This window comes from Mus musculus, chromosome 1, assembly GCF_000001635.26.
Source record: "Mus musculus strain C57BL/6J chromosome 1, GRCm38.p6 C57BL/6J".
In the NCBI taxonomy this organism is placed as follows: domain Eukaryota; kingdom Metazoa; phylum Chordata; class Mammalia; order Rodentia; family Muridae; genus Mus; species Mus musculus.
The window spans coordinates 36,986,260-37,274,617 of record NC_000067.6 but is presented as its reverse complement, the minus strand read 5'-3'; the positions used below and the strand labels follow the sequence as shown (position 1 = coordinate 37,274,617).

Genomic DNA, 288,358 nt, shown 5'->3' with positions numbered 1-288,358 from the left:
CCTTTATAAGTCTTGCCTTGGCCGTGGTGTCTGTTCACAGCAGTAAAACCCTAGCAAGACAACACTAAAAAGGTGATACTTGCCCAGCTGCCTGGGGCAGGCTATCAACATGGTGAGCTGATGGAATGTTCTCTTTGGCTGCAGAAGAGTGGATGGACACTCAGTGCTGTCCAGAGGACAGGAGGCTCTTTACTCCTGGGCTCCTCTTCAATGGATCTGGCCAACCTTAGATAGGACAATACAAGGAGAAAATACTGTCTATTCACACTTAGTTGGATCTGTAGGAGGGACAAGCAAAGATGTTGTTTCCTGTAGTTCCATTCAGCAAAGCATCCTGGACTCAGGCTCTGGAGCTGTTGTGGGTTAGTGGTGTTGCAGCCAACAGCTGACCTCAGGGCCATTGCAACTGTTTGTCCCTGGTACAGGCCAAGGGATCTCAGGTCAGCCAGTTCCCAAGGCTCCTGTAGTTGTGCTGGCTGCCTGGGATCCTACCAGTAGAAAAGAGAGGTGGTTAGAAGGGGGGAGGGGTGCCCATGGTAGATCACACCTGTATTTAGCATTCAGGAGGCTGAGGCAGGAGGTTGGAGGTCAGCCTGGCCTGTACAGATATTATGTCTTACAGTTCTTGGGACTGAGAAGTCCAAGCTCCAGGTCATTGACTCTGGTAGCCAATGGGCCTATGACTAAGGTTGCCCTGACCCAGTGTTCCCCAATATTGAAAACATGATCAGGAGGAAACAGGACCTGAAGTGGCTGTTGCTAGGTGTTCACTGCCAGCACCTTTGAGATTGTCATGTAGTCAGAACATCACACTGAGGACACTGAGCACCTGGGAGCCCCTCCCAGACACTTAAAACAAGCACAAAGCCCATTAGTTAGTACCTGTAGTCACCTTGACAACTGAGCCTACTTCCCCATGCAGCTCCAGAACTCCCTGGGGGCTGGTGAACTGAACTGCACAGAGACAATCTCCTGCTATTTGGCCTCGAACTCACTATGTTGCTGAAATTGATGTCATACTCTTGAAAACACAGATGAAAGCCATCAAGCTTACCCAGGACTTGTTCTGGTTGGCCACTGCATATCATCCAGGATGTCATCGAGAACAGCATAGACAGCGTTCCCTCCAGTAGCGCTGACTGCTCAGTCTCTGGCTCGGAGCCGGAGGAAAAGTTAGCCTCTTTAGTGACCATATTTGTTCAGGGATATCACGCATGGTTGCTCTAGTTTGGCACCTCCACCAAAGCACACCCGTGAAAGGATTGTTCTGTTTTGATTACGCTAATCTCCCAGCAGATGGCAGGAGAAGATCTCGTTCTAATAAGTGATTCTAAGCGATTTGACAATTTTCACCAGGAGCTGAGAGTCTTACCTGGACAGAGTGGTTGTGTATTAGCCCCTTCCCCACAGCAATACAGTCAGGGGTTCTTCTTCAAAATATTAATCTATTTTTATGTTATGTATATTGCTGTTTTGCCTGCGCGAACGTGTGTGTCTGATACCCATAGAGACCAGACCAGGGCGCTAGATCCCCTGCAACTGGAGTTACAGATCACTGGGAACCACCAAGTGGGTGCTAGGAATTGACTCCAGTTCCTCTGACGGTTTTCAGGCACGTGTGTCTTGCCATTCCTTTGTCTATGGACATGATAGCTCATTTTGCTTGTTTATTTGTTTGTTTGCAACATTGAAAATCTTAAGGAATTTTACACTCGTTGAGACATTAAAGTTATTCAGTAGCAACTGGAACAAGAGCTCAGAAATGGAGTATATCATTTTGAGGCATTGCTGCAGCAGTATGGGGGAGCTGAGCCGTGGCATCTAATTCAGAACCGAACCCCCACAACCTCCCACCTCCCACCCCTGTCTTGGGGAGAGAGAGGTGGCTCAGAAGTTAAGAGCATTTGTAACTTAGAATCACTTTGTAGCGCGAGATCCTCTACTGCCATCTGCTGGTAGGTTGGCATAATCAAGGCAACGGAACAATCCTTTCACTCTGAACCAACACGGTCTGCAAAGAAAGGCTAACTTTTCCTGTGGCTCTGAGCTAAAGACTGAACAGTCTGCACCACTGGTGGGGACTCTGTCTATGCTGCTCCTAATGACATCCTGGACTATACGCAGTGACCAATCAGAAGATCTCCTGGGTAAGCTTGATGCATCTACTGTTCCCCTTAGATGGAGCACTTCTGTAGGGGATGAGTCCTTGGTATGGTTAACAGGACTGACTTCATTGTATAAAGCAGAGTCACAAACATCACAATAGTGTGCTGAAGATTCGTCCCGAGGGATCGTATGCTTGATTTTACTCCTCATGGATGACGATTCTGAGTGTACTTGTCACGGGAAGCCACTGCTCAGTTGAAGGCTACAGTTTCCATTTTCCTCTTCCCATCCAACCCCCGTGCCTCCATCCTGAAACTAGATGTTCACTAGCAGGAAGATGGACATCTCTTAGCCGATATGACGAAGCAGCAGTACCTCCCCAGCCCTTGGGCTCTTTTGGCAGCTGCAGAGCTCAGACATCAAGAAGAAGACAAAAAGGAAAACCAACACTCTCAACTAACCCTGACCCCAGATAGCTCCCAGAGACCAAGCCACCAATCAGAAGCATACACAGGCTGGTCCGAGGCCCCTGGCACTTAAATAGCAGAGGTCTGCCTGGTCTGGCCTCAGTGGGAGAAGATGGGCTTAGTCTTCTTGAGGCCTCAGGGAAGGGTGAGGTTTGGTAGTGGGGAGCACCCTCTTGGAGGCAAAGGGGAGGAGGAATGGCACGAGGAACTATGGGAGGAGGGAGGAGGGATTGGGAGGGGGTGATGACGGGAATGTAAATAAATAATTTTAAAAATAAAAGTAAAAGAGGACAAAAAAAAATAGTAGTGCAGGTCATACTGCACCAGGTCTGTGCCAACCAGGAGCATCCTCCCTGCGGGGAGGCAGAGTAAGAAACCTACTGCATCTGCCACCCAGTGTTGGGATCCATTTATCCCAGCAGCCAGCACCTTCTGCATAGATGTAATTTACTCTTCACTAATGCAGTCTGTCTGCTGGCAGCCAGCTAGTGATGCCAAGGACAGAGACTTTAGCAACCTCTGTGAAGGAAAAGTGTTTTAGGCAAGATTGTCTAGAGTAACTGAACTGATAGAATATAACACACACACACACACACACACTGGCTAGTCTAACCGTGGCTATCTGCGTGCTGCAACTGAACTAATAGAATATATAATATACTAATACACACGCACAGGCTGGCTAGTCTAACAGTGGTTGCATGCCACAGAGGCCAAGAGCCTCTCAGAGTTCTCCTAATCTGGGACTAAAGTCCTGGAAGCTCCCTGGAGAGCTGCTGGTACTCAGTCCATATTGGAAAGGTAGAAGCTGGAGTCTGATGCTCAGAGGATGGTGGTGGCAGCAGAGGCAGCACAGTCAACAGGATAGATGCACATACCAGCTAGAATGGAAGGCAGTCAGGCAAACTAGACCCCACTCCTGACTTTCTATAGATGGGCCACCCCTTAGAAAGCACTGTCCTCCCTAGGGAAGAGTCTTCTCAGTTAACTCTTCCTGGAAAAGGCAGACCTTCCCTGAGGTGTGTCTCCTCTTTGTTGATCCCAGATCCCATAAAGCTGACAAGATAAACCATCACAAGTGTAGAATTAGAGATGGTTACTTTTCTCCTGTAAATTGATGCAAGGCTCTTCTTCCTAAAGTTCTGAGCAAAGGGGTATTGTGGCTGCATGGTATTCTGTGGGGATGTGATTTGGAAGGCTATCTTCAGCTCACTGTTTCAAACACGGAGTGAGATCTTTGGTGGGTACAGGAAATGGTAGAAAGCCTTGGGCAGGCACCTGATCAGGTGCAGTTTGGGGGCCTGAACCATCTCCAGTGTCCCTTTGTGCTATAAAAACATCATATATAAGGGGGTGAAGCCATGGGAGGGAGTATCATGGCATATACTGGAATCTAAAGGGGGCTCAACACACCTTCAGGCCAATGTCATTACTTTAAGGGCTGTGTATGAGTTAGTCTTCTGTGATAAAACACTGTGACCAAGGCAACTTATAGAAGGAAGGATTTAGCGGGGGTGAGGCTTCCACTAAGAGTCCACTCTTTCATTAATAGTCCACTGTGGCAGAGAATTGTGGCAGCCAGGAACAGGAAACTGAGAGCTGTCTTGAACCCCAAGCACAGAAAAGAGAGAGCAAACTGGACATGGAATGGGGCTTTTGGTGCCAGTGCTGGCCCTTAGTGACATACTTCCTCCGACAAGGACATAACACCCAAACAGAGCTGTTGGCCGGGGGCAACTGTTCAAATGCCCAAGACTATGAGAACATTTCTCACTCCAACCAACATAGGGTCCAAGTGCCTCATTCCATCTGGTTGCCTGGTTCCTTGGAACTCAGAACATGGGTTCTCCTTGTTTGTTGCTGGGTTAGGAAATTCTCTAGCTTGTCCTTTCTGCTTTAGCATCATTGTGGGTGAGCCAGGGCACAACGCTGAACTCTCTGTTGAGAACCTAATCTAAGAATTCAAAGGTCCCAAGGGAAGTTCCTGTCTAACCTCATCACTACCAGCTCATTGTGAGTGTCACCTCACAAGTGACATTAATGATTCATGCCAGGCCTGGGATTTGGGGGGTACTAACCTATGATACACTAAATTACACACTTAAAAGCATGAACCAAAGAGACAAGAGAAAAATCGAGTGTTACCAATTGAAAATGCTACAAGATATATAATGTTAATATTTATCATTGGTTGATGCTACTGATTTGGGCTATCCTAATGGTTTATTTGTGAGTGAGTGTGTGTGTGTGTGTGTGTGTGTGTGTGTGTGTGTGTGTGTGTGTGTGTGTGTGTGTAGGGATTATAACATGAGTTCTGGTGATGGTGGTATCCATACTATAAAAGGTAAGCCCAGGGGAGTTTCTCGCTCAGAGCCAATGGCTGCCCACTGATCCTGCCTCCTCAGGATCAAACCTTTGAATTCTTAGATTAGGTTCTCAACATTAAAACCTGTACTACCATAGCCCCTGTAATATAGTATCTTCTCATGTTAAGACAGTCTGAACATGGCTGTCTGCTGTCTAGTAAGCTTCAGTTGGAGAGTTCAAATCAGGTTCCTGTCTCAGTTCATGACTTCTGTCCACATCATCTTTTGGCTCCAGTTCCCGCAGCTGAGTATTATGTTACTGCTGGTTTTTGTTCCAAATCTATGACTGTAACCTGATTGGTCTGTCCCATCATTTTACTGAGTGACATCATTCGTTAATATTGCTGGGTAAGTTGACCATTTTGATCCCTGAGCTCTGGCTGAGGATGAGATGTTGTCCAACCACAGCTACCAAATCCACTCATGTCTCTTTCGAAGGGAAGCTTCTATTAGAAGAGGCTAGGGATGGCAAGAAATGCTATGGATTAATATTCATCCTTTTGTTACTGATTTATGAGAACACCTGATGTATTAAATATTAGTCTTCTCTCATATAACAACTAATTTGAGGTCAGAGAAAAATGAGTGCCTGCATGCCTCCTTGGTTGCTTGTGCTTAACTTGATATATTTACTCTTACACAATTTGGGATGCCCTGCCTAGGGAATGGTGCCACCCACAGTGGGCTAGATCTTCCCAAATTTATTAACTCATTCATTCAAACTTGACAATTTCTCCACAGACAATTTCTCACATGTCTACAAGCCAACCAAGTTCAGATAATTCTTCATTGACACTCTCCTCCCAGGTGGTTCCAAGTTGTGTCAGGTTGACCATTAGAACCAAGTCTCATACAGGTTGTTTCCTAAATGTGTTTTGCTAAGTGGAATCTTGGCATTTTGACGCACAGGTGGTGAAGCACAGGATAACTATGGGGAGCTCTGATAAAAGCATTTGTGTGTTTCCTCATCCCAGTGTCCCAGAGTAAAACCCACAGTCCCTACAGTAGAGTAGGGACTCCTCTTCACTGACTCAGAGACACTTCGAAGCAGTGATAAAAAAAATCCTCTGGCGTCATAATGAACCTGATTCTGAAAGGTATTGCTCACAAACACTCTAATGTCTTTGTGAGAAAACATGAGTTAAAATAACCAAGTGTTTGGTCTATAGGTAGACATGCCCAGTAAAATGACCTCCCCCAAAGGCATTTATAAAATGTTTACAGCAACGTGACTGAGAATAACTGAGAATAGAAATTTGCACACATGTCCCTAACCAGAATGAATAATTCCTGCTACGTTCAACACTCAATAATATGCAGCCATGAGACTCTCATAGACTTCTCCTCCACGTTGAACATCACAGATCAATCTAAAAAACAAAATTATGATGACATTTATATGGATTTCAAAAATGGGCGAAACTAAATCTCTAGAGATTGTAATAAAAATATGGTTAACTTTAGAGTGTGCTAGTGTCTGAAAAAGTCCACAGGGAACCATCTGCAGTGCCAGAGTTGTGCCACAATGATCTGGGTAGTGAGGACACGTCTACATGTGAATATCTGTCAAGCTCTGGGTGTAGGAGCCACCTGCGTCACTGTACAGAGGTCACACAGCAACTAAACATTCTCTGAATCCCGTGGTCTCACTCTCTCTCAACCACTTTCACCTCAAAGTTGTAAGTATCTCCAAACAGACCAAGAACAAAAATGTAGGCCAAGTATTTTGTTATGAGATGAAACTGTCAGAAATAACAAAATGTTACTTCTATAAACCATACACCTAGATCAGTCTATGTGTGGGTAAATATATCACAAATAAAAAAGCCCCGACTCGACACAGATACTAACCATGGTGAAAATCAAAGACTGATACATTTAATCTTATAAAAACAGAAACTTGGCTCCAGTTCTGGCTTTAAGATTTGTGAATGTGGCTCTATCTACATCAAATAATTCACAGATGTCTCCTGGAATTCTCTCGTAAACATATCTGTCCTTTCTCTCTCATGAGCTTATTTATCCGGTTGTTTATTTTCCAGATACTTACTCATAGCATGAGTGTGACTCAATGACCTTCACATTGCAGAATCTAATGCTATTTGATTTTTTAAAAAAAAAAATTTCTAGATGGCTTTCATTTTGGCCACTGGCCAAACCATTTTGTGTCCCTTTGACATAGCCATTTGTGGTTTTCCAGCATTTTCTATCTTCACAAGATGGTCTAGGTGTATGGTTTATTTTTCTATGCACCAGCTCCAGAATCATCCTGGTTCTTTTAATTGGAGAAAGATATTTAGATACCAGGATGGGTGTTTATTGTGTCCTTTGCAAAAGATATTAATCAGAGCTAGAAATCTATATTTGTACACACACACACACACACGATCTCTGTATCTGTCTGTCTGTTATGTATATATGTATATAAAGAAACACATTTATATTTTAGGGTTTGTTCTTGATCCCTGTGATGGCGGCTTTAATTCTCAACTTGACCCAACATTGGAGGAGAGGCTCAATGAAGGGCTGTCTACACTGGGTTAGCCTGTGGTCTGTAGGGGAAGGGCTGTCTACACTGGGTTAGCCTGTGGTGTGTAGGGGAAGGGCTGTCTATACTAGGTTAGCCTGTGGTCTGTAGGGGACTGTCTTTGTTGATTGATGTGGGAGAATCCAGCTTACTGTGGGTGGCCCCATTCCCTAGGCAGGGAATCTGAACCATATAAGAATAGTGAGGTCAAACTGAGAACAAGCAAGGAAACAGGCACACATTCATTTCTCTTGGCTCTTGACGGTGGGTGTGATGTTATTTGATGTCTAAAGTCCCTGCCTTGTCTGTAATCTAGAACTGTAAGATGAAATAAAGCCTTTGTTACAGCAACAGAAATGAAACTAGAGCATCCTCTTATTTGAAATTTCTTTCTCTATGGTAAGCTTGTCTTCCATTTTTACCATCCATTCCATTATCTACTGCCCTATACACAGTATACATATAATTTCAGAATTATTCACCAACAGATTCACCATGTTAAAGAATTTACAACTAGAGTGTGTGTTTGTGTTAATTCCTTCTGTCTTTGGATTTAGAGTTTTAAAAGATACTTAGCCATCATTTTGCCCTAAAGTTTCAATAAGATTAGGCCCTGTGTTTGCAATACAGTTAGACTCATTTGTTAGAATCTTCTTTTCTTCCTGGAATGACACTACATCCTTATTTATATTGAAAAATGTTGTTTTCACTAAAGTTTGCTCTTTTTATCTTTGAGTTAGGGTCTCACCTAGCTCAGGCTACTCTCAGATTCTATACGCAGCTGAGGCTGGCCTTGAATATCTGATCTTCCTGCCTCCATCTCCCAAGCGCTGGGATTATAGGTATATGCCATTACACCTGGCTTAAAGTTGACTCTTAATGACGTATAGCTATGGGAGTCCAGGTCACGTATGTACAACACCAGTACTGTAAAAAAAATTGTGTCACAACAAGAATTAGCTCCTTTGTGACCACCCACCAGCCTCTCTCAGCTCCCGAGGACCACTGAGATCCTTTTCATCTTTGTGATGTACTTTCTCTAGATCGCCATGACAACAGAATGGTTTTTACATGGACCAGTTTAACAGTTTGTTCGTTCCTATCTCTGGGCAGCGTTGGATTGTATGGATTTGCTTTCCACCTGTTGAGCAGCAACAGGGTTCCATCAGTGTGTGTGTTTATAAATAAAGCTATTATAAACATTCATGTACACATTATATTTCAATAGTCTCCTCGAATACTGACATTTATTTAGGGCTCTTTCCTGGACATATCCCCAGTGCATGGAAAATGGGACCTAAAGTATGTGGAAGACATTGCTAGTTAAATTCAAGGTTCTTCTTTGTCCTCATTCTTCTAGAACTTTCCCTAAGAGGCAACTGGGGAAGATTGGAAGGCAGGCAGAGGGAGAGTGAGTGGACTTTCTTCTGCTTGTCTACATGATCCTCTGGCTATAGAGCCTAAGTACCACTTAGTAGTGGTTGCGGTGACAGCAGCCACTGCCTGCTCTGGTAAGGCAGTTGCTTCTAGCTTCATGTAAAAACTCTAGAATCTCACCTACAGAGCAATGCTACTCCTCAAATATCGCTCACATCCCTTTGTTTGCAGATGTCTCTAAGTTCCTGGGGTATCAGAGATGGTCAACAGTAACTCACCCTGAGAGGTGTGAGTTCTAGTTGCGGGGCGACTCCTCCGAACACTTTTCTTTGTGTAACTCCAGGGCTGGGGTAGACAGCTCCTTTATGCACTTACCATCCTGAATAATGTCCACGTCTATTTCTGCTGATCTGTCTGTCCATGTAGTCACTCCCTCTGATACATGCTCTCTGGTAGAACATATTGTAGGTCATATATTTGTCCTTTGCCCTTGCATTCTGATAGCTCCTCTTTGTTGCTTTTAGGATCAAGGTCACAGTAAGCATTGGCTCATGTCTCTGTGTACCCAGGACATTGTCTCTTCTGCTTCTGACTGTGTACGTGTCTTCCCAGAAGCATACATCCCCAGTTCATCATTGCCTGATCTTTCTAGGGAAGCCATTGTTTGAGGAATGCACCCTGGGGCTGAATCTTCCCTTAAGACAAGAGCTGAAGCAGGAGACATTAGCACATTTTAATCCAGGTCTTTATCTTTCCCATATAAATATAGGTGCAGGCATAATTGATAGCTAAGGCTATTAAAATGTATTCATTGTCATAAATATTCAATGTTAGAGAATACATAGCACTGCAGATTACATTCTGCTGGTCATATGAAATTGAATCTATGCTCTTTAATAGACCTGGACCTTCTAACCATTTAAAAGCATTAAGCATCAGATGCCCCCACAAGAAATGGTCATGTGACCCACAAGAAGAGACCCAACTGCATAATTGAACATAGAGGTTGTTTTTTTTTTTTGTATGAAGTACATTAGGATTCAATTATAGATTATGGCATCTACCCATTGAGACTTCAATATTGTCCAGGAAAGGGTTGGGAGAAATTTGTTTCGTAGAAAGAAAGGAGGAGACGGAGGAGGAAGAGAGAAGGAAGGAAAGAGAAAAAGGAGCAAAGATGGGAAGGAAGAAGAACTTCCAGCCTGCATTTAAGTGAAGGATGGAACACCTAAGTCCTTGTTCACAGTCTCAGAACCCAAGGGCAAAAATGTGAATGGAGTTCTGGTTGCTAGCTTAAAAAAAAAAAAAAGTTCTTGCAATATGCAAGCTTTCAGCTAGCTAAGAGCCTGAGGATGCAGTTCCATTGGGGGCTTGAAGCTTTTTCAGGGTAAAGGTGCAGGTTACAAGGCCATTAGCCATGAGACTCAGCTTTTAAGTTTCACTTTTCAGCTTTAAAAAATATGTATTTTATGTGCATGGATGTTTTGCCTGCATGGATGTCTGTGTATGATGTGTGTATCTAGGGCCTAAGGAAGCCAGATGAGGGCACTGGATACCCAGGAACTGGAGTTACAGATGGTTGTTAGCCACCATTAGGGTGCTGAGAATCAACCCCAGCCCCTCTGGAAGAGCAGCCAGTGCTCTTAACCACTGAGTCATCTCTCCAGCCTTAGTTGTCTGCTCTTAAAACTTGGACCACTACCCCAGCTTTCCACCTAACAGTCTCTACTTACACATGGTTCTCTACTTAGAGCTAGAATGGGTGGTAACAGGTGACTCCAGCAGAACCAGGCTACTCTTGTAGTGACAGGTGGGGCTGGCATCCACTTTAGATTCCTCGGAGAAATCTCACCATGCGATGCCCTTTTCAGAGACTGCCCAAACCCAGGGCTTGCCGGTTTCTAGGAGTTCCCCGATTTCTGTATCATTGGCAGCCAGAAGTTCTTACTCTAAGGAGGGAGGCTGTCTTTGAATCCACTGAGAAATGAGAAGAGATGAGACATGCTGTCCCATCAAGTGGCCAGATGTCACAGTGGCTGGATAGCAGGGAATCTAGATTAGTTTCCCTGACTTGAAGGGATCTCCATTTTACAATGCTGTGATACTACAAAGTCAACATTTTCAGGGGCCCAGGATGCACCCATATGGGAAAATGCCAGGCTCAGAAACGTGCCCAAACTGTCCTGTATAAAGTTGAACTTAAGTTATAAGTTTGTGTTTATAGCTGCTTCCTGCTGTGTTTTGTGGTTTTGCTGGATGTTTTTGTTGTTGTTGTTGTTGTTTGGATTGAACCCAGAGCCACTGGCACACTGGGGAGCACTGACTTACATCCTCTTTGTGTCTTCACAATCAGATGGTGATGACGTGGGAATAAGGAAGGAGACTAAATATCCATTTATATATATCTTTAATTGTATTTATTATTTAATGTATGAGTGCTCTTTTGCACATATATCCACCTGCCCGAAGAGGGCATCAGATCCCCCTATAGATGGTTGTGAGCCACCTTGTGGTTGCTGGGAATTGAACTCATGACCTCTGGAAGAGCAGCTAGTGCTCTTAACCACTGAGTTATCTCACCAGCCCCGTAAGACATCCATTTATAACATAGCTAGGATAAGGGGCTTAAACATTCCCATGGATTTCATTAAAACAAAACAAAACAAAACAAAACAAAACAAAACAAAACTTATCTGGGTTGGAAACAGTGGAGTGTGCCTGTGGTCCCAGCTACTTGGAAGGCTGGCGAGGGGACAACACTTGGGCATGGGAGTTGAAGGCTGGACTGGGTAACAGAGCAGGACCTTCACCTCAATAAATATGGGAAGGACTACACGTTTGGATTTGTGCTGGTCGGATTTTTATGTCAACTTGACACAAGTTAGAGTCATCTGAGAGGATGACTGAGAAAATGCCTCCCTAAGATCCAGCTGTAGGCAAGTCCGTGGAGCATTTCCTTAACTAATGATAGATGAAGGAGGGCCTAGCCCATTGCAAGTAGGACTACTCCCGGGCTGGTGGTTCTGGGTTCTATAAGAAAGCAGGCTTAGCAAGCTAAGAAGAGCAAACCAGTAAGCAGCTCCCCTTTATGGCCTCTGCATCAGCTCCTGCCTCCAGCTTCCTGCCCAGTTTGAGTTCCTGCCCTGACTTCCTTCAATGATGGACTATGATGTGGAGTGTAAGCCGAAAAAAAAACCTTTTCTTCCTAACTTGCATTGGTTATGATATTTCATCACAGCAATAGTAACCCTAATGAAGACAGGATCCCAGCACCCATGCTGGGTAGCTTACAACAGCAGGTAACTCCAGCCCAGGGGATGCAACGCCCTCTCCTGACCTCCGCCGACAACTGAACATACCCATATGCCAACATAACTAACAACATTAGAATCATGTGCACATATGCTTATACACTGGGTTGGGAACTCTTCACGCTTTCCAAAGCCACAACCTTCGCCACCTCATGATAGTCTGGAACTTCTGGGGCCGACAGCCATGAGTCCCATTTCATAGGAGAGGAAACTAAGGCTCTTCCTTGCTGTCACACCACTCCCAAAGGATGAGTAGCACTGAGGCGAAACCACAGCCAAACCCTTTACCCCGAGGCTATATAGTGTCGCCCAGAGAGCTGGCCCCGGGGGGGGGGGGGGGGAGCAGGAGGCAGAGCCACCTGCATTTTCAGTCAGTCTTTGAAGCATCCTCGGAATTCTCCCTGTCAGGTGAGAAGCCACAACACCTCCTGTTCATCTGGCTCTCCAGCCGAGTGAGCCGCTGTTTCAGCTTCATCTGGGAGGCACTGTACTCAGCCAGGAGTCGGGCAAACCTCGTCTGCAGGATGTCCAGGGACGACTCCAGGTACTCCACCTTCTCCTCAACGTCCCTGGTATCTACCCTGGCCGCGACTAGGTCCTCATCAATTAGGTTGTCCTTCATCAGAATCTGACGGCCCTTTTCCTCCAGAGCCCTCTTAGCGTCTGGGTACTCGGTGAGGGCTTCCATTAGGTCATCCTTGGAGAGGCAGAACAGGTCTGAGTAGCCGATACTCCTGATGTTGGCCGTCCTGCGGTTCCCAGACTTGCTCCCCTTAATGTTTAAGATGCTAATCTCCCCAAAGTAACTGCCGTCACTGAGGACCACAAACTGGGTGACCCCGTCATCAGCCACCACAGCCAGCTTGCCCTCCTTGATGATGTACATCTCTCTTCCAATGTCCCCCTTTTTGCATATGTAGTCCCCGGGGCTGAACACAGTGGGGCGGAGCTTCAGCACCAGCTCCACCAGCAGCCCCGCCTCGCAGTCCTGGAAGATTCGGACCTTCTTCAGCGTGTCCAGGTGCACGTTGATGGCGATCTCAGCCTTCAGCTTGTCCGGGAGGTTTTTGAGCACTTCCTTTTCATCCACCGTCTTCCTGTTGGCCCACAGATAGTCAAACCACCGGATAACCCGAGTCTCCAAGTCCTTGGTTACCTTCCGGAACTGCATGTACTGCTTGACGGAGTCGATCTTAGCCTGGAACTCTACCCGGGGAGCGTTCATGTTGGAAATCATGGAGCCTACGTTGCCCACTATGGTGGCAAAGATCAGGATACCCACCAGGAAGTCGATGACCACAAAGAGATACTCTTCATCTTTCACGGGGGGTGGGGTCTCACCAATGGTGGTCAGGGTCAGGGTGGACCAGTAGAGACTGTAAATGTACTTCCGGGAGAGTCGTGCATACTCCGGCTTGGAGGTGTTTGGATAGACCCAGGAGTCTGTCCCAAAACCAATGAACTTGGAAATGGCAAAGTAGATGCAGGCATTCCAGTGGATGATGATGAGTGTGTAAAGGACCAAGTTCCCTATCCTGAACACGTTGGGGTAGTTGGTCCTTGTCTCTGTGCGGTCAAAGAATTCAAAGAGCCGAGAGAACTTCAGGAGGCGGTTGAACCTCAGTTCTGGGTAGTTCACGCCCAACTTTAAATAAGCCAGGTCTGTGGGGATGAGAGACAGGATGTCCAGCTTGAAGTGCAAGGTCTTTGTGTAATGTTTCCACAGCCTCTTGGTATCTCTGACCATTAGGCCTTGCTCAAGGAAACCTAAGGACGGAGAAGGGGACAGTCACTTGGGCACCAAAGAGGCTTAAACTGCCTACACAACAGACGGTGGTGTGTATCTGAGAGAAACAATATTAGACATAACTAATATTAATGTTGACAGTCACCCTGAATTTTTCTATAATCTCTTCTGTTTAATTTTGTTTTTTCTCTTCTGGGAATGGAACCCAGGGCCTTGTATAAGCTAGGGTTATATAACTGAGCTACTTCCCCAGTTATCTATTCAGGATTAAAAATTATAAATTAATTGGGTAACTTTGAAAATAGACTGGATGTTAGATGAAAGCAAGGAATGAAGATTAAATTTTAACCGACAAACCCATTAGAGATTGTGTCGAGTGAGGGAGCACCAGCTTTCCTAATGTTCTCTCTTTGTGTTTTGTATGTACTTGAAAATATGAATCATCAAACTTCAAAAATTCAGATCAAAGCCTACCAAGCAGGCATCACCAGTAGTAGTGTTCAGGGAAACAGTGCTGGGCTTGACCCCCAGAGCTTACGCCATGAGGCACTTTTACAAGTTCAAGGTGTCTCGGCTGCTAGCACAAGACCTTTGCTGAAAATGAAAATTAAGGCTGTCATCATATATGACCCATACAAGTTCTGATACTCCTAGTCCTCAGGTTATTCTTGTTCAATAATTGCCCTTCAGGATCCATAGAGCAACTGATTCCAGGATTCCTTAATCTCTTTGTTTCCGAGGGAACCAGAATCCTTAGATGCTTAAGTATCTTCCATAGAATGATGTTACATCTGCACATTACCCATACATATCCTCCTCTGATTATGTTAAATCCTCTCTAGGTTTCTTATAGTGCCCAATACATGTAGCATAAATGCTCCGAAGCCGTATTGTGTTGTGTAGGGATAAATGACCAGGAGAAATAAAACCTCTAAATGTTCAGCTCAGAACGTTTTTTCCAAATATCTGGTTGATTGGCTCTCCAGGTGCAAGATCTATGGATGCTATAGTGCTTGTGCGTGTGTCTATGGAGTGCCTTGTGTAGCATCTTGGCTTAGAGACTCCTCATCATTTTATGATTCTTCTGAGTCTGAAGATCTTTTCCTCTTGGACTGCGATCATGGCCTCTATCTCCCTCAGCTTCTTGCTGAAGCTGGCATTGCCAAGGACAGTATCCAAGTACAGGAAGGGATGGAGCTGATGTCTGAGTGAGGGCGAGGTGTTGCCCTGAGGCTCGCCTGAGACAAGCAGCAGGGTTCTAGTGGATGATCACAGAGCACTGTGCCTGTGGATACTAGTGTGACTGCTGCAGAGGCCATTCATACCACCTCCAGCTGTGTGTTGGAGGTTCTCTAAGTTAATGTGCTGGGCACCACTGGGAGGAAGCAGGGCTTGCCACTCTGCCTGACCGGGGTGTGAATATGGACTCGGGGCCTTGGTTTCTGACTCAGTAAGATGGAGACAACCTTGCTTCTTTGTTTGTTTGTTTTGTTTTGTTTTGTTTTGTTTTGTTTTGCGAGACAGGGTTTCTCTGTGTAACTCTGGCTGTCCTGGAACTCAGAAATCCGCCTGCCTCTGCCTCTCAAGTGCTGGGATTAAAGGTGTGTGCCACCACACCCGGCAACAACCTTGCTTCTCGTTTCATGTACTGGGAAAGCAAGATGAGCTGAGAGGATGTGTGAGTTAGAGCTACGTGGTGTGATTCCATGTGTGTGTTCCCATTAAGCATGGCAGTGTGGATGGTCGTTCCAAAATCTTAGCAGCAGTAAGAAGGGCCTCTACAAGGTTAGGTGATGATGTATTTGTTTTCCTTAGAAAAAGATGCCCAAAAGCTGAGCAGCCCCAATTCTCAAGCACAGGTGTGACTGAACCCCAACCAGAGGCTGTTTGAAAGAACGAGTGGTCCTAGGTCCTGTTTTGAATTTCACTTCTTCATGCGTTAAAACTTCCCTGAGGAGCCAGAGAGATGGCTCAGTAAGAGCACTCACTGCCCTGAATTCAGTTCCCTGCACACATGTCTGGTTGCTCACAAATGCCTATAACTCAAGCTCCATCATAGGGGTCTGATGCCCTCTTCTGGACACTCTGGGCACTTACACTCATGGGCACAAACCCATTCACAGACTCACACATTTCACTTTATAAAAAATAAGCTAAAATATCCCAAAATAGTCATAGAAGTAAATTGTAAAACTCCTCTGAGAGGGACAGAGTAGTGCTTCCTGGACCTTCCATATTTCTGAGGAGAAGTACTTGGAGGACTGACTGAGTGTCATCTCACACAGGCAGTCCTGAAGGGCCCTTTGATATGACAGCTTAGCCTTGTGTCAGGTGACAAAAGTGAGGTCCAGACAACCATCTTGACTTGCTTGTATAACACTGGGACAGTAGATTCCAGAGTCCATGTGTCTTAGCCCCTGACCAGGTCTTGTTGAAGGATTCAGTATCAAGATACCAGCACCCACTCTGTGTTTGTGGGTCTCCAGATCTCTCAGGCACCTCTTGGTCAAAGGTAGGTAACATCCAGTCCACTGCCATGGGTCTTGTTGAGTATTCTATGGTTCCCCCTACTGAGGGCCTGTGACCTGGACCAGTCAAGTCCGTGGGGCACACTCACCTGTCCGGGCTCGAACCAGCATGTCTAAAACATAAAGGACATCTGCAGAGTAGTCCAAGACCAGCCACAGCGTCAGGTGCTCTGATTGTAGCTCATCAAAACAGGCCCTGAAGAAGCCAAGTGTGAGATTTGACAGGATGGGATGGCCTAGTGTCAGAGCACAGACCCTTCCCTGCCCTGTGTTGTGAATAAGCTCATTACAACCAGTGGCCATTATTCCTGCAGGGTTACACCTGCCACATAGCACTTTCCTCTGAGATGAAAACCTTCTATTTTGGAAGGAACCCTCTTAAGATAGGATTTCTAGAGAGGTGAAGCAACAGATATTCTAAAGGGAAGTGAAATACTACATGGATGCTCATTAAGACAGGAAGTAAACAATTCAAAGTAGCTTCAGGAAGTCCCTGAAACTGAGCGTATTCACTAAGACCCTCCCTCCCTATAAAATATGTAAACAGTAAAGCCTGCTGAGAGTCACCATCAGGAAAGCCAAGCTGCAAACAAACAAACAAACAAAACCAAAACCAAAACCAAAAAAAAAAAACCCCAAAACCTCAGGCCAGGCAGTGGCAGAGCACACCTTTAATCCCAGCACTTAGGAGGCAGAGGCAGGCGGGTTTCTGAGTTTGAGGCCAGCCTGGTCTACAGAGTGAGTTCCAGGACAGCCAAGGCTATACAGAGAAACTCTGTCTCAAAAACAAAAAACAAAAAAGAAAGAAAGAAAGAAAGAAAGAAAGAAAGAAAGGAAGGAAGGAAGGAAGGAAGGAAGGAAGAAAGAGAAAGAAAGAAAGAAAGAAAGAAAGAAAGAAAGAAAGAAAGAAAGAAAGAAAGAAAGGAAGGAAGGAAGGAAGGAAGGAAGAAAGAGAAAGAAAGAAAGAAAGAAAGAAAGAAAGAAAGAAAGAAAGAAAGAAAGAAAGAAAGAGAAAGAAGGAAGAAAATTTTCAGACAAGTCAGCAGCCTTGAAAAAGCAGAGAGACCAATTGAACTTCTTAGAAGAAACAAGGACTGGATGAGCTGCCAGGAAAAGGCTCTGATCAATTGAGCCACTGAAAAAGGACTCCAACCTGCTGAGCTGCCTTCAGGCTGTGTAATATGCATCAGGTTCCCAGCTTTCACGAGCTGTCACCCACGCAGGGGTAGGCTTTGGTGATACAGCTGTCTTGGAGTCATTTCTGCTATTATAAGTAACCCTAACCCAGATTCCTGTAAATAATTCCAATTAAACTCATTGGCTCACCAAGTTGGAGTCATGGGCTCTGTTTCTGGAGTTAATAGATGTGTGTGTGTGTGTGTGTGTGTGTGTGTGTGTGTGTGTGTGTGTGTGTGTGTGCTGTGTCTCCCAGGAAAAGTTTGTCCCATGACAATGCAATGGAATCACTCCAGACTCAGAGAAGTTACACTGTCCCACAGTCACTGGGCTCATAGGAAGAAGAACTCAGGACTTAAATGTGTACTGTGAATTTTAATGATAGAATGCAAAATAAATATTCTACCCGCCTACCCATTCACCCAACCACCCAAACAAAGAACTATGCAACCAGCCACCCAACTACCCAACCAACAAACTACCCAATCAACCACCCAACCAACAGGTCAAACAACCAAACAACCACCCCAACAAGCACTGAAACAATCAACTACCCAACCAGCTAGCCACACACCTAACCACCCACCCACCTACCCACACAAACAACTACCCTAACAACCACTCAAACAACTACCCAACCAACCAACTACTCAACCAGCCACTCAAACAACCAACTACTCAACCAGCTATCCACCCACTCAACCACTCAACCACTCACCCAACCAACCAATAAACCAACTACCCCACTAGCCACCTACCCAAACAACCACACAACCAGACTACCCCCCAAAGAACCACTGAAACAAGCAACTACCCAACCAGCTTTCCATCCACCTGCCTGCCTACCCACCCAATATCAATCAATCAATCAAACAAACAAACAAACAAACAACTGGGATTGACATTAGGTAAAGGGGTTAACAACCTTTTCTTTCTAGAGTTGTATTCCAAAATATTCTAGAGAATATTTTCCCCACCTTTTGATTCTTCTTGTTTGTTGTTTCTCACACAGACAGCACCCCAAGTTTTCCTCTTTACCCCCAAAGAACAGCAGCCTACTTGCCATTCAAGTCTTCTGCACACTTGGAAATAGAATCTTGACTTACTCCTGTGTTCTCAGAGTCTAGATCACGTGTCAAGAGCTGCACTGCCACCTTGCCCATTTGCTGGGGGGGGGGGGGCTCCCATGCTCTCCCCATTCACCAGTCTCACAGACCCTCAGATAGGCTAAACCCCAGGCTTCCACATCCACCTGTGTGGTGTTATGCTTTGGATGGCAAGTACCCCGCAAAGGCTCATGGGCTAAAGGCTTGGTCACCAGTCTGTAGCATGCCTGGGGGGTGATAGAACCTTTAGTTGGTAAGTCAAGGGGGGTTGCCTTTAAAAGGAAGATTAGGTCCCCGCCTGTTCCCTTCCTCTATACTTCCTTCTTCTCTGCCCTGGTGTCTTGTCTTGTCAGTGTCCCAGTGATCTTTCTGAAACTCTGAGCTAGAATAACTTTTTTCTTTTACATCATTTAGTTTTTGTCATATCAGCAGAAAGCTGACCAACTGCAGGGACACAGGTGTTCTCTGCATCCTGGTTAAGGAATAACATGCTAAAAATCACTGTGTAGCCTCCTAGGCCAGCTGTGTCTGTCCGTCTTACAGACTTTCCCAGGAACACATCAAGGCCCACTGTCTACTCGAAGAGGACGCTCTCCTGCATCATGGTAAACAAGAGGGCACAGTCACTCTCAAAGGGCTGTATCCTGGTTGGCTCAGGAGATCCCCTGACCCCTGTCCAGCTTTCTTTCACAAGTACAGAGACTTGCCTCTGCGTGACTTCCTCATAGGCTTACTTGGGGACATTTCTAACCCTGTGCCTCCTCTTGGAGGGACAATGAACCCTGTATCCCTTTCCTGCTAGAGAGGGCCTTCGGACCCCTTCCTTACCTTCAGACAGGAGTAGTGGGATCTTCTTGTCACCTCAGCAGCCTGCACCCTGTAGATCTGCTCAGGGTAGGGGTCCCCTCACTGCACCCTTACCTAGCAACATGTTTAAGAGTGCTCCAAAGGCCTGCATGGCATCCTCTAGTGGCACACCCTTGCAGGCTTGCTTAGGAAAGCCCCTGCCACTTCCCCAACCACAAGGGGGAGGCATCCTGCCCCAGTACCCACAGCAGCAGTTCTCCCACGGTGGGGAAGGGTGTGCTTACTAGAAAGTTATAGCTCAGCCCTGTGGCTCCAACCTCTGCACCCCAGGAACCCAGCAGAACTTGCTAGCAAAGGTCCCTGCTACACTCTCTTCTTTTTCACTAGCTCTCCCTGTGGAAACTCTAATGCCTTGGATCTTCTGCAGAAAAGCAACAGCTCCTTCTAACACACTTAACTAAGAGCACCCCAAAGTCTGCATCTACCTTCAGAAGAATAGCAGAACGTGCCACACGGTTCCAACACGGCAACCTGCCTTGGAAACCAGAAGCCTAGAATTTACCCACAGCATCTTCACTGAACGTTTACTCAACCACAGGTTCACTCAAAATGGTTCCCTAAGCCTCTCAGAACAGTGGCTAGCCCCTTCCTCATATAACCCTAATGCAGACTTCAGAGTGCTCAGACTGTCTTGGAGCCCTTCTCACCCAAGGTTTAAAAAACTTCAGAGTCCTTTGTGAAATGGCCGGATTTTTTACAGATAGAGGACCGAACACAGTGGTTCTCAACCTGTGGGTCGGCAGGGGTTGCATATCAGATATCCTACATATTAGATATTTACATTATGTTACATTCATAACAACAGCAAAAATACAGTTATGAAGTATCAATGGTCACAGCATTAGGAAGGTTGAGAACCACTGACCCAAAGCAACAGAGCTCTGTGGTGGCTGAGAAGAGAGAAGCTCACTCTGGTGAAACAACATTCTGAGGCTTTTTTGCCCTCTCCCTTCCTGTGCCCGCTTCAGTGCCTACCTGCATACAAGTAGACACCAGTTATAGAAGACTGGGAGCGCGATGGCAGTCAGCCAGCGGTAGTAGATGTTGCTGGAGGGGTCCACCACAATGGGCTCCTCCTTCCTGCTGGAAACAGAGACGGACATTGTTCCATATGAAAGGGATCTAAAGGCCTTCACTAACTTAGTGACCTGAGAGGGATTTTAGGTATGGGGGAAGAAGTAGAGGTCACAACAGGATCTTCTGAGTTCCAAGGGGGTCTTACAGAATGCCTCTGTGGGGAAGACAGGCGGGGAGCTCCCTCCGTCCCAGTCCAACCTCCACAACTGTAAAGTCTTGCTGACTTGTTTCCACATGCCCCAGGGTATCATTCCTGAGCATTAGAATTTGATCTGGGAATGAAGAGGCAGCATGGCTGAGTGCTGGCAAGGGAGCAATTGACTCCTGGGGAGAGCTTTATGGCAATGCCAGTTCCCAGGGACCACCCACGCCTTCCAGGCTGGAAGTGTGCATGTTGACAGCTCTCGGTGTCTCTGAGGCAGTTCGTAAGACTGAACTTGGAAGCCCTGGAGTGTGTCCTCCAGCCCTCTCCACCTCTTGCTACATTTGTGAGAAGAGGGAGTTACTGACTTCATTGTGAATCATTGTGAGTAAGGGTATCACTCCATTGGAGTGTTGAGAAATTGGTGACTCGGGTTAATGTCATACAACTATCACTCACTTTCACTAACCTCTGGGAAGTTACACACAGCCCAAGGCCGGAGACATTTTGAAGCAACTGAAATTCACACCGAGATGGAAACGTGAAGCAGGAGTTTAAAAGTCAACGTCATGCGAATTGGCTGAGTAGGTTTTTGTTTAAAAAAAAAAAAAACTGACTGCAAAGGTCATGTATGGGGTTACATGCCTGTAACCTCAGGACATGGGAAGCTGAGGCAGGAGAATTAAGCTCAAGGCTAGCCTTCACTACATAGAACACACTGCCCATTCTATTTTGCTTTCTGTTGCTGTAATAAATACTGTGATGGTTTATATATGCTTGGCCTAGGGAGTGGCACTATCAGAAGTTGTGGCTCTGTTGGAGTAGGGGTGTCACTGTGGGTGTGGGCTTTAAGACCCTTACCCTAGCTGCCTAGAAGTCAGTATTCTGCTAGCGGCCTTCAGGTGAAGTTGTAGAACTCTCAGCTCTGCCTGCACCATGCCTGCCTGGATGCTACCATGGTCTCACCTTGAAGATAATGAACTGACCCTTTGAACCTGTAAGCCAGCCCCAATTAAATGCTGTCCTTTATAAGAATTGCCTTGGTCATGGTGTCTGTTCACAGCCATGGAAACCCTAAGACAAATACCATGGCCTAAAGCAATTTGGGAGAGGAAAGAGTTTATTTCAGTTTACACTTCCAGGTCAGGGCCACCAGCCTAGGGGATAGTCCTGCCCATAGTGGGCTGGATCAATCATTAGTCAAGACAATCCCTCACAGATGCTGCAATGGAGCTAACTGATCTAGGCAATCCCTCAGTTCAGACTCCCTCACATGACTCTGGGCTGTGTCCAGTCGACAGCTGAAGCTAATTAGGACATTGTCTGACAAACCAGAATAAAACAAACCAAGATAAGAGGACCCTTAAGGAGTTCTAAATAATAGTTAAATTTGTTTGGCGTACATTGCTATCAGAACACGTGATTTAAAAGATGAACCTCTTATCTTGCAGATCTATAAATTGAAAGTCAAGAATGGGTCTCACCATTTCCAACACAGAGTTGTGACCTCTTGGGAGGTTTTAGAGGAGCCATTTTTTCTCCACCCCACACCACTCCCTTGTTTGTAGTGATGGCGAATGTCCCTGTAGCTGCAGGCCTGCAGGTCCCATGGTTTCTTTGCTGGCTGTAATGCATAGTTATATGTAGCTTTACAGTGTTGTGGCAGGGCTGTGGAGCTGGCTGGCAGGGCATAAAGTGCTCACTGTACAAGCACAAGAACTAGAGTATGGATCCCTAGAACCCATGTAATGGCTGGGTAGACATGGCGGCTGTCTGTAATCCCAGCACCCAGGAGGGAGAACATGCGTGGGCAAGCTGGTTTTGAATTGGTGAGCTCTGGGTTCATCGAGAGTCTCTACTTCAAAAACTATAGTGAAGAGTGATGGAGGAAGACACTGGACTCAATTTCAGGTTTCCACATGCACAGATGTGTGCACCTACATGGATACAGACAGACATAGGCACATGCAAGAAAGAGGAGGAGGAAGAAAAAAAACGAAAAAAAAAAACCTGTCTACTCTTCCAATCCTTGGAACTGGTTGTCCTAGCTAGGTTTAACTGAACTGGACACATCCAGATTCATTTGAAGGAGTCTGAATTGGGTTATTCGGACCTGTTGTCACCTCTGTGGGAAACTGTCTTGATTAATGATTGGTGCGAGGGGAGCATCACAGATCACTGTGGGTGGCACCATCCCTATGCAAATGACCTGTGCTTATGAAGAAGAAGAAAAAGAAGAGGAGGAAGAGGGAGAGGAGGAAGAGGGAGAGGAAGAAGAGGAAGGGGAAGAAGAGGAAGGAGAAGGAAGAGGAAGAGGAAGAAGAGGAGGAGGAAGAGAAGGAAGAGGAAGAAGAGGAGGAGGAAGAGAAGGAAGAGGAGGAAGCAACAGCCACTGTAGCAGGAGCAACTGTGTCATTTCTTGGTTTTTGACACCATTTCCATCTACAGTGTGAGCTGTCATCACCAGCCTAACACTTCAAAGTTTTGTCGATAAATATGTTCTTTAAACCGTTTTAATTTTACTTAAGCCCGAGGATGCCTTCCTTCACGAAGGAGATTTTAGGTATGGAACTCTAACCTACTTTTGTAGGAGTCCCAGAAAGCTCCATTTAGCAAAGGACCTTTACCATACAGCCAAGCCTCAGCTGGTCACAGCAGGCAAATGTCGTCCTGTTAGCCATGACCATCTGACTCTCATAGGAGAAAGTGCCAAGCTTCAGCCAAATGAGTTGCTGTTGTATCTAATCCCTAGCCATTAGTGCTGCCCAGGCATTACAGGCTACAGTTCTGAGATCATATTTGGTTTTGGAGACACATGATTCTAGTATTGTGGATAAAATGGACTTAAGAAATATTAAAAATAATTTTATCTTTTGACAGTGGAACAAAGAATTATTCTATTTGCTAATCAAGCACAAAGACAAATCCTCCATCTTAATGAATGTCACCAGCAGAGGGCGCTGCCCACAAGCTTATTGGGCTCACTGGACATGGCAGTCTGGGCTTGCTTTGGTCGGGCTTTTGAGGGTATGTGTTACAGGTTTTGGCTTTTCAAACTCCTGCTACCCAACTTTTGAGGACCCAGCCCAGTGCTATCCAGCTGCACCCCTGAATCTACCCAGCACTGGCCCAAACATTATACAGACTTGCAAAATATGGCTGCTTTAAGCTAAGAGCAATTCGGTCCCAAAGGGAGAAGTTATTCCGTATTTGAGAACTAAATGAGAAATCTGGAAATAGGAAGCTAGCTACAAAGAAACGGCCCAGAGAGAATCGTCACCTATGCCCAAACATCCCCATCTGGTGGCAGTTTTCAGTTTCATCCTTTGGTCTGTGGCTTCCAGTGTGGGTCCATGAAACGGGCCCTGGGGCAGCCGGTACCAGTGCCCTCATCCTTGCCCACATCCTAGCCACAGGACATAGCATGAGGACTTCCACAAGCTGCTCATGGCTTCCAATCCCTAAGAGCCTTTCCCTGCCTGGAAGCCAGGGAGCAAGCACATCTCATGGTATCCACAGCTTTGTGGCCAAGTCATTTTTCTTTTTCTTTTTCTCCCCCTCTCCCCTCTCCCCTCTCCCCTCTCCATTCTCCCCTCTCCATTCTCCCCTCTCCTCTCCTCTCCTCTCCTCTCCTCTCCTCTCCTCTCCTCTCCTTTCCTTTCCTTTTTTCCCCCTTTTCGAGACAGGGTTTCTCTGTATAGCTCTGGCTGTCCTGGAACTCACTTTGTAGACCAGGCTGGCCTCAAACTCAGAAATCCGCCTGCCTCTGTCTCCTGAGTGCTGGGATTAAAGGCGTGCGCCACCACGCCCGGCTCATTTTGTTTTTCTTGATTGGTGGCATCTGAGTGGATGGCTTTGCTGTCATAGTTAACACAAACCGGGCACACCCTTCTTGCAAGGAGGGAATTAAAGTCAACATATGGGGAAGAAAATAAATACCAAGCTCTGGCCCTTTGTCAACTGCAAATCAAGCAGTTGGCCATTTCCTTCTGATGTGGATGGCTTCCCCTGACCTTCAGGAAGGAGCCCTGGCATCCCTAAGAGGCAGAAGCCACAGACCTAGTCACCCATGCATGCCTGTGGTCACTCATGGCCACGTCCACCCTCACTCACACAGTCCAGGACTCTTGTCCTGATACTCACTCGCCAAACTCATCTGCCAGCTCAGTGTCTGTGACAGAACATCGTCACAGCAGATCACCTTTTCGAGAGGCTGGTCACCAGGGGAAGGATATTTCCTCCTCAGGTGGCTCTGGTGGCTCCCTGGAGATTAGCTCAAGCTGGCCTTAAAACAAGGTCCTTTCCCTGGATCTCAGTTCTCAGGACCTTGAGGTTGTAGCATAGAAAATGCATCCTTGGGGCTGGAGAGATGGCTCAGTGGTTAAGGGCACTGACTGCTCTTCCAGAGGTCCTGAGTTCAATTCCCAGCAACCACATGGTGGCTCACATCCATCTGTAATGGGATCCGATGCCCTCTTGTGGTGTGTCTGAAGACAGCTACAGTGTACTCATATAAATGAAATAAATAAATCTTAAGAGAAGGAAGGAAGGAAGGAAGGAAGGAAGGAAGGAAGGAAGGAAGAAAGAAAGAAAGAAAGAAAGAAAGAAAGAAAGAAAGAAAGAAAGAAAGAAAGAAAGAAAGAAAGAAAGAAAATGCATCCTTATAGCGAAGGAAACCACCCCACTGGTCTGCTAGGGAACTCCAAATTTGTTCCCTTGAGTATGTAGTGAAAGAGGGTATTAAACCAGAAAGGATTTATTTCCTGAAACCCCTTGGCTTCCCAGATGATAGAAACAAAGAACAAAAAGTAATATGAGTTCCTCAGAGAAATTATACAGACTTGTGTGTCTCCCCTTGGCGATGGATTTATTAAACAATTCTGGAATGGTTTGCTGGTGTCTGGAGAAGATGGTAAGCAGGAAAAGAGAGAGGCAAAGTGGGGCTTCCATGCAGGGGTAGGGGTATGAGGGGGTGAGGGGGTGGTAATGGGGTGGCAGGGTAGAGAGGTGAGGTGGTAAGGGTTGGGGTGGTGGGATGGTGGTGCCATGGCTTCTGGGGTAGGGAAAGGGAAAGCTAGTGTGCTTGTCTGGAGCTTGGGTACTTATTCCTCCTGCAAGTTGCTCCAAGTGTTCACATCACTTCTGGCCATGGGCCAGGCGCTGCAAGGAGGCAGAGAGACCACAGCACCACAGGAATAAGAATGGTTTCAATGACTCAGGCCTGTCTTGCCTGAGGTGACTGTGCCAGTAGCCCCACCCACTTCTTCCCAGCCTTTCTGTTCACGATGCATTGTTATTATGAGGAACAAATTGTGTGTGTGTGTGTGTGTGTGTGTGTGTGTGTGTGTGTGTGTGTACTTAGGGCTGGCAAAAGCTTGGGGGAAGAGAGGAAAAGCACTTGGCTAAATCCAGGCTTCTGGTTAAATAAGGTTTAATGATTTGAATTCCCCCTAGTTTCTGAGCCTTAGCTTCTACTCAATTTCCTTCTGTTCGCCCCTGAGCAGGGTGGTGAGCCAGGCTCTGTGGTACCTTTGCCTTCTGTACTTCCAACCTTTTCAGGTGAAGGGAGTCTGGAACCTTCTTCATTGGGGATGAGGGGAGGGAGCAGCTACTTGCTATCCTCACCTGCACAGACCAGACATGGCTCTCCAGGGTGCCCTCTCCTGAAGATGTAACTTCTTTCTTCCAATCAGCGGGCCAGAAAATTGACCAATGGCAAACTCATCTCCACATTTGATCTCATGTCTCTTCTGCTCCCAACCCCTTTAGGAATCTCTGCTTCAGGTCTATGGCCCCCATCTGTGATCCACCCAAGGATGTGATAGAGGGTACCAGTCAGCTTCATACAAATTAGATACTATCTATCGTAGCATCCCACGAGTGTTGTCCTCCAGTGGTCGCCACCAGGACAAGTTTGTGACACGGAGGTAAGAAAGCCAGGTGGCCTCACAGAGCTAAACTGTACCTTGCAGCGGTCACTGTTGATAGGAGAGCACTGTGGGAGCCAGTGGCTGGAGGTGCCTCAGCCGGACTTAGTGCTAGTTTTTTTGTTTTTGCTTTTTTAAAGATTTATTTATTTATTTTATATATTTGAGTACACTGTGGCTGTCTTCAGACACACCAAAAGAGGACATTGGATCCTATTACAGATGGTTGTGAGCCATCATGTAGTTGCTGGGAATTGAACTCAGGACCTCTGGAAGAGCAGTTAGTGCTCTTAACCACCAAGTCATCTCTCCAGCCCGGTTTCTGCTATTTTGATTATCTTTTCCTGAGACTTTCTCTCCCCATTTAAGATGAGGCCTCAGCTGCTTGTTTCTGGATTGTTCTACTTATGTGAAAATCCCCCAATGACGAGAAATCGCTGGGAAACAGTGGAGAACACATACTGCTCCTGGGGTCCTGGGGCCCTGATTCCACAAGGCGAGACCCACATGGACAGCTATTTGGCTTTGCAGTTGGGACTTGGCCTCTAATTAAAAACTCCCCTTCTCCATGGCTCCTCCCACCCTGCATCACCACATCCATCAGCCGCCCTCAGCCAGCTCGGGCATGGCCAGGCATCTCTGGTTTAGTCAGACTTTGCTCTATGTGGTTCTAGAACACCTAACCCTCCAATCATTTGATCACAGTGGGAAAAATACTGAATGCAGCAACCGTCTCCATTAGTCTAAGGTTATAGGATGATTGATTTAATTGGCTAAGGAAGTCTTTGTTTTTTCCAAAAGACATAGATACAACCCAGAAAGCTACAGAAAGTTTAAGGCTCCTTTTCCCTGAAAAGTAAGGAACTGCTGGGGGCAAAGGTCCCACTGGGTCCTTTTCTGGGCCTATCACCCTGCTGAGAGGTGAGTAGAAGGCTAGTGTCTTAGTTAGGGTTTCATTGTTGTGAAAGGACAACAGGACCACAGTAACTTATAAAGGCCAACAATTCATTGGGGCTGGCTTACAGTTTTAAGAGGTTCAGTTCATTATCATCATGGCAGGAAGCACGGCAGCATGCAGGCAGACATGGTCCTGGAGAAGGAGCTGAGAGTTCTACATCTTGATCCTTAGGCAACCAGGAACAGACTGTCCTTCCCGGGTAGCCAGGAGGAGGGAGAGTCTTCTTGTTACTGGGTGGTGCTTGAGCATATGACCTCAAAGCCCAACCCCACAGTGATTCACTTCCTCCAACAAGGCCACACCCACTCTAACAAGGCCACACCCACTCCAACAAGGCCACACCTACTTCAACAAGGCCATGCCTACTCCAATAAGGCCTCACTTCTTAATAGTGCCACTTTCCCATGGGCCAAGCATATTTAAACCACCACAGCTAGAAACCTTTTTTGGGTGCTGGTAATCGAGCCCGAGTCCTGTGAAACAGCAGCTGGTGTTTACCACTGAACCGTCTATCCCAACACTTTATGAGATGGGGTCTCTCACCGACCTGGAACTCACTAAATAGGTCAAGATGGTCATCCAGCAAGCTCCAAGGATTTGCTTGTCTTTAAAGCACGTGTTCTTAGGATTGAACACAGGTTTTCATGTTTGCAAAGCAGGCACCTCACTCTCTCCCCCACCCTCTGAACTCTCATTCTAAGAGTGGTTCTGTATTCCACAATCTACTACATGCCCTACAGTACAAAAATGTCTCCCTCATATACATACATGGAAGTACAGTGGCGGTTCCAGAAAGATCCATGAGGTTTCTCCTGAAGTTTCATTGCTGTCTCTCTCCAGGGACCTTGTATGTTCACTTAGAAGCCCCAGACTTGAGCCTTTCTTTTTATCAGCACAAAACCAAGTGGTGTTGTCCCAGCCATACAGGGACCGTTCATTCTCCTACCACGCTCACATCTTACTAATCTTGATGTACCTCAGAGGAGTCTGACAAAGGAGAATATTTAAATCCTTAAATGCTTCCCAGAAAGCAGGTTCTGGGCAAAAATCCACCTGCTGGTGAACCTTGGGAGGTCAGCTTTCTCTCCAGGTCCAGCCTTGCTTCTCTTCCGGGCTGACATGAGCATCCTAAGGAGACCTTTGGATGCCCAGTGATTAGTGAGCTGTGGTGGGCTGTAAAAGACCTTGATGTGGGGTAGCCCCGTGGTCACAGGTACTTCTCACAAATAAGAGAGGCAGAGATTCCCATGTGTGTGTGTCTGGGGGGGGGGGGGAGCAGAGAGAAGCGCACCACCAAAGGGCACAGCTGCAGTTGCTTGGGGGAGGAGGGTTGGGTGATGCAAGAAGGTACACAGGAGTCTTGGTTCTATAGACGCTCTTACCAGAAGCAAGCCATCTCTCCATCCTCCCTCTCCTCCATGCTTACCTCCCTCACGCCCCTCTCCCCACCCAGTGCTTCCTGCTCTGATATGACTGATTCTGCAGGTTGATCATTCTAACCTGTGGCTCTTCTCACTAAGAAATGTTTGCACCTCTATAAAGTACCACTTGTGTGTCTCCTCAACTCTCCTTGCGCAAAACAGGCCCTGCATTTGAGCAAGATGGTTCATAATATAATCTGGGTTGAGGGCTCTCGTAGAGAGAGACAGCTGAGGTCAGAAACTCCTGATTTGGGAAGCTTTGTGCAGGATGGGTCAGGTTTAAATGAAGTTGGAAACTCTGGCTCAAGGGCTCTCTGGACTCGGGATGGAGAATGTTAGAGCATGCAGTAATGTTAGATAGAGCATTCAGTAATCTCCAAAGGACATGTGCTTCCTTTCAGGGATGTCACACAACGGTGTCGCTCTGGGTCTCCTTGGGGCATCTAAGCTGGGTCCCTGTGCTTCTCAGCTGTTTCAGCTGGTGTGGTGCAGGCGACCTTACCCTTCCCCTCCGTCTGGTGGCTTCTGTTCTCCTGGGTTGGGCTGGGCATTGCTTTCCCGGGTGGAGACTTCCTTAAGCTCAGATCCATGAAATCGATCCAAAAAGGAGTCAGGTGTCTGGTCTTCATCGTGTAAGTGCCTGGAGGCCCACGCACGAATCGAGATGATGAGGCGTGACACCCTGGAAGAGGATGGGAGAGACGAGAGAGAATGACAGATAAGAAAAGACCCCGATCTGGCCTCGAGGAGCCAGAAGAAGCAGAAGTGATCGCCAGAGTGAGTCTGGGATGTGTGGCTCAGGCCTCCATTTCTACTGAGTCCCCTTCTCCCTCTTCTTCCTTTGCCCTCCAGGCTGGGGCAGAGCCTCACTGACCAATCACACCGTGTCTTTATTATGGCTTTGTCCTTTCTACTTTCCCGTAGACGTGCTTCTTCTCTTGGGGCATCAGTGAGCATTTCTGCTCATTAATCCTTTTGCCCAGGCAGGTCTCTTGTTTGTTAGGATCGCTAAGTGAGAACCGGAGAGCGCAGCACTGAAGAGTACTTGCTGCTCTCAAAGAGGACCTGGGTTTGGCTCCCTGCAGTTTAGAACCATTTCTAAGTCCTGTTCTAGGGGATCAGACGCCCTCCTCTGAACCCGATGGGCAGGAGACACTTACACATGCTGCAATACCTACCTGCCAGGCAAAACACTCAGGCACAGAATTAAAGAATAAAACCTTTGAAAAAGTATTATTTAGCATAGGAGCAGTAAAAGTATACAATCATTGTGGATTAAATATAAATGTCCCCCATAGGTTCCTATGTTTGAATACTTGGTCTCCAGTTAGCGGCACTTTTTGGGAAAATTATTCTCAGCTCTACCCAGTGTCCCCTCCCATGCTCTGCTAAGGGAATAGAAAAATGTCATCCCCACCCCTTCCCACCCCCAGCTCCAGACAACTGACCCACAATGCACCACTCCTGACTCTGAACAACTGACAGCCTCACTATGCTGGAGTTGGGTATTCCACTCAAGGGTATTTCCAGCCCTGTGTCTGTGATGTGATGTAGCCAGAAATGGGGGAGGCATGCAGGCCTCACAAAGGCCACGAGGATCTACAGCAGCTGCCTCCCCAGCCTCTCCTCTGCCCCCATGGCCCTGTCTCTACAGCAGACTACATGGCTATCCTGACAGTGCCCTGCACAGCCTACCCAAGGCCTTTTCATCTGCACTGACTTGAAGATGTTCTCTTCCCTGCAACCAGAGTCTTGGGAGAGCATGTCTTATTAATATAAAACACTGGAAACAGCCAGATACAAGAAGTTCCTTAAAAACTAAGGCAGAGGGGCTAGGGAGATGGATCAGTAAATGAAACTCTTGTGCAAGCATGAAGACCCTGATTTCAGCTCCCAACACCCATGAAAAAGCCAGCAGGGAGTGTATGTGTCATTTATCATAGCTCTGAGGGACAGACAGGAGGACCTCTGGAGACTAGTGGCTGGCCATGACCTCAGTGAGAGATGTAAGATGAACAGCAACAGAGACACCTAATGTCAACCACACACACATCACACACATTACACACAGTCATACACATATATACACACATACCACATACCATACATACATGCACACAAAATCACACATAGACACCATACACACAGATCACACACAGACATCGCATGCACAGATTACATACAGACATCACACACAGACACACACACACACAAATACATACACCACACACACATCATTCACAGACATACTACATATACAGAAACATCATATACACACACACAGACACACATATTCACACTCATATACCACAGGCTATACATACATACACACACATCACACATAGATACCATCCACACAGATCATACACAGATACCACACAAACAGATCACACACAGATACCATATGCACACACACATACACACACAGACACCACACATACATATCACACACACAGACATACTACACAGACACACATACTCACATACCACACGCCATACACACATGCACACACACACACATCACACACACAGACACCACCCACACAGATCATACTCAGACACTACCCACATAGATCATATACAGACACCACATACACAGATCACACATAGACATCTCTTACACACACATACCACAGACTCCACATACATATATCACACACAGACATACTAAACACACAGACACCACATACACACATCACATATACACAGAGACAACACACACACATCACACATACACAGAGACAATACACACACATCACACAGACATACTACACATACATACAGACCCACACATACAAACACATACTCATATACCACACACACATACACCTCCCAGAAGAAACATTCTCTACAATTAAAAATATAATGAATAAATTATCTATCTATTCATGGCCCGTTTATGAATTTATCTGTTTATTTGACAGTCAGCTTACCAGCAGTACAGACGGCATGACTGTAAAACTGTTGAATTGGTTTAAGAAAATTACTGGAAAGTAATGATCATGGCGTCTGTGAGCACCTGCCGAGACGCCCACACACCAGTATTGCTAGAAGCCGTTTCAGATAAGGCTCAGAAAGGGGAAATGACTTTCTTCACGTTAAAGCCAGGCACAGGTGCCCTCAGAGGGAAGCTCGGACACTTGCTAACCTGCTGGGTGCTTTTGTGAAGATGTGAAGATGTGTGTTACAGAGCCTAGACACACTGAGGAACCCTCCATAGCTATATCATCCTCACTGTATCACTGTGTGTCACTGTGTATCACTGTGTCCATCCAGGGTTGTAGCACGGCTACCCAGTGGTCTCTGTTGCCTTTGCTCTGCGTTTCTCCAGTGCTGAGAAACAATGCTACTTTTTTTTAATTAAAGTATTTTTAAACCAAAGCTGTTCATCTTCAACTTTCCTGAGCTCAGACCATCAGGCTAAAAAGAACAGAACTAGTCACTGTTAGGGGATTCTGTTCCTTGCCCCATTCTTCAAACCTTCAAGCCTATGTGGCATGCAGTCTGAGGTACCTCCACATTCTTTCTGCCTCAGTCTCTCTAGTCTCAATGAAGACTGTGCGAAGTCAGTTACCTGGCTGGTCCCTGGCTTGTGACTACGCTCCGTGCGGATCCAGCCAGTCCTCGGGTCTCCATGGCGATCCCTTGCTGCAGTGTGGAAGATGTCTCCTCACATGGTGAGTGAGACCTGGGAAATCAAATATGCAGCATGCTAATTGATTTCAAGCTCTTTCACCTCAAGGGCGGTCAGAAGTGAGACGGGCAGCAGAGGGTAGACACCATTGCAGGTTCTCAAACCAGGGTCTGCTGCAAATCTTACCCCGGAGATCCAATGACCCTTTCTTTTATATTAACTTATTGTGGAATGTATGGTATATAGGTATACACATGTGCATGTACCTACCGTGCAAGTGTGGACAGACACTTCAGGGGACAGACAACGTGTGGGAGTTGGTTCTGTACTTCCACAGGTGTGTCCCAGAGATTGAACTCAGATTCTCAGGCTTAGCAGCAAGCTCCTTTACCTGCTGAGCCATATTGATGACCCTAAGTGACTCTGACCAGGGAGAGCAGCTTTTGGTAGTTACTGTACATGAGGAAGGTGAAGGCAGTAGAGCCAGCAGAAAGCGCTAGCATGCTCTCCACGGAGGCGGGGCCAGGGGAGGTCCCAGCACCCGCTGTCTTGTCCATGTTCCCATGCAATGCTTCCCAAACAAAGATCTCTTCTTGCCAACGTATTGCTGACTTCTGTAGCAAGTCTATGTCCTTCTGGAAGCCTCCTTTCCTGCCCTGTGCACGGTGCGGGCACTTTCTGGGCAGTTATGCACTTGCCTGGCAGGCTTCCTACCATTCTGGATCATGCCATGGATTTGGCCTACCTCTCCAAGCAACAGTTAAAATCATTTGAACAGTGTTTCCAAGATAAAGTCATTCACCCTTTGCCCAGCCCTGCCTCTGTCCCCAGCAACAGAGCAGTACTCGGCGCCACTCTGTGCATTCAGGGTGAACAGCATGTGCTGAGGGGGCTATGACCTCATTGCTTGCTTTTGCACCTGGGAACAAGGGACTGAGGCTCATAATTTACATACCAAAGCAGACCCAGCCTCCAGGTTCTCCCAGCATCCCTCAGTTTCTATCAGGCATAACCTACTCTGTTGGGAAAAGTGGGGGGGGGGGGGGGGGGGCTGGGGAAGGAGGGGGAGAAATATGCCACATCCGGCCAGAGTTCCTGTGCTCTGGGCAGGCAGACATGGGGAGACTGCCAGTTGCTTTCCACATGGCCCCGGGTGGGCATCTAAGCCTCTGATCCACGCAGAGGGGAGGGTGGGGGTGGAGAAGGGGCAGCCCCCGACCGGGGACCCTGGGCGACACGCCCCAGGGTTATAGGAGAAAGGGATAAGGAAAGAGGTTCCCAACACTTGTGAGAGTGGCACAGCGGATCTAGATGGAGCAGAGACTCTCTATGATTTAAGAGCTTTATTATAGAAATTCAGGGAAAAAGAGAGAAGGTAGAAAAAGAGAGAGAAAGAGAGAGAAAGAGAGTGAGGGGTAAGAAGAGAGACAAGAGAGTGGGAAGTAAGAGAGAGAGGTGGGGACTGAACACCCCTTTTTATGGTCCTCACTGTTGCTAGGTGACTGGGGAGGAGTTTAGCCTGAAGGTCAGAAGCTTGGGCCATTGCCTACATGACTACTGACCATGCTTCTCTTGTGGGGACTGTGGGAGGTGGTACCTTAGGCAGGGGCCAGAGTTCCAGGAACATGAGGGAACGCCTACCGTGTCATGTAGGTGAATTATGACCATCGGGATTCAGACTTCAGCTCGACTGGAGACCAGCCTGCAATTCCCCACACTACTTCCAACCCTGAACGTTCCAGTTCCCAAAGGCTCTTTACTATGTAATCCAGACATTTTGGTCTCCCCACTCTCTCCTCTCTCTCTTCTTTCCCTCTCTCTGTGCATGCTCTCTTTCTCTCTCTTCCCCATCTCCTCTTTCTTTCTTCCCATGGTAACTTCCCTGCTTCTTTTCTTAGGGGCAGTGAACTTGCCTGCCCAAAAGCAGCTTCCCAATAAACATATATATGTGTGTGTGTGTGTGTGTGTGTGTGTGTGTGTGTGTGTGTGTGCGTATGTGTGTGTATATGTATAAATATGTATATAAGTATATAGACACACATATCTGGCTTGAATTGGCTCATTTCATCAGCAGCAGAGAAATAACTTATCACACCTTGGTACAGAGAGAGCTATGCTGGTGTCTGACAAACTGCCTAAAATAAGACCAGGGATTCATTGATTCATATTCTCTCTCTCTCTCTCTCTCTCTCTCTCTCTCTCTCTCTCTCTCTCTCTCCCTCCCTCCTTTTAAACCCACCCTAAAGCTAAATTTGGCCAGTCTGATTAAAAGCCAGCCAGGCAATGTCCCCTAAGGATCTGCACTTCGCTTCCGTGACTCTAGAGGAAACCCAGCAAGGCAAATTAATTCTATCACACGGCCTGTTCCAAACTAATCGGCTTTCTTAACTAGACGGTTGAAGCGGGAGGCAAACATTAGCTTCAGGGGAAAGCTCCACTCCCTGTGGTGTGTGATTAAGTCAGAGTCCTTGGATCCCAGGTGTTGATTCCCTTCCAGCATCATGCGTCCCACAGGGGATGGGGACTCATTTCCTTGAACAGCTTGTCCAGGATGTCTTTGAATAGCCATGCTTGCCAGCAGGCACCCCCTCCTCCCAGCAAGGTCACTTTTCTGCTGGGAGCACATGGACTTGGACAGCTCCATCGACTGTGTGGCCGGCTTCAGTGATAGAGACCTGTACACTGTCTGGCTCTTCAGGGCCAGATCTCACTCCTTATTCCTCAGGTTCGAGTCTCCCCTAAGCACAGTCATCTCACTGTGACTACATTCTGACATTGGCCATGCAGGGAGACTGAGACCACTCTAAGATTACTGGGACCAAGCCAAGGGGTCTGTTTTGGTTTGTGTGATTCCGGTGACTCAGGTTGCTGATGACCCCGATGTCCCTATCTTGCACAAGTGTGACTGATTTTTTTTAATTTTACAGTTGAATATCAGGCCTCCCCATTTATCTGAGTCACATGATGTTTTGGGTTCTTTGGTGTACAGAGGAATCATATTTTTTGTGTGTCATCTCCCAACGTGATCACATTGACTGACATTATTGTGTATCATCAACTGCAACCATTTTGCATTGTGCCCATGCAATACCTCTGAAAGAGACCAAACAGAAGTTTTAAGCTGCTGGGTGCAAATCTCCCCCTGCACCCTTTAGAGACAATTCACATCTTACCAGCGTGCACAGAAAAGGCACTGCTTCATGATGCCTGGAATTCTGCTGTTGATTATGTATGTCTGGTGGGCATTTACATAGCAAACCTTATTATAGCCTGTGCCCTCCAAAGATGCTCAGCTCAACAAGGGAACATAGATACCACAGGGATCCTATCAGATTGCCATGGATTGAAGAGCTCCCACCAGCTAGTAACACACACTCTATGTCGTACCACTGTGTCATTCCCTAACAAGACTTCTGGGAAGGAATCCCCACTGTCAACTACATGGCTACCATTGCTTCTCAGAGACACTCATCTTAGCAAGCACATGGAAGACAGATAGACAGAGCAGAGAAGAATGGAGTATCTGAGGTGACATTTGAGCCCGGTACGAAAGACATGGGTACCAAATTGGAGAAGCTAGGTAGTCAATGTGATCTAGAACCTTCCAAGGAAACTGAGAGGCAGAAGACAAAGAGGGCTGCTAGGATCTGATCCCAATGCTGGTGACAACTTCAGGTGTGATGCTGCCTTCTAAAAACAAACTTTAACAGGGTCAGACTGGACCCTGGCATCCCTGACAAGCCAGCCACTGCCAGACGCCCTAAATAAGCCAATCCAAGAGACAAATTAATAGCGAAAGCAGAAAAAGATTTATTTCATGTGGCCACATTGGGAAGAGGGACCAAGAGGTCCAATTACTCCCCAATTCTATCTTTAGAGTCCTGGCATGAAGTAAGGCCACATGTATACAAAGCTAAGTCACTCTAGTCCAAGTATGGTCCTGTTGGTCGTTAGCCCATCTTTGTCTGGGCTCTAGGATCTCCTGTGGTCTGACAAATAGTCAACCATATGTGAAATTTGTCCTCTGGAAATCAGTTCTCCTCTGGTTGGTGTCAGGTTTCAGACTCTTGGCTCTCTGAAGTCAATGGTTACAATGTTGCCAACACCAACCCGAACAATGCACTGAAATGACTTTTAAGAGAATGTTCAGACTGTGGCATCTGATCTCTAAGTCTGTTTGTACAGGGCAGTGAGATTAGGCAGGTTTCCAGTGTCCCCCATCGCTGAGCGAGGGCAGAGGTGTTATAAACAGCAAAACAGGTGACTTTGCAGTCTGAGTAACATATTACTCAGGTGACATGGGGTCAGGAGAGCAAACACACATGACCTGCCTGCATCTGTCTAGAGAACATGATACTATTCCTTTCTTCTTCGCAAGCCTGGAGGACTCTGAATAGTGAGAATCCAGTGCCCTTGGGCACGTGTGACCAGGGAACGGAAGTCAGTGCATTTTTAAGTCTTTTGGTCCTAAGAAGCAAGGTGAAGATGGTTTCCTTTGGTGATAATTGTTTTGGGCTCTACCCAGTCAGCAGCAAGAATAAAACCTCTTCTCTGTAAGACAGACCCCTGTGCCTCAAAGCTTGCTCAAAATAGCCACACCAGGAAATGAGTAGGGATTTGGGGTGCCCTCAGACCTCATTATAATTCTCTGTAGCACATCTTGAAGTCTCACTACTGCAGTGCCTTAAAAATATGCTGGATGGCTCCCAGGTGATTGGGTCAAACAACTAAGTAGAAAAGAAAGATCCAAGACTTTTGTGAGACACTCTATGTCACTAAGGCTGGCCTTGAAATTATGATTGCACTTCCTCAGGCTTCCAGATATCAAGGTTATAGGTTTGTGCTACCACGCCCAGGTTGAGACATTTTCATTTTTGGTATTTTCAAAGTGTATTTTATTTTCATTCAAAGGGAGCATTTTCATCCTTTCTTCTGACGTTCCCTTAGGAAAATCATCCCGCTAACTTAATAAAGAGAAAGGCAAACGGGGCTTCTGAAGTGCCGAGAGATCTGCTGGCAAGGCTGTCTCAGGGGACAAAGCATTGGTAATTCTTTCTTGCTGTGGCACTTAGGGAGGGGCTAGTGGCATACTGATGCTAAGAGGCCCATTCTATGATTGGGAGCACTGTGCTCTATGTCAGTATACCAACTCTCAATTATTTATTCCAAAAGCTTCCCCAAAGGACTAGAATTTGAAGGCAATAATGTGTTTGTCTAAACACCATTTCTCCCTCTAAAATAGTGATTTAAAAAACAAAACAACAACAAAAACAAAAAAACCCAAAACATTTTGTGTATATGGCAGAGAAATTTTTCAATCTCTTTTTTTTTAAAAGATTTTTAAAAAGATTTATTTATTTACTATATATAAGTACACTGTAGCTGTCCTCAGATACTCCAGAAGAGGGCATCGGATTTCATTACGGATGGTTGTGAGCCACCATGTGGTTGCTGGGATTTGAACTCGGGACCTTCGGGAGAGCAGTCGGTGCTCTTAACCACTGAGCCATCTCGCCAGCCCTTCAATCTCTTTAAAAAAATTTTTTTATATAAACATGTTTTTGCCTGCATGTACATCTGTGCACCACATGTGTACCTGATGCCTGAGCGGCCAGAAGAGGGCAACAGGTTATTTGGGACTGAAGTGTCAGGTTGTTGTGAGCCACCATGTGGGTGTTGGGACTTGAACCCCTAGCCTCTGCAAGAACATCCAGGGCTCTTACTCCTGAGCCCTCTCCCCAGCTCCATCTGCTCAGTCTTATGTGCAGAATAAGTGCTAGATAGTGTTGGGGAGCCCCGGGGGGACCCCGACTCTGCCTCAGTCCCCAAGGCAGCTTTACTTTTATCCTGATCACACGCTGGGTTCTCCTTGCTCATCCCAAGGAACATTCTGGAACTTGTTATTTACATGAAATGTTAGACTCCGATGGCTGCTCAGGCCACCGCATCTTGCAGCATCCTCTCTGACAAGTGCCGACGAAGACACCGTGAGTCTCCAGATAACAGGTGTCCCTGTGCCAGCATCTCGCCTGTCATTCAGACTGGTATTAGTGGACACACATCCTGCTTACCCCTTTCTCTGTCTCCTGCCTGGGGATCCGAGAGCCTGGCCACAAGCTTGAACTGTGAAGCCTCCCCCATTCCCGGTATAAGAGACTTATTCTTCCTCCATGTGGGTTCCTGTCTCCTCTCCTCAGCCCCTGCTGTGCTTCAATCTCTGTCTGTCTGTCTGTCTATGGCGTTAAATAAATCTTGTAGCCTCAAGGAGCAGTCTCTGTCTAATGTTCTCTATGGTGTCCTAGACTTTTCTTTGGGTCAACAACTTTGTTTGAAATAAGAACCAATGACTCAGGGAATAGGAATCAGTTCCCAGGGGTGGGACCCCAACATCTGCTAACACATGTCCTTGAAGGAGCTTCCACGTCAGGTTTGGGCATAATAGAGCCATAGCACAGGGCCCAGCAGTAACCCCAGCAGATTCCTGGGGTTTCAGGTGCTCCTTCCCCTCTCAGCATTTGGAAGGGAGGTGAGGTAGGTTTGCAGTTATAGGGACTAGTGTTTGGAAACTGCTGACCGTCGCTTCTTGTGTTAGTCGCTTCACTGCTGTGTGCCCAAGACAAGCAGCTTAAGGAAGAAGTATTTAATTTGGGATCTCGGTTGGAAGGCACCGCCCATCACAAGGCAGCTGATCACACAGCCAGAAAGCAAAGAGAGGCGACTACTGGTGCTCCTGCTAGCATTTCCCTTATGATTCAGGCTGGGGGCCAGCCCTTGCCAAGGTATTCACAGTAAGGGTAGAGCTCTTCTGCACCCCAGACAACCCAAACCGGAAGCTCTCTCACGGGCATGCTCAGAACTGTGACTCCTGGGGCAGTCTAGAGCCCGTTAAGCCAAGTACCAATATCAACCACCACATTGGTTACGCTACGGGTTTGCTGTGGACTTGCCGGGTACGAATCCAGACAAACGCAAAGCGCAAAGGCTTCTGGGAGAGGAAGGGAGGCTTGCAACCGAGTGAGAAGAAATGGTGGATGATGGATGGGGAGTGAAGGGCTGTCATGGCTGCTTAGAGCCTGGAGTTACCATGCATTTATGTTTGATAAGAAGGAGACATTTCTAGCCTTATATGGACACTTCCACAGCAGTCGGACAAAATGGCGAGCATGAGCAAGTTTCTCGTGGCTCAACATGAACTCCACAGCAAGAACTTAAGACCCACAGACTCCTGAGATGTCTCAGCAGGGAAGGAAGGCATGGTCATGCAAGTCTGAAAAACTGAGTTTGATTCTTAGAACTCCCAGGGTAGGAGAGAGCCAACGTTCCTGACCTCCGCATGCGCACTGTAACACCTCTGCACCCTTAATAAAATAAGAAATTAATACATGTACTAGACACTGAATAGGTTTCCTCCTGTGTTTAACTTGGACCAGGACCTGAAGGGAAATGCTGTCCCATTTCACAAATGAAAGTGTCGAGGCACGAAGGTCTCTCCCAGAATTGCTAGTCAGTCTTCAGTTTTCATATGGCCACCTGTGTCTGGGTGTCACTGATGTACCTGACAGCTTGGCTGGGGAGGGGAAACTCATTCCCCACAAAGGCTCAGGTCACTTTCTGCCTCCTGACCTTGCCTTAGAAATAAAGGGCAGGGCATCTAACTTATGGGGTCTCCCTGTGCTCAGAACAGGGGCTGGTGTAGGACAACCCAGTACAATTTCTGTGTATCCCCAGGGTCCTGTGGTAGCCTGGATACATTTTTTTGTGTGTGTGGTAGAATTATACTTGCTGCCATTTGAATCTTCATTTGCTGACCTTCTTAAAGTAATATAACTGTATTTAATATGTGTGTGCAAATGAGTGTGTGTGGGGCACACATGAATGCATGTTATATGTTTGTATGTGTATATGTGCATGTGCATGGGTATGTTATTCATGCCTGTGTCTATGTGGATGTGAACGTGACCATGGATGTGACTGTGCTGTGCATACTTGTGTGTGCAAGTGTGTGTGTGTGCTCAAGCATGCATATGTTTACATGTAAATGTGTATGCATGTGTTTACATGTAAATGTGTATGCATGTGTGCATGCACATGCCTGTGTCTGTGTGTGCATGTATGTGTATATGTGTGTGCTCTCATGCATGTATGTGTACATGAGAAGGATTCTCACGTGTGCAGAGGCAGAAGACAGCCTAGGGTATCATTCTTAGGAACAACATGTACTTCCTTTGAGACCATGTCTCTCACTGGCTAGATTGAGCCAGTTAACCCAGAGACAGCTCTGTCCTCCACAGAGCTGGGGTTACAAGTACATGCCAGGCTCAGTTTCGGATCTTCATGCTTGTAAGGCAAGTGCTTTACCAGACTGAAAGATCCCCTCCGTTTTGTGATCCCCTCATTTCCCATTTAATTGTAAACTTGGAAATCAAGTATTTAAATAAGGAACTATTATTAAATAAGAATAAATTGGTACTGTGAGGACTAGTGTGATGATACAACCTGACAGGATCTAGAATCCTCTGGGAAATGGGCCTCCCTCTGACCACACAGAAGAGGATAGTTAGAGTTAGCTGAAGAGAAGACATGTCCACTGAGGGTGGCAACCATTCCTTGGCTGGGATGTGGGATGGAGGGTATGCGCGAAGGCAAGCTGAGCAGCATCTTTTATGACTCTACCTTCTGACTGTGGATGTGGATGTGACTGTGGATGTGACTGTGGATGTGACTGTGACTGTGGGTGTGGATGTGACTGTGGATGTGACTGTGGATGTGACTGTGGATGTGTATGTGACTGTGGATGTGACTGTGGATGTGACTGTGGATCTGACTGTGACTGTGGGTGTGGATGTGACTGTGGATGTGACTGTGGATGTGACTGTGACTGTGGATGTGACTGTGGATGTGACTGTGGGTGTGACTGTGACTGTGGGTGTGACTGTGGATGTGACTGTGGATCTGACTGTGACTGTGGATGTGACTGTGGATGTGACTGTGGATCTGACTGTGGATGTGACTGTGGATGTGACTGTGACTGTGGATGTGACTGTGACTGTGGGTATGACTGTGGATGTGACTGTGTATGTGACTGTGACTGTGGATGTGACCGTGACTGTGGGTGTGACTGTGTATGTGACTGTGGATGTGACTGTGGATGTGTATGTGACTGTGGATGTGATTGTGGATGTGACTGTGGATGTGTATGTGACTGTGGATGTGATTGTGACTGTGGATGTGACTGTGGGTGTGACTGTGGATGTGACTGTAACTGTGGATGTGACTACCATTACTAGCTCTTTTAGGCTCCTGCTGCCCTGACTTTCCCACCATGATGTCTGTGCCCTGAACTGTGAGCCACGGCAACCCTTTCCCCCTTAAGATGCTTTGGTCAGGGTATTTGTTCCATGGGACAGGAGAAGAAACGAAGGCAGTACAGTGAACTGCGAATCACCTGGGTGCCATCTCAGGGCTGGCCAACACTAAGACACTCTTCACCATGATCTAAGACGTGGGCACCATGCATGAAACAAGCCCACCTTACCTGCCCAGGCCGTTCTCTACGTGGTCGAGATCTCTGTCCGCATTCTTTATTGAAAGTTGGGTCGGGGAGGGCTGTGAACACTGGGTGTTCACCTTTGCCATCTCTGCACAGGTCACATTCAGCCCCGGGGTGGCCTGCTGTAACGTGAACACAGAGTAGGTATAGCATCAGGGCTCCTGCAAAGCCAACTTACTGTAAACAAAGGTTCTTAAAGCACTGGGTTTTCCTTTTTTAAAAGATTTATTTTTAAATACGGATCTTTTGTCTGCATGTGCCTCGTGTGTATGCCCACTGTCTATGGATGCCAGAAGAATGAATCGGATTCTCAGGAACTGGAATTATAGACAGTTTTTAGCCACCCTATGAATACTGTGAACCAAACATGGTTCTCTTGTAAGAGTAGCAAGTGCTCTTATTAACCATTGAGTCATCTCTCCATCCCCAATATACCTTTTAAAGTTGGTTGTTCAGCTTAGTGGTACATTGCATTTGCTTACTGTAAGTAGTAAATAATAGTAGTATCAGTAGATTGCACTTGCTTAGTGTAATAATAGATAAGATAAATAATACTTTTAAAAATTGGTAGATTGGACTTGCCCAGTGTAAGTTACAAAATAGGAGGGTTTATTTTCGAAATGAAAGTTTCTGAGTCATTGTAGAAGCACAGGTCCAATTACAGCAGAGCGCAGGAGACTGGGAGCTTGCCAATGTAGCCTGCTCTGACTCCCTTAGAAGCCGAGAGTAGAAAATTACCAAGAGTCAAGCTTTGTTGACAACCTGCAGACATAGCAATCATGTACTCTGTAAACTCTAAAGGAAATGGGATATAACACATAGCGATGAAATCACATGTGGTTTCTGTTGAGGAGGGGGGAAAGAGGAATGTAATCAGCAGAGGGAAAGAAAAATTCCAGATGGTGCTCAAGAGTGCTCAGCCAATGAGGAAAGGGAGGGCGTGGCCTGAGTCAGATTTGGAAAAACAGTTCTCTGTCTCGGTGTCACCTGAGTTTGCGAAGTTGCAAAACAAACTGCTGTCACTGCTACTCTGCACCTCCAGTGCTCTTATTATGAAACCAGGGTCCACATTTTCTGACACTTAACATATGTGAGGTTCTGAGTTTAACACTAGCACTGAAAACAAACCAGCATCAATAACAACCGAACAAGTTCTGACCCCAGACTTAGCATGTGAAAGAAAGTAACAATATTCGGTTTTCATAAAACCCTTAAAGGTGAGAGCCCCGGCCAGGTGTGATGTCATCTCAACACTCAGGAGACAGAGGCAGGGGGCTGCAGGGAGTGCAAGGCCTGCCTGGCTTATATGGTAATGTGCAGGCCAGCCAATGCTACTTAGTGAGGTCCTATTTAAAAACAGGTGATGTCAAATGTAAGACACACTCACCTCATTTAATGATTACAATGATCTTTATGTAGCCGTTATCCCTTCCAATAGATGGCCATACCAACCTCAGAGATGTGAAGTAGCATAGCATGTCTAGCCAAAATAAGCTCAAACCTCCATTGCAGCCTATGCCGCAATTGACACAAGGCTGTCCTGCAGCTAACAGGGGAAGGTGTCCCTGTGGCTGAGGAGAAGAGGAAGCGAGTACAGAAGCACAGCTGCTGAGAGTGGCGTGTTTATCCCTCCTGGAGAGGTCTTCCAGCCTCAAGATAATCCTCTGAGGTTAGGGTCACCCAAACAGGCCAGCGCAGGCTCTCTGGAAGGAGCCCCAGAGCCCAAGTGTTTCAAATGTCAGTAGAGGTCACTTCAGGGAGAGACGATAATTTCTAGAAATAGTCCAATGACTCATGGGACTAAATGAATTCTATTTCCAAAGGAGGGTCAATTCAAATTGCCCAGGACACCGTGGGAAGCAGCCAGTGGCCCTGCAACCAAGCTCAGAGCACTAGGCTACCTAGGACGGACCTGGCTCAGTTGGGCCTTGATTTACCTCTGATGTTTGATAGTTTCAACCTGGAATTCTAAATTTTATAATTTCTAAAGAGAAGTAAGATAAAGCCTGTGGTCTTAGCTAGCTTAAAAAAAATTGCTGTGATAAAGAACCATAAGCAAAAGCAAGTTGGGGAGGGTTTATTTGATTTTACAGATTATAGTCAAGGCAGGAACTTGAGGCAGGAACCTGGAGGCAGGAACTGATACAGAAGCCATGGAGAAGCTGTGCTTCCTGGATTGCTCAGGTTGTTTTTTATACACTTCAGAACAATCTACCCAGGGGCAGCGCCACCCACAGTGGGCTGGGTCATGCTACATCAGTCATCAATCAAGGAAATGCCTCACAGGCTTGACCATAGGCCAATCTGATGAAGGCATCTTCTCAATTGAGAGTCTTTTTCCTGGATACCTCTAGCTTGTGTCCAGTTGACAAAAACTAACCAGGATAGCTTTTTCAAGGACCTGCCACCTAGAGAGGCAGCTGGTAGAACAATGGCCCTGCAGGTGGTCCCAAGAAACTTGGACTTTACTCTGACATCCAGTGAGGATGTGTCAGAGATACAAAGGTCCCTCTGGCTGCATCAGGAAGGATATATTCAGGGGGACCTGGGTCTGAGTGAGGAGAGCGGCTAAAATCTGCTTCAGGGTCTCTGGAGGAGAGAATAGTGGCCTGCACCAGCCACCTGGCCTTGATAATGAATTGGATAAACTGAAAACCCAGTGAATGGGTAGACTGTGCCAGGATACTTTATCAGTGTGTGTAAGGGCTAGTAGTGGGGGAGGGTTTGAGGATTATGTCATCATAGCTGGCTTTCAGAGCAGGGCTGCAAACCACCAAAGCAAGAAACTAAGGAAGAGAACAGGTTTAAAAAGAGAGGGATTGCCAGGTGGTGGTGGCGCACACTTTTAATCCCAGCACTTGGGAGGCAGAGGCAGGCGAATTTCTGAGTTTAAGGCCAGCCTGGTCAACAAAGTGAGTTCCAGGACAGCCAGGGCTACACAGAGAAACCCTGTCTCGGAAAAAAACAAAAACAACAACAACCAACCCCCCCCCCCAAAGAAGAAGAAGAAGAGGAAGAAGAAGAAGAAGAAGAAGAAGAAGAAGAAGAAGAAGAAGAAGAAGAAGAAGAAGAAGAAGAAGAAGAAGAAGAAGAAGAAGAAGAAGAAGAAGAAGAAGAGGGATTCCAGTTGGAGATGTCTGGTGGTTTTTCTGTGGAAGTACTAAGACAGCATGACAGGGGCAAGTTGTAGAAGAAGGAGTTTATTTGGGCTTATGGTTTCAGAGGGTGAGAGTCCGCTGTGATGTGGAAGCACGACAGCAAGCAACAGGCAGCCAGAGCCAGAGCTGATGCCAGAGCTCTCATGTCTTTTTTTTTTTTTTGCACAGGGTTTCTCTGTGTAGCCCTGGCTGTCTTAGAACTCACTCTGTAGACCGGCTGGCCTCACACTCAGAAATCCTCTTGCCTCTGCCTCCCAAGTGCTGGGATTAAAGATGAGCGACACCACTGCCTGACTTTCTCACATCTTCAGATGCAAAGCACACAGCAGAGAGCAAGCTGAAGATAGTACAGGCTTCTTCTTCTGAAAGCCTGCTGCCCCCAGTGACTTCTTTCAGCAAGGCTGCACCATCTAACCTTCCGCAAACATCGCCACCAACTGGGGACCAAGTGTTCAAGACTATGGGGGGGCATTCCACATTCAAACTACCACACCTGTCTCCACAGACTTAGAGCTGATGTATGAGATTAACTAAAAGCAATAAACTCAACTTAAAAATGCCCATTCAACATTTAAAAAAAGATTTATTTGTTTTATGTATGTGAGTACACTGTAGCTGTCCTCAGACACACCAGAAGAGGGCATCAGATCCCATTACAGATGGTTGTGAGCCACCATGTGGTTGCTGGGAATTGAACTCAGGACCTCTGGAAGAGGAAGCAGTGCTCTTAGCTGCTGAGCCATCTCTCCAGTCCCCATTCAACATTTTTAACAGAGCAGTTACTATGTGCTAGAGAACACTCTAGAAGCCCAGATTTGTCAGAGAATAATAGATTATAAACCCCAGCTGCTAGAGTGTTCTCTGTCCTCTGTGGAAGGAGCTAACTGCCTAGTGGGGTTCCCTGCAAACTTTAAAGCAGTTTGGGGATTTCTGTAGAAAGACAGTCAAGAGACTCTCCTTTGTAAAGGAGACCTCAGTTGAGAAAAGGCCTCCATTAGAGGCCTGTAGGCAAAGAGTCAGGGGCATTTCCTTGACAATCAGTTGTTGTCTGAGGGTCCAGCCCATAGTGAGTGGTAACCTCCCTGAGCAGGTGGTCCTGGGTTGGATTTAAAGTAATCTGAGTAAGACATGAAGAAGAAGAAAAAGAAGAAGAAGAAGAAGAAGAAGAAGAAGAAGAAGAAGAAGAAGAAGAAGAAGAAGAAGAAGAAGAAGAAGAAGAAGAAGAAGAAGAAGAAGAAGCAGCCAGTAGCCAAGTGTTCTTCCACTGTTTCTGCTTCTGTTCCTGAGTCCATTCTTTGGTCTTGGGTTTCTGCCCTGACTTCTCTCAGTATTTATTAGACTATGATATGGACATGGTGGCCAAGCAAAACCTTTCCTCCTCAAGTTGCTTTTGGTCAGAATGGCTTTATCTCAATAACAGAAAGGACACTAGGACTCTAGGATACTTCCTGGGTGTGGTCCTAATATGACTCCTCTAGGTCCAAGTGAGGCCAGGGGTCAGTGTCTCTGAGGGATGAGGGAAGGGAGAGCGATTGTTTTGGCAGAGTATCCACACGGATGTGCCCAGGGATCCTTGTGACACAAGGTGGACCCAGGGCTGGGAGAGCACAGGGTAGGTCATAGACTAGGAATCAAATGTCACCATGCTGTCACAGTCTGAAGTCAACCTCAAGGGCACAATGAAAGAGTTATCTGTCAAAGTAGGGAGTTGGGGCGTGTGTAACTTCACAGTGTGATTGATAACTGGGCCTGGGTAATAGATATCCATGGTCCTCTACTTCACATCTTTCCTGCTCATCTTTCAATTCAGCTGTTGCTATGCCAACTGGATCAGGCTGAATAGCCTGGCAATACCTCGGCTGTGCTGTGGGCTAGTGGCCTTCCACCTGCTTCCCCTGAGGAACACATTCTTGCAACACTTCAGCTGTTCCGTCACAGGCACAAACCCAGCGGCACTTACCAGACTTAATAACCCCTGGGCAACTCTGCATTAAACTGAATCAGGGCTCAGAACATGCAGTCAGTCTTCTATCCCTCAGGAAGAGGATTTTGAAGAGCACTCTAGAGGCTCCTTGGAGAGGCCCTGCCACCTAGAGACATGGTCTGTTTGTGATGTACGGTGGCTTGGCTGTCCATCCCTCCCTTTTTGTCCAAGGCCCCTGCTGCCCTCCCTTCAAATCTCTCCCCAAACAACCCACCTGCATGCATGTTCTCATCCAAGGTTTTGTGTTGTTTTGGCTTTGGGAGAGGGGGTTATCTCCACTAAGTAGCTAGATATTTAAGCACATATGAGTTATTAAGAGACCCAGGTTCCTCAATGTTTAGGGGTAAGCCTAATTTCTCCTTTAATTTTATCTTTCAGGTTGGACAGGACAAAATGTATATCATTGTGTAAATATAACCCAAAAGATTTTGTTCTAGTTGGGTCATACATGTCATTCATGACCATCTTTATAAAAAGGTAAAAAGGATCAGAACCTGAATAAGGACCGTGTGTTTTGAATGACTACATATTTATTGATAGGTTTTAATTTAAAGTTTCCTCTGTGTGTCCCTTTGTCTTGTACTTTGTTATGCTGGTTCCAACCCTAAGCCATGCCTTGTGTGCTGCTAATCACACTGAGGGGTGTTCAAATAAGGAATCCAGTTTTTTTGGGGGAGTGTATGGCAGGGTAACATTACAAAGGATGGGGCTGCATTCTTTTGTCAGAAGCCACGCTGAACCTCACCATAGTTTCTGGTTGGTGATCGCTAACCAGACTCTTCATCTCATCAGAGATTGCAGGATCCAGAAGCTCAATCACTCCTCCTGAATAAGCTTAAGTATTCTTAAAAGAGACAAAGTCTAACTCTTTTAGTTACTTGTTAAGTGTACAGTTCATAGAAGGATAAACTAAGGGTTCTTTCTTCCCCCCACTCCTCCTCCTCCTTCTCTTCTTCTTCCTCCTCCTCCTCCTCCTCCTTTTCCCTTACCAGTTCTTCAGTCATGGTATCTCAAGAGAGTGATACTGTCACATCTCCTGATAACATTCAAGGAGTTCTAACCAGAGAGGCCAAGGACCCTGAGACTATGCTGAAAAAAATATAAACAAGCAAACAAACAAAAACAAGAAACCCAGAAACTGCTAACACTGGAGAGCTCTCTGTGGGCATGCCTCCCAAGTCCTCAGCTGCTAATCCTCAGGGCCCATGAGGCAGTAGAAATGCTGATGTTGCAATTAAGAGAAGCTGGTCTTGGTTCTCTTTGGCTCTGAAGTCCACAATGGGGCTTCTTTGGTTTACCATCCACACCGTAAGGGCTGGCAATGTGAAACATAACTTTATTTTCCAAAACAGGGAAAAGATACATCCTGCCAACAATGAAGGTGACGGTGACCTCGACGTGGACTCAGAGGTCGGAGCTTTGAAATGGTTTGTGAGCCATCTCCCAAATGCATGTGTGTCGCGTGTTCTAGAACTTGGACAGGGAACCAAGAACACACCATTTCAGATTGCTTGTATTTTCTTTATAATGTGACTAAATATATCTCTTCCCCGGTCCCCAAGACAGTCCTTTCATTAACTCCCTTGGCCCAGTATGTCCCAGGAACTAGGAACTAGGCCTGTCCCTGAGGGTTATGACGCTGGAGAATACAGGTCTATGCCTTGGGGAACCAACCACACAAGTCAGTGACGCGTGCACATGCAGTGCAGGTGGATTAACAAGCACAAAGCCGTGGGGAGGGTTAGTGCTGGAGGGGTTGAAACAGACAGAGGCAGAATGGAGAGCCATGTGGGTAGGGAGAGACCCCAACCACGCCTTAGGGACTCATGTAGAGGTCCCTCCAAACAATCATACTGTTCGCTCAACACCAACCCCGTTCACCATTATGCTGTGCACCTTCAAGGGTTTGACTGAGACTCATACCACAGAATTCAACTTGGCCTTTATTGTTGGCCTGGCTATGTGACTGGGTCAGGCATTGACCTGACTCACATACATGCCCATAATCTTTTACTTCTCTTTTCTTGTACTAAAACCTGAAGCCCTGGAGAAATCCTTCATTTTATTTAAAAACTGCTTCTCTAGATTCCCCACGCATACATAAAGAATGGAATGAAAAGCACACAGGGTCAGGGAAGTGGCAGAGATCTGAAGGATGGCCGTCACCATAGGACACCTCACCTGTCCCGGGCACCTGCTCTCTGTATGCTCTGGTCTCTGTTCTGATGTCTTGAACTGTGTACTAACTTATTGGATCCTCATACAGTGCCATGAGTGATTCACACTGGAAATGTCCATCTCATAAACCAAACTCCAAACAGCCAACAATTCCCACGGTGTTCCATGTCTGGAGCCTTTTCTTGAGCCATTTTTAATGGCCGTAATATTCTTCCTTTCTACCCCCAAACTTCAGGGTAGAAGAAAAATTCACAATACTGAGACCTGTAAGCCAGCCATAGGAACACACATCGCCCCATACCCAGTTCCAAGGGTTAGATACACGCTAGCAATTTTAGGGTGACATAGAGGGAAAGCCCCCAAAGCCTTGCACAACAAGCCGTGTTTGAGAGTTTAAGTGGCTTTATGTAAGAGACAAGTTAAGAGATCTTGAAGGAGATATAGATCAATGGGAAGATGTTCACTGATTGTGTCTAAATGTCAACTGACAAATGGACCAACAATATGTGGTAAATCCACATAATAGATCACTACCTGCCAAGGAAAAAGAATGAAATACTAGTTTGTTTGTTTTTTAATTAAAATCCATATTACATGCTGTAACATGGATTGACATTATGCTTTGTGGAAAAAGCCAGACATGGAAGACTGTGATTTCATGGAAACTCGAAGAATAGATAAATCCATAAAGACAGAAAGTAGATTAATTGCCAAGGTTAGAGTAGGGAATTTAGAAAGAAGAGGGATGTTAATAGGCACAGGATGTCTTTTGGGGGTGTTTACAGTTCTAAAATTATATTGTGATGGTTCCAAACTGTGGATATAATAAAACAAAATCAATACTTTAAGTGAGTGATCTTTGTAGTATGTAAATGATTTCTCTAAAAGAAATAATATTCCATCTATAATTCAAAATACCCTAAAATGAAGAATTAATAATATCTGCCATGAGAAATTGACTAAACACAATACAAACATAATATATAAACCAAAATATAAACACAATTAAAGGGAGAAATGTCAAAACAGCGCGTTCATCATCACCATCACCACAGCCACAAGAACACTGCTACCCCAGTATGGTGGTTTAATGGGAATGTCCTACATAGGATTATATGTTTGGACACTTGGCTTCCAGCAGATGATACTATTTGAGGAGGTCTTTAAGGTCCAGACTTACTGGAAGAAACATGCCACTGGAGTGGACCTTGAGAGTATGCAGCATCACCCCACTTCTAGCCTCTCTCTGCTTGATGCTCTGGCTGCATGCCTGCTCCTGTTGCTGCTATGCCTGTTACTATTGCAGCCATGCCTGTTCTTGCTGCAGCCATGCCTGTTGCTGTTGCTGCTATGCCTGCTTCTGTTGCTGCCTGCCTGTTTCTGTTGCTGCCTGCCTGTTACTGTTGCAGCCATGCCTGTTCTTGTTGCTGCCTGTTTGCTCCTATTGCAGCCATGCCTGTTCCTGTTGCTGCCTGCCTGTTACAGTTGCTGCTATGCCTGCTTCTGTTGCTGCCTGCCTGTTACTGTTGCTGCCTGCCTGTTTCTGTTGCTGCCTGCCTGTTACTGTTGCAGCCATGCCTGTTCTTGTTGCAGCCATGCCTGTTCTTGCTGCAGCCATGCCTGTTGCTGTTGCTGCTATGCCTGCTTCTGTTGCTGCCTGCCTGTTTCTGTTGCTGCCTGCCTGTTACTGTTGCAGCCATGCCTGTTCTTGTTGCTGCCTGTTTGCTCCTGTTGCAGCCATGCCTGTTCCTGTTGCTGCCTGCCTGTTACAGTTGCTGCTATGCCTGCTTCTGTTGCTACCTGCCTGTTACTGTTGCTGCCTGCCTGTTTCTGTTGCTGCCTGCCTGTTACTGTTGCAGCCATGCCTGTTCTTGTTGCTGTTTGCTCCTGTTGCAGCCATGCCTGCTCCTGTTGCTGCCTGCCTGTTACTGTTGTAGCCATGCCTGTTCTTGTTGCTGCCATGCCTGTTACTGCCATGCCTTCTCACCATGATGAACTCTCTTCATTCATATAAGTTAGTTTTGGTTGTGATGTTTTATTGAAGCAACAGAAAAGTAACTGATAAAATCAACACCACCCCTGCAATCACACCCACCACCACCACCACCACCACCACCACCACCACCACCACCACCATGACAATTTGAGAATGGACTATGCTAGACACTGCACTACAAACATTTACTGGTATCGACCGATTTAATCCTACCAATAACTCTATGAGGTAGTATCAGTGCTATTTACTTTCCAGATTAGTGTGCTGGGGTAAAGAATTTACACAGCCAGGACTACCTAGTTAACCAGTATTAATCTAATGATGAGTCTTTGGGTTTAATCCCCAACTCTTGAGATCCAAGGGTAGTTTCTGGGAGCAATAAATGTCATGATACCCTCTACCTGCTCACAGGGTCCCAAAGGACATCTCAGGTCTTAGATAAGGTATATCAGGGTGTCCTGGGACGTGCTCAGGGCTGAGATGGGAAGGGATAAAGTGAGGGTCTTTACAGAGTGTGTGGAATCTGAAGCCCAGGCTTGCCCCAGCAGCAAGATGGAGGGAGTGTGCTTGAATTCGGAGAGTTCAGTTGTTTCCTGTGGAAAGGGTGGTGGTGAGATCCTCCCTCCTCTAAACTCTATGCATTTTCATAACAGAAGCCAGAGGCTTCCAGATGCCGGCTGCAGAGTTTCAATTCCTGCCTGGGAAGAGAAATGAGTTTCCAGGAACAGGAAAGGACTTAGGGGGGTGAGGAGTGTGAAAGAGAATGCTCTGAAACCGGAACGAGATTACCAATTACAGTTGTTAGTTCAAGAGGCAGGGGCCTGTCTTATGCTTAGGACGGGTCTTGAGCTTCTCCAGAGACGACTGGAGCTGCCAGCGTCCTGGGCTTCTCAGGTCCGTGTGCACTCACAAGGCTTTGTAATAAGAGCCAGCTGTTTGAATTGGCATTACAAGAAGAAAAAGTGGTCCCCAGCTTTTACTAGAGTCAGGGAGTCACCCCATTGCAGCTCTCTTGAGAACTACTGTCTTTCTTGCCCAGACCCCGTACTAATAAGACCAGGCCAGGAACCTCTCAGAACCCTCTCCAAGGGTGACTTCTCCATCCAACTACATGAGGCATCTGTCACCAAGTAGCCTTTGGGATATGATTATGAAAGGAATCTTTTGTCATGGTTGGAAATATGAAGCTATATGTGAGTCAGGACAGTGACATGGCTTGGTGGGTAAAGAGGATTGCTGCCAAGTCTGAAGACCCGAGTTCATATGTCAGAGGGAAGGAACAGACTCCCCCAACAACCAGATGGAAGTCTTACTTAAGATTTGCCCAAGCTAAGATTCAGAATGGCTAAATGTCCCGTCTCAAGTCACCCTGTGGCAGAGCTAGGCTGAAGTGGCAAAAGCTTGTCTGACTTTAACTCCTCCACTGTAGCGTGGTAGTTCAAGATGAAGATGTAAGTCCTGCAGATAACAGAGGGGGTTCTGGGAGTTCACTGCCACTTGGGGTGTGGCCTCTGTGAAGGGTGCTGCATGACTAATGGGGAGATTTTCTGGGGGGAGCATTGTCGCAAATGTCAAGGCATCTGAAGCACCTGGAGGCACATGCTCAGGCCTTGTCTAGGTTGATACTTGGAAGATCGTTGGAGCCAGCTGGCCACTCAGCCAAGACTCTGAGCGTTCCCTCCCACAGTTCCTTACTGCCTCAGATGCGGCTTTTCCAAGTCTGCTCAGTTACCACAAATGAACCAGAGGTCCCTTCTACCGTGTCCACCATTCACTGATTCAGAAATGGCTCGAGGACTCGGCAGCTGCTAGGGGCTCACCTAGGCAGTGGAACCAGACAGAGCCTGGCACTTAGGATAGGGAGGATCTCGATGAGTTTGGGATGGATGGATGGATGGATGGATGGATGGATGGATGGATGGACAACCCTCTAAGCATGGCTGCAAGGTCTTTCTGAACGATGGCTCTAATCATATGTCTCTTCTCAGGCACCCATGATGTAGAGTCGCATATATATATATATATATATATATGTATATATCATAGCATCAATGCTGCATGAGCCCCAGGTTAACCTCCCACCTCCTGACCAGCCGCCCACTTCTGCTTTGCAGGTGCCTCCCCCTAAGAGAATCCTTTTGCTTTTCCTCAACTTCAACTTGCAGTTACTCTCAAGGTGACCTTCCCCGAGAGACCCTCTGACAGGAACAATCCTCAACATCTATTTAGCTTCAGGGCTGCTGCTGTGTCTACTTCAGTCTAGAAAGCAGGCCACTCACAGGTGCTATAAGCTTCCTCTCTCCCACCGCTCAGAGAAGTTCCCCAGGGTAGAGACTGTGCCTGCTTAATTAATTTAATTCTGTTTCTCCCACTGAACTTTGTTTCGCACTAAGGAATCATCAGTATGAAATAAGAGAGGCCAGAGTGAAGCCCCAGGGTGTGTAATGGGGGGGGTGGCATAGAGAAAAAGACCCATCTCAATCTTCAGTAGGGGGTGGGGGTGGAGGGGTAGTGAGTGTTCACGTGGCAGTATACTGGGGATGGGAGGGGGTGTCAGAGCAAGGCTCTGGGGCCTGGTTATTGTTATCTTTCAACTCCTGTAGGAAGCTGGCAGCCAGAGAGAGCTTCCAGAACTAGAGAAGAGCCTGCGCAGCTTCCAACTGTTTACCTCTGGGTACCATGGCAACCTGAGGCTGGTCACCATAGCAACCCCATTCTTAACCAGAAGCACATCCTGCAGCTGACAGTGAATGAGAACAGAAAAGGCATAAAATCAGGTGCATCAGAGGCAAGAGGCACACAAAGTCCTGGCCAAAACCCCAAGGAAAGTGACTGAGATCTTGTGCCATACAGACAGCCGTTAGAGAGCAACCATTTCTGGCATCAAGGACCACAGAGGACCCCCTCGGGAGTGAAAAAGAAGTTGAGGAGGAAAAAGAATCAGAACAAATTTCACATTCATCTCCACTGACACCAGAGGATCCCTCAGACCTCAGCTGAAATCTCTACTATGCTCTGCATGATATGACTAAATTTCCTACAGCCAGAATTTTAGCATAGAAGTTTGGTTTGGTCATGACATGCACCTCCCGCTCTGGGTCCAAATTTTGCCAGGCTCCCTTTCCCATGGATTCTCACTTCGGGAGGTGTGGGCACCAAAGCACACTGCACTGGGTGAGTGCCATGGCCGGACAACTACATCGCTGCTTGTTTTAATGAGTGATGCTGTATGGGGTAGAAGATGATGACCCACAGAGAATGTTGGCACAGAGCTGGGCTCCCTGCTATGGGATGGTGTTTGAACCCAGGTGGCAGGCACTTTCTAAAGCTTTGAGGGATTGGGAATGGTGAAGCAGACCCCAGTCTCAGATCAGAATAAGAATTAGTGATGATCGCTCATAAGGAACAGTCCAGCTTCTGGAGAGAGGTTACTCAGGGTAGAGCTACAGGGAGAGCCCTGAGCAAACGGGTCTCACCTGTGAGGCTGTTTCACCAATGCCTGCTTATCGAAGGCTGCAGACTCCACACCGCTCTGCTTAAGTCTCCTTCTTGAAGGAGGCAAGCCGTGCCTAGGAAGACGCTTGCTTCTGAAGATCAAAGTCCCAACAGCATCAGAGAGGGAGATGATGAGAAAAACAAAACAAAACAAAACAAAACAAAACAAAACAAAACAAAACAAAACCTGGATCAGCTTTTCCCACTTCCTAGCTCCACAGTCCCAGCCCAGAGTAGCCAGTAGATTGGCAGCCTGAGGTGGTCAAGGGTGGATTGGGTGTGGAGAAGGGGGTGGAAGACAAGAGGGAGTGCATAGTTATTGAGGAAATTCTGAAGACTGAGCCAGACACTTTATCAGATAAGCGGATTTTAAGGGATCAGGGGCCACCAACCCTAGCCACTAAGCCTTCTGGCCCTGTGGCTAAGTCCGGTATAAATTTTTCATTAAAAAAAAAAAAAAAGATTCTTTCTTCTTAAATAAACTCCTCACTCCTTCCTCAGTCCACCTGACTCTTTGTCTTTCTAGGCTGAGTAGGGTTTGGAAGAGCAGCTCACATCCCCTGCATGCTGCCTCAGGGTGACGCCTTCCAAATCTTTGACCCGAGTGTCCCAGCGCGGTTTTGGCGCTGGGAGACACTAATCCGGTGAGCCAGAGGGACGAGATGGACTTTGAGCTCCTTCCTGATTTAATGGCAGTGAAGATGCTGCCTCTGAGTACAGGATGGCTGGAGAACGTATGGCTGGACCCGGTCCTGTGGCGGTAAAGTCAGCCCAGCTCTTTCTGTTTGGTTACTCGACGGCTTAGCGGGCTTAGCTCAGTGAGTTGCAGAAAGGGGATGCTTATGGGGAGCACCGAGTACGCTTGTTCTTGTTCCAAGCACACTGGAGGGTGTCCCCTATGTCTGCAGAGACAGGCAGGAAGGGACCTGTTTCAGCACCGTGGGCTGCGGACAGCGCCCCGCCACTCACCAGGACCAGCTTGGACCTGGAGCCCGGATCCAGCCCAGAATCTCTGTTTAGTGTAGTGGCCCAGCAACTTCCAGCTCAACCCCCACCCCCACCCCCCTTGAGTCCTTACCCTGTCAAAGTTTGGGCTTCTTGGTGCGCCTGGATCTGGGAGAGCGACTCCTTCCTCTCTCTCTCTCTCTCTCTGTTCTGGGCAACAGCCCGGACTTCTTTCTCCTGCTCTTCAGCTCCCTGTCTCCGGCATGGTCTTCTGGGTCCAGCAGGCGGAGTAACTCTGTTGCTTCCTTTGACTGAGAGAGTCAACTGAGATGCCTGGAATTCAAAGGAAGTCTGGAGAAAGGCAGAAGCCACACTTGCTTGTATTCAGAGGAGGGGAAGGAGGAGGAAGACGGGGAGGAGGAAGAGGAGGCAGGAAGCAGGAAGCAATAAAGTAATAGTCCAGCTGTCAACTTTGGACTTTTCTTCTGATCTCAAGTGGCCACCACAGACAACTTCCAGTAGCCCACACTAAGTGAGGACAGTAAAGATCGGGAGGCTTGAAGTTTAAGGTGTGTGTGTGTGTGCTACAGTCATCTACAATGTACAATTATACAATCTACACTCTTAATGGTGCTTTTAGAAGCAAGTTTCTCTTGGGATGCATATTCTTGCAGTTTTTAGTTTCTTCTACCTCACTATATTCTAGACCAGTGGCTCTCAATGACCCTTTCACAGGGGTTACATCAGATCTCCTTCACATCAGGTATTTACATTACTATTCGTAATGGTAGCAAAGTTATAGTTAGTAGCAATGAAAATGATGTTATAGTTGGTGGTCACCACAACATGAGGAACTGTATTAAAGTGTTGCAGCATTAAGAAGGTAGGGAACCACTGCTCTAGACTCACAGAACCAAAATTTAAAACCCACCAACCAGCTAGCAGTCCCTATTCTGTATTGAATTCAGAGGGACTTAAGCTCTCCTTGGAGATAAGAGTTTTTTGGTTATTTTTTTTCAATAAGGCTGTGCAGTTCCAGAAACTAGATTTATGCACAGAGGTACAGGTGAGCAGGACAATGTTGCTAAGAATGGTGACCTATGGGGCAGAATATTTGCCTAGCATATGTGAGACCTTGCTTCAATCTCCAGCTGGAAAGAGGCAGAGGAAGAGAGAGTGGGAGGAGAAAAAAGGGGAGGAAGGAGAGGAAGGGGAGAAGGAAGAGGAAGAAGAGGAGGAGGAAGAAGGGAGGAGGAGGGAAAGTAGGAAGGAGGAAGAGGAGGAAGATGAAGAGAGGAGGAGGAGGGAAAGGAGGAAGAGGAGGAAGATGAAGGGAGGAGGAGGGAAAGGAGGAAGGAGGAAGAGGAGGAAGATGAAGGGGGAGGAGGAGGGAAAGGAGGAAGGAGAAAGATGAAGGAAGGAGGAGGAGGAGGATAGGTTGACTCCCACCTCTCCATCACTGATAGTTGCCATCTCTGGCTCTGAACCCCTGGAGCAGGTCCCAGGGACACACTGAGCCTTTTCGTCTGACAAGAACAGGGTAGTGTCTTGAGTTCCAGGCTCTCATGACCAATACCACAAAGGAGAAAAAAAAAAAAGCCTAAAAGCAGATTCTACAGCAACCAGCCCACTAGAACTTCTCCAAGGAGCTTCTATGAAATTTCCTAGAAATACCCATCAAAATTGCCTTTCCATGTAGCAGATCATCTTCATTTGCACCATACTCATAGGACAAGTTGAAGCCCATAGCCCTCACTTGAAAAATAAGAATTAGGAAAAATATATAAGTATGCATACATGCGTGTCCCTGGACACTCATCATAAAAATGGGAAACAAAGCCTAGAAAAAAAAATTATCTGAAGAAACCTCAGGCTTGTTTAGATTCAAGAGATTCAGATAAAGAATGAGCAGAAATGTAAAGGAATAAACAGAGCTGGAGCCAGTTGTGGCAGCACACGCCCGTTGACATCAGAGGATGGGCAGCCTGTGCCTTAGTCACAGTGGCTCACAAGTCCAGAAGACAAAATGACAAGGACAAACAAAACAGGCCCAAGGCAAGAAACAAACAAACAAACAAAACCCTAATCAACCAAATGGAAAACATTTCAAGTCTAAGCCATGAACGTGGGTGGGGTAGAGACTGCTTGTTTTACTGTCTATGTTCTAAGAAGGAACTTGAAATTAATCCAATACACGAGAAAACATACATTTGTCAGACTTGACTTCATCAGGAGGCTTAGTGTCCACATACTGGAGAATTTCTCATGCATCTTGTGCAACTGGTTTATCAGGAAATGATTCATTTTTTCCTAATACCGGTGATTTAAGCTACAAATTGAAGCTGTTCTTCACTGGCTCATCCTCGGGGAAGGCAGGAAGCAGATGGGTGTCTTCTGTTGTCTGGAGATGTTTTAGAGCTCTAAACGAATTTTAAAGCCCCAGTTAGGAAAGTGCAGTGGTTACCACGATATGACTATTGGGTATCATCTGCAACATGAAAGTCCCCTTGTCTGCTGGTTTCTGAAGTGCACACCACTTCTAAGCCTCTAGGAGAGGTACAGAAAATAAGACCTTTTGGAAATCTCAAGGAAATGGAGAGGTTAACTGCCTCTAATAGAGGGAGACAGAACAGTTGGTGCAGGTCTGGGCATGTAGTTGGCCCTTAGGTATCAATGTGTGTGGCACTAGTTATTTCTGAAGAACTTACTCTACTGGGGGAAAAAAAAGGAACAGATAACCTGGGGCAGGCAATGATTAGACAAAGACCGAGGGGGTGTTTCTGTGTATTTGACTGCAGCGGCATCTAGTAGCAAAGTCCCAGGACACAAAAGGTCCAGGTTTGGCTCAAGACCTATTCAAGTGTTGTGTCATTTGGGTACCTGTGGCATTGCCTAAGGAATGACAATGTGAGGGAGGAATGATCGTTTAGAAATTGTCTATCTTCTGTGCACATGTAGGATGCAGTTAGTGCCAAGCCATCCCAGGGGAGTTAATGGGATATCCCAACTGCCCTATGGCACCAAGAGACCCAGGAAGGAGATCTTCAGAAACTCCCAAGTTGAGTGTCAAAACAGATCACTGTGAAAAGGGAACAATGGAGAAAGTGTGGCTTTCTTCTTCTGACAGGGCAGTGAGATTGGAAGGGGAACACAGGGACCAGGTGAGCCCTGAGCAGGCTTAAGCCTCAGGCAGGCCATGCCAGGGAGTCAGAGAAGGGTCTGTGAGGGCACAATGTAGCACTGAGCCACCAGGAGCAGAGGGAAGTTAGAAAGAGGATCCCTGGCATGACCGGTTCTATTCAGCTGTGAGTTAGATGTTAGTGACAGGATGGGCCATAGCCATGCCCAGAGGGCTTGGATGGGATCATAAGGAAGCACATGTGTGATTCAGGGGGACATCCTGTTGATTCTTAGTTTTTGAAATTTAGGGTAAGCATAATGGCCTGCATCATCTTCTGAGATTTGTTGTTATCAATAGCAAATATTAGGTTAGTAGGATTCAGAAATACCTTGTGTGGCTTTCATTTTATCCATTATTTCATTTACTTCCTTTAATTTCATTCATATTTATTCGGTTTCATTGTGTAATAAATGCATATTCTGCTCGCATGTATGCATGTGTGTGCACAGGTGCCCATGCCTGTTTGCATGTATGGAGGCCAGGGGTTATTGCCAGGTGTGTTCTCTATCTCTGTCCACTTTATTTTTGAGGCAAAGCGTCTCATTGAATCTGGGGCTCACTTTTTGACCGGATTGGTTGGCTAGCAATTGTATGGGAATCTCTGCCTCAACAAGTGCTGGGGGCGCAAGTGCAAGTTGCTGAGCCTAACTTGCACAGGCGCTAGAGGTGTAAACTCAGCCCTCAAACTCCTGTAGCAAGCACTTTGCTCATCTTCCCAGTGCCTATAATTCATTGCTTACTCTGTGTGCAATATATAGTGCGGAAAGAAAAAAAAAACCAGCAAAAAGAGAATTAATGTTTTTACCATTCTAATTATGTGAAATCTTTCTAGTTCAAACCAATTTAGATGTGCCAAAGACCTGGTACTTACAGGTGAAGGCTGACTCAAAGCACCCAAGTTGTGCCCCTGGGTGGGCCAAAGCACAGGTGTTCCTGCTGGGGCCTCACAGCTCCTCTGGCTGTGTGGAAGAGCACACACTCTGATAGGAGGATAACTAGATTAGCAGGAGATGAGCAACACTCTAAGCAGATGAGCTCAGCTAGCGGCAAGGGGAGGGGCAGTGGGCTAGTCCAGGGAGAGGGTCTGGATCCTTGGTTGGCTGGTGATAAGGCAGCTTGTGAATTCAAGTGTTTTATGAGAAACAGCAGTATGTCAGTTTTTGCTGTGGGGATTCCCAACCAGTGTGTGTGTGTGTGTGTGTGTGTGTGTGTGTGTGTGTGTGTGTGTGTAGCCTATTTTGCCCACTCTTTCTCAGGAAGCAATAACAATAATGTCTATTTCTCATATTTAACTGGCAGTTTGAAAGACAGAATTAAAATACAATTAATGAGATGGGATAGTTAAAATTCCATCAATGTCACAGGGGCCTGAGAAGGGCCTTGGGAACATGGGAGCTAACCTGCCTTGTCTCCAGGGAATGCCCTGTCTGTACTTCCAGGCCTGCCTTGCCCAGTGGCCAGGAAGAGGGTATCATAAAGGCCTCAACATCAGCCCTTCCACCCCACCCAAAATTCTAGTATCTGGCCACCAATGCCCCAAAATCACACCAGCAGAACTTCATATTTTCCAATTTTGATCCACTTAAAATGCAAATAACCCCAGGAGATACAGTCCAGATAAAAGATCTAAGCCTCTCGATTAGAAAGGTTGAGGAATATTGGCCATGATGCTGGGAGGATGGGTGGTGAGCCTGCCATATGGGGAACAAATAGGATCGGAGCATGCAAGCATCCAGATGAAAGACACTGAACAAGTGTCACCCCAACACAACCAAACCCTGGGTGTCTCTGGAGCTTTCCTCTGAGCTCCAAACCTCTATTTTCCTCCTCAACATAGGACAACTACCCTTCCTAAGCATTAAAGCTGGCAAGGTTGTGACGGATGCAAACTGTTTGGGTGACTTGTCTTGTGGGTGTGAGCAGTGTTCTCACTAAATGAGATGTGCTCAGCCAAACTCAGCCCTCCACCATCCGCATGGCCATGGATAAACGTGTGGAGTCTGTTGAGCATCTTGTGTATATACGATGTTTATGATGTATATGTGGGGGCACGGGGTGTGCTTATCATGTACATGTATAGAACTCACAGGGAAATCTTAGTTATCTGTTCTCATTTCCCACCTTGTCTGAGGCAGGGTCTCCTTGTCTCTGCACATGCCAGGTTGGCTGGCCTGTGAGCGGTTAAGGGCTCTGCCTTCTTTGCCTCCCATCTCATCACAGGAGCACTGAGATTGCAGGCTCACACTACCATGCCTGGCTTCTGAGGATCTGAACTTAGATCCTCACTCTTGTAGAGCAAAGCTTTATTCACGGAGCCATTCCTCCAGCTCTTCCTACACCTGAGACGGGGACTCGCTGTGTAGCCCTGGCTGGCCTTGAGCTCAAGTAACGGGATGATAGGTGTGCACCCCATACTTGGCTTATTTTGCACATTTCAACGTGGAGAGGAAGTGCAGTTAGCACTTCCATGAGATACAGTGAAGAAAGGTTATTAATTGACTCCAAATTTGCCGATTACCTTCAATGGTGGGCTGAAGGTATAAACCAAGAAACAAAGTAACAGGAATGAACTGAGATTCTAAACGACAGTCCCTATCGACAGGAATAAGAGACTAGGTTTAGCCGACAGCCTCGCTTGATGTTGTCTCTTTAGAGAGCTGGCAAAGGATAGTGAGGAAGAAGGCTGGTTTAAGACAAGCACTTGGCAGAGGAAGCTACTCCGGGCCCAGCTCCTTTCTTGTTAACATACCCGAATTCTTTTCCTTTCAATTGCTACATTTACAATACAATGTTGCATTGCTGGGTGTGGACTCTTCAGCACTCAGAAGGCAGAGGCAGAAGGATCTCTGCGAGTTCAAGGCCAGACTGGTTTACTTTTTAAGTTCCAGGAGAGCCAGGACTATGGAGAGAGACGCATGCGAGACGCACACACACACACACACACACACCCTTTATGTTAGTAGTCACAATGTTAGTAATCATGGAACATTAAATATCTCCTTCCCGACTGGGTCATCCTAGCACTCCAAAGGTTTTCAGCCATACCCTACTGGACCATGGTTTTGAGTGGGGGTTAAGATGGCTCAAAAAAGAGTCCCAGGCAGGCCTGAGCTACATAATGAAACCCTGTCTCGAAACGGAAACATTGATCTAATAAATCAATTGTATGTGTTCTGTGTTTCTTCATAGGCTCATGCACCACGATAGCAACAATGATATATACATAATTTTGCTGCTCAAATTTGATTAGCTCTTATATCTTGATAAATAGTTCCTCATGAGTGTTGGCTCTGGCCAAATAAATTATCACTGACCATGATTACGTTCAAATGGATTACAAAGAACAAAATAAAAAATGTTGAATTTTTAAAAACAGATTTATTTATTACTATGTATGCAATGTTCTGCCTGTTTGTATGCCTGCACACCAGCAGAGGGCACCAGATTTCATTATACATGGTTACAAATCACCATGTGGTTGCTGGGAATTGAACCTAGAATCTCTGGAAGAGCATCCAGTCAGTGCTCTTAGTTCTGAGCCATCTCTCTAGCCTCCCAATTGTTGATTTTAAAATATATGGTTTAAGTGTGTGTGTGTGTGTGTGTGTGTGTGTATGGGTGCCTGTAGAGACCAAAAGGTGTCAGATTCCCTAGTGCTGGAGTTATAGGTGCCTATGAGTTGCCTGATGTTCGTGCTGGCAACTTGAATTTTGATCCTTGTAAGAGAAAAAGTCCTGGGGCTGGTGAGATGGCTCAGTGGGTAAGAGCACCCGACTGCTCTTCTGAAGGTCCTGAGATCAAATCCCAGCAACCACATGGTGGCTCACAACCATCTGTGAGATCTAACACCCTCTTCTGGAGTGTCTGAAGACAGCTACAGTGTACTTACATATAATAAATAAATAAATATTTTTTAAAAAGAGAGAGAAAAAGTCCTTTAAATGCTGAGCCACTTCTTCAGACCAACTTCTGACCATTTCATTCAGACCTTTGTTTGCATTATTCCCCATTTCTGTTCCTCTCCACAACCATCTTTAACACCTACATTTGACCCTCTCTTTATCTCCCAAGGGCAGAGTCACTCCAAGGACATAAACATGCAAACTTAGATGTTCTGGCAATTCCTATGAACACCAGTCACCTCCCAGTCTCAGAACATATATTAAACTAACATCTACTTTATTTTCAAAGGTAATGCATAAACAGAGCCGATTAAGGCTGTAATTTGCATCTTAATAGGAGGAAGTTGACGGTTCTCTTGTCTGTTTCTTACATTGATGGATATGTTGTGAATCTTCTATTCATGTCCCACTAACATTCAAGTTTTGATAGTTCCCTTCCAGTGCTCATGAGATTTTAATGTAATCCTAACAGACCTTTTATTGTTCTTTTAAGAACCCATCTCCCCACCCCCATCTGCTTGAGTCTCAATAAATATTGTTCTTGTGATTTGAGTACATTTTACATTTCCTCCTTAGTTCACTCATTGAAAACCTAGAAATGTGGACTTCTAACTAGATGATGTCCATTCTTTTTTTGGTGCACTTTTGTGTTTTGTATTGTAGGAATTTGTATTCCTAATACAATTCAATGTTTAATATAATTGGGCTTATTTTGATATAAGGTCTACACAATTTAACTTGAAGTTTCTTTAAATTTAAGCAAAGTTAAATTTAATGCGAGACAAAAAAAAGGTAAAGAAAGGGAAGAAAAAAGAGAGAAAGAAAGAAAATGAATTCTTCTATTCTAGAATCTTCCAAGAGACTTCTGGGAAGGTCAGCTATCTAATGACTTATTCATCCCATTCCTTAACTGCACTGTCAAGGTGAAATTCATTGTTTCCTAGCTCCAGATTCACCCTTCATTATACCCCATAGCAATGGGGAGAATTTCTAGAAGACTTTCTTCCTTTTAGTGTTGAAATTTCTCAGTAGAGGACACTGGTGCAACAGGAAGCAGAAAGGGGCTCCCCTGTTGTCTCTGGGGTGCAAGCATTAGTGAGAAAGCAGAAAGGAGGAGACACAGGCCCTGTTCTGGCCAGCAGCTGGAAAGCACAGTTCCCTGATGGCACTCAGCCTCAGCTTGCTGTGAGTCACCCCCCCCCCCCCTGTGGCCTTTGTATTGAAGTCCTGATGAAGCTGCTGTAGCTCTCACCTGCATCAGTGTCTCAAATCCCTCTGCTTGCATGTGGCCCCTCCCCAGTTTGCCTTCCAATCTTTTGGAGCGGCAACCCTTCCAACATAAAGGCTGCAGCCCCAGGTGAGCTGCTTCCGGCTGGCAACTACTAGTAACTGCAGGTCAGCTCTGGTCTGGGCTAAGCAGCTAACTTCCCCTTGGTCCATTGGGCTGCAAAGATGCCCATTTCACTGATATCTGTGCAAAGCCTTAAGGAAGGTCCTGTTTCAAGTCTGTTTGGCTACTTCTTCCAGCTCTAGGATGCCATGAAGAATTCTTATATCTTATTGTCACTTTAAAAAAACATAGTTTGGGAGAAGGTATCGGGGACTTTCGGGAATGAAGAAAATATGTAATAAGAAATTGAAAAAAAAACATAGTTAATTTTATAATAATCTAAATCATAGTGTAGTTTCTATGGTACACTCCCCACAGCCCAGAATATCTTCTTTTTAATAAAAAGAAGGGTGAGAAACCATTTCTTCTTTTAAAAAAGATTGATATTTTATGTATGTGAGTGTTTTGCCTCCATGTATGTAAGTACACCAATGCATGCAGATGAAAGAGTAGTAAAAACAAAATTCTAGGCCTTTGGGCCCAGGCTTGGGAATGTGATCTTTGTGGCTCAATGCTCCAAGGTATGCTAATCATAAAACAGATAGCTACATCCCTCCACCCACCTCTTACACGCGTTCTCGCGACCGGCCAGGAAAGACGCAGCAAACCAGAATCTTCTGCGGCAAAACTTTATTGCTTACATCTTCAGGAGCAAGAGTGCAAGAGAGCAAGAGCTCTATTGCTTACATCTTTAGGAGCCAGAGCGCAAGAGCGCAAGAGTGCAAGAGCAAAAGCAAGAGAGAGAATGGTGAAACCCCGTCCCTTTTTCAGGAGAATCATCCTCTGCCTAGGACGTGTCACTCCCTGATTGGCTGCAGCCCATAGGCCGAGTTGTCGTCACGGGGAAGGCAGAGCACATGGGGTGGAAAACTACCCTTGGCACATGCGCAGATTATTTGTTTACCACTTAGAACACAGGATGTCAGCGCCATCTTGCAACGGCGAATGTGAGGGCGGCTCCCCACACCCACTCACTTCCTGGGTTCAAGGAGTATTCGTTCAAAGAAAGTCACCCTGACCCACCCTGACCATTGCTGGAACCCGCTATGCAAAGGTGCTATTGTTAGGGGCTCTTAGAAACTGTCTTGAGAAATAACCCTCACAATTACCAGGTATTCCTTGTGACTCTTGTAACTTTGCACTTCCTTGTGACTCTTAACTAGTATTTTTGGTATTTTCCAACAACGCCCTTCCCACCTCCTTGAGTTGTGGTTTCTTCCTTTAAATACCCCCTGACCCAGCTACTCGGGGTGCCACGGTCCTCTACCCCTGCGTATGGTGGTGTATGACCATGGGCCTGAGAGCGCTCTTGAATAAAAATCCTCTTGCAGTTTGCAGCAAGACCGTTTCTTGTGGGTGATTTTGGGGTGTCGCCTCTCCTGAGTCAGAACGTGGGGGAGTCCTCACGTTGTGGGTCTTTCACAGAGCCTTTGGAGGCCCGAGGAGCAGGTTGAATCCCCTGGAACTGGAGTTACAGATGTTTGTGAACTGTCACATGGTGCTCAGAACTGAAATGGAACCTTTGATAAGAGCAGCAAATGCTTTTAACTGATGAGCCATCTCTCCAGCCCAGGAGCCTTTTCTAAAAACAAAAACAAAAACAAAAACAAAAACAAACTCAGTTTGGGCTTTTGGGTTGTATGGTTTATTTCACAAAGTTCAACACCCATTCATGTGTGCCCGTGTGTGGGTGTGCACATGTGTGTGGGGGTGCAAATTCGGAATAGAAGGAAACATCTTTAGCTGGATGAAAGTCTTTCAGGATGTTAATATCATGCTTGATTTGGAAGCAGATCAGGAACAATGCCTCTGCTTAACTCTGCACTGAAATTCCTAGCAAATACAATGTAGAGAAACAGCAAAGGCTTTGAGGTGAGGAGACGATAGCTGGGTATTGGCAGACAGCACTTTCATGCACGTGGAAAACCTGAGCAGTGTATCAAAACTGGAAGCAGTAAGTGAATCTCACAAGTCAGTTAATACATAGATCTCAGTGGTTCTATAGTCTAAGGACACACAATAGAAAGTGAAGCTTAAACAAACCCTTTTCACAGGACCGAGCACATCAGTCCCCTAAGGGTGAACCCAGCCCTCGCTCAGGATAGAGCCACGTTCGCATATTACGGAGGGCGTTGTGAAGTCTCAGAAACTGGCAGATGTCTTTCTTCCACACTGAGCTGCTGAGTCCATGGGATCCCTGCCAATAGCCCGGTGGGCGTTTCTGAAGAAACTGCATTCTGAAACTTTATAGGAGATCAAAGGAGACAGTTACAAAAACCACCTTGAAAGACAGGAGCACAGCTGGAGGATTTAGTGTCAGATTGCAAGATTCTGGATGAAGCTACTATAGTCCAAACTGAGTATTAGTGTCTTAAGAAACAGACTAGTCAAGCAAAACAAAAATCTAGAAAAATATCCATATGTATTCATATAATATATTCATAATCATATATTCATATATATTCAACTGATTTTGATAAAGGTCCTGAGACAGGACCATTTGTCACACAAATGGAGATGTACCTGAGAAGAGAGAATCTCAATTAAGGAGCTGTCTCCATCAGATTGGCCTTGTGGGCAAGCCTGTTGGGGCATCTTCTTGATTGCTGATTGATGTGGGAAGGCCCAACCCACTGAAGGTGGTACCTCTGTGGGTGGTCCTGGGCTGTATAAGAAAGGTAGTTGAGCAGACCAGGGAAGCAGGACAGATTGTTTCGCCAGGATCTCTGCTTCAATCCTGCCCTGGCTTCCCCTGATGAGGGCCTTAACCTGTAAGCCAAATAAACCCATTTCTCCACAAGTTGCTTTTGATAATGGTATTTATCACAGAGTGCCACTCACTCCGGTTGAGTCAGCTTGACAGGCCTGAAGCCTTAAAGCCACTCACAAGGCAGAGAGTTTCACGGAAACTCACCTCCTGGAGTTTTGGCGTTCTCATTAACCCATATACTCATACCCTATTCCCGAGTTAGTCTGGTGTATGGATCCACGTGCTCTCTTTTAGTATTATCTTATTATAAGTGCCTTTTAAGATTGAATTCTGACATAGCTAAGCCTTCGCCAGTGTTCCAATGTCCTAGAAAGTCCTTGAGCTGGCCATGGGCTTGGAATTCAGTAAGAATGTTGCCTATTCAGTGACATTCAGAATTGCCTCTGGTATTATACTATCACTTTGAATAAAAGCTAAGTTACTGCCCTACACAGGAATTTACCATCATCTAGGAAGAAGGAAGTTTGAGACCTAAGGAGGAACCAAAGTAGATACTTAGAACTATAGATAGCTGAGTTACACCCATACACATATATTTACAGTGGCCTAGGGGGAAGGTGGACTATACAATAGACTAAAATAGGAACTATGGCAAGGGCACGAAGCCCTTGACCCTGGCTTCTAAGATTAAGTGGACCTTAGGTGGAGCTCTTTTTAACAATGAATTCTATCCCAGATGGTTCCTGTCAGACCTTCTGTGTTTGTATTCCTCTGTTTTGTGTAAGAATCCAGTAACCTCTTTTTACCTTGTTGGTGTGTCACCCAACTTCCCTATTTTCTTCTGTATAAAAAGTTTGATGCTTGATTTGACAAATGACATTCAGATTCTACACAACCTCTCCTGTGTGCATCTGTTTGTCATTTCATCCAACACTTTGCCCACCTGGGACTAGAGACCCGTTCCACGCAGACAAAGGGGCCCAGAAGGTCTGCGGCAAAAGAGTAAGAAAGTAAACTATGATGTAAGTCATAGAAAAGGTCCTAAATATATTGGATAGGTATAGATAAAAGTCAATGCCAATCCCTGCCTTACTTAGGAAGGGAAATTGATTTCTGATAGATTGTAGATAGACTTAAACATAAGAGCCAGGGGGCTGGAGAGATAGCTTTGTTCTTGAGAGGATCTGGGTTCTGTCCCCAGCATTCACATCATGCTACTAATGACTGCCTATAATTCCATTTCCAAGGGATCCAGTACCCTCTTCTGCCTGTGTTCACATAGAACATATATGTTGCAAACCGGCCAGCGGCTCACATGAGCTGGGTTTCACCTGGGAGGCAAACTGGGGCTGAAAGAGAGGGAAACTAGGCGGACGAGAGAGAAATGGAGCCAAGACAGTGTTCTGATCAAGGCTCAAATGTTTAATGGCGAATGCTCTTATAAAGGAGGGGGGAGGCCCGTTCCTGCCAATTCATTCTTGGAGCCTGGAACCAGCTGCAGGTGATGACATGCAGAAAGGGTGAGGCCTCAGGAATAGCTAGGCGGCCTCCCAGCAGGTAGCAGTATCTTGAAGAGGAACAGTGACAATGGCTGAACTATAGAGTGATCTAGGGAGGAAGGCTCCATCCTAGGTAATCTCCTTAGTGGTAGCAAGGTCAAGGTCTGGCTCAGCCAGCTTCAGGCTGAGGGAAGGTTACACATATACAGACAAGCAGGCACACCACATCACTAAAAATAAACTTTAGAAAGAGTCAATAGTTTTCCATGTATTCAGGCCACTGGAGGAGAAAAATATTCGTCAATCTTACCCCACCTGTGAACCCTACAAACCTCATAAATAACCAGCCTGGCAAGACAAGTCTACCATTGCAATAATGCCCTTCAAGTAACCAACCACTTTGTTATTGGATTTAAGGTCTTCTCCACAACACGAAACCCGTGTGTGACACCATTATTAGGCCAGGAACCTGTGGCTAGACAGGTGGTAGGCCCAGGGGTAGAACCTATCACTATTGCTCTGACAAATGGACATACCATTAAACTGATTCCTAATAGATCAGGGCATCTCTCAACTCCAGTCAGAAAAGTGTCTTTTTCTAGTGAATGATGATCAACATAGAGACTGACAATTGGTCAAGGTACAGATAATGAGACTGTAGAATGCTCAGCCCTAAGTGGGACATCACCGGTGCCACACCCCAAGGTTGAGGGGTCATTGAGGGGGGAGGGGGCAGAAAGACTGTAAGGGTCAGTGACGGTGGGTGACTATGAGCTAATGGTTTTCTGGACACAACAGGGCAGCTGTACAGGAATTGTGCAAGCTCCAGCCAGACAAGATCCCAGTATGAGAGGGCAGGTTAACCAGAAGTCTCCATTCCTAGCTGAGGAGCTATCGTCTACTGGTGGCTACTGGGAACAGGGGAGTCAGTTTTGTTGAAGGGTAGGTCCCTAGGGGGGTTCACCATTCTCTGTTGGATGTCCATGAACTCAGGAGATGGCACAGATTGGACTTTATGGGCTAATAAAGAAGACACCAGTTGGGTCAGTAAGCAAGGGAGAATGTATCTGGAGGGAGTTGGAGGAGGAGTGAACATGGTCAAAATACATTGAAATTCTTTTTTTTGGTTTTTCAAGACAGGGTTTCTCTGTATAGCCACCACTGCCCGGCTATACATTGAAATTCTTTTTTTTTTTTTTTTTTTTTTTTTGAGACAGGGTTTCTCTGTGTAGCCCTGGCTGTCCTGGAACTCACTTTGTAGGCCAGGCTGGCCTCGAACTCAGAAATCCACCTGCCTCTGCCTCCCAAATGCTGGGATTAAAGGCGTGTGCCACCACCGCCCGGCTTACATTGAAATTCTTAAAGAATGAATAACAATAAACTAAAATGAAAAACATTAAGCATTTTTGAAAGACTGGAGAAAGAGCTGAGCACTGAAATATAGGATGAAATTTTAAAGTGGCAGGTTTTTCTAACCCAGCTAGCTCCTTTGGCAACTCCTCCTCATGCCTGACCTCATTGCAATCTCCTTCTTCCTGGACCCTCACCTGCCCCTTGGCCAACTTCTTCTTCCTAGCTCTTCTGCCCAAGACCCCTGGCTGGGATCAAAAGTCCAGCTTTCTATCTCCTCTGCCCAGACATTGGCTGTTCAGCCTTTTATTAACCAATCAGATATATATATGTGTGTGTGTGTGTGTGTGTGTGTGTGTGTGTGTGTGTGTGTATCCCTTCTTTTCATTTAATTTTTTTTTTACATTCCAGATTTTACTCCCCTCCTGGTCCACCCTCCGGACTGTTCCACATCCCATACCTCCTCCCTGCCTCCCTGTCTCCACGAGGATGTCCCCACCCCTCCACCTCCCACCCCACCAGACCTCTAAACTCCCTGGGGCCTCCAGTCTCTTGAGGGTTAGGTGCATCATCTCTGACTGTACCCAGACCTGGCAGTCCTCTGTTGTATATGTGTTGGGGGCCTCATATCAGCTGGTGTGTGCTGCCTGATTGGTGGTCCAGTGTTTGAGAGATCTCGGGGCATCCGGGTTAGCTGAGACTGCTGGTCCTCCTACAGGGTCACCCTCCTCCTCAGCTTCTTCCAGCCTTCCCTTAATTCAACCACAGGGGTCAGCAGCTTCTGTCCATTTGTTTGGGTGCAAATATCTACATCTTACTCTTTCAGCTGCTTGTTGGGACTTTCGAAGGGCAGTCGTGATAGGTCCCTTTTTTGTGAGCACCTCAGCAATAGTGTCAGGCCTTGGGGCCTCCCATTGAGCTGGATCCTACTTTGGGCTTGTCACTGGACCTTCTTTTCCTCAGGCTACTCTCCATTTCCATCCCTGCAGTTCATGCACATCCTTTTGGGTCTGAGTTATCTCACTCAGGATGATATTTTCCAGTTCCATCCATTTGTCTGCAAAACTCAGGATGTCCTCATTCTTAATAGCTCAGTCCTATTCCATTGTGTAAATGAACCATATCTTCTGTATCCATTTTCCTGTCATGGGGAGATTCTTTGATATTCATGCCAAAGCTGGTTCTGGACTGTAGCTAGATCCCAGGGCATGGAAATCGGCATCTGAATACACAGAGCACAAAACAACCCCCAACACTGAAATGCAAGTGTTTGTTGCTTTTTTCTTTTGACTTCAGACATAATTGGACCCACATGACTGGCTGCTCCAAGCTCCAGCTGCAGTGACTTCACCATGAGAGACTACATATACTTTGGACCATGAGCCAAAATAAAACCTTTCCTCATTATGAAAATAAGCTTTTAAATGCATATACAAACAAACAATCCCAGAATCCTTCCATAGGACACAAAAAGTTTAATATACCAAAACAATGAACTGTACTTTCATCAAATTAAAAAAATAATCTCTCCCTGCCAAAGGATACCATGGGGTAAATGAAGAGGATGTCCTATTAAATATATAGCAAGTACTCTATAGAGTTATATCGAATATGGTATGTGAACAAATAAATGAGATACTCCAGATCAGAGGACAATGACCCCCCCTCCCCCCACAAGTGTTGCAACTTTTTTTTCTTGCCATAAAGGATGTTGTCAGACAACTGGTGAGTTTGGAACAAGGTCCACTGATTGTAAAATCCTGGTAATGTTAATGGACTGTTTTTGATCACATACTATGAGATAATACAGATAAAAGAATATAATTGTAACTTTAATTTTTTCAAATCCTATTTTTAATGATGGTTCTTAAACACTTTAACCTTCCTTCTAGCCTGCCACCGCCAGAGGTAGTAGAAAAGAAAGGATACATGGGAAGTGGACCTGTTTAGCAAGGTTCTTTGGATCAACTCCCAGCTGGCTGTGTTGTCTGGAAATCAGCAGTTCAGTTCTCAGGTCAGCAGGCAGTGGCAGCTCGAAACACTCACAAACACTTCACAGATACACCAGCAGTCTAGTTCAGTAGAGTCGGGATAACAACAGAGTTGACACGACCTTGTAGAGACAGCCAGACCTCAACCTCAACTCGAGTCAGCAGGAGGGACCAGGAGGAACACCAGGAGAAGTTCTAGGCTGTGCCTCTCTCAGGGAAGTGAAGATCAGAAAATATTTGAGACCCACAAGCGTTGCACAGGTAGCTTGTTCCAGCAAGCCAAGCTCTGTCTCCATCACTGTCTGTCAGTCCTATTTATACCCTCCAAACAGGCGCCTTGTCTTAGCACGTGCGTCTGTCTCAGCTGACATCAACTTGCCAATCAGCTCAAGTCCTTGGAAGAGACAACAAACCGCCGACGGTTTTTGGTGCATTTCTCTCTATGGAGTCCCTACAAATGCAGCTCAACTACACAATGTAAGGCAGACCAATACATGCATGTCATTAGCAAAGGAGCCTTCATCACGTGTTCTTTCACATGCTTGCTTTAGCAGAACATCCTCTCTCCTGTGTCTGCTTCAGCAAAACGTTCCTTCACCAGTCTGCCTTAGCCTTTGACATCTGTGTCCATTTTAACAAAAAGTCCCTTCACATGTTTACCCCAGCAAAACACCATCCAACCGGCCTTCCAAAGAACCCTTACGTTTCCACTTAATATAATCTCTATCATTTAGTCTGAAATGGTTTGGAGAAAATGTTGCGCTGTGAATGGTGGCACATTTGTAATCTCAGAGCATGGGAGGTTGACGAGGGCAGATTGCTACAAGTTCAAAGCCAGTCTGGGCCACATAGCAAGAACCTCATCTCAAAAAGCAAACAAACAGAATGACATGGAGTAATACAGAAGAGACAGGAATGGAGACAATGTGGTAACACTTAGGTCGAGGTGTTGAAATGGTAACATTCATGGGTTATGAGGAAAGGCAATGTGGAAATCCTTTAAACTGTTTTGCAATTTTTCTGAAAGTTTTGAGTTATTTAAGAGGACTGTTATAAAAGGGAATGCATAGATAAGCTCCAGCCACAGATAAAATAGTCACACATCTGACAAAGGATTCATTTTTTAAAGTGCATAAAAATATCGTGTGCTGATAACAAGAAAACTCTGCTCTGTCAACAAGCAGGGATACTGTTTGAACAAAGACATCTTGTCAAGGAAGATACAAGGGATGGGCAATCTACCAGTAGAAAATACTCATTAGTGTCAAAGTCCTAATAAGAAGGGTGAAATACAAACTAACATTATAGTGAGTTACTAGAGTGACTACAGTGTCCACAAAGTGGCAGATCCAGGTCTCGGAAGCTACATGGAGTTAAAGTCACATTAGGGTTGGTAGTACAACAGGGTACAGTTGGAAGCAAGCAACTCCTTTCTTTTTCTTAATATTTTAGTCGGCATGCAAAATGATGCACATCAGTACAACATTCCTACATGCCTCTCATTTTAATTGTTATTTACTCCTCTCCTCATAGCTCTCCCGTGCCTCTCCCAGTCTCTTCCTGGCCCTTTCCCTTCCCCCTGATTGTCCCTTCTGCTTTTATACCACACAGATCTTATCACCCTTTCTTTGTCCTTCCTCCTGGCCCTGACCTCATCTTCCTCCCTTTTAAATCCTCTTTATACCTCCATGTGGGAAGCCAACTCCAAGATGGTGCCGTTTCCGGTTGCCGTTGTCATAAACAACACCACCGTGCAGGCGACAATTCAAATTTGGCGCCAACCCCTCCCGAGCGGGTGCATGCAAATTGGGTGCTGGCAGACTGACCAATCCCAGGGGGCCACAGAGCCTTTTCTTGTTCTGGGGTGCATATAAGCAGGGCTCCCTGGGCGCCCGGGGTCCCCGTAGAAGCATCGAGGCATTCCTGCAATAAAGGCTGTTGAGAAGAATCTGACTGTGTCGTGTCGTTCTTGCTGGTCAAGAGCAGACGCGACACTTCCATGCTATTTATAATATGTATTTCACATATGTATAATGCCTATTTTAATTTTCAGACTATTTTTATTTACTCTTTGGCAATTTCACACATTTATGCATTTTGTCCCGGTGCAGGCTCTCGGCTTCACCTCATTTTCCCCAGACACCCCTCAATAAGTCTTTCTCTAACCTTAGTGTTCTTTTGTTTGCTCATTTGTGTGGTTGGTTTTGTTTATTTGTAACCCACTTAGTTCAATGACTGCTGCCTGCTAGTATGCTGACTGGTCTCTCCGATGGGCTTGAACTTGCACAGCGATCCTCGCTGCTGAGGCTTCCTGAGTACAGCAGCCGTGCCATGTGCAGAAGACATCGTCTCACCGCTCTCCTTCCTGCCCTCCAGCTCTTACAATCTCTCTGCTCCTTGTCCACCATATTCTCTGAGGCTGGAGGTGGGTATGATATAGATGTATTTAGGACTTGAGAGGACAACATAAACCCCACTTGTCTACATGTAAGGACCAGACCTGATTTTGGAAAGAAGGCCATAAGACACCAGCTCCAGGAACAGACCATAAAATCCAGAAAGGCCATAGCCCCCCTCCCAAAGAACAGCCCGTGGATAACCACAAAAAATGGGGAAATATCTTACCTCAGGATGGGCCATCTGGACTGGGCAGTCCTAGCTCATGCTATGGTTAAACATGCATGACATAGGAATGCAAATCACTAACCACCTGTGACTCCCTAGTACCTACTAATGAAATTTTAATTACCTATTCCTTCTAGAGAGTTCTCCTGGTTCTCTATAAGAAGGCCTGTGCGCCTTTGTCTGGGGTCACCATTTCAAAAAATGGTTGATCCCCGCATGCTGGATGTTTCTGCAGAATAAATACTCTTTGTCTTTGCATAGTGTCTGAGTCTGGGGTCTTCCTCCAGTGATCTCTGGACCCTTACAGGCTGAACACACAAGAGTCATGCATTCTCTGCACTTGGACCGGCTCTGGATCTTTCTGTTTCCCACTGCAGAAAGAGCTTCTCTGGTCAAGACTGACCACTAACCTATTTGTATAAACATAAGTATTTGGAGACAATTGGGCATCATGTGTATGCACTTTCAAATGTTCATGATAAAAACAAACAAATAAACAAACAAACATGTAACTTTTGCTTTCTAAACCTGTGTGGATCTGAGCCCATCTCTTTTTCTGCCAGTGTCTTAAGCTTACTCATCTTTACAGCTAAATACAATTCCATTTTATGTGTGTACCACACTTTCTTTATCCATTCATCTGTCAACAGACCCGAGGCTGGTTCCTTCTCTTAGCTATTGTGAACAGTGCAGTAATAAATATGGATGTGAAAGCTCACAACCGCAGGGAAGTTGATTTAGTTAGGGTTTAACAGCTGTGAAGGGACACCATGACCAAGGCAACTCTATAACAGAAAACATTTAATTGGGGCTGGGTTACAGGTTAAGAGGTTTAGCCCATCATCATCATGGCGGAAAACATGGCAGCATTCAGGCAGACGTGATGCTGGAGGAGCTGAGAGTTCTACATCTTGATCAGCCAAGAGGAAACTGATTCCACACTGGGTGGAGCTTGAGTATAATCTCAAAGCCCACCTAAGAAGACAACACATACTCCAACAAGGTCACACCTCCTAACAGTGCCCTCCCTGTAGCCAAGCATTGAAACACAGGAATCTATGGGTGCCAAACCTACTCAAATTACCACAGAGTCAAGGCAGGAACTTGAAGCAGCCGGTCACACTGGTCACAGACAGGAGCAGAGAGAAATGAATACATACATACCTACTGTGAGAAAGATTTATCATGCAATTTGAGATCCCAACTGAGGAGATGGCGCCACCCACATTTAGGCTGGGTCTCCCCACGTCAATGAATATAATTGCAACAATTCTTCACAGATGTGCTCACTGGCCAACTTCATCAACAACCTTTCACCCAAACTCTTTTCAGGTGATCCTAAATTGTGTCAAGTTGACAGAATTAACCATGACACCTGGGTAGTCAGTATGGGGGTCCTTAGCAATGGGGCAGTAGGGCACTTTCTAAAGAGAAGGCAACCCTCCAAATCTGGTAGAGTGTGCCAAGACGACACAGGCACGTGGCCCAGATGAATCGCTGATATTTATACATTTAGTTGGCTAGAAATTACACACTGTTAAAATCATATCAGATGTGCCTTTAAATTTAAAGTAAGTGCACTGCATGTGTGCCTGGTACCTGTGGAGGAGGCCAGAAGAAAGGGCTGGATCTTCTGGAACCAGAGTTATAGATGGTTGTAAGCCTCGACATGGGTGCTGGGAACTGACCCCTATTCCTCTGGAAGAGCCAGGGCTCTTAACCACCAAGCCATCTCTCTGGCCCCTAGATCATTTGTATTTTTAAATCACTGAGTACAGGAGAAGGACAAGAGGCTATCCATCTTCAGTGCCTGTGAATTCATCCTGAGACCAGCCCCAACCTTTCCTGGAGCACTACTGTGTTATAAGCGTCGCGGCTTCTTTCTCTAATTTAAACCGTATTTCTGAAGACCTTCATGTTATAACAATGTCATCCTTCGAGGAACTCAGATTTTAAATTTTAAGACTCCTTCATTTCCTTCATAAACCATATCCATTCCTGGGACACATCTCACCTGTCAATCTTCACACTAAATCTGGACTTTTTCGCACCTCCACCTTCCGCTTGAAGGGCACCCCTGCCCTCTTATAAGCGTCGCTGTGACCCATCCTGCAGCCAGCTGCCCCAGGATGTGGCAGCACCATCCTTCTCTTTTTCCTTCGCCTCTTTGCTCACAAATCCTTTTCTCGGGGTGGCATTTTCCCAGTGTCCTGTTCAGGATCAAACCATTTCTCATCCCACGCGGACTTTCCGCCTTCCCGTCATGCCCCACTTTCTTCCGCAGCACCGCCCCCACCCCCTTCTCTTCTGTTGTCCTACTATTCTATAAGCACCACAAAGGCAGAGACTGCTTCCCTCTTTTCCTTTGCCTCCCAGAACCTGCAATGAAGTTGAGCGCATGGCAGAAGGTGCTCACTGCATTCTTCCTCAGAGTTTGGCTCCCAGCTTGGATACCCATTTCAGGAATGCAAATGGACAAAGGAGGAATCCTTTCCCGTTCTGTGGACAATGGAGGGTTAACACACATCAAAATGCCTTGACCATCAATGATTCAGTTTCTGTGTCTGCAGCATTGAAGGCAGTCAGATAGATGCACAGGCTCCATACTTTTTCCTCAGCCTCTAGATCGGGGGTGCTCAAACCGTGGGCCGAGACCCTTTGGGGGTTGAATGACTCTTTTACAGGGTGGCATATCAGATATCCCGCCTGCCAGCTTATTTGCATTTTAAGATTCATAACAGTAACATCACAGCTATGAAGTAGCAACAAAAATAATTTTATGTTTGGAGGTCACCACGTTAAACGGCCTGTGTTAAACGGTCACAGAATTAGGAAGGTCGAGCGGACAGTGCCTGGGTTCTCTCAAGCCCAGATGTGAGAATCCTTAGAGGACCATGACATGGTGATTGTGTCCCACCAGGTTGAGAGCTGCTGATGAAGAGGAACCTGGATTTGCCTCTGGACCCTGCGATGAGACACTGTGCCAAGAAGCCACAGACACCTCGAATTTCCAACTCTAGCATCGAGGCCTGTCGGAACACCAACCAAGAAGGGAGTCGTGCAAGATATCTGAGGGCTTGTGAGAAAACTCTGAGAAATCAAGAGCTTGTGACCTCTGTCTCCTTCTCTTCTCGTCTCTTCTCTTCTCTTCTCTTCTCTTCTTTCTTTCTTTCTTTCTTTCTCTCTTTCTTTTTTTTTTTTTTTTTTTTTTAGGGTTTCTCTGTATAGCCCTGGCTGTCCTGGAACTCACTTTGTAGACCAGGCTGGCCTTGGACTCAGAAATCCACCTGCCTCTGCCTCCCGAGTGCTGGGATTAAAGAAGTGCGCCACCACACCCAGCTGACCTCTGTTTCTTAAAAAAACAAACAAACAAACAAACAAACAAACCCAGAATCACTCTTGGATTAAGCTCTCACGCCCCTCCCAGGTGTATGGTGTATTTGTGATTTACTTCAGATTGTTTATTACAGCTGGCTATTGTTTATTTATATGCCTTTGTGACTGTACTCTTCACTCAAGCGACTCTTCTTAACCCTCAGAGTGTAAATTGTCTGATGCTCTGAGTAAAGCCAGCTCTTGCATGAGACTTTTGTCTGGCTCACTAATCTCCCCTCTCCCCAGGTCCTCCTGCCTCCTGCCTGAGCGAGCAGGGCTGAGCATGGGAAGGAGGGGCTTCTGTGGGACGCGGCTAAGATCCTCTGAAATGTCTCATCCAGTTTTTCATTCCGGAGACCTAGGTGACATTTAAATGTGTCCCACTTATCTACAAGTGGACACAGCGCACACGTTTGATCTGATGTAGGACAAGGAATGACAGATCTTCAAGGAGATGGGGTGTTTTACATTCCCACTGAGCTCTCTGGGAAGTGCTGCTTGTGAAGTTTCCATCTCCATTTGAGTTCTGATTTCTCATCAAGAGGTGAGAATTGATTGTTTCTGCTTCTGCCAGTTTTCCCTTGTTCCACCCCTCCCACCCCTCAGTCTTTATTCCCCCCCCCCCACCTCCCTCAGTCTTTATCCTTCCTTTCTCCTCTCTCCCCCTCCCCTCCCCTCCTCCTCCCCTTCCCCTCCCCCTCCCTCCTCTCCCCTTCCCCTCCTTTTCTCCCCTCCTCCCTTCCCCCTCCCCCTCTCCCCTCTCCTCTCCCCCTCCCTGTTCCCCCTAACCCCAACACCACGGCTTCCATTTGCCCATAGGGATAAGAATATCTCCATCATCATTTTCCTTCCTCTGTGTCCTCACTACCTGGATGCTGCCTGGACCCTGGATTACTATTAACACAAAATTCATAGCAACTCTCTTGTCAAAGAAGGGGGCGAAGAACATGGGAAGCAGATCTAGACAGTTCTTCATTACTAACAGCATTAGATCTATTCCCATACATGAGTCCACTCATCAGACCTGTCCATTGAAAAAACTAAATGAAGGGAAACTTAGAATGAGGGCTGACTAGCTCAAGGTTAAGTGATACATTTAATTTGTACTCACTGATGACCACTTTTTGGAATCCAAATTTTACTCTACGTAGATAGATGCTCTGTATCCGTACCCTCCTGAGTTCTTTGAAAGTGATGTCACAGGATGGAGAGCCTGGTGGGTTTTTAATGAGTGAATCCCCCTTTATTAAAAAGAAGGCACAGAACTAGACCACAGGCTAGAGAGCCTAGAAATAGAGCAGGCTCAGGCTTGGAGGCCTTTGAACTCTCTTGGTACCTGGGAGGGAGGGAGGGCCAGGAGCGTAGGCCTGAGAGGGAAAATCCCATTCAGAGACTGGAGGTCCTCTCTAATCACCTGCTCAGGTCCTGGGTCTCCAGGAAGGACTTGCTAAAACCTCCCCAGAAGAGCTCCTGGTCCTTTCAGTACTCTGGCAAAAAGTAAATCAAGATTAGCACGTGAAAGGATCCAGTTTGCAGAAGACATGACATCATCTCATGAACAGTGTGTATGAGACAGTGTCCTAAACTACAAACTGGGGCAGCCGGTGTGCGTGTGTGTGTGTGTGTGTGTGTGTGTATGTGGGTGGTAATAAATGACCACACACATTTCTGGCTGCTTTATGGACTCATTCGTCAGGCCCTGAGCCCACACCTACTCCTGGACTGCTTTCCCATCTCATTTCCATTTCTGGATAGTTCTGTAGCTATCCTAAGAGCCAGGACTTTTTCCCATCTCCCCCTAGTGGCTGGGACTTAACCTCTGCTCTCTTTTTCTTTTAAACTCTAATAAAATTCCCCTGAGCATCTTAGTTATTCCAACTCTAGATTCTTTCATCAGCGAGGTTAAACACTCCAAAAGGGAACCTCAGTTTCCCCAGGAACAGGGGAATGAGAGCTCACATAGGGCAGAGGAAATGGTAGCTATAAGGAAAGGCAAGCCTCACCTCAGACTGACTGTGTGTCTTTGGAAGTGGGGCTTGCAAGTCCGTATAGTCAATAGGGCCATTTGGAGACAGATTAAAGCTGCAAGCCTCCACTGAAGGTGGTCCCTCAGTATAGTGGTTCCAGGACCCTTATGGATACAAAACTCTGCAGATGCTTAAGTCTCTTATAAGACATGATGTGATATTTGTACAGGATTCTGTGCCCATCCTCCTATAGGGAGATTTAAAATCTCTAGATGACACAATTCTTAATACAATGTGAGTGCTGTGTAAACAGGTGTTATTCTGTATTCTTCAGGGGAATCGACAATTACAAAGTCTGTGCATGTTAGTATAGATGCACTTTTCCTGGGTATTCTCTGAGACTGGTTAAATCTACAGATGTGGAACCTGTCTGCTCATGTAGATGCAGACTGCAATGATCACCTCCCATGGTTTCTAGATGCCTACGCAGGGAGTAGGGCTAATACAGATTCCCAGCAGCCGAGAATCATGTCCATACTTTCTGGAAGGACAGAAACATTCACAGAGGCATTGGGGACTGTGAATAAGTTTGTTAGATATTGCCTCCAAACGCTCCCAGGGAGAGGTTTAAGGCACTGCAGCATTTCCACAGGGACCGTGTGCAAGTCTCCACAATGGCAAAGCTACCTTCGAAACAATAATTAAAGCAGGATAGAAAAACAGAGACAATTATGGGGACATGGAAAGAAAAAAAAAGAGCCTTTCATTTTGGAGACTGGCTGAGGCCTCTTGCCAGCTGAGGACCAAGAATTCTTGTACGGATGATTCAGTGTTTAAGAGTACTTGCTGCTCTTTCAGAAGACCCTGGTTCGGTTCTTAGCACTCACATGGTGGCTCATAACCATATGTAACTCCAGGTCCAGGGGATCCAGCACCCTCTACTATCCTCCATAGGTACTAGGCACATATATGGTGCACAGAGACCCCTGCAAACAAAATGCCCATACACATAAACAAATCTTCAAAAAATGTTCAGGATCATTACCAACATTTTCTTCTTTCTTTTTTTTTTTCAATTTTTAATTTTTTTCACTTTTTTATTAGATATTTTCTTCATTTACATTTCAAATGCTATCCTGAAAGTCCCCTATACTCTCTCCCCTCCATGCTCCCCTACCCACCAACTCCCACTTCTTGGCCCTGGCATTCCCCTGTACTGGGGCATATAAAGTTTGCAAGATCAAGGGGTCTCTCTTCCCAATGATGGCCGAGTAGGCCATCTTTAGATACATATGCAGCTAGAGACATGAGCTCTGGAAGTACTGGTTAGTTTATATTGTTGTTCCACCTATAGGGTTGCAGACCCCTTCAGCTCCTTGGGTACTTTCTCTAGCTCCTCCAATGGGGGCCCTGTGATCCATCCAATAGTTGACTGTGAGCATCCACTTCTGTATTTGCCAGGCAATGGCATAGTCTCACACGAGACAGCTATATCGGGGTCCTTTCAGCAAAATCTTGCTGGCATATGCAATAGTGTCTGCGTTTGGTGGCTGATTATGGGATGGAATCACCAACATTTTCAGTGAAGGTTGCCAACATAGAAAGAGAATTTGCTTTATACAAAAACATTTTCCATGAAGAGAGCTAAAATAGCAGATCGGTTTAAAGTCTGCTTATAGATGGTCTTTCCCCATGGCTGACTCCTTTCCTGGAGTATTCTGGAACTCTCACAGGCAAGACAATTAACTCCTGAATACAGTGACATATGCTAATTTCCTGCATCCCTATGACCTAGAGTTTGCAGTTCCAGTGATGATGCAATTTTTTTTTTTAGGTTGCTGTTTATTCAGTGTTAAATGTTACAGAGCTCTTACCCTGTCTGAACCATGCCTGAGAGCCCAAAGACAGAAATGGTGACATGGACAGCCTCATTCACCCAGACATTGTATTAAAACTTGATCCATATGCATTTTGATAATTTCATGATCCTACAAAAATTATAACAGGTCTTGGAATTTACATCTGCTGCAGGTCTTCAGCGTTCCAGTAGAGTGTGCCATTAAACAAAGCTCATCATGTCTCTGTCCCCGTCTTAAACCCTAACCCCAAACAGAATTTGTGTATGTGTGTCCAGCTGGGGTAAAGCAGACTTTAAGGGAAGTTTGTGGCTCAAGGTGTGAGATTACTTGTTAAGATTTCTGGTGCCCAAATGAAGTCTTCAGTTTAAGAATCTTAAGCTTCTAATCACCCCACCTCCTCCTGGCTGGTTCAGATCATGCCAACATTATTGCCCAGAAGTGGCATACAGTCTGGTAGGAGACACTGGCCTATACCTTCTGCTTCCCACACTGCTGCAGTAATCCACTAAACTCCAAGACATGCTCTCAAGCTGGGAAAACATCCCCTATACTGTTCCACTCCTGTCAGTAGTGAGCAAGTCTGAACTGTGTTTGGCAGAGGGATTCATTCACAGAGAAACCTAGGCACTGCCATCGTATCACATAGGATGGTGCATTTTAATACGGAACAGAACAACAAAGAATGGTAAGATGGCAAATTGTTATTCATCTTTATCATAATTAATCATTTTACTTTTCTTTTTGTTGCTGTGATAAAACATTTTGACCAAGATTTGCGAAGGGGGGCGGGGGGAGAGAGAGCACTGTGGTATTTGGTTGTTACATCATCACTGAGAGAAACCAGGGTAGGAAAACAAGTCTAGAACCTGGAGTCGTGAACCATGTAGGAACATTGCTTGCTGGCTTGCTCACTCACAGGCTCATGCTTAGCGTTCTAATATATCCCAGGACCACATGCATAGGGAATGGTGCCACTCACAGTGGGCTGGAGCCTTCCACATACAATCAAGGCAATCCCTCATAGACATTTACACAGACCAACCTGATAAAGACAACTTCTCAGTTGAGATCGATTTTTGCCCCAGGTGGTTCTAGGCTGATGATGGTGAATGCTAACTAGGATGTTAGTATAAAGTGAAAAACCCACCCCAGGAAGATGAGGTACCTGGACTTTGCAGGAAAAGCATGTTTCCAGTCATATGCTTGCCAGATTCAGAGGATGACTCTGATAAAATCCCAGCTTGCTGTAGCTTCCAAGCTGAGAGAGGAGTGAGCAGAAAACCTGGAGGCCTTTCCAGAAGTGTCTAGAACCATACAAACAACACATAGTGCCCCAGGAAGATATACACTGTCTTGAGAAGCACGTGTTAGAAGGTTTGATAAGATTTTATTATTATTTTTAAATCTAGGTCACAGAAAAACAGCAAAGGAGACATTTCTCTAGGAGGCACAAGGTTTAGGATAAATACAGTGAGTGGTGGGAAAGAGGGTAGAAGGACAGACAGCTTTGTTCAGTTATGCCCCACCCACAGCCTCACTTCCACCTACAGCTACAGCCCCCAGCCCGCTCGCCCCTGCTCCCCACCCTCCAGGGACAGTCCTGAGATTGTAAATTCTTGGACCACCAGCTCCTAATGAAGTCCCAGTCCCTGGGAAAGTGAGTACAAGAGCTGCTTCAGCCAGGGGTCACTCCAGAAGTTGGGGATGTGAGCGAGGTAAGAGTGAGTGTGTGACATGATGCTGAGTCGTGCTACCTGGAAACAAACAGTGTTCACATCTACATCTGCATTTTTCAGTCCTGGTTTTGCACACTTATTAGGTTTAGTCCAAGCAAAGCCTCATCTCGTTATTCACAGAATCTGTGTTAATGGATGTGTCTGTTAAAGTTTGTGATTCCTGCCAAATTACGGTTCCAGACATGTTTGCAGACAGGTGTGTGCTGAAAGCTATGAAGAATTTGATTCACCCAACCGATTCCTTCCCATTCTCCTGAAACATCTCGTCACGGTATATTTGGTGGTAAATTTCTTTAGGCATCTTTGTGCTTGTTATTAAGATGATTCCATTGGTTGGTGTCATAGTCAGGGTTTCTATGGTCACAAACATCGTGACCAAGAAGCAAGTTGGGGAGGAAAGGGTTTATTCGGCTTACACTTTCAAACTGCTGTTCATCACCAAGGAAGTCAGGACTAGAACTCAAGCAGGTCAGGAAGCAGGAGCTGATGCAGAGGCCATGGAGGGATGTTCCTTACTATCTTGCTTCCCCTGGTTTGCTCAGCCTGCTCTCTTATAGAACCCAGGACTACCAGCCCAGAGATGGCCCCACCCACAAGGGGCCTTTCCCCCTTGATCACTAATTGAGAAAATGCCCCACAGCTGGATCTCATGGAGGCATTTCCCTAACTGAAGCTCCTTTCTCTGTGATAACCCCAGCCTGTGTCAAGTTGACACAAAAAACCAGCCAGTACAGTTGGAATATCCTTAAAGTTGGGACTGGAGAGATGGCTCAGAGGTAAAGAGAACTTGCTGTTCTCACAGAGGACCCAGGTTCAGTTCCCAACCCTCACATGGAGGTTCACCCAACTGCGTGTAACTCCTGTACCAGGGGATCCAATACCTTCTTCTGGTCTCTGTAAGGGGCACATGTGGTGCACACATATACATGGAGGCAAACATATACATAACACATAATGAAAGAAAGTTTAATGCTGAAGTCCTAAAGGAGACTGATAGACAGCCTTTGGCATTCCCAATTGCAATGTTGGAAGGAATATGGACTCCCCTTCCACAGGACACTGGCATTCCTTTCTCCTCTGTTTTTCTGCTTTGCTGTTTAGGGCCTACAGTCCTTGGGGCACTTTCTCCTGGCTCAGTTGCACCATTGTCTGCTAGCTCCATGATATCCTGACTTGGGTGCTCTTTGAAAGAACAGGGGCGACTTTGCACATTTAATCTGTGAGATGCCTGGATCCTACAGGAAATTTTATCCCAACGAGGGATAGGCTCAATTCATCCCAGAACTGAGCTCACAATAGGCAGAAAGGAATCATGTGTCCTTGTCACCATTTCAGCTCATGGTATCATCAAGGTGGTGGGAAACCAAACAATTGGCCACCATCTTGGTTAGCGGCACCATCGAGATGGCAATGTAACTTCACCATTATCTTGGTTAAAGCAGCCATATGCCATAAACCAAAATGGTGGCACTCCATAAAATTCCCAGTACCATTGAACCCTCAGGGGATGGCCATTTAGAGTCTCCTGTGACAGGCATTGTCATGCATCCCAATATTCTTCTCCCATCTTTTTTTCTTTTTGACTTTTTCTTTTCCCACATGCTTAGGAGGATCATGGAAACAGGAGACCCAGATAGACTCTCCTATCCAGTGATGAGGTCAATGCATTCCCTTTATCTGATATTAAGGAGGAAACATCAGACCTCTATAGTGAGCTCTTTGGACTTTTACTCTTTTGCAGGCTCTGCTTGCTGGTTTCTGGGGAGCACTTAAGACTTTTCCAGCTATGTGCCTCCAACACTGGACAGCTACCAGCAGGAGTTGACACTCTGATAGACCTGGGAAGTTCACATGAATTGGCAGCAGGCTAGGGGGCCAGTCTTTAGAAAGCACAGATCTCTATCGGAGACTCAAAGAATACATTGCCAGGTGCTAGACACATCACACCAGCCATTGCAGGATCGGCTTACTCAAGCTGGAAGCTGAAGACACTGGGAGGCTGGAGATGCTGGAGGCTGGAGACCCAAGTTCTTCAGGGTTGATGCCTGCTCTGTCTGCCAGGTACCTCCAAGCCTGTTTCTCTCTAACTGAGATAGAATGCTCTTCCTCCCTTCCCCCTCCTTTGCTCCATAGTTCCCTGCTATTGTTTCTGCCCTGGCACGTTCCAGGCACCTGGCTTCTGTTTCCAGTTTCTTCCATTTCTGTTTCCATTCTCCAATTGTAGCAACAGACCCACAAAAGAAAAGCTGATCAGGCCATTCCTCTCTTGAGTTCCTGTAGATGCTTTCCCATTTTTGTTTTCTAGATGCTAGGGACTTCTATTCAAGTTCCATGTGGTAATTACAACGTGGCTGTTCTAACCCAGGCAGCCTCACTGGTATGGACTCCAGGTTATACATTCAAGGAAAGTGGGGTCAAAGGGACTGTTTAAGAGAAATATCGGATATTCAATCTGCAGAGGAGCTCAGCTCTCTGACTTACCATCAGATGTCAGCTGACTTCCCCGACATGCCGGTTAATAGCTTCTCTAGTGTTATTGTTCATTGTGGCCCATTAAAACAAAAGTTTAGTAAGGGGGATGGTGGGGGGGGGGGAAAGGAATAAAAAGCCCAAGAACATTGAAATGGAGAGACAGGCAGGATGTGGAGGAGGTGACGGTTCTCTAGTGACTGCTGACAGTCCTGAAGCCTGGCTCAGCGCCTGCTGGGCTTCTGGTTGAGTTAAGTGGAGCATCAGGGCATCCATGCTTTCAGGGACTGAAGGACTTCCCTCCTCCACACCACACCCTTCAGGCTTTCCTCTCAAGCCTGGAGAGGAAAGAGTGCTTCTGGGTGCCGGTGGGGGAGATGCAGCTCTCCCAGGCTCCTCCCCCACTTTGCTGTTCTCCAACTCTTTCCTTTTTGTCTTCAAGCCTAAGGCCGAGCTGGTCTCATTCTCCCATGATTTTAGAAGTGGGTGCCTCCTCTCCTGTCTTCAGTTAGCTTTCAGGAATGTGAACACCACGTTTAATCGGCTTGTGCACGTTTTGAATATCAGAACGGGTCCTGTCTTTTCTATTTTCCAAAAGTCTCCAATATGTTTCTTATTAATAATCTGTACTTTTTTTTTTAACAGCCTAAGGACTGTTACCGCCTAGAAAGAAAAAGGAGACTCTGAGAGAGCTATTTCAGCTTTGAAATTAGTGAGCAGAACTGCTACTTTGACACACTGATAGTAAATTGTGTTTGAAGAAGACATTAGCAAGTTGGGCCTCTGTGGCGCCTGCTTTTAATCCCACAGATTGGGAGGCAGAGGCAGGTGGATCGGAAGGACGGAGGGGTGGGAGAGAGGGGAGAGGGGAGAGGGGAGAGGGGAGGTAACAAATGAGCAATCAGAATAATGTTTCCAATGTAAGAGAGTTTATTCGGGTTCTGCACTCAGAGGTACCTACAACAGACTACAGACAAAATCAATTAGGAAGGGCTCACTAAAAATGTTCAGGAAATAGTAACATAGAGAACACTCGGCCTTACAGCTCTCAGACAAGCCACGGACCAAGTAGTAATCTCAGCCTCTACACTGTGTGGCAAAAATCCTTAATCCACAAGGAAGAACCAATTTAAAGCAACCCCGCAGGTGTGGAGCCTAACTGCGTGGAGTCCTCAAAGAGCCCTGGGCTTTCTGTTTCTGACAGCCGCCTGCCAGGCTAGGGCTGCTAAGTGTGTATCCAAAGACTGACAACAGTTTTGTGGTGAGAGGGGAGGCGGGGGCAAAGAATGCTCAGAAAGATCCCTAAACTCAGACAGTAGGAGCGCCAGGCTGGGGGACGGGGGAGCTGGCTCTCATCCACAGGGAAGGTACTGGGTAGAAACAAGGCAAGCCTTACCTCAGAAGAGAGGCTTGCTCCACAGGGTCCAGAGGCTGGGGTCTGAGCAGCCCTGGGGGACAGTGGCTTGCTTAAAGTTAGCTGCCACTGGGGTTCTTTAGGGTCCCTCAGCGGTGGGTCCTCAGCCCCTTTCGCTGTGGGTGGCTGGACTCTGTCAGGGCAGGGCTGCTCCTGGTGGCAGTGTGGCGAGGGCGGAGTTGGCGGCGTCCGAGGCCACGTGTGGAAAACCTTCTCTGGGAAAATGGATGTCAGCATGACTGGGGTGGGGACGATTTCTTGTGCTGGGACCTACACTGGCTTGGAAACTGGGGGACAGTCTCACATACGCTAGGCTTCAAAGTGTCATCATATAGGTTCAGGGTGCCTCCCAATCCCCCACCCTGGGCTCAGGGAAGGGGCCGGGGATAGGTTCAGGGGACCTGGTGCTGCGGGAGGAACCATCAAAATCTGAACACATCAGCTCTTGGAGAGGGAGCCTCTTGGTGCGTTTCTTTCTCTTTTTTCTGAGGTTCTCTTGTCTCGGCTGTTTCAAATTCCCAGTGGCTTCTTCAGTCACAGTCCAGATGTTGGAAGAATTACTTCCATCTACTTCCTCCCTAGAGAAAGAGAGACAGAGGAGAGGTTCAGGCACGTCCATGCCAGCCGGGGCTTGACTGCAACGGGAGGTGTGCAGAAATCTCCAACTCTCCTCATATGCTTTGTCCACAGCCTTAGGTGTTGGACACTTTAGGCGTACTTCATTCAATGCATGTCTGTGCGTAGTAGCGTCACACAGAAGGGAAAACCTAGCCATGTGGGCCAGTCCCTACTCAATCAAGAAACGGCTAACTCAAGCTCAGGTGCCAACCACTGTCCACCAGCATCGAGCCAGCCTGGCTCTATCATTGCTTCTGCCCCAACCCCCCCCCCCGCCCCTGAATTAGAGCTTTAAAATATAGACAGTTTCCATAGCCCTGAGTTTCTCAAATTCGGTGGTTCAAGGTGCATGGTCAGAAATGCCAACAGCGACGTGACTTTTAATTACATTCAATTAAAAAAACCCCAAAACTACAACAAAACAAAACAAAAACCAAACCCTGCCTATGATGTCATAAATAAGACTTATTTAGGGAATGCACTGGACAAAGCTTATTTACCAAGGAGTGTTGGCTTTTCTTCAGAGAGGGCATCTTGGCAATGCTATGACTACATTCTAGTCCACTCACCATGGCCCACTGGTTTGGCAATTTTTTTTTTCCTAGGGACCCGTGTTAAGGCTGTGTCAGGCTGTGTTCAGAGCACCAAATACCTGGGATTAAATGGCACCTGACCACCCTTGCCTCCGCTCAGAACCAGTTTTGTTTTGTCTTTGCCCTAATTAACTTTGGAGCATCACTGCTTCCAATCCTTTTAGAAGACGTCAGAGAAAAAAAGACGAGCTGGGAGAAGCCTTCTAGTTATTATCAAATAGAAAAATCCCATCACTCAAATGACTCTGCAAGGGATTAAGGTTTTATCGGATGTGATTATTTTCAAAGACTGCCACAAAGCTCAGAAGGGAATTCCCAAGAGAGAGAAAGAGAGGAAAAAAAAAAAAAAGCTGGCCTAAGGAAGAGCAGAATTAAAAAAAAAACTTTCCTGGACCCCACACACAAACTGTCTTGTGAGGTCTGAGCTCCTGTTGACATCAAATCTCTGGTAGAACAGGTGCCTCCAGACACTTGGAGGCCATGCCTGGGGGTTGTGCTGGGGACACCTGCTCTGTGAAATCTGAACTCTGATCCCCCATGGCTTCCAAAGCCCCTGACTAGGAGCTAAGCCCCCCTCAGAGCTAAGTTGCTTGTGTTTTGCTTTTCTCCACTGGCCCTCAGTCAGCATTGATTATAGACTTTGTAACACACAGCTCCTTAGGAGTAAGAACAATGAGGAGTTTTCTTCATTCTACAAATACTCAGAGAGTAAGCAGGGACCTGTCTACCTGCCTTCAGGGACCAAGGAAGGAGGGTCAGAGGGGCCAAGAAAATAAAATATATAATCACTTTTGCAGGGACTAGTCACATGAATGAGTTAAAGGCCACCCTCTAATGGAATTTTAGGCAGGCAATAAAGAGCAGGTATTACTGTTATAGTAAGGATACATTAGTAACTGGGAAGATGTTACAAAAGAGAATACATTTATTTTCACATTGGCTATTTGGGTTGTGAATAAGCAAAGCACACTAGGCACCTGAAAGCAAATTAGAAACAGTTGCCTCTGAGAAATAGGTTCCAGTAGAATTGATATGTTCTCCACTTCTTATATTTAAAAAAAATCACATCTATCTATCTATCTATCTATCTATCTATCTATCTATGTATGTATCTATCTATCTATCTATCTATTTTTATATGTATGCGTGCTTTGCCTGGATGTATGTCTGTGCACCACATGTGTGCCTGGTGACTGCAGAGGCCAGCAGAAGGGGTAGGATCCCCTGAGGCTAGAGATATGGACAGTGTGAGCCACCATGTGGATGCTGAGAATGGAGCCTGGGTCCTCTGAAAGAACAGCTAGTGTGCTTAACCACTGAGCCATCTCTCCAACCCTATGTTCCCCACATTTAAAAAGATGTTTTGCAGCTGTTATACATGATAAGGAAAATCAATAAAGCTTTTGGCTTTGAAGAAAAATATGAACGGACACCGCTGATAAAAAATAGTCTATAAGAATGCAAACCAAATACAATGATTATTTTTGACATGTTAGACTGTGGATTTAAAAGGGTTTGCTGGTTGCTTTTAATTTATAAGTAATATGACTGGGCATTCCTTTTGAAACAAGAACAGAACAAGACAAATTATTGTGTAGAACAAAAGGAAGGTTTGATCAGAAGAAGAAAGCTGTTTCCTCTTAAAGATTTGTTTTTATTTTATGAGTATTTTTGCCTGAATTATTTAAGTGAAGCACGTGTGTTCACTACCCAAGGAGGCCAGAAGATCATCTGGCGGGAGATTGGCTTGCCCGGGGGCTACAAGGAAGCATCCTCACACAGGGCTGGTGTGCAAGCTCTCACTCCTGCTCTTTTCCCCTTACTCTGCCTCTTGGCCACAACCACTCTGGAGCTAGGAAGGGCTGCCCTGACCCCGTGGGCATAGGCCATACCTGTGACTGGACACGACCCACTCAATGGCTTTATTTTTCAAGCTCACACTACAGCAGCATTAGATTAGGTGATGTTTAATTGTTGTAGGTTATAATTTGATTGAATACAGGATTAAGTGTCTCTTATCTGAAATCTTTGGCTCCAGAAGTGTTCCAGATTTTGGGCTATTTGCATATATGTGAGGGATACCTTGCAGATGGAACTCAAGTCTAAGTGTGAGATTCAGTCGCTTTTCCCACCCGTATGCACCTTGTGCAAGCTGAGGTTTACTGTATCTTAGATGTCTCCGAGCTGTGACTGTAGCCTAACTCCCAAGTCAGGTGTGACATTCTCTGATTGTAGCATCAGGTTTGTTCAAAAAAAATTTTTTTTTCCCATCTCTGAGCATGTCAGATTTTGGATATTTGGATTAGGGACATCTAATCTATAATATAATAAACAGGATCAAAACGTGTACAGAGTGGGTTGGAGTGAGGAGCCAGGTACTGTGTCTTAATTGGCTCTTTAGAAGGTTCTGGTCTCACTTCCAGGGAGAAAGTGCTGAGAAACCATGCTACATTGTTCTTAGGATCAAAATCCACCTAGTCAGTGGATGGAGCTTTGTCAATGTACTGGTTCTCCTGCTGGCTTCCAGAGGCCTTTTTTTCTATACTGCCTCAGTGTCTCCTTTGCTCTGGCATGGATGCCACACTGATGTCTTATGGGGAACTGAAAGGCTCTGAATCCACAGCTGAAGAGGCAGAAAATCAAGAGATTGATAGCATCGGTCTGAGAGTCTCTGTGACTTTGAGGACAGCGTGACAGTCCTTGTAGCCTCTGTCCTTATGGACAACGTAGGGAATCGCCAGGCAGATTTTTTGCTGAATTGCTTATTTTTCAAGGCTTGGCTCTGGGATAGAAAACGGGCTCTCATCTGACTGCAGGGATGAAGGGAGCTGATGAAATGCACAGACGTGCTGATTTCTAATGCCCAGCTCCCTCCCAGGAAAATCCAGGTCAGAGCAAGGAAAGCGACCTGTCCACACAAGGCCAGACACCACACGGAGCACGCATGTTTCAGTCAATGAGTTAATTCCAAGGCTGTTGAGCAGGCAGTATCAGGCTGTTTGGCACTGTTCAGGAAGGAGACTGGGTCACTGGGGAATCACCCCTCCCACAGAAACATATCCCCAAATCCATGGAAGACACAGAGCTGCTCAAAAGAGAGACCACAGGAAGCTAATGTTTGTGCTACAGGGAATAGTGAGCTGACCACAGACTCAAACGAGCTATATCACCAAGTCCTGGGAAATTCTTCCTTCTGGCAGTCTCACACACAACAGGGTCCCCAAGATCTCACAGTGCCAATCAATCAGATGGATTTTTTTTTTCTGGAGCCTAGAGAAAATGATTAGTCCTACTTGGCTTTCCTGAAACCACATTTGGAATATTGTCACTATTGTTAACTAGTGCTACTATGACTATGAAATCAAAAAACTTCTCAAGAGCACATTTTTCTAGGGATCTGACTTGCCCGGGCCTTGCTCTGTCAAGTAGTCAGGGCAGACTCCCTGGAAGGATTTGCAGCCAGCTACAGGGCACCAGGTGTCTAAATTCTGCTCAGGCCTGTCAGATGCCCTAGTCTGGAGATAGCATCGTGACACCTGGTTAAGGTGATTTCCCCACAGGGAGAAAACCAGAAGCCAGAGCATCAAACCCACCAGGTGCCTTCCCCTGCAGCAATCCGAGGCCACAGTGCTCTGATAGGAAGGAATAGGACCCCAAGAGAGAAGGCCAGGGACATCTCTGCCTGGGTGAGGAGAAAGGATGCCAAAGGGGTAGGGTGGGAGAATTCTTCCTGTTCTGCCTGCTTCTTAGAGTTTCTGACATCTCCAGAGAAACAACACATGTCTTCTTGAAAAGAAGTGTTCTAGACCGATTAGAGAGTATTCTCACTCAGAAAGGGTAGGTATGACTCTATAGAACACGGAGGAAGAGGGAAGGCAGAGAAGTCTTGTCCCCTCAGCAGAGCTGCTCAGTGGGTGACACAAGAGGCGAGAAGCAGCTGCCTCCCCCTGCCCCCACACGTTTCCTGAGGCAAAGGAATGGAGGCCAGTGCTGTCCTTTGAGAGCTAGACTTTTGCTAATGGGATGGCGTATTTTGCAAGACCATCTTATCAAAGGTCTCGGAGAGTCACTTAGCTGTCAAGTAGGGGGTGGGAATGGAAAACTGCGTGACCTCTGACTGGTCAGTTTTGATCACAGAGTTCGTCTGAATAGTTTCCTTCCCATCTTTTCCTGTGTAAAACCCTCCACTGAGGACCGGAAAGGAATCTACCTGTCAGTCGCCACTCGCTGATCTACCCAGGGATGTGAAAGTGAGGGGGCCCTGGCTTGGTATTCACTGAAGAATCAATCCCTGAAATACTGTCCTGTGCGAGTCATGACCTGTGGTGCATTTCTTTAATGACATGTGTGGAGAGCCATGCCGCGAGCAATCGCCATTATAAGATGGCACTGGCTTCCACTGTGCCTAACTAGTAAGCAAGCCTTGTGCGCAAGTGCGAGAGTGAACTCACGCCTAGTCACTGCCCATCTCGGGGCGTAGTAATGAGGTGATGGGTGAGCAACAAATCAGGAGCTGACACACCACATCAGGTGCTGAAACACCACGCTGAGGGCTATATAAGCAGCACCATTTTCCGGGGTCTGGGTCTTCCCTCCTTAAGAAGCAATAAAGCTTGCCACAGAAGAATCCAGTTGTCCCAGTGTGTTCTTGCCGGCGAGAACGATAGCTCAGGACAGACATGTAAACATGAACATGAGAGTCAAAATTCTCATGCTTGGTATAACAGCCGGAGGACTCACTACAGACATGCAAAAGGAGATGGCGAGTACGTTAAGTGAGACTTAGGTACCAGCAGAGGACATAAAGGAGGATCGAGGCTAGAGAATGGCCACACTGGATTGTGGTGTTCAGCCCTGGCTATAGAAGCAGACGCTGATTAAGCTCTGGAGTTAGCACGTTGAAGATGGCTCCTGCCTGTTGCTCCTAGAATGTATCAAGAACAGAAAGAAAGAGAAAGTGAAGAGTCAATGACTCTATCTCCTGTGTAAAGCTCTAGAGGTGAGAGCAGATAATTAGCAGCCAAGAAATTTAAATAAGGCCCAGGGAACATGGGAAGCAAAGATTCTTCTTCATATGGGAAGAAATGGGTTTTAATTAAAATGTGATTGATGATAATGTTGAACTCAGTGAAAATAGTCAATACCTAGACTAGTATTCATATTGCTTTATCATGGACTAGAGTTTAGAAAATGTTTGTCTCCAAAGGGTCACTTGCTGCAGGGTTGGCCTTCAGTGTGTCCCTGGGAGAGGCGATGGGTCCTTTAAAGGTGAGACAGTAGGAGACAATTAGGTCATTGAGGACTTAGCTCCTTTAAGAGATCATTGTGGTCTCTTGGAATGAGCAATTGATAGATAAGAACAAACTGACCTCCTCCATAGTCTCTAGTGTCTTCATCTTACCATGGTAGCCACCATGTTCAGACATGTCCAAGAAGGCCCTGACCAGAGGCCAAGTGGATAGTCACCTGACCCAACTTTCCACTTTCAAAAGTGAACTACAAACACCTTTTTTAATTTGAAAAGTTCCTAGCCTTAGGCACTTTGTTATATCGACAGAAAGTGAACTGAGATCAGGTCTAGAGCAAGGGAAATTTTCCATAACGAAAACCCACCCAGGATGCAGTAGTGTAGATCACCCTAGTATATGCCAGAAGCTAGCTAGGTACCAGGATATTTCGTGATAGTCAGAATGTTTGAGTTCAGTCTTAGACTTTCCCAGGTGGCTAAGAAATCGTCTTCTGGGAAAGTAACACATAGTTCATGCAAAGCACAGAGACCTGGTGTTGGGAAGGAGTTAGTATGCCCTGGAGGGCTCGTTAGGAGTGACTAGGGATGAGTGAGACCCAGGAGACAGGCTACACCACACTAATACGTGCCTAAGATGGGTGGCTGGAGAAATGAATCAGTGGTTAAAAGCACCCAGAGGACACAAGTTCAATTCCCAGCATCCACACGGTAGCTCACACCTGTCCATAACTTCAGGTCAGGGGGACCCAACACCCTCACAAAGACACATGCATGCAAAACACCAAGGCATTTAAAAATAAAAAGGTGGAAAGATTAAGATAGGATTAGGGGGGCACAGATGGGCATGGGATTTGAGGACTTTTAAATGAGGGAGATGGTGCAAGAACAATTTGCATTCAAAGAAGATTAATTGGTTGAGCCCCCAGGGAAGATGCCTGGGTTTGATGGGTTTGGGGCAGGCCTGGGCTGGAGTAGCTCAGAGCTTCTACAGAAAGCACTGGGGTGCAACAGAGCTGAAGGACAACTCCAGGCTTGGATCGTCATAACCTAGAGGCACCTTGGGCATGGGAAATGGCTAGCAGATTCTAGACAATTCCATGACTCGTGGGGAGGATGATGAACAGAGAGTCCAGAATTGGGAGCAGCAAGCTCTTTCTTTTCATGGCAGGGTTAGATGTTTGTATGAAGGACCAGTGAAAATGACATTGGCTCTGAGATGGGAGCTAGACAGAGTGAGAAAGAACAGCTCAGCTGGAGGACATTGATCATCACAGAACTGGCTCTTCCATCTCCACTCCTCTCACCTAGTCTCAGACAGCATGGGTCTCAGCGATAGGATATTGTTTATTCCAGTATAAGCAATAAATTGCTTGTAAACAAATAAAGAGATACTTGTGGATACCTGAGAGGTGTGGGTTGGGTGTACTTACCCTGCTCCGTTCTTCTCAACCAGGGATGAGTGTATCATTGAGCAAGACAGGGCATACTTGTTTTGGCTGATCTTAATGAGAGCACTCCGAGGGCAAAATTCCTGCAATAGCACAGAAAGAGGTCGTGTCATCGAACCCAGGAAGTCTGCACTTCGTGAATAGCTTTATTCCAGCTCAAGCCATCTTCACAGCTACCAGTCACTACCCTGCTGAGAGTGCCACTCAAAGAGCAGGTTAAGCTCAGAGTTTGCATTATAAATTTGTTGTTGTTGTTGTTGTTGAATTAAAGCCAGTTTTTCCTCTCTGTCATTCCTCTAAATTCCTGGTCAATTGCTAAGTCTATCTTGGTTATATACATAGACACACATACACACACAACATGCACACACAACATGCACACACAACATGCACACACAACATGCACACACCACATACACATAGACATACTACATACATGCACACACCACACACACATAAGCATATACTACATGCACACACCATACACACATATACACACACAACATGCACACACCACACACACACATAAGTATACTACATGCACACACCACACACACATAGACATACTACATGCACACACCACACACACATAGACATACTACATGCACACAACACACACACAGACATACTACATGTACCATACACACACACATACAAGCACATACTACATGCACACACCACACACTACATACACACATGCACACTACATATGTGCGCGCGCACACACACACACACACACACACACACACATACACACACACACACACACACTTTTACCTTTGCTCCAACCTCAGCCATCTCTTTTCTGAAAGTCTTGCTTTCCCACGTGAGGTTTCCAGAACCTTTATGTGTGTGCTTTCCAATGTCCTTTCCCCTGACTGTAGCATTCTGGTCCCCAGGGCCCTTTTGCCCTGGGGTTAACAACAAAGTCACTCCCTGGAATCTGAGACCTTTCTTTAAGGACCTCAGGCCATCCTGTGCATATCTCCCTGTTCCCTGAGGCATGCTTTGGGACACCATTTTACCTGTTCCTGGCTTGCTTGCTCCCATGTAGATATACTTAAGCAGCACTACACATGGGATGCTCATCCAACAGACAGACCATGAGGTGGCAGAGGAGGACAGGGCTGAGAAGGGCCCAAGGAGTGTCTATATCTACAGTGCTTGCAGAGGAGCACAAGATGATACCCAGAAAGAGTGGGGAGATGACTCAGTGGATACGAGATTGCTGTGCTAGTGTGAGTGGAGTTTGGATCCCTAGGACCCATGTAAAGGCTGCATAGGCATTTTTTAAGGCAGCGCTAGAATCTCTGGCTAGCTAGATGAGCTGAGTGAACTCCAGATTCAAGCAGGAGACCTGTCTCAGTAAATAAAGTGGAAAGTGGTAGAGAGGCAGACAGCAGTGGCAGCCTCTGGCTTCTACACATCTGGACATGCATCCAGACAGGTGCATATAACACATACAGAAAGGGGGGGGGATGAGAAAGGGGGCAAGAACAGAGATAGAGAGAGAGAGAGAGAAAGAGAGAGAGAGAGAGAGAGAGAGCCCAGAGTGAGCCTGTCCAGCCATCTACTGCAGTTTGACAAGGAAAGCCAAGTAACTCTCCCACATAGAAACAAGGAGAAGATGTGCTCTCAGCATGAGCAGAGCCCAAACCCCAAGGCATTCTCGAGTAGGGGAGGAGACAGCCGTGCTCCCTATGGCCGGCTTTCTTTTTTGGGTGGCTGCTTACTCTGCGGTTGTTACACTTCAAAACTGTGTAGAACTTCTCTGAAGCCACGTTGTGATTTGGAAGTGCTATAACAATGGCGGGGACGTAGAAGTCAAATCCTTTGCTTGTCATGATTTTGGCAAACACGTAATCCCCAACCTGTAGGAGAAAGCGCACTTCGCAGCAAATCTTTTGTTCACAGAGCTCATACATAATTTAAGTTTCTTTCAAGACAACTCTAGATGACTGGCAGGTATGGGTGAGAAAGTCATATAGAACTTTTTTTTTTTTTAAAATCAAATAAGAAAGGGATCCAGAATTCTCTAAGCTTATTTGGCCGCACCTACAGTTTTGGGGAACACTTTGGAAAACCCAAGTTTTGGTAGGCGTTTGGCAACGGGCAGGGGTCCGGGGATAGTCATCAAGATGGTAAGGATTCAGGAACTCCCAGAGATTGGTAGAATCAAAGACTGGGATGAAGGAGGACCTAGGGTGTTTGATATAAAGAGATGGGGACCGTGTCCTCAGTGTCAGAAGGGTTGTCCCCTGGACAAAGAAAGGAGTGGTGTTCCAAGTACAGACATGGAAGCCATGGGGAAGATCACTGTGATGGTTTGTATATACTCAGCCTAGGGAGTGGCACTATTAGAAGTGTGGCCTTGTTGGAGGAAGTGTGTCACTGTGGGTGTGGGCTTTAAGATTCTCATCCTAGCTGCCTGGAATCCAGTCTTCTGCTATCAGCCTTCAGAAGATGCAGAACTCTCAGCTCCTCCTGCACCATGCCTGCCTAGATGCTGCCCTGCTCCCACCTTGATGATAATGGACTGAACCTCTGAATCTGTAAGCCAGCCCCAATGAAATGTTGTCCTTTATAAGACTTGTCTTGGTCATGGGATCTGTTCACAGCAGTAAAACCCTAACTAAGACAGTCACACACAGGTACAGATGGTTTTTGCAAAGAGGCTCTCAGTGATCAGGGGAAGGGTGCTGGAGGCATGTTGTGGGTCTGAGCCAGGAAGTAGGAACAGGCCAAGGCTAGCCCATTTGACCCCTCCTTGGCTTGTGCCATGCAAGAAAACAGCAACATGAGTCTTCGAAGGGCTTTCCTTCTGTGCCCTGCCATCCCACCTGGGTGTCAAGATGGTGGCAGGAGGAAGGACCAGGCATGGTGTAGTGCTTATGCATCTGTAATCAGATGACAACACATTGGTATGTCTCATTTGTGGAAGGCACACTGGTGGGGGGTGGGGGATCACTGCATTATGACGTAACAGGCCAGCAGTGGCCAGCTACAAGGTCATGAAAATCACTGGTTCTATCATAATGGATGCAATCTTCCAAGCTGAAAGCTTCAGGAGTCTGGGAGCCACACAGGTTATTTCTACCTTGAGACAAGTGTCTTGAGATAGTATATAGGCCACTGTACACAACGGCCAGCTACGTATGATGGAGTTGGCACATCAGTCACCAGCAGAGAAATTACCAGGTGATGGGGAAACTACCTGCTGCTCTTCCTGCCCAAACACAAGCTCCCTGCTGGAGCCAAGAGGGAACTTAGCATCCTCTGTAATCTAAAACCTGTGGACAGTATAAAGCAGTGGTTTTCAACCTTCCTAATGCTGCAGCCCTTCAATACAGTTCCTCATGTTGTGGTGACCCCCAACCATAAAGTTATTTTGTTGCTGCTTCAAAACTCTGATTTTGCTTCTGTTATGAATCATAATGGAAACATCTGTGTTTTCTGATGGTCTTAGGCAATCTCTATGAAAGAGTCATTTGTGCTCCCCACCCCTCCCCAAGAAAGGGGTTGTGAACCAGGTTGAGAAATGCTGGTATAAAGTCTCAGAAGGGAGCAGAGAGCTGGTACCTGAAGTTGTGGACAGGGCATGGCGCCCCCAACAGGCATGATGAAGGAGATGGGCACGACTTTGGTGTCTCCGTACCTGAAGTCGACCAAGGCGTGGGAGGAACTCACACATTTCTTCACAACCCCTGGAAGAGTCAGAAGAAACAAAACCCTGTGAGGACAGTGGTGGGTTTGCTCCCGCTGTGCTCTGTGCTGGGTCTCGTAGCATATGTCTGTTTAAATGAGCACAGCCTTGTGATCCCTGCAGGAGGAAGAGAAGAGTCAGATATAGTTTGATACCTGCTGGGGCTGAACGCAAAGGAGAGAAATAGAGTTTTCTGGTTTCAGAGGTGCGGGAGGAGTGCTTGCTCACTCAGTACCAGCAGTATCCATCCTGCTGGCTGTTCTGCAAACATCTTCCTCCTGGGCACCTCCCATAACCAAATCTCCTCATCTATTTATTCTAGTCCTATGCCTTAGAGACTGAGCGCAGGGAGTTACACCGCTAAAGTAAAGAGGAAATCTCAGTGCCCAGCTCAGTCAGCTTTTCATTTAAGATTAGATAAATGAAAAGGTAACTGGACACATGCCATGGCTTTTCTAAAAAAGGAAAAAGAAAGGAAGGGAGGAAGGAAGGAAGGGAGGAAGGGAGGAAGGAAGGAAGGAAGGAAGGAAGGAAGGAAGGAAGGAAGGAAGGAAGGAAGGAAGGAAAGAGGGAAGAGACCAGCAAGTAGTTTGTTTTTTGGTTATACTCAAAGAGAACATTGCATTTACTTTTTTAATCTTATAATTTTATTTATTTAGAAATGGAGCCTCATTTGTAGTTCCGGCTGGCCTAGAACTCTAACTAGACCAGGATAGCCTCGTGTTTACAGAGCTCTGTCTGCCTCTTTCCCCCTAAACATTGGGATTAACAGCATAAGCCACCATGTCTGGCCGATTTTATAATCTTTTTTATGTATGTGTATTGCTGCGCTGAGGACTGAGCACAGGAGCCTGTATGTTTAAGGTAAGCACGTGTAATTAACAGAGGCTAGCATGTGATCACATGCCATCGGCACCATGATCTTACCAGGGGTTTGTAAAGATGGGGCAGTTGAGTGGCCACAGTCAAACAGCTAATACAGGAAAGAGGGAGTTCAGATAAAGGAAAGCTCGAGGTTAGCTGGCCAGAAGTATGTTTAAAGTGGTACCCCAATTCCTCTGATTCTTTTTTCCATTGTAATTTGTACCTATGATGCTGGGCAGAAATCACTATGATTTTTCCAAGTTGTCCTCTGACAGACCCCACACACATACGCACACCCACACCCACACACACACACTCCCTACACACTGAGGCTTATGTGCCCACCCTTCCCCCACAAATAAAACAAATAAATGTAGACAGGCATGCTCAGAATATTATACATATACATAACACAGTAGGTTATAAAATAAATTATTCACTATGCAAATGAGAGATGAAAAGAAATGTCATTTTCTAGTACTCTTTTGCCTCATGTACGGGGAGGAAAAAGAAGCATTGTTTTATTTGAGAAGCAGACTATCTTAGTGTGACTCATGAAGCATCAGTGTTCTGGGGAAAGCTCAGGCTGGACCGGCCCTCTGCTCCTCAGCAAAGTGTAGGCTGAGCCAGCCCTCTGCTCCTTGGCACCATGTTCATTAGTAAACAAATCTGAAGGATGGACGTACCTGGAAAATAGAAGCCATTTTCCTCACATCTGGCAATGACCTTCTGGCCTTTGAGAGGGTCTAGTTTTCTTGATTTGATTTTCTTCGTTGGATACCCTTGCAATTTCTGCTGCTGAAAAGGACCAACAGTAAAAACTGATGAGCCAAATGTAACACAGACAGTAAAATCATGAATGGAGTCAGCCTGTGGTCACTTCTGCTCCTTTGGGGCGCCTCTGTTCTAAGTCTCCTCCTCCTCTTCCTCTTCCTCCAGCATTTTCATATAACTTTATTCTCTTTTCCTATTCATTCATTCATTCATTCATTCATGCATGCACGCATTCATTCATTTACTTTACATCTCCATCCCAGTCCCCTCCTCTATTCCAGGCCCCACACCTCCCCTCCTCTTCCCCTTCTCTTTCTTCTCTGATAAGGGAGGAGGCTCCCCTGAGTACCAACCCGCTCTGGCACATCAAGTCACTGCAGGACTAGGTACATGTCCTCCTCCTGAGGCCAGCCCAGGCAGCCCAGTTAGGCAAACAGGATCCACAGCAAGCAAGAGTCAGGAACAAGCCCCACTCCAGTTTGCTGAGGGACCCACATGAGGACCAAGCTGCACATCTACTACATATGTGCAGGGGGCCTATGCCCAGCCCATGTATGTTCTTTGATTGTTGAGTCCATCTCTGGGAGACCCTAAACATCCAGGTTAGTTGACACTCAAGTCTTTTTGTGGAGTCCCTGTACCCTCTGGAGGTCACCCTTTGCATAAGGGTTCACTTTGGCATCTATCTATCTATCTATCTATCTATCTATCTATCTATGGTTTAGAGTGAAAGAAAATTGGGTTACCTAGTTGAAGAAAAGGGAACCTTCTTTTTAAAGATTATACCTACAACTAGACTTGTTAAGATTCTAGATGGCTTCACAGCCAGACAGCAGACTACTTAAGAATTGTGGCCCAGCTGGGCGGTGGTGGCACATGCCTTTAATCCCAGCACTTGGGAGGCAGAGGCAGGTGGATTTCTGAGTTCGAGGCCAGCCTGGTCTACAAAGTGAGTTTCAGGACAGCCAGGGCTATACAGAGAAATCCTGTCTTGAAAAACCAAAAGAAAAAAAAAAAAGAAAAAAAAAAAGAATTGTGGCCCAAACTGCTGTCAACCTAGAACTAGAACTATAAGGAGACTGTGCCTTCAACAGAGAATTCAATCCACAGTTAGCATCTCTGATGGATAAGTGTGAAAACACAGGGTTTATTTAGAAACACAGTGGCCCGGGCCGCACAGAAACGAAACACGTGGGTTATGCCTGGGTTATCCTTAGTCCTCACTCCGCCTGCCTGGGAAATCAGCCTACTAGAATGGACCAGGCTTTCAAAGTTCTGGAAGAAAATTCCAAGTTGGAATTCTAAGTCCCAGCAAACTACTGACCAAATCAAAGGGCAGATTGAACAGAAAATCACCTCCTTAAGTAGAAATGTTCCCCTCCAGTACATCTTGCCTTAGGAAGCTACTTGGAAATGTATTCCAGCAAAATGAGGGCATGAAGCAAGAAAGAACAACACAAAGAATCTAGGATGCAGATTCACTCCAAGAGATCAGGAGAAATCTCCAGGGGACAGATGTGTATGGTCAGACCAGCAGGAAGTCTTAGGGGGTGGAGGGTAAGGACACAGGAATCCTGAAAATACATACATCTATGCATACATACACACGTAAAATTGTGCACACAAATCTAATGCATACAAAAGTAATAATTTAAATACAGACAAACTTGTAGCACAACCTTACATAGAAAGACACAAAGGTTAAAGAAATCATTTTCTCTTGATCCTATTAGCAATTTTTAGTTTTCTGACTATAAGACTTTCAAAGGTGCCCACGTGCTCCTAACCTATGGCTTATCATGGCACTGGACAATATAATTATAACAATGCAGGTGCTACTTTGTGGGTTTAAAAGAATTGCAATGAAACTTTGGACGCGTACCCCACTAACACAGTGTTTTAAAGACAGCTTTTAGACGCTGGACTTGCAAGCAAAAAACAAAGCCCTGGCACAAAGATGACCACCATGTGGAGTCAGGAAGTCAAGAAAAGTCTGATGCGTCCAGAAACACAGGCTTCAGCCCAGGAAATAAAAAAAAAAAAATCACAAAATGCAAGCAGGAGAAGCGGATGATGAGCTGTTATCTGAGTGAAATGAAAGATATTGATTTGATACTATAATAATTTGATACTTCCTAAAATAGTACATTTACTATATAGCTGATCAATAGGACTATCTCACTAAGCTAAATGGGATCTTAATAACCATGCAGAGACTTACAAGCGAGCTTCTTTGGAAGCTGTACGTTCTCGGATTCAATCACTCTATCAAGGAGAATGGCCCAGCATCACTGGATGCCTTGGATGAATTGGTAGCATCGATGGTGGATGCTACTTAACTCCTGGAGTTGTATTCATAAAACAACAAAAACAGCAACAAACATCCAGCCCTTGTAGGAGGTTCAGAATGGCCGTCTGGAATCTGAAAATGGTCTCAGGGGGATGAGTCAGCGCCAGGAGACCGACAATAGGTTTCCAAATGCTGCCAACTTAGCTGTGTGGATGAGCAGCATCTCTCAGTCTTGCTAGGAAACCCACATGCTTTCTACCTACCCTGTTCAAAGGATCATTCTCTTCTACTCATTCTGGGACGCGACTAACACAGGAATACTAGTGACTCCCATTTCCTGCTTAAGTTTCCAACTGCTCTTGCCATTGTCAAGAATTCTTCCTGTCTACTCCACAGCGTGTACTTTTATGGAAGGGCAGTCACTCGTGGGGCTTCCTTAGTGGTACCTCTGTACCCCAGGAGATCTGTAAGACTAAACTTACAGATAAAGCTGAGTCGTCAAGGCGAAGCCCACGAAAGAGCCTGTGCCGAAGACGCTTTGTGCCAAGCAAACAGAACACGAGCCTCCCAGAATGGAAGGACAGATCGTCAGGGCTGTTAGACAAGCTGTCCCTTCAGCCAGAATGCTCATGACTTCGTTCTAGAAGCTGCTGCCTCTTTAGAGATGCTGCATGGTCCACACTGAAGAACACCTAGCCGATCTCATTCTTGCCTGACCTTGTCCGGGTGCATGTTCAGAATACAAATGCTAGCTTCTAAAAGAAATCCATACGATGAGACAGAGCCCTAAGCATAGGCCCCCCAGAAGGGTGGCAAACCAGCGACCACTGGGCACATGTTACAGCCTTGATTACGAAATCCAGAGAATACGTTGATATTTTCTTTAGATCCAACCACAAGGTGATGTATGCTGAGGTCCCAAAAGATGCCACCCTCCTACCATGTCATTGCCTCTTTCCTGTCCATGTTCTTGGGATTAGGCTGCTAGAAACAGTAAAGTTACAGAAGATTTAATGCTTTTAACTTTCCCTTCAGTAACAGCATGTGGATCCCATACCGGTCGTAGCCACGTGCCTACAACTTAACTACTACTAGTCTCCATTTCAGTAGTTAGAGTAAGAACACTCACTAACTGTTCTTGTTCTTTGGAATCACTAAACTCTACCTCCAGGACCCTGAAATCACTCCAGTGGCTGCCCAGTTTGCTTAGCAGTGCCTGCTTTGTCCTTTGGTCAAGGAGGTCTGTGACTGCTGTAATTAGGATAATGCATGGAGGGCCAGTGTGCTTTCACCCTTCTCTCTAGGGTGCCCAATTATGAAAACGGAAGATTTGCAAACTGTCTTTGTGAATAATAATTCAACTCCATTCGGGGGCTTGGTGAATAGGACAGAGCTAGTGTGAGCTGCCCTCATCTCCCCTCTTGCAGGTTTCTAGGGCCTTCTTCCAACCCTAAAGACATGCAAGGTCTTCACTTTGTGAATCGCTATTATGATGCTTAGGGAGATGTTGCAGGGATGGAAGCTAAAGCAGATGGCCCCTCAACCCTTCCCAGATGCCAGGGGAAGCTCTGGGGTCGGAAGGAGACTTAACTTAATCACTGAAGGCAAGGCCTCCAAGCCCAATGCTCCCAGCCCAGAGCTCCCAGCCCAGTGCTCTTAGCAACATCAAAGGCTATCATGAAAAGAAAAAAACAAACAAACAAACAAAATGTCTGAGATATTCAATACTGAAAGTCACTGACGCCCGGGGATCTGTCATGTGGGTGTTACTGGTGCCCCTTCGATCTCACTGCCTGGCACGTGGCCACCAACACCAGTTTCCTGTCTAATACACGTTTCTCACACAACATTATGGTGTACAAATAAACTCTGAGTCTTTAGGAAAAGTCCTCAACACATCGACACCTCTGGGTACTGCCTCTACTCACTCAGCCCCAAATCCATTCTCTGTTTTTCTTCTCTGAGGGGCCTGCTCTGTACAGCCAGACACTGCTCCCCACCATGGACTAGACCCTGTTTTCCTCACAGGTTCTGGAACAGCTGACCACAGAAGGCACTGGCTGAGGACAGAGGGAAAAATCAGAGCATTGGGTTTTTGCCCTTCCTTGCTCTTGGTTTCCATCTTCCACCACCCCTTGCTGCTGCTGCTGTGTGTCCCAGTGGTTCCTGGTGACTGACTCTTGACTACCTTCCTGCCGCTATAGCCCATTTATTAATGCTTCTCTCTGTGGACTGGCTAAATGGGATTGCATCCTATCTGGGCTGTGTCAGTTAAGTTCTCCATACTCAGTTCTCCCCCTCCAGTGGGCAACAACCACCCCCAAACCTGCTTTTGGTGCTTGGGCAGCATCTGTGCCTAGGCACAAAGAGCACCTTGGAAGCCAGAGAATGCTGGGATCTATCCAGTGAGAACCCTCCAGTGAGGAGGGACGCCTTTAGACAGTAAAGGAACAACGTGGGTGTGGCTTCTGCCACCTTGGGGATCACTGGAGGTGAGAGCTCATGCTGGAACAAGTTACCAACCAGTCAGAGAATTTTTTTGTTATTTGTGGGGTGTTTGAGTGTGTGTGTGTGTGTGTGTGCGTGTGCATGCATTTATACGACTTCCTCCTTCCTTTGATGTCCCCTGATGTGACTGGAGTTCCTGGGCAGCGCCCTATGCTGAGAACTCTAGCTGCTGTGGTGCATTGAGGTGGTGGCTGAGTTTCCTCTCTCCTCTCCTCTCTCACCCTCCTTTCCACCTGCCAGTCTGTCTGAGAATTTGGCCCACTGAGGCCTTCACACCTATCCATGTTGCAGAACTTAGCTCACATTAAGGCACTGCTGTCTGGGGATAAGGTGGCTGGTTTGCACCTGTTGCTCTTTCTCCGATGACAATGTTGTCAATGCATAGCCATGACTTGTGACTCCCCCATCTTCACATGAGGAGGCCTTACACTATCAGAGAATACTCATAGTGCTAGAAGATGGGCTTCCCACCAGATCCAGATGTCAGCAAAACAGGCTGATGTTTTCACTGTGGCACGAGAAAGGCTCACTAGCAGGGCTAAGTGATCTCTCTTACTCTCTACAAGAGGGAATCTAAAAACCACAGACAAAATGGGCTATAATGCATGAATGACAACTGGTTCAGCTATACTGACTTCACTTTATACAGTTCAAAGAGGTTTTTCTTCCAGGTCTCCCTACCCAGCATTCCTCTTATGCATAGTGCCCAAGTCACAGCCTAGCACAAGGTCCTCAGAGTCACACGCTCTCTCAGTTGCACCTTACCCAACCTCACTCACACCTCTCCCCTGTCTGCAAAGCCTTTCATAAAGCAGCACACCAAATCCAAATCCATCATTCATGTAAAGTCCACGGACTCCGGATTCCTCATTTGCCATGCCCATGAGAAGCACACACATGCAGCCAGCTGTGTGGGCAAATCCCCAAGGCTTTGTCAGGGCTGCCGATGACAGGTTCCCACAACTGGAAAGAGATTTCATGCCTCCAGATCATCCAAGGTGGTCAAGGCCACGGGGATAAAGAGTGCCTTGGATCTTTCTAGTTGTGGATTCTGGAGGCTTTGCTGTGGGAAAAGCCTGCGTTTCTTAGGGAGATGCTGAAAACAGTACATTTGAGCTTTCCTAGACCGGGCTCCCATGGAGCCTACGGAAAGTCAGAGAAAATTTTCTGAGGCCCCTCACAGCTCAACCTTGGGGGAGTATAGAGTTTAAAATGTGTGATCCTGATAACATAGTGGTTCTGGTAAAGTGAGGTTTCAGGAATTTTAGTCTTAAGGTTTCTTCTTTCCTTTCGTGGTCAGTGAGCCAAGCATCTACCTCTGGGGATGTCAGAAAGCTGGTGGATTATGGATCGCAGGGGGAATCATTAGACACTGGAGCACAGAATCTGCAGGATGCTTACCAGACTGGGAAGCATAATGGTTAAGGTCTTACATCTCCTCTGCAGCCAGCCAGGGATGGAAGCCTGGGGGTGAAAACAAGCCCAGGCTCCCTGTACACAGTGTTATAGCCCATCTCCTTATGTTACCTTCAGGAAAACCATGATGCTGTCCCAAGTTCAAGAGCCAAAGGGATAGCTATAGAGAGTGGTAACTGGCTTCAGCACAGAGCATGGAAAAGCCTTGGGTCTCCAACTCGATCGTGGGCCAAGCAGAGTGACCACGGCCTTCGGAACACACGTGGCCATTCTTCATAGATCCCATGGGAAGGACTGTTGTTACTGCTACACATCAGTAAACTCTGGGAGGGGGGGTCTTAGGAGTTGAAAGCGTCTTCTTCTCTAACTTCTAGCCATTGTTCCAAGTCATTGCCCTTTGCTAAGAGAATTTGAAATGAGACTATGCATATGTATGAAGAGGTTGAAATGACTTGCGTGGATGATGGATATTTCGTTCACTGTAGGTTCTTAAAAGGACTGTAACCTGGCCTTTGCTTCCTTGAGCTTTGTTTCCACCAAAGTTTTTTTTACTGGGATCTTGGCCCTACTAGTAGACTATGAGGTCAGATTAGTTGGCATTGATAAAAATGGAATTAAAACAATCTCACAAGAATTTTATATATATATATATATATATATATATATATATATATATATATATACACACACACACACACACACACACACACACACACACACACACACACACACACACACATATATATGTGGAGTTAAAACCAGGCAAACTCGCCTCATTTGACAGATGCTGAAACTAACTGACAGAAATTCTGAAGGCCAGTTGTCTCAGAATGGCTCTCGGACTTTTGTTTGATGGCTATCTGGAAACTATTTAGACCTTAGGATGATTCTGGAAGGACAACCCCTCATCTATAAGTTCCTACACACAGCCAGAAAGGAGTGCTGTATACTAGCAACAGCTACTTAATAGTACCAGTGTTCACGCTCTGGTCCTCAAAGGCCACTCCTAAGACAGCGTTCTAACAAAATACTTCACCTGATGCACCGTGGGAGTCACAAAAGCACGAGGAAAAGGCTAAAACTGAAAAACAAAACAAAACAATAGAAACTATCCAAAAGGAAATCGTCCAGTAAAGAGTTAAATACTTCAGGGGGGGAGGGGAGCAGGGGGGGGGAGCAGGGGGGGGGGAGTTAAATACATCATGTATCTATCTACCAGTGATGTCTTCTGAAGAGAGAGCAAAACCCACAGAAATTGTATGAAATGATGCTAAGTTCAAGGCAGAGTATAAGACGATTACAGACCTTCTGACTTGTGGGGGTAAAAAAGATGTGTTTAAGGAGGAAAAAAAGATCACTGGGAAGCGTTCCAAATGCTACTAATGAGGCAGAGGCAGCGAGGCTATGAGCTGGTTTGGGGGATTTTCAGTACTGAAAACATGAATGTCCTCTCTGTTTAACAACCCACCGCTTTAATACTCTTGTTTTAAGTAAACAATAAAGAAAAGAAAGTTGGAAGAAATGTGAAAAACTAGCGGAGACTGACTAAAGATAAATAGTGAGATCCGAGCCTTGAATCAGAGTCCAGGCATCTCTAGGGACAAAATGCTGCTGTTCAGTTTTGTTTTTCAATGGAAAGATTCCTTATTCTAAAACCAGGATGTTAAAGTCAAATGGCATTTCTTTTAACTCTCTTAGAAACCAGTAAGTGATGAGTGGGTAGGAGAGAGAGGAGGTCCAGGTGGGAGATGGCCACCAGTAAGAGCTGGTCCGGGCCTGGGGAACTAGGGGACCCACCTCCTGCAGTGTCTTGCTCTGGTAGTTCTTCCTGGAAGTCTCCTGGAGCTCCAGGGCTTGCTGGATGTACATTTTCCCAACCAAGATTTCGTTTTCCAGCACCGAGAGCTCTTTCAATGAAATGGGCCAATTCAGCCGCTCCAGGGCCTTGTTCAAGACATCCTTGTTTTCCAAGTACTGTATGGGCTTGATTGCATCCAACCTGAGGAAGGAAGAAAGGGACCGTCAAAACGAGAACAAAATAAGTCTAAGAAGGAAAAAAAGCAAGCAAGCAAACAAACAAGAACAAGGTAACCAATAACAGATGTTAGGTGACAGAAGATGGTGCTGGCTCAGTGCCAGTCGTACCTTCAGGTCCACCTCTCCAGCCTCTAGAGCTCTCATTTTCCAAAATAGTTGTAATTAGAAGCTGTCCTTGGAATGGCTGGAAAACAAGCCTGAGCACTGTGCAAAGCCATTTTCGTCAATACAGTGTTGCTGTATGATGGAGGTCCCTCAATAGCATCAGCTAGTGATGTAGCCATTCACATGGGGAGGGGGGCAAACTGCCTAAGGACCCATTTTTCAGCACATATATCTGGAGTTAAGTGACATATCGTCATGTAGGGCATTTTTGTTGCTTTTAAAGACACAGAGATAGGAATCCTCATACAGTGCTGATGTGGCTGGAGGCAGTGGGCCTGGAGCCTTCTCAAAAACTGCCTATGTGGTGAGCTCACTCCTCACTTCTGTACACGCCTGAGAAATAAAAGAATGGTCGTATGGGAATGTCCATGCAAATGAGCACAGCAGTATTATGGGTAATAGTCGAAGAAAGAAGTAATGACCGGAAGGCCCATCAGTGGGAGAGACCGTCAGTGGTGTGTGGAACAGACCTATCAGTGGCAAGGTCATCAGAGGTGTGTGGAACAGAACCTCTGGAGAGCACACACACATGTATATGTGTGGATTTATGCCACGATTCGCATGAACTTTGAAAGCATTCAGTTTTCTCAGGAAGGAATAGAAGACAGACTCAGAAGTGCTACTTGTCATGTGCTTCCTGTCACATGATGTCTCGTGAGCAGGCAGTCATGGAAACAGAAGGCAGACAGACTGGACTCAGCAGGAAGCTGGAGAAGACAGCAACAGGGAACAGCTGTGTCATGGGTAAGTAGCAGACTCTTTCTGGGGTGATGAGTGTTTTGGGGTGTTACACACTCTAAATGCCACCGGACCGTACGCTTTGGAATAGTCGGGTTTGGGCATGTAAATCTTATCAGTATTTCAGAACCGAGATTGAAACGGAATAACTTACTTCTCTTTTTCCTCTTCAGACAGAGCTTGCCAGACAATTTTATTTAAGCATCTGTGGGGGGGGGGGAAATGCAGCAACAATAATTTAAGAGCAATACACTTGTTTTAAGTAAAAATGTTGACTTCAGGCTCTGAGGGGGTTGCACAGGAATCCCAAGCCAGCTGCTAACCTTAACCGGACCATACCACTGATATCCACTTAAACAGTTATCCCCAACCTTCCTAATGTGTGACATTCCATACAGTTCCTCATGCTGTGGTGACCCCCAAATAAAATTATTTTGTTGCTATTTTGTAACTGTAATTTTGCTACTGTTTTGATAGTAATGTAAATGTCTGATTTGTGACCCCTAAATGGGTTGTGACCCACAGGTTAAGAACCAATGACTTAGAGGTCACATAGGCACACCTCCCTCCTAAGGAACTCTGAGGAGGCCTGTGGCTGGCTGAGCGTTCTGTCAATCACTAAGAAGTCTTTGCTGCCATCAAGAAAACGTTGTAAGCAAGCTGGTCCTTTTCATCTCTGCATTAGGAAGTTTCTCATTGGCTAACAAGATGGTATAGCAGGAAAACATCTTGCTGCTGAATTTGATTTCCCTGTGGAGAATAGGAACCGACTCCCTCAAGTCATCTCCCACATAGGCACGTGTCACAGTACATGCACACATAACAAGTATAATACAAGGTCATATTTAAAAAGTAATTTTTGGGCCATACAGATGTACCCCTCTTAGCTTGGCTTCTGCAGATACTCTTCTGCCTGGATTCTGAGAGCAAAATGAGTCCGGGCTATAAGCATCTAATCAGGATTCAAGTTTTAAGTCATCCATCCTATTTTCTGGATGGCAGCACAAAGATGGACAGCCAGAGGAGCACCTCAAGCATCCAGTCATCACCTAGGGCTTTGTGGACCGTAGGGGACAAAACACTGGCTCTAATACATGTGGAGTAGGGAATATCACCTTCCACAGGACTGGCTCTTGTGACCACTGAGGCCATGCGGTATCAGCACAGCATGTAGAGAATACACTTTGGGTAGAGGTGCTATTCTGCCCTGGAGGGGCTGGGGAACCAAGACCGGATGATGTGTGTAGGAGAAGAGCCGTGGTACTCGGACCCAGACCTCAGCTTCTCTCATTCCTGAGACTTTGGGCTAGGTCGACTCAGGATGATAAGAGAGTCTCTTCGCTGGTGTAGTTCTGAGAACTCTGAGCTGGTCTGTGCATAGCATATGTATTGTGTCTGACATCAGCAAAGATTCTGTAAGTGATGGCAAAAAGTTAGGAAGAGTGGGGGCCAGAGAGACAGCTCGGGCGCTAAGAGAGCTTACTGCTTCTGCAGAGGACCTGGGTTCGGTTCCCAGCATCCACATGGTGGCTCACAGAATCTGTTTGCCTCCTCCTTACTTCCAAGGGCACCAGGCGTGCACCTACATATATATTCAGGCAAAAATACCCATACACATAAAATAAATACATCTCAAACATAAAGAGTCAGGAAGAGGGAACTAGGCCAGCCAGTGCTTTGGTCTTACTTGAAAGTTTGACTCTTTGGGTTCCATCAGGAAACTGGGTTTCTTTAGTCGCTTGGTTCATGTAACAATGATTAGGGCTTCTAAGACTATTTGGTTGTCTGTGATTTTCTTAAAATATGTTCAATGCTCTCATCTATCTACACTTGAAAGCAAACTCACTGTAACACAGAAGCTGGGTGGGTGGGTGGATGGGGGAGGGGGTTGGTCAGAAAAGAGATTTAGTGCAACACAGATCTGGAATCAAACTCAGCACCCAGCTCCCTTTCCCCTCCCCTCCCCTCCCTTATCCTCCATTCCTCTCCCCTCCCCTCCCCTCCCCTCCCTCCTGCTCCTGCCCTCCTCTCTCCTCCCCCTGCACTGCCCTCCCTCCCTCCCACCTGCCCACAGCTGCTGTATGATCCTGTTCAACAGAATCCTTTGAAGCTCTGCTTTTCAGGGATAAAACAAGGCTAACAGCACCTGTCTGTGCCATTGAGAGGACGAAGCAAGCAGAAAGCAGAAAGTGCCACAAATACCCAGCGTTCCTCTCCTCTTGGTGGATCAGAAGATGCTTGAGCCCAGAAAAACAGAGAGCCCACTGGTATCATGGGTCCAGTTAGATAGCATGGATAGAATTTTATTTCCTTTAGGAAATATTTCCCGGGGGTACATATCTGCAACATCTGTGTCCCCTCTTGTCCATGGGTATTGTTAAAATTTTAGTGCTTTAGTGAGTTGGTGGAGTGGTTGTGGCAAAGCCACCAGGAGTATGTGGAGTGCCAGGAAGGTATTGCACTTGAAATCTTTTTTTCTAGCTGGTCCAGCCCCTTAATTCTGGCTGTAGGTTCACATCCACTGGCTTGCTATAGCAAGAAAGGACTTGTCTACAAAGCAATGTGTAACTATTGGCACATCGCAAATATGACCAGTGACCAGCAGCAAAGAGATGACCTTAAATGGAGTCCCAAGTACAGCCCCAGACTAGAACTGAGACCTCCTATGGGTTTTAGGGCTGTGATCTTAACTTTGGCAATCAAAATAAGCCGCAAGAAAAATACTGGCTCTGAATTCAAACAGCCTTAGAAACAGCCAAGCTTATGTTCTGATACACAAAGCCTAGACTCTTGAAATACTGGGACAGAAGGACACCCACCCATGGACACTGTATCCAAAATAGCTCCTTTTATATCATCTTGTGAGCGTCCATTTGCTTAGTCACCCCTAGTTTGAATGGGCATATGGAGGTATGATACCTTTTATTTTCAAAGTGACATTGGCTTACTTTGGGGGAAAACACAACAGAGCTGTGATACTGATGGTGCAGTGCAGCACATTGCTTATCATTTACACATGGTGAGAAAGCTGCACACCAATAAAACTAAAAAAAAAAAAAAAAAAAAAAAAGGAACTGACATTTATACAAGCAAAATTCTTCACCATATTGCATGCAAAAGCCCAGGAAGTTTTTATTCTATATAATATTCTTACTATTAATACTGCTAATCTAATATTAAATAACTTAAACACCAAGGTAAAAAAAAAGCCAATATCAATTAAATAAATAAATTTAAATATTAAACATCAAACTAGAGCAGATGTTATTAATGTAAAAAAAAATTATCACTGAAAGTACTGAAAAAGTGTAACGTAAAAAACAAAAAAGATCTAGGCCTTTAGGCCCAGGCTTGAGAATGTGACCTTTGTAACTCAATGCTCCAAGACATGCTAATCATAAAACAGATAGCAACAGTCCTTCACCCATCTGCTTCCTGGGTTCAGGAAGTGTTTGTTCAAAACAAAAGTCACCCTGACTACTCCTGGAACCCACTATGCAAATGTGCTATTGTTACAGGCGCATAGAAACTGTCTTGAGAAATAACCACACAACTACCAGGTATTATTCCTTTTGACTTCCACTTCCTTGTGACTCTTAACTGGTATTATCTAACAACGCCCTCCACACCCCCTTGAGTTGTGTTTTCTTCCTTTAAATACTCCCTCTCCCAGCTACTCAGGGGCCCCCAGGTCCTCTAACCCTGTGTAGTGTACGGCTGTGGGCCCCAGAGCACTCCTGGAATAAAAGTCCTCTTGCAGTTTGCATCAAGACCGTTTCTTGTGAGTGATTTGGGGTGTTGCCTCTCCTGAGTCAGAATGTGAGGAAGTCCTCACATTGTGAGTCTTTCATTTGTCTTTCAGTACAAGTTGAATATCTCTTATCCAAAACTTTTGGGCCCATAAATGCTTAGGATTTTAGATTTTGAAATATATCTACATGTAGCATAATAAGATCTTATGGATGAACACAAGTCCATACACAAAATTTATCTATCTTTTTTTTTAATCTACCTATACTCACAGCCCAGAAGTAAATTTATGTACAATTATTAGTGCATGCGCCAACCTTCTAACTGAGGTATTTCACAGGAGATCAGAAGCAGCATTTACTACATGTGCCATCATATGGCCACTCAAAAATTTCGGAATTTTTAGGAGTTTTTGTTCAACTTGTAGCAACAAAATTTCCCTAGGGTTAGCAAAAGCTTTTTTGAGAGTTACTCGTGGGGACAAGTCACTAAGTCTGTGTTTTGCATCTTCTTCTCAAGGGAGTATTGGTCTGCCTGGGAACAGGGCTCTCCTTCCTTTCTGAAACCCTCAGGTAAAGGTCAGCATGGCAGGACGAGCCAAGGGACCACTGTGTGCACATATCCACCATTATTCTAGGATCAACAGACTCAGGATGGGAGACAGATCCACAAGGAATGCATCTTGTGATTTGTACAATCCTCTTCTACTGGCTGGTTTTCTGTGTCAACTTGACACAAACTGGAGTTATCACAGAGAAAGGAGCCTCTCTTGAGGAAATACCTCCTTGAGATCCAGCTTTAAGGCATTTTCTCAATAAGTGATCAAAGGTAGGAGGACCCACAGTGGGTGGTGCCATCCCTGGGCTGGCAGTCCTGGGTTCTATAAGACAGCAAGCTGAGCAAGCCACGGGAAGCAAGCCATGGAGGGATGTTACTTATTGGCATCAGCTCCTGCTTCCTGCCTGGTGTGAGTTCCTGTCCTGACTTCCTTTGGTGATCAACAGCAATGTGGAAGTGTAAGCTGAATAAACCCTTTCCTTCCCAACTTGCTTCTTGGTCATGATGTTTATGTAGGAATAGAAACCCTGTCTAAGACACCTCCCAACAGCCCTGTGGTGTGGCTTCTCTAATTAAGTCATCTGCTGTCACGAATGTCACATGCTTGTTAAGGATGTGACACTGAGGTTAAGGATGAAGCGTGCAAACACTGCCTAACCTCCGAGCTCTAGCCTGTGGCTCTATACCACATGTTTACAGGCCAAGTAATTATGGGACTCAAATATCTGAATTCTTCAAGCAAGCTACATTAGAATTTGAATGGGATTTTATTGCATTTGAATACAGAAATCCAACTTGAACATTTCAATAGCTAAGCTGGGATTGTATCTGATTTGAATGGATTTCAAATAGTTAAATGCTTGCACAGGCCTTTGATAGAAAGAGATGAAAGCCGGGCATGGTGGTGCACGCCTTTAATCCCAGCACTCGGGAGGCAGAGGCAGGCTGATTTCTGAGTTCGAGGCCAGCCTGGTCTACAAAGTGAGTTCTAGGACAGCCAGGGCTACACAGAGAAACCCTGTCTCAGAAAAATCAAAAAAAGAAAGAAAGAAAGAAAGAGAGAGAGAGAGAGAGAGAGAGAGAGAGAGAGAGAGAGAGAGAAAGAAAGAAAGAAAGAAAGAAAGAAAGAAAGAAAGAAAGAAGGAAAGAAAGAGATGAAAGGGAACACAAGGCTGGCCCAGCTGTGAGCTGGTGGATTAGAAAGTAGCTGAGAGTGGCAAAGACCACAATGGGGTAGGGAGAGGTGTGGAGAGTCCTCAGAGCAGAGGCCACGAGGAAGGAGGGACAGCAGAATAACAGTATCTTAAAGAGAGAGCTTCATGCAGACTCCAGACTCAGGGAGAACAGAGAACTTAGGATAGCTCATCTTGCTACCAAGATAAAGATGGAAGGCAGAAAGATGCGGGGGAGGGGGACGGGGGAGGTACAGGTGGAGCATCCTTAATCCAAAACAACAAGACTCAAATCGCAACCTTATCGCAGGCCACTGTGACAAGTGGTAAATCCTATCCACACCAGGAAACTTTGTTTCTGTTATGAAATCATTTTCAAATAGTAAAATAAATAAATAAATAAATAAATAAATAAATAAATAAATAAATAAATGTGTTTAGACTGCAGCCTAATCCCAAGGGTACCTCATTTTATGCTATGGAAATATCAAAGATACAGAAGAAAACCTGGAATTCTCCTTTCATTTTGGATGAGGATGACCCTGGGTTGAGGATGCTATAAAGACCACTGAAGGGGCTCGCATGCCTTTGGGGAGGGCAGTGAAGGAGGCTGATGGGAAGGAGACCAGGGAGTCATCCAGGGGTGGGTTGGCTGTGGCTCCCTGTGGGCAGGAGTTGGGCTTTGGGCACAGAATAGACCTGCCTCACCCTAAGTTATAATGGATGGATCAGTGGGCATCTGGCCACGTCACCAACCTCTATATTTCTAGCACTTACCTTTCTCATGTGTAGATAACAAAAACCCAACTGTGGAGCTTCCAGAATCTAGAAAAAGTTTCCCAAAGAAGCTGAGCACCTTCAAAGTTCACATAAGTGTGCACAGGAAGGACTGAGTCTAGGCCGGTGTGCAGGTGGTTAGGTCATGGGCAAGGATGACAACCAGGTCACCTGTCCCTTAAGAAAGGTGTGGGCCAAATCAGCATGGGCTAAGGAACTGTTTGAGTGAAGAATTCTCTCTGTAGTTAACTTAGTCACCATCTTGATGCAGAAGCGTGTCAATAGACTGCACTTACAGAGTTGTCCCTCAGTGGTCGCGGGGCATGGCTACAAGTCTCCCCTTTACCGGCTACAGATTTATCATGGTCATGGCCACTCAGTTCTCGTCTGCCAAAAGCGATTGCATTTTCACATAGTCAAGGCACACCTTCTGTGTGTGCATGTGTGCAAGTCACCATAAGTGATTTGCACATTACTCCAAATTCCCAAGATTGTGTGTGCATATTCATTTTTGTATCTGTGCATTCATGTAAATTCTGTGTGCATACTCGTTTTGTATTTGGAGAAATGTTACAAGAAAGCAAAATCTGCCCAAGCTCAGGTCAGACACGGTTTGCTCTCCTGCTCATTCTCGCTCTGTGGATGGCTGAATGGGAGAGATGTCTCCACGATCTCACTACTGTGGCTTTTGCTAGTTACTTTTCAAAGCATTAGGTGCCAACCTGATCAATTCCATTGTGCTCAGAGAAAACTTCCTGGAAACACAAGATCTCTATAGTTTAGGGCATAATTAAGAGTCTGTTGGAAATATCAGGCTCAGGAGCCTGAAGAATTGTCCAGCACCAAGGGAAGAGGGACCGCGCATGAGCTCTTACTTCCAGGCTGGTGTTGATATGGGGCCATTTTATAATTTTCAGAGGAAACAGGCTAAGCTAAGCCCAGAGGGAAGAAGCCCAGATGAATCCTCTGTCGATCGTGACCGCGGCTCGTACTCACTTTTCATAGGATTTGATGGCCTGTTCCACATTTTGCTTGTAGATATTGAGGTTGATTCCATGGGGGTTAATTAATACCATCTTATTGCTGTTGTTGCACACATGTGCCAGAGGGAACACCTACACAGACAGCAACAGCAACAGAAAGCAGAGAGTCACTCGGCAGGTCCACGGGAGCCTTCAGGGTATGTGTATGTGGGTGCATTAGAGAACTAGAAAAACTCTAAAAAACCTCACTGTGAGTGTAGAAAAGGAGAATATAGTAAATCTTAAATGACTATACATGTTAAAAATCACTACCATAAAACAAAACCAACAGAAAAAAATTGCTTCAGGAAACCTTTGTCATAACTGAACACTATCACCAGAGGCTTTCATCACGTTGATAAGTATAGGCAATAATAAATAAAAATATATATTATATTTTATATACATATATGTATATATAATATAATATATAATAAAATATAAGATTTTTACATGTTAATACTCCATACATAATATTAAATGAAAATGAAAAGGGTCTGGCAGGTAAACACCAAACTATGCTATTGATGTTTTAAACCGTACATGATTCTGACCACAGGAATAGACAAGCATTCTGGAAACGAGAGAAATTACTTTTTAGATTTATTCATTTTTTAAATGTGTTTTGCTTTTGTGCATGTATGTGTGTGTGTGTGTGCATGTGTCTGTGTGCATGTGTGTGCATGCGTGTGTGCATGTGTGTGTGCATGTGCACCAGTTGCATATGTGCTACCTGTGAAGATGGAAGAGGGCATTAGATCCTCTGGAACTGAAGTTATAGGTGTCAGGAATCATATGGGTACTGGCAATCAAACTCAGGTCCTTTGCAAGAGCAACATGTGCTCTTAACCACTGAGCCATCTCTCCAGCCCTGAGAAATTACTTTTAATAAGAAAGTCCTTTTACTTTCAATCAAGATGAAACAGTTTTTGCTGTTAAGCCCCCCTCAGCTTCTAAAACTGTGCCAACATATATTATATTAATAAACTAGTACAAAGAGAGAAGAAAGAAACGATAGATGAATAGTTATAAAAGCTGAAGAGAAATGTAAACAAGTGAACCAGGGTGAAGCTGTGGGTTTCTGGCTTTGTGTCCAGTGATGGCATGCAGTGAGAGCCCAGCTCCTAGTAGGTAAGACTAGGAGAACTCTGTACACCAAGGGTCCAGCCTGGGCTCAGTGACCAAGGTTAGCCCTGTGTAAGGATCCCTTGGAAGAAGGTACTGACTAGCAAGTAACTTCACTACCAAGAGCTGAGCCAAGCCTTTCTCTACCAGACCCACACACTGAAGACTCATTTAAACCTTTTGAATATGTGCTCCAGACCATAAGCATGCTCAGAAAGATGCCGGGCAACTTTCCTTCTTGAAAATTGACCCCAAGCTAAGCACACTCAGGATTAGGAACACACCTACCCCTAAAGGTTTTCCCTGTGTGAGTATGTATGAAGTTTCCAGGAAAACCCCCATATTTCCTTCATCTGGAGAGGCTATCGTATGTGTGCAAACACATATAAATAACTCCTATGTTGCTTTTATCTACTGCAAGGAGGAAATTATTCTTCACCCTTTATTAGCTGTGCTTGTTTGAGGCTTTGCACCCGACTGAGATGAGAATCTTTTGTTTGGTATCAACGAGGCTGCTCAAAGACAGACGAAAGCTTACTGAAGTTCTAAGAAGAAATGGCTGCACATTTTTGAATCATGAGAAAATGATATTGGAACTGAAATATAGAAATAATCTTAACAGACTGAATAAAGTCGAAACTAGTCATTAAAAAAAAAAAACAAAACAAACTTGTGAAATAATGTATAGACTTCGCCCACAATACAGAGCATGCACAAAAGAATCCCACAGATAAATGGGTGATGGAAGGTTATGTGGATGGAGATTTAGAAACCTCAATGGGTCGTAATAGAAATGTCCAAAGAATAGGATCAAAGAGGGGGGATCATACAAGGAGAAACATCTGCTCTAATGTGTGTGTGTGTGTGTGTGTGTGTGTGTGTGTGTGTGTGTGTGTGTGCAATTGCACGTGTGAGTGCACCTGTGTGTGCATGCACACATGAGTGCACTGTGCGAGTATGTGTGCATTCCTGTGTGTGTACATGTGCATGTGTGAGTATGTGTGTGTGTGTGTGTGTGTGTGTGCATGTGTGCGTGCTCAAGTGCACATGTGTGCATGAATTTATGCATGCAGAGACTTCACAAATGGTGGCTGTATCTATAGCTTTAAACTGGAAAAAAAAAAAGATGGCAAGACACCCTCCGTTAACAATTGTGATAAAGGGTGGGAGCTGGTCAGCCTGAGTACTTGGGGGTGGGGTGGGGTGGCATCCTGGACCTTGTGCAGAGGGTGTGGCTGTGAAGGATCTCTTTCACTGGGTCAGCTCACACAGTAGAGGGAGAGTGTGCAGCCAATTCAAAGGTTCAGCTACTACTACCTTGTCAAAATGTCGCAATAGCCTCCCATGCTCCATTTTCTGTCCCCCAAATAAGGGTTGCACTATTTGGAATATTTTCTTTAACAGTATAGTTATAGAGATATGGCTTAGTATTTTTGTATTGAGACATTAAAAAGAAACATAAAGGTAGCATGGGGCCAGGCAGTGGTGGCGCATGCCTTTAGTCCCAGCACCTGGGAGGCAAAGGCGGGTGGATCACTGAGTTCGAGATCAGCTTGGTCTACAGAGTGAGTTCCAGGACAGCTAGGGCTACACAGAGACACCCTGTCTCAAAACAAACAGACAAAAAGTGATGTGGAGTCCTAGACCTACCTCCAAAAGTATCTAAAACATGAACATTGCGGTTAAAACTATCAAAAACAGTTATTAGCAAAACTTGGGAGTTACAGGAGGTAGGCAAGACTTTTAAAAGATTTTTACTGTTTAATTCTTTTAAACAATGTATATTCACTCTTGAATTAAATTATCAGGACTCAGGCAAATAAAGGAGGCAGAGGTTTAGAAAGTGGAAGAGAACAAACAGGAACAGGAGCTTAAGAGCTCCATCAGCGACTTAGAAACCGCAGGGAGTCAGCATGTGACTCCTGAGCTCGCCTTTAAAAGGGACCAGAACAGAACAAGGGGGTAAAGGTGAAATGCCCGGGCTTTCAAACTGAAGATTGCCTAAATTTGTATTTAAAAAAAAAATCATTCCTCTAAATAGAGCAATGTCACAAAAACTTGAAAGGAAAAATATCAACCAAAACAAAATAAAAGACATTTATGTTTTCCATGACCTAGCAGGAAAATACCCCTTTAGAAATCTATGTCTCTCCTAGTTTACAGGCTAGGGCTCAATGATAAATCAGTAGTAAAAAGTGCTTAGTCAGGTCTTGACTGTTGACCTACTTAACCAAAGCCAAACTCATCTTGTACTTCCCAGTTTGGTGGATCGAGACCTCACGCCTTGCACATCCATTGTGGACTTGAACGAAGCTGTTCAAATCCCACTTGTGGGTAGCCACTCTCCTTCCTTTCTGCACACAGGATTCGGGGAACACAAACGCATACTCCACAACTTCAGTCTTTGGTCTTAGTTTTTACAACATGGTGGCTACTTAAGAGATCAGGTGCTACCCCCTCTTTATGATGTCAAATTCAGTGTCATAAGGGACATTCCAGAGCTTAGGGGAGTCATGGCTGCCTAGGCTTTCAGAGTAACAGCGGGGGGGGGGGGGGGGGGCGGGCGTGTGTGTGTGTGTGTGTGTGTGTGTGTGTGTGTGTGTGTGTGTGTCAGGGAGAAGCCAAGAGCCCTGTTTGAGAGGAAATAAAAGCATGTGATTACAGCCCCCTGCAAATGGGGGAATTCTTCCAGACAGTATTTGGTAATGAGAGGAAGCCTGAGACATCATTTACTCTAGTTCTCTGAAGCAAAACTAGAGACCTCATTACATTCCTATTGATAAACGCCCCTTAGAGGCAAGCACTGTATCACAAGGGTGGCACACTAGGAGTGTAGTGTGGGTGCTGAGAGGGAGGAAGGCGAGATAGAGAGACAGAGATTGGAGAGGCAGGCAATGACTGGAGAGGTAGAAATTTCTAGAATCCATGGGTGGGATAAAAATGGGCTGATAACGTTTTCCCCACTGTTAGAGGAAATAACTTGGACCAAGGACTAAAAAATAGCTTTATAATGACATTACTACAACAACATGGATAATAATAATGATGATGATAATAATGATAATAGTAATGAAACCGATCCTCACTCTCTACCAAGAACAACAGAGGCATTCTCTTCATACGTTTTCTCTCAATCCCGTTATAGACAAATGCATTTCATTATAATTTTTGTTTAATGGCAAACTAAACTGTCCATAAACTGTGGTTCTTTCTTACTCTTTTTCTTTTTATGTGTATGGGTATTTTGCCTACACGCATGCCTGTGTACCATGTGTGAGCCTGGTACCTCACAGGCCAGAAGAGCCTGTCAGATCCTCTGGAACTGGAGTTTACAGATGGTTGTAAGACAGCACATAGGTACTGGAAATCAACCTCAGGTCTTCTGGAAGAGAAGCCAGTGCTCCTAACTGCAGAGCCATCTCTCCAGCCCACTTTACTCTGCTTCTGTGCGTGTTGCCTGCTGGAGTTCGGCGGTTTCTGTACTAGCCTGGCCACCTGACCTTCATTTACCATGACCCACGTAAAGGGAGGGAGACTCTACTCCACAAGGCTGTCCTCTCACCTCTATGTACACAGCGTGGCACATTTGTGCCCTACTTTCATGATACACGCGTGCATGTGCACATACACACACACACACACACATGCACACACATAAATTGTATTTGCTGACATAATATATGCACCAAGTAACCACTTATTGACTAACGTGAAAAACTAAAACAGAGGCTGCAGACATCTTTTTGGCAATTTTATATTTAAAATATGAAGCTTAGAGTCTGCTAAATTTGTCTTCTTAGAAATGCGTGGGATGAAGGAGGACATTGTCAGTTGCGGGAGAAGTTTCCTGACTACAAATAATGTGAGAAGGATTTTTAAAAGATTTATAATTCAAACATGGCAAGGTATTTGAATATTGAAATGAAACCATGCCACCCTCACATAGTAATATAAAAGGCCAAGTTTTTATTTGCTTTATTTTGTGTTTTATTTGCTTTATTTTGTGCTGCGATTTCTGTCTTAGTGGCACCACAAAGATAGAGGGAAAGGAACACTCTCAGAATTCCGTGTAAGTTGTCCCCGAAAACAGGAGGAACAGTGCAATACGTTGTCACCATTTAACGTATTACTTTTCAAAGATATTTTTAAATGTTCGTGTGTAGTCCTGTAGGTCTGTGTTGGCTATGTGCACGTGTGTGCAGTGCCCATGGAGGCCAGAAGAGGGTGTCAGATCCCCTGGAGCTGGAGGTGCAGGGAGCTGTGGGCCATCTGACATTGGTATTGGAACCCAAACTCGGGTCCTCTGGGAAGAGCAGTATAAACTCTGTGAGTCATGTGTTCCGCTCCATAGCTTATATTAGTAAATATTATTAAAATGTATCCAAAGATCATTATTATGTGGAAATATGATGAGAGAAACTGCTAAGTTAAGAAAATAACAGGTTTAGTTGTGTGCACAGCTATTATTTTTGACATAATCAGAGAGAATTTACCAGATGACATCAGGAGTAATCTCAGAATGTATAACTGAGAAGACATTTCGTTGTTGAACCTAGTCCAACATCATGAATTTCCATGGTGTCCAATAACTATGTGAGAACTGAGTCCTAAACTAGGCAAGCCAAGGCTCTGATGGGACAGGTCTAATGGAAATGCAGAGCTCTGTGGGTCTCCCAGGAGCTCTGAATACAGAAGCAACAGTGTTCTAGAAGTCACGGCTGTCCAAACTGTGAAGTGCTGAATCTTAAGGTATGCTCTTCAGATGGAGGTGTCTAAAAGCACCACAGAGCCAGTGAAGACCAGGCCACAGAACTGACCAGCAGAGTGGTGTGTCAACAAGATCACACAAAAACCCAGCAAGGTGTCTTACTCACATTTTAGATACAAACTTTAAAAAAGTAGGCATTTGCTGATGCTCTGTGATGTTGATGGATGCCTGAGTGAAAATATGGGCATGAATATGTTATTAACAGTGTGATTTCACTGTGGTTAGGACCTAAAGAAAAGAACAAAGGGCATAATTGTATAAAAAAGGCCTGGTCATTCCTTTTCATATATACATATGTGTGTATGTGTGTGTGTGTGTGTGTGTGTGTATAGATATATTATAGGTACACATAGACATATCTACATATACATATATATGTATAGATAAACATAGGCATATATACATATATACCTATATATAACATATATGTATATAAACACACATATATATACACATATATGGTATAGGTGTATGTATGTGTGTATGTATATTTATGCTTGTACCTATGTAAGTACCTACACCATACCTATATCTATATCATCTATATCATCTATATCATCTATATCTGATCTATATCTTATCTATATTTAATCCATATCTATAATCTTTGTAGTAACTGTCATTTAAAATTTTTTATTTTTCCCATCAGTCATTTTATGTTTAATCCTCCTGTATTTGTTGTTTCTGGTTTTTGCTTATTTGTTTTTGGCAGGGTCCCACACTGTAGCCCAGGCTGACCTAGGCTTCACTATGTAGCCCAGGCTGGCTTTGAACTTATCAGCCTCTTGATCAGCCTCCCAAGTGCTGAGGATATAAAAATCCTCCATTATTTGAAAAGCAAGAGAATATGATTTAAACAGTATCACGGAATTCCTTGTAGCTAGTATTCTAGCCGGCTATGTGATGAGGTGGATGGATACCTCACAGGCTGCGCTAGGATTTCAGGCGGATGTGTTAATGGCATCAAATGCTTTCCTCAGAGCCTAGTACATGATGAGTAGCCATCATAGAAAATAGATCATGGACCTTTCATGGTCCTCCAGGATTAGAGGATGGAGCTGTTGTACAAAGGCACAATGCTATGTATAGAACCCAGAGGACAAGGCAGAAGGTCTAGAAGAGATGCTATAACAGATGTCGTGATGATGGTGGTGGTGGTGGTGAGGAAGGTGATGGAGATGATGGTGAAGATGATGATGGAGATGATGATGGTGATAAGAAGTTGATGGATGCTGTCAATAATGCAGGTTAATCTTCCCCCAAATTATTTCAATCCCCCCCCCTGCCTCAAAGCAATTATCAATGAAGAGCTCTGAACTCTAGGCTTGTCAAATGGCTAAAGCAGTTTTATTCCGTGCATGGTTTGGCGATGAATTTATCTTTCTGAAAGAGCTGAGATAAAATTATCTGGCCTATTTTATATCTTGTAACGAACAGTTGCTAGGGCAACCTTTCTGCTCAGCACTTCATTGCCAAGGTGACCGATTTGCTACTGGTCCAGGAAACTGGAGAGCAAAATAGCATTGTGCTTCAGCAGAAGAAAGAAGGCCCAGGTAAGCCATGAATGAAACCATGCACGAATCCTTACAAAGCTAGACACACAGGTGTTGCCGTGCGTTGAACAGAGGAGAGTCAGTTAAAATTCTCCCTGTATCAAGGTAAGATTCGGGCCTACCTGCTTGCCAGCTCCATCCTTTTCCTTTTTATCACAAAATAATCCAATTAAAAAAAAAAAAGCCTCTTTAATAAGCTGGGAGACATTTTAGCATATCTTTTTTTTTTTTTAAGAGATTTTATTTTATGTATGTGAGTACACTGTAGCTGTTTTAGACACACCAAAAGAGGGCATTAGATCCCATTACAGATGGTTGTGAGCCACTGTGTGGTTGCTGGGAATTAAACTTGGGACCTCTGGAAGAGCAGTCAGTGCTTGTGATGGTTTGTATATGCTCGGCCCACTATTAGAAAGTGTGACCTTGTTGGAGTAGATGTGTCACTGTGGGTGTGGGCTATAATACCCTAGTCCTAGTTGCTTGGAAGCAAGTCTTCTGCTAGCAGCCTTCAGATAAAGATGAAGAACTCTCAGCTCCTCCTGCACCATGCCTGCCTGGACGCTGCCATGCTCCCACCTTGATGATAATGGACTGAACCTCTGAACCTGTAAGCCAGCCCCAATTCAATGTTATCCTTATAAGAGTTGCCTTGGTCACGGTGTCTGTACACAGCAGTAAAACCCTAGCTAAGACAGTGCTCTTAACTGCTAAGCCATCTCTCTAGGCCCCAGCATATTGTTTTTCAATTTTTTCCATTTATATCTCTCCAGCCTGAAGAAATCTTAGGGAATAAAAGATACAAACAGAGAGACATTTGAGATCTACTCTTGTTGGCATTTTGCAATGCATTTACTGCTGATGTCATACTACTGTACAATATATCTCAAAACCTATTCCTCCAGTCAATCTCAAACTCTGTACCTTCTGATCAATCTCTGCCCGCTGCCTTCTGCTCTGCCCCTTTACTGCAGCCTCTGGAACCAGGATCCCATGGTATCTAGCAGTTCCTCCCTTTTAGACTATATATAGGTGAGAGCATGCACTCTCATCATGGCTGGAAAGATGGCTTAGTAATGAAGAGCAACTGTTTTTGCAGAAGACTCTGGCTTACTTCCCAGCAACCAAGTTGCCCTTCTCTGTCCTTTGTGCGCATTATACTTACATGCACACACACACACACACACACACACACACACACACACACACACACACGAGACACATATGCATATACATAATTAAAAAATAGACCTTAAAAAGATCACAGGTAAGCAAGGTCATAGATATGCTTGAATTGGCTTGAATTAATCATGCCACATTGTAAATTGATACCTGTTTGTAGAACTTACTTTTTTAAAAGATTTATTTATTATGTGTAAGTACTCTGTAGTTGTCTTCAGACATCCCAGAAGAGGGCATCAGATCTCATTACAGATGGTTGTGAGCCATCATGAGGTTGCTGGGACTTGAACTCATAACCTTTGGAAGAGCAGTTGGCACTCTTAGCCACTGAGCCATCTCTCCAGCCCCCTGTAGAACTTATTTAATTCCAATCTGGGGAAGCCTTTACCCTGCCTTTAACTATTAAGTTCCCAGATAAAAAACACACAACAACTTTTATTATTTATAATAAGCCTTAAACAGAAAAGAGCTGGGCAGATATCTACCCTCTATACTTTTAGAATCTACTTTCCTATTGATAACTTTGAGTTATTACTTTCTATGTTCCATCTGGGCTGCTCTGCACTCCAATGGCCATGCCTCAGGGCTGTGTTCTCTTGCACTCACCTAACTCATGGCAGCTTCTCCTCCTCGTCCATTCACCTTCTTCTCCGTCATGTGGTTCTCCTCTGATCCCCCAAGCCCGGGAACCCTAAACCCTGCCTATATCACTTTTGCTCAGCTGTTGGCTGATGGCATCTTTATTTACCAATCAGAAATAACTTTGGGGCAAGGTCACATAGCATCACTTGGGTCTTTGCCGACACTCTTGTCTATGGGGTAACCAGGCCTTGGGGGCCTGCATTTAACCTTACAATACACAGCAAAAGATCAAACCTCAACAGATACCAAACCATCATACTGTGCCCTAAAATATAGTTATGATTTGTCAAAAAAAGAAGTTAAAATTTTAAGGACACAAACTATGCTTTGTTGATGAGATTGAAATTCATCCATTACTACTACTCTCTAACTCTTACCTGTCTATTAATGACAAAGTGTGAGTTCGCGGAGCACTATCCTGTCTGTCTGTCTGTGATGAAAACAGAGGGTGCCACCAAAGGTGCCAAACACAAGTACTCATGGGAAAATGCCCATGCTCTTCCCTTTGCCCTTGCTTTCAGGAGGCGAAATGCTAGAATGTCCTCATAAAGATCAGGACTCTAACTCCAGCTCTTCCTGAATTTTTCCTTCATAACAATCCCAAGGTGGCATCTAGATTTTATTATATATAGTTAGGGTTTTACTGCTGTGAACAGACACCATGACCAAGACAACACTTATAAAGGTGGCTTACAAGTTCAGAGATTCAGTCCATTGTTATCAAGGCAGGAACATGACAACATCTGGGCAGGCATGGTGTAAGAGGAGCTGAGAGTTCTACATCTGCACCTGAAGGCTGCTAGCAGAATACTGGCTTCCAGGCAGCTAGGATGAGGGTTGAATAGCCCACACCCACAGTGACACACCTACTCCAACAAGGCCACACCTCTTAATAGAGCCACTCCCTGGGCCAAGTGTATTCAAACCACCACAATTAGTGTACAGGTGTGTTAGCTTCATCATGGTAGTTTTCAAACAAACTTTATTTTGTTTTTGCTGTTTCTCCTCCTCACTCTCCCTCACACTTTTTACCTCTTCTGTGTGCCATAGCCTCCTTCACATGTCACACATGCCCTCTGCCTTCCTGCCTTTCCCCTCATGGACTCCTATCATCTAGTTTCACAATTTGCATCTATTCTCACACGATGTGCCTACAATAAATACTGAAAGTTAGGATCTAGTTGGGGGTTGGATGACCTCCATAGTCTCAGGCATTTAAATACTTGTTTCCTGGTTAGTGGCATTGCTTGGAGATACTTGGGTGCTGTGGCCTTGCTATAGGAAGTATGTCATTGGAGGTAGGCTTAGAAATTAAAAGACTTAGGGACTGGAGAGATGGCTCAGTGGTTAAGAGCACTGACTGTTCTTCCAGAGGTCCTGAGTTCAGTTCCCAGCAACCACATGGTGCTTCACAACCATCTGCAATGGGATCTGTTGCCCACTTCCAGTGTGTCTGAAGACAGAGACAGTGTACTCATATGCATGAAATAAATTAATGAATCTTTAAAAAAGAAAGAACAAACGAACTTGAAAGCTGGTGTAACTTTCCTAACATCTGTCTAGAAAAGTCATGGCAAGGAATGATGATGAGGGTGTTAGAGAAGAGTAATGTCTATACACTGCTAGTGGAAATGTCAACCAGCATGGCTTTTGTGGAAAAGAGCAGAGAAGCTCCCTTAAAAGTTTAAAAACTTATGTCTTTGTAGAGTGAAATTAGTCTATTAATACTAAGAGATATTAAAGAGAGATGACTGTTGGTTCCTGATACATTTGGTTTTGTAGGTGGCTTTATATGTTTGTGGCTCTCTGCTTTTGACTTTGTTTTGAGATGCTTAATATCTTGTCCTTTCTTTGGTGCAGATAAAAAAATAAATAAATAAAAGTTAAAAAAAAAAAAGCCGGTGTAACTTACAGATTTTTCTCTCTGCTTTGTGCTTACAGTAAAGGGTGTGAACTTGGCTTCCTGCCCTGGCCATGTCTGCTGTCTGCGGCTTGTGGCCACGCCTCTCCACCCTGATAGACATGAATCCCTCTGGAGCCATAAGCTAGAATTCCCTCTTCCTTCAGTTGCTTTAGTCATGACCTCTACCAGCCACAGAAAAGTAACTGACATGGAGCGCACATGTTAGAACATGTGATTTCTGTGTTCCTAAACCTGGGTCATTTCACTTAGTATAATACTTCCCAGATCCACACATCTCCCCACAGGTTTCATAACCTTTTTTTTTCTTTAATGGGTAATACACCATTTATTATACATACTACATAATATATTTTCATTATCCACTTATCTATCGAATGACATCTAGGCAGGTTCCATTTCCTGGATTTTGTGAAGTCAGCAGCCATGAGCATGGACCCACAGACATCTCTGCCGTACGATAGGAAGTCCATGGGGTAGAGTATTTGGATCAGATCATAGTTTCTAATTTTCTTGAGCAAATGCTTCCATAATAGCTGTGTTAGACCTCTCCTCCCCCCAGCGGTGGTTCAGGGCCCCCTCCTTCCTCACATCCTCCACACATTCGTGGTCATTTCTTGTGAGCCATTCTGACTGGGGTGAGACAGGACTATCCAAGTGGTTTAAATTAGCATTTCCTTCATGGCTAAGGATGTCGAGGGCTTTAAAAAAAAATTCTTGCCAGAATGGTCTGTTCATTTCATTTCCACATTTCTCATTAGGTAGTTTCTCATTGAATTCTTTAATTCTTTTGGTTCTTTATATATGGTAGACATCAACCTCCTGTCTGAAGTACAGCTAGCAAAGATTTTTCTCCCCTCCTGTGGGTTGTGTGTTTGCACCTGGGACATTTTCTTTGCTGCAGAGAAACATTTTAATCTTATGCCATCCCGTCTGTTGGTTCTCGGGCCAGTTTCCTTTGCTACTGGGGGTTTGTCCGGGGCACTCTTGACTGTGCCTGTGACTTGAAATGTATCCCCTGGTTTCCTCTAGCAGTCTTGGCGTTTCACGTTTTAAGCTTTGACCCACTTTGAATTGAAGTTTCTCCATAGGGAGAGTTGTTGGTCTAATTTCATTCTCCGTGGGGCATACCCAGTTTTGTCAAGTCTATCGGTTGAATAGCAGCCTTGCTTCCGCTGTGTGCTTTTGACACCGAGTCTTAAGGATCATTCTAAACCCTTTGTTCTCTCTGCCTCATACCATTTGGCCCAGCCAACATGACTTCACACCAGCCTCCACTGATGTCCAGTGTTCCCACAGGGCCCTTGCAGTCCAGACTTGCCTCCTGACTCTTGGGCGCTCAGTATCACATCTCTACACTGTCCTTTACCTGTCGCCAAAATGCTGAGCTTTCTCCAGGGGAAAAAAGCTTCTCTCGTTTTCTTCAAGACAAAGTTGGAAGTCCTTAATTAACACATACGTAGAGGCCAGAGGACGAACTTGCAGGGGTAACTAACTTTCCCATCCTATTCAAGTCAGACTTGGTGGCGGAAGCCTTGATCCACCCAGCCATCTCCCTGGCCCTTGATTTTTTTTTTTTTTTAACCTTTCCAATTTGATGGGGAGAGGGGTATCCGATTAGTTTTCAGCTTGGATTTGTCCTACCGCATGTATCTGGTTGCCCCTAAAGTTAAATATTTTTGTGTGTCTCTTCAGCTTTCTCTCCAGATTTTTCAGTGGCGTATTTATCATGTTCATGTCCTGCCGTGGTGAGAAGGCATGTATGCGTGTACACAGGCTGAACGTTAGGACTGGCACGTACCGAATCACACGTGCCCATTAATGATGTAACTCTTATGGCCTCTCTCCATTGTATATGTACAATGTTTTCTTATAACTGTTTCTACTTTATATGCTTTTATGCAGAATACTGTATGTATTAGTTTTTTGAGAACTTTATAAATGTTGGTAGTACGCATGCCTTTCCTCTATATCCTTCCCAGATCAACCCTCCCTTCCCTCCCTGCCCATCACTGTACCCTAACGTTTTTAAAGTCCACTGAGTCTAACTGCATTGCTCACATAATCTGGAGCGTGGGGCCATTCACCGGCGCTTGTCCTACCTACTGGAGGCCATACCTTAAAGAAGTAACACTCCCTCTCCCAGAGGCTATTAAGTGCCAATAGCGCCTCAGCTAGTGGTGGGATCTCATGCCAGCCTCCCCTGTGCATGCTGGGCTTTGGTGTGGCCTGAGCTTGCATGGGTCATGTACAGGGCTGTCACAGCCACTGTCGATCCAGATTTCTCCCTTCCAAAACACTGCGGCTCCTTCTTAGTACAATTGATCCTCATGGTAGAGGTACTGGCTATTGAACATACTACCATACCACAGCTGCCAATACCAAATTTCTCAGGTGCTTACGACCCTGATGTAAAACGGAGGGGTTTTCTGCATATAGCCTCCCACATCCTCCTCTGTTCCCTAAATTACCAACTATTCACAACACCCGCTACACTGTAAGTGCTACCTAAATACCTGTTTTACTGCATTGGTTAGGCAGTAACAGGGAGATGGACACGCTCAACACAGAGGCGACTTTTGATCTAAGATTGGTTGGAGCCGTAGATAAAGAGCTCACAGACCCAAGGGCCGACTGGGCCTAACTATACTTACATGGCCTTGGACACATATACCTTACCACAAACACTCATACTGAAGGATTTTTTTCTTCTCTAGGAAAGTTTCTTCTCTACCTCAGATTTATCACCTCCTCCCTTCCCCCCGCTTCTTGCCTGTGGTGGCTTTCATAATAGAGAAAAAAAAATGTCATTCAACTTGGGAAAAGAAAGGGCCTCGTCTCTTCAGCCAAGCCTTCCTGTCCTCGGTCTCTCTGACCCTGAATGTTCATTCATAACTCCTACCAGAGAGTTTTCAGCATCTCTGTAGACCCACCTGTTTCTTCCAGCTCAGTGACGGCCAGTTCCTCCCACCCTAGAAGGAGAAGTCTTTAGAATCCCCACCTCTCCTCTCTCTCATTCACATGCAACTTCCGTTAAAACATCTCTGCTACAGCTGCTCAAGACATCAAAGCAGGCTACTTTTTAAATTTAAGCAGAAAACAAAACACAAAACAAACAAACAAACAAAAAAAAAACTCTTCAAACACAGGCACACAGGCAATCACGTTACCTCATCAAAGACCTTGGAGACAACATTCTTATTCAGGATGGGGACATAGGTGGAGCTGTGGGGTACCATGGCTCCAGCCAAGGCATCTGCGATGGTGAGTTTCTTGGCCACCAGGCCATGAGTTTGGAGCCAGGTTTTGGAGGACGTGTCTGAAGAGCTAAGAACACAGACTATAGAGTTTAAAAATGTGCAACTTAGTCGCTCGTAAACAAAACCAGAACAGACAGTCCTCCTTAGATTAAAGCACTCACGTGTGGCCACTAACTTGGCTTCCATTTCCACTGGCGCTTTCTGACAATTTGTCATCTAGACACTTGTTCGTCAGCAGGACGCTCATTTCTGTGGAAGGAAGTGGAATCTGTCTACTGGGGCCGACATCAAGGACGCCTCACATTCATTCAGGTAGAGAGATAACGGCAGCCCGCTTCTGAGGCCATAGCTTAGCCTATCGGAGTAGGCTCTCGGGCAGAATGCATTAGCAGCATCCACTGCAGTCGCAGGCACGGGTGACACTGCCCTGCCTTACCTCCCATGAAGAAAGCATCTCTCTATGGGAAAATTCGCTCATAGGTCTTCTCCAGACCCACATTTAAACCACGTGGCAAGACTATGATGCTCCAGTGATCGCTCAGTATTAGGCTCCCTCACAACTGTTAGAGGAGCAACTTGATCAATGTTTTTTTATTTGGACACTTCTGTTTCACGGTTCTTCCACTTAGAATGGGAAACCAAAGGCTGTTAGATTCTGTTGAATCATTAAGTTCAAATGTTGAAATTAGTATTGGGGACTTTAAATGTATATCCTTATATAAACTTGAATTTCTAAACGGAAAGGACTCTTCCTTCACTGAATTAGCAGCAGCTCAAAGAAAAGAAGTTCAGGTGTGAGTTGGTTAAATGCTTGAGAAACCGTGTTACGTTAATCATGTCCCATAAAGAGCGGACTGCATGTAGCTGGCTGAGAACATGCAAGCTAGCAGACTGCCTGCAGCTGGCTGAGAACATGCAAGCTAGCAGACTGCCTGCAGCCGGCTGAGAACATGCAAGCTAGCAGACTGCCTGCAGCTGGCTGAGAACATGCAAGCTAGCAGGCTGCATGCAGCCGGCTAAGAACATGCAAGCTAGCGGACTGCATGCAGCCGGCTGAGAACATGCAAGCTAGCGGACTGCATGCAGCCGGCTGAGAACATGCAAGCAAGTTGGGAAGGTTTCCCATACAGCAGCGCTGCAGCAGAGTGTGGTTATTCTATGACTAGTTAACACAGGCAGACATTTGTCATTTAGGCACTGCCTACTTCGGAGAGGCCTGTGTGCTGTGCTTAGGATTTAGTAACTTAGGATTTATTTGGAATGTATCGATCACACTATAGGGAGCAACCTATCCCATTTATTATTTTAAGAAGAATCATCTTCTAACCAGTCACTGAGTGAGCAAGTTATACCTTCCTCACTCTTAGCCTTAAAACTCTGACAGTTGGAACCAGAAAGAGGCTGACTGGGTGGCATCCTCTATAAATACAAGGATAGAAATGACCCTACTATGAGGTGTGAGAGCTTCTAGTTCAAAGCACAAGTAGTAGTGGATGTCACTCCTGACACTATGACAGTGCACCCCGAGTCTGCCTGACACCCAGATATAAGTAGCACAAATCTAGCCCTAAGAAAACCCAGGGCAGTAGGGTTAGGTTTGCCTGATTTACCAGGGAGCCTCTGAGGGAGAAATCTGCAACATTTCAAGGGTGACCTTTTATTTTTATTATTTTCTTAACTCCCTCAAGCATATTTCACCCAGGTCTGCCAGGCATAGACCAGTGGGCAAAAAGATGAATGGGGCTTCCAGGGTAGGAGGCCTGGCGCGCTTGCCTCTGTTGCTGAGAGCTGAGGTGTGGCTCCTGGAGCTGGAGTTGGAGCTGTCTTTGTTGCTGCTGCTCTTGAAGTTGGAGATGTGGCTTCTGAGGAGGCTCGTTTTGGTTGATTCTGTTGATACCACAGAGAGAGGGTTATGGGAGTTAGAGATGGATGGAGAACTGCTTTGTTAAGTCAATGTAACGTTAGACTGGAGACTAATAGCTCAGTCAAGAAGGTGCTTGCGGTGGGAGCCTGAGTTTCATCCTTGGAAAGCAACTGAAAGCAAAAAGCCAGAGCATGCTTGAAATCCTATCACTGTGTGTGGGTGGGGGAGCACTTCCCTGGGGCTTGCTAATTCCCCAGTCTAGCCTGTTGGAAGGGCCAGGCCACTGAAAGACCCTGTCTCAAAACAAAACAAAACAAAACAAACAAGGTAAAACATCCTAACTCCTCCATAGGCACACACCGTGTACACACATACACACATGCATGCATGAATGCATGCATGTACATACACTATCTCCTCCATAAGTACACACTGTGTACATACACGAATACCTTATCTCCTCTATAAGTACACACACCATGTACACATACATACATGCATGAGCGCACACACACACACACGTATATACACTCACATGCACACCCTAAATCTTTCATAACTATACACAGCATGTACATACACACACAGAGACACATATGCACACACACATAAATGTACAAAATAATTAGCCACTGGGGTGATAGATTGCAGTCATACGCTGAAACCAAATAGGCAATATTTAAGATGTTGCCTTAGTTAGCTTTAACTGACAACTTGACACAGCCTAGAGTCACCTGGGAAGAAAGTCTCAGCTGAGGGACTGCTCAGATCAGATTAGCCTGTGGGGATGGTCTTGATTGCTAGTTGATGTGAGGAGACCTAGCTCACCGTGGGTGGCACTATTCCTTATGCAGGTGGTCCTGGGCTGTATGAGAAGGCTAGTTAACCACGGGCCTGGTAAAGCAGCAGGCATTTCTTCCATGGATTTTCTTCAAGTTCCTGTAAGAATTCCTGTGAAGGGGATGGTTTTATTCTGTTTTCTTGGTTTGGGGGGCTTTCGTTGTTGGATTGTGATTTTGTTCATTGAAAAAGAACTCAATGGGTGAGTAAAGAGGGGGAGAGGATCTAGGAGGACTTGGGGGCGGGGAAGAATATGACCAAAATATATTTAAATTTAAAATAATGTAGAGAGAATATCTTACGTCTACATGGATGTCTCACCAATCAATAAAAAAAAAAAATCTGATGACCCATGGCTTAGGCAGGAAATAGGAGGTGGGATATCTGGGAAGCAGAAAGGATTCTGGGAGAGAGCAAAGCATAGGAAGAGCCATCCTGGAAGATGTGAGGAAACGGATGTGCGGAACCTGAGCACAGGCACCACATTCTATATTCCACATGGCAGAATGTAGGCTAAAACAAATGGCTCATCTCAAGTTATGCTTCTGGCCAGAGGAGAGCCTAGCTGTATGGCCAAGGTATTGTAAGTATATTTTGAGTCTGAGCCTTATTTCTGGGAGCATGGGACTGGGAGGAAGAACCCATTTTAATTCATTTTAAATAATAAAAATAAAATTTTATTCTAAATAATACAAATTTTAAACAATAAAAATATTACAACAATGATAGTAATAAAAAACAAATCACACTATAGTAATAACTATAGCCCCAAATAAAAGAGAGAGACAGAGATGCAGGGAGGGAGAGAGAGAGAGAGAGAGAGAGAGAGAGAGAGAGAAGAAAAGAAGAAAGAGAAGAAAATGAGAGAGAGAAAAGGAGACAGAGCAGAGGGAAGGAAGATATTTTGATCTGAACCTCAACCCTTATACAGAATGGCGAATAGAAAAGAAAAACCATGCAATTTCTAAGAAAAGAAATAATCTTCAAGACTTAAAGCTAGAATTTATATTTGAAGCCAAAGTAAGGATCCAAGAAAGAAAAACCTGATCTATTACAGTCCTCTGTTTGCGGAAAGACCCTACTGTGGAAGGAAGAACAGCCACAAACGGAGAGGAAAGGTTACAAATGGCTGATCTGAGGCCTCATGTCTAAACATAGGGGGAATTCTTAAAACTCACCCATCACCCTACAAGCCTAAGATGTGTCATCAGAGGTGGCCACCGACTGGCAAACAGCCCTAACAGTGACATGCCTGAGGACGACCGACATCGTTAGCAACTACAGAAACACAAATTAAAATCACTGTGAGCTATCACACAATCATCAGGGAGATGAAGAGTTTAAAGACATGGTAAGATTTGATGTTGAAGATGTAGAAAAGCTGGTCACTTCCTCAGGCAAAATGGCACCGTTGCTTTGGGAAAAGTGGTAATTTTCTTTACAGTGAGATGTTGAATTACCATGGGAGGTGGCAGCTCTACTCTTGGCTGTTTACCCTCATTAACGGAAAGCTAAGAGATCCGTTGAAGCTGTACATGCTGCTCATAATCTGCTTTATTTATAATAGGCTAACTTTACACAATGTGGATTAGTCAACAGATCATTTATCTGCTAATTTATCTGTTAAAGCAGGTGTGGTACATATATCACCTGGAATGCTACTCACCAATATAAAAGAAATGAACTGTTGACACCTGTAAAATCTTACATAGATTTATAGAAAATTATGCTGAGTGAGAAAAGTGAGAAATATTACTATAGTATGATTTGCTTGTATTGCTATTATTCTTATATTTGTATTATTTGAAGTAAAATTATATATGTTATATATTATATATATGAACATAGTAATTCCCAAAGACTAGAGAAAGGTATGTAAGGTGTAGGGGTGTGACTGTAAATGGGCAACCTATGGGACCCTCACGGCCAAGGAATTACCCTGCGTCCTGAGTGTAGGGTTAAGAGTATGTGCCTGCACACTTGATTGAAAACACAGTCAGACAAGAAAAGTTGGGACAATCTGAAGAAAAACATTGGGTCTTACCAATATCAATATCCTGATTATGGCGTTGTAATACGGTTCTGTGAGATATTACCCACAGCAGGGGTGGGGTGGATGGGAGGTGGGGGTGGGGGGACAACTACAGAATAATGCTATTTATAATATCATGCCAGTTGTCTTAATTAAAATTGCATTGAAAAATCATGCACAAGAGGTTGAGGGTAGCTCAAAGGTGTTGGGCTTGCCAGGAATGAGCAAGACACCCAAATAAACAAACGGAATGCTTAAGTTAGGGTTTTAAAAGGACTCCCATGTGGGTTTCGCTTTAGTGCATCTCACTGGAGGAAAACCAGGCAAGAGTCACACCATCCTATGCCCAGGTACCTGCATGGAGGATTTTCTTTTTCTGTGTCTTTTCCTCCAAAAACTTCCATGATCCTGTAGACACATTTGGGGGTGAAGAAGCCAGTGAATCGGCGTCGGGTTGGGAGTTTGCACGCTCTTCTGGAGTTGAAACCATGGACAAGATTTCCTTTTGGTGTCTGTTTGATTCAGATTTTTTTTTTTTAAGTAGACCAATAAAAAGGAGGGTAAAAGGAGAAGTCCATTAGGAAGGAAGAAAAGCCCACTAATACATTCACACTGAACACTACAGACTTGAAGACCTGAGCATCCCCAGGCTGTTCTCTCAGGGGGATAGCCCCTTCTAACTATGAGCACTGGCTAAACGGGAAGGCCAAAAATACACATATTAATCCAATTTTCCTATTTATCAAAACTCAGTCTTCCTATTATCAAATTAAGCATTAATATGTCTGGGTGCACGGACATAGGAGCATGGTCAGGTGGCTCCCATCACAGCTCTGTTCCTTCCAGATGTGTGACCTCACTGAAGTACTATAGTCCACTCTAAGCATCCTTGGTCCATCGTGCTCTGACTACACAGGGCTGCTGTGAGGATGAACGGGAGGAAGCATAGACTGTAAGCATGTGAGCATTATGGAAACCCAATTCTCCAACCCCAGTGTCATCCGGCAAGCGCCTGTAAAGGCGTAGACGTCCCACGCCTGCCAAGATGGCAGCAGACGATTCTGGAGAATCTGAGACCAAGAAGGATCCAGAAATGCTCAAGTCTCTTCCCAGGTGTTTCTGTCTCTGGGCTCTGAAAACATCAGCCACAGGACAGCTGTGTGGCCCTGCCCTGTGTTCAAACCTTTGTGTGACTATATCCACATTGTACATCCCGAGGCAGAAAAGACCAGAACTGGTGCACCCGCTTCTCCTGGCGCATGGTTTGCCTCAGTTTAAAAAAAAAAAAAAAAAAAAAAAAATTTGGAGGCTGTTACATTTTTATTATTTTATTTATTCATTTATTTGTTTAACCCTAATGGGAAACTTCAAATCGGTAGTCTGTTGTTAATAGCTAAGTGGAGAAGTCTCTTTCCTAGCGTCATTAAGTTAAAGGGAAGTTTGGCACCTGTAGACTGAGGCTCTGTTTTCTGCTCTCTTCTCTGTTAGTCAGAGCTCCTACTGTGGGTTCCTACACCCAGCCGCCTATCACCGCCTTACAGAAGGGGACGCTGAGCCTCCTTAGGTCTAAGTAACTTGCCCAAAGTTTAACAGTTGCAGTAGGAAATGTTTCTGACTCCAGCACCCAGACCTCTCAGCCCTTGAAACAGAAAACACAGAAGAGCACAGCCTGGGCTTCTCAGACAATAGACAACTGACCAAATCCGTGGTCTAAGCAGCAGCTGCCCATTTTGGTAAGAGTTTGTTTAAACAGCTTTGGTAAAAGGAAGGCAGCTAAGGTGCTGGGTGAAAGAACAGAGAAGCTGGCTTATACTCAAGGAATGTTTGCTTACTTAGTTTTCAGTTTATTTGCAACATTTAGAAGCGCATTTGTGCTTCCTCAATTCCCAAGAGAAAACACTACAAGAATCTCCTTCTATAGGACAGGCCTTTCTTCTCCAAATTTGGTATCTGTGCTAATGCTTAATTTGTTAATAGGAAGACTTTGTTTAGATGGATAAAAGGTTCTGCTTAATAAATGTATTTTCATCTTTCCATTTGCTATCTATCTCCCCTTTAGATAATTTCTTAGCGGACAAGGCATGAGTATCTGTACAAACAATCTTAAATCACTTTAATAAGATTCGACACATTTCCCGAGAGTTGGGATCAGTTGTGATTTTGCTGGGACCATAAATGAGACTCATAATATGGGGTAGAAAAAGGACGGAGAGGTGTCTATCTATCCCAAACCTATCACCACAGCCCTGATAAGGAAGCAGATCCCAGGCCACAGGAAGGTGTGAGAGGAGGTTAAGGTGCTGTCAAAGTTATACAGAATGAACCCCAAACCACAAGCCTTTGATTCCTGGGCTAAGTCTCAAGCTCGGGCATCACTCCCTGCCCCGACACTGTTCAAGGGTGGGGGTGGCTTCCTCTAATGGATGGAGTATATAAAGTGTATATGTGACCACCTCTATCCACCATTAGAAGACCATCCTCTCTCTGTGAAAAATCCTAACATGGCCAGACTACGTGCTTCTCTCACTAGATCGCCTAAGGCTCTTCAGAAAATGGAGAGCAGGAGAGGGAGATAGGAGTGGGGGGGGGAGCAGGGAGGGTGTGTGGTGGGCGTGGAAGCAGAGGGGGAGTCAGGGACAGGACCCAGCCACAGTGACAGGCGGTTTGGCAGCTCACTTGCTATCCGTGTCCTTGTCTGCGTTGTACCACCAGTCAACGACTAAGGACTCCATGTAGAGCTCCTGCATCTTCTCCAGGTCGCTGTGACCCTGCTCCATTTCCTGAAGCAAAAGGTTCAGATCTTCATCCTGCAGAAATGAGAAGTGAACGCGTCACTAGCTCCTGGGAGAGCACAGACACCTTGGACAGAGACTTAACAGCCTCAGGCAGAGATGCTCGGAGGTTAAAAGCACCAGCCGCTCTCCCACAGGTCCTGAGTTTGATTCCCAGCAGCCACATGGTGGCTCACAACCATCTGTAATGAGATTTGATGCCTTCTTCTGGCCTGCAGGCATACATACATACACGAGGAATGCTGTATACATAATAAATAAATCTTTTTTAAAAGAAAAATCTTGTGGGATTTTTCTACTATTCCATGTCCAACCAGCTTTATAGTTTATTGTTCACATACAAGAAGAAGAATTTACATAGTCACACTTGTGACGTCATTATGACAAAAGCAATAAACATATCCACTGCCTCCCCAACCCCTCCCCAGTTACCAAGCTACTACTCAACATAGCCTGTCACTAAAAATTAGTTTGAATATTTTACAAATGCAGTCACAGAATAAACGCCTGAGTCCTCTGGGGCTCCCTTCACTCATAATTACTTTGAAATTCATTCATATTATACTGTGAGTCTGTCACTCATTCATTTTATTGTTAAGTAGTGTTCTACTGAATAAAAAACATAAAAAAAAAAAGAATATCCATTCTTTTGCAGCTGAGATGTTTCCAGGCTTGGGCTGATACAGATAATGCTATGAACACGTGTGTAACGCTATGGACAAGTGTGTACGAGTCATTTGTGTGGACATATGCTTCCAGTTATTTTTGGCAAACAGGAGCCTAGGATAACTAGATCACGTGGATGGTGACCTCACTGTTTGTGAAGAACTACCAAACTGTTTTCCGAAATGGTTGTTCAGTCTATGATCCTGCCAGCCAGGTAGGAATCCCAAATATACAGCACAGATGGTGGCTGAGTCTCTGCCATTTTAACACCTGCATGATAGTGTCTACTTGTGGTTTTAACGTGGGTTTCATGTTGCTAATCACAGTGAGCATCCTTTCATGTTATTACCAAGCACATATTCTTTTGTTAATGTCTTGTTTTCCCCTAAAACATGGCTTTGCTATATATCCCAGGTTAGCCTTGAACTCATGCCATGGTCCTCCTGGCTCTGAATCTTCCTTGGTGGGATTCTGATAAAATGTCTGCTTAAAAATTTTGCCCACATTTTGGGTTTCCTCATTATTGGGTTTTGAGGATGTTTTAATATTCGGGGTGTAAGCCATTTAGTAGACACAAAATTTGAAAACATTTCCCTCCTGTTCCACAGGGTTTCTTCTCAGGATTGCAGCAGTCTTCTCAGCGAGGAAGCTTTGAATATTGATTTATTCCAAATGACCAATTTATTAGTCTATGGATTATAATTTTTATAACCTATCTAAAACTATTTTTTTCAGGTAGGCATTGTGGCGTATGTTTGCAACCTTAGCCTCCAGGAGACCAAGGTAAGAGAACCAAGAGTTTGGGGTCAGCCTGGGCTACACAGGGAGACCCTGTCTTCCAACTTGTTCTTCAGAAAAGGTATTTCGGTAATTGTAAATCCTTTGCCTTTCCATAGGGTCAGTTTGCTGATGGGTGTGCATGAGTGTGCATGTGTGTGCATGTGTGTGCATGTGTGTGCATGTGTGTGCATGTGTATGCATATGATTGTGCAGATGCAGGCACACAGAGCTCAGGGTGGGACATTGATTTCGGGTGTCTTCTACCCTTTCTATATTCTGTCTTGAACACAGGTTCTCGGTGAATCAGAGACTTCGAATCTCAGTTATGTTGATGGCAGCAAAGGCACAGGATCTACACGTCTCTGTCCCATAATGCCAGAGCTGCAGGCACCTGCAGCCATGCCTGGCTTTTTACATTAGTGCTGGGATTCAAACTTGGGTCCTCATAGAACATGGACTCTGACCTACTGACCCATCATCCAGTCTGTTAATGCTCATTAAAATCCTGCTGGGATTTTTGACTGGGATTGTACTGGGTTGACAGATCCACTGGAGAGAATGTACAGCCTAATGCTGCTAAGTGTTCTAGCACACTCAGAACACACCTCTCAGCTGGGCTTCTTCCTGGTCCATGTGAAGGTCTTTCACATATTCTGATACAGTTTTTATTATCATTATCATCATCATCATCATTATTATTATTACTTATACAGTTATTATTTCTATTATCACTATTATTGTTATTTTTTGCTGCTATTTTCAGTGAGGTCTATTTAATTGTCTACTCTTTGCTATTAGGAAGAAACAAAGTTGGGTTTTGTACATTTCCTTTTATGACTTATACTCTGGCTAGAAGTAAATGATTGGGTAGAGTGATCAGATTTTCTACCTAGATGACGAAGCTGAATGAAGATAACGATAGACTTCCTCTCACCCTGTGCCCTCCGTTCCTTGTGCTTCTGATGCACTAACTGGGACCTTGGGAAGATGGGCCAGAGCAGCGGGGGTAACATCCTTGCAGCTTGTCTGATGTTGGAGGATTTGATTGTTACAAAAATGTGTTATTACTGAACCTGGTAAAAAAGTTTGTCATGATGTATAAACCGAGATGGTTATTAACTACGAGTGTTTTACCGGCTTGTGTGTCTGTGTACAACATGAGGCCAGAAGAGTGCGTGTGATCCCCTGAAACTGGAGCTAGTTGGTTGTCAGTTGACACGAGAGTGCTGGGAACTGAACTTGGGTCCTCTGGAAGAGGAGCAAGCACCCTTAATCACTGAGCCTTCCCCGTAGCCTTAACTTCTATTTTGTCTGTAATAAGCCGAGGTATTTGTTGGCAGTTAACCTCGTGACCCAGTAGATGGCCCCATACACATTCACACAGGGTCAGCACTGATTGGACTCCGGAAGCTATTTGTCATCAGGGAGGTGGGTTGGTAGGGCCTGGAAGAGTTCAAAGGAAATAATAGAGGATGTGTACATGCGTGAAATTGTCAAAGAATAAATAAAAATAACAATAGTGGATGGGAGAGAGGGCTCAGCACTTAAGAGCACTGGCTGCTCTTCCAAAGGAACAATCGTCTGTGATCCGGTTCCAAGGGATCCGGTGCCCTCTTCTGTCCTCCAAGAGTACCAGGCATGCATGTGGTCCACAGACACACATGCAGGCAAAATGTTCATACACATAAAATAAACGATAGAACAAAAAAACATTAAAAATAAGTGTACCGATATAGTGCGTTATGTGTTGACTTTCAAATGTTAAACTAGCGTTGTGTGCATCTCTGCACTAAATCCAACATGGCCAGGGTGTGTCACATGTTTTATATACTTGTTTTGGTTTGTTAAATTTGGTTTTCAACTTTTGCATATTTGTAGCTGAGGAATATCAGCCATCTTAGAGGCTTACAGGACGATGGGGAAGTACTCCCTCTTCTCTGAGTTTTACAAGAACCTATCCACCAAGATCATCTTTCTCCCCATCTCAGAGGCCACACCCAGGTCCTTGCACTTGAACTGATATTAATTACTCCTCTCTACAGTTCAGCAGTGAAGCCATGTGGGGCGGGGTCACCTTGAGGGAAACCATTTAACTGTGAACTCCATTGCTTTGATAGATGCAGAGCTCCCTATACTTTATATGAATCCAAGCTTTCATTCTCTGAAATGCATGCCCGCTACACCAAGGACCAGGTCTTACAGCAATTAAACATTGGCTTTGATGGAAACCACCGGACTGCTTTCCAATGTGGCTTGTATTTTATCCTCCAGCCAACAATGTGTTAGTGACCCTGTTTCTCCCCAACCTGCCAGCATGTAGTTTTCTCCGCCATTCTGACAGACATGGAGTGACATGTGCTGTAGCTTAGGTAGTATTCCTCTAAGGCTGGTAGCATCTGGCCTTCTGGGCTGTGCTGGTGGCATCTGGCCTCTTGGCCTGTGCTGGTGGGATCCAGCCTCCTGGGCTGTGCTGGTGGCATCTGGCCTTCTAGCCTGTGCTGGTGGGATCTGGCCTCCTGGCCTGTGCTGGTGGGATCTGGCCTCCTGGCCTGTGTTGGTGGGATCTGGCCTCCTGGCCTGTGCTGGTGGGATCTGGCCTCCTGGCCTGTGCTGGTGGGATCTGGCCTCCTGGCCTGTGCTGGTGGCATCTGGCCTCCTGGCCTGGCTTCTTTCCCACTTCTGTTGGGCCTCCTCAGTGGAATGTCTGATGTGTTTCCCAGGTTTTCTAGATGGACACTTTTTGTTTGTTTTTATAGCCCTGGGGTTTGAACCCTGGGTACTCTACATGCTAGGCCACTACTCTACCACCAACTTATATATCCCAGCCCCACTTTAAGTTTATGACAGGGTCTCATTAAAGTTCCCAGGCTAGCTATTCTAGTTTACTTTCTGTTACTGTGATAATACATTAGAAAGTACATAATATAAAATAAGCCAGGGTTTATTTCATTGTATTTCATCCTCTGAGTAGCTGACAGGGAAACAAATATTATATAATTTGTTATAATTTATATATTGGAGCCTGTGATTTACTTTGCGCATGCGTGCTCTCTGTGTGTGAAGATCAGCACTTAGACTGGGGTTTTGCCTGAGGACTGTCAGTTGTTCCAATTATTTGTTGAAAAGGTGGTCTTTCCCTCTTGGAATTGTTTTGAACCTCTGTCTAAAAGTCGGCAGGTTTGCTGTGCATGGGAACTCCTGCAACTGTTCCAACAGGGTCTGCAGCTCTTTCCCCACCAGGTTGTTGTCATTAGTATAGGGTGATCTCAGAGCACAGTCCCCTGAGGTCCTTTTGTCTGGTTCGGTTCTCAGAGGGTAGTCTCCTCAGACCAAGAGTTGTTCATATCTCTGATTTGTCCTGATAACAGTTCTAGGTCTCTACATACAAGAAGGAGAATGACGGCCGGGCAGTGGTGGCGCATGCCTTTAATCCCAGCACTTGGGAGGCAGAGACAGGCAGATTTCTGAGTTCGAGGCCAGCCTGGTCTACGGAGTGAGTTCCAGGACAGTCAAGGCTATACAGAGAAACCCTGTCTCGAAAAACCAAAAAAAAAAAAAAAAAAAAAAAACGGAGGAGAATGAGCAGTAAGCACGGTTTCCTACAGAAGAGCTCCCTGAGTTGATGACCCACAAATGTTGCATGTTCTGTCCTTGGGTTTTCAATTGTTCTTTGAAGCTGCAATGCCTGGTTAAGGGGGTGTGTAATATTCACTTCCTCACCTGCCTTTACAAGGAAGCCAAGCTGCCCTAAGGGAAGGTGACCTTCCTCAGCCTACCCCAGAGTAAGGGGTGTGGCTTTTAGAATAATAAACAGCTGGAAGCTGGAGCTGAGGCAGGAAGTACTGCAGGACTTCCAGGCAGGCAGAGATGCTGAGGGAAACAGGAGGAAGAAGAATGGAGGCTCGGCTGGAGTTGAGCAGAGCTGGAGTCCGGCTCTGAGGAACCATGTGGAGAGATGAAATGGCGGAGAATTGGACACTAGCTGAGAGACTGAGTCAGCAAAAAAAATAAATAAATAAAAATTAAAATCCCAATGCCTTTAAACTATACAGATGTCTCCACGCCTTAACTGAACCTCAAGCAGGAGCCTTAAAAACCTGGCAAACATTGAAATCACATCCTCAGGCCAGGGCTAGAGGGTCAGGGAATACTTTCAGTTACTCTGTCCCCTTTCCCCATCAGTGTGAATTATTTTATCAGATGGTCACATAGTTGCATTCCTTGAGAAGTTAAGAGGTAGCTAGTTAAAGGCCAGTATACGTGTGGTCTGGAGACATGGCCCAGTGGTTAAAGAGCGCTGGCTGTTCTTGCAAAGGACCCAGGTTCTATTCTTGCTTTGTTTTGTTTGTTGTTTTTGTTTTTGTTTTTGTTTTTGTTTCAAGACAGGGTTTCTCTGTGTAGCCCTGGCTGTCCTGGAACTCACTTTGTAGACCAGGCTGGCCTCGAACTTAGAAATCTGCCTGCCTCTGCCTTGCACCAGGGTCTATTCTTAACAGCCCTGTGGTGCTAACCATCTGTAACTCCAAGGCATTTGAGGCACTCTTCTGACCCCCATAGGCACAAGCATATTGCACGTAGACATACACGCAAACAAACACCTACACACAAAAGCAACAACTGAGGAGGAGGTGGAAGAGGAAAATGAAGAAGATCACAACAAAACTTACTAAGATCCTTGGGCCATTAGCCATGATAGGAGTTCCTGGCTTGTACCTGTGACCTTGATCCAGGCTCACATTGTCACAAGTTCTGAGATCCTCAGGCCACATTTGGACCAACCTTGGGGCATCATTACTGCACCAGCTGCTTTGCTTAGTTTTGTGTATGGCTGCAGTTCTCCCAGCTCAGGAGCTGATCTTTGAGACTCGTAACACTCTAATGAATGAATGCACGAACGAATGAATGAATGAGTGAACCATTTCCTCAGTGTGCCAAGTTCCCACCTGAGTATCCTGAATGGGATCCTTGCAGCCAAAGTTATAAGCTCGGAACTCGCCTCCGGTCAAGGCAGCAAGCTCCTTCAAGAACTCGTTCGCAACCTCATCGTTGTAACTGAAGGAGATGGCACAGATGGGGATGTTCTGAAAGAGTTTGACGTGGTCCATCACCATTTCTGGTGGCTGAAAAGATAACAAGGAGAATTTGAAGCCCTCTTCTGGCCCCCATACGTATCAGGCATGCATGTGGCAAACAGACATACATGCAGACAAACACCTATGCACAAAAGCAGTAATACAACATGTTTTTGGAAAGGGTAAAAGAGAAAGACAAATGATATAGTGTAAAAAAATAAATTCTTAGTATTTTCCACAGGTGGTCAAATTCTGAGATAGGAGTTGCTCACACAGTGTGTGATGTTTTTGTCAATATGTTAGTTCAATCCAATAAGCAAACTGCCTACCAAGGAGCATGGAGCCCCAAAGGCCACGCACAGTCTTCTCCCACTGAAGTCCCACATTGTGGTAGGAAAAAGGTTTGACAAGCAGAATCACCTCAACTTTAAGTGCATCTCAGCATAGAGGTCATGCAGTTGGGCTGTGGTCTGGGCTTGGGTGGAGAGCCATAGGAAGAATATCCTGGCTACTAGGATCCCATGTGTGGGTACCTGGCTTCCCAATTTGGCTTCCAAACATCTCTAACAAAAGAACAATTTCAGCTTTTGCCAAGTTGTAGTCCATTTGCTTTTGAGAGATAGAGGGAGAGGTTAAATGTTCTTTTGAGAACTGGGTATTTTATTTAGGGCCTATGTGGTACTTTGAATGAAAATGGTCCCTCAAGGCTCATAGGGAGTGGCAACTATTTGAAAGGATTCGGACCTGTGGCCTTGTTGGAATATGTTGGACCTTGTTGACAGAAGTGTATCACAGGGGATGGACATTGGGGTTTCATAAGCTCCGTCCAGGCCCAGTGTCTCTCTCTCTCTTCCTGCTACCGTAGGAACTTCGTTTTATAAGAGTTGCTATGATCGTGGTGTCTATTTTACAGTGACAAAACCCTGCCTAAAATGGCCGAAATTCCTGGTTACTCCTTAGAACCATCAGTTCAGCCTTTCAAGAATCATGGGAGGTCGCTGCCTGTCCACCCCTCTTGTCCTTTTTAACTATGAAGTCATGGCTTTCTTCTCATGACAATGATATCAGCTTAAAAAAAAAAAAAAAAGAGACAAGGATCATCAATGGTAACACAGTACAATTTACCTTTCAGTTAGGAATGACCAAACCATCCCAGTTCTGACTAACCTAGAAGTTTTCAAGGAGCGATTTCCTTTCTCAATAAAAAAGACACAACAAAAGAGTCTAATGTCCTTCTCCATTCTTGCAAAATGGATCTTTCTTTTGGAGCAGCTGCAGCCACGCTGTGACTATGTGGAAGAGAAATACATTCTAAGATGGCAGTGGTGGCGCATGCCTCTAATCCCAGCACCTGGGAGGCAGAGGCAGGCGGATTTCTGAGTTCAAGGCCAGCCTGGTCTACAGAGTGAGTTCCAGGACAGCCAGGCTACACAGAGAAACCCTGACTCGAAAAACAAACAAACAAACAAACAAACAAAAAGACAAGAGGAAGCCCGCCTTCTGGGACACATGTGTGGGCGGTTGTATAGCCAGAAGAGCTACAGCTGGATTTCCCACCCCTGCAAACGTCGCTCTTTACCATCTGACATTTGCCTGCTGTTCTGCCTTTCCTCAGCCATTCCCTCCAAGTGACAATGTAGCTAGCACCTCCACTTAACAGTGGAGTAACTGGTCTGTACAGTTAGGTTGGCCGACGTCACCAGTTTCTCTGGTGGTAACACTGGGGTACACACACACTGCAATCCTAGAGGCGTTACCAAGTGGTGTGCTTCCCTGGTATATGAAGAAGATTGCCTCTTGGTGAGGATCAAGTCATAGTACCATTGTTGACCTCCCAGAGAGGACTCTGCCATCTTCTCCTCAACCACAGCCCAACCAGTGTTTTCTGAAACTGTCACTGTTTGTCCCAGTGTTCTCAATGTTAGGAGTTCCCCTTCCATCATCCATCTTGCTGGCTCCTTCAAACAGTTCCATCCTCTACCTGTGGTTCCTGACCTTTGACCTTTAATCTTGTGTCGCATGACTTTCCTCGACACCCTGGAGAAGTCTCGAATGAGAGGGACTCTGCTCACAGCTAGCTACCCTTCCCCGGGGAGGGTGCCGTTTAAATGGTCCCCCAGAGACTGAGCTCATGGATGCCGTCACCCAGACCTATTCTCGCTCTCTACTGATGCTAGCCCTGAGTCTGTACCTACTCATAGATTGTTCCCTGTGACAATCAGCCTGTTTGCCAGCCAAACACCCATTCAATGTAGCTGGCAAGCTGACCCTGCTTCTCTTGTCAACTACAAGGCCTGAGCGAAGCGCTCTACCCCTGCCTGTACCAGCTCATCTCCCCTTTTGGAGCACTGAGTACTAAGTACTAAGAGCTGCGCTTGGTCTTGCCCTGATGTTCATCAGTCCACATCCTCTGGACGCAGGTGTGTAGCATTTGTTTCTTGCTGGGAACATCAACCTTTGCTCTTCAGTCCTACAAACCAGACAGCAGACAACCCTACATTCTGCTAATCCAATAGACCGTGTCAGCATGGCAAGGTGCTGCTCTTCCATAGGCTCACAGCCGAGATACTGGGGATGGGAAGGGGACTACAGTGCTATCACTCCAACTGCATGCTGGGATCTGCAACTGCTGTCTCCCTTCATTAGCTATTCAGCATCACACATTTATTTGTTCATTGACTCTCCTTCTACTAAAACCTTCTCTGAAAGCCAGCACCGTGTCCACCTTGCTCACTGTTCGGTAGCCTCAGGCTGAGAAGAGAAGCCCTGGGACTATATTTACCGAGTTCAGTGATGGAAACGTCTCTTATTCCCTCAGAGGAACCCTGTGAGGGAGGAGGACTAGCCTTAAGCCACAGATGAGGAAACTCTGGTTAAAGGACCTTTGCCGGAGGATGCACTGATGGACACGGTTGGATCAGTCTCAGACCCAGGTTTCTACCTCTCAGTTATTCCCAGTGTTCTATTCAGCTAGAGAGTAGAGGGGGCGCATTAGGAGCAACTTTGTAAGCCCACCACTGGCTTACAGGCCCCACAGTGCTAAACTAGCATGGTGTTTCAGCACCCCCTGTGACATTAGAATGTGACTGTAACCCCTGGGCTACTGAACCATCCTCCTGTTTCTTGGGACTTCTGAACATCTGTGTGCTCTCTGGCACCCCAAACCTGTTTGCTCTTCATTGGAATTGCAGTTGGGTTCCTACTATCATAACGAACCAGAAAGTGGTTAGCTCCTTTCTGCCCTCTCCACTCCCCAGCTGCCTGCTCCCAAGCTGAGCACCAAGCCCTGGGGACTCTCAAGCGAGTCCCTTCCTCCCATCTTCCTACTGACGTGCTTACAGGCCCTTGTCAAGGTCTCAGCAGAAGCTCCGGCTTGTCCCCGACATTATCAGAGTGTGTTTCCAAACTAGGGAGGGGTGATAAGTTCTGTTCCTATGAAAGTCCCCATTGTGGAGACACCCATCCTTCTAACCTGTACAGCAGCCCTGACTCGAACATCCTTACCTTATGCTGCTCACTCCCTCCATGCCCAGCTGACCCTCCTCCCCATAGGCCCATCCTTCTTCACCCACCACCCACGACAATTTGGTCTCCTCCATTCAGAAAGTTCTTTCTCTCCTTTCCAGACACAGTACAGATGCCCCTGTCCACTAGAAAACCCTTGTCTTAAGTCCATCCCTCTGTACTGCTAGACATAGAGCAGACAGCCTCACCCCCCTGGACTGTGTCAAAATGAACTGTATACATTTAGCACATTCCCTAAGGCTAGGATCTCTTTCGCAGCCTCAGACCTTGGCACCACCTAGGGTACAGGAGAGTCACAGACTGCTTCAGAATAGAAAGCGCAGTGAAGTTGACAGAGAGGGCATTCCAAATTAAATTTCACCAAAGCACCATTTCTCTGCCATAAATCTACTGCGGTGGTAAAGTCCAGTGGCTTCGATATTTAATCCTTGGGCCGTTTGACACAGGATATTTTAGAGTAGACAGTCTGCGAGTATAAACATCTTCCAAGGCAGGATACGTGTTGATACTAATTCACTTTAGCAGTCGATTTACATTGTGCTGGCCTGGAAAAAATCCTCATATTTACTTAATGCCCGGAGTACTCGTCTTTCATTCACAAAGCTCCAAAGAAGCAGAACAGACGCTTCGGAAATATTTTCCAGGCAGGCTAAACAAAGCCAAGAATGTTTCAGTTGAAAGGCACACTTTTGTTTAAGTGAGGGCAAAGCTAAAATTGGGGATGTGAACCAAGGATGTTGCCCAGAGGCATGTTTAGATCGAGCCCTCAAAGGAAAGATACTGAAAGTGATCTCCAAGTTTCTGGTGTGTAACAAAAATGCAATCCAGTGTGCAATGGAAGGCAGGCATCTCCTTCTTGGGGCATGGTCTCCAGGCCTGTGAATGTGGGTCACATTAAGTATTAAATATTTGCTACCACCATGATGCCCATAAATGTTTCTCAGAGTTATAGAAGACAAAGGTGTCTCTTTGTACCTCAGTTCTGGGTCACTATTCCAGGCACACATTTCACAACATCTCTGTGGGAGTGAGCTCTGGATATTGAACCCAGAGCCCCTCAAATGCTTAGGCAAGCACTCAATCCCTGGGCTATATCCTTAACTCCATTTTTAAGTCTCTCAAAACAAAAATTTGAGACAGTGTCTTGCTAAGTTGCTTATTCTGGCCTTGAACTTGTTCTATAACCAGCAGCTTTGAGTTGGTCATACTCCTGCCTCAGCTTCCTGTGTATGTGGGATGACAGGTCTGAGTCAACAAGATCAGCTTCTCTGTTCTGTGAAGAGCTCCGTCCCCACCCTGTCCGCAGCAGTCCCTTCAGGAAACTCAACCTGCCTTCTTTGCCATTTTGAGTGAGTACCTGGTCCGGTCTCCCATCTGTCAGAAGGTAGATTACTTGTGTTTCTTCATCAGCAAAAGCAATTTTCAGGGCATTCAGGGTATTTGTGGAACTTCCAACCTGTGGGTGTGAGGGGTGTGGGGGAGAGAGACAGACCAGAGAGATCACATAAGCAAGTGAAGTGTTTTCTTGGCTTCAATTAAAAAAGGGGTGGGGGGCAGAAGGGAAGGGAAGGGAAGGGAAGGGAAGGGAAGGGAAGGGAAGGGAAGGGAAGGGAAGGGAAGGGAAGGGAAGGGAAGGGAAGGGAAGGGACTTCTAAACTAAGAGAGAAAATTTCATTGACAAAATGATTTAAGACCAGTGACCCCAAGGAACCAGGCCCCTGGTGCCACCAGGGTCTCCAGCCTGGCAGTCCAAGGTCTGCTGGAAGCCAAGGCTGTGGATTTCCTGTCTTGACAACAGGGGTCTTAATGCAATTTCATCTGTGTGGTTTTGTGTGAACCGCTAACTCAGTTAAGGCTGGAGCTTAATCAAGCTGCCCGAAAACTTCCTGGCTGAAATCATGTTTGTTCCAACTCAGGATTTATCATGCCACCCAGCACTGGGCAAACACGAGTGTGGTCTCGTTTTAATGATGAACACATGAATGTTTCCAGCCTAAATCCAATCAACAATGGTCAGGTGGAAAATACACCTTAGAATGCTTGGGTATGTTACTGGTTCTTGTGTGAATGCATGGGGTCCTGAAGTTCTGCTTTGAACGTGATGGAAATAAACTAACTTAACATAGCTGGAAGCATGTACCTACAGGTTCTATGTCCCTGGGATTTAACCAATCAAGTTAAAAATGTTCAGAAAAACAATTACACAGATACTGAGTATCAGAAAAAAATTATTATTCCCCAAATAATGTATTATTGTAAGTATAGTTGCATTTTTATTGTGTTAGATATAAGTAACTTGAAAGTGATTAAAAACAGACAGAAGGAGGTGCATAGTTCATACGCAAACATGCTCCGTTTTATATGAGCAACATCTGTCGAGTTTGGTATCCATGGGGGATGGGGAGATCCTGGAGCCAGTTCTCCATAGCTACTGAGGGCTAACTGCATAAATTAAAACCAAAGAGAATACATTATGACTTATTTCCTCTCTTACATAAAAGATTAATCATCACACCATCCATAATTCTTTGTGTGTATGTGTGTATACATATTTTAAAAAGAATATGTCAAGGGGAAATAATGATAGGTTTGTTTTAACAATGTTACCAAACACATCAATTATAAATTAGAAAAATCTCATGAGTCAATACGGAGTGAAATGTAGATTCACTAGAACATACTTTAACATACAAAAATGAGCCTTACCAAGATATATTCCCTGTCTGTAAAATACAAAGGACTGCAAGATTAGCCCTTTCTCCTTGTCTCAGACCCAGGGTATCAATTCAACCGCAGTGGTAAGCAAGAAAAACAACTGTGACTGATCCAAGCCGCAGGGAATTTATGCAAAGGGCATCTGGAGAGCTCACAGCACTGCCATCTGGCAGGGAAACCCAGCTTGGGACCTCACACCAGCACAGGCCCCAGTCCTGCTGCAAGCCTGCCTGGCAGAGGCCCCACTGCAACACCACCAGGATACCAGATGCTGTGGTTAGCTACACCAAACCAGGCACTGTCAGACATGAGATGGACCAGCAGCCCGCTGCCACCCAAGAGGCTTCACCCATCTGCATATGCTACCACTGTCACTGTACCGTTGGTAGACCCACCGTCTGGGCTCACTGCCTCTCGGTTCAAATCCAGGAAGGTTACTATGAACTTTGTGTGACTGAGCCCCATGCACATTTACAACTGAGCTGAAGGGAAGCCAGAGCTTCAACGTCTATATGGTGAGCAGGTTCTGCTCCCTTATAAGAAAGAACTGGATCCAGAGATGAAGACTGGTGGCCCAAGGAATGACAAGCATCCAGCTCATATCCCTTTCTGTTAGAGATGCTGAAACCCAGGCCCAGGTGGGGAAGTCATGACTCCTCCCATGCAGCTGCTCTCCCTTGGGCCTCTTTCACAAGCCTCTTCTCCTTATCCACGGATACTTAATAAAGTACCCGAGACCCACTTTGCCATGCATTATGCTAGGGCTAGAACACAACAGAACAAACTGTCTCAAGAGGGGTTCCTATGCCAGTGCTGGCAACCTGGAGACACTGCATTAAACACTATGCTGACCCAGCTACACGGATGTCTGACATTGGCTGCATTACTCTAGCTGGGTGGATAACCTACCATGGAGTTGGCACGGAAAAGCTACTAAAGACACGTAGATGAGCAGGCAAATACAGAATATGATGCGATCCCCAACCCCCAACCCCCACCCCCACCCTCGCTTCCTACGTTGTTCAGGATTGGACAAGTAGTTTTTTGGGTTTTTGTTGGTTTGTTGGTTGGTTTGGCTTGGTTTGGTTTTTCGAGACAGGGTTTCTCTGTATAGCCCTGGCTTTACTGGAACTCACTTTGTAGACCAGGCTGGCCTCGAACTCAGAAATCTGCCTGCCTCTACCTCCCAAGTGCTGGTATTAAAGGCATGTGCCACCACTGTCCAACTGGACAAGTAATTTTATTGCTGTAGCGTGCACAGGAAGCAAGCTGTTGAACAAGTGGTAGAGCCGAAGATAATAAAAACAACTAAATGTATCCTGGCCAAAGCACCTAGAGTTCCTACATGTTTACCCTGTGGCCCAAGGAGACTCAGACTTAGCAATTTTTATTCCTGTGTCCCCAGAAAGTCACAAACTAGGAACAGGAAGCCCAGGGATACACCCTCCACCTCTGCGTCAGCACCAAGCAGGAACTGAATGGGAGTCCCAGCACTGTGAGGTGGTTCTGAAGGATAATGGCTACCCGGGGTGAAAGCTCACAAATATAAGCCGGCTCAGGCAGGCTAAAGACAGCATCTGCCTGCTGAACCGGAGGAGTCTCCTGACACAATAATCAGATTGCCCAGGATGCAATAAAGAAAAACCAGTCGTCCCACAAAGAACCGCAAACAGCGCGTTTGTTTGGGAAAAGTCATCAGCTCAGAGATCTCTGAGACAACAAAGCAGATAGAATATTAGTACCAGAAAAAGAGAGAGAGGAGAGTGAGAAATTTTTAAAATATTCAAGAAGAATTGCTTTTTTAAAAACCCCTCAGGGGCTGGAGTGATGACTTTGGGGGGGGGTCATAAGTGTGTACTGTTCTTGTAGAGGATCCTAATGTACTTCCCAGCATATATGCTGGGTGGCTCACTCTCGTGAGTCACAGCTATGGGGGATGAGCCCTGTGGGCACCTGCACGTGTGTGCACAACCCTGTTTCGTACGCATATACATAATTTGAAATAATGAAAATCGTTTTAAAATCCAAATTTATGCTGAAGAGCATAAAGACTATAATTCAAGAAGCTGAGAAAACCCCAAATGGCTTAAAAATCTAAGAAATCATAGCTAGATGCATTGTGTGTAAATTTCTGAAATAAAGCCAAACCAAACCAAAACAACAACAACAACAAAACCCACCCTCCCTAAGAACAGTCAAAGAGAAATAACATAACATATTGCATTGCCCATTAAGGAATTCCAGTCTGGGTGGCAGCCACTTCCCATCTGAAACCACAGACACATAAGGAAGTGGCCCGACATGTTTTGAGTGTCGAGAGGAATGAATCTGCAGTCATAGCTCACATCTGGTGGGAATACCTACTTCGGGGCTGATGTAAAAGCATATGACTCTAGCTGGGGGGTCTCATCTTTAAAGGGTGACTAATGAGAACTTACAGCTCAAAAGAAGCAATAGAAGACACTCAAACTGTGAACATGGAAGGCAGAGCAGAAGGCCGCTCTTAACCCCCTAAACTTCTCCAGTCACCTGCTACAGTTGGGGTAAGTTTCACAGCATCTAAAGGTTGCATACAGGAGAGCCATTTCAGTAACACATTTAAGGTGGATGGAGCTTGAAGTCAGGCTTGCTAGCTTGGAGTAGTCGTACATCAGTGTCTGGAGCTGTAATAAATGGCAACTTTGTATAAGGCAAGCCAGTAGGGAAAGGGTTTAGAAACCTTACAGAACGCTCCAGTAGTCAGCAAAGCAGAACGCTACAGGTGATCTAAGGACCCAGGAGAAGAGAAAAGGAGGAACCTGAGGATACACAGTAATCAAATAACCAAAAGGTAGGCGTGAGCTTTAGATAGTAACAATGCATACCAAGGTGCTAATGCCCATTACTTATCAGAGATTGGGAAACAACTTACAGCCGTGACCAGATCCCTTAATCCTACAAGAACTCACTTTACATACAGTAACATGGACAACCTGGAGATAAGAGGACGAAAGCGATACGTTACAGATTTATTCTTGTAAAGCAGGGATAGTAGATGGAATAGCACACTTAGTACATCTTAGGCTTGTGGATGGGGTTGTTGGGTTTTGCTCGGGTTTGATTTTTGTTTTTGAGACGAGGTCTTGCTAGGTAGCTAAGAGGGCTTCTACCTCATTATCCTCCTGCCTCAGCCTCCTGGGTGCCAGGATATGCATGTATTACAAAGCCAGGATCACCATATACTTCAGAGCAGTGAAAAGTACTAAGGACAAGAAGGGACATTAAGTAATGGTAGAAGGCTCAATCTACAAACACAGAAATTCTAAATATATGGACCTAACAATAGAGTCTTAAAAAAACACAAAGCAAAATGTTATAGATCTGAAAAAGAAAAAAAAAAGAGAGAGAGAAATGGCCAATTATGGTTATTTTCTCTAACACCCAGCACCGTGGTAACAACATTCTATAAATTTAACTGTGTTTTACTTAATTTTCCATAATTTCTACTAAGTTTTAAATTTTTTATGAAAAACAATTTACAATATCGAAAATAAATCTTGCCAAGTATGCCTTCGGCCATCACGGAGTCAAGATTAATAGCTGAAGACAACTTGAAAACCTCTCAATGGGCTGGAGAGATGGCTCAGCAGTTAAGAGTGCTGACTGCTCTTCTGAAGGTTGTGAGTTCAAATCCCAGCAATCACATGATGACTCACAACCATCCTTAATGAGGTCTGATGCCCTCTTCTGGGGTGTCTGAAGACAGCTACAGTGTACTTACATATAATAAATAAATCTTTAAGCCAGGTGTGGTGGCGCATGCCTTTAATCCCAGCACTCGGAAGGCAGAGGCAGGCGGATTTCTGAGTTCAAGGCCAGCCTGGTCTACAGAGTGAGTTCCAGGACAGCCAGGGCTACACAGAGAAACCCCGTCTCGAAAAACCAAATAAATATATAAATAAATAAATAAATAAATAAATCTTTTTTTTAAAAAGATAGACGCTGTGTGGTGGTGGCACACGCCTTTAATCCCAGCACTTGGGAGGTAGAGGCAGGCGGATTTCTGAGTTCGAGGCCAGCCTGGTCTACAGAGTAAGTTCCAGGACAGCCAGGGCTATACAGAGAAACCCTGTCTCAAAAAACAAACAAAAAAAAAAGAAAGAAAGAAAGAGAGAGAGAGAAAGAGAGAGAGAAAGAAAGAAAGAAAGAAAGAGAGAGAGAAAGAGAGAGAGAAAGAAAGAAAGAAAGAAAGAAAGAAAAGAAAGAGAAAACAACCTCCCAACACTTAGAAATCAATTAGCGGGTTTTTAATAATTTGTGGCTCAAAAAAAGAAAAAGGAAACAAGACATTTAAAACTTACTAGAAATTATGGGGAATTAAGTAAAACACATAAATCTGTAGACTGTGACTCCCACAGTGCTGGTGGGGAAATCTGTGCCATTGGTCGTTCATGCTGGAACCATGGAAACACCTCCAGAAGCCAGCTGTGCTACTAAATGAAGAACCTTCCCGAGGCAGAGTGATGCCCACTCGGAGCAAGTGTGAAGAAGGACACGGCACAAGAGCAGAGTTGGGGAAACTCAACAGAACAGCAAAACTGAAGACAGCGTGGCTCTGGAAAAAAAATAAGTCAGCATAGGTTGTGTGTGGCAATTCCTCAACACCTAGGAGGCTAGTGGGAGGCTGGATCAGAGCCAGCCTGGGCTACCCAGCAAGGGACTGTCTCAGAAGAAGCCAGGCATAGTGGCAAACACCCAAAATTCCAGCTACTGAAGAGATCGAGACCGGAAGACTTCAAGTTCAAGGCCAGCCTGGGCAACTTAGCAACACTAAGCTCAGACTGAAAGATTTAAAGAGCTAGGGATGAAGTCCAATAAGAACACTTGCCTGTCATGTTCAAGGCCCTGCTTCAACCCCCCAGTGCCCAAACCCAAAACAAACAAACAACAATAACAACCACCACAACAGCAAACCCAAACATCTGAAGAACATTCTGGAAAATGCCATCAGTGTTCTTCATTCTCGTCAAAGTGGCAGAAATCCAAAAAAGACCAAGAAGCTTCCGTCTGCCGGGGGAGACTGGGGAGATACAGCCGTTGGAAATGTCTTGATAGAACATCTGACAGGCTCGGAATGAAACCTACATTTCAGTTAATAAGTGAGCGCCAACGGGAGGCAAGCACAACCCACAATGTTTCCACCCAGTGAGACTGAATGTACAGCAAACTGTCAGCTAATAGCACAGCTCCTGCTACTGGTAGGATGTAAAAGGAAGAGAACGTTGATAAGGCTGGAACCTTAACAGGTTGAGTCTGACCTTGACGCTACATTCTAGGATAAGGTGGCCCGTTCCTTAAAGGCATTGTCTTCTTAACCAATACAGTTCCTTCTTTTCCCATTTTAAAGGCAATCCCCAAAGATCTTGGGGCCTCCCAGTGTCTGCCTGGGCCTGCTTTGATCAGTCAGGATTCAGGGAGCTCAGGTAATGTCTGGTATGACTGCAGGGCAAACCTAGGACTCTAGACAGCGAGCTATTTTAAGCAATTCTTTATAACAGCCCTGTCTCAGTTTTCGGTGTCTCAAATATCTGGAATGCAACATGGTTCTGGAGCACATTCAAAATTAAGGGAAGCTCAAGGTGAGAGAAAATTCAGGAAAAGAAAATCCTTCCCGATAGCCCATGTGACAAGAAACAACAGCTTTCCAGATCTCAATTCAGACCTGAGAAATTACTTCTCTCCCTGTATCGGTCTGCCCTCCTCTCCCCGAGCCCACTCTTCTCGCTCTCAGCCTTAAATGCTCAGACGGTCCTGTCTGTCTCCAAGAGTGCATTGCTTCTGAATGAAGGTCACTGTTAGGAACAGCTGCAGCGGCCCCTTTGGACCTTTCAAACAGTGATGGGAGAGTGTCAGATGGGACAGATCTGGACGCCCGCCTGGGTACCCAGAATATTATCTGTTGAGGTCTGTTTTCATCACGGAGTTGCAGTCAGAGCCCAGGACAGATTTGGAAAGAGAACCACCGCACCTGGTCCAAGGGTCACATACCCACAACTCCAACCAACCATGGAATGAAGACTCATGCATGTATGTGTGTTCATACACACACACACACACTCACACACACTATTGCCTCTGGGGCTGGGGAAATGGCTCAGTGAATAACGTCCTTGCTGTTGGAAATGATGAACACCTGAGTTTGGATGCCCGGGCCTCGTAACAGCTGGGTGCTGGGTACAATTTCGTGCATCTATAATCCCAGCACTCCTACGTCAAGATAGAAGCTCACAGGCTACCCTGCTGGATGCAAGCAGCAAAATAACCAAGAAACCTTGTCCAAAGCAAGGGTGATGATGAGGGCCAACACACGAGGTTGTTCTCTAGTGTCCACAGGAGCTCCCTGGCACACATGTGCCTGCACTCACGTGCACAGGTCTGCATATACACACATGTAACATACATAAATATAGACACACAAAACATCATGGCTGTTTGAACCTATACAGGCTTTCCCCCTTGTGTTTATTCCCTAAATGATACAATGAAGCACCTGTTATATGCACTGGGTATTGTGAATTGTACAGTGATGATTTTGGGTGCATGGGAAGTTTTGTGTGGGCTCTCTGCAAATTTCACAGCATTTTATGTTAGGGATTTGAGCATCTGCGGCTCTTATAGGATGCGGGGGAGGTCCTGGAATCAATCTCCCATGGATACCAAGGGATGGTGACTATAAATAGATGCTTGTCTAAACTTTAAGGTACTGAGATCGGATAAATGGGAGCAGTGTAGCCAAATAACTGTTCATGTATAGACACCGCCTGTCTTGGTGCCCAAGCCATTTCTCAGTAATTTCTATCCCGAGTAAACACAAAGGACATAGTTAGTTCTCACACACTAGTCCACCACAGCACACATTGTACCTTGATGCCTCTAATCCACGACTGAGCCTGTTTCAAATTATCTTCATTGACTTCAGCAAGTTTTTCCCGCCAAGCAATTGCCTGACCATCAAACGTCACAAAATTGAACTTACTCTTGTATCTGAGCTGTTCCTGTAAGAAGAGAAATTTCAGTTTGAGGCAATCTCTTAGATATCCATTTTTAGTTCTAGAAACTAGCGAAAAATTATGTTCAACTGAAAAAAAAAAAACAGGTTCTGCTGTAAAAGACATTTGAGTCAAATGATATAGTCTGGATGTTTGGCCTCTACTGATGTTATATATGAATGTGACATAAGTATGTGTAAGCAATGTCATAGGGGACATTAAATGCTAACTTTATTACCGATATTAATGCAGTGCTGAAGAAGCATGCCAAATGCTTAAAGAAAGAAAATTCCAAATGACATCGTTTTGTCACCACGTCTTGAGAAAGGCTATTATTTGGGCACAGATCTATTCACTTGCAGGTCATCAACCCATGTTTCTCCGGGGAAGCAAGCTAAGAGCTGTATTTTTTATTTCTTTAACATTCTCCATTCTCAGCACAACAGACCCATGGCAATACTGTGAGATACAGGTATGGAAACTAGACTCAGGGAGCAACCTGCTTCCAAGCAAACAACTGAGAGGCAACCCAGGTGAATGGGGCAGAAACTGGGATCTTCCACCATGAGCCTACCTATTTATGGTTCTACATAGATGCTTGTCTAAACTTTAAGACACTGACTAATAAGATTGAATGAATGGGATCCGTGCAGCCAAATAACTGTCCATGTCTAGACACCGCCTTCCATTTCTCAACAACTTCTATCCTGTGAGCAAACACAGGGCATTTTCCCACTTCTTACACACTAGTCCACCACAGTAGACATTTTGGTAGGATTACCAGATATCCTTCCCACTTGCAATTCTTGGGCCAGTTCACACAGTTTCACTAATTGACATAGAAAATTTGAAACATCAAGATGATAAATATCTAAAAAAACCAAAAGTGGTTTCTGTTGGTTATCATATGTTAGTGACAACTTCAGGTAGAAAGTATGGACATGCAACTTAAGTGATCCAGGGATGACAGTGACATAAAGGACTCAGCAGAGAGAGGACAAGTCTGGTTGCCAGGGAGCACTCAGAATTCTAGAATGACAAGGGGGAGCACAGTCCCCCCTCACCTGTATGAACTGAATGATCTTGTCCTTGACCAGGTTTAGTCTGCTCTTCATTGAGCAGGACGTGTCGATGAGGACATAGATGCACTCTCCACGCGCTTTGCCAAAGAGGATGTGACTCCCATTTTGTAGCCACTTAATCCTAGACAGGAAAAAGGCATCATAGTAAACAGAGTCTGTGGGCACCAAGCTCTTTCTCAGAGCCCAGCGCTATAGGTACAGAGCCCAGGCATCTGCAACAGGGTGTATACCAGGTCTTTGATGAATGGATAATTTACTTTTAGATTTTTCTTTTCTGCAGAAAAACCTCCATTTGAGACTGGAGAAATTGGCTCAGCAGTTAAAATCACGTACAGCTTTGGCAGAGGATTCGCTTCCAGTTCCCATCACCCATATTAGTCAGCTTACAGCTACCCATAACTCCAGCTTGGGGAGACCCAATGTGCTGTCTTCTAGCTTCAGACAGCACTCGAATATGCACACATGCACACACACACACACACACACACTCATGAAAATGTATCTGGTTTTTAAAATGAAAACTTTCCATTTAGACTGGCTCTCTTATCAGGCCCCTCCACTTCCCATCATCAATTCAAGCGGAACAAAACTAAGAAAATCAATACAACGGAAAAACACATGCAAAGAAAGCCATAAGCAAATTACTTCTCGCTCTTGCTATGCAAAGTCTCTCAGCTCTGACATCAGTCAGTGCAGTGCCGCTGGTAAAGGCAGCTCATTCCTGAAGCCTGTGGCGTCTGCAAACAGGACTGGGTGACCCCAGGACCCCCAAACAACTAAAGTGTCTGTGTGCACAGGACTGCTGATGTGGTCAGTGCTCACGAATGTACCAGGAGGCACTGAAACTCACAGCTTCAGGAAAAGCCTTGCAGAAAGAGGATGGAGAAAAGGCCTTACTGAATGGGAGCCCAGCAAGTGTTAGGCATCTGGGCAAAATAGCAAACGGCAGTTACTGAATAGAAAGGTAGAGACCGCGTAGGACACAGATGGAGCCGGTGTAGGGAGAGCCATGGTCCACACACTCACATATCTGCAGGGTGTGCTAGGGATGTGGACCAAATGACGATCAGGGCATGTGTGTGAAGAAATCGCAAAGCCAAGGAGAAAAATCATCCAAAGAGAGCTCACCGGAGTTTACACAGCTGAGAACAGCAGTTCACTTTCCTGCAGTCAGAGCAGAATCAAGTGGAATCCTCACAGGGAAGTCACCTCATCAGTAGAGCCCAAACCAGCTCTAGGATAAAGACCACTGTGGACATAAACTCACGTGACTTAAAACTACAACTTAGACTCAAATCGGCTCTAAGCAGCTCAACACTATCATAAAACACAGAGTCTAGCATCTAACAATGTAAATTTCAAAATTCCAGACTCTAGAAAAAAAAAGAGAAAGAAAAATATTGACTATAGTCACAGGCGTGCCAAGAAAGAGGTAAACGTCCACGTTTGGTAAGGAATCTGGTGGACAGAAATAGAGCGACAGAGTCTAATGTTAGAATTAGTGGCAACTAATTACCAAGCAACTAATTCTAATGTTAGAATTAGCAGAAAAGCAAAGGTTGTTACGTGGTCACTATAAATGCGTTTCACATGTCCAGGAATAGAACCAGAAGAGAAATGGAAAACAAAATTGCTCCTATACTTTGTAGAAGAGGAAGCTGAGAGAATGTAAGAGACAGAATGGAGAAGAGCCCCCGTCAAGTGCTGGACCCCAGACATGTTGTGGCAGCCGCACTCACAGACGCAAACAGCTGTGGTTACCTGTGCAGGACTTGCACAGGACCAAGTCAGTCAACAGGCCCGCATAGATGGGGAGCTGCTCGCCAGGCCCCGGCCCTTACTGGGGAACTGTGGGCAGCTGTAGGGATGGGGGGAGCCATTCTTTCTGGAGTGTGTATTTGCTGATAGGCTTCTCATGCTCCTGTGGAGGGCCCCATACCCATTTACATATGATCAGCGCTAACTGGACTTAGTAGTTATTTAAAAAAATAAAAGGCATAAAATTGGGCTGTGTTAGGGGTTTCAGGTGGGTTAGAGGAAGGAAACAGGGGTTAGACATAATTCTATTTTATTACATATATGTATGAAATGTGAAAGGATAAATACAAATGAAAATAAATAATAAATTTTAAAAGATCTTTAGTGGGACTCCTAGAGGGACGCATCTGAAGTGGAAAGGGAATTATATACATCAACAGGGAGCAGAGGAGACCTCAGGGAATTGTTTCAAGGCACAGCAGTAAGAAACAATTCAAAGTGAAACAGAAAATTAGACACAATTTTGTAACACACAAGTATGTCTGTAATTAGACTTGACTGGATAATGAACAGGAAAGGGAGAAATAGAAACTGACATCCAAAAATGTTTCTAGTTTGATGGAAACAGTGTGCATGCAGACCCAAGGAGGTCAAAGAACCCAGAGGGAAGGAAAAAGAGGGGAGAGGAGGGGAGGGGAGAGGAAAAAGAGAGAAGAGAGGACAGTGAGAGGAGAGAGAGGAAGAAGAGAGAGAGGGAGAAAGGAGAAGGGAGGGGAGGGGGAAAGGGGAGGGGGAAAGGGGAGAGGGGAGAGGGGAGAGGGGAAGGGGGAGACCATAGCAAACTACAACATCATGAATTTCATGAAAGCCAGTGATTAAAAGCAGCCAGGGGCAGAAAAATTCATAGTGCATTCAGAGGAACAAGTCTAAGAATAAAGGTCTTCTTCCTCCCCTTTTTAAACAGCATAAGTCATACAAGCCAGAACACATTGAAGATTTTAAAAAAGAAACAACTGATAAAATTTTCAAACTAGAAATATGCTTATTAGTAAAAAGATCTTTAAAAACAAGAGGAAGAAGGAGGAGGAGGAGGAGGAGGAGGAGGGAGGAGGAAGAGGAAAAGGAAGAAGAAGAGGAGGAGGAAGAAAATTAAAGAGGTTTACCATCTAACTGTGCTGATCCAATTCATTGCTAGTGACGTGAACCACAACAGATACTAACAAAGCTTTTCAGGTAGAAAGGAAAGAATGCCTGGTGGAAAACCAAGTTTATGTAAAGGGGTAGAAAGCCATAGAAAGGTGTATGAGCAAATACAACTGGTATTTATTCTAATTTTCAGTCTTTGCACTGTATTATTGTGTTCATAGAAGATGCACATTTAAAGTACAGGGTGACTGGGAAGGAGAGTGGGCGTGGACTTTATGATGCTCTTCTACACAAAGCAGTGTGGTCTTGTTTTTAAGATAGACTGAGAGGTTAATATATGTTGTGTAAACATCAAAGTGTCACGCACATCAAGACAAAACGTAACAGGTAAAGTTAATAAGACAACAATAGAGGGGAGAAGAAGTCATAAAAAGGAAACCAGGTGCTACAGTTAAAAAATGAAGAAAAGGGACTGGTGAAATGGCTCAGAATGTAAGAGCACTGACTGCTTTCCTGAAGGTCCTGAGTTCAAATCCCAGAAACCACATGTTGGCTCACAACCACCCATAATGAGATCGGACGCCCTCTTCTGGTGCATCTGAAGACAGCTACAGTGTACTTGTGTATAATAATAAATCTTTAAAAAAAAAAAAGTGAAGAAAAAGCAGACAGAGCAGACAGAAAAAAAGTTACAAGATCCCAGATTTAAATCTAACCAAGCTAGTGAGTGTAAATCACCCAACACCACAAGCACTGGGGCACACTGCCTCGCCAGAGACAGGCAGAGAGAAAAGGACAGGAAGAGATCAGCCAGGGAAGCAAGGGTGGGCGCTAAGGTGCAGTGACTACTCAGATTCCAGTCCACTTCCTAATCAGGAGTGTTAGCAGAGCTGAGCAGGGCATTTCGTATTATAAAGGAGCTGACCCACCAGGAGGACACTGACCGTCTGCATCAAGGATGCAGAGACTGACAGAGCTCCGCAGCGCTAAGGGGTCACAGAATCTTTCTGCAGATTAGAGAACTCCAGGCTCTGATGGTGTTAATGGTGAATTCTGCTAAACAGTACATGATAGGGGTGGTGCTAATCCTCACACAGCACTGCAGAAGAGAGAAGACAGAGAGATCCCACTTGTTTATGACCCTGGTCCTCAAGGGACAAAGGGACACAAAGGCTGGAGTACACACAAACACCATGTCCCCCATAAGACTGGAAACACAAACTAGAGAGTCATCTCTGAAACCGTAGAAGAGGGGGCTCTAGACACAGGCACAGCTTGCTGTGAGTTATCTATCACCATGTAGCTTTCGAGATGCTGGGGCTCTGGGCATAAATACTGGGCAGTTGGGAATCTGCTACGTCTGGGTTTATAATAAAAACGGCAGGAGTGTGGAAAGAGGGTTCATTTTCAAATGTCCGTGGCAGAGCTGCCACTGGCTTAAACCTTAGATTTAGCATCTGGTATAATCCACAGAGCAAATTTACAAATGCTGTCACTATTCCCACTTTATAATCAAGGAAACAGATGCAATATGTCATTAACTACTGTGCCTGGGGCCAAACAGCAAGTGGGAGAGCTGGGATTTTCACCATATTTTTAATTTCTTATTTTTTCCAGTTCTCTGTGACCTCAAGAGACAATATGCCTAAACAAATTTGGTCTCCATGGTCTAAAACTGTCCTCTGACATGTGGGACTTGAGGGTGTTAATTTAAATCTTCCACATGAAGTCAACCTTGAGGTCATTGTATCGGCATAGCAGATTCATGGGCATGGGCAGATTGTGAGAGCACAGCGGGATAAGACAGATAGGAAGTGCGCATTTTAATTGTCTTCTAAAGTATGTACAGTATGTCGCAGCTGTGTAAGAGTTTCCTTGAGACGGAACAGTTCCATAAGGGAGAGTTTAGATGCAATAGCCTGCATTATACCTGTGGCCAACAGAACCCTCAAAGCACAGAAAGAAATATTCTTTAGTCTTCTAATGACCATCTTCAAAATAGCTCCTCTGGAGGCTAATGCGATGGCTCCATCGATAAAGTACCTGTCACAAAAGCATGGAGATCTCAGAATCCCAGCACTCACAGAAAAGCCAGGTATAGTGTGTGGCATGTCGGTAGCCCTGGTCCTGGGAAGATAGACAGACAGCTCTGGACCATATTAGCCAGCCAGCCTAACTAATCAACAAGACCCACGTTCAGTGAGAAACTGTCTCAAAAATTAAGATGGCGAGGAACAGTGAAACCACTGGACATCAACCTCCGTTGCTGTTGCCCTGTCACATACATACATGTACATGTGTACCCATCCTGTGCGCACACAATAACGTGTTCCTGTTCTATTTCTGGTGAAACCTGAATGCTAGTATCTCCATTTGTTGTTGACAATGTCTTCAATAACTGTAGACGGAAGCTTTGATTTAACTGTGTCTACTGGCCACTTCACTGGGCTGAGGTTTCTCTAAGTCGCACCGACCTGCATTTCACGAGCGACTAGACCACTAGTTTCCACAATACAGCTATACCAACCTCCTTTGTATCATGGCCAGGGCTGTGTGGATTCTCTCCCTGTACCACTTGTATTTCTCCTTGGTGATGTTGACGTGGACCAAGCTCCCATCCTTCCAGGGGATGTGGATGAATCTGCTGCAGTATTTGGCATGGATTGTCTTCTTATTGGTGTCCTAAGGAAAGGACAAAGTGGAGGGGGCAGGCTATAGCAGGTTCTTTTGCTAAAACCAAACAAAAATGACTCCTTACTTGGGCTCACAAAATAACTAAACATGGACTAACATCTGGACATCTCCAACTCGATTTTGTATCTGTCTCCTCTAAGTCCAGTCAGCACATTGGCACACTAATCTCCAGAGCAGAGCCTGAGTATAACCTAATGATGCCTAACATTGTGTCTCCCTTCAAGGATAAAGATAAGAGCAACGGAAAGATCTTCCTGTGCAATGTCCTGTCCAGATCCCACCAAAACCATCCAAAAAGGCACCTAAAGGTGTCCAATAAACCTGTAATTACTCTGGATTCCAGGATCAGCAGGGCCTCGAAGTCATGTGACCCCATAATGAGATGCCTCTTTCCCCCAGGCAGTAATCTTCTCACAGTAACAACCCTAAACCTCCCAAAACCAGAACTGAGACAAGATCAACCAGGTCCAGCCTGCTTAACAGCTGAAGTGTGCAGCCCTTTTCCTTTTGCCCCAACTCTTGGTCTACAGCTCAAGTCAGTACTTCAAAGACAGGCTTTGGGGCCAATGAACCCCTCTGTCTGTAACTTCACAATGCCACAGCAGCCATGTTGGTGGACTCTTTCTCTACCACTCACTGCTGCCTCTCTAACAACATTTGGGATATTGTATTGGGATATGGATGAGCCTGTTCTGTGGGGAATCCCAGGGCTTGGGCTTTGGGGCTAAAACTCTAGTAACAAGGCCACTCAGAAACTATTTAAGGAAGAAAAGTAGCCAGATAGCACCCCATCTATATGTACACCTCTTAGCACATGACCATCTCCACAGTGAGACCATTCACTTCTAAATTTAACAAACATGTTCTGGTCCCTGTTCCAGAAACAGCCCTGTGTTAGAGGTCACGGAAGGTCAGAAGCACACGTGCGATCTCATCTGTATCAGAAAGAGGCCAGGGATTGCTGCAAGAGGAGGGGATAGGAGAGAAGGAAGGAAGAGGAAAGGGAGGTGAGGAAAGACATGGGGGAGGGAGGTGGGAGGGGAGGGGAGCGGAGGAAGGGGTTAGAGAATTAAAACTGATCCCTGAGTGTAAAAGTTCATATATCCCAGTTTTCATGGAGCAGTGGAGACTCTGCATAGTTGGAGTAGATGCCAGAGCTCATAGGAACAGAATTGAAGGGCTGGAGAAAGAGAATGTTTCACATCCTCTAGAAGAATGAAGCAGATGCAGTGCAGGCAGAGGCAAACACCAGCAGTGGTTGCTCCGATGGTGCACGGTCAGGAAAAAAAAAATCTGTCAAATGTGTGTGTGGTAACAGATAGCATACAGTACCCCCGGGGAGATGGCTCAGCTAGTCAAGAGCATGAGCATGGAGACCTGAGTTCAGATCCCTCAGTGCTCATGTCAATAGTGGGGCGCCACAGCATGCAGTCATACTGTATGCTGGCTGGGGAAGGGGTGACAGGGGTAGACAGATCCTGGGTGCTGCTGGCCAGCCAGCCAAGCCAAATCAATGAACTTCTGGTCCAGTAAGAGACCCTGTCTCCAAAGAAGAAATACGATGGAAAGCAAACAAGAACATGTTGCACATGATGCTGGCCTCTGAGCTACACACACACATACTCATAAACACACTTACACATATGCACATGTACACACACACACACTCATAAACACATACTCACACATATGCACATGCACACACTCACACACACACACACTTATACACACACACTCACACACACTCATACACACACACCCATAAACACACACTCACACACACTCAAACACACACACATACATACACACTCATAAACACACTCACACTCATAAACACACACTCACACACACATATACTCACTCATAAACACACACTCACACTCATAAACACACACACTCATAAACATGCATACTTATAAGCTGATGGGAAGCTCTGGAAGTAAGGGCAACATTGCTGGTCTAAAAAGTAAATGGGGTGGGGAGATGAATGAAGGAGTGACAGATGAGTCCACAAGCGGAGGGTGTTAGACAGAAGCAAGGTCGGTTCTCCCTTGGGGCAGGAACGCTCATCCAGAGCAAAACTGAGCATCACAACCGAGTGTTTGCCTCCAGATTGTTCTAGCACGGTCAACTGCCATCCACAAGACATGACACAAACTTGGATTTAAATAGCATGGGGATTGTGCTGGATACAGGAAACGGTCTAAGGTGGGAAGTTCTGAGGATGTGTGCAAGGGCCGTGCACACAGAGACAGCGGAAACGTGGCAGGAATAAAAACTGCAGAGCCCAGGGAAGCTGACATCAGAGGGTGTCAAGCCAAGAAGAAATGCTCTAGAAGAGGAACCTAAGTGGCACGATTAGCTGATAGCACAGGCGATGTCTGCAGTTCTTCATAGTAACAAGGTCAAGGGCATGCCTACTGAGACGGGGCGAGGAGTGGAGAAGGAAGCCATCAGGAGAGGGGATAAAGATATGAAATTGCGTCGTAAGTATGCACTGGCATCCTGGGGGCTGGAGTCGGTGGTGGCAAGGGAGAAACTCATCCTGAGGGAAGGAGGCAAGTGAACTGGGCTCAACACAGCCCAAGGAGGTGGGTGGCAGCCTGATGAGACAGTGATAGTCAGGAAGCAGAGAGAGGAGAAGAGGCCACCACCCACATCAAGCCAATGGGCCCAAGAGAGAGACCAGGCCCTGTTGTAGAGGACAAGGATCCTGGGGTCATGTAGGAACAAGAACCCAGAGACAGGTGGTGTGTTTGTGGTAAGGACCCGGTTGATCAGCAGCACACTGCCAGGAGGGGGTGGCCAAGGAAAGCAACAGTAAGCCATGAGCTGTGTGGAGGCAGGCTGTCAGGCAGCAGCATGGCAGAAGATAGAACAACATGGCAGCCTGAAGGATCTCGTTCACACTGGCCTCCATCTGCCACAAGAGAAGTCCCTGCCCAGCAACTCTGTTCTCCATCAGGGCAAAACTTTGAACACAAACAGCCAAGGTTCCTTGGTGATACAGAGCGCAGGGCGCTTTGTGGGTTCACTACTTGTGACCTCAGTGTCTGCAACAGAGAAAAGACCACATCTGCCGGGCAGTCTCCTAAGTGTGAGGCTCTGTGCTGAGACAGGCATTTCCCAGGTTGTACCTGACATTGCCCGGTTTAAAGACACGAAGAAGGTTATTGAGGGTGGCAAAATGATCCCTACCTCTCCGTCCATCTTGGAAACTATCCACACCAAGATCTTCTTAGTTGTTAATTTCTCAGGTGGGCAGAACTACACCACACCTGAACCAGTGTTGTTATAGACAGTCATACAGGAGATCCATCCCCTGCTGACCGGGAACTGGTAAGAATCTGTCCGTGTTATAGTCACAGTCTCTCCTTACTATACACTTGTCATAACCAGAGGAGTAACCCAAGTTGAGACCTATGGTCAGAAAAATATGATGGAGCAAGCCCCTCCCCCCACTATCTATCAAAGGAAATAGTAAGACAGTATGATTCTCAGTCTTCATTGTATTATTATTCAGTAGCACAAGAAATGTGAGCTAAGCTCCTCCCCCACCCCCATTCATAAGCCACATTCTTCAGACTGGCCCTTACAATATCACTGAGACTGCCAAGAAGGAGGGGTAAGTTCACCGTTTGAGCTGGCCCGGAGCCTGCTGTGTTGCCAGGAGCTCACAGCGGGCTGGGTCAAAATCAGCAAGGGTGGATACTTTTAAATACCCAGGGCTGAATGTTTTCTAAATGAAAACTTAGTTGTGTATGACCTCCTGAACATGTCAGAATGATGCCTGCAAGGCCAGAAGGCCATGCTGGGAAGGGAAGCCGAGAACGAGATGTCTCCTGAGCTGCAGTAATTGCTCCTCCCTCCAAGGACAAGCAGCGGGCTTTTTTGTCAATGTTGCCTTCTTCTAATTCAATTTATGTATTTTCCTCCTGCGGGAGTCTACTGTAAACACGCAGGGGGAAGGAGGGGAAAGCACAACAGCTAAACAACTAGAAGAAAACAGCCCAACTGGGAGGGGGGCAAGAAGCTGGGTGGCAGCCAGCGTGGTGCCATGTCTGAGAGTGCAGGGTCCCCTCAGTTGGAGCTACAAACCTTTCAGTAAAGGCCTCGACCGTCAGTCACAGCCTTTAAGGATATAGCAAGTGACCCAGTATTTGAGCAGGACCTTGACCCTCCCACACCTTCAGTTTCCAACACACATGTGCATGCGTGCACACACACACACATATGCACACACATGCACAGGTACACACACATATTCATGCACACAGACATGCACACACATATATATATAAACACATATATACGTGCACACACATTCATGTATGCAAACACACATGCACACATATGCACACCACACATGTGTGCACACACACATACAGGCTGAACCCAGCTTGACCATGTAAGGGGCAGTATGACATGGGTTCCTACCCGTGGAATAGAGCCAGCAGGACGTGGTCCTCCATGAGTGTTGATGGCTGCTGTGGTTATAAGACCTGTTTGTATGATGGTGTACCTGTTTTCATGTTCCTCCTTCAAGGGAGGTTCTCTCTGCCAAGATTAATGACTCCATGAAAAGCAGAGACAGCACAAGTCTGGGAGTCAAGGGCATGTCCAACATCTCAGCGAAATGCTAGAATACTGTGACCTTCAGGACAGCCCTTAAGGCTGTGGGAAGAACGATAAAAGCATGAGTTCAAAAATATATAATTTCTCAACTATGCAAAATATAAGGATGCAACATGAATTATATAAACAGCTTCACAGATCTAAAGGAACAGAGGCAGCAGCACTGTGAGCTAGCTTGTCAGAAAGATACAAAGACAGGCAGCCTCCTGAGTTCAAGGTCAGCCTGCGACAGAGGGAGCTTAGGTCCTGGGCCTGGTGAGGTAGGAGTGTTCATCTGAGGGTGGGGTAAGGACCGGGCTTTGGATCTGCAAGAGATGAGAGATCCAGAGAGGTTTAGAATTGAAGAAGAAAAAAAAAAAAAGCTGTCTGGAGCAGAGTGCTGTCTGGAGATCTCCAAAAAAAGCAGAACATAGAGCAATCTGGAAAGCTGTCGAGCAGAACACGGTTTGTCGGCTTGTAACCCACAATTTGACTTCCAGGCCTTTGTTTCAGTGCTCTCGAACATCCTTCCTCTTTAGAGCCCATCTCCAAACCAAGGCTGATCCTTGGCATATACACACACATACATATACACATACAAACACACACACATATACATACATACATACATACATACATACACACACACATACACACATATACACGCAAACACACACACATACATACACACACATACACACACGGAAATATACACACACACATAGACATGGAAACATACACACATACACACAAGAACACATGCACACATACATACATGCACACACATACATACATACACAGGCAAACATACATACACACGCACACACACTGATTTTTCTGCTTCAGACTGTGACAGTGATCAGTCTCTCAGTCACTGCTCTATACATAGAGGTGATTATTTCTCAATGTGTAGCCAGCCATTGGTCCACCACCTTTACCCTCTCCTGGGTGTTTGCCATGGTTTGAATGTCATTTGTCCCAACCATGCTGAGCCTTAGTCCCCAACATGGCCATACCAGGAGGCAGTGCCTTTAGAAGGTGATTGGGTATTTCTGTAGGAGTGTTGGGTAGCTCAGAACTAGATTGGTTACCCTAAGAGTAGACTGTTGCAAAGCAGGTCAGCCTCCATGCCTGGGTTATTCTTGTTGCTGTCACAGATGTTTGACAAACCCACGGTGAGGAAGGAAGGATTTATTTTGGCCCACGATGTGAGGCTGCAGTCCATCATGGTGGGGAGGTTGTGGAAGCAGGAGCGTGAGGGATCTGCAGCCAGGGAGCAGAGAGAGATGGATGCTGGTGCTCAGCTTACTCTCCTGTTTCCTCAGCCCAGAGCCTCAGTCCATGGACGGGTGATTGCTGCATTCCAGATGGCTGTGTTCACACGTAGGGTAGGTTTTCCCTCCTCACTTAACCCAATCTAAAGACTCCCTCATCGGTATGCCCAAAGGTTTTTCTGCTGGGTGCTTCTAAATCCTGTCGACTTGAAAAACCACCATCCACATTGCTGTGACCCCTATGCCCTCCTTGATGTCACACCTATCCCCCACCCCCTTGCCACCACACCTACCCCCTCTTCCTCCCACCCCTCCCTTCTCATCCGTGAGCTCTCCTACCAGAGCCCACTTCCCTTCTTTTCCGTGAGGTGATACAACATGATGTCTGCACCAGAAACTTAGCAGATGCTACAACAGATTCCTTGGCCTCTAGAACTGTGAGCTAAATAGACATCCTTTCTTTATACATTTCCTAACCTCAGATATTTTACTGTAAGAACACAGAATGGGCTAGCTAGGACATACATGATGTAAAACCCTGGTCCCTGTCTCATACCTGATGATTTAAACACAATGATATGAACGTTTAGAAACCATTGACACTGAGAATAATTTGGTCCTTGCCAGCCGGAGTCAGACACTGTGAGAAGCATCCTCGTGGACACCATTTGGTACAATGGAATTACATCTCTCAGAGCTTGAAGCGTACTTGTCTGGTACCATGACTCTTTGGAGAATCTGATTTTATGTTTACTGGAAATCCACTGTATATTGGTAGGTGCCAACTGGAATACTGTGTCTTTAAGATACTGGAAATTCAAGAGGAGATGCTTGGTTCTTTACACACTCACCAGCAGTTTCTCCTTTCTTTTCAATACAGGCAGACAAAGAGTCTCTCCTCTGACATACAGTGAACAACCCAGGCACTTATAAGGCTTGAATTTCTACTGATCCAGCTGGTGGCTTGGGTATAATATACTTCTAACTGTTGTTATAGCTTGGAAATTTGAGTGAGTCTCCAAAAGTGTCTGTGGTAGATCCCCAGGGTGGCAGTGCTAAGTGGCATGGAAACTCTACAAAGCAGGGTCTAGTGGAAGATCATTGGGAACTGTTGTGGACGGGCCTGGTGCAGTTTGTATTTTGATGCTAATTCTGCTCTCTTGAGAGGGGATGCAGACAAGGAGTGAGTCACATACTCAGGCAGTCTTGTGAACCAATCTCCTAATGAATAAAGGAGCCAATCACTGGGCGAGCAGGTGGGACTTCCAGGTTGGACAGAGGAAGAAAGGAAGCAGGAGAGAGTTAAGCCTTTTTTTTGGACAGGGATAGTGTGAGGACAAGATGTGTCTCTTGGTTTCAATGGTGGATCCATAAGAATCCACCACTGGAGGATTTAAATTTAATAAGACTTACAAGATTAGGATTTTAGTTGCTGTGCCCAACACTTGAGTTGTTTCTGAGCTAAGTTTGTGTTGTATTTTCCTTCACGTGGCTGCTAGTCTGGGTTCATGAGAGAAAGGTATGAAGGCGAAGCATAGGTTTGCCTGAGGCGTACTACAAAGGCTGTGGGGGATTTGAAGCATGAGTTTGGCATGGTAGCGACCCAGCCAGTGGGAACCTAGCAAGCTGGGTGGAGAGACTGTGGAGCACTGAATCAGAGCCTCCACAAAATAAAAACAGGTCGGCCATTGCCCGCCAGTGCATGGCCTGCCAGGCTGCTGGGGGAAAGGCACAAGTGCAGAACGTATGGGTCCTTTTTAAAAAATTATTTCCCACAACAGGGGACTGCCAATGATGGGCAGTAACGCTGCTCTTACAGCGTGGGTGTTCACTAGCACAAGCTGCTAAACAATGAAGTCGGCAACCCATTTGGTCCCCTTCTGTTCATGCTGTCTCTATGTGGCACAGCTAGGAGCTGGGGAATTGTATCAGAGGCCAAAAATGATGGTATCTCTGTGTTAGTAGATCTCCAAAAGTACGAGCTAAATATAAGCTTTTCTTCATGAAGCACCTACCATCAAGGCTTCTGTTTTTATCTACTCAGAGCAGACGAAGACATGTAGAGCCATGCCCTGGCTCTCAGTACTCTCATGGGTACCATTTAGAGAAGTTAGAAAGCAAAAGGACAGCTTTGTCATGGAAACCCTAGCTAATTCCCTCCCCTGCCATCTTTCAATGTGGCCTGCCCTTGGCTTCTGATCCAAAGGAGGCCTTGCTGCCCACCTCAGACACCAAGGGAAGGCCCACAGCCCCACCGCCTTTCACCTACCGCACTGGTCTGCACAGATTCGTTTTCTGGTTTGGCTTTTATATCAACAACTCCATCAGCATGGCGGAAGGAGCAGTGGGCGAGGACATCGTAAAAGGTCAGCTTCTGAGCCTTCAAGCCGTACTTCTGGAGCCACTTCTGGGACTCCCAGGTGTCTTCTGCATTTTCCTTACTCTCAGCAGGCCTTGACTCTGGAATCATAGTTCATCAGCATAAGGCATGAGCACTTCCTCTACCACTCCCAACCTCATGTTCACCAATCTGGATCAATCCCCGCTGCTAGGCAACAGAGCCCACATTTCCCTTCAGGAATGAACTACAGCAGGGCTCTGGCTGAGACACCAAAGCCATGTGTCAGGAAGGCATTGCATACAGGGTCAGAAGCTCTGGGTTCAAGTCCTGCTGTGCCTGCCGTCTACTATCTTAGGCAAGTGGCTCAAACGTAATTTATCTGGTGTTTGTTTGTTTGTTTGTTTGTTTGTTTTTTGAGACAGGGTTTCTCTGTATAGCCCTGGCTGTCCTGGAACTCACTTTGTAGACCAGGCTGGGCTCAAACTCAGAAATCCACCTGCCTCTGCCTCCCGAGTGCTGGGATTAAAGGCGTTTGCCACCACTGCCTGGCATAATTTATCTGTTTTACCATTGTAAGCTCAATCAAATATCTTTACCAGCAGATGGAAGATGGTATCCTCTTGGCCTTTTTGGAGAGCCTGATTTTATATTTATTGGAAATTTATTCTATGCTGCCAGGCCATTGAAATAATGCATCCCTTCTTCTCTGTGTGGGCTGATGGTGGACTTTTCTTTCGACACACTGCTAGCTAGTGGGACTCCTGATACCTGAGTCTCTGTAGACCCAGTTTACCACGTATGCATAAATTCACGCAAACCTAGTGCTACTATGTAGATGTGTTTTGAGAGTGCACTGGAAAGTGTACGTGATGGATGTTTGGTCCCCAGTGTGGCAGTGGGATTTCCCATAGGCAGTTCTCAGTATCGGTGGCTTCTGAACATTCCGGCAACGCGCACGAGAGTCAGGAGGTCTGAGATCCAATATCCAGGAAGGACTGGATCAGGAGGCACTGTGAGTGCCTCAATCAGATGCTGCTCAAATTTCTTGTGATAATGTAGTGTTCCCACAAAGCCTGTTCACTTTAAATCACCTCTACATCACGTGTAACAGCCAACACAAGCAACGTGTACACATGGAACAATGGCAAACAAACCTGCACACTTCCGGTTGCTTCTTGTTTTTTGGTTTTTGGGTTTTTTTTTGTTTGTTTGTTTTGTTTTGTTTTGTTTTGGTTTGGTTTTTAGAGACAGGGTTTCTCTGTATAGCCCTGGCTGTCCTGTAATTTTTTTTTTAATGTGTTTGATTCATGATTGGTTCAGTCCCTCAGAGCCTGAGACTACAAGGTGACCCCTGGGCTTGTCCCACTCTGCTTTTTGTTGCTAGGACAAACGTTGAACTACTTGGAAGGGTGTGTGTCATCTTATCATTCACAGTGCATCATCTCGAGGAGCCACACCAGGAACTCAAGGCAGGAACTGAAGCAGAAGCCATGGAGGAATGTTGTGTCCAAGGCTCACTCACCTTGCTTGCTTTCTTAGATAACCCAGGACCACCTGCACAGGGTGGGATCACCCACAGTGGGCTAGACCCTCCCACGTCAATCCTTAATCAAGAAAATGTTCCACGGACTTGCCCACAGGCAGAGCTGATGGAGGCAATTCCCTGTTTGAGGTCCCCCTTTCCCAGGTGACTACAGTTTGTATCCAGTTGACAAAATGTAGCCACTGCAGGGTGACAGAGATGACTCAGTGGTTAGTGGCATGTACTGCTCTTGCAGAGGACCCAAATCTGGTTCCCAGCACCTATACCAGGCAGGCCACATCTGCCTGTAATTCCAGCTCCAGGGAACCCAATGCCCTCTTCTGGCCTCTGAGGGCACCTACACTTGCATGTGCACTTATTCACCACACAAGCACACACAGACACACAGACACCTTTTTAATAAATCAATCAATCAATCAATCAATCAATCAATCAATCTTTAAGGGCTAGAGAGATGGCTCAGCAGTTAAGAGCACTGACTGCTCTTCCAGAGGTCCTGAGTTCAATTCCCAGCAACCACATGGTGGCTCACAACCATCTGTAATGGGATCTGATGCCCTCTTCTGGTGTGTCTGAAGACAGCCACAGTGTAATCATATACATTAAATAAATAAATAAATAAATAAATAAACATTTAAAAAGAATATTAAAAAATAAATCTTTAAATGAAAGATTTAATTTCTGCCAGGCTTGCCATATTTAAGGGGCCATACAATTAGAACAGGACCCGGGGAAATAAAACAGCTTGCAGCCAATCAGTTCTCAGTACTATGTAATGAAGCTGCCCATGAGCTGCCAGATGGGCCATGTCCTCACATTTCAATACAACACCTTGAAAGAACTCACTCAGAAACCTACTGGAGTCAGAAGTGAACAGAGAAGCTGGCTTCCGCTTTCGAATTTTAAGCCAATATGGCACCCAAAGCCCCACTGAGTACCATCCTGAATGCCAGCCGGTGGTTTCCACACAAACCACAGAGTTGTCCTATCTTTCTCAAGGAATACAAATCAGATGCCTCCCAGAACATCCAGCCCCTTGGGCTTCCCTAGAGAGCTCCTGGCACCACTGCAAGGCTCTGTAGCTGGGTCTTGTGGGGAGATCAGCCTCCATGGAGAAACTGTTCTATGATTTCTCCAGCCGTTCATGACTCTGCGTCTTGGGCACCTCTTTGTTCCTGCCTATGAAGCTGCTTCCTTTCCCCTGTTTGACCAGGGAGATGGGGAATAAATTTCTCATTCAATGATCTCCATAGCAACACACATCCTTTTGCTCTGTTTTAGGGACTGCCATCAAGCATAAGTCCAAATTTATGACAAAAAGAGCCTTCTGGAAGTCATCAAAACCGGCCCTAGCAAGGGTGTTTAAAGAGCCAGGGACAAACCTTCACTCTCCAGGTTCATGCGAGACAGAGGGTAAAGCCAAGCCGCTTCCCCTTCTGAGCAGGAGTCAGGCTTCCAATTACCACCTGAAGGGGGTTGCAGGCCCCTTCCAACCTGAGCTTCATAGAGGGTATCAGTGGCAGGCAAGCATTCAAAGCAGAGAGCTCAGACACATCGGAGCTGGAGAGGTGAGGGAGAGCCAAGCCGGTTTTCATGTTCATTCACTGCTAATTATACCAATTAGTGACTGAGCCTCGTTAGCCCGAGGAGGGGAAGGAGGGGGGCAGCATCTGTTCATTAGCGTGACGGAGGAGGGAACCTTTCTCGGCTCTCCTGCGCTTATTTTAATTAGGAGTGTGTTTTGAGTCCCTCACTGCAGTGCTGTGAGCTCACGGTGATGCTGATCCCAGGGTCCTCCTGGTCCAAGCGTGCAAGCGTGCGTGTGACAGATTGCTAAAGGTGCTTTTGAAGGAGGGAAGCACAGAACTTCCCTGCCTGGTCCTCTCCATCCCACTGATCGGTCTCAGAACATTTTCCAGGCAGGAAGCCATACTTACTAATGCTTTTGAAGACCACCATGGTTTAACCAGGGTTGTGATAAAAAATGATATTGGGTACGGCTCGAACATCACCACCCCCTCCCTCTGACACTCATACACCTAACCTCAAAGTCAGATCATCAGGGGTACATCAAGGACTTACCACCCCCCCCCCCAAACTTCACCCTCTACCCTCGTCCACTGAAAGCAACTCAACTGCTACCTCATTCTTGCTGTGCTAGGTCATGGGCCTTTTTGGGGAATTGTCAGTCAACGGATGTACTCAGTTTCCAGACAAGGCGTAGTCAACTCACATGCTTTGCCCCCATTGAGCACCGATGGCTGCTACTAAAAAAGAGGGCTCCTTAGGCAAAAATTTGGAGGACCTAAAAACTTGGGGATGACTGATTACCTTGTTTTAAACCTTTTTGGGGGGGCAGGCAGGGGCACTCACCACAAACAGGATCTATCCCAATCCTGCTATTAGGAACCCCGAAAATATTTCATCCTAGAGCCTTTCTGTCCAGAGCATTGTGGAGGGCTTGTGGTCTACAGACCAGAGCACAATACACACTGGGAGGGAGGGAGGGAGGGAGGGAGGGACGGAAGAGGGGCTGGCAGAACTGAGGACAGCTGGAAATGGAGAAAGAAGAACAGCGACTCATGGACAGTCCAGTCCCTCCCACTGATGAGGTGGGTGACTCCTCAGCAGACTCTGTCGTTCCTCTGAAGGTAGAATGAAGCCTGCTCCGGGCAGAGGCCAGGGGACAGGTGGTGTCAGTATGAGGCAGAAGTCACCTTTGAGCATTTGCACACATCTCTGTGCTTGTCTGATATATTCTGCTAATGCACATTTGCTAAAGCATCTAGCGCTGAATGCATGTGCCCGGCACCTCACGGGTACCAGCCTGGAGGAGGGAGGTGGAGAGCAGAAACCCACCATTACCCCAGAGCTGCTTCTCTGCAAAGATGTGGTGTCCTGGGCACCTCACATGGGGCCTGAGGCCCAGTGGGAGCACCAAGGAGCCTAATGTCAAGTGTGCCTGAATCTGAGCAGGAAGTTTTAGTCTCTGTTCTGAATGGAATGTCAGGAAAAGCCTGTTAGAATTTGTGACCTTTAACTTCTTGGGAGAGTTGAAAGGGGTTCCCGGGAGCTCTAGGCCTGCTCCCCCAACCCCAGGAATGCTGTAAATTAATTTTCGTTTGTTTGTTTGTTTGTTTCTTCCTTCTTGCTAATTCTGACAAATCAAAGTATGGCTTCCATTGCAAAGAAGGGTCTGTTGCTTGCCCAATGTGCTTATTCCAATTCCAGGGTCACTAATTCCTACACGACTCTGAGGGTGGAGAAGAAAGTAGGAGAAAGAAATGAGGCAGAAAAGAAGCAGGTTTAAAATGGAAGCAAAGTGGTAATAACAAAGAAACTTGGAGGAGGAAACAAGAGCCTTCCTTTGCCCATACTCCTCCCAGTTTCTCGTCTGGTCAGTGTGTGAGAAATGCAAGCAGCATCTCAGCTGGGAGTGGGGGAGTTTCGGGGGACTCTAAACCATCTCGGCAGTGGGGAGCAATTGTCAGTTCAGGGACAACCCTGCACAAGGATATGAAGAAAACATGACCAGGAGCCCGAACGGTGGGAGGGGAATCACAGCGCGATTTGATGAGCCCACAACTCAGCAGCCATTCCAAGTGGCAAAGCCACTGAGTTGGCTTTACCTCAACCTGTACCTCAAGCAGCAACTTTTTAAAAAAATGAGATGGGGAGATAGAGAGATGGCTCAGCAGTTAAAAGGACCTGGGTTCAATTCTCAGCACCCACATGGTAGCAAATGACTATCTGGCATTCTCTTCTGGCCTTCAGAGGTACTGGGCATGTACAGTGGCCAGACAGAAAATAAGCCATACACCTACAATTTAAAAAAAAATCTTAAAAAACTGTTAAAAATAGCCAGAGGTGGGGGTGGGGTGGGGTGGGGGTGACACCTTTAATTCCAGCACTAAGGAAGCAGAAGCAGGAGGAGCTCTGTGAGTTCAAGGCCAGGTCTACAGAGTGAATGACAGGACAGCTGAGGCTACACAGAGAAACCCTGCATCAAAAAAACCACTGCCAACAGCAGCAACAACAACAACATATAGCCAGGTTGTGGCAAGGTCTACGGATCAACTCAGGATTTGGAGATAAAGTGGGCACATGAGGTTAAGAAGACAGAAAGAAAAAGTATAAACAGACTTTGGGAAATTGTGAGACCTGAAGTTCCCACACGTGTGCAATGAAGACTGGGTTAGCACTCATTTCTTTATGGACGGTAACTCTCCTTCTGATTTCCTACATCTAGAGCAGTGGTCCTCAACTGTGAGTCGTGACCCCTCCAGATGTCATGTATCAGATATTTACATTATGATTCATAGCAGTAGCAAAAAAAAAATTACAGTTCTGAAGTAGCAATGAAATAATAGTTTGGTTGGAGGTCACCACAACATGTGAAACTGTATTAGAGGGTTGCAGCATTGGGAAGGTTGAGAACCACTGGTCTAGAGTCTACGCGAACATCTTGTGTCTAAGTACTTCCATTCTTGGGTCTTCCCCTTTTCTCCATAGTGTCCACTGAAGCATGAAGCGGCACACATTTCTGAGGTCCCGGTCTTAGCTACTGTTCTGCTGCTATGAGGAGATAACCATGACCAAGGCAACTTATAGAAGAAAACACTTGATGGAGGTTTGCTTACAGCTTCAAAGGGTTAGTCCATGACCATTATGGTGGGGAGCATGGTGGCAGGCATGCAGGCATGGTGTTGCACAAGGAGCTGAGAGGTCACATCTGAGCTGCAAATTGCAGGCAGAGAGGGAGAGCGAGACTGGGTTTCCTAGCATGGACACACCTCTTCCAACAAGGCCACGCCTCCTAATCCTTCCCAAACAGTGCCAATAGCTGGGGATCAAGCATTCAAGCATGTGAGCCTGTGAGGACCACTCTCATTCAAACCACCGTGGACCCTTTTATCTTATCTCTACTGCTCTTCCTGGTGCTAACAGGCAGAATACTACTGAGTCTAAGGAAATATGCACTTGTGCCAAGGTTTGTTCCAAAGTATTATAATTTAGCTTTTACAGTGAGGCGCTTGCTCCCATTCCCTCTCATGTTGGGTGGTTATTGTCCCCATATTGAAATCTCCTGACACCCTTGTCAAAAATCAATCTATGGTAGGTACATAGATTTACTCTGGGGTCATCCCATGAATTTATGCATCTATGTTTTGAGAGAGTTTTCCTGTGTGGTCCTGACTCAATGGAAACTCACTTTGGACCCCAGTTGATTTTGAAGTTGCTGTCTTTCCTCCTCAGCCTCCCAAGATGCTGGAACTACAGGTCTATGCTGCCACACCTGGCCTTTATGAATCCATTTTTCGCAGTGTTACACGGCCTTTGTTATGCAAGAGCATGCTCGCTTTTAACCACTGAGCCATCTCTCCATCTCTCTTTGCATTTTTAAATCTAGCTTTCTGGACCACCTGCATTTTGCTTGTTTAGAAACTGTGGCACAGATGGCTTCTTATCAAGAGGCTCGTGGCAGCAGTGAGCAAAGCCAGTGTCAATACATTTCTCACTGCATTTCTCCAAGTCTCAACGCCACTCAGGACTACAACAAAATCTTGTTGGTTATTTAATACACAAAATGACCATCTTCTGTCTCCATTGGCTCGATAAACACTCTCGGACCTGTCCAAAGAGCTTGAAAGAGCCCTTAGCCTCATGACATCGAATCCGTATTTTGAACCAAGTCAATATTCAGAGTCAGATCAGAGAATAAACTCTGAGGCACTCCTCGTTCGTGATTAAAGCATGACCACCCAGCATGTGAGGCTCCCTGTCTCTAATGGGTCACAGATGGTTGTGGAGAAGATCCCAAATGAAGAGCCCTTGAAATGTGTGGGCTGTAGCATAATCCAAAAAAAAAAAAAAAAGTTCTGCTCTCTCAAGTTTGGAAAAACCATTTAGTCCTTTATGACAAAAGAGGCCGTATTCTTGTTTCAGAATCCTGCCTGGATCCTACACAGAGGGAGTGCCTGGGTGATTTGCCCAGGACCTCTGAGCAGCCAACAACCACTCCTACACTTTATCAGTAGCCCTGTATGGAGGCATAATTAACCACCACAACCAGTTACACACTTAGCTTGTGGAAACCAGTACACCGGAGCAGCACATGGCTAGGTTTACACTCATCTTCCTGCTGTTTCCTGTTGGCCAGACCTGCTTTCTGTCCTTTTTCTCTTTGTTCTAAGAGGTTTTGGATTCAGCTCATTTCATCTCCGTCGTTACATTCTGTGTAATCATGGTGGTTGTTTGCAGCTAATGGTGCATGACCTCAACTAGAGTCTAGCTTCAGGTGATGTCTATCACTTCATCAATAGCATGTGCTAATGAGAAGCTCAACTTCTGTATGTCTAAGCATGGGCTTTGCCTGTGCATGTGCATAGAAGCCAGAAGCCAATGAAGCCAATATTGAGAATCTTCTATCACCTTTTTATTTTTGTTATATATATGATTTATATATTTATTTATTTGTTTGTTTGTTTGTTTATTTATTTATTTTGAGACAGGATCTCTCAGTGACTCTAGAGCTCACCAGGTTCCAAACTGAATTGTCCTGGCTCAGACTTCCAGAGCAATGCTGGATAGAGGTGCCAAAAGTGGGCGAGCTTATCTGTTCTATGTCCTAAGAGAGAGACATGGTATTTGCCTCTCGGTATATTGCCAGGTGTCAGTATATTACAAATGGCCATTAATATGTTCTCGTCATTAGCTTATTTAGATTTTCTGTTTTCCTGAGCCACTCTTGGAAGGCTGTTGTCTAGGGATCTGTCCATTTCCTCCAGGTTCTCCGGTTTGTTTATGCGCGGTTGTTCGAGGTGACCTCAGCCTATCTTTCTGAAGGGTCAGTTGTGATGTAATGCTCCCCTTCCACTCTCTGGCCTCGTTCATCGGTGTCTCCTGTCCTTTCCTTACTTGGTCTAAGTCAGCATTTGTCTGTCCGAAGACTCCGCTCTGATTTGCAGATCTTTGCTGGGTTTTACTCTCTCTGCTTCCTCTCTGCCCCTTTCTTTATACTCAGTGGGGTTTGGCTGCTTCTCCCAACTCTAGCTCCTGGGTGGGGTCGGGGTGGGGGGCAGTAACAGGCTGTCTCAAATCTTTGCACCTCCCTCTTGGGGCACAGATGCTATACACGCTCACCTTGGCACTACTTTTACCATAGGCTTTGATAAGCTATGTCTCCCTCTTCTTTTGTTTCAGGAGGAAATTTCAATTTCCTTCTTGGTTTTTATCCTAGATCCAAAAGTTATTCAAAAGGAAGTTCTTTACTTCCCATGCACGATGTCATGATTTCCTGAAAGCCTCAGGTGTCACCTGAATCCATGGTGGCTATGATGTAACCCGACCTGAGATCAGGCACTTGTTTAAAACACTGTGAGGGACTGAAGAGATGGTGCAGTGCTTAAGAGAAGTGGCTGCTTTTCTAGAGTTCCCAGATTCGACTCCCAGCACCCACGTGGTAGTTTGTAGACATCTGTGACTCGGGCCACCGGGAACCTAATGGCCTCCCTGGGCACCAGGCATACATGGGGTACAAAGACATCCTTGGAGACAAAACATCCATACTCCTATACATACATACATACATACATACATACATACATACATACACATATTTAAAGAATGTGTGTGTGTGTGTGTGTGTGTGTGTGTGTGTGATTTTCTTGGTAAATGGATCATGTGTTTCTTGAGCATGAGTCTTGTGGATGACAACACAGTGTCTCAATGTCCAAAGGTGGGACACTCCTGCTAGATGCATGTTGGCACATGGAATTATATGTCACTTCCATAATTTCAGCCCTGGGTGGCACCCGGATAAAATAAGGCTGAGTCTGCCATCAGCATGCAGTCACTGCTTCACAGCAAAGGGCAGCCCAAGACTTACTATGCTGAGGGTACGTTGCTCAGAAAGAATGAAGACAAGTGGGCCGGCCAGCTGTCTCACAGGCCACCCCTGTGACCTAGATAGGTCACCATGTCTCTTTCACAGTCACCAGCCTGAGGCCAGACATTGGAAGACTCTGTCTGGCTCTGGATATAATCACTGTGAGTGAGTAGTTTCAGACTATGACTCCCTAGTCACAACTATGTCCACCATTGCCACCAACCCGTGTTACAACCTAAGCCAACAACCCGCCAGGACCAGCCTATGAGGTGAATCCCTGATTCATGACCACTACAACTACCACAGGTGATGCCAGCTGGAGCAGAGGTCCAAGTGTCCCATGGGGACATGTCTTCTAGCACTACAACCACAGAGATCCCATACACTGGCAGACCGAGCACTCAATTCTGGGACAGAATCTTATAATTTCAGTTACCTACATCAAATGGGATTTTGGGGTCATGCTATGTGGTCTGTGGTTGGGGTAATGTTGGTGAATGTGGCCCCCTAACCATCTTGGCACATGGTAAGTTAAGTGACCTCTGAGTCTCACAGCTGTGAGTACCCACACAGTCTTGGGTATTTGAGGCCCATCCATCACACAGCTGGCAGAGATGTAACCAGAAATTCAAGTATGTCCCCTGGAGGCACAAGTTTCTACCAGGTGGTAGTACAATGGCTTAGCACCCCATCTCCAAAGATGAGCTTGGTAATAGTTGTGCCTGGCCCTTCCCCCATGGTGAGCTAAGTCTTCCTCCCTGCTCTGCAGCTGGGGTTGAAGTAGGGGTGACAGAAGGAGTCAGGCACCTGGCCCAACACAGTTCCAGCTGGGCATTAGACAGGTGGTAGGCTGGCTGTAGGTATCACGTAGCTTTTCCCAGTGCTATTTTGCTCTGGCAGATCTGTACTGGGTTTCAAGCCTAAGGCCTGGGCTTAATTCTTTCTCCTTCCATCAATAAAGGAGGTATCTCACTCCAGGCTGCTTAGAATAGAAGCGGTGGTGAAGGCCAGTCAACCTAGTTTTCTTGGGATCACCGAGATAAAAACATTGACCAAGGCAATCTGAGGGAGGAAAGCATTCAGCTTAGATGTTTACATCAGAGTCCATCTTCAAAGGAAGAGGGCGGAGGAACTCACAGCTGAGACCTGGAGACAAGAGCGGAATCAGAGGCCACAGAGTAGCACTGCTTACCGGCTCACTTTCTCCAGCTTGCTCAGCTACTTTACTTATACAGCCCAGGTCCACCAGCATAGGGAAAGTACCGCCTGCAGTGGGCTGGCCCCTCCTATATCAATTAACAGTTAAGAAAATGGCCCCACAGACATGCACATAAGTGAGTCTGATAAAGGCAATTCTTTAAGGCAATTCTCCCTCCCCATGTGACTCTAGGTTGTATCGAGTTTATGAAAAGGTTAGCCAGCCCACGGATCCATTACCAGAACATCTCCCTCAGCTTCCAGGACATTCTGCCTCTCCCTGTCCATTTTGGCTGATTGATAAACTCTCTCCTCTCTCTCTCTCTCTCTCTCTCTCTCTCTCTCTCTCTCTCTCTCTCTCTCTCTTATTAAAGGTGACCCTTTTTTGAATTTTTTTCTGCATGGTAATCTCTGATTGAATGCCAAGCATTGTGAGTTTGATCATGGTGTGTGCTGGACAGTTCTGTGCTGTGATACCCAGAGCAATGCTGCACTTGGTCATCACTGTTCCCTAGGACCTTCCCAAGTAGTTGTAACACCTCCGTGAGTTACAGAGTTCTCTGACTCTGTTCCTGAGGCTGTGTGAGCATTACTTTTTTTTTTTTTTCTCCAATTCCTCCTAGTAGCCTCCACTTGTTGGACAACTTTCTTACATGTGTGAACTGCTCTGTAGTCAGATGACTTCTCAAGGAGCAGTCTCTGCAAGTCGCTTTGGACACGTGTTTCTTCCCATTTGGGCATGCTGTGCTGTGAGCTGCAGCTGCCTTGTTCTTTCGAGACTCTCAGCTCAGTCTCTCCAAACTTAGCAAGTTTTGACAAGCTCCTTCTGGCTTCTTCCTCCATGCCCCATGGCCTCACAATCAACTATGAAGAGCAACAGCTCGCCTCCTTTCTGTCCTGTGTCCTGTGGACCACTTGTGCCCCTGTTGCTTGGCATTTACATTGTTTTGTATAGATTGAGGGGTGTGTGTGTTGTTATTTCCGTCAGGAATTTTTATGCCCTGCTCTTGGGATTAAAACAAGTTAATTCCCAATGTGGCTTTACTGTCCCAGGCATCAGGCATATGAGTCACATCAGCCAGATACTGCCACCACCCTCCATGGTTACATGAGCAGACTGATCCCTGATGGGGGATGGGAGAGGGTAGTTGGGAGGGGAGGAGAGAGGGGAGGTGGGTGTGGGAGTAAATCAGCGACAGGGACCAGAGGACAGCTAGCTCCAGGGACCCTTTGTCTACTCATCTGCAGACCACCCAAATGACAATCCGAGCCTCCTGCTTGTATGCCCTACCACCCCCACTCCACCTCCTTCAGCCTTCATGCCTTGAGCAGCCAGGCTGAGGGAATGGCTGCCTTCCCACGAGGCAGATGCAGGATCTTTGCCTAAACTGGCTGTGGCCTTGGTGGGAAAGGGGTAGTCAGACGTTCTCTTCATAGATGCTGGGGTCAAATTAAGGTAAAGGCTTAGGTGGCTACTTAATGGAGGGATAGTTTTGATCAAATTTCCCTTCTTGAAATACAAATGGTATGTCTTGAGTGTTTTTTAAATGTCCAGTTGGAGTTATTGTCTTTGGGGGATATGTATATGTTAGGTTGGAATAAAATGTATTATAGACTATTTTTGAATTTCAGACTTACAGGTCGTTCATTTTCTTGATTTAAAATGTTTGTTTGTGGGGTTTTAGGGGTGTGTGTTTTGTGTACAGCTATGATTCTCCTGAGATACGGGCTATAGGAGGGGACACTGTAGCCTTTGGGGATATCAAAGCCTACTCAACAGGAGACTCTCAAAATAGCCAAGCACCATCGCACGCACGTGGACCAGATCAGGATGTCTGGCAGGAGGAGGCAGACAGCGGCAACGGCAAAGATGGATAGCTTTCCAATCAAGGTTTTGTCACTTGTCAGAAGCGTCACCTTGTGCGAGTTACTTAACCCAAAGCAGCATTGCAGAACCTCTTAGAAGCCTGTGGGAACATGGGAACAGCCAGTGACAGGGGTGGAGGTGGGGGTGGGGGTGGGGTGGGGGTGTGGAACTCTTGTGACGAGCCCAGACACAGAAGGCTAGCTATTGTTTTCTCCTAGAGGAAACCAGATCCCCCTCTAACTTAAGAATTCGGAGGATCCATGAAGCAATTCTCTTACCGTGGAAGGAGAAATGGAGGACTGGCTGGGGGCTGAGCATGCATTCTTTTCCTTAACGTCTGCAGCAGCCTCCCAGACTGATGAGCCCCTCCTCGTGTTAGAGAATAAGAACAACCAAAGCAGAACCTCCGGGGCTAGCCTCGCAGGCAGTCCTAAGTAGGACTTTCTTGCTACAAAACTCCAGCCCTCCATTATGAAGCATGCTTTGATTATAAGGAGAGAGGAAGAAAATATTCCTTGTCTTCTCCTTACTCTTCCCTGGCAAAGATACCCTGAGCATGCTTCTCCGTGGTGGGAATGAGCTGTTAGACACCGGGCCAGCCTCTCCTTGTATCAGACCAGGATAGATACGATGGTAACCGAAACAGAAGTGTTCCGATGAACACAGCATCTCTGCTAAATTAATAGGGCTGGGAAGACTCCACCCTGCTGGCTGTGTGACTGCTGGCCATTTACACAATCCTCCTGTGCCTTGGCTTCGAGTTACCTACCAAATGTAGACGACCGTGACTCAGTCTAGAGGTGGGTTTTTTGTTTGTTTATTTTTTGGGTTGTTTTGTTTTGTTTTTTAAAGATGAAATAAGCTAAGCACAAGCTTGGCCCCTTAGGGCAGCACCTGACACACAGCAGGTGCTCACTAGATGCTTGCCATCACTGCTATTAATGTATGGCAGTTTCTTTTAAATCAAAACATTCTATGTTGGGGGACGGTCCTTAAGACATGGGGAATCAATTCTCAAGGCGGGGGCGGGGGGAGCACGTTAAGACTGGGAAAGCAAGACCCAAGGAGCTGGAGGGGTTTGCAGCCCCATAGGAGGAACAACAATATGAACTAGCCAGTACCCCCAGAGCTCCCAGGGACTAAACCACCAATCAAAGAAAACACATGGTAAGACTCATGGCTCCAGCTGCATATGCAGCAGAGGATGGCCTAGTTGGTCATCAATGGGAGGAGAGGCCCTTTGTCCTATGAAGGCTCTATGCCCCAGTGTGGGGGAATGCCAGGGCCAGGAAGTGGGGGTGGGTGGGTTGGGGAGCAGGGGGAGGGGATAGGGGAGGGTGCTTTTCAGAGGGGAAACCAGGAAAGGGGATAACATTTAAAAGGTAAATAAAGAAAAAAGAAAAAAAAAAAAAGACTGGGAAAGTAGGCAATTCATAAGTCTCAGGAAGGCCCTAAAACTTATCAGATACACAAGGTCTCTCCATCCCCAAGGTTACAAATGCACATAAGCATTTATAACCCTCAGCCCAGCCAAGCTGCCTAGAGGGGTTTCTCAGATCTGTAGAGCTGCCTGAACATTGAATAGAGAGCTCTGGGTTCCAGCTTCATGAATTGTCACCCATTGCTGGTGTGAGCCTTCAGCAAGGCGGCTGTCTTTGAGTCATTTCTATACCTATAAACTCTTGGACTGGCTCCCTAAAGGCAGAAACGCAAGTACATTTTAGTAATTTCCTTTTAATACTGGTAATACAAACCTTCATAGACCCTCTCTCTTCTAAATACATCTTCTAAGTTTCTTGTCTGGCCTGTGTCTGCATTCAACAATGAAGCTGCCGAGTCTCAAAGAAGAGCAGTGGCTTTAAGTTAGAACTGCTGTGAATGCAGCTTTCCTTGCAGTTAGGTGAGCATGAGTGGGTGGAGGCCTGCCACAGTCAGTTTGGGTGGGATTCAGTCTGCAAACAAGGCCAAGTCTGGCTGACCCATCCCTGAGTCCTCCCAGTCTCACTGTCTCTGTAATAATAACACACACCTCCCTGGGGTAGTAGTGCACACCTTTTACCCCAGCAATTGGGAAGCAGGAACAGATGGATCTCTGTGAGTTCAAAGGCAGCCTGGTCTATACAGTGAGTTCCAGGACAGTCAGGGCTGTGTAGAAGGACCCTGTCTTGAAACCAAATAAACAAACAAAAACCCATATGCCTCTTGGAAGGTTTCCCTCCTGACTAAGCTTGAGTTAGGCATCTGTGCATCTTCTTTTTAAATGTCCTCAATCTTTGAGTTCCAGTGTTCAGCTCTGCATAGCGAGCAGAAATATTAATAAAATGCTGCAGCCAGAATCCCCTCCCCAGTTGATAGATGATCAAGTTCAACATTTCAGTGGAATTTCTCATGTCTACACTGCAGGGGATACCTGGTCCAACCATCAGCAGGAATCCTGTTGTGGTCATGCAGACAGAAGCCTCCTTACTCACTGAATCTCCTTCAAATAATTTCCCATTTCACAGACACCCCTCCACCTCACACTATGGATGTATGTGCTGTGTGCTGAACTGAGCTCAGGTCTATACCAAGCCTTGTTTCCTCTTCTTGCTATATGCAGTTACTAAAGAACCTACCTTTATTGTTTTAACTACTGTCCAACTCTAGTTCTTCTTTGGGAATGAGTACATGCATGTATATATACACATCTATGAGTGTGCACGCGTGTACACACACACACACACACACACACACACACACCACAGCTCCAGAGATGCTCCCCAACACCTCAGAGCTGAGCGAAGGAACTCTGCTAGAAATACTCCAACCCCTCCACCACATCCCCAGCCACCAATGCTGCTGACTCTTTAGCACTACAAATCTACATACAAACAGCACAAATCTACATACTAATCTACATACTGCAGTCAGCTGGGGACACATCCGACTGAGGAGCCTTGTCCACCAGGCTCCGGACCTGAGCCAGTATTCTGCAGGCTTCTTCCATTTCTCTCCAGATGAGAAACACATCCTCTCTGACGCCAGCCCCTGGAAAGGGAAGCACAACGTGAGCAGACACCTGAGATGGGCCCCCAAACTCTACAGTGTCTGAGTAGGCATGGCACATCTCTGCTGTCGAGAGCAGCTCTGAATATCCAGTTATATTCCCTCCGCTAATCTCTTTCTGAGAATCAGGACTAAGATTCCTCCAAAGGAGCCAGGCGTGGTACCCATTGTACCCATGATGCAATAGTGATACAGGTGTTATAGATGTAACTAAACTCTTTCTATTTAGATTTAAGGAGGACACGCATGCTTGGTAATTGCAAACATGGGCAAGAAGAATTTCTGTCTGAGGAGTTCACAGGCCCAGGGTACTATTGTACTAGTAAATAAACCCCATATCAAACTCCTCTTGATAATAACGCCTTAGTATATAGTATACCAGAAGTCATGTCAAAGGAAACATCTCCAATGAGATATGGTGGCCCCCTGTCATCCAGGGGCAGGAAATGTCTTGGGGGTGGCAGTGACCAGGTGATCACTTTCTGGAAAGAACCAGAATTGTCATTGCACTGACTTGGCAACAGTTCTCAAGACACTGTAGATTTTCTACACTTGCTGGTGATTAAACTGCAGATAGCTTTGCCGGAAAGGAAAAGGGGGGGGGGGGGGTTTAGAAACCAGCTGGTGGGAGCCCTAGAGTAAATAAAAGCATGATATAAAAGCATGATTCAGAATGTATACATTTAATCACAGGATTCTGCACAGGGAGTGAGGGGGACTGTTCTTTTGATCAGTTACTCTTCCATGAGGCTTAGCTGGACACCTGAGAGCTGCTGCCAAGGAAGAGAGAAGCCCACCAGAAGATCGGAGGACATAGGAGGAGGCACAGGAAAACTCAGTGGATTCTGTGAATTGGAAATTCCTCAGGCCAAGCCAGGGAAGATGAATCTGCATGAAGTGTTAGGGGTCCTGACCTCTCCAGACTCAGCCAGCCAAGACCAGTCTCAGACAGAAACAAGATGAGCAATCTTTTAGACATAAGCAAGATGCCTCCAACCAAACAGCCCCAGGCTTGTACGGCCCTCTGACCTCTGGGTTGAAATCTGGAGGCTCAGGTTAAAATGCTAGCCTCATGTAGGAACAGTATCATTTGAAGTGTTGTGATTTATGAGCATCTGGTACTGACTTCTAAGTGAAAGGAGAGCCAGGACAGAAAGTTCTGGTGTAGCAGTAGGTGTGGCAGTGGGTGTGGCAGTGGGATGCTGCTGCCCAGCATCATCACTCAGTCAAATCTTTTATGTCTCACCTCTAGGATGAGACCAGTTGTCACAGTCAAGTTGACTTTAGCAAAGTTGTGGCAACCTACTGTGTGTTGATTGTGCTAAGTGGGTGGCATAAGAATATAGCGATAAGTCAGGTATGATGGCACATGCCTTTAACCCCAGCACTTGGGAGGCAGAGGCAGGTGGAAGTATCTCTATGAGTTCAAGGCCAGCCTGGTGTACAGAGTTATTTCCAGGACAGCCAGGGCTACACAGGGAAACCCTGTCTCAAAAAACCAAAAAAAAAAAAAAAAAAAAAAAAAAAAGAAAGAAAGAAAATGAGAGAGGAGAGAGAGGGGGGGGGAGGGAAAGAGAGAGAGAGGGAGGGAGGGAAAGAGAGAGAGAGAGAGAGGGAGGGAAAGAGAGAGAGACTATAGTGATAAACAGGTGAGCCTTCCTGAGCCCAGAACTCAAGGTTCTTCATTAATGTCCCTACAATACTCTGCCCTATGACCCAACTCACAACATCATTCTGCCAGCCCTCTGGGGCCCCTGTGCTCCCTGTCAGGATACCTGGGCTTCCTTTGCCCACACTTGGTTAGCCCACCCTTCTTCCAAACCACACCCCTCAGCCCACCACCAAGCTTTGATCAGCTACCCAGAAAACAGCTTCCCACATCGCCCACACCTTCATGCCCATTAAATACACTAGCCACACCCACTGCCATGATGGTTACCATTGTGTACTGGCTGGTTTTGTGTGTCAACTTGACACAGCTGGAGTTATCACAGAGAAAGGGCCTTCAGTTGAGGAAATGCCTCCATGAGATCCAGCTGCAAGGCATTTTCTCAATTAGTGATCAAGGGGGAAAGGCCCCTTGTGGGTGGGACCATCTCTGAGCTGGTAGTCTTGGTTCTATAAGAGAGCAGGCTGAGCAAGCCAGGGGAAGCAAGCCAGTAAGGAACATCCCTTCATGGCCTCTGCATCAGCTCCTGCTTCCTGACCTGCTTGAGTTCCAGTCCTGACTTCCTTGGTGATAAACAGCAGTATGGAAGTGTAAGCCGAATAAACCCTTACCTCCCCAACTCGCTTCTTGGTCATGATGTTTGTGCAGGGATAGAAACCCTGACTAAGACACATTGTCATTAATGTCAATAATTGTCATTAACGGCCATCAACAGGGTCTAGTATGACCTAGTAGGCAAACCTCTGGGTGTGTGTGTGCAAGGAAGTTCTGTATTAGTTGGGAAGACTACCCCCCCTAAAATGTGGGCACCACCATTCCATGGGTTGGGGTCCCAGATTACATAAAAAGAAATGGAGATGAACACCAGCAACCCTTGCTCTCTGCTTCCTGACCATGGATCCAACGTGACCCCCGGCCTCACACTTAGGCTGCCACGCCTTACCCCCACCACGATGGGCTGTACCCTCCAACTGTGAACCTCAGTAGACCCTTTCTCCTTTAAATTGCATTTGTCAACTCTTTGATCACAGCAGAGAGAAAAGGAACGAATACATCTCTGTCTGTCTGTTGCTAGGACAGACTCAGTGCTCTGCTGAGGCAGGTGAATGAAAAATGGTGGAGGAAGAAACCCTAGAAATGAGCAGACAAAAGGTGGCAATGGTAGACCTCAATCTATCTCAGCCTCGCTCAGGCAGGGGCATGCTGGGAAAAGCCCAGGCTGTGGCAAATCCAGAGTTTGTACTATGTTAATGAGTCATGAAAGATCACTGTAGGTCTTACCCCGCCCCTCCTCTCTCTTTATGACTTTTTTGGAACCAGGTCCCAAGGGGAGGCATGGCGCACCTCCAGGTTTTAATAATAAACTATCTCCTTTCCTTTAACTACCCATGTGTCTTTATGCACTGTATTGTAAACAGAAACAAGAACCTGGAAACCACAGTTTCTGTCCTCTAGACTCAGATCTGCACCTGTTACACCACTGACTGTTGGAGCATATTCCTGGCTGTCACTTCAGCCTCAGTTCCAAGGAACAAGAAGGAGCATGAGCCAGTGGCGGTGCCGTTATTGTAACACACGTCTCTAGTCCGGTCTAATTTAAGGCAATCCCTCCCAAACAAGAGGCTTATATTTAGGAGGCAGCTGCTCACTCCTCATCTCTCTAGCCTGACCTCCCGGTGCCTGTGTTCACTGCGCAGTCGCAGCTGCTGCTCTGGCTGTATAGGCTGCCTCTGGCAGAGGGTTTATGAATGTCTAGAGTATTAAAACAATGTATCTGCTTGCCCTGTACCCGCCTATCACTCAGCACAGGACCCGAGGTTGTTACTAAATCTAATCCTTCCTTTCTTTTATTTGGCCAGTTACAAGGACACCATCTGCTATTTTCTATCTCCTCGATTTGCCTACAGCTGAATGTGCCTGCTACCATTTCTGCAAGAAACTCTCTCAAGTGTAAGTAAGGCAGGGACTGTTTAAGCAAATGGCTATGCTCTGGGGAATTCAGATGTTACCCATGGCAGTCCCTAAACAAATCACTTTGTGTCTTATTCCAGGTATTACACTATTACAGTCAGGCTTGTCCCGAGTATGTAAAAAGCTATGTGTCAGGTCAGGAAGGGGAAAACAAAGAGAGCAGGCAAGCATGGCACAGTCTAAGGGACACTTAATGCATCCCGGGAAGATGCTGGTAAACTAAAGCACTCCTGGTCACCCTCAAACCCCAGCCCAGTCCCTATGTGGCCTTTTCCATCCTCAGGGCTCCTAAATGAAGGTCTGGCCCAGCAGAGTGGCAAGTTTACTGTGGCTTGAACCCTAAACTCTTGTTTGGCCATGAAGATGTGAAAAAAGACCTCATTATAACCATGAAAAGGTGTTCTATACACCAGGAAAGGTGAGCAAATAGTTTTCTTTTCAGAAACTAATACACTTTTAAAATTATAAACTGTGATAAAAGTATAAAGTTTCCAAGAGACCAAGGGGGAATAATGAGAGGGGGTTCCAGTGGGTGGGATGGGAGGGGGGGCAGAGGAGTGGATTGGGGGAAGGAAAATGAACACCAAGGATGTTAGGAAAAACCACATTGGAGACTTACTGAATTACAAGACACACACACACACTCATTCCATATAGAAGAATTTAATTGGAATTACTCTACAAAGAAGATTTTGCTCCTCCCAAAAGCTATAGGTTGCAACATAAAAAGCTCAGTGCTGGGTATGGATTACCTCCCTCTAGTTGTTGGCCAGAAACCCCTGAACATAATACAGGAGCTTGCTGTTGCTCTTCATTGCCCATTAGAACTTGATGGCAAAGCCCTATTGCTGAAGAGAGCATGCACGCCAATCACTGGTACATGGAGCGATCAAGCAATCAAGCTGGTATCCCATCCTGAAGGGGGAGGGGCGTATAAAACCCCACCCCTTACTGAAGTACTAAGGACAGGTGATGGCCTCTAGGGTAGGGAGATTCAGTTTGCAGTTCAAAGGTGTGGCTGCTGGTAGATCGGTTGAACTCCTGTGATTGACTCTATACAGGCCACACAAATTGGACTTGTATCACCTTTTTTTTTAAGGTGATACAAAATTGTAGCATTGGTGAGGTGGAGGTGGACCTGGGAGAAGCTGGGGTGAACATGTTTAAAACACACTGGATGAAATTCTCAAAGAATCAATAAAATAGTTTACAAAGAAAGAAAGAAAGAGAGAGAGAGAGAGAGAGAAAGAAAATCTCTCAGAGACCTAAAGTTACTGTTTAGGTCTGATAAAAAGGGGCCACATTGTATCCATATAGGGTAGAAAGTGGTAATAATCAGTAGTCTAACTTTAATGAAAGCATTCTTAGTGGTGTGATGCATGTTAAAATATAGTGCTGGCTGGATCTGGATTTGAGGCCCTAATAACTGAGGCACTGTGCAGCTTCATTCAGTCTCACGCTATAGAAATCACGCATTAGCTAATTTAAAACAAACAGAGAGTCATCCCAACATTTTGGGAGAGAATCTACACTTTCTTGAGGGCAGGGAGTGTGTCTGTTTCATAATGGGCATTTCTCTTCTCTCAGGAGGAATTCTACATATACAGGATGGGCAGTTTGGGTTCTAAGTGAGGTGTGTGACTGTCTACTGGTCCCCTACTCTTCTTGTAAACAGAACACTGTAAAATGCAAAGGGGATGTCTTCTCACTGTCCCCCATTCACTTACTTTGATGATCCAGGGAATGGCACTGTTGAGAGGTGTGGCCTTGTAGGTGTGTCACTGTGGGTGTGGGTTTTAAGACCCTCATCCTAGCTACCTGCAAGCCAGTCTTCTCCTAGCTGCCTTCAGGACAAGAGGTGGAACTCTCATGTCTGCCTGGACGCTGCCATGCTCTCACCTTGATATTGGACTGAACCTCTGAACCTGTAAGCCAGCCCTAATTAAATATTGTCCTTACAAGACTTGCCTTGGTCATGGTGTCTGTTCACAGCAGTAAAACCCGAACTAAGACATTTAGTAAACCTGAATTAACCATTCCTATTCTGGGGAGGAACACCCCTTGCTGATAATCATGTTCCCCGGGCTCTCTGGCGGTACTGGTGAGCTGACGGCGGAGACCTGAGCGCATGGAAAACAGGAAGAGTAAACGTATTCCTGCCATGATGAGATGTAGTGAAGGGGCCTTCCCTCGAGTCAGGCTCACCCTGTCTGAGCTTTCAATCTTCAAAGGTGTGAGCTAAGTAGCTCTTCTGGATTTGTCACTGCTGTTATTGCTGTCTTCACTAGTTTTTAAAAGTACCCAGCCTCAGGTATTCCACTATAGCAATAGCAAACTGGCTAAGATAACTATGATAGCCTTAAGGATGGAATTTTGTTTATCGATTTTTTTTATAACTAAAGCACCCTTGATAATTGGCTAATACCTCCAAATAGACTGTTTTAAAATAGACTTTTTGAGAATTCCCTTTTTCTATCCCTGAATATCCTGGAGCCCAGCAAAGCTCTCAACTTTTACATATCTAGAGGCCTCTCTCAGCTTTGAAATCATAGCAAGCTTATTCAAATATAATCAGAATTCACACTAGCTCTCTTTCCCCAGGCAACTCGGTTTAAATTTTAAGACTTTTGATGAATTTCTCCACATCTTGTGTGTTGTTAAGCTATGCCTACAGGATGCTTGGACCTACTCGGTTAGATCAGAGGTTGATTGCAATGGCTGAGCTAAGCCCAGAACTGATCTTACCCCTGTCTGGTATCAGGTGAACAGGCCACACTGCAGCTAAGAACCTCGAACTAAACAAGGAGTCCAGGGCTGGAGCCTAAGATGGAGACAGGAATACGGGAGTAGGGGTGGGGTGTCCCTAACCATAGGGGCTCACTCTTTGTGAGGGTGCAAAGCCTGAGCGTCCATGAGATCTTCAAAGGTGTGAACTAACGGTGGATGAGAGGGAGGTAGGGGTGGGGAGTTCTTATGTTACTTTGACTCTTGGGGGAATGGAGAAAGGAGCAACATAAATCAGAGCAGAAGCAGACATGGACGCTCGGAGAGTCTGGTGCCCCTGGGTTCAGAGTCTTGTTGTCCATTTCTTTTGATTTCTTCAGCTTCACCCCAGTGAGATTTTAAATCCTACAGCAGATGCTTAATAAATCCTTACTAACCAGGGGCCCGCCTTAAGCGATGACAAGAAATTCAAGGTGCCAATCAGGCAAGAGGGGTGGAGTCTGGGGGGGAGGGGAGGTCATACAGACCTCCGCCTGTTAAACCATCACGTGGCAACAGCTCAGAAGGACTGTTCGGCCACATTCACTGAATTAAGCTCAATTTCAGGCAGAGAAAAGGTAATTCTGAGAGAGCCTCTTGCTGCCGACAGAAACAGCTACCGAAAGGCACCACCCGGCACTTCTAAATTAAACTGGAGAATGGAAACAGAGAGGCATGGTGCCAGGCCTGAGTGATGGGCCACGAGACTCAGAGTCTAATTAAAGATCACGTGTGTCTGCCAAGAGCAGGACTGCTCCTTTAAACATAGCAACCTGATGATGTTCAAGTAAATAAAATGTAGTTTTAAAACCCGTAGTCTTAGCTCACGCTTTCTCCCCCTCTGCCAAAACAAACAAAAAAAGAAAATTTCAAAAATAGACTACCAGTTTTTTTTTTACAGCTCTTGTGCTTCTTTTTAAAAAGGCTTTTGCATTTTGTTTATTATATGTGCGTGTAAGCATACATATGTGCATGAAGGTCAGAGGGCAACTTCCACCACGTATGTCCTAGGACTTGAACCCAGGCCCTCAGACTTGGCAGCAAGCACCTCCACCTGCTGAGTGGTCTTCCTGGCCCCAGAGCAGATTTTTTTTTTTAAGTTCCAATTCACTCAAAGTACCAGATACAAACAAAATGTACCCTGCAAAGCGTCGTGGCCTTTTACTACAGCCTTGTGCTATGGCCCTTTCCTCTTAATGTGCTCCTTACATAATCTCTTCCGTCTATCTGGCAAGCAAGGTCTAGTGATGGTCACAGCAGAACCTATCTATCGTTTTTTCTCCTCCTCTGTAAACTGGACCGGTAACTAAGATGACTCAGCTATGTTGAGTGTGTCAGCGCACAGAACAGGCTCAGCGGGAAGAGCTACTTCAGGGCTGATTGCTGACAGCTGCCTAATGAGAGGAGCCCAGAAATAAAAGACAAGCCTTGTTGCCCCTTTTCACTCCATTGGACAAGGAGAGGCTCTAAGCCGTTGGGACTTTGGGTGGTATGTATCATATCAGATGAAAGTTTTAAACGCAAGCTGCAGTGGTTTGGTCCAGTGAGATGCTCTGGCTTGATGAAGCGGGATCACGCAGCACTGAGCATGGCTTGCAGCCCACGTGATCAGGCTAGCCCTGGCTGCTTGAATTTACAAACCTGAAGAGCCTGGGATCTCAAACCACCTGAAGCATTACGCTGTCAGCTCTGACGACCAGTTCCGTGCCTGAACTAAGCAGCTTCAATGTCAAAATTATTACATTTTCATGATGGATGATGACAGACGCCAACTTTTACTCTGATCTAACTTTATACATCTATAGTCATTATTTCAGATTTTTTTTTTAATGATAAAGCAAGAATAGAAGCTAAAACAGAAATAGAGCTTGCTTCAGACACTAATATGATAAGTCTTCCCGAAGAGTTCCCAAACCTCTACCTTGGACCCACCAGCTTTGAGAACCCAATGGGTAGCCATAAAGATGGTATCCCTGGCCATACCAGCAGCTGCAGCTTCTAAACAAGTACAGACCTCACCGCCAGCTCTACGGGGGCCTTCCAAGAAGTGAACGCTAGCATGTCCAACTTTACAAACATATGAGCAGCGTTTTGAGCTCTGGCTGAGCTTACAAAGGAAGAAATTACTCACACAGAGGGCCCAGTGCACTACCCGACTCAACACTAAGTAAAAATCCCACTTCCAGGAGAAGAGGGACATGGGCTCCTTTTGCCACAGCAGGGATTAACACCCTCCATGGTTGCCCTAGGATGCTCCCAACAACGGGACTTGTCTCCCACCAGGACACTTGATCCTTCCACATCCAGTTCTCTGTTCCCAATTCTAATTCCCAGCCCTGACTATGTAGTGACTCTTTAAATTGGTCATTATGATAGAGGCTGCCATGTTCTTCCAGATTATTTCACCATCTAGAGCCAGTGTCTTCAGGAAATGCATCTGGAATTCTAAAAAAGAAAAAGGGCAGTTGATATTCATCGAAAGCTGGTTTGTCCTGAATATTTCTCTGTGTGTCATGTGGACTGAAGCCCTCAATACTCATATAAGCAGATGGTATTATTCCCATTCTATAAATGAAAAAGCATAAAGTCTTGGTAATATGCTATCATATCATAATTTGTGGCAAAACTAGGATTTGATGCCAGATCTGATACCGAAGTGATTCATTTTCCATCAAACACTGTTTCCTGGGACCAAACCCAGAATCACACAAGAATGAAAGGCTGTGACCCCTTGCATTACTGTTCACATCCCATACCCACGCCCCTCCTCAGCTTTCTGCGGGTGGAAGAGTCCTCACCCTTCATTAGGACTGGGCATGGTCATGTGATTAGCTCTGGCCAATGAGACGTTAGCAGATAGAACATGCGCAGTAAGCATGTCCAGGTACTTCGCCTTGGTTGGTTCTTATGTACCGCACCACCACTCTACGAACACACCTTCTGTAGCATGAGCTAAATGATCATAAGTCTGTTTAAAATTAAACCACAGTTGACCTGGAGCCATGTGACATTTAAAGAAAACAATAACTATGATGATAAATAATTGCTGAGCCCAGCCAGGTGGTACAGACTGGAATTCCCAGGAGGGAGGCTGAGGGGGGAGGGGGAAGGGGCAGCCTAGGTTACAGAGTGAGTTCAAGGTCAGCTTGGGCAACTTTGATCTTAGCTCAATTTTTTTTTTTTTTTAAATAGGAAGAGGGCTAAGGACACAGCTCACTGGAAGGATACTAGCCCAGGATGTGGGAGGCTCTGGAGTCAACCCCTACCACCCCAGGGTTCTGATACAATGCTGCTGTTGCTGCTAATATTACTATTATTAATAATGATGATGACAGGGATTTTCCAGAGTCAATGAGGTTGATAAACTGAGAATCGCCGGGACCCCCAAGCACAAGGAACCTATCATCATGGGGAGAGGGAGGACCCGGCTCCTAAGAGGAAATGGCGGGAGGCTTCAGAACTCCTAAGAGGAAATGGTGGGAGGCTTCAGAAAGGAAAGATGGAAAATCAGGAAGCCAGGGAGGATTTCCTTCACCTCCAACTGCTACAGCTATTAGTGGGAAGGAGAGGGTGGGACTGGGCTGGAAGGAACAGGATCTTCCTCCAGACTAACATGGAGAACCAGCCACAGAGCAGGCAAACAGAAGGTCCCAGAGAGCTATGGCGAAAGGTTACGCCTCTTCCCTAGAAGTTCGTGGGAGTCCTGGGGAAAGGAGGTTGGACAGTACTAGACCACAGAACGAAGGAAAATACAAAATTTCTCTTGAAGACTGTCGGGGCTGGGTACCACTTCATATACGAGTTACATTTGCACCATTCCGCAGAACAGTTCCCGACTGAGTAGGTAAATCTAAACTTAGTCCCCTTTTTGTTCTGTGTCTTCAAGTTCTTTCTAGCCAAAATGTCGACCAACCAAAGAGTACACATGGAGGGACCCATGGCTCCAGCTGCATATGTAGCAGAGGATGGCCTTGTTGGACATCAATGGAAGGAGAGGCCCTTGGTCCTGAGAAGCCTAGATGCCCCAGTGTAAGGGAATACCAGGACAGGGAAGCAGGAGTAGGTGAGTTGGTGAGCAGGGGGAGTGAGGATGGGATAGGGGTTTTTCCAGGAAACCAGGAAAGGGGGTAACATTTGAAATGTAAATAAAGAAAATGTCTAACAAAAAATACAACAACAACAACAACAAAGAAAGTATATCGACTATCTTTCTGTCCCTGGGATAAAATCCCTGATATAAACAACCAGGAAGCAGAGGTTCCTTGTCTTCTGGTTTTAGAGGTTTCTGCCCACAGGTTTCTGCCAGATGTGGACCTGAATCACAGTGGGACTATGTGGTAGGTCAAATCAGCTCACCTCATGACTACAAGCAGAGCAGCCAGAGGTAGGGATGGGAAACAAAGGCACCCTTCAAAGGCATGGCCCCCGTGGCCCACTTCCTCCAACCGGGCCTTAACCTCCCAGGGTTTCCAAAACGGATTCATGCATTCATGAAGTCAGAGTCAGCGGGATCTCAGCACTTCATGTGTGCACTGAGGTCAAGATCTTAAAGCATGATCCTTGTGAGGACACATTTTATACCTAAAATGTAACAGTAAGCCATCCTAAGCCAGCACATGGATATCACACAGTGCCCGTGCATCCTAAGCCAGCACATGAATATCACACAGTGCCCGTGCATCCTAAGCCCGCACATGGATAAGAAGCTTCCCATCACCTGAACAGCACAGCCCGAGAAGAATAAACAGAAAGAAACACCAAACTGCAGGAGAAACCCCTCCAAGGAGCTAACACATCCGTAAGAAGCCGAATGAGCAAGGAGTAAATGCCTGTAAGATACATGTGTTTACTTGACCTCGTGGTGAGGCAAGAAACAAGGCAAAGTTCCCCTCAGCCTACCACTTTTTGCTTGTTCTGGGGAGCAAGCTAGAGAAGGAAACATCTCCAAACACAAGACCTAAAAGTTGCTAATCATTCACAAATGGCTCATTTAGAGCTGATATTATTACAGCTTGTAAAACCTGTTAACACAAAATATAAGGGTTTCGCTCCTGGAAATCTGTTCCTTTAAATAATAATAATAGAGGAGGAAATATATCATATAAAATTGAAATATAAGCCGGGCGTGGTGGTGCACGCCTTTAATCCCAGCACTCGGGAGGCAGAGGCAGGTGGATTTCTGAGTTCGAGGCCAGCCTGGTCTACAAAGTGAGTTTCTGGACAGCCAGGGCTATACAGAAAAAACCTGTCTCAAAAAAAAAAAAAACAAAAAACAAAAAAACAAAAACAAAAAAACCCCAAAAATAGAAATACAATATTTCTAATTGCAAACAAAAACATTACTGAAACGTCTAATAGGTGATGATTAACAAAAGTATACCACACACCTTTAAAAAGTCCTCAGTACCTGAGTGCCTATAGTATAAAACACACATTTTACACTTCCCGTAATATTAACTAGAAAATGAAATATTCAACTTAGACAACAATACAGTGCTTATGTTTTGATTAATTTTAAAGTATACAGCAGGAAGACCCCAAAATATTTAATGACATGTTTAAGTCTTTGTGTAGCAAAATCACTTCTCTTCCCATCTTCCCTAGAGTTCTCAAAGCATCCATACTGACTGGAAAGCATGAGGATAACCCAGGTCCAGACTCCAGCTCTGTCCTACACCAGCCATGCTCACACAACACAGCACTGCCAGGCTCCTTCAACCCTGAGGGAAAAAAATTAAGGCCACCTGTCACTTCCCATACCTGATGGGTGTGTCTTTGGAAGGAGTTACTGTATGAAATACACTTGGAAACACTTGAGGGTAGACTAACGGACATAATTATGACATAAAGACCCACAGAGAGTGAGACAGAGAGAGAGGTGGGGGAGGAAGGCAGAGAAGGAGAGAAGAGGAGGAAGGAAAGAAAACAGACTTTTGGCAGTCACAGGGTTAATATATCATTGTTTTTCAATAATTTAGAAACTGGATGGAATACACATGGATTCTAGACCTCCTTGTGTTCTTGGACTGGCTCCTACTGGATTAAATGCTTTCTTTGCCGTACATAAGCCTTTCAATTTCACAAGGCCCCATTTGCCATTGTGAGTTGCTAACCTTCTTTCCAGACTCTTGGAGAAAGTTCTTAAACTGTATTTTCAAGTGTTTCCCTTGCTTTTTCCCTCTGATGACTTCTGATTCCAGGCCTTACGCTACAGCCTTTGATCCACCTGACACTAGTTGTCCTGCAGGCTGAGTGGAAGGATCTAAACTGACTCTCTTGCATGTGACTGTCTAGTTGAAGAGTCAATCTTCCTTCCTCTGGATACTTCTGGTATCTTTGTCAAAACATGTAGATGTAGCTGTACAGGTTCACATCCAGTGTTCTACTATCTTCCTTTGAACCTATGTGGCTTTGTAGCTGGAGCTGTATCGGTTTACATCCATGTTTTATTGTCTTTCATTGATCTATGTGCCTGCTTTAAACACCTGCACCTGCACCATGCTCATTCACACCTGCACCATGCCCACCTGCACCTGCACCATGCTCACCTGCACCTGTACCTGCACCATGCTCACCTGCACCTACACCATGCTTACCTGTACCTGCACCTGTACCTGCACCATGCTCACTCACACATGCACATGCTCACCTGCACCATGCTCACTCACACATGCACATGCTTGCCTGCACCTGCACCATGCTCAGTTGGCACCTGTACCATGCTTGCCTGCACCTGCACCATGCTCAGTTGGCACCTGTACCATGCTTGCCTGCACCTGCACCATGCTCAGTTGGCACCTGTACCATGCTTACCTGCACCTGCACCATTCTCAGTTGGCACCTGTACCATGCTAGTTTCGCTTCTGTGATACATTAACAAAATTTGAAATCAGATATGGGGATCTCTAACATAAGGATTTTTCCCTCAGGACTGGTTTGTCGACCTGGGATCTTTTATGCTTGTATATGAATGTTAGGAATTCCCTCTCTCTTATCTTTGTAAAAAAAATGGAATTGTAATTTTGATTGGTATTGTGTTGAGTCTGTAGAGATACAGGCCGTGGTGGTTTGAATAGGAATGACCTCTATAGACTCATGTGGTTCACCACAGGGAGTAGAATTGATGTAGATACAGTACTCATAGATGAAATTCTTGAAAAAAATGTAAATACTCAGGACTAAACCAAGCAAAACACCTTGTCATAGTTAGGGTTACTGTGCAAGATGTGGAGGAAAGGGGTTCTTCGGCACCAAGTCACAGTTCACCACTGAAGGCCATCAGGCCAGGCACCCGGAGGCAGGAGCTGATGCAGAGGCCATGGAAGGCTGCTGCTTACTGGTTTGTTCCACATGGCTTGCTCAGCCTGCTTTCCTATAGAACCCAGGGCCACCATCCCAGGGATGGCCACACCCACATAGGCTAGGCCCTCGCCATCAATCACTAATGAAGAAAACGCCTTATACATACAACCCAACATTACGGAGGCATTTTCTTAATGGAGGTTCCCTCCTCTGAGATGACTTGAACTTGTGTCCAAGTTACCAGAAAACCATCCAGCACAGACCTCTACCATATAAACTTCCAGACACTGAAGACAAAAGGACCTTTTGTGCTCCTGGATTGGCAGAATTAATATTGTGAAAAGGTTATGGTACCAGCAGCCATCTAGAGCATCAATGCAATCCCCATCCACTCAAAGGAGACTAATATCTAAAGTGCAAAAAGAATTCTAAAATTCATAAAGTACCAAAACCAAAAACTGTCAACCAATAAACCTACAGCTGAACTGAACAGGGTTCTCAAAGGAAGAAATGCACATGGTAAATAAGTATCCCTAAACACATTCAACATTCCTTGACACAAGAAAGCATGAAGTAACCCTGATTTGAGATTTCAGCTCCGGTGAGGCAGGCGGTGGGAAAGAGGAATCCGTCTCTGCTGGTGGGAATGTAAACTGAGGCAGCTACTATGGAAGCCAGAGTAGAAGTCCCTCAATACACTGAACTAGGACTCACACGTGACCCAGCTATGCTACTCCTGGGTATATGCCCAAAGCACTCCAAGCAGGGCTCAGAGACACTTGGCAATCGATGTTCACTGCGATGCTAGTCACAAAAGCTGAAAAATGGAACCGGCCTAGATGGTCATCAGCAGCTGAAGAGACAAAGCCGATGTGGCACATACACAACAGCGAGATTGTACTGTCACCTTAGGAAATTTCCACCCTTCTGTATCAACACCCGTTTCAGGCTACCTCAGGTTTGTGGCCTCTCTCCAGAGAATCACCATATTCGTGCACCTTGGGGTGCCTTGTTCCGCTCAAAAAGAAGAAAAACAGATACAACTGGGGATCGTTATAAATAAAATAATCTGGATTCAGAACAAAAGAGTACTGCAGGTATTTAAATATATTGTGTGACTAGGAGTGTGTGTTTGTGTGTGTGTGCACGTGCACACGCTTGCCTGTGTGTATGTAGGACATGAACGTAGAAAAGACACCCGGGAAAGGAAAAAGGGGGAGGGGGAGGGTAAAAAAGAGAAAACAATACAATATGTGAGAGCAACAGTGGCACCTATCTGGAAGGAAGGAGCTCAGCGAGGGGGTGGGGTGGAGGTGGATGAGGGTGGGGTGGGGGTGGGGTATGGGGGGTGGAGGTGGATGAGAGTGGGGTGAGGGTGGGGTATGGGGGGGTGTTGGGGTGGAGGGGGTGGAGGGTGGAGGTGGATGAGGGTGGGGTGGGGTGGGGGTAGGGCAGGGTGGGTTGAGGTGGGGTGAGATGGATGAGGGTTGGGTAGGAGTGAGGTGGGGGTGGAAGTGCATAAGTAAGAACAAAGTACAGTATCACATATGTGGGAAAATGACAAATGAATGAAAGCTATTACTTCCTGTTCTAACGTTAAACAGAAGAAATCTGGAAGTGTGAAGATAGAAATAATCATTGAATGTAACAAAGGAGGGCAGGGAAAAGAGTAAGAGGAAGGGGGGCGCAAGCCACAGGAGAGACGCACCCAAGGGAAGAGGTTTGCACTGCTGAGGGCCACGATTGAGAAGTACAGTCAAAATTACATGGAGTAGCAAATGTCCACAACACGGGACAACACTGTGCACTGTTGGTAGGCACAGACAGCAATGTCACCACTGTAAAGAAACGATATGGAGGCTCCCCAAAAGTTACAAATAAAATTACCATATATGATTCAGAAATCCCACTTTGAATTATAGACCCCAGATAATGAAAATCAGGGAGTCAGAAATGTATTTGTAAATGCAACTTCATGGCAGCATAATTTACAATAGATAAAGGCAATCCATGTGTCCATTGCTGGTGGGTGGATGAGCAAAATGTCACACACACACACTTTATTCCTTCAATTAAAACTACAAGCTGGGCAGTGCGGGCAGTGGTGGCCCATACCTTTAATCCCAGCACTCTGGAGGCAGAGGCAGGCAGACCTCTGGGTTTGAGGCCAGCCTGGTCTACAGAGTGAGTTCCAGGATAGCCAGGGCTACAGAGAAAGCTTGTCTCAAAAAACAAAAATCAAAAATATTATAATAATAATAATGATAATCTACATTGAGATTCTATCTCACCCCAGCATGCTGGAAGTCCTATATCAACTTGACACAAGATAAAGTCAGGGAACCCCAATTAAGAGAGTGCCTCCATAAGATCATGCTACACACAAGCCTATAGAGCATTTTCTTCATTAGTGATTGATGGTGAGGGCCTGGCCCATGTGGGTGGGGCCGTCCCTGAGCTGCTGGTCCTGGGTTCTATAAGAAAGCAGGTTGACCAAGTCATGAGAAGGAAGTCTGTGAGCAGCACCCTCCATGGCCTCTGCATCAGCTCCTGCCTCCAGGTTCCTACCCTGAATGAGTTCCTGCCCTCACTACTTTTGATGATGAGCTGATATTATTTCACTGTGAGTGAAATAACCCTTTCCTCCCCAGCTTGCTTTTGGCCAAGGTGTTTCATCAAAGCAATGGTAACATTAAAACACCCCAGAGTCCAGATGACTATCATCAAGTTATCAACAAATGATAACAAATGCTGTTGAGAGTGTGGAGAAAAAGAAACCTTATTTCCTGTCGATGAGAGTATATACTGGTGTGCCCAGAATAGAAGCCTGTATGGAATTTTTCCAAAAGACTAAAAATAGGACCAGCATATAACCTACCTATATCACTCCTGGGTATATACAGCAAAGACTCTAATTCAGCATACCGCAGAAATCCTTGGCCATCTATGTCCATTGCTGCTCTTTTCACGATAGCTAAGAAACGCCCGCAACAGACAGATGAATGTATGAAGATGTACCAAATATACATGATGCCATTTATCCAACCACAGAGATTAAGGAGCTGGTGACATTTGCTGGGAAATGGATGGGTGGAGCTGGGAATTGTATTAACTGAAGGCACCCAGACTCATGCTCTCTCTTACACAAAGATCCTGCATTTTTTTAGCCACGATATCTGTGTGTCTACCTGTGCAAGGGAATCGTGAGAAAGGGGAACTAGCCGGAAGTGGGAAGGGGATGGAGGAGCGGCATGATAAAGTAGGCTAGGCAAAAACAAAGAATGTATAAAAATTCTATAATAAAGTCATTTTAATGACAACTCAACAGCCATTTATAGCTGAATAGATGGAGATCAAATCCCCAACTGTGAGCAAGAATACCGGTAACCCAACCATTGAGGGGGTTACAAGAAGGATTCCTGGCCAACTAGCCTAAAAGGAAGGGGAAAAAAAACCAAGCTCCGTGCTCAGTGGAAGACGCTGTCTCAAGGGAGAAAGGCAGCGAGTGTTAGAGCGGCACTCTGTGGCATAGAATGGTATGTATCCATACAGAGAGATGAGGAAATGCCACACACACACACACACACACACACACACCAGTTCACTTGACCCTGCTGCTCCCTCTATTGCACGAATGCGTGAGTAAGCCAGAGGCCAATGTTAGCTGCTTTCCTCCATCTCTGTTCATCTGGTACTTGCTGATGGGCCAGACCAGCAGGGCATCAAGCTCCAGGGACCATCCCATCTCCATAGCACTACAGCGTGGCAGGTACAGGTACACAGACCCTCTCACCTTTTTACACAGGTGTTGGGGGTAGAAGTTGGCTCTCTGTGCATGTGCGGCAAGTACTTTATCAACTAAGATTTTTCTATGTGTCCAAAAAACATTTAAAAAAAAGTCATAAGAAAAAAAAAAGATTGTTCCTTAAAAGGAGAGAAATCGCATCATGCTAAGTGAAAAGAAAAAATAAGTCAATCACAAGACACACGCTGTCTGAACACAATGCTGTCTGCATAACAGGTGAATTCTAGAGTACAGATGGAGAATGGTACTGCTGGAGGGGCTGCAGGAGGAGGGGCGGGTACTATGGTTTAGGTGGATGTCAAAACCCACCTCTCAGATGTGATGGTGTTGCAGGAAAGAGCTTTGAAGAAATGGTTCTGCCATGAGGGCTCATCCTGTATAAATGCAGTAGCGCTCATACACTGGGAGGCAGGGGGCTTGACAAGAGAGACTCTCACCACCAAGCCTAGTGATTCAAATTTGATACCCAGGACCCATCTAGCAGAGGGGAAAACCAGCATCTGCAAGGTGTCCTTTGACCTCCAAATGCATATTGTGGCACAGGCACACTTACACAAATGTGTACACACACAAACTCAATTAAATAAATTTTAAAGAGAGAGAGAGGGTTGAAGGGAGCTCTGCTTGCCATTTCATGCCCTGCCATCTCTTTAGCTAAGTCAGGACACAGCACGCATTCCCTCTGGAGGATACAGCAGCAGGGTGCCATCTTGGAAGCAAGAAGTTCACAAGACACTGGGTCTGCTGGCACACTGATCTTAGATGGCCCAGCCTCTGGAACTATAAGAAAGTGCTTTCTGTTCTTTATGAATACCCAGGCTCTAGTGTTTTGTTATAGCAACTCAAGAAGAATAAGACATGAGGAAGTAATTCTTTCATAGGTGCAGAGCTATGAAAAGAGAGACATAATTTTGGGAAATGAATAGCAGTGACAGCTGCCAGAGTGAATGTTCTTAAAGATGGCTGTCTGGGCAGCATGTGTACAGGTGTGTATGTGTATGTGTGCATGTGTGTGCACATGTGTATGTATGTACATGTGTATGCGTGTGTTTATGCACACATGTGGTGTATATGTGTGCATGTGTGTTCATATGTATGCATATACGTGTATATTTGTGTGTATACATGCATGCATGTTATATATACTATATATGTATGTATGCGTGTGTGTATATATATATATACACACACACATATGTAGAGATATATATATATATATATATATATATATATATATTACAATTTTAAAACTATTCTTTTTTTTTTTTTTTTTTTTTGGCTGCTGGGTGGTTCTTTTGTCTTCTGTTTTGTTTAGTACTGGAATAGAGGAAGAAGAACCAGACTTTAAAAACCAATTATGTCGAATCCAAAAGTAACATCTTTCTCTCAGATTGGCAAGTGGGTTCTCTAAGTAGCACTTGTCTAAGTCTTCACTTGAAAGTCTGTTTTCCACCCAAGGAAGATAAAATTATCTCCTAAGGAGTCAGACTCCACCCACCCTGCTGGAGGTTTGAGAGACTGAAGTTCTCTCGCAGCTGGTACGGAGAAGACAAGAAGGAGCCACAGAGAAGAGGTTAAAGAGATGCCCCAGAGCCCAGGTAGAATCAGAAACCACACAGTCTCTAAACCAAAAACTGTCTGCCAGCAATTTCTGGGCACCTTTTGAGTAGAAGAAGCCGACTTTGAAACGGTGGCAGTTCTGGGGCATTGTGACAGGTAAGGTGGCTTATTTAGGACCTGACACCTCCCTCCCAAACTTGGGACACATGACTACTAAAATGAAGGCATGCCAAGCATTTCATTCTTAGAAAACATTTCTGTCTGTACTTTAAGTTGTCTGTTCCAGGGCTGGGGAGGTGGTAGCTGGGGAGATGCCAGCTATGTTTCCTTAGTCACCCGAACGCCAGATGCTATAGTTCGTATGTGACTCCCCGGCGAAACAGAACCGAATGCTAAGACATCCAAAGGACTATGCCCCCATGAATGAATTAATGGACTATTAGGAGGATTGGTTAGTACTATGAAGGTGGGTTTGGTATGAAAGCAAACCTCTCCCAGGTTTACCTTTCAGCTTTCTTCCCTAGGAGAACACAGCAGCAAAACCCTTCTCCGTGCCAGTCACTTGCTCTTGGATTTCTCAGCTTTGGGAACCATGAGCCAAATATATCTGTGTCCACTACGAATTGTTCAGGGACTCACTCGGGTGTAGTGGCAGCAAACAGACCAGGACTCCAGGGAATGCACAGGTCACAACCAAACCCTATTAGTAACAGCTTAGGAGTTAGGGGAGCTGGTGATAGCCCATGCTCTCGCCCTGACTGAAACCACCCCCAAGTTCAATTTCTGTTGCTGTGATGAATACCATGGCCAGTAGCAGTTTGGGGCAGAAAGGGTTTATCTCATCTTTAGAGCTTAAAGTCCATCTACAAGGAGAGTCAGGGGAGGAACTCCAGGCAAGAACTGAAGCAGGGGCCATGGAGGAACACCATTAATTGGCCTGCTTCCCATGGCTTGCTCAGCCTGTTTTCTTATACAACTCAGGGCCATATACCCAGGGGTGGCACTGGCCACAGTGAGCTGGGCCCTCCCACACCAATCATTAATCAAAAAACAACGCTCTGCAGACTTGCCTACAGGCCAGTCTGATGGAGGCAGTTCCTCAGCTGGTGTCCTGTCTTCCCAGATGACCTGCTTGTATCAAGTTGACAACAAACCAGCCAAACCTATCTAGCACAATTAGCACCAATCATTTTCTGAAATTATCTGGACAGGTCTACCTCATGGTCAGGAAAAGGTGTTGGTGACAGAGAGCTGAGTGCAGTGCTCTATAGAAATCTCCCTGGGCTTTATGCTCTGTGACACAAGGAATTTGCATATGCAAAGCGTATGTCAGGTATAGGCTTTCTGACCTGCTATCCTGACATTACCTCTGTCTCACCAACTGGCTGATGATGCAAATGTCTCCCCCCTGAGCCTTTGCAACACTGTTAAGCAAACCGAGGTCTCTTGAGCTTCTTCCCTGTACCCGGGTAGTCATCCCGGCCAAGTATCAAAAACGAGCAGCCTGTTTAATAACTACAGTTGAGCAGCAAGGTCAGGGCAGGAACCGGCTCTCTTAGACTTGCGAGTTATTTTTCTCTTGTGGTAAAACACCATGACCAAGGCAACTTATAGATGGAATGGTTTGCTTGAGCTTAAGGTTTTGGAGGGATAAGAGTCCGTCATCACCGTGGTGGGGAGGCTGGTAGCAGAGGGTAGGTGTGGGGCAGCAAGCTGAGAGCTCACATCTTAAACTGAGTTGAGGGGTGCAGGAGGGACGTTAGAACTTCAAAGCTCACCCCAAGTGACACACTTGGAAGCAAGGCCACACCTCCAAAGTCTCTCCAGTGTCACCAGCTGGGCGCCAAGTATCCAACTACCCAAGAATATGGGGGGCTTTGCATTCAAACCACCAGTTTGTAAATAGTTTAGGTACCATACTGTGTCATGCTATATAACAATCAGACAGGACCTCCCTTCCCTGTCTCTACTCATTGGTATTTACTCTGTGCATTTTGCCATTTAATTGGCCCCGGAGGAATTCCCCATTCGAGGCTTTCAGAGTACACTTCCATTACTGATGTTCTGAGTCACAGTGTTCTTCCTCCCTGGCTGTGACCGCATTCCTGAATGAAAAATGAGGTTCCCTCAGCCTCCATAAAAGTCTCTGTTTAGCCTTGACCTACACAAGGGCAGGCTCTCCCTACAAGTACTGCCTCCATCACAAGAAACACAGAATGACCAAGAACTTCAGGGACACCCCCCTCCCCGCCTCCCCTCCCTATGCAGCCTCCCTACTAGCCCAGAAAGCAGGGTGGCTCTGCCTAGCTTGGACCTAACTAACCCCAGGAATAGCATGGCTAGGGCCACATCTCCAGAAGGTTCCCATGTCAGTGAGCACACATCCCTTAGACTGTTTCTGTGAGCCACACATTTAAAGCAGTTTCTAGACAGATCCATTCACTGTGAAATCCCACTGGGTGCATGGTTGTGCCAAGGAAATAATGCAGAAGATATGGGTGGTCCCTATTTCGTCCTTTATTTCCAAACTGTATTGCAGAGCACTTGAAATGACTAAGGTTACAAGTGATACTGCTCCTTCGGGGTTCCAGGTACCTGGAGGGAGTCTCCCTTTCAGTTTCCGTGAATTCCAAGTCATGGAGCCGTCAACGCCCTCCGTGGAAAATGCAGAGAATTCCTCACACTCTGTTCTCTCAGCAAAGGCATGGAATCTGAAACACGAAATGGGTTCTGCATCAGGCATGTGCCTATCAGTTCTCTCAATTTGCCGTCTCTGGTGCTCCAAATCTTGATTTATTTTGATTGGTTTTCTCAGAATTGGGTCTCACGAGGTTGCTCTAGTAGTTCTGAAATTCTGGCCTCAAGCAATCCTCCTGCCTCCACCTCCCAAGTAGCTGGGACTACAGGTGCACAGCTCTCTGTCCACCGCCAAGCCTCTTAACTTTAACTGCATTCTCTGATTCCTCTATGCCTTGTCTTGTCAGCTCCCACAGTGAAGAGCCAGGCAGAGGAGCAGCTTAGTGGGTAGTGTGTGTTTAAGCAAGCATGGGGACCTGAGTTCGGATCCCTAGCACCTACATTAGAGCCAGGCATGGGCAGCATATGTTCATGATCCCAGCACTGATGACATAGGGACAGACAGATCCCTGGAGCTTGATGGACAGATGGCCTAACTAAACCAGTGAGTTTCAAGTTCAGTGAGAGGCTCTGTCTTAGAAAATAAGGGGGGGGGGGGACGACTTAGCATTGACCTCCATGATTGCCTGCGTGCACACATGCGCACACACAAGAGTGGTTTGAGATTTTTCCATGGTGCTGTGGTTTCCCACTATAATAATTAGCTCAATCAAATGGCATTTCTTGATCCTAGGAAAACGATAGTTTGTGGGGTTTTGTCTCTAAGTCTCTATCACATCCACACCGTTTTGATGGCCCACTAGCAACCATTAGCATTACCTGACTGAGCATTGAAAGCTAGGGATACAGACAGCCTCGACTAATTTGGGTATTGCTGAGTGGCCTCAGTCAGCTGTAACTCAGCAAACACATTTTTGAGCTTAAGAGTGAATGCAAAGAATTGCTGTGCGGGCAAGTTTTGGGAGCCTGCCAGCTCAAAGTGTGGTCCAAGCAACATCAGCAGTGTCACCTGGGAGCTGGTGAGATCCAAGATCCATCCCAGGCCCCTGCTTGGACCTGCTGAGTCAGAACACAACTTTAATAAGATCCCTAGAGGACCCACGTGTATGGCAAAGCTTGCAGCTTGCTGGTATGGGGCAAGGCGATGGGCTAATCTCTCTCTCTCTTTCTCTTTTTTTCCCTCCTTTGGGGCAGTGCTAGAGTTGGCACACAGGCCCTCACAGACACCAGCTAGGTACTCTGGGCTACATCCTCAGCCCCTAAATGCTCCTGGAACCCCTTAATTGTAACCCAGAAAGTCAAGTGATAGGACATTAGCTTCTGATTGACAGAGGAAGTCTCTGTCAATCACCTCTGTTTGTCATTGCTAATTAGACTCGGGGAATCCTGAGGGACCACTTGGAGCTTGTCTAAAGTGATGAACTAAAAGTGGGAGTGATCTCGGGCCTCTTGGACTGTGGAAAGCTTGTCATTTTCCTAAAGAACTCCGGGTGAGATTGTCATAGTGACTTGGTGGTAGTGAACAAGACTGCCTCATTCCTGTGGCCTGAGACCAGGACACCAGCCTTGCTATGCCTGGGTCCTGTAGGCATTGTCTAGAGCAGAAATGTCCAGCTCGATCCCTTTAATGACTGCCTGACAGGGCAAGGTGCTTGTGTGTGTGTGTGTGTGTGTGTGTGTATGTATGTATGTATGTTGGGGAACAGATGAAGTCTCTCCTGGCCCTGAACTCCAAGTACCAAGGCCTTGGGTGTCTGGAACTTTCCACACTCTAATCTCTTCTCCAGATTGGAAAGAGAACGGGGTAGAAGTTTCCCCTAATGGGGAGAGGCACCATTAAGAAAAGCTCTTTAGAGAATACTGTTAGACCTCAGCACCCACACCCACCCTGTGCTTCCACACAAGCACAGCCTTGGATAATGTGATAGAGGAAATCCATTCAGCTGAGCCCAGGACCCAGGCAGCCTGCGAGCTCAGACCAGAAAGATGCACTGTGTCCAGTTGGCTAGTCACTGTGCTCTAGCTGGGCCCAACAGCCCAGGGCACAAAGTAACAGCAGATGGCATGGTGTGTCTGACCCCACGCCACAGCGGTCAGGAGCACCAAGGGTTGTGTGTTCAGCTCACTCGTGAAGGCCCAGAGCATGCAGAGGATGGCATGTCTCCAGCTGACTGTTTTATGTAAACCCACCACTGTGCAAAGGATCAGCAGTGACAGAATCAACGTGGCTGTAGCACGCTGTTCCCTGGGCACTAAACCTCCTAGAAAATGTTCTCTAGGAGTGAGGAGGCAGGTACAAGCCAGAGAAGGAATCCTGCCAGCTGTCTTTCTCTCTACCCTAGAGAAAGTGGATGAAGACATCGTGCTCGCCCCTACCCCCATCCCCTTTTATGTATTTGGACATGCTCAGGATGCCAGATTCAAAGACTTATGCCTTGTGATTTCAAACTGTTTGAATAGCTTCCAGGGTGGTGAGCTCAGACTCTGTAATACAGGAAGAGTCCTAACCCTCTTTAGACATGGAAAATCAGGATTCCTGGGGCTGTGAGCCGAAGAACTGCATTTCCACCAACTCTATTAGGCAAATTGGTGGGTGAAAACGTTTACTTCCAGCTGGCCGTTGGTGTCAATAAAGGCCAAGTCCAGGACTCTATATCACCAATTCCCTCTCAAAAAGCCTGTATGTTGCAAAAGTCTAGCTACTGTGAACAATTGCCGTGAGCTAGGCATACAGCGTGATCTCCAGTTGTCAGTGTCTGACCCTGGCGTGAGAATGGCCCTAAGTGGAGAGCCCAGTCCTTGTTGTTTCTAGGATTTAGCTGACGGAGAAGGCAGCATCTCCAGTCTGCAAGACTCCAAGAGCTCAATAGAGGAGAACTATACAGCTGCATGACAAAGGAAAGGGTTCGCAGACCATGACGACTATACATCATGACACAGAGGGTAAACATCTAGACTGTGAGTGGACCACCCACTCTCAGGCCCTCTCAAGTCCACCATTTGCCTACCTGCTGTGGGTCTTAGTGCTCAGATCTTTTAGGAAAGCTATGGTTTCTTCTCCTCTGGCATTGAAGGACACTGTGCAGACTGGATATGGGATCTCCAGAACCCCCGTTAGTAGAAGCTTCTGGAACTCCTGAGGAACATCCCCCACCACAAAGTAGTAGATGGCTTCGATCTGCAAGACAGAGGCGCCAATGGCAGTGGCTTACTATCACCCCCATATACCGCAGCCCTGCACCAGACTCGGCAGCAACACATTTTCTGGTTGCTGCAGAAAAGAGGGCAGAAAGAAGAGAAGCTATGCTCAGTGCTCTGTGATGACACAGGGAAGGGAAAGTCGGCAAGTGAGTCATTCAAGAGCATCTCTTGACAGTGGCTGTGGTCCTTGGGTGCTCCACAAAGAAGAATGTAGTTGGCAGACTTGGAGAGTAGCTGCCTCTGGGCCCACAGGTACAAGACAGGAGAGGAAAGGTCTTTTTCAAGTCAAGAAGCAAAGGAAGTTTTGGGCCAACTTTCCAAGGTGGCGCCAGAATTCTACAGCACAGACTCATCCATTGTCAATCTGAGTCAGGATGCAGGAAAGAGGGTGCATTGCTCTTGTTTCATCCTCTGCTCTCTTCACATGCAGGTGGGCTAAGACTGCCCTCATTTCCTGGGAAGTCAGGAGAAGGATGCGCCTGCCTGACTCTAGTGCACACTGCCTTGCCAGAAGAGAATGGGGAATGGGCAATCCATGTCAAAAGGAACACACACAAACACACTCATATACTACACACCACATACATACATACATACATACATACATAACACATACACACAGCACACATTCAAATACACACACTGTATGCACTGCACATAAGAACACATCACATACCATGACAACACACACCCATAATAATAAACATACCACATGTCACTAACATATGCCAAACACAACACATAAACTACATCACCCCCTGATACACACATCATACTACACAAACACACACTACAGCCCCTATATAGACCATAATACACACACCATACCATATATTATACTACACACACACATACACTCATACATACACCACACCACACAAAAACATCATACCCCATAGATACCACACATTATACACACACACATACACATACCATACTACACATCTACCACACTTTACACCCACACACACCATACATACACACACACACACATACCATACCACACATATACCACACACTATGCCCACCCATACCATACATACTACTTACAACACACATACAGACAGCACTCATACTACACACCACACTCACATATACCACACATATAAACACATCACACGCAGCACACAAACACATAGTACACTTACACCTTTTTATGTCACAATATATTAATTGTACAAAACACTGGATTCCTTTGTTGTTTCCATGTTTCTGCTTTGTGTGTTTTGGTTAGCTGGACCCCCCCCATCCCCATTACTCTCTCTTGTCTCCCTCTCTTGTTCCTTGCCCCCCTCCTGATGTAGACTGAATGGGAAATGTCCCCCAGTGGCTCACTTGTTTCTAAGCTCAGGCCCTTGCTGAGGACACAGTTTTGGAAAGTTGTAGAGCCATTCAGAGGTAGAGCCTTACTGGGGGAAGTGGACACTGGTAACAGGCCTTGGGTTTCCCAGTTCAGTTCCACGACCTGTCTGCTCTGCTTTCCTGACTGCTGTAGAGCATCACACTCCTACCGCTGTGCCTTCCCCGCAGCGATGGACAGTCTCCCTTCTTAAACCGTGAGCTAAGATAAACCCTGCTCTTGTTGGGCACTCTGTCACAGCTGTGAGAAAAGTCACGGATACACCTCTTTTACATGCGCTGTCCCAGTTTGAACCTCTGCGAGAGAAAACATGCAGGATTGTCTTAATACAACTGATTATCTTCGCCACAGTGACACGTTCATCTTGAGCTAGGAATTCTGGGAGATGTCTACCTGATTAAAAATGTGCTCTTAAAAAAAAAGTGCTCTTGGTGTAATCGGAGCTATGGAAAGCCCTTCAAAGCACGCCCAGGAGACACATCTGCAATGGCTCCACTCCTCCTCTGCTCAGGGTATTGCATCCCTGACATGAATGCATTCTATGACTGACCTATCCTCGTCGGTGTCTTCAAGTGCCAGAAAAATGAGACGATACAGTTTATCCTTGAGGGCTTGGTTTTAAGGGTTAAATAAATACACATCTACTACATAAACCTCTGAAAGTACAAATCAAAGCAAGCCAGGAATATATATCATCTGAACCTGCCCCTCAGAATCACCTTAATTGATCCCTTCCAGAGAGGACATGGTAGGTGCCTCCGCAAATGTGCGGGTGAGAAGCAGACTTCATCATGTTCTTAAAGCCTGTCCTAGTTAGGGTTACTGCTGCTTCGATAAAACACCATGACCAAAGCAACTTGGGGAGCTTACACTTCTACACTGCTGCTCATCATCGAAGGAAGTCAGGACAAGAACTCAAGCAGGGCAGGAACCTGGAGGCAGGAGCTGATGCAGAGGCCATGGAGGGGTGCTGCTTACTGGCTTGCTCAGCCTGCTTTCTTTTTTTGTTTGTTTGTTTTTTTCTTTTTGTTTTTTTTTGGTTTTTGTTTTCTTTTTTTCCCCCAAGACAGGGTTTCTCTGTGTAGCTCTCCCTGGCTGTCCTGGAACTCACTTTGTAAACCAGGCTGGCCTTGGACTCAGAAATCTGCCTGCCTCTGCCTCCCAAGTGCTGGGATTAAAGGCGTGCGCCACCACCGCCTGGCTCAGCCTGCTTTCTTATATAACCCAGAACCACCAGCCTCAGGACCACACAACCCACAGTGGGCTGGGCTCTCCTTCATCAATCATTAATTTAAAAAAAAATGTCTTACAGCTGGATCTCATGGAGGCATTTTCTCAGCTGAGGTTCCCTCCTTTCGGATAGCTCTAGCTTGTGTCAAGCTGACAAAGGACTAGCCAACATGGAGCCCACGACTTACTTATGCTTTAATCTCAACTCCTTGTGAACTGAAGTTAGTCAATAAGTGTTTCCCTTTTAACTTTAAACCTGACAGAGAGGAGACACACTCGTGGTTAGTTACCCAGTTGGCTAGGAGCCTATGTCTACAGCAGAAAGAGCATACTTGATACCCAATGAGACAGCTAGAACAGGGGTAGTCAAGGGCTCAGGCTGGGAGTTAGGTGGCCAGAGTGAGAGCCCAGACAAGACTACTTCAGCCACTACCTCCTCCAACAGGGACAGGAAAGCATTAACCCCTCTCATACCTTTTCCTCTCTAGTCTGTCAACACCAGCTCTCAGATCACTAGAAGAAATAATCCCAGCCACCCAGTAGGCAGGGGAAAAAAAACAAAAACAAAACAAAACTAAGAAACAGCATTCTGTGGAGTGTTAAGTTGACGGAATTGTTTTTTTGCAGGCTGTCCTGCTTCCTGGTGTTACACAGGCCTTAGGCCAGGTGTGCAAGCAAGGCTCCTGCCTCGGGTCATGGTGTTTCGTCACAGCAGTAGAAACCTTAACTAACTAGGGCAGGCCCTCCAGCGATGGTGATTAAGGCTCCTGTGTGCAGTGTTGCTCAAAAACATTTCCCTGATTGCATCTGTGCCCAAATCAAACATAGGAACAGGCTCTCATAGTCATCTAAAATGACACATGGCCCAAGATGGGGAACACACAGAGTATCTTCTAGGATCTGTGAGCTCACGCGGCAGTGTGGCGGTTTTACTAAAGATGCTCCCAGGAAGAGGCAGTATTCGGAGGTATGGCTGTGGTGGTGGAAGCCTTTGAGGTCTCAGAAGCTCAAGTCAAATCTAGCAGTTCACCGGCTCTTCCTACTGCCTGTGGATGCAGACGTCGACCTACCAGCTACATCTCTAGCACCGTGTCTGCCTGCACACCGCCGTGCTTCCTCCACCATGGCAATATGCACTGACTTCTGAACTATACCCAAGCCCCAACTGAATGTTCTCCTTCGTAAGAGTTGCCGTGATCATAGTGTCTCTTCACAGCAATAAAACCTTAACTACACAAGGTCCTAGAGATGGGGAGGGTTGTTCCAGAAGTCTCTGACAGGGTGCGTCAGTGCTCCGGCAGTGAGTGGCCCAAGATACTAAAACTCTTTTTTTTTTTTTTTAAGAAAGCAACATGTTTATTCATCCCATCGTCTCATCTAATAAAAGAGATTAAATCCACTGTCCTCAAACTTTCTATATAGAAAATAGTAGGGCATGGTGGCGCACGCCTTTAGTCCCAGCACTCGGGAGGCAGAAGCAGGTGGATTTCTGAGTTCAAGGCCAGCCTGGTCTACAAAGTGAGTTCCAGGACAGCCAGGGCTATACAGAGAAACCCTGTCTCAAAAAAAAAAAAAAAAAAAAAGCCAACAACAAAAAAGAAAATAGTAGACATGCACTGTTAAATGGGCAAATACTATAAGTTACCAAAGGCAGAAACAAGGACAGAGCTGCCTTCATGATGTAGAGGGGACAGGGGAGCTGGAAACATTTCATAATTTAGTGCTGCGATGCTAAATCAAACAGAGATTCAAAGAAAAGTAATACCTCAAAATCTAAAAGAAAAACTAGCACATTTATTTTCTAGGCCATCGTATACAGAAAACAATATACTCAAAAGCAAAGGTTTTCCTGGGAATGGTTTAACATTTGTTAGTTACCTTGTGATACTGAAACTCTTTTGCAGAGATGCTTTTCCCTGGAGATGCTATGGAGCTGAAAACTGCCTTTACTGTACTGGGGTGTTCAGCCGAAAGCCGAAAGCTCTTGCAATTTATTCCACATAAAATAGAATGCTAAGGGACTGGAAAGATGGCTCAGTGGTTAAGAACACTGATTGTTCTTCCAGAGGTCCTGAATTCAATTCCCAGCAGCCACATTTGGCTCACAACCATCTGTAATGGGATCCAATGCCCTCTTCTGGTGTGTCTGAAGAGAGCAACAGTGTACTCATATACATAAAATAAGTAATTAAAAAAATAGAATGGTAAGGTCTGGAGAGATGGTTCAGTCTATAGGGTGCTTGCAACTCAAGCAAGGACCTGAATTCCATCCCTAGGATCCTTGTAAAAGCCAAGCTCAGTGGTGAGTGCCTATAGTTTCAATACTGGGGATCAAAATTGGGGGACCCCTGGGGATCACTGAACAGATAGTCTAGTCAATAATAGAGCTTCAGGTACACACACACACACACACACACACGCTAGGATGGTACCTTTATGTCACATTTCATGGCAACCTGCAGTTCTGCTCACATGAAGAGACCTCTCATCAGCTTTGGAAGGAAGAAAAGAAACAGACAGGGAGCTACCCTCTCTGCCCACTGCCCAAGCCAGCTCTCATCTCAAAGCCTTAGGCATACAATCTTCCTCAAGAAGCTAAGGAGATCAGCCCCAAAGCACAGCAGGGAATCCAGCGAAGACTGCCTCTCTCTCTCTCCATTCACAGTAACACTGCAGCATTTTAAGTCAGCTCCATGTCTGGGGACCTAACTCTTGTTCCTCCTCATTTCTCTGACAGCCCCTTCCCTTCTTTGAACCATTTTGACTTTCTGATTCCCTTCATGGTGGTGACTCCCTTCTTATGGTCAGTAATGGGATTAACTCCAGATGGCTTCTCAGATGCCTCCTAACGCCTAGACCATCACTTGCTATCTGCCCTTGCAGGTTCTAGGGTCTGAATTCCACCCATTGTCCCCACCAGAGTCCTGTAGGGCTTAGCAAACTCACCTGTTTCATGCAGCACCATCCACTTCTCTCCAGCTGAAAATAACAAACCTCACTTCTACGCCACCTGTTCAGGACCAGAGCTCCTTGGACCTACGCCTAGCCCCCAAACTCAACCATATTGACAGTATTTCCTTTTCATGCCTTCACTTTCTAAAAACATTTTGAGATCCCTGGTTAGGCATTAGGGACACAGTGAAAAACGTTTACACCTGTCCAAACTGTTCCAGGGAAGCAAGCGAGATAATTAGTTTTACAGACTGACAGCCTGGCACTCAAGAGGGCAAGACCCTTGTAGGATTAGGAAAGTCTATATTAATTCACTCATTTATAATCCCTGTAAATATTATTTTAAAGAACCCCAAATCTGAGCAGGTGCCTACTGGGTACACAAAAGAGAGACTGGGATAAACAAAAAAACCAAAAAAACAAAAAACAAAAAAACAAAACAGAAAGCCAGGTGTCCTGAAGGACAAAAGGACTTCTGTGGTCTGTATATGCTTTGAATTTGCTCAAGGCCACAGGTCGAATGTGGTGGTCTAAAGGTGCTGGCACCTTTCTTGGTTCTTCTTCTAAAGGACGCCCTGGCACTCAGTAGGTTGTTCATATTTTCTAAGGCTGGAATGAACCCAGAGGAAATAAAGGAAGGAAGCAAGGGTATCTGAGGATTGGAGTCTGATCAAGTCTGACCACTTGATACAGGCCAGAGTCGGCAGTGATCAATACAGTAAGGACCACAAAGAAATAGCACGCTTGTGTGTGCATGCACACAGCCACAGCTACACCCACAGCCACACCCACACCCACAGCCACACATCCAAAGCCTGGGAAACATTCCATTTTGAATGCTTAGTAAAATCCAAACACTTGGAATTTTGCAAATGTCAAAACAGACTTGAAGGCCAAAGAACAAAGTGATTTGTATTTGGTTCTTCTTTAATGAAAAACACGTGTTCTGCTGGCTTTGTGAGTAAAAACAAAAGAAGAGTTCACAATTTCAAACCATCGCCTTAGTTTTGATGAACCTTAGACTGGGGGGCCAATGGGGGTGTGCCAGCCCTTATTTACTTATTTACTTATTTTGTACTTATTTATTTTCAGTTACATAAGATTGAAACCTACAGAGACTCTCATTTTCCAGAATAGAGGAAGCAGATATTTAGCATCTATATCTCAAAGGCAAGCAGACCTCCCCTCCCCCTCCCCACTCCCCTCCCTCTCTCCACCCACCCCCAAAGAGTTGAGATTGACTACAGAATCCCTCCCACCCAGAGAAATTTCTTGCCATTATATCATTCTCTTAAAGAGCCTCATCACCAGGGTCATTCAGAGAAACAGACCTTGTGGCAGAAAGAAACGTGAGAGACCACCTTACTCACTTTTCTCAGGAAAAGTGTTATCAAAGGTCCCTAGCAAAAACTGTATACCAGTGCCTTCAAATGAATGGAGGGAGGGGGGGCACTGTGCAGGTTTCATTTCTGTGAAAGTCATAAAATAGCTTGACAGAGATCAACTTAGATGAGAAAGTCATCCCAGTTCCTGGCTACAGCCCCTCACTGCAAAGAAGTCACATTGGCAGAGCTTGAAGTAGCTGGTCACGTGACATCCACAGTATGAGCAGAGACAAATGAACACATGCATGCTCACTTGCTTGTGCTAGGCTTGGTTTCTTCACTCCTATACAGTTCAGCACCCTGAGCCTAGGCAATGGTGCTGCCCACGGTGGGCTGGATCTTCCCATATCAACTGAGACAATCCCCAAAAGACACGGCCACGAGCACAACCCAGTGTAGACAATTCCTCATTGAGATTCTCTTCTCAGGTGGTTCCATGTTGTGTCAAGTTGACAATTAATGCTGACTGATATCACACAAGGCTCATCATTGGCTTGAATACACATAACAGATCCGTCTATGAAGAGAAGGAGCTGGGAAAGATCCAGAACATAGGTGCTAGGGAAACTCTATTTCCTTGTTTTGGGGGGAGTCTCTCATCTCTCTGTTTCCTATAAATGGGGATTCTTTTCTCTAATCAGCAGAAGGGCAAGAACAGAACTAATGTGTTAGAGATTTGCAGACTGGCCACACTCCTATGTGTTCTCTTTGAACTAGCTGCATAAGGGTTTGTCCTTATGTAGGCCCTATTAACCCTGGAGAAAAGCTTAGGTTAGCTCACTGGGCAGGTATGGGCGCCCCATTTTGGTTGCTCCAACTCTGCCATCACCAAGTCATTGAAGCCTGGAGCCTACTTCTGGACTGGTTGTGAGCTGAAGACTAAACAGGATTATGCTTTGGGGACTGTGCTGGCTAGTTGGTTTTGTCAACTAGTCACAATCTAGAGTCACCAGGGAAGAACCACTCGATGAAGGATTGGCCCAGAGCCTGGCAGGTTGGCCAGGGGCATATCTGTGGATGATTCTTCTGATTGCATTTAATGATACAGAAAGACCCAGCTACAAGTGCATGGCATCATCCTCTGGATTTTGGTCCTCTCTCTCTCTCCCTCCCTCCCTCCCTCTCTCCTTCCCTCTGTCCTCCCCCTCCCCTTCCCTCTCTTTCTCCCTCTCCCTTTCCCTCTGCCCTTGACTGCAGGTGCAATGTGACCAGCTCCCTTGAGCTCCTACTGCTGTGACATCCCCACTATGATGACTGTAACCTGGAACCAACCATCAGAAATAAACCATCTCACACACACACACAATTTGCTTTTGATCAGGGTATGTTACCATAGCAACTGGACAGGAAACTAAGGCAGGTACTCTCAATGATGATGCTCCAGTTTCCCTGAAGAGCAACTAGGAGGAGGCCTGGACCAGTATCGTGGAGACACAGAGAGTATACAGTTAAGCTCGAAGCCACCTTGGTGACCTGGGCCAGCCATGGATACACACTTACGGTTTTGTCTTTCCCAGCTTCCAGCAGAGCATCTAGGCCGCTAACCTCTCTCACAGGCTTTGGCTCAAAAGTCATTTTCTCAATCCAGCTGATAGCAGCAGCTATGGAGTGCTCGGTCACAAGGATGGCGTACTCCTGCCATTTCACCGGCTCTGCGGAAACCCTGAAAGGGATCATAGTCACCAGACAGTGATTAACGCCACCATGGGAGTGTTGGCCTTCAGTGTCAACCAGAAGTCACCTGGGAGAGAAGGGAAACCAAGCTGCCAGTTCTTCGAGAGTCATCGAGAAAATGTGTGAGCCAGTGCAGACACGCCTGTCCTGTTCGGGCAAGTTTACCAAGGATCTAATACCTAATGTCAAAGCACCATGACCTCCCACAGGCATGGTGACCAGGAGACATAGTTGGAGTGGCATGGGTCAGACAAAAAGGTACAAGTGTTGACTAGTGCTTTAAAAGCATTAAGAGAGGGGCCGAGAGACTTCCGGATTGGATGGAGGAAGAGAGGAAGCAGGAGAGAGTTAGGTTCTTTTTGACAGGGATAGCATGAGGACAAGATGTAGCTACGAGTGTCTCCTGGTTTCAGTGGTCGATCCATCAGGATTCGCCTCCAGAGGATTTAGATTTAATAAGGTTTTACAAGATTAGAATTTTAGTTGCTGTGCCCAACGATTGAGTTACCATCGTTTCTGAACTAAGTTTATGTTGTGTTTTCCTTCATGCCGTGGTTTGTCCGGGTTCAAGAGAGAAAGTTATGGTGGCAAAGCATGGATAGGTTTGCCTGAGGTGCACCACAAAGGCCGTGAGGGATTTGAAGCATGGGGTTGGTGTGGTAGCAACCCACCAGTGGGAACCTAGAGAGCTGGGTGGAGAGATTTTGGAGTTCTGAGTCAGAGTCTCTGCGAGATAAAATCAGGTCGGGCCATTGCCTGCCAGTGCATGGCGGACCAGGCCATGGGGGCAGAGAGTTGCCCCCACAAGCACAGGAACATGCCAGTTCATTTTTTTTTTTTTAAATATTTACTGCAACAGGTGATGAACCAACATGTTTGGCAAGAATCCACTAGAAATTTAAGATTATTAGCCTAAGTATTAGGTTTTGTTTTTTTGTTTTGTTTTGGTTTTTTTGTTTGTTTGTTTGTTTTGTTTTTTGTTTTTGAGTAGCTGAGTAGCACTGAGGTGAGTCACATGAGACAAGTCACGTGGACTCAAGGGCAGGAATTGAAAGAAACTGCTGGCAGGCTCTGAGTCAGAGAGCTGTAGAATGGAAGTTGCCTACTTCTTGGGGCAGAGATTGATTGAACTGTGAATTTATAAAATTGGGATTATTTGCTTTTAGATTTATTTATATACAGATTTTATTTATATACAGATTCTGTCTGAATAACGTGGGGAATTTCTCCTACTTTGGAACTAGGATAGGGAAAAATTAGTCACTGACTTGAAGTAGATAGGGCAGTGAACGGGTATTAATAAAATAAATGTCTGTGGCTCCAGGCAGAGAGCTGAACAGATAGACGATATAAGGATACATTGCTCTAATACATCTTAACAGGATACTCAAATTCTGTCTAATGTGGGCTCCACAGGAATTCTTAGTTATTATCCTGCCTGGCAAAATATAAAAGGCCTAAGAATAGGCATATACAGTATTTTAGTTTACTTCATGTGTTTTAGATTGTTTTAACTTTCAAAATGGGTGTGATGTTAAGTTTTGTGGTTATGTTATTCCTCTGGGAGAGAGGTCAAAAAAAAAAAAAAGTCTGGTTACTGGCTCAAGGGTATGCTGATTTGGGAGAAAGGTTTTGTCTTTGCAATTTTAGAAAAGGTGATTAGTGTCTATACACCTTCCAGAGTAATATGGATCAAATTTGATAGAAGAAGACCCCCTGAAGAAATAGATTCCACAAAATCAAACGAAAACATTATCTTGATGATACTAAGATTTTGTTTTGAGATTTGTATATTACAGAATATACTGCCTTGTTGAGTCTCTGCTTGAACTTCGGGTGTCTTAGACTTTCAGATGCAAGCACACCCGTGTGCATCCACACAGGATTGTGCAGGACACAGACATCAGAGACTAAATCAATCATTAGTGTGGCCTTCTTAAGGCCAACCAACTCTTCTATTTTCCCTACCCCCTCCCCCCCCCTTCAAAATATCTCAATGGCCATATTCAGCTTGAAGAAATAGTCACCGACCCAGTTCCCTGGACTCTGGGGCTAGAGGGAGTTATTATAGGTTGTCTTTCTAGGGAATATGGAAATGGTCATAATTAGAACAAGAAAGAATAGCTAGAATTGATGCATAGCCATAATCTCACTTGGTAGTGTTGTAACCACTGAATTACTGATGCTAGAGAGACTTCAGTGTTGTGTACAGTTTGCCTCTGCATTGCCAGACAGAGGCTCCCATCCTCCCTCCCATCGCAGCAAGCACAATATGCAGACAGCTGGTTTCTGTGCTGCGTCCTCCTGCAGCAGCCAGGGGCTCCCTTCCCCTCCCTTAGCATTAGAATGGCTCTACCCATAAAATCCAACACACACACCCCACGCCTTGTCTCAAAAAAAAAAAAAAACAAAAAAAACAAAAAACCAACACTCCTGCTGATAAGCAGCAAAACTCCAGGTGCCTGTCCTTGAGACCTTAGAGAAATAACTAGCTTAAGGGAAACCGTGGAAGAAAAAAAAAAGGTATCAGAGGTCAGATCACAGATAGTTACGACTGGGACTGGCTATAAAATTAGTCCTTGAACAGACACCCTTTAAACCCCCTCCCACTTCAGTACTATTCCACCCTCTACTCCCCTTTTCTGTGAATATTCACTCTATTCCTAACTATATTGTATACAAACCCAATGTTTCCTGGATTCAGGGTTGCTTGCCAGCATTCACACAGTGAGTGCTAGGTGGACAAACTGAGTTCAAACTTGAAACAATAGAAGATTCTTTTTCGAGTTGCAATGGACTTCAAAATTTTTCGACTCATCTGGGTTTCCTATGGATTCAGGGCACAACAGTAGAAATCTTTTTCATTGTTACTAAGTTGAAGTCATAGTTTCTTATTTTGGTACAGAAATTATTTTGATGCAAAATCAAGGTTTCATTGGTATAAATTACTTCTATTGATACTAAAAATTTTAAAGTACAGGGCTTAGACCCAGTCCTTCTATTACTGTTATTATAAACTGATCTGAGATTATTAAGCCTGTGAGTTAAAGGCCAAATAGCAAATTCATGGCTCTGAGTTTATCATTTGGGTGTTTTCAGAGATTTTAATTAGAAATAGCTGAGAGTAGGGGCTGGTGAGATGGCTCAGTGGTTAAGAGCACTGACTGCTCTTCTGAAGGTCCTGAGTTCAATTCCCAGCAACCACATGGTGGCTCACAACCATCTATAACAAGATCTGGTGCCCTCTTCTGGTGTGTCTGAAGACAGCTACAGTGTACTCACATATAATAAATAAATAAATCTGAAGAAAAAAAAAAGAAGAGAAACAGCTGAGAGTAGTTAACGGAGAAGAGTCCAGATTACTTTACATAGATAGTTGGTTCTCAAAAACATCAGAAATCCACGGAATTTGAATTTAATGTTACTCATTCACTTGTTGAGACAAATCTACTCCTAACAGCTTCCCATTTGTGGATTCAAAAAAGCAACTGAGCATCGCACCTCCAGGTGAGGCTGTACATTTGTGGCTAGGTGGCCACTGGGCAGAAAATTACCAATCTCTCCTGCAGACCTGTACTGTTCCTGAAAGGACACAGTTTACAGGTTAGGACAGCTTAGTTCTGCTGAGAATAGGCTAGTCCTTAATATTCCTGTTTCTCTAAGGTCTGTCAGATGCTCCTGGGCCAGAAGGCTGAAGACCTGCTCCATCTTCCTGACTTACTGGGGCTGTATGGGTAGGCCGCTGTCTCTACAATTTGTCTCAGTTCTGGAAGCTGTGTTAGGCTTCCTATGTATTTTTAGGTAATGTTGGTCATTCTCAGATTTCTGATGGGGTTGAAAAACCACTAACAGTCTCATAGCCAACCCAGGCCATTTACTGTGAGAGAGCAGGCTTGAGAGAATGGTTTTCAGACGGCACACAATCTAAAGCCAGGCCATCAGTCAGGATAGAATCATAAGTCTATAACTTAGGGTAGATGACAACGTTCCATCTTCATGACTTAAATAATGGACTGGGTGTTAGGTCTGTCTTATACTTTACAAATTACAAAATGATAACAGTTGTGTACTATTTATATTTGAGAGGAAGGTTTTGTTTTTTATTAGAACTGAAAGGGGGAAGGGTTGTGGATGGGTCTGGTGCTGTTTGTAGTTTGATGCTAATTCCATTCTCCTGGGAGGGGTTTCAGACAAGGAGTGAGCCACTACTCAGGTGACTTCTTGGAACCAATCCCCTAATGAATAAAGGAGCCAATCACTAAAAAAAAGAGAAGGGGGCGAGAAGAGGGTGAGTTAGTAAAATGCCTGCTGTCCAAACCTGAGGACCCAAGTTTGGATCTCTGGTACCCACATAAAGAAGGCAACCTCATCAGCATAACTGAAATCCCAAATGTGGGGAGCTAGAGACAGGAGCATGTCCAGGGCCTGCTGGCCATCCAGTCTAACCAACCAGAGAGCTCCGGGTTCCGTGAAAGACATTCTCAAAGAGGGAAAAAAATAAAGTGGAGAGTGATTGAGGAAGACATCTCTAGCCACCACACATGTGCACACACACATCCACACAGGACTGTGTAAGCATCCATGAACAAATACTAGGAGAAACTATTTTCATTAAAAGAATTATTATTATTATTATTATTATTATTATTATTATTATTATTATTATTATTTGGTTTTTCGAGACAGGGTTTCTCTGTATAGCCCTGGCTGTCCTGGAACTCCCTTTGTAGACCAGGCTGGCCTCGAACTCAGAAATCCTCCTGCCTCTGCCTCCCCAGTGCTGGGATTAAAGGCGTGCGCCACCACACCCAGCTCTTAACAGAATTATTAAACTCTCTCCTATCAATAGTGTGGAGGGCCTTTTGGGGTGCTGCTTGGCAGGAGTCTGACATTGGCCAAGGACAAGGAAGTGGGCTTCAGGCAGGAATCTGGCACTGGCCATGACAGGGACGTAAGCGCAGGCAGGAATATGGCATTAGGGAATGATAAGGAAGTTTCTGCAAGAATCTAACTTTAGGCTGTAATAGGGAAGTAGGGTAAGGCAGGAATTTTAATCTCAGGGTGCAACAAAAGAAGTAGGCTTCAGGCAAGATTTTGGGCTTGGACAAGGAAGTGGGCTCAAGTATTTTGGTCATTATGACAAGCCCTTTCAAACAACTGTCGCAGGAGTAATCACGGGACTTTGCCCACTGCCTTGTTAGTTCCTAATTGTACTGCTTGCCCTTAATACTTGCATGTAATTAAAATGGTATAAAAAGCAGATTGGAAAAATTAAATTTGCCTTCAGTCTCAGAATTGACTGGGATCATGCTACAATGTTGTCTGTCTTTTTTCTTTTTAATCCTCACTCCGGGGCTGGAGAACCTGTTGACTGACTGAGCGGGCTTGGTCACAATAGCGAATTTATAATAACCTACAGTATTACAGCTTACAGGTTGGTAGCAATTCACTATTTTAAAATTTATTCTTAGTAATATTGTTTTCATTGTCATTTCAGCTATCCTTCCTGGGTCAAAAATAGTACTGTTTTGGTTCAGCCAATTGTGTTTTAAAATCCTGAGAACATTTGTTTAAACTGTTTATTTTAGAAATGACTGAAGGGCACCCTTGCCTCAAAAAAGAGGAACCATCCGAATCTAGTGTGTTTACAGTGTCAACCAAATTGGCTTGACTGTTGCTAATGCTCCGTCTGATGCCACAGGGATTGCTGGCTCGGACGTGTGTCCCTTGGTGGGGCCTCTTTGGATAGAGGGGTCTGACTGAGTGGCACATATGCTACAGTAAACAATCCAAGAAAGCAAAGGCTTTGTGTGCATCAAAACCTGGTGCCTTCAGTAACTTGTCTCTGTCAACCCCACCCACAAAGGTGTCCCCTATTTAGATAAAAGTGCATTATTTGGTTGAGAAAAACTCAATTAGGTGCACTTCCCTCCACCCGCTCATCCAGATGTTTCCCGTCAAGGAGGCTCAACCCCTATGTGGCTGAGAAGTCAGCACTGAAACCCACATTCCTGTGGTGCCAGGAATCCATAAATAATCAATCATAAAACTCTACATGAAATTCTAGAACGGTAACCACCTGTTGTTCTGATTAAAGGGTTTAAACTCATGGGAGAGGTCAGCGTGTGTCACAAACTCAGTCTGGCAAAGACAGCAAAAGTGTGGCCTTTAATCTCAACATCCAAACTAAAACGAGACTTCCAGCTTCAACACACACACATATACACAAATAACACAGTTATTCATATTCTCGTTTTTGACCTGCCAGTAGATTGAAGAAAAGTTAAGTTTCTAAATCTCTCTTAACATGAAACCTGAGGTGTCCTGAGAAGTGCATATAAAAGTTCCCTGAGATGAATAATAAATGCATCGTGGGTTTTCTGCTGAAATTATACATCCTATGGAATTATGATAATCCTCCTCCCTCGCCATCAGCCTAACTGTGTTAACTCGGAAGATGTGATCCGCAGAGACAAATATTTTCACTGGGAACTCACCATATCATGTTGAACCTGGTGATGAGAGCCACCTGCTCCTGGAGGACCATTTTCAAAGCATCCCGACACAGATTGAGCTCCTCCATCAGAACGTCACCGAAGTCCAGCACTATGGTGACTCTCTGTTCCAAGATAACACCAAAAATCTGCCGGCTTCCGCTGGTGAGCCAGTCCATCCGCTGCTTGTAGCTCTCCACGGCTTGTGTTAAGTAATCCACAAACTGGCAGATCAGCTCTGTCTTTGCTGTCAGCTGAATGAAAATAAGGATGAAAAGTTAAAAAGAATGAAACAGTAGCAAAATAGGCAGTTGGGGCCTCAGTTCCGGTGATACAGCTGGAGCCACGAACTAGAAAGTGTTCCATAGGTGCCCTTCAAACACCACAGGAACCGGGAAAGAGATTTCAGCCTCTCAGAAAGATAATGAGATTTCTTCAAACTGCAGCACTCAAAATAAAATAAAATAAAATAAAATAAAATAAAATAGTGTCTAGGTTATATCTTATAATATATACAGAACACCAGAAAATGACCAGGGGCACTTTTAAGAAATTGAGTAAAAGAAAGAAAAACTAGCCAAGACAGATTTATTTTTTAAAGTCCCACTGAAAAGTTTTCCTATGTAAGAAGACACTACAAATTATTTCTTCAAAGGTCTCCAGTTCCTTGCAAGGACAGCAGCTCAGGCTCATCCTAGTGACTGTAACTTTTGTCACTCTGCCCTCTCTCCTATGCCAACCTCCCCTGTGCCTGGGTCACCCAGTTACTCATAGCCGCCACTGATACTTTTGGGGACATTCCTAAAGGTGACAAAGACTTGTGGGCAACTTCTTGTTATGTACACATCCTTTAAGCACACCTGGCACAATCGAAAGGCCTTTTAGAATGCAAAGAGGTAGACAGCAGACAAGAAGAACGAAAAGGCCGTGCGTCTATATTCTTGTCTACTCCTCAAAGGCCAGCACCATTTCTCTGCAGCATCGTGGCGCCAGGGATGGAACCTGGGACTTTGCGCATGCTCAACAAGTGCTTGTCCACTGAGCCATGCCCCAGCCCCTGCCATACCTCATGGCTTCTCTGAAGACCTCAGCTTTCAGGGCCCTTGGCATGAAACTGTGTTGTGCGGCTTTTTCCCAATGATGCAATTGCCATTGAGTCCCTTGTACCCTTTTGAGTAAACCCTATAAACTCTGGTTCCGTGGGCTAGATTCAACGGACCCTTTCTGGGGTTAAGCAGGTGGTTGTTCCCATTCCTGTAGACCTAGGAAAAGTCACAGAAAGATCTCAGGGGGTGTGGCGGTGGGTTTATGTGGGCAAAGACACCTCTGCTCTGTGGTGATTTTAATGTGGACCAGTTTAAAACAGTTCTAGTTCACCAAACCCAGAGGTCCAATTTTAAATTATTAAAAACAGTCGGCCCTCTCTATCCACAGGGCCTATATTCTCAAATTCAACCAACCTAGGGTAGAAAATATCTAAAAATGAACTGCATGGATACTGACTATGAACAGGTTATTTATTGTTATTATTTCCTATCCAATATGATATAAGATGTATTCACACAGCATTTATACTGTGTTGGGTATTATAAATCATCTAGCGATAACATATAGAATTGAATGGGTTTTAATGCAAATGCTGTGTTCTGCCAAGTATCTGTTGAGGATTGTGATGGATACTAGTTGTCTACTTGACCACTTCTGAAATCAGCTGAAAACAAGTCCCTTAGCATTCCTGTGAGGGATTTTCTTGATTGGATCCTTTGAGATGGGAAGACCCGCCCTAAATCTGGGCCACACCTTCTGGAGGCAGCCCACATGAATGGACATAAAGAAGGAAGCTTTTTCTTTTTGCTTGCTTGCCCTCACTCTCACTGGCAAGTTCATTACCCTGTTGCTGAGGCATTCCTTTGCTGGTGTTAGCGCCTACTCCTTCAGGGGTACAATGTAGGCTGAAGACCAGCATCCTCTAGGAATCCTCCGATACTCTAGCACCAGACCTGGGCACCCAGTCTCCTGGGCTGAACTACTAGGAATTCTTGGCCTTTCCAACGGGAGGTAGTCATTGTTGGGCTAGCTGAAGCACAGTTTGTGAGCCACTGTAATAAATCCCCTTTCAATAGATATGTTCTTTCTACTAATCCTCTTTCTTTAGACAATCTTGACTAACACAGGGCTCCTGGGAGCGCCTCCTACAGATTCCAAGGAAATAATAGTCCCAGTGGCTCTCAGAGGTGTGTCTCCAACAAGACTTCAGACTTCAGTTGTGGGTCCTAGCCTGACGTGAGTGAGCTCTCCGCCTGCCAGCGCTGGCCCCTCGTCCAATCTGGCTCCGGCAGGTAAGAACAGCCTCCATTTGTCTCTTGGGTGACTCTGGAGATTACTCTCATACTGACTTTTTTTCACCGTCATTTTCAAAATACAGTACATAAAGGGTTTTCTTCTGAGCGAGAGCTCTCGGTACTCTTCTCTTTCAGGCTCTGGGCTTCCTTCCCCAGCTGCTCAATAACTTCATCGTTAAGCCACTGCCCAAAGAAAACAGGAAATGGGAATCCCTCTGGCCCCTGGGATCTTTTGTTGTTTCTTGGTGGAGGGTTTGTTTGTTTATTTGTTTCTTTTTCTTTTTCAAGACAGGGTTTCTCTTTGTAGCCTTAGCTGTCCTGGAACTTACTCTGTACACCAAGCTGGCCTCGAACTTAGAGATTCCCCTGCCTCTGCCTCCTGAGTGCTGGAATTAAAGGCGTGTATCTCCACCACTTAGCCCCTGAGATCTTAATGTGGCCGCAGCCTCTTTCCGTGGGACTGAGGGACCTGTGACTCACGTTGTATAGTCTGCCATCTTCTGCTGTGTAGATCTGTGGGAACAGGCCATCAGCATACCGAGAAGCCACGAGTCTCCTCAAAGAAGTCACATAATCTGTATTTGTATAAAGACAATCAAAACGGCGTATCAGCAAAGACTCTCTTGTTTTTAAACATTTTCCTCAATAATTTGTAATGCTTTGTATTCTGTCCTAAGTCATAAGGTCTCTCAGGAACTATGATAAACATAAGTGCTTATGACATGCAGAAGTCTTGGAAATCATGTGGGGTGGGGTGGAGTTCATTTCCTGCTTCTTTTAGCTAGAACAATTGAGGCAAAGTTCAAAATCACAGCATGAAAACCGTGCTGCCAGGTGGTGGTGGCACACGCCTTTAATCCAGCACTTGGGAGGCAGAGGCCGGTGGGTTTCTGAGTTCGAGGCTAGCCTGGTCTACAAAGTAGGTTCCAGGACAGCCAGGGCTATACAGAGAAACCCTGTCTCGAAAAAATAAAATAAAATAATAATAAATAAATAAATAAGCAAATAAATAAATAAATAAATAAATAAAAACCGTGCTTAACACCTCGAGTCTTACTGAAGGTTTGGACTTAATTTACATAACTTGGGGGGAAAAAATGGGCACGCATGTTAGTCACCATTTTAATCCCAATACCTGGGAAGTAGAAGCAGGAGGATGAGGAGTTCAAAGCCAGCCTGGGTTAAATGCATATGAGGTCATCTCAATAAACCAAAAATATGGGCGTCCACACGCACACACGTAAGCACACCTGACCGACCCCACACGAGCATGAACACTACACATGCACACCACACCACACACATACAAATCAAAGTTTCAAGAGGAAATGTTGTTCTTGTTTTTTAATTAGCCAAGCATAATGAATAAGTATAAAAATTCAACTTAGGGACTACCTACTGCTCAGGTGAAATGAACTGAGTGCGTAATCGATCCAGAGGACCCAAGCATGACGTCAGCGTGACGTCAGCATCACAAGATTTGGCCCGGGCTTGAGAGGGGTAGGTTTGTGGACACTCAGCAGCCAGCTGAAATGCACACTAGGTTCTCTGTCACAGGACTACTGGATTGTTTGCTCAGCTGTGCAAACATTTAGGTACATAGTCTACCTGGCACCCTCTGTGTGTCAGGGCCAATCCAAACTGGACAGGAATACAGCATTCCCTAAGTGCATGTCCAGCCCTTCATGGATCTGTCAGAGACCACAGAGCCTCTGAGGATGAGCTGTGATGGTGGAAGAAGACGAGGTAAGACTTCTCAGAGACATCTTTAGAATGATGACGACATCATTCAAGTTAAGGGATAATTTGGAAAAGTTCTTAATTTTGAACAGGGAGGAAACTAAATAAAGAGCTTAAACTTAGGGATTTCTGTCTTTCCTTTCCTCTTCTCTGTCCTTTCTTTCCTAGGTAAAAGGAAGGGGACTGAAGGGACAAAGGGGGATGGAGCAAAATTATAAGAAATTAGGGAGCTGGAGAGATGGCTCAGCAGTTAAGAGTACTGATTGTTCTTCCAGGGTCCTGAGTTCCCAGCAACCACATGGTGGCTCACAACCACCCGCAATGAGATCTGATGCCCTCTTCTGGTGTGTCTGAAGACAGCTACAGTGTTCTCATATAAAATAAACAAACAAATACATTTTTTAAAAGAAATTAGATATATGGAATGGATTGCTAAGCAAATCAATACAAAGCATTGTGGAGCCATAATCTTACATTGGTAGAAATCTTTATAATTGGTGCAAAATTGAAGTTATCATTTCTTACATTGGTACAGAATTTTTATATTGATACAGATTTAATGTGTGCATTGGTGTAAATTTTTATATTAATATAAAATTTGAAATTAATATTGTTACTCTTGAATAGGCATTGTGAATTTAAGAATACAAAGCTTAGACCCAGTCCTTCTGATAGCTGCTATTATAAACTGTTTAGGATGATTAAGTAACACAAATTAAGCACCAGATAGTAAACTCATGGTTACATTAGATTCTGATTTGATTATAGTAAGGTGCTTTCAATATTATTCAATTAGAAATAGCTAAGAAATAGCACCTTACACAATAATAGTGGGAGACTTCAACACCTCACTCTCATCAATGGACAGATCATGGAAACACAAACTAAACAGAGACACATTGAAACTAACAGAAATTATGGACCAAATGGATTTAACAGATATCTATAGAATATTTCAACCTAAGACAAAAGAATATACCTACTTCTCAGAACCTCATAGTACCTTCTCCATATAATCTGTGGAAAAACAGGCCTCAACAGATACAAGAAGATTGAAATAATCCCCTGCATCCTATCAGACCACCACAGACTAAGGCTGGTCTTCAATAGCAACAAAAATACCAAAAAGCCCATATACACATGGAAGCTGAGCAATGCCTTACCCAATGATAACTTGGTCAAGGAAGAAATAAAGAAATTAAAGACTTTTTAGAATTTAATGGAAATGGAGGCACAACATACCCAAACTTATGGGACACAATGAAAGCAATGCTAAGAGGAAAACTCATAGCTCTAAGTGCCTCCAAAAAGAAACTGGAGAGAGCAGGTAGTGGTGGTGCATGCCTTTAATCCTAGCACACGGGAGGCAGAGGCAGGCAGAATTCTGGGTTCGAGGCCAGCCTGGTCTACAAAGTGAGTTCCAGGATAGCCAGGACTATACAGAGAAACCCTGTCTCAAAAAACAAACAAACAACAAACAAAAACCCTGAGTTTTGGGCTGGAGAGATGGCTCAGCGGTTAAGAGCACTGACTGCTCTTCCAGAGGTCATGAGTTCAATTCCCAGCAACCACATGGTGGCTCACAACCATCTGTAATGGGATCAGATGCCCTCTTCTGGTGTGTCTGAAGACAGTTAGAGTGTACTCATATACATAAAATAAATAAAACTTAAAAAAATAAAAAGAAAAGAAACTGGAGAGAGCATACACTACCAGCTTAACAAAACACCTAAAGCTCTAGAACAAGAAGAAGCAAACACACTCAAGAGGAGTAGATGTCAGGAAATAATCAAACTCAGGGCTAAAATCAACCAAGTAGAAACAAAAAGAACTATACAAAGAATCAACAAAACCAGGAACTGGTTCTTTGAGAAAATCAACAAAATAGATAAACCCTTAGCCAGACTAACCAGAGGGCACAGAGACAGTATCCAAATTAACAAAATCAGAAATGAAAAGGAAGATGGAACAACAGAAACTGAGGAAATTTTAAAAAATCATCAGATCCTACTACAAAAACTCAACAAACCGGGAAAATCTGGATGAGATGGACAATTTTCTAGACAGATACCAAAATACCAAAGTTAAATCAGGATCAGATAAACCATCTAAACAGTCCCATAACCCATAAAGAAATAGAAGCAGTCATTAAAAGTCTCCCAACCAAAAAAAAAAAAAAAAAAGCCCAGGACCAGATGGGTTTAGTGCCAAATTCTGTCAGACCTTCAAAGAAGGCATAATACCAACACTCTTCAAACTATTCCACAAAATAGAAACAGAAGGAACACTATCCAATTCATTCTATGAAGCCGCAGTTATGCTGTGTATTCTCCCTTGGAGATGGAACAGTAGTCCCAAGATATGGCCCAGGACTGCAGCCAAGTCTTATGACTTGCCCCTGACTTCCTCATACACCTGAAAATAAGCCACGTCCATCGTGAGAGCTGTGCAGGCGCACCATGACACAAGATCAGGCCATTTGACGGAGGCCAATGAACTGAGATTACGCGGACTGGGCTGATGGGGCGTGGTTGAGGGGTTATATAAGGGATTGCAATTGGGGGCTAAAGGGAGATTCCTGTTTGCATGTTAAGAGATTCCTGCTTGCATGTTGAAAGGTTCCTGAATAAACTGCTTTGAGAAGAACACTGTGTCCTCACTCATTTCTGCTGGTCGAAGACAGAAGCGACATCCATCTAATCAGGAACTTGTCATAATTTCCTTTCACAGAGGACATCCTAAGATTTTTTTTTTCTAGTTCTATCATGTTTAAAGTTCCAAATAGATTTTTTGTTTGTTTGTTTGTTTGTTTTTTTGAGACAGGGTTTCTCCGTATAGCCCTGGCTGTCCTGGAATTCACTCTGTAGACCAGGATGGCCTTGAACTCAGAAATCTGCCTGCCTCTGCCTCCCAAGTGCTGGGATTAAAGGCATATGCCACCAATGCCCAGCTCCAAATAGATTTTAAAAACTGGTTGAGTGCATATTACTTTTAGCTTCAAAAGATACCATGTATATTTAAGAGGCACTTAACTATTAAAAACTATTTTGATGACTTAAAAAATGTCAATACTGAGTTGTATATTTTAAAATAAATTTTATTAGTTTAATAAAAAAAGAAAGAAATAGCTAGGAGTAGTCAAGGTTGAATAGTTCAGATATACTTTATATACATGGATAGTCTTCAAAAACAACAGAAATCCACAGATGATGTCATTTAAAATCATTTCATTATTAATAGAAACTTTGACTAGGAGACATATCTGCTCCTGACAGTAACCCCTTCATGGTTCAAAAAAGATACTAAACATCAGAACCTCCATATGGAGTTGCTCCAGTTGTGACAAGTTAGCCACTGGGCAACAATTGCCCTAATTCATCTGTAGACAAAAGAATACTGTTCAGGAAAGGACAAAAGATGCAGGATAGTAGACAGCTTAGCTCTGCCAAACAGGGTAAGCTAGTCCTTCATAATAATTCCTGCTACACTTAAAGTCTGTCAGATGTTTCAGGGGGCCAGAAAGCCGAAGACAGATGTGCCCATGTTTCGAGGTCCAGGTAGTCAGCTGTCTTTACAAAATGTCTAAGTTTGGGGAGCTATGTTTTTGTGCTTCCTATATATTCAGGTAATACTTAAGTTGTTCTAGGATCTCTGACAGGGTTGAAGAGTAGTTATAGTCTCATAATCAAAATTAAGCTGTTTAGCACTAAGGAAGATAATCTAGATTTGAAAGTGTGGTTTTCAGATGGTAATGCAAGTTAAAATCCCAACATAATTCAGGTATAGAATAGTAAACTCCTTATCCATAATATGATAGATGTTAGAGTAATGTAGCTACATTGACAAAATTGATGGACTGGACATTATCAGTGTATAGCATACCATATAGTTCACATAAAATCATCTTTTCAAATCTAGAACATCTTTAATGTTAAACAACTTGAGTTTTTTATAACTAGTCTTCAACCCTGTCAGAGATTTGAAGAGGAATTAAATATTACCTGAGTCTGCAGGAAGCACAAAGACACAGCTTTCAAACTATACAAATGATAGAGACAGCTGTTCACCTGGACAGTTCCCAACATTTCTCATAATGAGAGATCCTGTCTCATAAACAAACAAACAAACAAACAAATAAATAAATAAGAGGGCTATAGAAATGCTTCATTAGGTAAAGACACTTGCCACCAAACTCAGAGACCTGAGGGCCCCCAGTACCCACAGATGAAGGAAGGGCACTGCTCCCCACAGGTTGTCTTCTGGCTGCCATATACTTCATTCCCCAGCTAAATACATAAAATATAATCTAAGTATTTTTGGTTTAGGTTTTGGTTTTGTTTGTTTGCTGTTTTGTTTTGCTTGAGGCAGGGCCTACTATGTAGCCCATGTCCTGGAACTCTCTGTGTACACCAGGGTGAACTCACAGAGATCTACCTGCTTCTGCCTCCCAAGTACAGGGATTAAGGCATGCACCACCTCACTCAGCCAAAAAAGAAAAGAAAAGAAAAGAAAAGAAAAGAAAAGAAAAGAAAAGAAAAGAAAAGAAAAGGAAAGGAACCATTTATGCAAATGAATTATTTCTTCTAACTAGCCACAAAATTCTAGTATTTTATTTACAAGCTGTAGGCCTAGATTTGTCTAAACAAAAGGCTCCATCTCTTATGATAATAAACAACATACAGTAGGAACAAATTAAAAGCAATTATGAACGGTATTAGGAGTTACATTTATAATGTCCAATCCAACAAGTATGAGACAATTACAGAAGTTATTAAGTGGCAGTTACGTCCATAATATCCAGTCCATTTATATTCACAGAGTGGGGAGAGAGCAGACCAAAAGTTTGCTGGATGTCGATGGTTACCAGCCTAATCATGAAAGTAGTGATATCCTCCTCTGGCCTACACATACACACACACAAACACACACACTCACACACACATACCCGCACGCGTGCACATGCACACATCACATACACATGCATGCACACACATATACACACATGCACACTCATGCATGCACACACACATGCATGCACACACACATGCACACACCACATACACATGCATGCACACACACATATACACATACACGAATGAAGTGAGGCAGTACTGCGTAACTACAGTTGTATTTCTCTATGATGTGCATATATTGGGTTAGAGCATCGCATCTGCCAGCAAATACCCTGACAGGTATTTGCCCGTGGCTTCTGAGGGGCTGAGGAAGCCTGCCTGATGGAGGGCCATCAGGGAGCACCGTACCTTCACTCTGTGGGAATCCGATCTGTGATAAGATCTGCTTCAAGGTCAGCTTCTTGCTCTTTAGCCCATGCAACTGAAGCCATCTCTCCGATGAAAGGAGACTCTGCTCTGCCATGCAGTCCTGGTCTTGTTCAGTCGCTCCTGCCTCTGCGCCTACTACTCTGAGACAATATGGAAACGTGATCCTGATTCCCCCATCTCTAAATCAAGACCCTGAGTCACAAGGAGCCACCTGAAAGGAAAACTGTCAAACTCAGGACTCCTGAAAACAGGACAGGGTGGGGATCTAACATCAACATTGAGATTGACTTATTATAAAATACAGTATACTCATGAAATAGAATTGTGTTTACCCGTTAAACTTACAGTATAGATGCATACTACCAAATGCTATCCATATATTTATGCTGTGAAACATCAGAAATATAAAACACACTACTACAGTAGAAATGTGTGCAATTTTGCCTTTTCCGTTGTGTCTCAGTTTTCGCATTATTCGGACATTTCGAAAGTGGGGTTTTACTTTTATAATTAGAAAAATACAAGACTCTTCCATTTTATAAAATAAAACCTGTCCCCATAAGCCACATTGCACATCTGCATGCTAATTATATTCACACAGAATATTTTGAGCCCAAGAAGGATAAACAAGATAAAAGCCTGGGGTGGGCTAGCTACCTGGGAGGCAATGGCAGACAGCAGCAGCTCGGCCACACTGGAACACAAGGGTCTATACTCAGATGCTTTGCTTTCTAAGGCTTCTTTCTAAAATTGGACTTCATCATTCTGGCTGATGGAACCAGCTGTTCTGGGATCAACTGGACTCAAGGCAATATGCAGCATATTAAACTCATATCAACTGGTCTAAATATAGCTAGTTTACACAAGAGGAAGCGACTGCCCCAACTATAATACAATATCTTAACCTGCTCACCACAAATGGGCGGGGCCTGAGAATGGGAACAAGGATAACCTTGGAAGACCAGGGTTCACCAATTGTATCAATAACTGGGTGGCAGCTAGACGGTTTTAATTACAGTGTATTCAATGTTCAGTGTTTAAAACTGTTCCCTAGGGGGCTGGAGAGATAGCTCAGTGGTTAAGAGCACTGACTGCTCTTCCAGAGGTCCTGAGTTCAATTCCCAGCAACCACATGGTGGCTCACAACCATCTGTAAAGGGATCTGATGCCCTCTTCTGGTGTGTCTGAAGACAGCCACAGTATACTCATATACATAAAATAAATTAATAAATCTAAAAAAAAAAAAAAGAAAAGAGAATTGTTTCCTAAGACCGCAAAGCCTTTTTAGTAACAAATATACTTTCCTTTCCAGTTTCTAAAATTTGATTCTAGGGATTGAAGAGACGGATCTGCTATTACAAGTGATCCTTACCGATCCTAAGGATGGGGATTTAGATCCTAACATCTTAGCAAGAAGCCAAGGATGTACCCCTAAATTCTCACATATACTTACACACACACACACAGTGCACATGTGAAAATAAATCTTTTAAAAACATAGAAATAGGGCTGGGGGATGACTCAGTGGTTAAGAGCACTGACTGCTCTTCCCAAGGTCCTGAGTTCAGATCCCAGCAACCACAGGGTGGCTCACTACCACCTGTAATGAAATCTGACGCCCTCTTCAGCTACAGTGTACTTGTGTATAATAATAAGTAAATCTTTTTTTTAAAAAAAAAAAACCATAGAAATAAAAAATAAATAAAACTCAAATTCTTCAGAAGTCTTGGTGTTATGACAGGTCAGATACAAAGTCAGGTGGCCCCAAGCCAGGGATGTTTTGAGAAAAGTTATTGCATGAATAGCAAGCTCTTAACACTATGACACATAGAGTACAGTAAACATTCTCACGGCAACCTTAGGACATAGAGAGATGTCTCCGAGGTTAAGAACATGTTCTGCTCTTCCAGAGGACCCAAGTTTGGGTCCCAGCACCCACACTGGATGGCTCACTATGCCTTTAGCTTCAGCTCTAGGGGAATCCAACAACTTCTTCTGGCCTCCAAGAGCAGTGCATTCATATTCATTAACCCATACTCTGACACACCTGTATACGTGTCATTAAAATTTTTTTAATTTTTTATTAGGTATTTTCCTCATTTACATTTCCAATGCTATCCCAAAAGTCCCCCATACCCACCCCCCACTCCCCTACCCACCCACTCCCCCTTTTTGGCCCTGGCGTTCCCCTGTACTGGGGCATATAAAGTTTGCAAGTTCAATGGGCCTCTCTTTCCAGTGATGGCCGACTAGGCCATCTTTTGATACATATACAGCTAGAGACAAGAGCTCCGGGGTACTGGTTAGTTTATATTGTTGTTCCACCTTAGGATTGCAGATCCCTTCAGCTCCTTGGGTACTTTCTCTAGCTCCTCCATTGGGGGCCCTGTGATCCATCCAATAGCTTACTGTGAGCATCCAGTCATTAAAATTTTTAATTTAATTTTTAAAAATCAATCCAAAACAACCTTACAAGGTAGACATGACTCTTCTTCTCATTTTCCTAATAAGGAGACCAACACAGGGAGCTAACAGGCTGTCTCACAATCTTATAGCTGATAGAAGGGCTGACTAAGAATCTGACCCAGGCCCCTGCACTCTCCAGCCTGCCCTCTGTGACTGTTATTACAGTAGGAACAAACACCCACAGCACCCTGCTTTTGCTGAGGAACCCCAGGCCTTGAAACTTTAAAGAACGTTTTCATAGGTTCTGTGATAGTCAGTGAGCAGCAGGATCCAAGTTCTAAGCCAGTCTTAGCCAGTCTGTTACCATTAGAGCCACCACGTGCACTCTAGTATGCCTCCCTGGTCCCCAGGCAAAAGCACTAACCTTGAGTCTCATAGCACAAGCTCAGCTGCCAGCTGTTAAAGATAATGATTCCATGTTGATGGTTTTGGGAACCTGTACTGTCCACTGAGGGTCACTTCCAAAGGTCTACAAATCCATAGGGTTGGAGACACTCTGCCCTCATGACAACAAGGTTGGTTACAAGGCTCATTTTGATGAGTATGTGACAAGGTGATTTGAAGAGCATCATGATTGGGGGAAACATAAAAATCGAGTTCAGTGTGAGACAGGAGTGATGTTACATGCCTATAATGTCAGCACTCAGGAGACTGAGGCAGGAGGATTGAGAATTGGGGGGCCATCTGAGATACACGGTGAGACTGTGTTTCAGAAAAACAAAACTCAAAACAACAACAAAAAATCCCTAACAAACTTCCGCTGTCCTGCTACTATAGGAACTGACTTCACCCCTCTAGACTAACACACCTGTATGACGACATATCTGCCAGAGGCTGCTGCCAAGAACAAATGTACTCCAAGCACATTTTTGTGTGCATGTGTGTGCACGATGTATTGGTATATACATATGCATGTGAGTGTGAGTGTGTGTGTGTGTGTGTGTGTGTATGAGTGTGTGTGAGTGTGAATGTGTGTGTGTTTGTTTGTGTGTGCATATGGAGACCAGAGGCCAAAGCTGGTGGCTTCACAAGTCACTCTCAACCTTACTGTTTGAGACAGGATCTCTCATTAAGCCTGGAGCTCACTGGCTGGCTAAACTAGCTAGCCACGGCACTACAGGAAGCCTCCTGTATCTGCCACACAAGGCTGGCATTGCAGGTGGTGCCACTTCGCATAGCTCTTTACACAGGTGCCGAGGATGTAAACTTGGATGCTTATGTTCCAACAGCAGGTACTCTACTAACTGACCCTTCCCCACCCCTCCAAGAATTTTTCTAAGCCCTAATATCCAATTCTACTGGACTGTGAAGTTTAGAACATATCAGAGAGCAGACAAATATGGCTTATCCTGCTTTTAGAGATCTGTCTACGGAGACAGTAGCAAGATCTGGCCTCTGTTGTTCCTATAGAAACAAGAGAAGCTAAGAAAAATAACCTGGCTAATCTCTCTCTTCCCACAAGCATACCTCCTCCATTCTTCTCGCTGGGGGTATTTACTTGCTTTAGATTTTTAAAGGGGAGGTTTTTATACAAACTTCCCTAGTAAGGTTTTCTCACAGACTTTCATAACCGTAAAGACTGGTTAGAAGACTCATGCCTTTGGCTTTCAAGCCAAAGAAAAACATTCTTTAATTTGCTTACATTTTCAGTTAAATTGAAATGGACACATGCTTGGATCCTTTACAAAGCAATTGAATTCTCCAACTTTGTGACAACACAAGTCCCAGCCTCTATGGGGACTTGGGTGACTTTTTTAAAGTTAATTTTTAAGATGAGACTGGCTTTATCAGATCTGAGAGGATGTCTGAGTCATTCAAATTCAGATCTTTGCCTTGGGGGTTTATAGCCTGAGGATACTTAGAAAGTGAAGCTGCAGCCAGAGAATAAGAGGAAAGAAATGGAGAAAATGTGTCTCCCAGCAGGGAATGAAGAGCTAGGAAGCCTGAGGATTGGAGACTTCGATGCCTGTGTGGAGACTGTCTCCCTTCACTAACCCTCTAAAGCTACCTGAGCAACTCTACCTTTTGAAAAGTTTGCATTTGTGTCTGTATGTCTGTCTTTTTGCCATATGTGTGCAGCATCCCTTGGACTCTCTGGAGTTGGAATTACAAACAGAGAACCAAAATTGGGCCCTCTGGAAGCACAGCTACTCTTTTTAACCTTGAGTGTCTCCCCAGCCACCAAAGCCTACTTTTTGCTTTGAGGCTTCATCCTTGTAGCCTCAGACCCAGGTCTGTCCTCTCTAGACTAAGCAGAAGTTTGGTTGCTACCAGGACAAACTACATGAATGCCCCCGCCACATTACTGTATAACAGGCACTACCTATACTATTGAGATGGATTAAATCAGCCACTCATAGCAGCTGAGAAAATCCTGATTGTTCTCAAACAAGGCAAAGATCGGGTCCTAGAAAAGTTATGATCAGGAAGTAGCTATCCTTTTAAACACAAGACACATTGTTTTCTGGGTGTGGCTATGCTATCTATTTTCTGTGGTTACTTGGGAGTTTCCTCTGAGGCAGAGAGGATACATACTGGCAAGGTCTGCTTTATAGTGTGCAATAATGTTACCAGTGGTAAGGTTTTTGTTTTGGTTTGGGTTTTGGTATTTTGAGACAGAGTCTGACTACATAGCTCAGACCAGGCTTGACCTTGTGGCATTCTTTGCTGCAGCCTCCTGAGTGCTGGGATTACAAGTATATATACCACCACCTCTGGTTGTCCGCAGTCCTAAAAACTTGGAGTTGTCCATCGAGCCATTGAGTGCCAGGGACAGGCAAAGCTCCCAGGACAGCAGGAAGATTAAGATGGATAAGACCTTTCATCCCAACACTTAGGAAACTGAGGCAGGAGGACTGGGATCACGCTAAGAGCCCTTCTTTGTCGGCTGCTATGCACCTGCCCATAGTGAGAAGCCAAGAACAATCCAGTCACTGTTCTTACAAGCCCTGGACCAGAGTCTAACTTAGACTCTATTAATTCAATTTGGATCCTTGGTAAACGTATGATCAACACCTCCAATCTTCATCCTTGCTAGTTTCTAAAAAAAGAAATCTGTGCATGGGGGAGGGAGGGAGGGAGTAGTATGGAGGGGTAGGAGATGGGGAGGTATGTTGTGGGAGTTCTGAACTCTGATTCTTCTGGGAAGAAAGGAAGCTGGGATGAAGTTCCCTGATGTATCCTGTTACAATTCTTAACAGTCTTATTCTTTCTATCCTTAAAAGGCAAAGCTAGGCTAAGAGCATCGCCTCAGATAAACGTGGGCAGGGTTAAGGGATTGAAATGGTCTGTGGGACACACTGTTGAGAACAGGACCAAGAATTGAAAACTGGGCTCGTGGGGTGGGGGTGGGGCTGTTAGGTCATCGCCGAGAAGAAAAGAAATGGAGAACTTCTGAGAAGATTAGAAGAACAACTACATGAGGTTAAAAGTCCATATTAGAAAGTGAAAGTGATGTGAATGCCCCCAAAAACCAAGAGGCAAGCAGAGGCTTTCTCCAGACTCAAACCTTTCACTCAAGAAGATCGCTTTGAGTTTGGATTGTTAAGTTTTGATCATTGCTTCTCAGAAATGAGTTTCTAATATACTGATCAGTATGCTATGTCCTCTGACTAACTTTGGCCTCTGGATAGACAAGCATTAGGGAGCTGAGCTTCTGCAAAGAGTGGGGGTGGGGGGAGAGCCCTGGGTAAGAAGGGCTCGCACACGTCTGCGACTTTGACTCTGAAATCCAGCTCTCAAGTGGGTGCGGCCTGGCCACTGCCCTTTCCCAGCAGAAGCGAGGTCCAGCTCGGAAATTACAAACTTGTTTTTTCCCTCACACAACCAGTTGGAAACCTGGAAGATCTGGTCTAGAAGGATGGTATCCCCCACTTAGTAAGTAATCTGTCAGTTGCGAGGCCAGGCGGCTTGCGTGCGTCAGCGACCCTCCCACCCTCCAGGGCCTCACTAACCAGAGCAGGAGGTGGGCGCGGCCAGCATCCCACTGCTGGACAAGGCTGTGACTCCCCCTGATGCTGGCGAAGGGTCCCCGCCTCGGGCACAGAGTTGCGGGAGTCCAGTTTCTGTTGACAACCACATCGCTGCAGTTGCTAAGACACCGCCAATCACAGCGTGGCTCGGGATCCGGCCCCGCCCACCAATGAGCCCCTCAGAGGGAGTAAAGAGATGATGGGGACTGCGAAGAAACTGGATGTTGGTGTTGCAAAACCAATTTGGTCCACCCGGAAAGAGAGCAGCCTAAGGCTCGTCCTCTGCGCCTGACCCTGGGAAAGTTGACAGCGGCAAATATTAGAGATTAGGTTAACAAATATTCAGATGGGCAGAAAAGCAGACGACTGCCCGCTGAAGGAAGCCTGTTCTCTCGATTTACTTCCGGCAGATTACCGCAGCCCGCGCCTTTTGTTTTGATTTCTCCCTCGGTATTATAAAGAGATCCTTTCTTCATTGCGTCTTTAAGGGAAGGAAACCTAGAGTTGGAGCGGTTCGTTACAGGTGCTCAGCTAGAAGGGGTGGTCAGATGAGCGTTCACAGTTTTGCCAGATTGTAACTTTGGACACAAGAGCTGCCAGGATCAAAAAAAAAAAAAAAAAAAAAAAAAAAAAAAGATTGTGAATAAAACCTCCTGGAGAGGAGGGGGGAGGGAAGCTGTGTCCGCAGAGACTGATTTTGACTGATTAGAATTTCAGTTCTGCAGAGAGGTTAGAATGTTGCTGTTCTGAAGGCTAATTGCCTTATCTTGGGCCAGTTCTAACCCCTCTTGGAGAGCCATTCCTTGCCCACTTCTGTGACCAAACTAACCTCTTGTGACTAAAAGATAGACGGACAACTAGCCTCCACCAATCCAAAGGCTAAGAATGTCCCACAGCATCTTGAAAAGCTTTCCCCACTCTCACCGTGCCTGCTTCTCTGGTGTGCCCTCCAAGGTACTTTAAATTTATCATGATTTGTGACTTTCTTTGTTCTATGAAAAGTTCATGAAACTGCTTCCACGTTGGAACATGGAGTTTGGGGTAAACTAAATCTGTGTTGTACAGGGCCACAGCTATTCAAAATGGCTCCAGAACAGGCTTGCTTATACCCTCTAAGCTGAGAGCTGTGGTTTTTGCAAATCTACAGGTAGTACTCCTATAGGGATTCGGTACTGCACTCTACCTAATGCTTATTTAGTCTTGCCTTACAAGCATACAGATGGCTCAAAATGCAAACCTGCCATTCTTCAAGCAATCACACTCACACAAAAATGTGCTTATGAAAATCTATAAGTAAAAGATTCTATAAGGGCTGGAGAGATGGCTCAGAGGTTGAGAGCACTGATTATTTTTTCAAAGGTCCCGAGTTCGATTTCCAGCACCCACATGGTGGCTAACATCTATAATGAGATCTGATGCCCTCTTCTGAAGTGCAGGCAGAACACTGTGTACATAATAAATAAATAAATAAATAAATAAATCTTTTTTTTAAAAGAGTCTAGAGTAAGCCACATGAAGCAAACCAATAAGCAGCATCCTTCCGTGGCCTCTGCATCAGCTCCTGCCTTTGCATCGGCTCCTGCCTCCAGCTTCCAGACCTGCTTGAGTTCCTGTCCTGACTTCCTCCAGTGATGTAGTATGATCTGGAAGTGTAAGCCAAATAACCCTCCCCTCCCCCCCAAAAAAAGATTCTATAAGCCAAGTTTTGCCTTAATGTTTGAATATTAAATTGTGTTTTATATTTTTAAATTGAAGAGCTGGCCTTGAGTTTTTGTAAACATATATACATGTTTGTGTGTGTGTGTGTGTGTGTCTGCACATGTGTGTGGTGGGTGGAAGTCAGAGAAATCTTGTGGGAACTGACTCTCTTATTCTACCACATGGTTTCCAGGGAGTAGGATAGGGGGTGTTGAACTCAGGTTGTCAAGTTTGATAGCACCTTTACCTGTCAAGCCACACCAATGGCTCCATTTCTTTTGTTTTCTCATAGTGTTTGAGTCAAAGATCTAATTTAAAAAAAAATAACTAACATTAGAAACAATTCTCTCTTCAACAGAGAAGTCTACTGTATCCTCAGGGATTAATTTTTCTTCATTCCTTTGTTGCCTTAGTGATTTTTAAAAGTACTGAAGGTTCGATCCTTAATCATAAATCATTCTGTAGAGTTGTTTGAATGCACAGCTTTGGCGATACAGAGAGCAGCTTCGATTCACACCACCAACGTTAAAATTCCAAAGCCAAACAACTTAAACCAGCCACACTTACCAAAACCACAATCATCCTGCTGCCCACACCCTGCCAAACCAATATTCCTGGGCCATGCTGGTGACAAAGGACAGAGAGTCCACTGTACTCTCTCAGCACTCTCACTAAGCACTCTGACTTTACCTCCACCCACGCTCGCTCTCCTTCCTGGGACATTTGCCACAGTCACTGTGGTCAACCGGGGCCCCTTAGATTAACATGACTATAACACACATGCTAATCAAAACAACAACAACATTAGAGGGCCAGAGAGGTGGCTCAGCAGTTAAGAGCACTTGCTCTTCCAGAGGTCCTGAGTTCAATTCCCAACAACCACATGGTGGTCACAACCATCTATAATGAAATCTGATGCTCTCTTCTGGTGTGTCTGAAGACAGCTACAGTGTGCTCATATACATAAAATAAATAGATAAATCTCTGAAAAAAAAAACCCTTTAGAAATCATTCAAATTATAGACAGCCAAAGGTGTAACTGTTCAAGACTATTTTAAGGTACTTACTGAGTTGAGGGCTATACTCTGGCTTGCTGCAGATGGGCCATGTCACTTTTGTTTACTGGGACAAGATATTCCTTCAACAGCATTGCTCTGACCTTTGACAGATGTATTCAACTCACATTTTGACAAATAACTGGTGGCCTGCTTTCAACCGGCCATTGGCCTCTGTCATAATATTCCTATCCTGAAATAATGCGGTGCCTAACCTGTGGAGTGTACATTCGAAGTCCAGATTCCTCTTTCAGGTCGTCCTTTTTACCTGCTGCCTCCAATCCCAGTCCTCTAAGAGAGACTGGCCCTTAGAGATCCCCACCTCTAAATAAAGATGCCTTAATCAGGCAGCCCTCTTAATAGAGATTGGCACAGTTTTGGGGATAACAACCCCTTGGGCCCTGTAGAAAAGTCTTCTCATGGAAGCCCAGTCTCAGAGCATGACCTGTACTCTTGGCTACTGCCTTCTGACTGTGACAACCCTGGCATTGTTATTTGACCTTTGAGCTGTTTACTTTTCAGGGTGAATGGCTCGCCTTGTTCTTTATAGGAGCCTGTCCCTGACATTGGTTGGACTTACAAATATAATTAGAGTCCTTGGGAGGGAGGGGAGAATGATGAATGAGATGGTGGGAGGCAACTCAGTTTCCCAAACCTAGCAAAAAAGAGAAAAAAAATTAATTAGAAGGGATTCTGAGGATGTGTGAGGAAGACCAGGAATCAAAATTAGAAGGGCTGCTCTGGAAAGGAAGCAGGCTTTGGAGACACAAAGCAGCTCCATGGAGGAGCAATCCTTGCTGAACTAGAACTCTTGGTACAGGTGCTTTGATGATCAGAGATAACCTTGAGAAAGATGGCAGAGGTGCAAGAAGGTGGCGTCCAGACATTTGTGTGTACCTGCTTCTCCATTTCAGAGGGGATTCCAGTCCCAGTGAACCCACTGTCATTAAGTTGAACATATCATAGTTGGAAGTACATCTCATCTACCAAGCTAAGGAGAAAACTTAGTCTACACAGCTAGGGTGTTAGATTTCTTTTATGGTGGTGGGGCTGGCAGTGAGTTGCTGCTCTCCATGTCTGTTGCTACACCTGTAGGAAAACCTGGGAAAAGGTCCAAATTCCCTATCCAAAGTGCAGCTCCTATTAAATGCACTTGACTTTTGCTAAGGCAGTTTAAAAAAATCAAACATCAAGCCATCCTGAGTCAGGGAACACCTGTGCTGTGACCGTGAGTTCAGCATTCATTATTTGGGAAGAGAATGGGTTCCTGGCTCTAGCTGGCTCCTCTCACAAGCAGAGCTCACAGGCACACACCATCCACACTCTTGACAGTTACAATGTTCCCTTCTACTTGAAGGAACTAGCGTTATGAATGGTAACACACACAACTATGGATGACGGCAAGAGACAATACGGCCCGTTCTTATATTAGGAACCTCTAACCCTAGTGCAAGATGACCTGGCTACCCTATGAAGGCACAGGATGTGAGCAAAAGGCTAGAGCCTCTCTGACTTCTGTGTTCAAGTTCCCCTGTATATCCCTTTCTGAGCTGGAACTGTGCTTAAGTGGGAGTAGGAGAGAGAAACCCTGCCTCCGGCCACTCTAGGTTTGATTAGATTATAACTATTTATAGGAAGAGACTGTCTAAGATGAGTAAAAAGAAGCCTTGTTTACTAATCTGTTCTTCTGAAATGGTCCCCCACCCCCAGCCAGTCATGTGACTTGTTCCCTTAGCACAATCAGGCCTTGACAAAAGTCACACAGATGCATCCCACAACATTCGGTCCCCGCGCTTTGCTCAGCTTCCCTGCGTGTTATGTCATCGGTAGTATCTGAATGTTGATAACGTTGCTCATTATCTGTCTTTCTGCTCTAGGACCTGAAGCCCCTGTGTAGCAGAGTTCTCTGTTTTGCTCACTATACAATTGCAGAGCCTAGAGGAGCCTAAATCAGGTTGTTTCTGTGTCTCTGTGTCTGTGTCTGTGTCTGTGTCTGTGTCTGTGTCTGTGTCTGTGTCTGTGTCTGTGTCTGTGTCTGTGTCTGTGTCTGTGTCTGTGTCTGTGTCTGTGTCTGTGTCTGTGTCTGTGTCTGTGTCTGTGTCTGTGTCTGTGTCTGCCTGTGCCTGTGCCTGTGTCTGTGTCTGTGTCTGTGTCTGTGTCTGTCTGTGTCTGTGTCTGCCTGTGCCTGTGCCTGTGCCTGTGTCTGTGTCTGTCTGTGTCTGTGTCTGTGTCTGTGTCTGTGTCTGTGTCTGTGTCTGTGTCTGTGTCTGTGTCTGTGTCTGTGTCTGTGTCTGTGGTGTTGTCTCTCTCTCTCACATATGTGTGAGATGTGCTTGTCTCTACATTCATGTGGAAACCACTGACTGACATCTGGACATCTGGTATCTTCCTTAATGGCTTCTTGTCATAATTAGGGTTACCCAACTATCATGAAACACCATAACCAAAGCAACTTGAAGAGGAAAGAGTTTATTTGGCTTATGTATCCACATCACTGTTCATTATCAAAGGAAGTCAGGATAGGAACTAAACAGGACAGGAATCTGGAGGCAGGAACTGATGCATAGGTCATGGAGGAGAGCTTGCTCTCTTATAGAACCTAGAACCACCATCTCAAGGGTGTCCCCACCCACAACATACTGGGCTCTCTCCCACCAATCACCAATAAGAAAATATCCTAGAGGTTTGCCTGCAGCCCAGTCTTACAGAGCATTTTCTCCATTGAGGCTCCCTACTCTCCAGTGTCTCTAGTTTGTATCAAGTTGGCAAAAAATAGCCAGCAGCCATTCCACTTTGTCTTTTGAGACAGTCTCTCACTGAACCAGAAACTTACCAATTCAGTTACTTGCTTCTGGCCAGCATGCCCCTGTTATCTTCCTGCCTCTGCCTCCCCTGCACTTGGAGGACAGGCAACGGTTAACATGCCTGGCTTTTTGTGTAGATGCCAGAAATCTGAACTCAAATCTTCATGCTGCTTTTTTTTTTTTTTTTTTTTTTTTTTTCCCGAGACAGGTTTTCTCTGTATATTCCTGGCTGTCCTGGAACTTGCTCTGTAGACCAGGCTGGCCTTGAACTCAGAAATCTGCCTGCCTCTGCCTCTCAAGTGCTAGGATTAAAGGCGTGCGCCACCACTGCCTGGCTCCTCATGCTTGCTTGGCAAGCGCTTTACCAAAGGAGCCATCTCTCTATCCCCAGTTGCTTTCTTCTTAAAGGATAGCAAGATGATCATCCCATGCTCCTTGATAAGCTCTTGGAGACAGTCTCCATAGAGAGGCCAGCTCTCCTTTCACTGAATACAGACAGAGGGCAATTCTGAGGGTGCGGGAGGCAACTGTTATCATTAATCGCTGTAAGACGATCCAAAAACACAGACCACATCAAACACAGTAGTTGTAAGTTCCTTTCATGGTCACAGACAGCCCCAAAATTCCAGGCTGTTAAGTCAGTGATTCTCAACCTGTGGGTCGCAACCCACTTACATTATGGTCCATAGCAGTAGCAAAATTACACTTATGAAATAGCAATGGAATAATTTTATGGTTAAGGGTCACCACAACATGAGGAACTGTATTATAGGGCTGCAGCGTCAGGAAGGCTGAGAGGAATTAGGAAGGTTGAGAACCACTGCTCTAAGTGACCTGAGAACCTGGGCTCCTTTGTCTCTGAGTCTCCCCATCTCTCTCAGTGATGCTAACATTCTTGTTTCCATCAAGCAGAAGATGACAGGAAGCTGGAGAGTGACAGGTGGGAGGGGTTTGTGTCTTAAGCTGGAGAGTGACAGGTGGAGAGGCTCCTGTCTTAGAAGACACATTTATCACTTTCTCTTATATGCCTGTGGCTACATTCAGTCAGTGCCACTCTCACCGTAAGGGAGGCCAGGGTCTAAGGTCAAGCTGTGGGCCCAGGAAGAAGAAAGAAATGAGTGAATACACAGAAAGTCTCTTCCACACAGTCCCTCCCTCAGGATAACTGAGTGTTTTAAATGGATCCACCTCAACACAACCAGCTGAGTCTATAACAGCAAGTGCTGGCATTGATCTAGTCACAGGGCTGGATGTTACTGTATCAAATATGGCCACCTTCAAATCCTTTCAGGCTTGCTAGACTCTTGTTACTAATCTAAGTTAGGGAAATGTGGATGTTAAAAGAAACAAAGTTCTTGTCTGTTGTTGAAAGTTACTTAATCTCAATCATGGATTCTCCCCCACCTTTGGTCACTCAATTCCAGATTTAAAAAAAAAACCACACAACTTTTATATTTATAATGAGCTTTAATCAGCACTAGAGCGGGGCAGATATCTACCCTCTGTTATTATATCTCCCTCCCAATAAACTCACAATATAACTTGCTATGTTCCAACCAGGCTGCTTTTAACTCCAATTGGCCAGCCCTCATGGCCATAATTTCAAGATTCTTACTCCATAGTGTCTCCTCCTCTCTCCACCTTCCTCTCTCTCCTCGTGGTTCTCCCAGAACCCCAAGCCCAGGAATCCCAGACTCTGCCTATTTCAACTCGACCCAGCTATAGGCTGTAGACATGTCTATTCACCAATCAGGGGTAACTTGGAGGGCAAGGTCACTGGGTGTGTCACTTGGGTATATGGTGACTCTCCTCTCTGGGGCAACCAGGCTTTGGAAGCCAGTGTTTAGCATTACAGTATAAGCAAAGCCCTCAAGTGTGCAAGTTTGTATGGAGGAGTCACGTCAGATGGCTGTGAGTTACCATCTCCAAATATTTCCTCTGGCTACAACAGAATACCTGAGACTGAACAATTTACAAAGGGAAGAGGTTTATTTAGATCATAGGTCGGGAGGCAGGACATAAGACTGTGATGAGGATGGCAAGGGACTGTGAGGGAGTAAGTGAGAGCTGAGAAGAGATGTATGCACTTCATAACTTTTCTCACGATACTTAATTCATCCCTGTGAGCTTAGCACGCAGGATGAAGGCTGTATGCCATTATGAGGGTTCCATCCCCCACGATCCAAGCACCTTCCAACATCGCTGCACTGGGGACCTGAGCTCAGCATGAATTTTGTGGGGGAGGTTGCAAATCCTGTTCCAAGTATAGTCACTAGAACACACTTACTTCTTTCTGTTGTTCTAGAAGTACTTGAGACCCCACCAAAAACTGGGCATGGAACAAGGACCCATGCAATTACAAAAGCATCAAGGATCTAGATTTCTTTCAAATATTTAAATGTTGTCACTTCCACCTGATAAAGTGTGAAGCCAGGAATCCATGTTGTCCAAGCATTTTAGTTTGGACTAGCATGTTTGTCCAAGCAGAGAAGAAACTCTGACACTCAATATACTTTATTCATTCACTCATTCACATATTTATTTGGGGCATTACCATGCCATGTGTATAGAGGTCAGAGGATAACTTTTGAGGATATTTTTCTCATTCTCTACCTGGCTGAGGCTCTGTCTCTCATTCCTCCCACTACACCAAGAACTACAGACCAGCTGGCCAGGGAGCTTCCATCTCCCACTAGAGAGTTAGGATTGGAAAGTGTTCTACCATATCAGAATTGGGGCTTTTTCTGTGGGCTGAGCAATGATGTTCAAGGCCTCTGTCAAGTCTTTGTGGTAAGAGATTACAACCACTGAGCCATCTCCCCAGCCCTGTGAACAATTACCTCCTCCCCCACAAAGAAAATCCCTGACACCAGCAAAAGGTAAGTTTTAGGAAAGGGGAAAACATCGCTCTCATTCAGATACAGAAGTGAAGACACTCAAAAGATTTTATTAAATGCATCATGTGACGGAGCCAGACAAATGTCAGAATCCTTTGAAAGAAAAGCCCAAACACCACAAATAACACAGTCATTGGAACATGCATGGCTTCATGCATAGCTTTGTGCATGTGAAATGGCTGGGGCAGTCAGGGAAAGAAGAGAAACCAAACATGGCCTGATCCCCAGACAGAATGATGGGATTGGAAGGTCTGGGCTCTCTGCTAGAGAAGCCACAGCTTCTGGAAGCTCGGCGTGGTTATTATATAGAGTTGGGTAAAGAGGCAAGTTATTGTATACAGATAAACAAAGAGACAGGATTATTATACACAGCTGAAAAGGAGCTAGGTCAAACTACTTCCGGGAGGCACTGTCTTTGTAGAGGAGCAGTCCTTCGGTCATGAGTGTCAGGGGTCAGAAAGCTATGACAGACATTTTCTGCACACACTATTAGAATTTACACTTGGGCCGGGTGTGGTGGCGCATGCCTTTAATCCCAGCACTTGGGAGGCAGAGGCAGGCAGATTTCTGAGTTCAAGGCCAGCCTGGTCTACAGAGTGAGTTCCAGGACAGCCAGGGCTACACAGAAAAACCCTGTCTCAAAAAAAAAAAAAAAAAAAAAAGATTTTACACGTGGGCTAGAGGAGGGCTTTGCCCGTCCTCCATGGGTTTGAGGGTCTGGGGTCTTTGGCACATCTGGCTTGTGTTCACTAAGGTCTGCACCCATTCAAGACTTTCTCTGTTTTCTACCCAGAGTTTGTGGATGGACACACACTAGATTTCCATAAAGAAGAAGCCAGCCAGACTGTAACACAAGGCTTCTTAAACACTTTCCGTTCAGGACCCCTTTTCAAGCAAGCAATTTCCACACAACTCCTGAGGACTATGAGTACGTAAAATAGACATACAAATCCAATGTTTATTACCTACAATAAATCATAAATAGTCTTTAAAGTCCTTATTATATATAAATATATAATTATAGCATTTATTAGAGACAAAGGCAAACATGCATACTAATGAGTTAGGTGTGCTTTCCTTCCCGAGAATCTTGTCTGAGTCTTTAATACTGAAAGACATCTTTTTGTTTGTTTGTTTGGCTGGTTGGTTTGGTTTGATTGATTGTTTTTGAGATAGGAGTAGTGGGGAGGTCTCAGATAATCAAGGCTGGCCATGAACTCCTTCCTGATCTCCTTGCCTCCAAATCCTGGGTGATGGGATTGCAGGCAAGCACCACCATGCTTGGCTCATAGATCATCTCCCGTGGCTTTGAGAATGCATTGGTACTTGATTATATACCCAGAAGCGTTGAGAATGCCACTTCATACCAATGTGTGGCATCAATGAGCAGAAGCAGGTTAAAGATCACTTTAGATGTTCTGTCCTAATCCCAGGCCACACTTCATTTAATGGTTTTAAAATATGAAACTCAAGAGAGAATCACAAATAGTAATTTTAATATTAATACACCCTAACACAAAGTCATGCTAAGACCTTTGACACAAAGAGCCAAGGAATGGCAATAGAAAAACATTAGCTATTCTCTGTTTCCCACAATTCAAACATTACTTTCCTATCGAAGCTGAAAACTTTGTATAAACATAGTTTTTTTGTGAAAAAAAAAAATCCCTGAAATTCATAACACACTGTAGGCTCAATCTTGTGTGGAATGTTTACACGGGCAGTGCCAAGTACATATTAAGTGTTCAAACCCAAGGCTGCCGCAAAGTCGTGTGACGTAAGACAGGAAAGTCCTTCCGGAAACACTTCAAATCCATTGCAGAGTTGGTTTTTGTGTTAATTTGTGGCTATTTGCTTTTTCAGAAACCTTTTATCATTGCTGCTGGAACCCACATGGGGTGCTGACCCCCAGATTCAGAAGCTGTGAGCTGGCAGATAATTTCTCAGCTGCCTGCAGTGTACAGATTTGTATTAATAATCCCCACAGATGAGTCAGATAAGGCCACTGGGTGACCACTGAGATGCAGAGCTTTCTACTAAAGTCTTTAATGCAACTTTGTTCCAGACGGTTAGAAGACAGTTGGGCTGGATGAAGCATTAAGTTTCATATGTTACTTTGTTTCCTACTTTTGAACTAAACTGGTTAACAAGCAACCAAACTTTTGAACAAGAAGAAGCTAAGCTAGAATTTGCATTCTTTCTGCAATCAACCTGGTTTCATTCCCCTGATCAAGAAGACTAGTTAAAGCAGTTAAGCTGGGTGTGGTGGCTCACTTCTATATGGCTGGCTTTTTGGGGGGATAAAGATCTTCTGTGGCTCTTGTTCTTGTAGAGGTCACCATGGCTTCTGTGAGCTCACGTGTTCAACAGCCATGTCATGTCCAGACGATAGCATTATACAACCTTTCTCCCGTTCTCAGGCTCCTTCAGTATTTCTGCCTTCTCTTCTGTGATAGCTCCCTGAGCCCTTGTGCGTGGTGTAGATGTCCTAAGGCCAGGTGGAGGCCCCACCACCAGCTAAGAAACTGTTTGCAGCTGAGAGAAGGGTCACTTTTCTTTAGTACCATGGTCACTAGTAGATTCCCCATGTTCTAGTTGGTCACCTCATGCTCAGATACAGATGGGCATTACTAATTGAAGTCAGTTTTTAAAAACAAAATACATAAAAATTTATACAAGAATGAGATAAAGTTGCAAAGAAGATGTAATGGATGGTCCTGGAGGTGGGGAAGGATGGACCTAACCAAGATACATTATATACCTGTATAAAAATGTCAAACATGAATAAGAATTAAAATTTAACAAATAAATCAAAATAATGGGGAAGGGTGGGTGTTGCCCAGTTTAAGGAATAACCTGGACATGGGCTGCATCTCTGTAAGCTCAGCATTTGAAAGGCGGAAGCGGTGAGCCTGGACTGTGTAACAGTGAGACAACCTCTCACTAACCTGGAGCTCACTGATTCTCTAGGCTGACTGGTCAGTGAGCCCCCAGTATCCTCTTGTCTCGGCCCCTCAATGCTGAGCTTAGAGGTACAAGCCGTCAAGCCTGGCCTTTTACATGAGTATTAAGGATCCAACGTCAGGAACTCATGTTCGCTTAGCAAGAATTATACCCACTGAGCCATTTCTCCAAGCCAAGAAACTTTTATAATAAAATAAGAATAAAGCAAGTGTCCTAGTTAGAATTTTACTGCTGTGAACAGACACTATGGCCATGGCAACTCGTATAAAGGAAGGCATTTAATTGGGGCTGGCTTACAGGTTCAGGGGTTCAGTCCATTATCATTATGGTGGGAAGTGTGGCAGTGTCCAGGCAGGCTTGGCACTGGAGGAGCTGAGAGTTCCACCTCTTGTTCCAAAGGCAACTAGGGAAAGATTGGCTTCCAAGCAGCTAGGATGAGGGTCTTAAAGCCCACATCCAGAGTGACACATTTCCCCTCCAACAAGACCACATTTCCAAATAGCGCCACTCTCTGGGGGCCAAGCATATTCAAACCACCACAGCAAGAATCCATTCTATTTTCTGAGTATAGAAAGCTGAACAATGAGCATGTTCAGTTAGGAGGAACTAAGGGAAGGCACTCATGGCTTTTCTATACTATTTTTGCAACTTCTTGTGAACCAGTAATTATTTAAATAAGTTTTTCACACACACACACACAAAACTGAAGTACAATAACAAGAGAAACAGCCAAGTGAGCTCATCTGTGTGACAGCCACGTCATGTCCAGATGACAACATTTCGAAAGCTTTCTCTCCATCCCTTTCTCTGCCCAGTACCATCTGGAATATTGTCTGATTGAGACAGGGAGGACGGGAGGGGTCTTCACCGTGGATTGAAGGCTATCATCAGTACATCTTCCAGAAGATATAATTTTTCTACCCAAAAACCTTGAGTTCTGAAACCAGAATAGTCTACAGACTGGAGTGTGGAGGACTTGTAGCTGGTAGTAGCTGGTCTTAACAAATGGACTCTCTTCTCTTCTTGGATTTCGGGCTTCTAAGTTATGGGTTTGTACTTTCCAATATCAAGAAAGCAGCAGCAGAAGTAAGAGTCATTGTCACTTTCCTGGTGTTAATAGTGAACCACAGTTATATAAGGTGTCACCCCTGGGAACAGAGGGGAAAGTACAGGAAGCCCACTCTAACCTTTGTAACTTCCGTGAGTCTACAACTATCTAAAAATGAAAAGTAAAAGAAGAGCATTGGAGACCATGGTTGTGTTGCACTTCTGAACTGATCTGAGAGCTTTTTTCCATTGCATCTTACTCCCAAAGAGGCAGGACTCTCATTACTGACATGTTGGATCCACTGCAAGATCAGCTGTACTATGGGGAAAAGGTGAGCCACTTCAAAGTAAGAGTATCATTTGTTCTAAGGCAGATGAACTTCTGCTACAATGTCTCCTCAAGCATCCTACGAATTTGACAAGTGCTTTTTCTACCTCTAGGGAAGGGCAAAGTCAAGCATGTCCTTCCTTCAAGGAAGGCGACATCTTTCCATAGATGCAAGTCCAAACAGCCTTACCCCAGTGCTGCACATTTCCCTTACAAAAAGGTTGGTGCTCAGGTGCTCCGTGGTCATTGTTGCTGTGCTCACGTCTACTGGACACTCAGTGCCCCTGGTCCTGATGGACATCTTCATAGCCAAGTATGGGGCTCTGTCAACACAACAGGCCTCTTGACCTGAAACTTCATCTTCCACCCACTCACAAACTGAACGGCCCCTAAAGAAGCCCTCTCCACTGCTTTCTGGCTTATTTGTTCTTTTCCTTGGAAACACTTTTCTTTGTTCCCACACAGGGAAACTCACATTAAGGATGTGAAACAGTTTCCATCAAATGAGCTACCAAAACCAATGACCAACATAATAGTCAAAGAACAAGCATCATTCTAAGAAAGTCACTTTTTTTTTCTTCCTCGAGAAAGGGTTTCTCTGTGTAGCCCTGGCTGTCCTGGAACTCACTTTGTAGACCAGGCTATCCTGGAACTCAGAAATCTACCTGCCTCTGCCTCCCGAGTGCTGGGATTAAAGGCGTGTGCCACCACGCCCGGCTGAGAAAGTCACTTTTAACAATGAACTAAATGGCATTGTCTTACAGTCAGCTGTGCTGAGAGCTTTTTATCTGACATGTCTGAGCTGGTGTGGGTTCCTGACAGCTAGTTTATCTCAGGAGTGTAAAATATACTTCTGTCCCAGTAGAGTGGAAATGGCAAAAGACATGTTTTTTGGTTTTTGGGTTTTGTTTTGTTTTGTTTTTCCAGACTGGAGCCTTTCTGTGGCTTTGCTCTCTGTTCAAGACTGTAAGTCAAGATTTTTTTTTCTTGAAAAGAAAACAAATCTTGGAGAGTTCTCAGTGGGACTTGAACTTATAAATGAAAGAGTGCTTTTCTGTCTTCCAAAGAGCATCTCATCAGAGACTCAACCCATGGTTAATTTCACTGAAAAGTTGCACTTTCACTGCAGATATAGCTAAAACAGATATATATATATCCATATTACACACACACTGAAATGGAAATACTGTTGCAATCGTGTCATGAATGTTGTTGAGCAATGAACTACTCTCTGAGTGGATTTAGAGGATTCTCTACAAAATGGAACTCATACCTAGTACCATCAACTGGGCTCCAAACCAATGGCTGCTGTCTTAGGGTTTCTGTTGCTTTAATGAGACAGGAAGGAAAGGGTTTATTTCTCTCACACTTCCACACCACAGTTGATCATTGATGGAAGTCAGGGCAGGAACTCAGGCTAGGAACCTGTCTGTAAGAACTGATGCAGAGGCCGTGGAGGATGAATACTGATTCCTGGCTTGCTTCTGCTGGCTTGCTTGGTTTGTTTTCTCATACATAGCTGGACCATTCACCTAGGGGATGACAGATGTGCTATCCCACATCAATTACCGATTAAGAAAAGGCCTTACAGACTTGGGTGCAGACTAATTTGATGGAGGTCCTTTCTCTCTTAAAATTTCTTCTTCCCAGAAGATCTTGCTGCCTTCTGTCAAGCTGACATAAACACTGACCACCACAGCTGCTAGATTAGTGAGAACCTAATATGATTCCTGTCCTAAATGGATGTAGAAATTATCTGTCCCCTCTGTCCTTGTACCCATAGCATAGGGCATCTTTCAACTCTTTTCAGAGAAGTTTCTTCTTGCAGTAGATGGAGATTAATACAGAAACGCACAACTGGTTGATGTTTGGAGAACAAGAGACAGTAAAGTATTCAGCTCTAAATGAGACGTCACACACCCAAAGCTCAGGGATTGTTGTAGTAGGAAAGGTGAAAAGATTGTAAGAGACAGAGGTTGTAGACACCTGTGGCAAAACTGTGTGTTCTGGGCATGACAGAGCTGTGCACACCTAAACTCACAGCAGCCATAACTACATGCTCAAGATCTGTGCAAGATAAGTCAACCAAAATCCCAGCAAGGATAGAGGATGGGCAGATGAAGCCCCACCCCTAGCTTAGGCGCTATCAACAACTGATGGCTGCTGGCAGATTAAGGGATGTGTTCTCAGAGGGATGTGTGCTCCAGTAGATGGTCCTAAACACATGCCCATAAAGGCATGGAAAAGTAGACTCAATGAGTACAAAGCACATGAAGTGGTGGGGGGCATTGTAGAATAGGGGAGTAATTGGAGGGGAGGTATTGGATTAAAGCATATTACAAATATATAAAGTGTATAAAGTTCTCAAACAATAAGACATTTTAGGCAAAAAAATTTTAAAGATAAGAATGTATGTGTAATTTCTTGTCTGCACACAGCTATTTCTGGGAAGAAACTCAAGAGACTGCAGTGTTAGTTGCCTCCAGGGACAGGAAAACAGTGTTGAGGAACACAGGCAGAAAGAAGAATTATTAACTAAACATTGGTTTCCTCTGAATGTGAGGCCAATGTAAAGTTCAACCGAACCTAAACTTAAGTTGTAATATTTTAACAGTATTAGCTGTTATATATAAAGTTATATTTGTCATCCTTGGTTGAGTCTAACTCTTTTGTGCCAGGAATCTCTACTTATTCCTGTCTAAGCCACTCAGACAAGAAACAGGTAAGTTCCCAAGGCACGTGGCCGCTGCGTCTGGGAACGTGATGTTGTAAGTAGAGCCTTGGGGAGAGGCGGGGTACAACTGACGAAGCAGCCTATCAGCTACTGGATCTTATCTGCTATACACACATCTGTGCTCTTACCTCTCTCCTGTGGAGAGAAAGAGGATAAAGGAAATTCACTGACTGATTGATTGATTGATGACTGATTGATTTATAAGTGAAATAGATTGACCCCAGAGCTTGTAACTGGCCCCATTACTATAATGCCCACAACAAGGATTCTACATGTGTGCCTCCACCATAAGTTTTGACTTCCATCCTGTTATCTCCTTGACCAGTGTTTGTGATGCAAACAGCTGGAGGTTTGTTTCTGTTCCCTGGAGGCTCCATCTGCCTGCCCTCTGGGTGAGGTGTTCCTTACCGCTCCATGTACTCCAGGCCACTGAGCATCCCTGTAGCACCTACACTCTGACTCTCGGGCTTTGGTGACATTTTACTGCATTGCAGGCTCATTGCTGTTCTAATTTTGTGTTTTCAGATAGAAACTCAACTTCCTGAAAGAAGGAACATGACCTTCATTGTTCTCCCTACTAAACCAACCACAAAATATGCATTATTTGACTCCCAGCTTATTTGACCTACAAGAGAAATTATGTGTGAACACGCGGTCTTCCTGGGAGCCTTATTCTCTGCCTCAAGTTCCTCTTATTCTCCACCAGGGAAATTCCTCCTCATTGAGCAAGGCCAAAAATGATGTCACTGACTTGATAGAATTTCCCTTCCCTTTCTAGGACTAAATGGACCTCTGTGAATGTCCAATAAAAGACAGCCACAGACACATTCATGAACACACATGCATGCACAGATACCCATGCATGCACACATTAAAGATAATACCCGCGCGTGCACACACATGTATATACGTGGATGCACCACAAATAAAACACACAGCCAGATTCATCATAATAAAAAATATTGAAAGACAAAGACAAAAGAAAAGTCTTCAAAGCAGCGGAGACAACTAACTTATCCCAGAGGAAAGATCTGCAAGAAGACCAGCAGCTGCCTTTTCACCAGAGAGATGGGAGGCAGGGAGGCTGGAAATGTTGAAAGAAAAGAGATGTCAATCAGCATACTAATGCTTATATCCAAGAAAAATACTCTTATACACATACACATGCAAACACATACATATAGAGATAGAGAGTTTGTTTTTGTGAAAACAAAGGCAAAATAAAAGATATTTTCAGGTAACAAAATAAAATATAAGAGAGTTTGTCACATCCAACTTGTAGTTCCACTTTGCAGGAAATGTAGATTTCCTTAAGTGGACACATGTGAGCTAACATGGAATACCGATCCACATACATGTAGAACAATGAGCGCTTGTGAAGAAGACCATATGCTTCTTAAAGACGATGTGCAGTCTAGACTGACAGCTCAGAGACTACAAGCTCTTGCTGCCCTTACAGGAGACACACATACACACATCACACACACAAATCAGATACACACATGCACTCACACACAGATCAGACACACATACTCAGATCAGACACACACACATATATATATACATATACATACACACTCAGATCAGACACACACATACACTCAGACCCAGATCAGATACACACACTGAAATCAGACACACACACAGATCACACACACATGTATACACACACATACACACTCAGAACAGACACACACACATATACATATCACACACTCACAGATTACACACACACACACACACCATTACCTTGATGTTTAAACCATTCTATATCCAGAAATCTTCAATAAAATTCTAATAACCTAAATCCAGCAAAAAAGAATCTTTGACAAAGAGTGGTACATCATGACCCTGTGGAGGTTAGCCCAGGAATGCAATGTCAGCACAATCCAGTCACTTCTATCACTAGTAGATCTTCTCATTGCGTGCCTTTTAAATATCTGTGTTATTTTACATGTATGTGTGTATCCCTGAGTGTCTGTGTGCGTATCACATGTGTACAGAAGCACTCAAAGGTCAGAAGAGTCATCAGATCCCCTGAAACTAGAGTTACAGATGGCTCTGAGAGTGCTGAGCTCAGCCAGGTCCTCTGGCAGAGCAGCCAATGCTCTTAACTGCTGAGCCATCTCTCCAGCCCCTCGTTAGGGGAAATGTGGAGCAACAGGGTTTTTTTGTTTGTTTGTTTGTTTGTTTTTTGTTTTTTGTTTTTTCAGTTAGAAACTTGATTTCAGGGAAGGACTAAATATATTTTTATTTTATGAGACATCAAAGACTATCTAGAATCAAGGAGACAGTTGAAAAGCGTTTTTTCCTGACATTTGAAGATTAGATTACATGAAAATAAAATTTTAAGGAACAAGGAACTACTGAAAGACTGGGTAGTGTTGGGCTTGGCTCCCTTGAATTGTTTTGCTTTGTATGTATGTGTCATGTGTTCTGCATATGTCTATGCATGTGTGTGTGTGTGTGTGTGCGCGCGCGTGCGTGTGCGCGCGCACACGCTCACACAGGCACGATTGCCTACAGGCGTATGGAGGCCAAAGGGTGATATCTGGTATCTTCTTCAATTGTTCTCCACTTTATTTATCTCTGTGGCCCAGCGACTGCTGATTTGGCTAGTCCAACCGGCCAGATTGCCCCAGGGATCCATCCCCATCTCCTTGCTGCTGAGATCACAGGCAGGCTACAAGGCCTGTCTGGATCTTTATGTAGGTTCTGGAGAACCTACATAAGGAATGTCCCCGAATACTTCTCACTGTTGTAATCAGAACCAAACTTTGGTCCTCATGCAAGCCCAGCAAGCATTTGAACCCCTGAGTCATCTCCACAGTGACAATTGCGTAGTTTCTCAGAATGCTGTATTGTGTTATAAGAACTTTATATAAGGGGGCCTGAGAGAGCGGGGCCAGAGCAAGAGGGAAAAGGGAAGGGGGGAAAAAAAGAACTTTATAGAAGTCTGTTGAGAGCAGGGAATGCTTTCAGATACACATAAGATAAGAACAGAGGGCTCAGCACTCAGTGGCAAGAGGACTCCCTAGATTCTAGAAATTGAGACACAGATCCAAGCATGGGAGAAATTAGAACTTAAGAGTGAGAGTCATGTGCCTGTGGTGGGCTGTAAACCCAAGGAGCTGAACAGTCTCGTCCTCATGAATTCAGGATCCTCCACCACCCCTTCCTAAACCAGGAGTGTGGGTGGTGGCATCTGCCTTTAATCCCATCAAGTGGGAGCCAGAGGCAAGTCCATCTCTGTGAATCCAAGGCTACCCTGATCTATAGCCAGTTCCAGGACAACATAGTGAGACACTGTCTCAAGGGGAAAAACAAAAAGAGCTATGTATACTTCTGCCTGCCAGGTCAACTGATTTTTTTTCTTAATTTTGATTTTTAAGTGTAATCTGATTTATCACTTAAATATATGATGATATATGATTTGCCCTCTTGGCTAATGAAGGCTTTATTATTGATGAAGATAGATAGTATCAATAGGGAAGAGAATCCCAACCAAATCCGGGATGTTCTGCAGACTCCTGGGTAGATGTGCGTGTCCCTGCGCAGGCACTAAGTTCCCCTGGGAAGGGGATCATACTCAGGAAGAGAGAGATACAGAGGGGCAGGCACACGCAGAGCTTCGCAAATAAGCTTGGTCTCCGCCTTCTTTCCCTAAAGTTATGTCTGAGACTCAGGGACTGTGAGTGACATCAGGACACTCACTTGCAGTGTCTGAGGGATGGGAGCAGCCTTAACCACGTGTGACACGGAAAGGCGGAGAGCCACTCGGTTTTCCCTGAGCTGAACTGATCTCAGGGCCCAACAATTGTGCAGCTGTTTTTGGTGTCTTCTAGGATTCACCAGTTGGACGTGGGTGGAAGTTATATATTTCCTTCCTTCCCCACAACCAGATGGTGTGTAATAATCAATGCTCATCTCAGACCAGATTCTGGCCCTTGGTCAAGCCCTACTAGAAATGAGGCTCACAGAGTCACCCGATCCGGTCCATGATGTCAGCTGGGATCTGACCCCCTGTAACTAGAGAAGCTGATACACACTGGATTCGTTCTCAACAGCTATAGAAATAGACTGCTACATTTTTTTTTAAAAAAAATGTTTTTCATTGATTTATTTATTCTCTGTGTGTGTGCTGTGGGTGTGTGAGTGTGTGCGCGCACCACACATGCCACAACACACTCGTGGAGATCAGAGGACATTAGGTCCTGGGGATCAAACTTAGATTGGCAGGCTTGGAGGCAAGCGCCTTTACCTGCTGAGCCATCTCACTAGCCCCGACAATCTTTTTTTTTTTTAAGGTTTATTTATTTTTATTTATATGAGCACACTGTAGCTGTCTTCAGACACACCGTAGAAGAGGGCATCGGACCCCAGTACAGATGGTTGTGAGTCACCATGTGGTTGCTGGAAATTGAACCCAGTACCTCTGGAAGAGCAGTCAGTGCTCCTAACTGCTGAGCACTCATCTATATCTCTTGCCCGCCCCTACAATCTTTCTTGGTTTTGTTGAACCCTGAGGGTAAGCCCAGGACTGTCTGCATGCTCAATAGGTGTTCTACCCTGTCGCTGCAGCTCCAGGCTGGTACTAAAATCTTCATGACTTAAGACAACTGAAGTTTCTTCTCCCAATTCTGGAGACCGGAAGTCTGAGATCCTCGCATCAGCTTCCTCTTTCCCTCTTTCTCTGGCCAATCTGACTCCTTCCTTGCCTCTCTTTAGCTTTAAGCCATGAGCAGGAACACTTTATGCCCCTTGATTGTTATCTGCATCATCTCAATGTCTGCCTCTGATGTCACGTGCTAGTTTCAATGTCTGCCTCCGATGGTCCGTGTGTCTTTTCTCTACCTCTCACAGGACAGCCGTTACTGGATCTGCTTGGTTACGCTTATAAAGACCACGGCTGCAGGATTCATCTACTCTAGTATGGCGTCATCGAAACTTGGCTACATCTGCAGGATCCTGTTTCCAGAAATGTCACAACCTCAGCAGCCAGCAGGTAAAGCTGCAACCTCTTTTTAGAGGATACAACTCCAACATGGCGACTCAGAAGCCAGTGAAAATCTATGCAAATGGATGGGTCCTAGAAAGCACCGTTCTCCTGGTCACCTGAGTCCTTTTTTCATCTTTGGTGAATTATAATATAATTACATTATCTTCCCCTCCGTTTCCTCCTTTCAGACCCTCTTATGTACCCCCATCCCCTCTTTTTCAAATTGATCTTTTTTCTTTTATTCTTTTAATTGAAAAAATTTATACAATACATGTTGATTATGATTTTACTCTCCTGCAATTCTTCCCAGGTCCTCCCCATTTCCCTACTGATGAGGGCCGGTGCTCCCCTCCCCCAGCATAGCTGTAGCCATTTTGTTCATGCCTGCCAGCTATTTAATATTGCTGCTGTAACATACCTGTCAGTCATTGACACAGAAAAATACCCTGACTCCGAGCAGGGTCATGCTGACCACATACCCTGCTATCTTCTGTATGAGGTTCGTCAATCTTAAGAAATTCCATGGAGCTTTACATAGGACCCATCAAATTAAAGGTCAGTATGAACTCTGATGTCAAAAAGGGCTTGACTCAGGGCTGACCACCAGGCAGGCAGCACTTCCTGTACCTGCCTATGAGCTCACTGTGTTTTTTTTGCAGGTTTAGCCTTTATAAACTGACAGAGAAAGATGGTCAGGGGTCAGAGCCTCAGCCGTGAATTCTGAACTACAGCCCTGATCAATCAGTCTTAGGGTGAGTGTTCAATAAACCATCCCTGTCTGACTGAGATTGGTTTGTGGGTCTGTGGGGTGACTCTTTGACCCCAACATCCATCCGCCTAACTCTATATTCACGTGTACCAAAAAAACACTTTATAAACACATGTACCAAACCAAAAAAAAAAAAAAAAAAAAAAACTCACAAAAATGGAAAACAAAATAATCAAGCAAAAGACCAATAAGACCAAAAAGCCCAAACAAAACAAAATGAGACAAAAAGTCTACAAAAATGCTGCTGAGTTTGATTAGTGTTGGCCCTCTCCTGCTGGAGTGGGGCTGTCCCTCCTGTGGTTAGTATACCCAGAAAGACTCCATTTGGGAACACTAAATTTTCCTTTGTCAGCAGCTATCAGTTGTAAATAGCTTCTTAGTTAGGGGTAGGAGGGAGGCCATGGACACTCCTCTCTCTCTCTAAGTACTGGGACCCCCATCTGCCTTGAACCTGCGAAGACCCTGCTGGATCTTCTGCTGCCACAGGGAGTTCATGTGTGCCTCTGTCTGTTGTGTTTGGAAGACACTGTTTCTTGGCGTCAGTGACCACCTCTGGCCCTTGCCATCTTTCTGCCTCCTCTTCCACACAGATCCCTGACCCCGAGGGGAGAGGTTTGGTGAAGACATCCATTTAGGGCTCAAGAGGGTAAGACTCTTAACTTAAACGTTGTAATCATAGGATTACAACGGTGAGAAGTATTCGGGGACATTCCTTATAATTCCTTAACAATCTAAGAAAAGGCTCCTTAAACTCAGCACTACAGACTCCCGGAGCAGCCTGGAAAGTCTAGAGACCCCTTCATACATGAGAATTCCTGGAGAAAAGCTGGTTTTTGCAAGGGCTGATCAGCTGATCAGTAGATTAGAACACCAGTGACCTGGAGGGGTTGGAATGTTGCAGATCCAGAGCCTAATTACAATGTATCCTGGGCCATCATTAGCCTACTACATAGTCATAGTTTGCTCACCTCTGTATCTAACCCAACACCTTGTGACAAATAAAACCCCTTTGGAATGTATCAACCTAACAAAACCCTAATTTCTACCAATCAATAGGCTGGGCTAACAGTGCCATCTCACAGCATCCAAGGCTTGTAGCAGAGCTCTCCCCATTCAGATATAACCCGCTTACCTGGTGTGCTCCACCAAGCCCACCTGCATCTGAAAAGTGTCTTTTTTGTTTGTTTGTTTGTTTGTTTTGTTTTGTTTTTGTTGTTGTTGTTTTTTTGAGACAGGGTTTCTCTGTGTAGTCCTGGCTGTCCTGGAACTCGCTCTGTAGACCAGGCTGGCCTCGAACTCAGAAATCCGCCTGCCTCTGCCTCCCAAGTGCTGGGATTAAAGGCGTGCGCCACCACGCCCGGCTTGAAAAGTGTCTTGATTCATGACTTTCTTTGTTCTGTTACTACAATCAACTCCTGAAAATGCTGCCTCGCTGGAATGTGGAATTTGTGGAGACCTGACTGAGTCCTCCAGCGACGCTCACTCCTGCTTCCCTCCAGAACAAACTACCTCTTACCACTTTTGAAGTGAGAGCTGTGTTTTGTGTTGACACCTTATTGGGGAAAAGACGTTTGAAAACTAATGAAGTGCGTAGGAATGCAAGGGAAAGCATATACTGAAACATAATCCTGAAAATATTTTTATTTATTTTTAAAGATTTATTTTTGGTAACATTTTAATTTTATGTGATGTGTGTGTGATGTATATGTATATGAATGAGGTGATGTATGTGATATGTGTGTGATGTGTATGTGCGATGTGATATGTGTGATGTGTGTAATGTGTCTGATGTGTGTGTGATGTGTGATATGAGTGAGATGTGTGTGATGTATATGTATGTGTGATGCAATGTGTGTGATGTGTGTAATTTCTGTGATGTGTGTGATATGTGATATGAGTGTGGTGTGTGTGTCATGTGTGTCATGTGTGTGTGATGTATGTGTTATAGGTGTATATGATGTGTGTGTGTGTGATGTGAGGTGTGCTCATGTCCATACAGTATTCATGGAGGTCAGGCAAGAGTGTCACATCTCCTGGAGATGATGCAGGTGGTTATAAGCCTCCCAGTGTAGGTGCTGGGAACTGAACTCTGGTCCTCTGGAAGAACAGCAGAAAATGTTCTTAGATGTTAAGCCATCTCTCTAGGCCCCTCAAAATAATATATGTACTTCTTTATTAATATTTCAAATAATAAAATCTAACAATTGGAAAGTAAGAATGAATATAAACAACATCTCGAGACATATGCGGCAAACAGGTGATCAATGATCTCTGAGCTGCCTGCCACTATCCTCCCCTGTAGCTGGCTGATCATGTTCCTAAATGAAGGAAATGCCAGTTTTCAACTTGAAAAAAAACTAAAAGTAATCTATTGGAAATGTACAAAACATTTGAAGTTTACTAAAAAAAAAAAAATACATATATATATAGTTTTTCCTGTCTAAATTGATGAACTTCTATCCTTAGATGCTTAGAAAGTCTACCTGTCATCCCTTAAAGATACAGAGAGTGTCTTTTTGTTTGTTTGTTTGTGTTTGTTTGTTTGTTTGTTTTTAAAAAGCCTACAGAACCTGGTATTTTCAGGCGGTCTCCCATCCAAGTACTAACAAGGCCCGACCCTGCTTAGCTTCCGAGATCAGATGAGATCAGGCATGTTCAGGGTGGTATGGCCATAGACATGTATTATTTTTAAATTCATGTTTTAATGTATTATTGTTATTATTATCATTATATTAATTATTGTGTGTTTATGTGAATGCTGGTGCATATGTATTGAAACCCCCATGGACGATCAGAGGACAACTTTTGTGAGTCACCGTTTCCTTCCACCTTGTGCAGCCTTTGTGGTCAACACGGCCATAGCAGAAGACATTGAACTGTGGAGATGGCCAGTGCCATTGGGTGACTCGTTTGATGGATTCCTGAATATTTGAAAGGTGCTCGTGGACAGCCTAGGCATGACCTTGGAGCATGCCTGTTTCCTATATGCCTAGAGCCAAAGAGACAAAGCTGAGTTAGAGTGCTGCTGCTGAATCTAATCTATATGTACAAGTTTAAAACCTGAACAGATCAATAATCAAAATGCTGCTGATATTTCGCTGTCTGCTCGAAGCACTAGGTTTACAGGCATGCATCGCCATGGCCTCTGGGTTGGATCTATTTTAAAAGCATTAAAAGATTTTCCACCAGAGAACCGTCCTGGAGTCTCTGACACAGATCGTCCCTGTTAATAATAGCCCTCAGTAAAGCCTTCAGCCTGCTTGTCCCTTACAAGGGTGTAATGGCTCAGTGTATAGGGTTGAGCTCCAGTCTCACCTCTAAACGTCTCTGCTTGTTTTTCACTTGACATACACCATGAGGCTGCTCTGTGAAAGGAAAAACACAGCTCCCAGCTTCTGGTAAGTGGAGGCTCTGCCATCCATCCATGTAATCTAAACACCCCACCCTCCTGGATCGCAATTCTGCACGGCCGTGCCTTGGAAAAGGGCCTGGGCTAGACTTGCAAGTCACAGTCCAGCTTCAGATTCGTTGCCTGACCTTGGAAAAGTCCTGAACGCTGTCTTGTCTATTAAATCTCAGAAGAGATTTTTTTTTCCCCCAGTTCAAAAATTGTTCTATGACAGCACAATGCCTGAAGAAAAGTCTCTTGTGCTGTTTTCTGTTATTTTAATCAAAACATGGCTTGGATGCGTAATTCTAAAACAAATTATCCCCTTATGCAAATAAGGAAACGAAACGATATAATAAAGTTTAGCTGATAGAGATTGTGTTGATTTATGTGTACGCCTGTGCCCCTGTGAGAACATGCAAATGCATGCCCTGGCACAGAGGAAAGGAGATCAGCCACCTTTCCTTTGAGGCAGAGCCTCTCCCTGAACCTTCAGAGCCTGCCTTTTCAGCTTGACCAGAAGCCAACAAATCCCAGAGATACCGCTGACCCCACCTTCCACAGGGCCTGTTACCTGGATGCTGAGATCCAAAGTCCAGACTTAACAGTTGCACAGTTAGCACTTTAATGACCGAGCCTTCTCTCCGGTCCCTGTTTTATCATAATTTAATACCTTTTATTCATTAACAACCAGCATTATTAATTCAATGTGACAGACATTACTGGCTCGAATCAGTGCTCAAGCACTAGAAGATAACCTGACAGAAGTTGGTCCCTACTGTGTCTTCCCTGTGCTACTCAGCCCTCTCTCCCTTTCCCCCTTTTGAGCAGTTAGGAAATTTTCTTTTTTTCTTTTTTTTTTTTCCATGTGGTTGCTGGGATTTGAACTCAGGACCTTTGGAAGAGCAATCGGTGCTCTTAACCACTGAGCCATCTCTCCAGCCTGGAAATTTTCTTTAAGCCTTGGCTTCCTCTCACTTTCACGTGGGAGAGGAATTCTTGTCTACATCATACGCTTTGTCCTCTGTCCCCTAGCCTGTAGTTATTAGAGTGAGATTATGTGACATCAAATGCCGCTGCATTGGTGGCTGGGCCCAGCAGACAGCTTCCAGATGATTCCAGAATGTCCTCCATTGCTTCTGTTGGGTGATCACTGAAATAAAAGCACAAGAGTTTAATATTTTCTCCTAAGTGCCAGGCGGTGGTAGCACACCTTTAGTCCCAGCACTCAGGAGACAGAAGCATTCAGATTTCTGAGTTCAAGGCCAGCCTGGTCTACAGAATCTTGTCAGAGTTGTCTCTCTCCTTTCATTAGGTGATAGATCAGTTCAATCTAGGCATATAGCTTATGAATATAACTGGGTTATGTATTTTTTATACAGGCTTATTGGGATAAGAAATTACCTGGGCTGGAGAGATGGCTCAGCGGTTAAGAGCACTGACTGCTCTTCCAGAAGTCCAGAGTTCAATTCCCAGCAAACACATGGTGGCTCACGACCATCTGTAATGGGATCCGATGCCCTCCTCTGGTGTGTCTGAAGACAGCTACAGTGTACTCATATAAATAAGATGTATAAATGTTTAAAAAAAAAAGGGGGAAGGAAGGAAGGGACGGAGGGAGGGATGGAGGAAGGGAGGGAGAGAGAGAGAAAGAAGAGAGAAAGAAAGAAAGAAAGAAAGAAAGAAAGAAAGAAAGAAAGAAAGAAAGAAAGAAAGAAAGAAAAGAAGGAAGGAAGGAAGGAAGGAAGGAAGGAAGGAAGGAAGGAAGGAAGGAAGGAAGGGAGGGAGGAAGGAACCACAACAGATGGGCATGGTGGTGCATAGCTGTAATCTTAGTACTCAGAAGGTTGAGGCAGGAGGATGCTAAACAGGGGGAGTACCTGGGCTATGTTCTAAGACTCCAGAGTTGGGGAGGATACACATCCATTACATTGCAAAGTGTCATCAGATTCAAGATGACTTATCCAAGGTCTCCATTTTTTTCCACTCCCCACTAACTAGTAAAAAAATGGGTTGATAAGGTCCAAGCCAAAAGGCATATTACTCAGAGGGAAACAGGCTGGCAGGGGTGCCATCTACTGGGCCAGCTTCCTGAACGCTGGGGTTATAGGGCTAAACTATTAGGCCAGGCTTTTTCTGTTTCCTTTCTTTTTGTATGAACTTTTATTTAATTTATTAAACAGTCTTAAAAAGTTTCCACTATGGTCTTTTAAAGACCTTATCAGAAAGCATTACCATTTTTGCTTTCCTTATCAAAAGTTACTCAAGATCAGAAGGGAAGATAGACTAGATGACGTTTTGTTTTGGTTTAGTTTTTCGAGATATTGTTTCCTCTGTGTAGCCCTGGCTGTCTTGGAACTCATTCTGTAGACCAGGCTGGGCTTGAACTCAGAGATCTGCCTGCCTTTCCCTCCCAAGTGCTGGGATTAAAAATGTGTGCCACCACTGCCCAGTCCTGAGTTCCTTATTTTTCCTGCCTTTCTACAGTTTCTTCTTCTTCAATTCCTTTTTGTGTAGAGAACTTCCTTTAGTCATTATTTGGGGATCCGTCTGCTGGTGACAAGTTTCTTTACCTTCCCTTTATCTGCGGATGCCTTGGTCCTTTGATTTTATACACTGTTCGCACCAGATAAAAGATTCCAAGCTGAGTTCTTCTTTCAGCTATGAACAAGGTTCGTGCCTCCGTGTTTTCTGATGAGTGCTCTCTTGTTATTAAAGTTCTTTTCACCCACAGAGAAAATCTTTCTGATTTTTTTTCCCCAGATTGTTTTCCTTCTCTTTGTTACCCTTCAGACCCTGGACAAGGGGCTGAGGTATTTTACGTATCAAAGCAGACCTGGCCTCCAGGCTCTCCCAGCATCCCTCAGTCCCTTCCTGGCATATCCTGCTCCCAACCCTGAACTTTCCAGATCAGGGGCTGAGCTGCCTTCCCCCACCCCCCCAGGCACTCTTCCCTACATAATCCAGAGGTGTTGTTCTTCTTCTCTCTCTCTCTCCCTTCCCTCTCTCTGTCTTTCTCTCTTCCCTCTCCCCCCCCCTCTCTCCCTCTCCATTTGTAACTTCCCTGACCTCCGTCCTTGTGACCATTGAACTTGCCCGAAAGCAGCTTCCCAATAAACCTGCTTTATTTATTATTTATAGTAAACCTGTTTACTATACTCTAATCTGGTTTTAACTGGCTCATTACTAAATGGAGAGATAACTTATCACTCTTTAGTCTTCAGACATTTCCTCATGCCTGTGGGATGCTGCCTGCCTCCTCCTCCCCCTCTTCATCTTCCTCCTCCTTCCTCTTCCTCACTTTCCTCCTCCTTCATCTTCTTCCTCCTCCCCCTTCTTCTGCTCCTTCCTCTTCTTTATCTTCCTCCTTCTCCTCCTCCTTCTTCCTCCTCTGCCCCTCTTCCTTTCTCTCTCTCTTCCTGCTGTTTCTTATTAGTGGTTTTGGTTTGTTTTTTTGTTTTGTTTTTTTAAGCCTTAATTCCCTTTGTTGTATTCTTGGTATCTTTCTTTTGTGTCTTTAGGTGACTTGTCAAGTCTGAGGAGTATTTCAGTCCCTACATCTTCTAGCATCTTTTTTTTTTTTTTTTTTAATTCTACGCTCTTTCTCTATTTTCTCGAGACAAGTATTAGGTCTTTTGTCACAGGAAAATAAATGCTACGATCTAGTCAACACTAAATTTTTTTTCTTTTGAAATTATAATTTAACTACAGCATTCATCCCTTTTCTTTCCTCCCTCCAAACCTTCCTCACTCTCCTTCAAACCCATGCTCCCTCTGTGTGTGTGTGTGTGTGTGTGTGTTATTGCATGCATATATGTGTACAGAAATCCGTACACTTACTTGTTGAAGTTGGGTCGTTTCTGTTGTTCTAGCTTTGTAGTCTCTCATTCTCTCTCCGGCTTCTTCCTTTTACTGAGCTTGCCTGTTGTAGTTTCCAGTTGTTACACTGTCCAGTTCTAAAATGTCCACTTCTTTCTTTACATCTTTCTTATGCTCTAATCATGTGTATATGTGGGAGGAGAGGTATGCATGTGAGTGCAGGGACCCACAAGGCCAGGGCCATAAGATCCCCTGGAGCTGGAGTGACAGGTGTTGTGAGCCTCAAACATGGCTGCTAGGACCTCTCTGCAAGAGCAACAAGCACCCTTCTCTCCAGCCCCTCCACATAGTTCTTTGTGGTTCCCGTTTCTTTACTAGAATGTCGGTTGGTTTCATTTTCAAGCACATTCATAACATTTGTTGGTTCCGGTTTCTTTGTCATTGTAGATGCTTTAAATCTTCATCAGATGACCTCCGTGGCTGTCACCTTAGGGCTGGAATTTATTCGTCATTTTGAAATTTCCTTTGTGAGCTTTCAGGTTCCTGTTACAATGGGTGATTTTTCTATTGTATCTCATACATCTTGAGCACTGCTCTATGAGATTTTGAGTCTCATTTAAAATTTATTTTACTTGCTTCTTTTGATATTATTCTATCAGAAAAAAAAAAAAAAGAGTGGCTATGCCATTACTGCCAGGTGAAAGGAGAGGCCAGGGTTCTCCACACAACTCCTTCAACACTAAGGGATAAGTGGCCTTCTCACTACTAGGCTCAGGTCAGCATTCTGGGTACCTGTAGGCTGTGCCTCATTAACAATGAAGGACAGGAGTGTATTGTCACAGGATGTCCACAGGTGCCGGTAAAAGTGAGCTTGTTACTAAACTTAATAGCAAGGAAACTCAGTCTTAATTTGCTTCTACTGAGGGTCTAGACCCTCAGCAGCAAGCTTCAGTTTGGGAAAGATCACCAAAAAAACACAATTTCTAACATGCTCTAAAGATCCAACTGGGGACTTCTGGGAAGAGGGAACAGGTGTACTGTTGCTGTTGTTTGCAATATTGGGAATTGAGCCCAGGCTCCATGTACACCAAGAGCTTCCCAACTGAGCTTTCCCTGGAACCACTGCCGTTTCCAGATCTCATTCATTTCCAGCTTCTGCTTTTCCATAGGATATATGAACAGTACCATGTGTGTGTGTTCGTCTGTGTGTGCGTGTGATATAAATATATGTAAGATGTATATACATATATTCCATATGTGTACATATGTATACATATGTGTGTGCATGCATATACATGTATATGTATATGTGTGTATGGTATAAATATATGTAAATATGTATGTGCATACATTCCATATGTGTATGTGTGTATATATGTGTGTGAGTGTATATATACATGTGTATATATATGTATTATCTATGTGTGTATATGATATATTTATAAACATGTGTATACATACATTCCATATGTGTATGCATGTATATATATGTGTGTATATGTGTGCATGAGTGTATATATGTATGTGTGTGAGTATATACACACATGTATATGTATATGTGTGTATGGTTTAAATATATATAGATATGTATATGCATACATTCCATGTGTGTATTATGTATATGTATATGTGTGTATGAGTGCATGTATACATAAGTGTGTATATATTATATATGTGTATATGATATAAATATATGTAAACATGTATGTACATATATCCCATATGTACATACATGTATATATGAGAGTATAAGTGTATATATGTGTGTATGTATGTATGTATTATATGTGCATATATATGTATGTGTATGATATAAATATATGTAAACATGTAATGCATACATTCCATGTGTGTATGTATTTATATATGTGTGTATGAGTATATGTATGTATATATATGTGTGTATATGTTATATATGTGTATTATGATATAAGTATATGTAAACATGTATATGCATACCTTCCATATGTGCATATATATATTCCATGTATATATGGAACTCACCACAATGTCATTCTTCAAGTCCTAAAGTCCGTAGTCTGTCATCTCCTCCTCCTCCACCTTTCAGAACTTCTGTTTGTCTGATGAATAATTCTCAGTATTTATAAAATATTAATTTAAATGCATAATCGCTCCTTTGTATCTCAGCATTCCCCTTCCTCAGATTCACCCAAATGGGAATGAAACAATATGCCTGTATTGAGAGGGTAAGAACTTGGTAGAGGCAACACAGCCCTTTTCCTAGCCTTTATGCTGTGGTTGGTACTGTCACTCATCTAGACATGACGTAACACCCTTTGGATGACAGGTGTGGGTTATCACACCTACCATGTGATTTTGCATAACTTGAGCAGCCCAAATGTGGTGCCCTTGGGGTTTGCTTCTTTCTGTTTGGTGCTCACATGGCATGTCTGCAAGGCAGCTGCTGACATGCCCATCCCATAAATGGGTACATTTAGGCATGAGAAAAAAGTAAGTTTCATAGATATGTCAGAAAGCCACCAACAAGGCAGCTTCTTCCTGAGCCTTGAAGCCCTTGCTCACTCCCACCCCTAGAAGTTCTTGCACATAGGGTAACATGCTCTTCAGGGGCTGGTGCCTGGACTTAAGGCTCCTTCACTTGTGTTTCTTCACTTAAATTATAAATTTAAGAATGTTTATTAAGAAATATAATATGAGATTTATAATTACTAAATTAATATTGAATTATAATAATACATAAAATAATATGTTTATATTATCTATAATAATAAATATAATAAATTATATTTTAAAACAATACATATATGTGGTATATTATATAATATTATGTTATATACAAATATATATGATATAATATTAAAATCTCTTTAAGTAGAGTCTGATGGAACAATAAAACATGCTGCAGCCTGGAGAGATGGCCCAGCCATTAAGAGCACTGACTGCTCTTCCGAAGGTCCTGAATTCAAATCTCAGCAACCTCATGGTGGCTCGCAACCATCTGTAATGAGCTCTGAAGCCCTCTTCTGGGGTATCTGAAGACAGCGACAGTGTACTTACATATAATACATAAATACATCTTAAAAAAAACAACAACAAAATACCATGCTGCAAGGGCTTGGTGCTTTGGCTCTCAGGTAGACCACTTCCTGCTGCCTCGTCTTGGCTGCCTGTGTGACCCATGCTCACCCATCCCTTCGTCAGTGGCTACTACTGCCCTCTGCCCGAGCCAGGGTTCTTTTCCTTCCTTTATAATCACAAAGACTCACATTTTACTCTTGCCTTGACCCAAATACATACTATTCATAGACCAAAGAAATGTTCATGAGCCACAGAGCCTACAAGAGAATTGGCTGATTAAACCTAGCCTCAGTGGTGTAAAATATTAACACCTTATCTTTAATATCAAAAGTGGCACCAAAGTCGGGCAGTGGTGGCGCACACCTTTAATCCCAGTACTTGGGAGGCAGAGGCAGTCGGATTTCTGAGTCTGAGGCCAGCCTGGTCTACAGAGTGAGTTCCAGGACAGCCAGGAATACACAGAGAAATCCTGTCTTGGAAAAAAAAAAAAAAGTGGAGCCCATCACATTGCCTCAAAGCCACTTCAGTTCCAAGGCTCAATCAGAACTGGGCACTCAGGCTAAGACCCCCTTTAAAGAGTTCTTAAAATCGCTGGCTGCAGTGGAAGACTCCTCACACAGTCTTAGGCTGTTATATCCATGGGTAATCAATTATGGTTTTTGTTGTTGTTCATCAGAAACCCAAGAAGGGACACTAAAGCGAGGGCACATTGTGAGTTCTGGCCTTATGTTTGTGTTCTAACAAAAAGCATGAAGGAGCCAGCAGGACTGTAACCTCAGCCAGCAGTGGGGGCAGGGGTAGCTCCAGCAGTGGGGGCAGGGGTAGCTGGACGGAGACTCCAAGGCCAGCCTGAGCTACACAGGGAAGCTGTCTCTAGAGCAAACAAAAAGAATGGGAGTTCAGACTCCTGCAGTCCTCCACTTCCTTGTCAGTCCTCCACCTTTGAGACCCGACAAGTAGAGCTTCAGTTCACCCCTTATTTGGGGGCTCATGTCAGCCTTATTTCCTGCCCATGGTGGGGCTAATGTTTGCTCCACATCTGCTTGTTCTCTCTGCTTTTGTGTGTTGTTACAGGAAGCCTCAGCTCTGGTCTTGTCACGGTTCCCAGCAACAGCTGACTGGCAGGATAGGCTCCTCCTGGGCCCACATCCAGGCAACTGACAGGAGCAAAATCTATGGACTTGAGGCCTCTCTAGCAGCAACCTGAGAGTATAAGAACACAGGTTGGCCAGGGCCAGGGCAGAGGGGCCTCCCCACGACCTGTCTGGCTGAGCTTCGGGATGTACCAGAGAGCAGCAGATGTACCTGAAGACGGCCACAGGCGCCTATATGACCATCTATGCGAAGCTTGGATACCATCCATGCAGGAATACAGTGAACATGGCCTTGGCTACATGGAGTTAAAAACAGGAATAGAAAGTCTACCCGGGAGAGGGGCCCGTGGGGCTGTGAATACCACTGCACCCAAAGAAAACCAAGTTACAGTACCTAGTATGTTCTTGCAAATGAGGGCTAGCAAAGGAGCTAGCTCAGGCTATTTAAAGTCCTTATTTAACTCACGGGGGACTGACTGCTGAAGGACAAAGGGTTGGAGATGTCCCTTGGGCATAAAGCAAATAGATGCATTTATGATATCTAAGTAAGATATCTTTAAGTAAAAAACAAGAAATTTATTTCAACTCCTATGGGAATCCTGGCCCATCCGGATGTTGGCTCCAAATTACATTCTTGCTTGTAAATCAATTTTACTCAAGTATAATTTACATATAATTAAGTATACAGCCTGATGCTTTTCACAAGTATAGCCTGCTGTGTAACCACTGTCACGACAGAGAACATTTCCATCACCCTAAAAAGTCCCCTTCTCCCCTTGCAGACAGCCCTCACCCTAATCGTGGCCCCAAACCACAACTGACCTGCTTTCTGTCAGTGCACACGAGTTGTGACTTAGACTGAAATTTCACATAAATCTACCTTTTTGTGCATGCCTTCTTGTACTCTGCAAAAGGTTCTTTTGAGATCCTTCCTATAACCCTCTCTAGAATGAAATAACAAACAAACATGTATCCGTGGCAGCTAGTCCCACGAAAGGAAGCCAGCGCTATTTCAAGAACAAGTTTCCCAAATTAGGAGACAGCTCTCCTCCGTCAGTATGAGGCTTCTGGCTGGAAACTTTTCTTAATAATGGGTTTAGAAAGGGATCCAAGCTGGTTGTGCAGAATAAGCTTACATCAGTACGAATGAATTATTAATAATTTCACTTTGAATTTAGTATCCTCATTAAATTGAAAGGACAAGAAAGAGGAAAAGGTAAGCTTAGGTTGGAGGGAAAGAAATGCATGAAAACAAAAATGTTTAAAGTAGAGAACTTGTTGAACGATGGTATATGTTCCGTTTTCAAAGCAGATTAGTCTTTAAGCGTGTGTGTGTCTGTATGTGTGTATATGTGTGTACATGTACGTATGTGTGTATGTGTGTACCTGTATGTATGTGTGTATATATGTGTACATGTATGTGTGTATATGTGTGTACATGTATGTGTGTATATGTGTATGAGTGTACATGTATATATGTATATGTATGTTGTGTGTATGTGTATGCATGCATACATGTATGTATGTATATATGTGTGTACATGAATATGTATATGTGCATGTGTGTGCACATGCATGTATATATGTAAATAATGAGTAAAGCATTCGTCAGACAAGCCTGAGTTGAGTTCAGACCCTCACCACCTACAGGAACACCAGGTTGTCATAGCAGCCTGCCTGTAATCCAGTGCACTCAGGAGGCAGACACAGGGACTTCCTGTCCAGCCAGGAAGCTCTGGATTCAAATGAGAAACCTCCTTAGTACGTTCAGTGGAGAGCACGTAAAAAGACTCCCAACCTCAACCTCTGACCTCCGCATACATGTACACACACACCACCACCACCACCACCACCACCACCACAAAAAACAACAACAACAACAAAACCAGAAAGGCATGAAGTTGAAATCAAGTAATTTTAGTGGTAACTCTAAACACACATGTGTACAAATAATACTAATTGGACTCAGTAGGTATGAGTTATATACATATATGCATATGTGTAATTATAGAATAAAAAGATCATGGATTTGAAGGGAGCAGGGGTGTGGGAGGAAATCAGAAAACTTTATAAAGATTATTCGTCAAATTCTAAAAAAATGAGAGGATCAGAGGTGAGGAGGACATAACATCTGTCCCCAACACTGGGAGTAACTAGGACCGGTGACACCCAGGCATGCAGGAATTCCGCCAGCATGGGTTCCTTCCGGTCTGTCTGGGCCCATGCCCTGAGCAGACCTTGGGTGTAAACTCTGCAGCCAACCACAAAATACCCAGAGGCAGCTCTAATCCCAGGTGCTCCAACATCCAGGATCAGAGGGTCACAGGATCCCAGGAGCTTGGTCACACCAGGATCTCAAGGTCTCAGAGGCAGCTTGACTCCCAGGAGCTCTGACATGCCCAGAATCTCAGAATCGCAGAATCCTAGAATCACAGGATCACAGAGACAGCTTGACTCAGAGGAGTTCTGACACAACCAGGGTCACAGGAAGGACAGGCTCCAGTCAGACATGGCCAGCGCAGGTAGCACTAGAGATAGCCGGATGGCAGGAGGCAAGCTTAAGAACATAAGCAACAGAGCCGGGCATGGTGGTGCATGCCTTCAATCCCAGCATTTGGGAGGCAGAGGCAGGTGGATTTCTGAGTTCAAGGTCAGCCTGGTCTACAGAGTGAGTTCCAGGACAGCCAGGGCTACACAGAGAAACCCTATCAAAAAAAAAAAACAAAAAACCAAAACCAAAACAAAAACCATAAGCAACAGAAACCAAGGTTACTTGGCATCATCAAAACCCAACTCTCCCACCATAGCAAGTCCTGGATACACCATCATACCAGAAAAGCAAGATTCAGATCTAAAAAAATCACTTCTCATGATGATGATAGAGGACATTAAGAAGGACATAAATAACTCCCTTAAAGAAATACAAGAGAACACAGGTAAATAGCTAGAAGCCCTTAAAGAGGAAACACAAAAATCCCTTAAAGAGGAAAACAATCAAACAGGAGAAGAAAAGGAACAAAACCATCCAGGATCTAAAAATGGAACTAGAAACAATAAAACAACAAAGGGAGACAACACTGGAGTTAAAAAACCTAGGAAAGAGATAAGGAGTCATAGATGCAAGCATCTCCAACAGAATAAAAGAACTAGAACAGAGAATCTCAGGTGCAGAAGATACCATAGAAAACATTGACACAACAGTGAAAGAAAATGCAAAAAGCAAAAAGCTCCTAACCCAAAACATCCAGGAAATCCAGGATACAACGAGAAGACCAAACCTAAAGATAATAGGTATAGACGAGAGTGAAAATTCCCAACTTCCCAACTTCAAGGGCCAGTAAATATCTTCAACAAAATTATAGAAGAAAACTTCCCTAACCTAAAGAAAGAGCTGCCCATGAACATACAGGAAGCCTACAGAACTCCAAATAGACTTGACCAGAAAAGAAATTCCTCCAGTCACAGAATAATCAAGACACCAACTGCACTAAACAAAGAAAGAATTTTAAAAGCAGTAAGGGAAAAGGCCAAGTAACATATAAAGGCAGACCTATCAGAATTACACCAGACTTCTCACCAGAGACTATGAAAGCTGGAAGATCCTGGGCAGATGTCATACAGACCCTAAGAGAACACAAATGCCAGCCCAAGTTACTATACCCAGCAAAACTCTCAAACACCATAGACGGAGAAAACAAGATATTCTATGAAAAAAACAAATTACACAATATCTTTCCACAAATCCAGCCCTAATAATAGATGGAGAACACCAACACAAGGAGTGAAACTACACCCTAGAAGAAGCAAGAAAGTAATCTTTCAACAAACCCACACAAACATAATTCCACCTCTAACAAGAAAATTAACAGGAAGTAACAACAACTTTTCCTTAATATCTCTTAATATGAAAAATAACATTACCAACATATCCTAATTGATTGAAATTAAAAAATATGAGTAATTAGAAGTTTGTTGGCTGTCATCCTGTGACCTTCTAATTTGGTAATGGGAGAAATAGGCCCAATATTGTACAATCCATACATACTTTCTGCTTGTTTGTACATGACAGGGTCTTGCCATGTGCCACATAATGGTCTTGAAATCACGCTCTCCTGTCTCAGCCTCTCTATTAGTAGGATTGTTTATTTGATGTTTTTACAATATACTATGGTTTTCAGAACAGATTACATATTTCAAAATTATTTATACAGCCAAAAGAAGTGTAGACAATTAATTTGGGCGGTGGCTTGTAAGAGAACAGCAAAAGGTGAGACTGAAGGCTTTGCTTGATATTTATAATTACTGTATCAATTTTGAAAAAGAGGACTTTATAAGTTACTCTTATTCTGAGATGAATGCTTTTCAAAATCATCACAGCCAATGAACCAGAATCTTACCCTCACCTAACGTCTGTGCCATCCTCCAAGCAGAGCCATTGTTCATTGAAACAGTTGATGAATGACTTCATGGATAGACCATCTCAATACACACACCATTTCTTAAATGAATGTAACCTGTTCCCTGCAGGCTGCGAATGACAACAGTCACTCAAGTCAAATAGCTTTGACCATAGCAGGAAATCTGTATCTAAAAATCATACCTACAATTCATTCCTTGGTGCAGCAGAACTGTCAACTCTTAGCTTAGCTACAATGGAGGTAGAATCCTTTCGCGTGATGTGAGGGACATTGAAATACAGCCTTATTACAATGAATTCCAATGTCTAAAAACTGTTCTTATTTTGTGTTTGTACCACATTAAGAGCCAAGATTTTAAGCTCTACTAAAAACAAAACAAACAAACACAAAAACAGACTTTATCTAGTCATCTATTTATTATGTTCATCTTTATCTGTTTATGTTCATTTAAAAAACTAATAGTGATATATTATTTTAAAATATCATACAGTTAATATATTTGGAGTTGTTTGTTTGTTTGTTTGTTTTTCGAGACAGAGTTTCTCTGTGTAGCCCTGGCTGTCCTGGAACTCACTCTGTAGACCAGGCTGGCCTCAAACTCAGAAATCCGCCTGCCTCTGCCTCCCAAGTGCTGGGATTAAAGGCTTGCACCACCACTGCCTGGCATATTTGGAGTTATTTAAAATTTATATTGAGAAAAACATATGTATTTTCAGTATTGCTGTAGACAAACATCTACATAAGACTGATCAATTGATTGTTGTTTTATATCAAACAGCCTTTATAATACTCATTTTTATTGTTACAATATTTTATAAATTTTAAAGAATATGATAAAAAATGAAAGGTATTGCAGGTTTTTGAAGGGGGCTCTCTGGGAGGAGCTGAGGTACAAAGGGGAAAGAAGGATGTGATGTAAGTCTATTTATTCTAAATATGTTTTTAAATGTTAACAAATTCAGATAACATGAAATTATGCATATTTTTTCATCATAATGCAATAAAACTTAAAACAAAGAAAAAAGTTCTAAAAAAAGAAACAATGTAAATTTTTATGAAAAGGTTGGATGAGTTTTAAACTGTTTATGAAGCAGCAACCTTCATTGCTGCCTAAGCTACCTCATGACAACACAGCACCTACTGTGACCTTTAGTCACACAGGACCGACACTCAGCAGCAGTCACACTGATGCACAGTGATCTTTTAAAATAAATCAACTACTGGAACAGTTCTGGGTGTTGGGTGTCAGAGGAGGCATACCCAGAGGGAAGCCTGAGGCTTAGGAACCACTACCAACGCCAAACCGCACAACACAAATGGGTCAAGCCCCCTGAGGAAGCACAAGTCAGTGAGGACATACCATCGAGACACCTAGCCACCATCTTTGCCTTCACCAGATTGTCTCCTGAGGTCCGTGTTTCTCCACACTCTCCATCCCCAGAAGTTAAAGTGAGAATGTACTTCTGTATATCTGTCCCTCTAAGTACGACATACAAAAATACCTGAAATGCCCCAGGCTTCCCTTTCCCTGACTGTCTCAACCAGTGGTGACTTTCCAAGTATTTCACCATCTGACTAAGAAGAGAATCTAGAATCTAAGGACACCCTCTTCTCTGCTTCATCTCTGATTTGGCTCACTTTGAGTGTACTAGTCTATTTCCCATGGCTGTGATGAATACCTGGGGCTAGGTAACTTTATGAAAAGAGCCTTATTTAGCTACAGTTCTGGAGACTGAGGGGCAGGCACCTGCCACAGCTGAAAGTCCTCTGGGAGGACCTCATGGTAGATGACATCATGGTGGCAAGAGGGTTTGTGAGAGGGGAGGTCATATTGCCAAAGTGTCTTCTGACGTCCCCGGTTGACCTTAGGGCTGGTCACTAGGCCTGACCTCTTCTAGATGTCACCAACCTCTTGATATCTCCACACTGAGGACCAAGCTTGTGACACATGAACCCCTGAGGGACAGATGACACTTGAGTGCCAGGTCATTGCATTCTCGTCTCACAAACAGTCCGGGGCCATCCACTCCACCAGCCCAGTTCTAGCTGGCAGCTGGCTGAACTTGTAGTATAACCGCCTGCATTTATGCAGGGACTTTAGACCCAGGGAGCCCTTCCTCAACCTAGAGCCTGCTCCAGGCCTGTCTCTAGTATCTAGTTGAACTGTGTCCTTTAAGAGTGATTAGTTGATTCTGACTCCTTCTGCTGTAGGATGTGATTTCATTTGGATGTACCATCATAGTAGATCTAATTAGTGAGTGGGAATCTGTCCTGGAAAGGCATCCTTCCTAATCCAACATGGCCTATATCCTCATCAGAAAATGAGCTGTTGATCCAGGCTTCCTTGTTAGTAGGACCCAGAAGCCATCTTGAGCTATTACTCGATCCCTTGATAGCTGTTCATTGCCTACCTGTATTTATAATAATGAGAAGAACTGTGAAATCTCGCCGGGCGTGGTAGTGCATGCCTTTAATGCTAGCACTTCGGAGGCAGAGGCAGGCAGATTTCTGTGAGTTCTGCCTGGGCTATACAGAGAAACCCTGTCTCAAAAAGCAAGCAAACAAACAAACAAAAAACAAAAAACCTGTGAAGTCTCAAACCCAGAGCAAACAGCTGAGGTATTTACCTCACACGTCAAAAGCAGACCTAACTTCCAGGTTCTCCCAGCATCCCTCAGTCCCAACCTGTTACCGGGTACAGCTGCCATACCTGGCCCTCTATCCCCAAACTCTCTTCCCTATACAATCCAGACATTTCAATTACCCATGCTTTTTTTTTTTAACCCTTTTGCCCCCTTGGCCGCTGTACCTGGTTCCCTGTCTCCCACTCCTTGGCTCTCCTCACTTGCTTCAGGGTCGGGCTCACTCTGAAATGTCCCAGATGTCCCTATCCCTGGCTTTGTTATCTATAATAAACTTTCTCCTTTGCCACACCTAGAACCAAGTCATGCCCTTTGCTTTTTTTTTAAATTTTAATAACACAGTTATTTTTATTGAAAAACAAATTATGCAATACATTCTGGTCATGTTTTCCATCCCCAACTCCTCCCAGATCCTCCCCTCTCCCTCTCTACCCAACTTCATGTTTTTTCTCTCTCCTAAAGAAAGAAAGAAAGAAAGAAAGAAAGAAACACACACACACACACACACACACAAAGAAAATCAAAACAAACCAGCCAAAGACTGATAAAGAAAAAAAAAAAAAAGCAAAATGAAACAAAAAGCGCTCCAAGTACCATTGAGTTCATTTTCTGTGAGCCAACTATTCCTTGCAATAATAAAAATATTTTTAAAAAATGTAAATCATGCATGTTGCAGCTTAGTCCTCAATGAAATGATGTTGGGAGCCAGTTGTTAAGCTTCAAACCTGGGACAGTTGGCTGAAGTGTCTACTTTACACGGCAAAGCAGAGCTGGTTCTCCCAGCATCCCTCAGTCCCTACCTGTTACAGGATACAGCTGGCATACCCCGTCCTCTACCCTGAACTGTACAGCCTAGCGGCCGTGCTGCCTTCCCCCAGAGGCTCTTCCCTATATAATCCAGGCATTTTTGGTTACTCTCCCCTTTCCTTTCTGCACTGTTCACACCTTTGACCTCCTGGCTGTGGTACTTGGTTACTTCCCCCTACTCCCCACCCCTACCCATTGGTTCAGGGTCATAACCACTCTGGACTCTCCCAGACGTGACTGTCTCTGGCTTTGCTCTCCTGGCAATCCCACCCACATCTATAATAAACTTCTCCTCCACCATGCGTAGGAACAGTCATGTCCTTCCCTTTTTATTTCTTTTCTTCACTCACGGATGACTGTAAGAGACCACGGGGTGCTGTTTTCCTCCCTAGCTGGGCTATTTGGTATTTGATTCCCACTATGGTTTGACTTCTCGATGGTGACAAAGGTGGCTTAAAGGACCGAATGAGTTAAGTCTCTGGGGAGTGTGATTGCTCTCTTGGGACTCAATTAGTCACAGTGAGAGTGGCTTGTTACCCAGTGACTTTGCCTTGCTCCTCTGGCCCTCTTGCGTGTTTGCCATGCGATCTCTCCCACAAGCATCTTCCTCTTCTACATGCTGCACTCAGCCCTCTGGCATGAGCTTTTTCTATGTAAGGGGAGACCAGCCAGTGTGGCTGTGACTTAGAGAGTGGACAAACAGATGGACTAAGCAATACTGGAGTTTAAGCCCTGAAGCTGTGTGTGGACTAACCCTCTTTATTTCAGGTGTTTTGTTATAACGACACAAATAAAGACATTGTTTTCACTTATTTTGAAAAAGTCAGCCCCTGCAAAACTTGATGCTTCTCTTTGTTTCCTTTCCAGTTAGTTACAAGGACAAGAAGCCATTTAGAGGAGAAAGGTTCATTTGGTTTACAATTCCAGATCACGGTCCATCACAACAGGAAAGCCAAAGCAGCTGACACAATTAACCACATCCAAGTCAAGACAGAGACTAAATGCAAGAATTCTTCCCCTCAAAGGGTTCTCTCCTCTTTATTCAGTCTAAGGCCCAGTCCTGGAAATGGTTCTTGTGGTTCTTTCGTACCTCAGTTACCTCAATTAAGAAAATTCCTCACAGACATGTCCATAAGCCAAGCTAATCTAGACAGTCCCCCCCTGTGAGTCCCTCTCAGAAGACCCCCGACTGTGTCAAGGCAACATGTAAAGCTATCTCTCTACTCCACCATAGCTCTCCAGCCTGCTGTAGCCCAGCCAAAATGGCCTTATAGTGGTTTTTGTTTGTTTACATTTTTGCCTTGTGGAGGCATATGAAATGTATGACCTTTTTCAGCCACCAGGCAGAGGAACAGGCTGTGTTGTGTCATCATGGCCTCCACATAGGCCAGCTTTGCCATCCGCAGAGACAGCATCTGATAATCCTCACTTTAATTGCAGTGCGAGCATTGGTAGCACCAGAAAAGTCCGGACTCTCCGCCCACATTCAGTTCCCTACTTAGGACTTAACAAGCAGCCACCAGAAAGTGAAGCTCCCAGGGTATGCAAAGCATTTCTGGGCACTTCTGGTTTTGAAACTGTGATTTGAAGAGGGCGGTTTCCCTTTTATCTGAGAAATCACCCCAAAGCAAGAAGGAGACTGAGAACAGGAACAGGACTCTGTCTTCAAAGAAATGAAAAGTTATCTGTAACCCCAAATCGAAACAGAAGAGGAAGGGCATCCCTTGGGGAATAAAAGTCAGGGCAGCCTCTGGAGAAACAAGAGAGAGTGGCCAGGCTCCAGACATGATCAGCAAGGACAAAAGAAGGAGAATTCCTCACAACAAAGACACACTCTGAGTTACAAAACCAAGGAGTCCATTGCGAACGGAAGAACGGAAGAACGAGCAAGCTCAAGATTCCCGAGTCCTAACAATAGGAAAGGCGGGGCTGAGAGAAAAAGGGCCCAGACAACGTCGGTCTTCACAGTGACATGAAGGCAAGATGTGGGGGAGCCAGCCTGGCCTCTGTGAAACCCTGTCTCAACAGGGTTGGTCCTCAGCACCCACATGACAGCTCACAACCTCCTGTAACTCTGTCTTCAGAGGGTCCTATGCCCTCTTTGGGCCTTTGCCACTGTACACACATACACGGTGCAGACATACAGGATCAAAATACCCATACACATCAAATAAAAATAACTTAAAAAGAAGAGGAGGAAAACGACACATTAGTCAGTTGTCAATCCTGGCACTACAGGGTAATATCAGGATCCAGTGAGTGAGAAAACAGCTCCTACATCCTCCCCCCAACTGAAGAGAGAAGAGGGGAGTTGTTTGTTATGCATGTTGAGGCGTATGTATCTATTCATAAGAAAAGGCTAAGACGTCAGGACTTCGAGAATGTTCCAGGCGGAGGAATCACATACAAAAGTGATAGATTATTTCTCCATCAGCAGAATGAGCCAATTCAAGCCAGATCAGATTATATTAAAGGCAGGTTTATTGGGAAGCTGCTTTCAGACGAGTTCACTGGCCCCAAAGACAAGGGCTAGGAAGTAACGGGGGGGGGGGGGGGGGCGGGAAAGAGAGAGAGGAAGACCAAAATGTCTGGCTTATATAGGGAAGAGCCTGGGGGGATTGAGGGGGA

The 288,358-nt window shown here is 45.1% G+C and overlaps 2 protein-coding genes, 2 long non-coding RNA genes and 1 pseudogene across 19 annotated transcripts; 2 read left to right on the top strand and 3 right to left on the bottom strand.

The window, feature by feature from the left end:
- Window positions 1–11,233: 11,233 nt before the first annotated feature.
- Window positions 11,234–56,377, bottom strand: Cnga3 (cyclic nucleotide gated channel alpha 3). Of its 4 annotated transcripts, NM_001282010.1 has the most exons (8): window positions 56,177–56,340; window positions 55,080–55,190; window positions 42,273–42,409; window positions 32,678–32,791; window positions 29,606–29,785; window positions 20,554–20,661; window positions 16,519–16,625; window positions 11,234–13,921 (listed from the first exon to the last, which is right to left on the bottom strand). In NM_001282010.1, the coding sequence occupies exons 3-8, from the start codon at window positions 42,371–42,373 to the stop codon at window positions 12,522–12,524; spliced, it is 2,010 nt and encodes a 669-aa protein (NP_001268939.1). In that variant the 5' UTR covers window positions 42,374–42,409; window positions 55,080–55,190; window positions 56,177–56,340; the 3' UTR covers window positions 11,234–12,521. The 4 variants fall into 4 exon arrangements, with proteins under 4 accessions (NP_001268939.1, XP_017169237.1, NP_034048.1 ...); XM_017313748.2 differs by lacking the exon at window positions 32,678–32,791 and having other exon boundaries at window positions 20,554–20,658; window positions 56,177–56,377; XM_017313745.2 differs by lacking the exon at window positions 32,678–32,791 and having other exon boundaries at window positions 12,001–13,921; window positions 56,177–56,377.
- A 30,632-nt stretch (window positions 56,378–87,009) lies between these two features.
- Window positions 87,010–245,460, bottom strand: Vwa3b (von Willebrand factor A domain containing 3B). 11 transcript variants are annotated; one of them, XR_001778869.2, is made up of 29 exons: window positions 245,190–245,452; window positions 238,750–238,981; window positions 232,229–232,323; window positions 229,410–229,660; window positions 222,739–222,901; window positions 214,119–214,288; window positions 211,069–211,184; window positions 189,260–189,385; window positions 173,792–173,982; window positions 165,468–165,622; window positions 160,019–160,157; window positions 158,829–158,960; window positions 150,569–150,667; window positions 145,558–145,734; window positions 139,053–139,183; window positions 136,731–136,888; window positions 133,414–133,527; window positions 131,802–131,889; window positions 131,551–131,707; window positions 117,167–117,285; window positions 110,068–110,118; window positions 108,771–108,972; window positions 100,672–100,783; window positions 98,998–99,122; window positions 97,152–97,289; window positions 95,401–95,501; window positions 87,913–88,089; window positions 87,494–87,721; window positions 87,010–87,064 (listed from the first exon to the last, which is right to left on the bottom strand). XR_001778869.2 is itself a non-coding variant. In NM_001370828.1 (28 exons), the coding sequence occupies exons 2-28, from the start codon at window positions 238,862–238,864 to the stop codon at window positions 87,648–87,650; spliced, it is 3,681 nt and encodes a 1,226-aa protein (NP_001357757.1). In that variant the 5' UTR covers window positions 238,865–238,981; window positions 245,190–245,305; the 3' UTR covers window positions 87,010–87,647. The 11 variants fall into 11 exon arrangements, 6 of the variants coding, with proteins under 6 accessions (NP_001357757.1, XP_006496442.1, XP_006496443.1 ...); XR_001778872.2 differs by having other exon boundaries at window positions 100,672–100,780; XR_001778870.1 differs by lacking the exon at window positions 245,190–245,452 and adding an exon at window positions 241,601–242,148.
- Window positions 124,522–142,345, top strand: Gm37020. 3 transcript variants are annotated; one of them, XR_865351.2, is made up of 4 exons: window positions 124,522–124,638; window positions 139,824–140,048; window positions 140,570–140,693; window positions 140,906–142,345. It is a non-coding gene; the product is annotated as a predicted gene, 37020 (long non-coding RNA). The 3 variants fall into 3 exon arrangements; XR_865349.2 differs by having other exon boundaries at window positions 140,570–142,345; XR_865350.2 differs by lacking the exon at window positions 139,824–140,048 and having other exon boundaries at window positions 140,570–142,345.
- Window positions 228,267–232,051, top strand: Gm39626. Its single transcript, XR_865352.2, has 3 exons — window positions 228,267–228,346; window positions 231,562–231,745; window positions 231,884–232,051. It is a non-coding gene; the product is annotated as a predicted gene, 39626 (long non-coding RNA).
- Window positions 245,461–269,060: 23,600 nt separating the features above from the next.
- n-R5s210 lies at window positions 269,061–269,179 on the bottom strand (annotated as a pseudogene).
- Window positions 269,180–288,358: the final 19,179 nt, after the last annotated feature.

Bases quoted from the DNA above. Each gene is read 5' to 3' on its own strand.
- Vwa3b (NM_001370828.1), bottom strand. From the start codon at position 238,864: ATGGCAGAGCAGAGTCTCCTTTCATCGGAGAGATGGCTTCAGTTGCAT. The intron at 139,184-145,557 runs GTGGGAACTTGG...TCATTTCTGCAG, and splicing joins ATCCCATTCAGGATACTCAG to GATGAAGATCTGAACCTTTT. The intron at 99,123-100,671 runs GTACGTCCATCC...TGACTCTTCCAG, and splicing joins AAATGGCTTCTATTTTCCAG to GGGTTGTGAAGAAATGTGTG.
- Cnga3 (NM_001282010.1), bottom strand. From the start codon at position 42,373: ATGGCAAAGGTGAACACCCAGTGTTCACAGCCCTCCCCGACCCAACTT. The intron at 32,792-42,272 runs GTAAGGTGGGCT...TTGATTTCCCAG, and splicing joins GTAGAGAACGGCCTGGGCAG to GTCTCACTCACCATGTGAGG. The intron at 16,626-20,553 runs GTAGGCACTGAA...TGGCTTCTTCAG, and splicing joins TGGTGTCTACTTGTATGCAG to GGCCTGTTTTGATGAGCTAC.